Below are 288,358 nucleotides of genomic sequence, written 5' to 3' on the forward strand. Positions count from 1 at the left end.
TCTTACACTTCCATAACCCACATGAATCTCTGATGATATACATTTACAAATCAACTCCCCCAGCCTCTTAACTGAAAAGTGTAATGGCAAAAGGATCTCTTTTACAAGAAACTAAACAATCTAAGTGCCCGCAGAACTGTCAGGAAGTGTTAAAAGATTACTCCCTGGGTCATGTGCCTCCAGGACAGAATTCACCTACCATCACAGAAGGTAACACACAGAGAAGCAGTACTGAAAATACTAAAACAATGTTAAAGAAAAAAAAGTATTGAAGTTTCTACCCAGTAGCCATATTCTTCAGATCTAGAAGCAAGTAGTCAGCAAATAAAACCTGAAAGCAGAGGAGGATGCTGGTACTACTGGAAAAGGAGTTAAAAATACGAGAAATAATCAACCTGGAAGGCAAAAAAAAAAAATATTCAGAAGGATTTGCAATGGAATTTGCCACCTTAAAACCAGACTCTAGTATGATTATTCATCAGAGATCTTTTCAAATTCTCAGATAAACATACCAAAGTAAGAAACCAGAAGAAACCTTAACTAAAACTGCAGGGTTTTGGTCAGAAGCTTTTTGCATTTATTCTTAACAAGCAATCGACAGTGAACAAAACTCAGACTTCTTATAAAGGAACACAATTGGCACTTAAAAAGTTATACTGTTACCTTTAGAAATGCGGAGTTCTGATCTAATGAGCTGAAGTACTCCTTTCTTTCTGAAAGGTGCTTTGTATCATATCTGGATATTGCAAGCAAACTACTGTCAACTCAGAAGTATAAAAGAGATGACAAGGGAAGTCACATAAGTGAGTTTTCCAGTGCAAGAGGAAGATTTCAAACTTGTTGAGCGTGAAATAGAGGTTTCATACCTCAGATCAACATGAGCTGGCACAGAGCACTGTTACAATTCATTACAAAAGCTACCTCATAAAACAAGTTACTCAAATACAATATTTCATCCTGATTCTTGTCACTAAGATGTTGGTCTCCATAACCTGTTGGATTACAACACTGCAAACAAGGTATGATACTGCCTTCTCAATGTAGGTAGTAGAGGTAACAAACTCAGAACTCTTCTTTTGTGAGAAATTATGATGTTCCACCACAACTCAAAGTAAAAGTCTTATCCTATTCTCAGCAATTAAACACATTTTGAATTTTCAATATTTAATATTGAAAAATGCTCTAAAAAAATTTTACATTTCACAAAAAGCCAGCACTAGTTAATAAGGAGTGAAACATTTACTTCTTCTTGATCAACATCTCCCGTTTTCATTGTTGTGAAATATTTTGACAGAGGCATTTGATTGTTTCATTATAAATAGGAGAAAACCTAAAAAGGATGATATTCCATTCATTTCTAGGGATTATTCAAGCTAGTGCTTTAATATCTGATTTACACCCCCTGAGTTTTAGCTTTCAATAGTCTTAAAATGCAATTAAAATCCAGATATAATATTACTGAAATATTACTACCACCCAAAATTCTCAAGGTAGAAACATGAAATTTCTAGGACTTCACAGACTAGCCAACACCTAATCCACATGCTCAAATGGGTGCAATATTATTTTACAAAGTCCAGGGACAAAGACTTGCAAACCTTTACAGTGAAACTTCCCATGAAACCAGGTCAGGAATTTTCTTTTCAGTCATGACTATGAGGCAAGTCCCATGATGAGACAGTGTCAACAGCAAACGTGATTTCTGCTTATGCAAACACCAGCATCTGCAGAGTATTAAAGTGGTTTTAGAGTAAAACTAAATAATATTCTTAGATGTAAAAGTATAAGTAGCATCCTCTTTATTCTATTCCTCAAACATCTTAAGGGCTTTGTGTACACACTCTGTGCAGAGATACCCAAGCCAGCTCAGAGCCTTCTAGAAGGACAGTTATATTTGCCTGTTCTTCGGCCTATGTTTGTTTTAACTTGCAAGAAAACAGCTATCTTGCTTAGGCAGAAAATTATTTAAAACAGCTACCAAATGTCTAGATCCAAACTAAGCTTTGGCATCCCTAAGAGTATGAAAACTGCCATTCTCAGCTAAATCAGAGGTCCACCTAGCACAGTGCCTTGTAACTAACAGTGGCCGCAAGCACATGTCTTGGAAGCGGTACAAGAAAAGAAAAAGCATGTATGAAGGACAACATCTCTTGTGCCTTCCCACTGCTCATGGTAGGGGTGTTTCCCAGGCACATGTAGTCTACATCTCTGACATCCCTCAATGAATTTCTCTTCCAAGAACCTGCCCTATCTCCTGATCGCCAAGGTATTCCATCATTAGTTTACATGTATCATACAGATTCATTGCTACAACCAGTTCCTCAGCTCAGATTCTTGTTAATTTGCCTTGCATTGAAAGAAAAGCATTACTACCTCTCGTAACTGGAACTCATTCAATTAAAACTAAATAACTTGTTAATAAACAGGATACTGCAGAATACAAGTGAATAAACACAGTTACTTAATTAAATAAATGGTAAGGCATAACCCAGATATTTCTTTGACACATACCACCCACCTGAGTATCTGCAGTTTTGGATGTGAAGACATTTTTACACTTAGGAAAATCATAGAATCATAGAATAGTTAGGATCATAAGATCATCTAGTTCTTATGATCACCTAGTTCTAACCCTAAAGGGCCTTAAGATCCTCTAGTTCTAACCCTCCTGCCATGGGCAGGGACACCACACACCAAACCATGTTGCCTAAGACTCTGTCCAACCTGGCCTTGAACATTGCCAGGGATGGAGCATTCACCACTGCTCTGGGCAACCTGTGCCAGTGCCTCACCACCCTCACAGTAAAGAACTTCGTCCTTATATCTAACCTGAACTTTCAAGCTATAAAAGAAACTGTTACATGAAAAGTGTTGCTTTAATTTCTTTTCTTTTTTTCTACTTTTGTTTTCCTCTAAGAAGCAAAAGTTAAATTTAAAATAAGGGAAGATATAGAAAAGCTGATGTAGGGACAGGTTTGACACTTGGGGAAGAAAAAAAAAAAAAAAGCTTTTTGCAATACTCAAAAAGCCCTCCCAAACATCAGGACTTCTCCAATCCTCAATATACTGGTTGACAGAAAGGTCTGTATGTCATAACACAGCAAATCAAGCCAACAGCAGCCATTTAACACTATATTCTGCAAGAAACTTTGTCGTTATCTGAATGGGACTGGAGCTTTCCATACTTCCATGACACCCTCACTGCACCAAAGGTCCAAATCCTCCAGGCCTGGAGCTGGCAGGAGTGCACACTCAGATCCAGCCCCTGCAGCAGATCGGGGCACAAATGTGCTCCAATCTTCTCTACTAAAATCTACATACAACTCATCCAAACAATAAAGAGACCATCTTTGCTGCAGCTGCTGGTACAGCAGAGGCAGGAGTTGTAAGATGTCCTGGGAAACTTTTTCCCACAGATAAAATTATTTTCTGATATTATATAATTTTTAAGGGCTTAATGCTACTGAAGATGTTATTAAGATTAAAGCAACAACCTTCCTAATTTATGCAGTCATTCATGTAATCATTTCCAAAGGGGAAAACAATACTGCCTTGAACCTCTACTTGCACAAAAATGCAATTAAACTAAACCAGGGTGGGGAGGAGGCTATGGCTATGAAGCATCTTGGTGAAGAAATAGGTATTTCAACACACATTATAATGAAGTATCACCTTTTTGTTTTTACATTTAACTTGGTTTTCCAGGTACATGCTTACAGGTATTAGAAGGGGAATTTTCTGCCTTGGCTTTTCACTAATACAAAGCCTGAGTTCAGAAGTCTCAGCCATGTGGATAACCCTCATAAAAACTATTCATGTGAGGAAGGATGCAAAATATCAGCCTTGCTTCATGCTTTATTTACTTAATTATACATTATAAGTATCTGCAGTATGGGTGCTACTCACCTATTGAACGCAGCAGAGGCATGTTTTTTCCAGCAAAAGGAACAGACCAAAGAATTAAGTGTGAAGGCTAACACATTTTTCAAATACACTGACTATTCCTAACAGCGGGCATGCAGATCTCTAGTGATTATTCAGGCTTTTCTCAGGTTTCACACGTCCAACAGTATGGTCCTTCCTTTTTATTCAGCTTCTCTAGCCCTTGCAAACCTACTTGTAGGTGGTTTTCATACTTTTTGTCATGGCCTCCTGCCATTGTTAATCTTTTGGGTTTTTACTACTTAAAAATGTTTTCAACCATACCTATTGTTGGTCAAGTATGTCAATTCAGTAGTAAGAAGCAGATAAACTTCCTGTATTTCTTCCCTTCCCAAGGGAGGTCAGTGCCAGCCACTACATTTTACCTTTGAGGCTTTTTTGTTCTCCTCAAGTGACCTCGCTTCTCACTTTCTCCCTTGTCACCGTATGAGTGTGATTTATTGCAACTTGTATGAAAACTGTGCTTTGGGAATTCTAATAGCGGGCTATGCTACCTGTGACATGAAAGAGAGACACTTGGAAAACATTACTGCTACTTGAATTAGTCTTTCATTTTAAGCTTCATTTTCAGCAAATGTAATCATCCACCCCAGGCTTTAGAACATTAACTTCTCTGACTTGCATTTTTGATATTAAAAATCCCCATCAGGTTTAAAGGCGAGTGCGGGAAAGAACTGAAAAAAGATTTTAAGGACTGCTAAGGGCAGGGATACCAGGGAGAACAGCAGAAATGGCCATGGCTTGTGGTACCTTAGATCAGCAGTCTGAAGCATAATAGCCCAAATACTATTTAGAAATTGCTTTGCCTGTGGAGCTTCATTTCTTCTTCTTTTTGCCTCCATAATACCTTTAAACTAGCAACTGAATAAACACCACACACTATTGCCACACAGGAGCTAGGCCAATTCTACTACATACTACTTAGAAAGATATAAGCTATTTGCCCTCAAGCTGCTAAGGCACACATGCATATAAAAGCGATAGCCATTACAGTTCTGACACTTCTCTTTATGCTAGACGTGGTGAGAACACTGCAGTGACATTATTTCTAAAGGAAATTTGCAAGTTTTTAGTGGAATCCATGGGGTCTGTTTACATATACACTAGAGAACAGAGTTTTACCAAGGGAGAGGGGGGGCCAAAATCCATCAGAAAGCTGAAATTACCAGTCTCCACCAAAACTAAAATTGTTTTCATGCAGATGTTGCCTGCTGAGAGTTTTAATTAAGTGCCTTAAGGTATCCTCAGCAGATAACCATGTTCCTTGGCCAGACTGCCCCAGTTCCCAGCATGCCCTACCATTTCCACACTTAACAAGTATATGACCTTCCTGAAGTGTGGGATCCTACTCCTGTTGGAAATGTCCATACTGGAGAAAAAGTGAATAAGAAACAAAATTACAGCTTCCTGGCACATCATTGCTGGGTGGCTGAATAGAAACATTCCAGCTGACAGCATGCATTTTGACTAGAAAGGCTGAAGTTTTCTCCTGAGAGCAGGCACTTTTCACATACCAACAAGTAATTGAGTCAAAAGCAATTAAAAAAAAAGAAAAAAGAAATTTTCTTAGGTCTAATACACACACAAAATAAAATTTGTCTCTCCTAGAGAGCATCCTGGGTTTTGCAACAACATTGGTGCACTGGGTGGAGGAGTGGAAAAAAATCATTCAGGTGGTTGTCAGGTCTCAAGAAAAGAGAAAGAACAAGATTAACCCAGTGTAGACTGCTGGCACAATGCTTGGACACAACTGAAGTCCTACTTAAAACATCAGCATCAGTTTTGAGTCTTCAGATGGGTGAAGATTATACTCAATTGAGATAATTGCAATCAAAATATCTGCACTTGTATTATCTCTCATGGTTATAGTACTGTAACTTTTCTTTCCCCCACCACTCCATGGCCTCATCATACAATTTGGTATCAGGTGGTAAACATGTTTGTTGCAATAACTACATTGGAGACTTACTTACAAAGGTGTTGGAAACAGAATTTTGCCTAGTTTCATATGTCACTGCAAATACTTCATCTCACTAGACATAATATCAGGTTTTGTTCAGCTATCTATACAATACAAAAATTACAATTAATTGGAAGAAATACATGAATGTTACTGTAACGAAACATAATTTCATCCTAGTTCCAGGCTTCAGTTCTAGAGGGAGTTAGAAGTTCAAAGAGAGCAATTAATTTGCTTAAACTCTTATACAAATGTAGGTGAGATGTAACCTAATTCCTTTTGTCTGACATTACTTTTCAGCTGCAGTTTGTCGTCTTTTTTTTTTTTTACCCCCCCCCACCCCCCCCCCCCCAGCTAGTATTTCCAGCAGGATGATCTTTCCATTCCTTTGTTTCACAAAGCCAGTCTGTGAGGCTGCAGGTAAAAATTCTCTTTGGGGAATGCATTTTTATTTTTTCCTCAATAAATACTTTATGTATTTCATTCTAAATCCAGCAGTGTTCTGGTCACGGGGGTTAATAACAAAAGTCCACAATTATGGATGGTGGCTGGTTGCTTAAGCTTTACAGCCTTAGAAGTTCTTCCTGAGGTTGCCCCAAGATCATATAAATATGCTTTAAGTGTCTTTATATTCAAATATACTTCAACTTCGCAGCAAAGAGCACTATTTGTTAAGATAGCAGTGTGGATGTATTTCAAATAGTGTACGGTACCTTTCAAGTTCACCCAGAATTATGGTGAAGCACAATACATACACACTAAGAAATAAAGTCTTTTGTAAATTTTAACAATGGCGGTATATCATTCAATAACCCTTCACCTCCGTGCCTGTACACACTTCAGAAGAATATACAGAAACTTGCCCATCCAAGGCAGAAACTGTGCACTGTGTATATTTTTTCCTCCTGGAAGGGCTAATCAACCAAGGACATGCACAATATCATATATCCATACCAGCACAGTGAAAAAATATCTGAAGGAATAGGATAATTCTTTTGGAAAATCCTCTTTCTTAGAGCACAGCGGCATGCCCTTGCTAACCCAGAAAGAGCAGTTATAGTAGCAATGCTGCTGTTTGCGACTTACACGTTCTCCAGTTGTTCGTTTTGTTGTTTTTTAGGGTTGGGGTTTTTTTTTTTGCAAGGTGAAGAGTTTAAAATAGCAATGATAAAGCCTCCAAAATGGCAAGATCAGAAGGAAATATGGAGCTGTTTACATTTTTCAGTTGAAGAGATAGAAATAATCCACCAAGTTAACTGTGTCCACATCATACTAAGCAACCTCATTATATCAAAGTGATCTTGGACATGCAGTAATTTGATTGATACTGTCTAGGCCAGGGCCACGGTAGTGTTTCAGTTTTCTGAGTGATGGAACAATTTAGCTGAACTCAGATTGCAAGGATTAACCTAGATACATAGCCTGAAATGTACAAAATAAACAAGATGATGACCTAAACATTCTTGTAGCCTGATGTTTTTCTAAATAGTTTTAAGGTGCATTTAATCAGATTACTATTATCCAAGGTCTATTTTGGCATGTCTATCCTACTATTTTTCCTGCTCTTTTTCTTACTGTCCACAGGCTTGTAAGCAAAGAAACACAAAGCCAAAGATTCCAGCCGTTTTGCTGAAAGCTCAAAACATAGATCCCAACAGCACACCCCGCCACTGCAACCTCAGAGAAATGCCAACCCACACTTGAATGCCAAAGGTGTCATTTAGGTAAACTAGTAGGTGCCTACATGGATTACAGTAACCAAAAATCCTCAGTAATCCACTTAGGTACCTAGGACACCAGAAGGTTCTAGAAATTCAAGCAAAAACTGAAACGGTGCTACTCTGCAAGCCAACAGCACCACTGCCTTGTGTAAGCAGATGCCTCACTGCTTACATCAGGAACTCACACAATAGGTGTTCACGCACCTGAGAAACACAACCCAACAGGCATACCTAATGCACCAAGTGATGTGCGGGGAAGCAAAGTAGTATCCACCATTTGGCTATAAGGAGCTGGACAATTACTGGCTGAGGTGAGGAAGTTGGAGGCTAGGTGTAAGCCCTCTCCTCTGCCCAGAAAGAGTTGCATCGTGCACAGCACAGGAGCGCATCCTAGCCATAGATATACTGTTGGTACAGTCCCAACACCTTCAAAAAAACCCCAAAACAAACAAAAAAAAATAGAAACAACAACAACAAAAAAGAACAACAAAAAAATGAACACCCCCCCCACTCCCCCACCCCCCCAAAAAAAGAGATATATGAAGGCAATTGAGGCAGAATACCATATAATCCAGAGCATTCCAAGAGTTCAGGTGTCTTTACTACCTTATTCAGAGCAGGGATATGGGATTCAAAATTAAAGCATACTAGGGATAGAAGGCCTGAGTTTTCTCTTCTCAACTAAGCAACAATAACAAAAGGCAGCATTTAGCAAACTGACTGCAAAGACATGGGACCTGGAGATAGCAATGAAGAGAGTCTACTAAATACCTTTCTTTTTACACTGAGACAATATGTAGGTATAGATACAGATGGTAGCATTATACTTGTGCACATTTGCATGCTACAGAAATCAGATCTTCGCTTAAAACTTATTAAAACTGTGAATAAAACATCTGCTGTTCTCCATCCAGTGGTAGTGTTAGCAGTAGTGTATACTCTATCACCACAAACTAAGCTTTAATTCCAAATTGTTAGGTAAAGAAATGAAATTGTTGTGGTTTACCGAAATTGCCATTGCCTTTTCATAGATGCAGCCAGGAATTCCTTAATTTCACGCACACAGGCAGAAAGCAAACCATCTGCACCAACCTTTCTCCCAAATCAGATCTCCTGAGCACCTCTGCAGATGAGATACTCAAATCAGTTGTTTACAGGTTCTAGACAACTACCTAAACCACACAGTAACTTCTTAAAAGGGATTACTGTACCAAAAGATCCAATTACATTCCATGTTATTCATAACTTCACCTTGAAACACTTATTAAAAAAAGCATTACCTGCTCCACTGTAACCAACAGCCGAGAAGAGAACTGGTTAGCTTCTTTAGGAGGCTCCTGGACAGTTTGGCTGTCCACAGGGCTTCACTTTGCTGCCCAGAGAGGACTGTGACAGCTCAGCAGCTGCCAAAAGCCAGAAGATGTGAACAATTAATGGTAGACAAGGAAACACAAGCCAGCAAGCTAGATCACACATGGCAGGCACACGCAGAAGTCCTAAAAAAAGGCTACCCTTCAGGAAAGCTACGAACAAGCCAAAAGCAGTACACTGTGGCCAAATTTCCCCTCACACATTCTCACCCCATAGCCAAGGGAAGCTAGGAATTTCTGTCTTAAAAAAAAAGAAATAACAAGAAGATGTAGAGAAAAGACCTCTTTTTGAAACACATACCCTTGCAGGACTCCACTATGGAGCGCCAATGCTGCCCAAGTGGGTTTGATCCCCTGAACATCAACCTAATTACAACACATAATTATAAAATGGTGATGTACCACCTCCCCATGTCTTGACTGAAAAGATTCACAGTACCCACCAAAATAGTTTGAGTACTGAAAAACAAAGCTAAAAAAGTGGTTTGCCTACTTTTTTTGCAACTAGCTTCTGATATCCTTGTAAGGCAAAGACTTCTCATTTATTATCCTGCTTATGCCACTTGCTGCCGCCCTTCTTCCCATTATACAGGCTGAAGAACACCACGCCTCATCTGCATGGGTTTTCTTTTTCTAACATGTTTCTTCCCATCCCCATTACTTTTATAACATCTAATTAAAAACTCAGTAATTCTTTGGCACCTGAATAATCATAGAATTGTTTAGATTGGAAACTTCTTTAAAATCATCAAGTCCAACCATTAACATAGCACAGCCAAGTCCACCACTAAACCATGTCACCAAGTGCCACATCTACATGTCTTTTAAATACCTCCAGAGATGGTGAGTCAACCCCTTCCCTGGGGAGCCTGTTCCAATGATTGACCACACTTTCAGTGAAGACACTTTTCCTAATATCCAGTCTAAATCTCCCCTGGCATAACTTGATGCCATTTCCTCTTGACCCATTGCTTGCTACTTAGAAGAAGAGGTTGACAGTTGCAAGCTCACAAAGATTTCAGAACATTTTTGTATCCTTATTTAGATTTGAATTTGTTTCCCCACTCCTAACTTCACCCAAGAAAAATAATAAAGACAGACTTATGCATGAATACTCTTTTTAAACTGGTAGAGCATACAAGTGCACCTATTCTGTGTAAAAACCTACCTCTTCCAAAAAGCAGTGTTCTACCTTGACTTTATACTGCTGCAGTAAGATATGGATGTTCTCATTAGTGCATCTTGCTCTTGACAACTGCATATTTTCCTGATTATCTCTTTTGTGAGATTAGCATACCTTCTGAACAAAGCTGTTCTCCAGCTTGGTCCTGTCTCACAACAGATCACATCTGCCAGACATACTTCAAGAGGAAACATTACAACCTTAAATATATGCTATGTAGGCCTAATACTAGGAAACACTGATGGCAATCACACAACTCTTCTTCTGTGTTACCATCTTCCCCAGGTGCTGCTGTCCTGTTATCTAACACAGCTGCAGCTTCTCTGAAGGAAACTCTTCTGGAGCAGATGCAGACTGTAGGCCAGCTGGAGGCACAGAGAGCCCCAGAAAGCAGGCAGGACAGTAGACTACTTGTGTGACTCCTGAAATAGGGAGGAGGGGCTGAGCAAGCAGAAGATGTATGAGGGTAGAAGCAAATGTCTGTATGGAGAAAGGATGGTTTGTGGGTATCCGGAGGACTATAGAGCAAAGGTGTAAATCTCAAAGAGTTGGAGGGGAAAAAAAGGGGAGGAAAAGCTAGGAGAAGAAGGGAGGAGGAGATTATAGACACTTGAATCTGCTCCTAATTAGACAGATGATGCAATGTAGACATCAAGAAGTGCATCACTGTTTTCACATCGTTAAACAGCCAATGGTAACTCAATACCTAGGTTTTCACTGCATGCACAGGCAGCTTTACATGTTTTGTTCTAAATTCATTTCAGTAACTGGTTAATTTCATTCTAGGTTTGGGTTTGTTGATTTTTTTTAATTAACAGAACTAAATGTTAATTACAGTATCTTACTACTACTACCCACTTCTTACATTTCATTTACTGGAAAAAATAAGAGAGATTGAATACACCAACTGTTCTAGGTTAAACAATCACTTTAGATAAAGGCTTAATTAACTAGAAAACAACATCGAAGAAATGCATTCCTGGCAGCTAATAATGGGGAATTACTTGCTCATTTGAAGCAATATTGTGCTGGAGTTGCAATCATATAGAACAGGTCGCTGGCAGAGGACAGATAGACGTTGCAAAGATCTAAGGAGTTGAACTCATTTGTTTTAAGGTAGTAGAGAATAGTAAGCTTTTTTTTGCCTGCTAAAGGTGGTTTGCCGTCCACACAGTTACCTTTTTTTTCCTTATGAGTGGTACCAAAGGTTTCCTGAGATAAATGAGCCAAGCCAACAAAAAGAACTGCAGAACTGAAAATACACTGTGACGTTGTACAGTCATATATAAGGGCAAGCACTAACTAACATGAAAGTGAAAAGAAACACTTTCCGTGGATGGTTACAGAATGGGTACAAGTTGATAATCCTACAGTATGAGCCATCTCAGGAGACTCCACTTTCTAATGAATCCTGCCCACAAAGTTTTCCTCATGCCAAAACTACCTCTGTGGGGTTCGTCCCTTGGAATCAGATGTTCTTCGCATTTTTGTGTGTTTACCTGTTATAATGCACAAACTGGCAATAGCCACAGTCTTCTCTCTGCATCATTTGGCCCATGATACTAAACCTGTGAATGAAGTCCTACTACTGCTGGTATGGTGGTGATAGTTTTGCCACAGAAGGGGTTCTGCTTTTATCTAGGACAAACAGTTCCCATGAGTATTCAGAAGTCTTGGTCCTTTTCATGATTTAAATGATCTTTCACTTAGTGAAGGACAGAGTCTTCTCCATCAAACTGCACAACTGAAACCTCATTAAAAGGTAATTCCCATTTCAAAGACTGAAAAAAGAAATCAGCCAGATGTGCTCCTAAGACTTCAAGTTGCATTTCAGAAAACTGTTCAAGATGTCCAATGGTCAGGAAAGTGAAATGCGAGATGAGGCAAACTACAGAGGGTGAGAGTCTACTTCACCCTCTATGTTTTTAAGATTTTAAGGTTAGACAGGTGTTGGGACTCAGCTAAGTTTCATGAATACTCTTCAAGCTCTACATTTCTGTGATTCAGGAACCTAACTCCCTATTTTGATTAAAGAACTTCACAAGTTTGAGCTTGCTGGATAAGCATGGTTTGACATACCATAATAGAACGGGGTAAGGAAAAAAAATAGCCAAAGCTGTGTCATCTTCATCACAGTGCAAATAATGTTGGCTTTAAAGATCATTATTTTTTCAATAGAATTTCTAATTCTATGAATAGAACAGGAACTAAATAATATTTACACGGCATTTATAATTGATTTTCAGAGGGCAGGAGAACAATACCTCTGAGAAAAAAATAACAATTGTGGTACTAAAAAGAAATATCTCCATTTAATAAAAGTTTCCACAGTACCTCTTCAAATCCAATTAGAAGATCTGCTCCCCTGGGATTTAATGATAGAAATGTTTCATTTTAAGGGTCCTGTGAAAAGTTCTACCAAGATCTTGAGTATTCACTAGTAGAAAACATTAACTATGTAGGCAAAAGGGGACACAAAGATACTTTATAAAAGGTACAAACATATGCAAAAGAAAAAAAAAAATCTCAAGTTTCCACTTTGCAGTAAGTTGGTGTCCTAGAAATAGCATCTATATTACAAACAGTACAATAAACACCACAAGCAAAGTAGGAAAGAGGAAGGCCATGTCTATGTCTCAAGATGGCTTTACGTTAGTTCCTTGACTCAGCATTAAGGTAAGAAAATTGTTTAAAATACACATGATTTACTAACTGTTCACATCCTAAATGATACTCAGTTTTCCAGGGACCCTCAGCCTCTACTGTGGGTGCATCCATGTTTTAGAACATGGATAGGATTTTGTACTCAGTTCATTAAACTCTAACACTTGGCTTCAGGCTCTCTTCTGCTAAACTCCTTCTAGGTCTGGAACGGATTTCTTGCTTACAGAATGTATCAAAGCAGTGTCTTTTATCTTTTAATACTTCATTTAATATCCTTCACCTCAGATATTTTATTCTTCCATTCTTACCTTTATCAAAAATCCCCTCCTCAGCTTATCCTCTTTAGCAAGGTGAGAATAGCTTTTTTAATTTTAAATCCCAGAAAAAACCTAAGTATCACCCACTCATTTGTCAAATTGTTTGTAAATTAAGTGTTGGATTCCACCAACTTCTTTGAGGGTCATGCTGTTCTGTACTTAATTAATGCTGTTAGCCAAAACGGGCTTCTTCCACATAGATCTCTATCATCAGCTTGCAAACTAGCCCATGCAGCTGGGCAGGTGCTGAGATGTCTTTTGGAAACCAAGAACACTAGATTTGCTGGAGAAAAAAAAAAAAAAATAGAATCCTGCAGTGAAGTTTAAGATTCCTTATCCAGAAGAAGTAATTGATCTTGGCATTTACCAGCACCCTGAAACCAACCTAAACTCAAGCCAAGATAAGGTAAATGTAAAATAAGCCATTTATTGACAGAAGCTAAATAGATGAGAATTACAAAACTTACAGAAAAACTTAATAAAAGATAAAAAGAGAGCTTTCTATTTCACTTCGCTCTAAAGGTTCATATGGAATGCACTGTTAGATGTTCAGAGCTAAAGTCCCAGCATCTAGTTGCTTGGCACAACCAAAAGAAAAAAAATTTTTAAACAGAAGAGGATTTGATTTGGGATTCTCTGCTTTTTGCTTCTCCCCAACCCCTCACAGCTTCTCTTTCAAATCTTCTTCTTCCCATCACTTCTTCCTTAAAATATGTCCTTTGATCTCCCATCCCCTGGCTGCTCCCATCCGCTTTGGAAACATTGGTGTCTCCTGGGCATGATTAGCTGTGATTATCTCTTGCCCAAATGGCAAGCAGTCAGCTAGTGACTGCTGTGGTGCTTGACAGACTGCTAGTCCCTTGTAAAGCAAAAGGCCAGTCTGGGGCAGTTTCAAACCCTTATGTGGATCATCTTCTTCATGTTATTAACTTATAGTCCTTTATACACAGGCAACATTGCTAATTATACTTTATACAGTAACATTGCTGGAATTAATGAATGCATCATATGACCAGATTTCATTTGGGAACAAATATACTAGTAACTAGTCACTACAGTAACAGATCTCCACTGACTGCTCCCTAAGCTAATATTTGAGGTATAAGCTGACATATTTTTAAATAATAATGCTGGTTATTTTTATAATAAAGAATTTTTGTAATTCTTTATTACAAAAAGAATTATCATAGTGTACCTACCCACCTGTTTTAATAATTGTCCATCTCAGCGCCAAAATCAGAAAGAACCAGTTGGCATTTCGAAGTCTCATAGGTTAGTAAGGATGGCTTTCTCCTGAGAGGCTGTCCCTAAAATTTAGAAGTTATCAGTACAGTAACGTTCCAAGTTCTCTTTGGCACAACCTTCCTTCCAGGAGAACTAATTCAAGGAACTTCAATAGTGAGACCCAGTTTTTCTCATGGAAGTCATAGAGTGACTACTGTAGTAGTGGTCCTTCTGCCTTTATAATAAATATCACACACAAAGGAGAACGGAGATGACCTTTAAAAATAGAAAAACCCACACATGGAAATTTTTAATTACCTAGCGCTGAAATAGGAGGAGAGCAATTGTAACAACTAGAAGCTTTCATTTCCATCCACAATTTGATATATCACTGTAAGGTTGAAAGGGGCTATCAACAATACAGGAAGAAAAATTCTACAATGAAAAATAAAAACAAAAAATCGAAAAAGGAAGCTGTAATCAGTCTAGACTGAGACAATAAGTGTATAAGAGTCCACAACAGAAAAAACAGCTCCTCATCTTCTTGTGCATGCCTTACCAACTGCCACCATAAAAGCATTAGAAAATGGAAAGGATTCTGTGCAAGGAAAAATAAAACTAATTGAAGAACCAGAGAGATCAATTTGTAACATAAGCATGAGGAACTGATCCAAAAGCCACTGTTGTCAGTGGCAATACATCTTAAAAGGAAGCACAAAAAATTATTTGTGTTTTGCTTGCTAACATCCTGTGCTAGCAGCATACACAGATTAAAAGCAACAAACATTATATTTATAAATACTAGCCTGAGTATGTGAAAGCTTTATAAAATAAAATATTGGCTAGTTCTGGATGATTCAGAAGAAAAAGAAATGGTAACTTAGTTCATTAAAAACAGTTTCAAAACGTAAATAAACTATGTGGCAGCACGCTTACTGGTTAAGCCCAAGTGTGAGACTAGGAGACAGTGTGATGTCTAGTTTGCTAGATGATCCAGGTCAAGTTGTTTAGCTCCTGTTTGTTTATCCATCTATAACATGGGTGTAAGAAAATTTATTTCCCAGATGGCAGCACGGTGAAACTTAATTGATGTTTGTAAACTTCTGGTGGAGTCCCTGATGAGAGGTGAGCACAAAATAATATTAACATTCACCTTCTGGGAGCTCCTACATTTATTTCATAAATGCAATAAAGATAAATTGAGGGTTACAAGAAGAGAATTATTAAAAATCTGCTGTAATAATTGGTGAGTTCGAAACACACATTCTTGTTCACAGAATACTAATCAGTACTCATACATGAGTATAGATTAGATTTGGGTAATGACTAGTTTATATTGTGAGATGAATGCATATATTGACCCCAGAAAAAAGTTCAAATCCTTTCTCCCTCAAAACCAAAACATAAACAAGCAAAAAAAAAAACCAACAACAAAAAGCCAAGAGTTTAAATATGGAATTTGGGACTTTGTGGCTATAATATCCTAAGTTACCCTCATAGAGTACATTCCTGGACAATCACAAATTGCAGCAGCTCTCAATTTTCCATCTCAAAAACAGGACACGGGAATTGGTACCATGGGCCCAAACTCAGAAAGCACTTTCCACAGAATGCTGTCTCCAGCAGCAAGCAGCACCATATGTTGCTATATGACATTCCCTTCCTACTTCACAGATTAGATATTACTGGGGGATTCTGGCTTTCTTCTGACTTTTTTTCTGTTTTAAACAGACACCGTTATAATTCTGACTGCTCTTGTTACCCATAGAAAGCCCTATCCTTCTCACTTCTTGGTGACAATGTCATTCTATAGCACATTTTCACAGCCAAATGAAACCTTGGGTAGCAAATCATGAAGATAATACTACTGTCTTTCTTTCTTCTTTTTTTCATCATGGCTTGTTTAACTGCTCCCTAGTAGCATGAATGGCAGAAGATGGCAGATTCAAACAAAAAGCAGTTCACTGGAAACTGGGACACACTGCTAATTCCCCCAATCATCCCTGTTCTTGTGATCTTCCTCAGAAGACATGATAAAGGGGCTACAGGTCTAAAATAAAATGAAATACAAACAGTTTAAAATGCACCTTTTAGGACAAACTGGAATCACGCTCTAAGATGCCTGTGTCTAAGACAGGGGCAGTAATGCCTCATTGGTATTGGTCCAATGCAAGTGAGGTACTGAAATGCTGTGATACCACAGGCACTACTACAGAATTTGGGCTTGATATGTCTCTCATCTTAGACAGTGGTTTGAGCCAGAAGGAAGGTAGAGGAAGAAGTGTAAGGATATTATACTTCTGGCAGTAAGTAACAAGACTTCTGTTAACTCTCACATCTTCCTAAAAAAGAGTGTAGCATACAGCCAACAAAATCACTGAGCTTAAACTGAGGTCTAAATCAGTGACAGCCAACATCCCAGTGCAAACATAGGCAGCACTGGGGAGTCATCTCATTATAAGACATAAAAAAGGAACTGAGACCAACTCATAACTTCAGGCACTTGAGATTGCTTATAGAGAAAGATTCATCTCCTGAGAATGAATCATCCTCCCTAACATCTTGCTATATGACTGAATGGATCATATGGAATGGATCTAAGCAGAAAGCTGCCATCCACCTACCTGTTTACAACTGGATGCAGCAGCTTGAGAACATAAAGATAGGCTGTCCACCTCTACACCTTTCTAAAGAACAGAGACCAAGAGAGAGACCTTTTCTAGATCTGATATTATGCACTGAAAGTAAGGGTGGTTTATATCCATGGCACTGGTCCATAAGGTTTTATAATGCTGAGTGTGGGCGTCATTGTTTCCACAGCATAGTTTGCTTTCCTGCTGCCTTTCTTTCCTACAAGGACTTAGGCATGGACCAAATATGACTTAAGACCTGACAATAAATACAGGGATTTTTTTCCCCTCATAAATATTTACTCACATTAAGAAGAACCTATTTAATAACAACTTGTAGCTGTTTTCTAAGCCATCTCCTACAAAGTCCTGAGGGAGACAGTTGGCTAATACAAGTGCGAACAGAAGTTAAGCCCAAAAGGAATTTCACTACTTCGAATAGAGCTGTGGATACAACCACCTAGCCAGGAAAACAAATAAAACCATATGACTTAATCCATCCATTTACAGCTAAACAATATTGTTCAAACTTTCGTGTTCTGAATATTTTTAATTTCTCAAATGAGCACTAAAAATAAAAAGTTCTTCATCAAATAGCTGCTAAGCTTAAAGAAATCACATTCTTGCTGCAGAAACAGTAGAAATCTGGCTAAGTAAGTAAACTGTTTGCTGCAAATTATTTATTTAGCTGCAGACACAGGCTAAATATTTGCCCCAATTCAGTGGACAATCTCTTAGCACCTCAGGGAAGCTTTTACTGTAGATATTAAATAAGTATTAATCCATGCTTTACCTCTAATTAAATGTCATCTAAGTTATCTTGTGTGCATTAAGGGCAAAGGATGATACAGGTTTTACTTCAGATAATTAGATGCCCTCCTTTAATTATGCCTCAAGATAGGCTTTGATTCAGAAATCTTAGGCTACTGTTAAAGTTTCAGTCTCCCTGACCTGTCCTGGAGAAAGAGAATAATGTCAGCTCTAGAAATGTGATTCATAACATTGGGGGGAGGGTCAGAATTTTGGACATTCATTTTATAAAGCATCTTATCATGCAAATATCCCAAGACACTGTGTATCTTTAAAAGGTTTATACATTAGCTCTGCTGGAAGCCAAATGTAAGTCTTTCTGCTACTTTTTTTAAAACATTTAGTGAGACTGCTTCTGTAAGTGTCCCAGGGCTGATTACTTTTAATAATTAACAATCTACAAATGAGACTAATTAACCTTGCATTCAACTATATCTACTACTAATTACCTTGATGTTTTATATCTAATAGCCTTTTGGCTGACCAATTATTCTACATTAGTAATGCTCCCAAATTTTAACTTTTCACAAAATACATCCTATTATCCTCTCAGACAGAACTGTGCTTCGTTTTCTTCCAAGTTTGGTCTCTCAAATGACATTGACTTTTATCTATTAAGTTCCATACCTGACCTGCAGGTCATGCAACTCTCATTTCAAAATCAAAGAAGTACCAGAAGGTAGGTTCATGCACAGTTCTGTAATTTCTAAGCAGATGCGAGTGTGATCATGTCTTATCATCCTATTTGCACCTTTCCTGTTGTGCATGTTCTTAGACCATGACCCATCAATAGCTTTTTGAAGGGAAGGATCAAAAGACTCTCCTATTTATACAGGTCCTTCATGTCAATCTTTCTTACCACCTCAGCCACCCTGACTTATGTTCACTTCCTGAAGGGAACGTAACTATCAGTAACCAACACACTTTTATGTAATTTTGCATATAATTTTGGAATTGTCTGTAAATTTCTAGATCTTCTAGCACTCAGTTCTGGCAAAGCAAGTCTTACAAATTTAAGCAGGAGGCCAGATACATGCCATTGTCTAGTAAGTGCTCTCCATGCTGTTTGTGGGGAGACTGTTTATTTAGATATCATGCTTTGCTTTACTGTTGTTCTCTTCCACTGTTCATCATATTTGAAAAATCCTGGCAGTCAGGTGAAGTTCCTGATGACTGGAAGAAGGGTAATATAACCCCTATTTTCAAGAAGGGGAAGGTGGAAGACCCAGGGAACTACAGACCAATCAGCCTCACCTCTGTGCCTGGCAAAATCTTGGAACAGTTTCTCCTGGAAAACATGCTAAGGCACATGAAAAACAATGAGGTGGTTGGTGACAGCCAACATGGCTTCACTAAGGGGAAATCCTGCCTGACCAATCTGGTGGCCTTCTATGATGGAGCCACGGAACTGATGGACAGGGGCAGAGCAGTTGACGTCATCTATCTGGACTTGTGCAAAGCGTTCGACACTGTCCCGCACAACATCCTTGTCTCTAAATTGGAGAGACATCAATTTGATAGATGGACCACTCGGTGGATAAAGAACTGGCTCGACGGCCGCACGCAAAGAGTTGTGGTAAATGGCTCGATGTCCAGTTGGAAACCTGTAACGAGTGGTGTTCCTCAGGGATCGGTGTTGGGACTGGTCCTGTTCAACATCTTTGTCGGCGACATGGACAGTGGGATTGAGTGCGCCCTCAGCAAGTTTGCCAACGACACCAAGCTGTGTGGTTCAGTTGATACACTGGAGGGAAGGGATGCCATCCAGAGGGACCTTGACACGCTTGTGAGGTGGGCCGATGCCAACCTCATGAAGTTCAACCAAGCCAAGTGTAAGGTCCTACACCTGGGTCGGGGCAATCCCAGGCACTGCTACAGGTTGGGCAGAGAAGAGATTCAGAGCAGCCCTGCGGAGAAGGACTTGGGGGTGTTGGTTGATGAGAAGCTGAACATGAGCCGGCAGTGTGCGCTTGCAGCCCAGAAAGCCAACCGTATCCTGGGCTGCATCAAAAGAAGCGTGACCAGCAGGTCAAAGGAGATGATCCTGCCCCTCTACTCTGCTCTTGTGAGACCCCACTTGGAGTACTGTGTACAGTTCTGGTGTCCTCAACATAAAAAGGACATGGAGCTGTTGGAGCGAGTCCAGAGGAGGGCCACGAGGATGATAAGAGGGCTGGAGCACCTCCCATATGAAGACAGGCTGAGAGAGTTGGGGCTGTTCAGCCTGGAGAAGAGAAGGCTGCGTGGAGACCTCATAGCAGCCTTCCAGTATCTGAAGGGGGTCTGTAAGGATGCTGGGGAGGGATTCTTCCTTAGGGACTGTAGTGGTAGGACAAGGGGTAATGGGTTCAAACTTAAACAGGGGAAGTTTAGATTAGATATAAGGAAGAAGTTCTTTACAGTGAGGGTGGTGAAGCACTGGAATGGGTTGCCCAGGGAGGTTGTGGATGCTCTGTCCCTGGCGGTGTTCAAGGCCAGGTTGGACAGAGCCTTGGACCACATGGTTTAGCGAAAGGTGTTCCTGCCCATGGCCCGGGAGTTGGAACTAGATGATCTTAAGGTCCTTTCCAACCCTTACTATTCTATGATTCTATGATTCTTCCAATTCCTGCCCTCCCTCTTATTAAGCTTAATGAATGCATCTATCCAGGAAATTTTAACAACATGACATGTAGTAACTTCATACCATAAAGTGGGTTACTTTCCATGTTCATGAAATGCTCATATATTAGTGGTCTTAGATCATTGGGTAGCAGCTCCTGAATTGAGAGCTATTTGCACTGCCACCCTCCGACAACAAAAGTCTACAATAACTGTACATTGTGAAATCCGACACTGGCAATTCTCAATGTAGTCAAAGAGCCAGAAAGAGTAAATTAACTGAAGCTTTACCTTCAGTTTAAGATTTTCTGTTTTAAACTAAAAGTTAATTGAGAATCTTTATATTCAAGGTCTGAGTTCAAGGTTCCTTTTTCTGCTAAGACTCAAGCCTTCTTTGAAAAAAAAAATAAAAGATTGTTTTTTCACTTTCCTAATACAATTTAAAAGTGAAAATTTCTGCCTGTGTCAGCAAATAAAACATACACTCTTTGACACCAAATGTTGGCAATGAGATGAAAATAGAATCATTTTTTTCTATATCAGTAATCTTGTTCTTTGGAGTCTGTAAGCATCATTTTAAATTGCTTACCAACAGCCTCAGAACTGCGTTACAGTGTATAGCTTACAAACACAACAGGAACCTGCAGAGACTGTTCTGGGCCCTATGGCACAAAACACCACCTGCCATCTAAAGCTGAGAAGCCATTCTCTTAGTGTTGTGTTATAACAGGAGACCTCTCCATAATGTCTGCCTAATGTCTGAAAACCTAAAAGGGTGGCCCAAAATTCACTAAGGTCAGTGATTTTTTTCTGTGTGTTACTCAGGCCTTTTACCAATCTGTGACGTCCACCTCCAGCTGATTTGTATTACACATGGAGATATAAACTAACAAATTAGGCATGCAGCAAACTAAGGAATTAAACTGATTGCAGCCTGCTGCTACTTGATTCAGTGATTTCTTATACCAAAAGATTGTAGGTGCAAAAATGCCTGTGGACAATAGCAGGGCACATGAGTGAAAATCTACCCTCTGTTCTGACAATAAGCCAGAATTTTCAGCTATTTTATAAATATATTTTTTCAACTCATACAGAGCCTTGGCTATGGCTGACATTTGCTCAGTTTTTGTAAAACTGTATTGCAGATATGAAAAGCACACCTGCAAGCAGCACTACAAACGCACAACCAATCTGAAGTTATGCCACATACATTGAAAACTATACCTATCTAAGTAATGCGCATTTCGTGGCATTAACAGCTAATGAATAAATAGAGATAGCCTCTCCTCCATGCTGTTTCAGCTTGGATGGGTTCTCATTTAAGGGTTTGGAACATTAAAAATATAGCAACAGTAAACAGTCTTGGGCTAAACCTAAATACTGAAAGCACACAACTCCAGAAATCTTGAGCCAGTTCCCAATATAAAAAAATTCCACTTCACAAAGAAGTTACCAAAACTGGAGCTAGTGAGTAATGTCAGAACAGGCAAGGGATTGAACTCCTCCACATCAGGTGTGAAAAAACATCAGCAGGACACTGTCAGAAGACTTAAAAGGCTGTAACAAGTAATATAATGTGTCTGTTCTGTACCTAATTAAACAACTGAAGCAATCAAAGTTGTTAATCAAACACTATGCATAATTCCCATTGTTATTTTTTCTTATTTAACACTCTGGGCCATGTTGAAGTCAAATCTATAATATCTGATTATGACTCCCAGCTGCTACTGTGTGTGCTCTACAACCAGCACTTGAACACGGCTGCTATTAATAACTAATCTGACTTACTTTGGCCTAGCAAATTGTTTCAACCAGCATTTCCATGACTCCAACACTTTATGTGTAACCACACCGACACTGATATTTGCATATTTCAGGCTTACCTTTAGTTTTCCCGAGTGATTCTCTGTTTACCTAAAATTTCTGTGGTATTTTCTTCAACTTCCTGTAAGGAAGACATGAATGTTGAGAAACATTGAAATATCCTTCAGCACATAATACAAAAATCTGCAGTGATACTGATTGGCAACATGCCTGATCAGCATTTAAAATACTTTTTAGTCCATTAACCTTGACATAAATTATAGTAAGTAGTTCCTGTGTGACAGGAGTTTTAATTTAGCACTACATTTTAAGTTACACACGTCTTTGAGTTTGACATAGAGCCTCAGTTCTTGCCAGTCTTATACCCTGAGGGAAACCCAGTAGACAGTAAAACCAGGTCTTACCACGTAAACAAGGAAGGGTGTTCACAGCATTGCTTTTGCTAAACCAATTATTTTGATACAAATAAGTTAATTTTGTCTTTCAGCACACATGTCCATTTCTGGCTTTTAGATTAAGCTGCTAGACAAAACTCTGTTTGGATGCAGAAAGCTTTGTACTTCACATTTCACTAACATTTGAAATGATGCCTTCTCTTTTGGGTACTAACACGGAGCCTCAGATTTCAGAGTGTGCAGCAGATTATCATTTTAACCAAAGATTGTTTTATTCAAACTATTACTCACTTTTCTTCTTTCAAGACATCTGTTAGTCCCTATATTTTACAGAAGTCTTTCCAAGTTCTTCATGCTGAGCTATTCCATGGATTTTGTGTTTGAGTTATCTACCACAGGCTCTTTTACCACATTCCAGTGCCGTAAGTACTGTTGGAAGCAGGAAGCTTTTGCAGCTTTGGTTTACATATTTAGGTCAAAGTACCCTAATAGCTCTCTGCAGTAGTCTAAAAAAAAAAAAAAGGGTAGGGAAATATATGCAGTACCAGTACCTTTCGACTTTCTAGCTGGCAAAGCACATAGCAGGCATAATCTGGAATTTGCTGAAGCCAAAGGGAAGCTTTCCAGTGATTTTGGGATTAGACCTGGTGAAGATAACTCATGTATAAACTAGTTTGCATTATGCCTGAACCACAGTGGGTTCTCAGGAAATTACTTGCTTTTATTTGGGCTTGGAGAAACATGTTTGATGAGTTAGTTTTTGTAGTTTAAGCCTAAAAAGGCAGCAACAGATCAGTTAAATTGTCACACAACATTCCAGCAAAAGCAAAAGCATCAGATCCACTTATCTTTTTAAAACTGCAATCTGTGTGGGAAAGAACACGTTGTACTTATGTAGCATTATGAAATCATGTTTTTAAAAGAATATGGAAATGCACTAGTTTAATTAGATTGCTCTTAAATGATAATGGGCTTGCCCTTTCAAATTAGGGGCTTTAAACTTTGCATTGCCGTTACAAATGAGAATTAAACCTCAGTAAGGCTACACAAGCATTCAGCCAAAGTGTGCTTGGAGGGCCAACTCTCCAACGGCCTGGAGGGGCCACTCCATTTTCCCTCATGGCTATTTAGGGATTATCAGAGGTTTCCCTCTCTTGTTCATGTGGCTGTCTCCTGCTAGAACAACTATACAACATTGCCATCTGCTGACTGTCCCTTTTCATTACGGTATAGACAGAGCCCAGCCCTCCCCCCTAAAACACTCTAGAAAACAGCAATTTATATTTAAAGATCTTCTGAATATTCATACTTGTTTTAAAAAAGCAAAGAGAGGAATTTCTCAGAGTGTATATTTTTCCAGAGGACCAGATTTCATGTACTCACTTGTTATCATGCTGTGGGAGCATATCTTGCAGAGCATACACAGTAACGTCTCAGAAGGCACACGGAGCTTAAGCTCTCCTGTTTGCCAGCAAAAAAATAAAAGGAAGTTGTCATGACTAATTGCTGCTATTCATTGTTTTAATATCTTGATTCCAAGTTAATTTTTCTAAATGAACCAAGAGTTTGCCTCCTCCCCCAAAGCTCTCTGGAGGCCTGCTAATTGCTTTATAAACAAGTGACAGACTTCTGTCTTGTACTCTTAGGCAGCAGTGCACAGGGTTGGTTGAAAAATTTGGCAGGAAAACCAATGATTTTAAATTTCTCATTCTATTTAAAAGCAGTCAGGCATAGTACAAGAACACAATGGCTGTACCTATACCCAAACTGGTGAAGAGAGAAATACAGACTGGGCAGTTTTCATGTTTATTCCCTGTTTCATGTTTTTCACTTTGTGGGGTTTTTTTCCTGTGACTTTCTGGCAGCTCTGTTTTATTCTCAGTACAATTAATTAATTAATTTGGTGTCCTGTCAACAGGTATGACTCTGCTCCAGGAGACAGAAAGTTGGAAAAATGTTTGACCTTTTAGATGCTTAGCCAAACACAAGCTCTATGTAAACAACTGCTGTTTGCCCACCATTAAGAGTGACACATTATTCCCTACTCATGCTGACTGTACTTTTAGTGTCTATTTAGCTGCATGAAATTACCTCTTCACTTCTCACAGCTGGAACACTTATCAGCATAACCAGTGACAAGGACAAGTTAAAAGCGCCTTTATTGAGATCATGTGCTAGTTCTAACTGCACAACTGCCAGTAGAAAAGGAATCCTGTTTTTAAATCCTGAATGCACTAATCCTGCAGAAATTTGCAAGCATCTAACTTTAATTATTTAAATGGTCCTCACTCAGGCTGCTCAAAGTATGCAAAACTTTGCACATACGCAAATTTCTTGCAAGTTCTGTACCTTGGATTGCCCAACATTCAATACAAGCCTGCCTCTCACTGTTTGCTTTGTACGTCACAAACAGCAACGAGAGCTCAACCAATAACGATGGCACCTAGCGAATAAAAAAAACCCAAAGAAAAACCCCACCATTATTCTACAAACAAGTGTTCATGTTAATATTTGTAATTTTATTAAAGATCAATTACTTGATATCAATAATCCATCATAGACCTCTTTTTCAATCCAGACATAAAGCTGACCTTCCTGTCTCTGTCTGCAATGTGTTCACAGCTATGGTCATTTATATACCCCAATGAATAATCTGCAGTACTGTTCAGTTATTTTAGCATCTAGAAATGGAATTTCAAAGGGAATCGGGACTGTCCTATGTTCATTTCCTGCCATTAATCAAGAACTTTACACCTCATAGATTCAATCTGTTCAGAAACAGAAAATGGTTTTTGTGCCAGCCTCTTTATCTTATGTCTGCTGAATGTTTCTGGGAATATAAAAATACATGCACAATTTAAAGGACAGAGCTGGCAGTAGACAGGTAGTTGGCATCTAAGGGCTGTGTCCATAGCGCTTTCAGTAGGCATACCAAGGTACAAGCTTGAGTTAACCACACCAAGAAGTAGAGACGAGGAGCACCCACAACATTGCCCCCAGTTCAGCTGGTACACACACCCATTGTACCCACACTTCATTTCCACCAGTCTGAGCACTGGCACACAAGATATGCCCCTCATCTTTCACAGTCACCCCAATCTAGGCCTTTTAGCACTTCATGCAAAAATACGGTCAGTCTCAAGATACAATGGGAACACAGCCAAGGAAGAAATGAGTGCATCCCAGCACAGAGAATGATAACAGCATGCAAGGAGCAGAATAAACATGCTGCACTCCCTTAGGAGAGTCCAGAAAATGCACTTCAGAATTTTACAGGCCAACTTCACTGCCACCTCACCCACTCACCTCACTAAAACATGTTAATAATATGATCCTATGAGATCCTACATGGCCAGCTCATGCTCCTGCCCAGCCAGGTTCTTATTCGAGTCAAAGACCTTTTCAGCTTCTCACAGCTTGTCAGCAAGCTCGTCTGCAGCGTGTCAGTGTCCATGCTGCTGCAGCTGGAGCTGTATTATAGGGTCTTGCCAGCTCTTCGTCTAGGGAATGAGGGAAGCTACATGCACAGACTAATAGTGCCCCTTACCCCAAGGGTTTAGACTAATACAAATAAACTGCTTTTTTCCCTGGTGACAGTGCAGGTCAGGGTCATGCTGTTTTATCTGTCTCCCACAACTTCGTGCACATCTTGGTGATTGTTTGCAAGGAGAACTACTGAAAGCAGAGCAGCCAAGAAAGATACCAGGGTGCAGGGTTACATCTCCGAGGCTCTGTGGTTGCAGATTAAGCAGAGAGGGGAAAGAAGGAGAGAGGGAAGGCCTCCGCGAAGGGAGTGAGAAGGGGAGAGGAAGAACTAATCTGTCTCTGCTATATGAGAACTCTTAATGGTACACCATGTATTCTCTGACTGCTGCAGTGAGCAGATCAAGAAAATCCTGGTGACTCAGGGGCTGCCCTGGCATTGAGAGGAGCTTTTGAGCCTGCAGTAAGTCATTAGCCAAATTGGCAACTTAATGGCTTTGTGCCATACTGTCAGATTCAGGGCTAGGCCACTGTAATGGGTAATGACGATGTTTCAATGATTAAAGACTGCCTGTTGTGATTCCAGGACATCTAAATTCCCTACTCTCCAAACAGATTGTCATGGGCAGCCAGCCCCTCCTCTGTCTCGCTCTGGTCTGTGGTGTAGTACCAGTGCGCAGTCAATAGATCCAGTGAGAGCAGACAGCTTTGATGAAAAGCGAGGCAGGCTGGAGGAAAAGAGTGTGAGCGCAAACTGAGGGTGCACTTCTTCATGTAGAGAATTGCCTGACTGTGCTTCCTGAAAATCCCTGTCCCAGGGGCTAAGAGCCACTGTCTTCTCAAAAATCCTGTCCTTTTGCGTAAGGCACTGAAAATGATAGCGCATCCCCCTGCTGTGGATCAGAATAGCTACTAGTCCTGGAAGAGCCTTGCAGAAATGCTACCTGAAGAGAAGGAAATAATGCCTTCTTTTTTAGAAAAGATTAAGAAAATATTATATTAGATTTTTAAAATAATCAGATCTCCATTTTTTTCCTCTGGGAAAACTGTGAAGTTCTCATTTCGCGTTAACTTGGATTGAATACTTTTTAAATTGCTAAGCACCGCACCTCACAAAAAAACCACCAAACCAAACAAACAAAACAACCAGCAAAAAAACATTTGCAGAGCCTTGTACCAGCACATGTTAGTACATTTGGCCCAAATTTCTTGGCTTGGGCTTCTAAACACAGCTGTAACACAAAAAGAAGAACAGCAACATTTATATCTTTCTGACTTGACTGGTTTTGATTCCTCAATGTGTAATTGAGGAAGGTTGGGAGGGGAAGTTTGAGGTTAACTGAGTAAGTACTTTTTAAATTAGTACGTGGTAGGGAGGAGAAGAGGAGAAACCTTTATCCATTGTTTAAATGTCTCTCAGATCATTTTATGCAAAATTATTCCTCAGATATGCCTTGTCCTAGAGAGTTCTGATTGTTTTATTCATTGTTCCTGTGGGAGACCCAGAGCCAATGACTGATTTTACAGGCTTTTTTAGTGGTTGGCTGCAAAGCTCTGGAATTCAAAACCTGTACCATGCTGTAGAAACAAACGTAATCAGGGCAGCTGCATTCAGGCATACATTCATTGACAGGAGGACAGTTACACTAGGAAGGAATTTGTGCCAGTTTAATTGCTGACAGGAGAAAGAAAAGAAAACAAAACAACAAAAAAAACAGAAGCTGGTTTAATTATTCAAGCATTATTCTTACTGAAGATGTGTTTGTAAAAGTGAGTTAGCAATAGGAGCTGGCCATGGTGAAGCTAACAACCTCCCACAGCCTGGAGCAGGACACTGAGACTGCACAAAAAGCAGATTCAGATCTTCCTCTTTCCTCGAAGAGGAAATGCAGAAGGCATTTGTATCACCATTTAAACAACTATTTCCTTATTTACCACATTGTAATCTGCTAACTGGTATGTTCTCATGGTCTGGAAGAAAACTATCCTTTGAGTACAGGTTTTCAGTAAAGGCATAAAATGCAGGTGTATTATGGTCAGACTAGTTCTACTATACTCTACCCTGATGGCATTTCACAGGATTTCCTAGTTCATCATCAGTCAGCTTTTCCTTTTGCTCTTTCACAACTTTCCAGGTTTATGTATTTTATCTTACTCAAAAGCCCTGATCCAGATTCCACTGTTTGAAAGCCTTATCAAAAGACACTCCTTTCTCGAGTAGCACATAACAAAACTGTAAACCTCATTGCTGTTACTGAACCGAAGTATCCAGCAAGCATCCAAGAGAGACTGGACTATTGTGTGGATAACTAGAGCATCCAGGACTGATAAATGAAGGCTGAAAAGAAACTTAGGAAGGGCACATGAAAGCACGTGATTCAGGGCTTAACCTACTCATGATAAGCATGAAATCCTGTTACCACATTTCTGCCAGCTGAAGGGTTTCATGTACCATCCCCTGAGACATCTTTAATGCACCAGAGTGCTGTGACTCTGACAGTGACAGAATAAGTCACAGACTCAAAGAGATGATTTGGCAGTTCCCTTGGTTTCTTCAGCATTAGAAAGTATTCCACTGACATCTACTGGTTTCAGATAAGGTCTGGAGTGAAAGTAATAGAAGAAAGATGTTATGCACCTGATTTCATTAGATGCCAGCACATTTTGATCAGGAAAAATCTAAACAGCTGAGGTAACTTTTGGTTGACTTCCCTTCTGACAATTTAGAACACCTTATTACCATAATTTGTGCCATATTTCTTTTCTGCTTGACTCAGAATTGTCCTACCCCTCACCTGTTTTATCTTCTGGAGCCTGGCTCATCCATAGGGCCATTTCTAATTAATTCTTCAGTCTGGAATAGAACAAATGAGAACAACAGTTTCAGAAAAATCTTTTCAAGATCATATACAAAGTTACATGTGAGCACCTAGTTGCTACATATAATGAAGATTATTACACACATCCAGAGACCAAATATTACTCTAACAGGGCATAATTCAAGCTCACTGAATTACAGCAAAGTGACTCCAGGTCTGAATGCTCAGTGACACAAAGAAGGGAAGAATTGACTCTCTGCAAGGAGCAAACAGGATTCAATCACCCGCTCCCTTCATAAAAACTGCAGCTTCTTTTTCTAAGAGGGGAAACTTCTGTCTGCTAAATGAAAATACCAAAGCAACTATACACTTCTTACATAGTGAGACAGATAGATAACACAATAATGTAAGTGGACAGCTTGGTTCTTTGCCTATACTTCAGTATTCTTACTGCTCCTCCTCTCATCAGATCTCAAAAATCCTACCAGATATTCTAATATCTACTAACCAATGTTTGGGGTTTTTTTAATGACATTTAAATAGACAGAAAGATTTTTAAAAGACTTTATGAAAATCTTTTCCTCTGTCCACTATCCAAGGATTGTTTCCTTATACATAGAAAGGACTACACATGGTCCATGGCAAGAGGAAAATTTTGGTCTTAGGCTCCCAGTCGCAACTTATGTATGCAAATGACTCAGATTTTGATTGCTAGTTTCTGTGCAAAGCTACAAAAATGGCACTAGGATAGCACAAATTTCCTGTCTTCTCTGGAAACAGATTGCTATCCAGAACTGAACAGGTTTATAGGTATTGGAATTTTATACCTATAGCTGTCAAATCTCTCAAGAACTCCTTTAAATTATTCTAGGATTTTTACCATTATTCCCTTTCAGCCCTTTGGCAGAAGACAAAATGTCATATTTTTCCCTTTTACGTCTAAAATATTTATAAAAGCTTGCACAAAAATCAATCTTTGCAGCCTAGATAAAATTTGCATATATGTGGTTTATAGATATTCCACACTATGCCCCTGATCCATCCTAAGTTCATGCGGGTTTGACTTTATCCCACAGTAACATATCATGAATTTTCTCTTAGACAAGTATAGATGTGTGGAGTACTGGGCCACTGTTAATTATCTTCCTGTTTACACTAGCAAAAACTAGTGAATATGAGTCTCACACTCCAGTATCTTAACTGCAGAATCACCCAAACTACGTTCCAAAAGCACAGGGTAAATATTGTAATGTGTACACACTAAATACACTGGAAACAAAAACTGCAAAGACAGAAAAGTCCTCTAAAGCAATCTAGCCTAGTCAGAGTAACATTTACAAGTAAAAGGGATGGGTACGGAGCAGAACCAGCATCTTAGCGAAACAGTGAATTCTGAATTCTTCATGTTCAGATGGTGGAGGGGTCAAGAACAGGAAAGTTGGTAGGTAAGCTCTCCTGCTAGGACAGCCTTAAAGCCTGAAGCTTGGAGTTCTAAAATTAAACAGCTATAAGGTCAAACATTGAGGGTAGCAGGTCAGATCAGAACTTGGAGCAGGAATAAGGAAATTTGGAAGCTGCGATATAAAAGATCAGCGGCGTACAACAGAGGTAGGGAAACACCAGGTGAGGCCAAAAAAGATAGGGAGCCTCAGAATGTCTGAGAACAAGCTAGTCAAAATAAGGAAGGCAAACCAATTCCTGTCTTAGAGGACAGGACACAGGCAATCAAAAGCACAAGCTTTGTAACCTCCGCAACAGGGAACAAAACCAATATCCCATCAAAAGTGACAGTCTGAAATATAACAATGTAGGCTGCAGCCTGTGTGGTCAGGAGACTTCTCTGTGATGACATAAGCTGTTTGGTGGGGGTGAATCAGGAATGACGAAAGAAAGCATTTGTCTTGCTCAGAGCTAAACCATGTCTCCCAGTGATTGGTGCAAAAGACAGGGGGGTAATCAAAAATCTGTTCTAAGAAAGGAGAAGGATTTTTGCCTAGAACATGCCATTCACAGGGTTCTAATCCTTTGGCCTTCCCTCCAAGACCTGACATTTAAAAAACTTCAAGAACTCTGTTTACTTGGTTTTGGTTTATCTTACCCACATAGTTGCTGCTAGAGTGGTTGACAGCATTTGCCACACTTACTCTTTGTTTCTCTCCAGAGCGGTATCGGCTTTCTTCATGAGAACCTGCATATCTTTGCTCGGTGCCTGTATTTCTGGAGCCTTTGAAGACCTTGTTTCCACCCCTTTGACTTAAGCCTTCACAGTCTATAAGAATGCATGAAAAAGAGTAACATGTGAAGTCATGCCACAGAATATTTATTTTCTTTGCTGCAGGTTCTGGTCCTGTTTTTAAAATTGCATTTTCAGTAAAGTTCAGTTCTGATGAAAGCTTCTGAACGAGCTGCTCATGAGACTAAGAGCCAATATGGCCAGCCATGAACAAAAAACCTCCTATGGCCAGTTTTAGAGTCACTCAAAGTTCTTTCCATTTGTAAATAGACTAAAGGTTTGTTACAGATGAAAAAGAATATGGAAGATTCTCTCCATGTGTTACAGCCAGTAAATATGAAGACTTAGACTCATGCAAAGCCCTTGTTTTGCACAATCTTTTCAGGTGCTTTGCCACTGAGCAGTGTGTTACTCATCCTAGACAAAAAGCACTTATGCTGTCAACTGTGCCACATTCATCATTACCTTTCATTTTCATTTCAACAGATCATCAATACCACACAAGAGCTCGCCGGCTCAGTGCCAAGGAGAACGGATAACTAGGGTGAAATCCTCAGAGCAAATCCAAAGGATTGGCTCTGGGCCGATGGAGAACGCCAGCCTAAAAAGCTATCAGGAGCAGAAGAGGCTAGTTTTTGAGAAGGAAAAGTAAAAAGAGGAAGGATACAAAAAGATAAAACAGAGAAAGGGGCAGGGACTGACATGTCCAGACTAGGCTGAAATGGGGTCCTGTGCCATGGGCAGGGTAGAAAGAGGCTCTACAGGAGCCTGGCAGGGCCAGTCAGGGATGGGTTTGCACTTGGGGCTTGACATCTCCTCTGTGCTCCCCTTCTACTTCCATAGCGTAGCACATCTTTCCTGACGCCTCCTCCATTTGCCAAAATTAAGTTGTCACTGGTGGAGAAGCAGGGGGAAGAGGTGTGTGGCACTACTCCTAGCAGCCTGAGGCCAGTGTCACCCCGTGTACAGCAGCATTTCTGCAGTAAAGCTGGCACAAAGCCTGCGGCCCTACCAAGGAGGAAACAGAAGGACAGTAAGCTTGTTACTTCTGAAATCCTGAAATACTTCTGAAACAGGCTATTCGGCTAATGCTCTGCTTATTCTGTAGGAGCTGCTGTCTCAGATTTCTCTACTGTGGGTTTTTCCTGCAGAAACTGTTGTAAGCAATGAAGCAAAGGGCAAGCACTAAATCTCCTGTGTCAAAGATAAGGTGAGGAAGTGCCCATATCTGACTTCAAATACTTATTTTCTCTGTAGCATCACCAAGGAAAGGATCTAATATTGACAACCAAATACTACTTTGTATTGTGCTATACGCAGTGTCCAGAAGCATCATCATGTACAGCTCATACTCACTCTGAATAAATAGAGAGTAAAGAAGACCATTAAAAAAAGTTTAACATCAAAAAATATTTAACACAGTCAAGAGATTACAGACTCGTGTTTCAGTCTGGCTCCAGGAAAATCATGCTTTTTGTGCTGTGACAGAAAGTTTACTCATGCTACCACTCATGGGTTTGTTCAAAACCCAGGTGTGATCATTTGAATTTTGACTATGGCAACGTCATTCTCAGCACAACTCACTTAACCAACTAGCTCCTCTTCCTCAAGGATTTTGTGCTTGTAATGCCTGCCCCCTCTTCCCTTCTCTTGCCTATAAATTAATGGGTAATTATTTTGTCAACAAATATGGACGAATTACTTTTTCTCCCCCTCAGTTATTACAGGGAGAGTCAATGTAGAATTTCTACCATCACTCGCACCACATCACAGTTACAGAATCAGAATGCAACTTCATTTTTCACCTGTAAGATTTCAGCTGTGTTCCACATGCAAATCATTGTGAAGTACCCAAGAGAAGAAACAAATCTATTTGGTCCCCAAATGAAGGATTTCAAGTGTCATCCTTCAGCACAGTGAAAAATCAAAAGGAAAAAAATAATAGGCAACTGCCTGTTAAGTCAGACAAAAATTATCACTCCTCACATGTAACTGTCAAAGTGCGAGGTGGAAAAAGAATTCACCAGTAAGTTACAGCCTGATCTTTTCTCCCTCCCCAGACATTTTAAGGATTTTAAAATTAGGGCTAAAGTTTCATTAAAAAAAGTTAGTGAAGGTTGGGGTTTTGGCTGTTTTTGTAGGGTTTTTTTTTCAGTAATGCTTTTATTAAAGTGCTTCGGTGGTAGCCAGATGTTTGATGTCTATTTGTGTAACTCATATAGCACATTAAGGGAAACCTGAGAAAGAACTCACCTGTCTGTCCCAAATGCTGTCTGCCTGTCTCTCCTGACCACACAGAGACATTTGAGCAAGTGCGAATACATGTATCACATTGACGCTGCTGTCTCGTAACCTGGGGGACACTGCAGGAAGAAAGAGGCTTGCTGCTTCATGGTTAACCAAAAGGCATAAAGTCGCAGTAGGAACAACACTGGGATACATGCAAGGGCTTGTCTCACCAGTAGGGCCAGAAGCAGAACTGGGAACACACTAAAATCAAAATCAGATAGTGCTTATAGCCATGCAGTTTGGTTTGCTGGTCAGCCATTAAAAAAATTGAGGGAAACACTTCACACACACACACAGTTGTAGCCCTCATTTTAATGAATGAAAGCAGAGACTGAAAACTTAGCCTGCTCCTGAACCACCAAATAGGAGCAATTTCTAATTCACCTTTCTTCCCAGTGCTAAATCTTCCAGTTTCGTGGCCTTTGCATTTGCAGGTGACTTGTGGAGTTGTGCAATTCCTTGTGATTTCTCCTTTCTCCTTTAACATGATGATGCTTACATATGGAAATGCTACCAGCATGAAAGACTGAGCAGACTGGAAACCAACTTTTTATAGAGGCATAGGTCTTAACAGTTCTATTTTCTGCTCTTGTTTACTTTCCCATGTACAGTTGGAGGAGGAGAAAAAATTAGGAAATCAGCCACCTCCTGTGAGACCAAAAGTGATTAAATAAAGAAAAATGAATGATGCTATTAGCCCACAGAGTTCATTAGGTATGTTTGCTTTTAATGTGTGAGCAAGGAGGCAGAGAAAAGTCTCCTGAAGAACATAAATCCCCGGAAGAATAATTTTCCTCAGTGTAGCTAAAAAGGGTTAAATGTCTCAGCTGCACTGAAAAAAAATTGGCAAAAGGCATTGGGAGTTAACGCATTTAAAACAATAGTTAAGGTACGTTTAGCTTATGTGCTAAAGTTTAGGAATATTTCTTACCTTCATTTCCTTCAGAATATCACCAAATACCAGAGAGCTGTTGCATATATCTTCAGATACTTCCTCGACAACCTGTAGTCACTTGAAATGCAGTGAATCACAGCCACAGATTTTCTGGAGCTCCTGTACAATCAATCATCAAAATTAACAACTACATACCTGCACATACAAATGGTGCTCTAAAACAGTTACTGTCAGAATGTATTACTTTGTTGAAGTTCATGTCATTTCTCCTGACAGTATGCAGTAAGAAATATCATGAGAATCCAGATCAAGTCATGTTCATAGCATGAATTCTGTATTTTAATCATCAGCAACAAGAAAGCTCACATTCAGCAAGAATGTAGGATGTAATAGTCATCAAAAAGACTAGCAGAAAACTAAGGTGACACAAATTTGTGTGGCAGAAGACAATTAGTACATTACAGCTCAACTTATTGTTGAATACCTTGCTTAAATCTTTACAGCAAATCCTTCCATAAGTATAAACTAGTCTGTCTATCCCTACTGACTTCAACAGATCATCTTCAGGCTTGGAAGCAGTTGTCCTTAGAACATGTTTTATTCCTTAAAGCAACTGTTAGCTCAGAGAGGCCAAATATAAACACCTTGAGAAACCCTAGCTAAGGAATGCAACAGTTAAAATCATACATTTATAATCTTTTGGTTATACACATTAGCTGTGAGTAATAAACCTGGGTGAGAGAAAGAAAAGGTCTCTTAGGCAACTTGTGCTGTGTGTTCCTCTGTCACGGGAACCTTTTCTCTAGAGTCCTGCTGGCCTCACTTCAAAGTGCTCTGTTCCTAAGATTAACTTTCTCACAACCAGCCTCTTAGGTAGATGATGGACTATGGCAGTTCTTCAAGTTGTGAATATACTTCATTCAAACCAAGGCTAATAGAAATTTTGACCATTTAATGAAAGGTCAGATTGTGATTACTGCATGTTAGCACAGCTTTTTACTAAACTTTGTACCAGAGTTGCACTACCTCACAAAAATTATACTGATTCAAATTGTTTCTGGGGGAAATGTTTTCTGGGAAAAAATGCTTTAAAAATTGTAAGATCAAGCTGTTATCCTACTATAATACTGCACTTCGCCTCTTCTGTTTTCTCACATCCCTTCTTTTACTTCTTTTACACCTCTGGGCCTCTCAGCCCAGAGGTGTAGGAGAAAGGTTGCTTGAGGATATTTAGTAAGGTGGGAAGTAGCCAGCTTTTTTGGCAAGTTGGTTAACTGTATGGCAGATGATACCTCCTAGAATCCAGTGGAACATGGATAATGCGGCTTCTCCAAGAGTTATACCCACGAGTATATTGAAGAAGTTTGTGGCCTCACTTCCCTCCTTCTGCATAACTGTTCTTGAAAAACTGTGGTAGCATGTTGGAGGTATACAAGAAAGACCTCTGCTTATTTGTTTGATCATTTCTTTTCCAGTTTCTGGTTGGGATGGCTGTTTCAGTCAAGCCTGACCTCTGTATTCTCTGTCAGCAGCCACCTCTCCCCTGGACCTGCAAGTATCACTGTTTAATTCTCTGTAAAACACCCTTGATAAATCAGCTAGCATCCTACAGATGATGCAAATTTGGCCATAAATACCACACTGAGGGACAAATTCTTTCAAAAATTACTCTCATTTATATGAAATGCCAGTTCTTTTCCAGCCCACACTAGCCTAGTCACTTCTTAATTTACTGACCCCCAACTGCTTTCATTAAGTTCCATTACTAATTTCTATTAATCCAGTATCTTACTCTCACTCCTGCATTTGGCTCTGAGTGCTGATGAGATTATTAGTGCTTTCCCCAGGGCAGCAACTCAAATAACACAAGCAATTTCTGCAAGGTATACGTGTTTGACTGATCAGGTTCACTCCCCATCCCACCCATCACGAGAGGCCACCCAAAGTGCAGCAACTGTCTGTGCTTGAAGAGATAATCTACAGCATGTATAAAGAAGGTAGCTTCTTTTACAAATTCTCTCAAACCCGCTGCAGGACAAGATACTGAATATGAGGTTCCTACAGAGCTGCTGACCAACAATGATTTTTCCCCACACATATCACTAGCTTGTAAGATCCTGCTTTACTGTATGCCTAGCACAACGTTTCCACATGACAATGGAGGGAAGGGTAAACAGTGGCAAACAAACAGCTTTGAGCTCCAGGTTTTGGAGAACATAGTAGGTATGTCATACAAGTGTGCAGCTAAGCAAACACATGGGATCATGTCTCCGACAAGGAGAAAGAGGTGATTTTGCTTAAACCCATTCCATTTTCCTGGAACACACATAACCAATCCACCCACAAAGATAATTCAAATTCACCTTTCCATCAATTTTTTCTTACCTTAGCCAGCTTACAGGCTGTTCTGATACTTTGCTCCCTATGAAAGCATTCTGTAACAGTTCATGCTTTGCTACAGACTCCTTCTGGAAATGTAGGAGCTTGTTAAACAGCTCAGTTTTAGTCACACCAGCCAAGTATGAAGGTAGGAACTAGTATTCCTCCTTGGCAAGCTCTACAACACACTGTCAGCTGTTCTTCACCGGTTTGTTTTTCAGCACTATACTCTCTGACACATTTAACTCATCTCTTCTGAGACACATATAGTCTGTCAGTTCCCTCCTACTTTCTTTTTAAGCACTTTCAACTTTAATATTTCCAGTAGAGTAGAAAAATCTGCTGAGGCACCAACACCCATCACAGGTGACTGTGGACATCTGTTGTTAGGAAAGGAACAGTCAGCCTGTGCTGGAAGCAGACAAATGCTGGAACAAAAGTTACCTGAAAATCTTTTCATCTTCCTTGCTTTCTCATTTTCAGCTGAGAATTGATTTCTTTCTGTCATGAAACTAGTTTGTTTCTTGGCAAAGTACCATTGTCCCTGTTTTATTTTCTCTGAAGGCTTAAAAAGCTTGTTATGATTTAAGGGTCCAGAGGTGTAAAGTTTAACATCTGTTCTATAGGCCATTTCTAGACTATCTAAGAGATGAGTCAGACTCGCACTTGAAGGTTTCTCTCCATGTGAAACAGATCGTTGTAGCACACACTTAAAAGAAAGAAGAAAGACAAAATACACTTTAAAAAGGAAAACTTTCGGTGACAAACTTTCAACACAGAACAAAACTCTTCCACTTTTAGAAAAGAGTATTTTACACAGGCATAGCCTACAAAAATATGTTCCCTTCCTTCTTATCTACAGCAGTGTACAAATAATCAGACAGACCTGGAGATGCCTCTGGGTTCCTGCAAAGCTCAGCCTCTGCCTGCACTTCTTAGTAACACAGTCTCTGATTTCTTTTCCCCCAGATCTCCCCATGAATTCTGCTGCTTGAGAGAGCAGCCTCTTCTGCCTGATCGTTAACTCTAGACTTAAGGCTGGTCCCTTTCTACAGTATGTCAAATAATCAGTGTTCTTATTGGTGTATTGCTTTAGAAACTTAGTCTTCCTAATTTTAAGTCTTTGTTCATTGTCAGATAATACTTTGTTATCTGCTAATCTTGTGGCATTTCTTTACTTTCAGTAGTTCTTCCCTTAACATCTACTCTTTCGTGTCATTTATAGAAAGAAGTCATGGCTCCTCTCAGCCTTCCTGCTTTAGCCCAAGCTCAGTGTATGTTGTTTATGTATAAACACAGTTTTGTAATCTCAGTTTCAGTCATCTCAGTAAAGATACTTTGCTCCTCTCTAGTTACACAGAGTGGCTGACATCAAAAGACACCTCTGGAGATCATCTAGTGCAATCCCGCTTTTCTCAGAGCAGGGTCAGCTACAGCAGGTTTCTCAGGGCCATGTTTAGTTGGGGTTTGATTATCTCCAAGGATGGAGCCTCCACAGCCTCTGTGGGTGACCTGTTCCAACATCTGACCACCCTCACTGTGAAAAAAAGTTGCTTCTTCTGTAAAAATTGATTTGTCTGTGTTTTTGTTTGTGCCCATTGCCTCCTGTCCTGTCACTGGGCACCACTGAGAAGAGCCAGGGTCCATCCTCTTTGTTCCTCCCATCAGGTATTAATACACATTGATAGCACATCGAAGAGAAGACTCAGGGGGTCATCTCTTCTCAGGGCTGAACAGCCTCAGCTCTCTCAGCTTCTCCATCAGATGCTCCAAGCTCTTAACTGCTTTCCCTTAACCCTTCACTGGAATAATTCCAGTAAGCTCATGTTTCTCCTGCACTTGGGAGCCCAGAAATGGACCCAGGACTCCAGAAGTGTCTCGTCAGTACTGAGCAGAGGGAAGGATCACCTCCCTCAGCCTGCTGGCAACACTCTTGCTAATGCAGCCCAGCATGTGCCTGACCCTCTTTGCCACCAGGGTGTTTGATTTCCTCTGACCTGAACATGAATGACAGAACCATAGACAGCATTTACCCATGTTCCTGGTTTTGTGTGTTAAGCCAGTTTGAGTGATTATAAATAAAAAGAAATTTTGGCTCAAAATTAAGTTTACTTGTTAAAGGAGAGCAACATTTTTGGCCAAACTGTCATGGTGCTTGGATCGATACATTGGATTACAACATTGACAATGATATTCCTGGAACATATTTACCAGGAAAAAAGATGCCCATTAATATGCCTCAGCCTTACGACCATAGCTTCTTTGAGATAAAGATGGCATAGTTCACTCTGTGTCACCCTCACGACTCAGAAGGCTCACAAACAGTGCAGCTGATAACTAGGCTATAATTGTGCTGGTAATGACTTTGTCATCCATTTACTCACTCAGCGTTAAATACTGCAATAAACTCAGATAACATCAGAATTTTACCAGCATGATCCTAACACTTGAGAAAAGTGGTAGGCTGATTTTCCTCATTTTTCCTGGAAGGTAAGCCTCTGATTGATTCTTTCTGGGGGGATGAGAGGATGGAGAGATTGCCATCAAAAATGAAAACTTTGTGTAACTCATGTTTTTATTTATACTCTATCTCAGAGTAACCTAATAAATGAGCCACTGTTGCACTCTGGTGTATTTAGAAGTATTTGGGCTTATGTACACGGGTACTTTGGTCCTGGCAGGACCTTGTTTTCCTGGGGGGTGAGGCAGTGAAGCCCACAGAAGCAGAATTAGGAAGACAAGAGGTTTGTGAGTTGTCTCCAAATGGACAGGAATTTGGAAGAAAACAATGCAACTCCTTTCAGTACTGCACCGAGACAAAGCACCAGGCAGCAATCAAAGGGCAGGCTGGTGCTTAGGCCGGCTCTCTGTACCTCAGGGAGCTGGACAAAACCTTAAAACAGCTGCACACCCTGGCAGATACCCACACAACAAAAGATAAACCAGCCTACAGGAAGTCATGCTAGAAGGGCACAGCCAGTCCTCAACATCCCACACCACAAACCCAATGGCAGCCCATGAGAAAGCTAATGAGAAAGGCAAGAGTACATTTGCATTAATTGTCAGCGTGTGCCAGGATGCCCAAGAGGCATTTTCTCTCAGTGTTAGTAACAGGCAAGGCCAGCTTCAGTAAGCTAATATTTCCAAGTGGCTCTCACTTTTTCTCCCTAGTGCAGCTTGCTTCACCTCCTCAAGATGGCGACAACCTAATGTGGCTAAAGCGGGTTCCTCTTGGCCGCTTCTGCCTCCCCAGCAAAGCCAATTTGCATGTCTGCTGTATTAGCAGCACACCAGTGCTTTTCCTGATAAGCTCATCCTGCCCAGCAGTGAACATGGAGGACTTGCAGCCAGGGGAGGCTTTGAACCAGCAAGCCAACAGTGCCAATACAGTCACAACCTATGTCCAGCAGTTCTAAAATGGCAGGGCATGTTTCTTTGTGAAGGGATACAGCCCCCCACAGAAACACATGGAACCACTGCCTCTTCATTTCTAACAGTACAAGACACTATGAGTTGAATGCATTAATAGAGAAAGCAAAGAAACATGGCCACCCTGCTCAACAGGGAAAGGAGCAGAGGAGATCAAAAATGCCAAAGTGAGCTTTTCCTTTCAGTCATCACTGAAAAGGTGAACAGGTGGCTGGTACAGGTAACATCAGCAAGAGAAGAGTAAATAAACATTACAAAAACTAATAGCCTGAATGAGCAGATTAGACAGCACTTAAGAGTAATGTGTTGCTAATTTGGCTGAACCTGATGAACATCTGTCTAACATATGTGAAAACCTGCCTGGAACAGTCTCAGACTTGTTAGCAGTTACTTTCGAGGTGGACAGCTGGGGACTGGTGAGCCACCAATGATGGGAACAGCATAAGTACAGTGTCTGTGTTTGAAAGAAGTGAGGAAGGGAGAGAGGAGATGAGTAAAAGCTCAGCAACTTTACCTTCAACTTCCAAAAAGAAAAGGAAAAACATCTTGGAAAAACATAAACTTGCTCTAAGCACCCAGATGACAAACAAGAAGCTGGATAACAGCCAGTATGAGGTTTAGGAGTGTTAGTGCAGGGGAGAAGCAGTAGCTATTGCATATTTTGATTTTACTTCAGCTTTTGGCACTGTCTTATGTAGCATTCTTATGAAAAAACAAACAAAAGAAAATCATCTAGGTGGAGATAGTCTAGCATGGGTGCAAAATAAAAACAAAACAAAACTTTGTAAAACTATATTCAAACAGTAATTCCAAAGGTTCCCTGACTGAATGGAAGAGGTACCAAGCAGTATTGTATTCATCCTGAATATGCATCTACTTTTCCCAGCATTTCTGTTTACACTATCGATGATGGAATACACAGCATGCTTGTTAAATTTGCAGATGACATGGAATGGGGAGTGGATGTAAATATCCTTAGAGACAGGATTGGAACTGAAAATGCTCTTGATAAATTGGAAAATTCTGAAAACAGCTGGATGAACTTCAATATGTGCAGAAACAAGCAGCTGCCCAGTGGCCAGCAACAGCTGGCTTAGTAGAAAACCATTTAGAAAATGTCTTGGGAATATAGTGAATGACATGGTCAGCACAAATCAACAGTGTCATTATGGTGAACAAGACAAATGCCATTCTGGCATATACAGGCTAGTGTTCAACACATAGCAAATGGGAATTCTCCTGTCAGTGCTCCTGGCACAGAAGAGGCTTCAGCCAAGTGTTGTGCCCAGTTTCAGACACTGCTTTCCAGGAAAGGTTTTGGACAGCTGGAGGATACCAGAAGAGAGTGAGCTGAACCCATAAATAAGAAGAAAATGTAGGAGGGTGGAAGAATTTAATTTACCCTGAAGAAGAGACCAAATAAGGGAGGTAAAGCAGAAAACATGCTTGTAGCATGACAGGAAAGATTTTAGGAGTTTGGGTATATAAAAACCACTTTCAGTGTTACAGAGCATGCCTTACTTTGTCCAGTTTCCAAACAAGCAGCCTGCGGTGGCCAATAGAGGACCTTAACTGCTGTTACTACCCAGGAAAACAGACTGGAGACTGATAGACACAGCCAGAAAGTCAAATCCTGACCTGTCAGCCTACACAGCATGACAACCCACAGAATCCCCTAGCTATTAAATGGTATTTGAAGTGAATATTTAAATGCAGCCAGAGCCTTGAATTACATACAAGAAGTAATAAATTTCAGTGGGATTGGTTCACTTGAAGAAGGACCACTGGGGAGAAGTAGGAGAAAATGTGTGGATATGGGTAGGTTTTAGGTAGTACAGAGTAAATTTTATGAACTGACATGTAATAAGGCAGAACTATATTATTCCTTCAACAACAGGATGATACATGGAGCAAAGAGGAGGGGGAAAAGAAACCATTTAATTTTCCCTTCCTGCCACTCCATTCTTATCATTGTTTCTTTGTTAATTGTCACTTCTAATTCCAGAACTGTTTAATTGTTCCCATGATTGACTTGCACTGGAGGAATGGAAATGAGCATGATAATAAGGTCGTGATTTTTTTCACAGAAACAGGCAAGAGAAAGGCATATTGCAGCACGTTGAGTAGAGGAGAAGCAGTGGCAGCTGCTACTGAGAAAGATCTGCCTAGCCAATTATATTCACTCCTATTTTCTGTCTTTCAACAGACACAAAATCCTCTTGTGGACATTATCTAGAAATCTGTTCTAGAAATATAACAGTAGGCTGGCTAGGTATATGGCAGAAAAGGACAGTAATTGTGTTTTCCCAGTCAGAATATAGCCTGGGACTACCCTGAAGAGAAGTCTAGAGCTTCTATCCAGCTAGGGATAAGTTCATACTCAGATGTTGTCCTTTCGTTTTCTCTCTGGGCAGATCATGGTAGTCTGAAAAACTCAACACAAAAGCAGCCACTAGTTCAGTCCTCATTTAAGCTGGAGCTTTAAAGTCTAAGTGGATAGGCGATGAGGCAAAGTACAAGGTAAGACACAAAGAGAAAGAAAAGCAAAGTGTCTGTTACAAAATGTTTTTCTGGAACAGTTCAGGAGCAGGAATTCTCTTAATTTGTCTCCTTAGTGACTCCGTAAATGAGCAGACAGCAAAGGTGAACACCTCATGGCCATGTTTCCTCCTAGGGGATAGGTCTGCATCCTGTCATTATCATTTCTGGTGGTGAATAGGAGGCCAATAAGAAAGTGAAAGCTTTCAAAGGCATAGGGAAACATGCTGGGCAGCACATGCCCTTCCCCTTCCAAGACTATCTCCACTGCAAGCAATAGCAGTCTGCTTCTAAAAACCCATCCCATCATGCCTCTATAGTCTATAATAAAGGAAAACACTGCTCTGAGGAGGAACTAGGTCTCTGAACATGTCTGTATAGCATAAACACAAGCACAAGGGGATGGAAAACTACACGCTTAACAAAAAGTAGAGGTTAGAAAAAGCAGTCTGAGAGACCTTGTCAGGCTGGAGGAATGGGCCAACAGAAACCTCTGGAAGGTCAAAAAGGAGAAGTGCAATGTCTACAGCTGGGATGACCTAGCCCTGCATAGCTGTACATGCTAAGAACAAACTGGATAGGTAGTAGCTTTGCAGAAGAGTACTTGAGGGATCCTTTTGGGCAAGTTGCACAAGAGACAGCAGTGTGGCTTGCAACGAAGGCAGCTAACCACATACTAGGCCACATAAGCAAGTGCATAGCCAGCAAAGGAAAGTGCTTATTCCCCTCTACTGCACACTGGTAAGGCCATGCCTGGACCACGGTGTCCAGTCTCGGGCCCTATAAACCAAGCAAGACACTGACAAACTGAAGAAAACCCAGCAGAGATTGCTGAACACTGAGACTTTCAAGAGGCTGGAGTACTGGCCACACCAGGAGGAACTTTTTTGTATAGCCCAGAGATGAGACCACTAAGGTGAGGCAGGAAAGAAATTACAGTCTCGCACTGCAATGAGCGGTAGAGAAGAAAAACCCCTTCTCAGAGGTGCACAATGAAAGGGCAAGGGGCCACAACCACATGCTGCAACAAGGGAAAAATAGGTTGAATGTAAGGAAAAAAATCTTCAAAACAAGAATGGTTCAGCACTGAAGCATGTGCCCAGAGAGACTGGGAAGTCTCCATCTTTGGAAGTACCTGCAGCTTCACTGGATAAGGTCCTGAGCATCGGATCAAAATTTCTTAGCCCAGCATGGAGGAGGGATGGACTAGACGAACTCCGGAGGTACCTTCCAACATAACTTTTGCTGTATTTTCAGGAACGTCTTTAAGCTTGCAAATGCAACTGACTGTAAAGTCAGGAAATACCCTGATGTGCTTCCCCTCATCCTTTGTCTTGTGCATTCAAGCTGTGCACTGCAGGTGGCAGAGAAGCAACAGGAAAGAAGCAGCAGCATCGTTATTGCAGTCAGTGCCTGAAGGATGTAAGGCAAGGTCTGTAGGAAGAGGTAATCTCTTTTATTAGCCTGGCTGATATAGTTAGAAGAACTTGGATGGGATTTGAGGCACGCAAATGCTTCTTCAGCCCAAAAATAGAACCAGCCCACTTCAGTGCTAAACGCAGGTTGAAAACAGTTACTCTGAATTTAGCTAGCTATATTTATAAACTAGACCATCTGAGAAAAACCCCCACATAATTGGCACTTGCAGAGTGGAAGAGATGTTAACTACATTTTCATCTCTCCTCTTGATATACCTCCTGAGGGAGGCAGGGGGATATTTTTGCCTACAGAACAGGGAGGTTTGAAGTGCGGCAAAGCATCTCAATAGGGCTAAGCATGGCTTCCCAAGAGTCAGTGAAACTTGGAGCACACAGTGAAACACATGCATGTGTGCTGGAGCCCGGCATGAGGTTTCAGACAAGGTCGCTCAGTAGGGGTGGCCCTACAATGTGTGCCATGCCAATTCCTGCTCACCAACATGGAACACGCAGGCTTTTCTTGACACATGGAAAGTCTACACACCTGCTGCAGGTTGGGTAAGACCTCACCCGCTGTGTCCCTCATGGCTTCCTCATTGTATGCCAAACATCCCGCCTGGCCCTTCAGCCAGGACTGGCTCTCACCGCAGACCCCATGCATCACCACAGACATAGGCTGGCTGCCCGCTGTCCAGCAGGACAAGCCCCTGTGCCTGAGCCTCGCCTTCCCTCTATTGTGTTTCAGCCTGGGACTTAGGCGAGACGCAGGCTTGATTTGGGATCAGCCCAGCAGGCTGCTGTTCTGCCATTCCATTGCCCCTCCCAAAGCTACAGCAGGGCCCCCACATTTACCACAGGCACCTGCTGCTCCTGCACCAGCCTTAACCTCCAGCTACAAACCATCCCCTCCCCAATCTGAGGTCAGCCCGACACAGCTCTCCTGGCTGGCAGCAGGCTCTGCCACCCACCCCTCATGGACTTGACTGTGACATCCTGGAGGATGGGTGCTGGAATGCACAGTGCACCCGGGCAGGCTTTTGGGATACCCCCTTCATCTCCCCAGTTACTTCCTGTTCTAATTACTACTGCTTCTTGCACTAATTACTGTTTTCTCCAGTATGTCTAAGAATGGCTTGACTGATACTATCTCACCCTCCCCCCCCCCAAACACCCAACACCTTGTCTCAAAGCATTAGTAACCAAAGGAAAAAAAGGAGGGAAGCATTTCTTCTAGCATGTCCTATTTTTGGTAAACTTCCCTCTCCATTTTCTGTTCCCTCCATGTCTTTAAATAGATATACTTTCAAAATTTGTCCTGAATGTACATGTTCCTCAAGTAGCTGAAGGTCAATTAATTCAGACGCAGAGCCTGGCTGTTATTTCTTCTTTTCCTCCTCCTTTCCCCCTGCTATCCTTGAATATGAGTGGCAAGTTTGCTATTTTCTAGTTCAGTGACAATACCTTTCATCCGATGTCCTTGTTTAAAAACCTGCCAGGCTCACAGTACCATCTACCAGTCCTTTCAACACCCATGCACCACACCACGCACCAGTTGAGCAGTTGTGGTTCCTGTTCAGACAAGGCTGACTCCTCTTGACTTGGTTCTTGACTTGCCTCCCTCTCTTCTTCACTCACCCCCATTTGCCTCCCTCCATCTCATTTAAAGAAAAAGCTGTGGCAAAGCAGGCCCAGCTCCAGGCTGCTCAGGAGCATGGTGGTAGCAAATCTGCTCAGGAGCATGGAGGCACCCAGCACCCATTCCTGAACTAATTCCTTCTCCTGGGGCATGTTGGCATCCACCTGCTGCTTGTGGTAGGAGAGGCCACAAGGAGGTCCCAGGCCAGCTATGAGGAGCCAGGAGGAATGCCTACACAGAACACATGCTCAGTTTGGGTGTTTCCTGCAGATGTATGACATTGATCCTCCCCAGTGGGCTTGGCTCCCACTGCCCTGGTTTTCTTTCACTCCCTCACCTGCCCGCAGATGCCTCTGTTTCACTGGTACAGCTCCCCTCCCAAGTCCTGCACCAGCCTCTCTGCAATGCAAGAGCGCAGAGGACCTCAGCCACCACCTTCACCTCCTGGTAGGGTGAGACTTCACCTGCTTCTAAAGCAATCCTGTGACTCAGGTGTTACAAACAAAAAGAAGGACTGAGACCTGACATCAAGTTCTGGTAATGCTTGTTTTTTCCCTCCACATTGCCTAACCTCCAAAAAACATAGTGCAAACATTGACAGAGCACTAGGTCTTTTCATTGTATATCAAAATATTTTAACCTTGGAGGAAAGAGAGCTTCCTGCTTTGTTTTGCTGACAGCAGTCAGTGACTGAAGATTTTTAGCCTTGGACTGAGCTGAGGTGCTGGGTGGGTGCAGTCTGGAGGACAGCAACAGAACTAATCCAGTAAACCTGAATTCCTGTTATCCTCACATAGTCACAACAGCATCTAGTGAGAGACCAAGAAGCAAGATGAAGTCAAGCCACAGCATCTCCAGGAATTTCAGGAGACGTGAGGTGACTGTTCCAGAAGATCTGCCAGATGGAAAACTGGCTATAGACAAGTCTGTACACTTAAAATCAAAGAGCGAGCAAAACCATACAGTAAATGGCCTCTGGAAGAGGTGAAAGAAAACACATTATAGACAGTCTTAAAAGCATGATTTGTAGCAAAGCCACAGACAAGCTGAGCCTCCATGAGTGCCAGACAAGACTTCTGAACACACATCGAGTTGCTGAATCAAAATGTAGACAAGCTGATGACGTAGTGAGAGAGCATGAGAAATGAAGTGGAAGATAGCCCTTCCCTGGCAAATAGCAACAGGCACATTTTATCTGGCTTTAGGACCATGACCAAGGCCCCATCTCCTTAGCACAGTTGTCCCACCACATATTCATCAGCTCAAAAAAATTCAATAATTTTGCTCCCAGTGCAGATAGAAAGGAAGAACTACAAGAAAAAACCAAACCAAACCAAGCAACAAAAAAAGTACCCCCCTCCAAAAAATAAATAAATAAAACAACATAAATAAAAAAACAAATGAAACCACCAAACCAAACAACCATTCTGACGCTTGTGTGTTAATCCTACAAGCATACCTAATGAAATTCGTTTCTCCAGAACTCAGAGTAATATCAGACTGCGTGCCTGATTCCTGACAATTACATGACAACCATTTTAGTAAACATCAAGCATGGCACTGATCATCACACCTGCCTGACTCAAAAAGCTGTCCTTAGGATGACATTCACCCCGCAGATTGGCAGACAGCAGCTCAAACTCCTCCTTTCAAAGGGTCTCTGGCTTTAGGCTCAGGAGTCACAAAGCAGTTAGACCCAGTTACAGTTTAGAATAAATATGAAATCTCCCATCTGCACCCGGCAGTGATCATTCCCAGCCAGCATTCCTTTGTACGGTGACCACAAATCTAAGTCAATACAGCTTTGTTACTAGTGAAACATGCAGGCGCCAAGCTGTAAAGCCTCTCTTACCTCTGAGCCATTGCTCCTGCTTCTCAAACTATGTTTGTGTAAAGGGAAAAGAAATGGCAGCATTCCTTCCATTACTGTTGGTGCTACAGTGGGACTTTTGTTTGCAATGAACAACAGAAAAGGCTGCCAAGAAATCACATCTAATGCTACAAGTTTTATGGATATTATCTTTCCCCTCAAATGCCCTGAAATGCAAATATCGTATGGTTGTTATGTACTTTGTCACAGATATGAGTTCCATTTACTTTAATTTCATATTGTTATTACATAAAAAGCCACAATCAACCAAAGGGCAGGGGGTCCATTTGAAGGGTTGGATGTATTTGTTCTGCAAGCTTTGGTGAGAGGCCCGAGCCAGACTACTGCAGCCAGGGTGACCTTGTGCTCAGATCCACATAACAGCTCAGAGATCCTGTAGATCCATTACATTAAGTGGAGGCAGCCCTGTGGTGTATGGAGGAGACAGAATGAGGGTAGACTCTTTCTCAATTATCTCTGGCACAGAAATAGGCTGGATACTGTGTTGAGCCTGATGTGTCATTTGGGCCATGTAGTGGGCCTAGGCAGGTTCAGACTGGTACCTGTGTCAAAGGCAAGCTCCAGAGCTGGGGAACGGGGGCAAACAGCATTTGCATTATTAGAGTAGGTCTTCTGAGGTCACTACATCACTAAATACACTGCTGTATTCAGAGGCAAATGGACATTGTGCTTTAGGGACTGACGATGATTTAGGCATTTACACCTGCACCAAGCCCCCTCTAAAACTTCTTTATGAAAGAAGTCAGCAGGACCCTTCTGTGAAAATAATCCATGAACATAGCCAGGATCCAGGTCCAATTTTTCCACATGGACCAGGCTGCAGAGTGGAAACAGCAAGAGGCTGAGGGAGGCTTACCATAGGACTGGGATAATTCAACCCAGGACAGGCTTTATATAAAGGACAAAATGGAGCCCTTAAATACAGCCCATCCATCAGAAAGTGTTTACAGTATCTGGGGACAGCATCACAGTGCAGCTATTCAACCATCACAGCATTCAGTCTTACCACTGGGATGGCTGGTGTCAACACCAGCAGGCTCCACAATTAGATTTAAGAGAGCTTCTAAGCTTAAATCCTTAAGCAAAAACAGGAGTCCTTGACAAGTTAATATCTAAGATAATTTCAAAATACATGCTACTTAGTTGTTTGTCTCCATCCCAGTTTCATGATCACATTTTTGTGCCAGAAATATAACCTGTATGTAGTCCAAAGTATTGGTGCACTCAGTCTTGAAACCCAGACTTAAATGGTCCCCGCTGCAGACAGAGGCAAAATACCTCTACATAGTGCACCTTCAACAGGAAAAACCAAGGTAAGCACAGACTTGTCCTGAGATACTGCAGGCAAGTTGCATTGTTTAGTTTGTGTGCTAGGAATGCCAAAAATGAAAGTTTGTGGGGCAAACATACACATACAGTATGAGGGACTTGAATAGATCTTATTCTTTTACCATAGTTCTAAAGTCAAAGTTTAAACTGTAAAGCACAGTCTGGTATCTTAGGTGGCTTTCCAGCACTGTCAGACTAGACCTCCCCCTCCCTGGCGCCTTCACTGTCTCCCATAAAGCTTTTGAATGTACTGGCTGATTTCATCCAAACTTCAGAGAGCGAACAGTCTCAAAAATAACAAAGTTCCATGTTTTATAAAAGAGGTGGCTGTTTAGAGAGAGGACTGGGGTCCTCCCCATAACTGCTCATTCAGTTGGCCAGTTTCTACAGAATATGGGACTCTGTGTATCACAGCCAAAGCACAGCAAGAGATGGATTGTAACAGGAAACAGAGGAGAAATTCAGTTACGTGCAAAGATAGAAAACCCAACTTGATTTTTTAAACCTAAGGATGATAATGCAAACCCATAGGAGCCCCAGGCTGCACCACCCCGTATGTCAGAGGGTACTTGCCTGGGTACACAGTGCAGGCTCAGGCCCTTCAGGCAGGATTTCACACCAGCCCTGCTCCTGTGGGTTTCTACCAGTCAATATCACTGGGAGCAGAGATGAGCAACACCATAGACTTATACCCTTCTACCCTTTGCTGCACAGGGGTATGTTTGGTTTGGTTGTGTCTACTGCTTGTTTTGGTAATTGGCAGAGATCACCTTACCAGTGGTACATACCTCTTCCTTGTCAGAGAGGACTCGGAGCACCCTCCAACCCTGTTAACCTATTGACAGTGATGAGCAGAACAGTTTCTGGGTTAGGTTGCTTTAGTCAGTGCTAAACGAGGTGCAGTACCACATAGGCTCCACATGAGACTACAGGAGAGAAAAGTGACTGCAGCTTTCCTAAAGCTTTCCCTAGCCTGTCAACACGCCATTTCCAACAAGCCAGATATCTGCCACATGCTCAAAGTAGTCAAGAAAATTATTTCTCAACATTTCAACATTTTAAAACACCAATGTTTTTCTTTTGGTAGTTCATTTTCATAGTTTAGTTATGAAGTCTGTTTCTGTGTTCCCAGCCTGTTGCTAACAAGTGCTGTGATTATATTATTTCCAACAATCATAATAGCTATTTAGAGTCTATGGTAACCTGACGAATTAGTATCCAGGCAGTTTATTATCAAGTTAAATGCAACTATGCTCAGAGTAAAAAAGGGTTTTTTTCTTCGAATTATCACTCTCTCTAATGGATCTTCCACAAGCACTTCCCTCTCACCATTTCTTGGTTTGTCCCATTTTTCTCCTAGGCTACTTGTATTGGAAACAGACACCAAATGCAACACTAGTGTTGCATACTACATACATATATTGCATATTATATATATGTATATATAGGCTGTGGGATAATCGCACATTTTAAAAATGTGTGCTTTTATGTACATACACATGAAAAAGCATGTGAAAGATTTGGATCAACCCTGTAGGGTCATGTGGAGAATTACACAATTTTTATTTGATTTCTAATCTTATTGCAGAATGTGACATATTCTATTTATTTCATTTTTCTTCCTGGGGTGAAAGTAACACTAGTGAAACTAATATTCTCAACCAGTGTATCTTCAGGATACCTTCATGAGACAAGATCTAGAAACAAAGAGAATTCAGTCTGTCCCATTGCATCTTCTCTCTCGGCTGAGGTTACTGGTATCCCCTTCAATTCAGGACAAGCATGGCACTAATGTCACTTACACAAGGAGGGCAAAAGAGTTACAGTACCCCATAAAGATCACAGAACAGATGCTTCCAGGCTGTGACAACCTCATTAGCAGCATAAACATTACATTAAGGCATTCTCAGACACAGGACTCTCTTGTATAAAATGTAGAGTTGTTATTAAAGCAAAGCAAAACTGTGACAAGTCATTGACACAAAGCCTTCCCACATTTGCAAAAGAAATAATGTTCTGCTTCAGTCTTTCCATGGTATGGATTACATTGACTGACTTAACTGGAAAAGACAACACAGATACTCTCTTGGTATGTTTCAGTTGTAAGAATGTGAAAAAAAATCTTGCCTGTTTACCACTGGATGTCTGGCATGACATTTCCTGTAGCATCAGTATTCCTGGGGAAGCAGAACTCCACCAGTGTCAGAAGGGTTTCATCAGACTAAGGTCAGATACTAAACAAAAATGGGAGCACCAGCAAAATTCTGTAAACTCTGCTTTTGCCACTGTTCGCAAGCAGCAAAAAGTAAGATACACAAATGGCTTCATTTGTGACACAGGCTATGCAGGTTTAACTAAATTCAGGAAATTGTAAAAGATCTTGCAAATTAAACACCCTCTTGATGTCACTCTGTAGTCCTTTCTCATCACTTCCTACATAGGTCCATGATACAGCTTCAGCTTCAAAAGCACCAGGATCCCCAACCACATTCGTTTCATTTATGCCAACTCCATGCAGACACTGTCCAAAGCACTTCAGAAAGCTCTTCTGCATAGTAAGAATTACACAACATTGCTGTGAGGCAGAAGGTGATTCTGTACAAGGCCTTTATGCAGTTCAGGGCAAAACTTAGAGTGCAGGAAGACTAGGGCACTGAGACTTCGAATCAGCCTCCCTGCTTTAGGCTAGTCAGGGGGCAAGAGAAGCTTGTCCCTATGTGAAGCTTCCCTATACGTGGAGTCTGCCTTTGGTTGTGCCCTCACCTTATCCTGACACACCAGAGCATTTACATGCCTGAAAATCCTGGAATGAAGTAATACTGCATACAAACTATTACTCTTACGGCAAAAAGAAACTAATGTCTGCTTTCCACCATTCCAGCCCACTAACTCAGTATTTGCTACACACACTGTTCTCTGTGCTTCACATAAACCTTGGAAACATTGCCCTGCAAAATAGCTTTACACTTTTAATTCCCAAACACTGGGAATTAATTCAGACCACAGAAGTAGAGAGGGTAGAAGAGGCTGTAGAGATGGCAGTCTGTTTTACACATGCAGTCCTCAAAGGTGAAAGAAAATAAAATAAATTGCTCCACTGGGAAAAGAGATTCATAGGACAAAAGAGCTGAAAGGAAAAAGGTAGAAAGTAAGGAATCTGACAACCTTATCAGCAAATTTTATTTAATGATTTCAAGGAGCTGATTTAGAAACTTCCAGATAGCAAACTACGCAAGTCTCTCATAGGGTGTTAGTTCTCCTGTGTGAAGCTTTCTTTTAAGTCTGCAGTACAGTACTTCTCACTTTTCTGAGACTGGTGATCTTAGGGTTCACACACCTTATGGTGAAGGACAGAAAAAGTCTTCAACTTCTGTTGAACTTCAACTGTTCTAGCCTCACCAGCTAGAACAGCAAACACCCGTAAACACAAGGTTGGCTCCCTCTGATGTGTTGGCATTACAAAGGTTTAGAACAAACTCAATGAAGACTGCTGTCCTTGTACATTCAGGAAGCAAAACTATATTAGCAGACATCTTGGATCAGCTCTGAGGCCCAGACCATGTGGAAGTTCTTTACGTTCACTTGATGGAGCAGTTCACTAATGCTTCTGGTATATCCCCAGTAAAAGACAGCTGCCTCTGATGCCAATGGTCTGCTGGGGACAGAAGGAGGCATTTCAGATGACCTTCTTCTGCAATATACAGGAGAAAGTCACGAAAGACAACTTCCAAAAGGAATATATTCTGAGTTTCACCTATTACAAGTAATGTGAAAAAATGGTATTTATTCCTTGCAAACTTTAGTTCTACCATGCCTGTGATTCTAGAGTACCTAGAACACTTACTGGCACCATGGCTAATTAAGAAAGTCAATATATTGCATGTGAAGCTTTAAATGTAAGGCTATAACATGACAATATATTTGGTAACTAATCACAAAAACCAGGGAGAACTGCAAAGAAGATAGAGTCAGTTCCTTGGACATGTACTGAGTCCAAAATGGGCTGTCATCCAACAGCTGGTGCTGATTCAGATACTTTATAAGATCAGGAAAATCAACCATACCACTCCCAACAACCCTGGAACAGCAGCTTGCAAAATAGCTGTGGAACAGGAATTACACAGATGTGGTACCCAAAACCATTTACCATTGGCTCTCACATAGAAGTTAGTACAGACTTAAAATCTGATGCTGTGTTAAATGAAAGGACTTTAACCTACGTGGCATTGTGACAGCTCAAAATTTGCTAAATATAAAACTACATATGATAGCTTGAAAGTTCACACTGTAATTTCTTAACTGTCCCCTTACATTTGGAGATGATGGAAAAGGAGGTACTCATCCACAGTACTCACTAGCAGCATCACAGCTCTGTGATATTTGTCCTCACCTGATAGGAAAGTGAACACCATCATACGTATTATAAGGTGACTACCTGACTGCCTCTACATGTATTTAGAATTCTGGAGGGATATTTCCAAACATGCATAACATAGAAATTGTTTAGAGGCTTGCATAAGTTAACAAAACCCAAAAACATCCAGTGCTGGGCAACTTGCACAAGGTTATAATGGAAATCTGTCACTTTGTGCCCTCAAACCCGTAAGTAGCATCTTAACAGATGTCCACTGTCTTTCCAAATGTATTGTAAATACTATTCTGACAGCTTCAGTGCATTTTCATGTTAAGAGGAAAGGCACATGTCAGTGGTCTCTTTCCCAGACCAATCACTTTTTCAATAAGGTGGGGTTTTTTTGTCACGGGATGTAAAATACGCCTGATACTGAATACATATATTTTCTCCCCAGGTGAGCAGCAGAAAAAAACTTGGACTTTACTAGTTGAAAACTAGCATTAGTTACCATACCACTTTCTTTTCTTTATGATCAACTTGTCCACCAGCATGAACTCCAAACTACGCATATTCAGCACAGCACCACATCCACCACTGCTACTGACATTGATGGCAAAATTTTCAAAGGCTTCTAACAGATCCTGACTCAATGAGGTGCTTCCAAAAGTTTCTTTTTTGGCTTCCCCCCCCCCTCCCCCCGCAAGCCCTATTTTTTCATTTCCATATGCATATTAAATAGTATTTATTAAGGACTTACGCTGCTTCCATAAGCAGCATAAATACAGCTCAAGAAACAGAAGTAGCTTTACAAACATCTCACCTATATTCACAATGTTTACATTGCTGTAAAAAGTAATTAATGCCAGCTGAATAATTAATGTCAGTTAACAGACACTATGGTGAAAACCATTCAATCATTCCAGCAATGTTACAAACCAAAAGAACATCAAAGGAAAACTTTACCTGGTATAATTCATTCTTTCCAAAGTTCTTGAGTCTCAGGTTTCCCCTTTATTTTAGAAGACTTTTAAACAACAAGTCTCATGCACACATACCAACCACCTTCTGAAGCATTGCTCTGCAACTCTTCCTTGACGCAGAGGCAAAGACCTTCATCTTCTTAAGCAACGTGCACAGTGCAGGTAGGTTTTTCTAGAGCACTACTGAAACACACTGAAATAAAGTTTTCTTCCTAATTCAAGGAGGAGGGACTACATATTGAAGAAGAGGAATTTCTCCTTAGTAATTGTCTTAAGCAAAATAAGTATAATATGGTAACCTCCAACAGCTGTTGAGCAGGTGAAATCCATTGAAGTCTCTGTCCTTTTCAACTGACTCAAATGAGCACTTCATCTTACAGAGCACTTGGATACTTTCAAACAAGCCTAAATTAAAAGTCCTCAAAACCAAGAGAAATACTCCTTTCCTCCCCAAACTTCGATGAGCTTCAGTTAAGGTCCTTTTTCATTTATATCTTCAAAAAATAGGAATATATTTAAGGGTTGATTTTTTTTTAAGTCTCTGGTGGCACTTTTCAATAACAAAGTACTAAAAATGTTAAGGAAACATATTGACTAGGCAGTGACCATCAATGGCAAAGCACTGTGGTGTGCTACAAGAGCATGTCAAGCAGAAAAATATAAAAAGGTATGTGACTGACTGTGACCAATTTGAAAAGTTTGATCAGAGAGTCATTAATCGACTTCAGCCTACAGCTCCTTGCCAACAATACAGAAACAGGTGGAAAGGACCAAATTAATAGCATTCACAAAAACATTCCTGTTCTATTGCTCGTCCCTCAAAATAATTTGGGAAGTTTTAACTTAAATGAATAAATCCTAAAAAATGCATTAGAAGTCAGTGCAGTTTCCATTTCATCACTAAAGTTAGCCCTAGCAGCACATCCCTTGCAGCAAATGGAGCTTTCTGGGTGGGCTGGTCACAACAGCACAGACCCAGGTATATTTTGTAATAATTGTATTTGACAACTGCATGCAGTAGTTAAACTGAACCAGTTGCCCTGGAAACTTGTTTCTGGTCAAGTCATCCTAGCAATGCTGCATTCCTTCAGTGAAGAGGCAGACCAGGGAAATTTGGAGGCCATAGTGAGTAACTAGAGACAGAGCCCAGGTTGAACTCTATCCCAGGCTCAACATCTTTGAGAACAGAAGGGTCATGAAGAGTCATATAAAGACACAAGGCCACCCTGGCCAATACCCTGTTTACCAAGCATGAACAGTGTGAGAGATCTTTGAAGCAAATCAATATATTAGGTAGATAAGCACACAGACACTTCTTTCCTCATTTTTTTCCTCCTATTTTATAAATATCTGCTAATACGTTGTTCAGAATTTTGCTTTATAGTTCCCTCAACCTACCTTGTATTTTCAGGATATTGGGAGCTATCAAAGCCTTATATCACTTTGGACTAGCAAACCTTAAAGATTTGGGTGCAGGATTATTTTTCTACAATTCAGTATCTCAGGATCTCCATGATTCCAAAAGGTAGCAAATGATTCCGCATTAGCTGCCTTGCCATTTGACATTGGCAAAGCAAGGATCTGTGTGGAAGTAGCTGTCAACAGCAAGGTAAGCTCTCTGAGAGCAGGAGGGCAAACAGCAAAGTGGATTCCTTTGCAGTCTGTGACAACGTGAATTTGCAATAAGTAATAAAAAAAAAAAAGAAAAAAAATTATGTTGGGAAAACACACCATAAGCAGTAAATTGCAATTACAGGCACTATCTTTTTAAAGGACTCCATTATGTTTTGAATCCCTTTCTCCTGTGGTTTACTTGTGGTATAAACACACATAATACACACACACACTTCCCATCCCTCACTTCCACTCCCAATAATAGCAAAATAAACATGAAAAATAATATTAAAAACCTCTGTATTCAGTAATATTCACACCAAAGTATATGTATAGATATATCCATTAAAATTATGAACATTTCTAAATATATTTTATGTATCATACATATATTTATATGTATAATTACATATCCACAGAAGTAGTCTTGCTGTGCTAAAGCCAGCAGTAAAAGCAAAAACAGGCTTCACAATAGGACACCCATATATGCATATGTACTGGCTGTTTGGTTTGTGAATTTATTTACAACGTAACTATATCATAATAAATGCTTACTGTTCTATTGTACAAACGTAATAGTAAAGGTTTAGGTTTGTTTTTTAAATACAAAGACTGCAAATGAATACATGAAAAAAATTACACACCATGTACAGTATTTATAATTTATAAATGCAAAGTTAAGACCTCTTTAAATTATTGCACTTGCATATTTTTTTGTTTTTTTACAAAGATAGTTTATATGTATCATATATATATATACGTGTGTGTAAATATATATATATATAAAACAAATTTTTCAGCTCACTAAATGTAGTAAAGTTGAATGTTGTTACCTTGAAGTTCTTTCTTCTTCACATAACAGCCCAACCTGAATTTTGAATATATATATGAAACTACTCTACAAATCAGTTTGATCTACCCTAGAAAGCAGTCCATTATTTTAGGGTTTTTGACAGAGTATACACCCGTATTACAATCGAGCACAGTTTTTGGTCAGAAAGCAAAACAAGAGTTATGATGTGCCTTTGCTAGATTGGGATACATAACCTAAAGTTTGAACATGAGCTTTCTTGTGGTAGTGTGCAGAAAGCCTTTTCTGTGTTTAGAATGAATAAATTAATTGAATTAATTCTTCCACTTCACAGAACTGTTCCTATATCACAGTGTTTGAGGCAAATGCATTATTTCAAGAGGGTCATAATTGTTTTTAGCATCTAACAATCTAGTTTTTAACATGAATAGTGCTATTTGCTATCCCTACAATTTTAACATAAATGCAGTCACAGCAAACTGATCACACTGTTCTAAGTTTAAACACATGAAAAAAGTCTGTGCCACATAAAAAGATGAATTCCACACTGCATGTCCTCTCCAGTGGAAATATTTTTTTATCACATACTCCAACTAAAGAAAACCTACTGCATTTGTCTAATGGGCACTTACTAAAAAAACAAAAAAAAATACTAAAAATACTGCCATGAGTTGAACCATTACAGCAGAATGTTGCACTACCGTCCAAAATTAATAAATTAATTATAACAATGGACTTTCTGTCAATGCTGTAATACAATATGCAACATCCGAGTATCATGCTATGTCACCTGTTTTTCTCACATACCTTTCAGGCATCACTTCATAATACCCTAGAAATGCTCAGATATGGCTTAAAACAGTTCTTTTACTGGTCTTAAAAGGGAAAAGCAATTGAAATTAAAAACAGAAATAAAGCAGTTCTGGCAGTATAAAGTGTAACACCTCTAGGAGTTATGTATGTAACTGTATAAAACCAGCATGTAAATGTATGTATAAAAATGTATAATATGTACAAAAACAAGTTTTTATACATTTTATACATTTAGGTTTTTATACATTTTTATTGATCTTGGGCAAGATCAATTTTAGCAGGATAAAAATGCAAGGAAGAACAGCTTTTGGCAGTTTAACTTAATAAGCCAGATGCCTTACAGATCTAGATGTCTTACTCTATTTGTGAGTTCAAGCCCAGAATTTTGAACAATTAAATCTCAACATGTAATGTTGAGCAATGATTTGAGCCATGAAATCCAAATGCAGCTTCAAAATTTTACTATTTGGGGGGTTTGACTTTGGAAGTGCAGGTGTAAGTTTGTTTCTACAAAAAACCCATACACATCTGAATCTGCACTCTGTGAATGCTAAACCAGACTAACTTGGTTGAGAAAATCCAGTCTTGGGGGTTATTTTTCTTGGTCTAGGTGCTAACAAAGAGTAACCAGGAAAACAAACTAAACCACAACCTCTGGAGTCACAATTTTTCATTCTAATGGACATTATACTCTAGCAAACATATGCTTTACGTGGTTTGGATAGTTCTACATTAGAAACAGTATCTGATTGACTTTAAACATTAATAGAACAACTTATTGTCAATTTGACAAATTTGCCAGGGAAACATAAAATGTTTTGTGATACTGCCAAAGATTTTGAATGGTAACAGAGCTAGTGAAGTTATCTTTACTGTCAATGAGTAAAAGATGAATTAAAAGCTTTCCATACACACAGACACAGAGTGATACGGAATATTTTCGCAATGCTTGTAAGATCAGTATTCAAAGAGGGAGAACAACAGCAAATATACTTAACCCATGAAGGAAAAAGTTTCCATTCAGTTGTTGGGGGTATGTGAATTTCAGAGAGTATTTCTGCAGTCACCAACGGTACAGATAATTTCCACGTAAATTAGGAACCGTGACCGTGCCTTAAGTTACTTAGCAGATTAAAGGTTTCATCTTTAGCTAAAGATGAACTAGAACAACTAAAACAGAACTGCTAAGGAGTAAAACAGAGGACACAGCATGAGATACTTTTCATTCTACTTTGGTGCTTCCCACCACTTTTTAATTTTTGGTGGGTTTTTTTTCCCCCAAAATAGTTTGCTGTGGTCAACAACAAATTTGTTGCACTTAGAACTGGTAAAGCAAACTGTAAAAAAATTATGGGGCTGCTGCTGGATAACGTGTATCATATAACTAAAATAACTTCATATTGAATTCCTAACCTCTAGGATATCTATGTACTGCAAAGGCTTCAGTGCATTTATACATGATGTGATTATCTATCACATACTGCACACATGTACAGATACTGGTATGTGCTCGACCATAACAGAAGGCAAAACTCAAGAGTCCAAGTCATTTACATGAAACCCATAAGATGGCATGCTTTGAGCAATACAGCTCAACAGACACGAGATGGAAAAATGAACCTGTGTTCTGTCTTTAAAATCACTACTATTTGTTGCAGTCACATAAATGGCCATGTTCTCACAGAACCACAACAAGACTGTATTTTCTGTGAAAAAAGCATATAGTATAGGCTGTATGTGAAAGGTATGCAAAGACTGTGTTTTCACCTACTGTGTGGATCAATACAAAGACTTTTTTTCTCATTATTTTTAAGAAAAAGATGAAGGCAAATTAAGTGTTGTTGAAACATACTCTGTACAATTGCACTAAATTGAAAAGAGTGGCATTAAATGTAAGGTCTTAAAGTCTGTGCAGAAGTTTGTAAGGCTGAAGCCTACGTCAGCACAGAACTGTAAACACACTATTTTAGAGTACTTTTCTTCAGTCAGCTATTCTTCCACTAAGAAAGGCAATTCTAAGCCTGGAAATTTTGCTGAACTAGGGGAAAAAAAGCAAACAGACAAATGGAGACATTTCCTAATTTCACTCATCTCCGGATGGGGGAAAAGAGCAGTAGAAGACATACAGTGTTACTGTGCAACACAAAAGCTAGTCAATACAAAAACATTTTTTGATTTATTGTGATGGTACCACAACCTCTCTCATCAGTCCTGACTTTTCTGACAAGGCTTTTCCCCCTAGCAGATAGCATATTTCAGGTATGTCTCTAATACCTTTTCAAATACATCTCAGCGGTAGAAATAAAGATTATGACTTTACTTAATTGTGAGCTAGGCAAGGAAATCTTTGCTGTCACATTTAAATTTTAATCTGATGCTTCTGTCACTATGGATACAAAACCTCCACCCTGAAACTCTCACATCCAGTACTTCCAGTGTTTTTAGAAAGGAGTTGTTTAGGTTTACAAATCATTCTGAAGAACAAAGCACCATCACCAGTTCTTTCACCATTTGCCTTGTGAGTGACAGACAATTTGCATCATGATGCTTGACGCTTAATGAAGTACTTTAAAACGTTAACCTGAATGTTGGTTTTCCTTTAGTTTGCAGCAAGAGAATTCACTGTAACCTAAGCATGAATTATAGTCTCCAAGGATTCTGCTGGAGTTCAAACTGATTACAAGTAGATCACACATAAACATTCACAATAGCAATGGGTATATTGTTCTATTTATAGCCAAGAACTCCCAAGTGACACTGGTGTTAAAGCCAGCCACAGTACAGTATAATAAAAGTACCATTGAAACCCTTACTAGAAAGATACAATTTAGAAGTACCCCCTAAGATTTCCCCAGCCCTCCCTCCCCCCATCAGTTTTAAATTAAGGCCTCAGCAATGTAGCCCATGAGATAAGGCCAGTCTTTTATATTCACAAGTTGTAAGTTCTCTTTTGATAGCTGACTCCAAAACTTCTGGGTTGTCGTCTTCCCTCTGTTCACGTTGTGTCACTGGTGTAAGTCAGGAGATTGGCTGCCAGAGTCATTTAGCTGAGGTAACTCCATGGGTGTTACCTTCCTAGGCAGATCTGCTTCTTAGTTAACATTTTGTAGCTTTTCTTTTCTTTTTCCTTTTTCTTTTTTTTTTTTCCCAAATAAAAATGAAACAAAACAAAAAGCAATCCCCAAAACAAGAAGGGATGTTTTTCGGGTTAAAGCTATTTGTTGCTGCTGTTCAGTCATCAATCTTCACAGGAAGTGAATCTGAGGTCCCAGGAGGAAGGGACTGGGAAGGAATCCATATAAAGGCTTCCTCACCTCTTGTTACTTTCTCCCATTGGTTGAGATTGTCCCTGGAGATGCAAAAAGTCAGAGGTAAAGCACTGTTCATAGCTTTACTGGGATTTTTTTCCTAACAATACTGTCTGCTGTGAGATGCAGCTTTGTGCTGTACACAAGTACCTGAATGTCATCAAGCTTTTACTGTCTTTACATTATTTCATCCTTCACCTTCAGTTATCCCATTTTGTAATTCTGTGTGGCTTTTACACATGTTGACTATAGATAAGCCAACGTCACACATTCCCCCGAACAAGCTCTGGAGCTGGAGGCTAGCACCTACAAATAGCTTCCACTACAAACTTCTACCCCTCATGGCTGGAGGGAAAACCCAGCCGTGACCCAAGAAGGATGTGCTTGAAGAGACTCTAAAGCAGCAGTCTGGAGACAAGCAGCCTTCCGAGATTTTACCACAGCATACTTCAGCCCTTTTCAAAACCACCAGAGGCCAGGACTTTTGCCAGGAAACTTCCTTCATCGGAAACCACAGAAGTGCATTAAGCCTTCTGAAACTCCCGCACATGGGCTGCCTGACAGTGTATAAGATATTGCATGCTAACATCATAGTATCAACTATTAATTACTAATGTGGTGATGATACTGTCAATCTGCTACATTTAAAGCATACCCTTACCTCAAGACACAAGTTTTAGTTTCTCACAGGCTGGCCAACCCCTAAGTCTAAATTTTGGTTCACAAGCCATAAAATGATGAGAAAATTAACTGGTAATGTTCTAATGATCTGCAGGTAGTTCAGACCCATAACCTTACTTGCTGTAAGTAGTACCACTCCAGTGACTCAGAAGTCTATGTTGATGATACCCAGTAGCAGATCATACTTGCAAGCTATGGCCAAATCTAGCATTCAGTCTTCAAGTACAGAGAAAAAGACAGCAAGCTCAACTGTTTCCATTTCATACTACCAGATAATTAGTTACTAAAACAACAGTTCTTAGATGTCTTCAGTAAACAAACAGGATGGTAAACATACTAAAGTCTTATTATCATATGTGTCATATTAACCTATTTCATAGGAATTTATGTGGCAGATCTCTTCTGATTTTTATGTCACAGCTTTGCTGAAACAGTTGATAAAACAGCAGATAATGAGCTGAAAGCACAGTGAACAGGTAAGAAGAGAAAATGTTGCATTTCTGGGGATGGGGGAAGGCAGCATCTGACGGAGTCTACCGAAGAAAGCTGGTGCCCTCTAGGGGAACACCTACACGATTTTCTACAGGCAGATGGAAACGTGCTCTGCCAGTGCTCCAGGCAACTGGAAGTCATGAAGACAGTGGTAATATGGTGCTGAATCTCAGCTAACACAATCAGGCACTAAGATCAGAAACACTGAACTGGTACTATTTCTAGCTCCCTTTCCTGAAACTGGGAAAGTAATGAGAATTGCAGCCAAAATATTTTAGAATTATATCAATTTCAGCAAGGATTGAGAGACATGAAAGCATATGGAAAATTATTTAAAATTATGTGGTGTGAAATAAAGGGAAAAAAATCAATCACTTTGCCTCACCCTCAAAATAAATATACTATCACAGACTTGCCACTTTAGTAGACCTGAGTAACGTGGGCTACAAAACACACATAGGACTTATTCTCGACACTGTAACGCAGGTGGCTGGTAGTTTCGATCTACATAGAATGACAAGAGAGTATTTAAAAATGTGGAATAAATTAACAGACAGGGAAACCTTCTATATTCTTATATTCTATAAGCTGCTACCTTCCCTCAGGAAAATCAGAGACTGGTACTTTTTTGTGTTTTGTTGATTTGTTTTAAAGCTGCAGATATAATATGATTCATTTGCCTTTGCGTTCCCACTGAAACCCTGGCTCCTAGTGTCTGGAATAAATGCCCAGAGGCTCTCAAAATAAAAATCTTGATGCTGACATGCTGCCTTGGCTGCTTTTGCTGCTACTATTTGCAGCTGACGTCTACATTCCAAACAACTTGAGGACATTTAGAATCATAAAATCATGGAATCAACTAGGTTGGAAAAGACCTTTAAGATCATCGAGTCCAACCTTTACCCTAGGACTGCCAAGGCCACCAATAAACCGTGTCACTCATGGTGCCTCATCTACTCTTTTATTTAACACTTCCAGGGAAGCTTAAATACAGTGTTCCAAGAATGAGTGCTGCTGGTGAAGGGGTGATACCAAATCAGTTCTGTCAGTAGCTGAGGCAATACCAAACAGGAATGAGGCTGTATTCCTCTCATCACACTAAATAACAGATAACCATAAAAAATAAAGGAAAGAGAGGTGTAGTGCAAAATCAGCTCTTTGAAACACTCTGGAGCTACCTAAACCCTGCAATAACATACGCTTTAGTACTTGGGGAGTTGAAGTTATTTCTGTGTTCTTGATTTCCTACTCTGCATCTCCAGCTCTGACCTCTCAACACTTCCTCTTCAACCCCCTTAAAGAGACAGCAGAAGGTAATTTCAAGGCTAAGCTAAAACCATCAAACTGCTCCTCAGAAGACTTTATGCCAGGGTGTGGATTTTCAGGAAGCCCTTTAGTCTTACAGAGATCTTAAACCACATCCGCACATCTATGCCCCATGCAATCTAAATTAAGGAATGCACAAGAGCAAGGTGGAGAGCTGTGTCTGTACAGAGCTGTGCCCAGTCTGAAGACTGTGCCAATGTAGCTTTCACAAGTATTGTAACTATAACTGGAATACCAAACAACAAACAATGTCTAAAACTCAAAAAGGCCATATAGTCTCTGCCAGGAGACTGATTGCTTTTACTTCAGACATCACACCTTTTGCAGAGAAACCCACTCTTGAAAAGATGTCCATGCTTCATCTTCAGAGTTATGAAGAACATTTCGTCTAGAACACGTATGTGTGTGGGTGCTTGATACTCTACCATTCAACTTTAAATCTCCTAAGCTGAGTATACTGAAAGATGGACCATCAAGTGTAACAAGCTGCTTTTGCAAATATGCCTCATTTGGATATCCAGGTGGCTAGAAATCAAAACATATGGGTCTTCCCAGAACCCTGCTCCTGGGAAAAGATGCTATGCAGTCTTTAAGCACTCGATCTAGCCTCTCTAAGCCTCAGTTCCCATTAAGTGGAATAACAATGCTAATGTCTGACCAAAGGTACTGGCAGGCTTATGCAAATGGTTCTACAGTAAATACAAATCCATTTTAAAGACCTCCCATTTGATTGTGCTAGTAACAGAGCTTTCCTGACATCCAGTGCTAAGCTTATTAATCATACAGACTCTGCAAGACATTTTCATGTTAAAAGCATGTAGATACTGATTTGGGCAGTAAAAGTACACCCTGATGCTGACAAATAACACAAAAGAAATGAAAATTTTCACATATATAAAGCAGTTTGACAATATTTGTCAGCTTGAGTAGAGACAACTTGTGATAAGCATTACTGCTTTTCTAATGGTGGGTATTATAGTTGATGCTGTTTAGGCTGTGACAGTAGTATAAAACTCTTTCTGACTGAAAACACAGTTAACACAAAGCACAATCTGTGTTCCAGTTCCATGATTGAATAACCAACCATTTAGCTTCCAGCATCAATACTGCTGAAGCAACAAGCCTTCAAGCAACGATTACAAAGAGAAAAAAGTTTGAAAACTTCCAAGATCTTGGACTACCTCTGAATAAAGTAGTTGGATGACTCACAACCTTGTAAGACTGAAAGCATTACAAGCAGTTTTGTAGTTTACTTCATGTTCTCTGATTGCACACCAAAAGCAACTCTTTTTATTCATCAGAGTACACATTATTCAGTTTTCTATATAATCAAACTATCAACATGTATATATTAGGTCAACATGGCTCACGGAGTATGCATTCCTACTCTGTACTGTAAACCCTGAATTCCAAACCAGGATTCGGCTGTTGATACCATTATGATAGTAACAAACTCCATGGCATTTTGAAACTAGAGGAGTTTAATGCTATATTGTAACTGATGGAACCACTACAATACACACTTATGAATACTTCCACATTATTCAGTTTAGGATAACGAATCACTGCCCATTATTTACCAGACATTACTACTTTCATAGCTTCTAATGACAAAAGACAACACTATACGGATTACTTAGCCTGACTACCTAGAAAAGGTAGTCCTTGGCAATTTTATCACAGTGACTGTTCCTCAGTGACCTGTATCCTTTTAACATCTCTCTTTTAAAAAGTATGCCTAGCCTTGCTTATAGATTTTCAACTGACATTATTCCAAATGCTAAAAAAAAAAAAGACATTAGCCATATTCCTTGTTTGACCTTTTGGGCTTCAAGTAGTCTTTGCCTGCTGAATTAATAAGCTTTGTCTAATCAGAAAATATACTATGGAGACAGTTACAGATTTTGATACAGTTATTCTCTTGGATAAACTAAATACATTATGTCAGATTTTTTGAGTCTCGCACTACTATGATCTCAAAACATTCTTTAAGCTCTTTCTTAATCTTCTCTCACTTGCTAGGGTTCTTGTCTACTCTTCTTAATGCACAGATGCTACACAGGGTTCCAGCTGTAGTCCCATCAATGTAATAACTATAGAGGTATAGCCTCTAATCCTACTGAATACTCCCTCCATATCCATCTAAGGGTTGCACAGCCGTGCCCTGCATGGACCTTAGAGGGAGCTGACTATTATAGATGGCTCCTAGATACTGTTTACCATAAGACAGTCCTCTGTCTCACTGGTACAGACCCACATATTCTTCTCATAGCTATGTGAAACAATGTTTGGGTGCAAATGAAATTATTTTGCTAATCACTATGTTTAACTTCACAGAATTTTGTACATGGTGGGCATCCTTCTGTTATTTCACATAGATCATTTAGTCCACAAGATCAGGCAAGTGACAGAGCAGGTAGATCTGCCATACAGGACAAAGAAAAAATTCAATGCAAGCTAGAATTCAAGCACCATAAGAAAAAAGAAAAAAAAACCAAACTATTATGAGAGAGGTGCTAGTAAGAGCATGGACAAACAGGCCTCTTCCCTGGATGTGACTAAAGATTGCTGGCATTTTATGAACCAACTGTTTTTCTTTAGAGAATATTGATTAACCTGAAAGTGGAACATTTTCATGAAGCATGCTGGTTTCAACAGAAGCTTTGTCAGGAAAGATTGCCAAAGTCCAGGATATAATTATTGGACAGAACAACCTACTAAGAGATCTGCCATCATTGTAGGCAGAAGCAGCCAAATGGCTAAGGACCCTTGCTTCTCCTCCAGAAGGCCTCAAGCTACATCCCAACTGATATATAGGACAAAAAGTTATGCTTGTCTCTCTCACACGACAGTGGTACTACCCTTATGCTCCCAATTACTGAATATTCTGGGGTTCTTTCTTTTCCTGCTTTTTAATAAAAATGTTCTGACATGCCAAAATCACATTTTCTTAAATGAAACAGAATTCTAGCCAATCTCAGTTGTGAGAACCACACTGAAGTAAAAAGGACAGAGAGGGAAATTGCACAGAACCAGCCTAGACAGGGTTACATAAGCACTGAACCTCTTTCTCTTTAAATGCTTTTGGTGTCAAACACATTTTAATTGGCTGTGTCTACATATCTGCATTGGATAATCCCAGCCAGTAGTTATTGCCTCGGAGTTTCTGCATACATTAATGCAAGATGCATATCCCTGTTATCTGCATGCAAATTCTAAAATTAGAAGTCTGTATTTTCAGTCAAACTTGCAAAGCATGTTTGCTTTTTCTTTAACTGAGCTATACACTATGCAAAAACTTGCACGTTTACTCACCTGCATGCTCGCAGTAGTGGCCCGGTTGGAGGAAAGATCTGTGCAAGTGTGGTGTAACATGGGATAGCTACTGCATTGTAGAACCCAATCTATGAAAAACAACAATAAAAAAAATAGTTAAATATTGCCAAACTACAACACTGAAAATTAACAGCCAGCGAGCTCAAAGCTGTTGACTACTTATTTAATTACTACTTCTGTTAGTACTTCATACTTTTGCATCCAAATATCCGAGTATTTTAAAATGAAACACTAACAGCGAAGTCTTTGGCAATTACAAGTTGCTTATATGCCTCTCTTTTATAACTTCTATCACTCAACGAGGTGATGAGCTCTGGAGCTGGCCTGGCAGCAGAGCGGGGAATCGGGGAGTACAGGGGGGCTTCTGCTGCGTGGAAAGATTTCAAGTCCACATAACCCAGCTGGACAGGGCTTTGAGCAACCTGGCCTAGTGGAAGATGTCCCTGCCCATGGCAGCGGGGTTGGAACCAGATGACCTTTAAGGTCCCTTCCAACCCAAACCATTCTATGATTCTATGATTAATATGGCTGCTTCAGAACAGATTTTCTATGGGATCTTTTATTATTCAATTGAATCAATTAACGTGCTCAGGATCAGTCCAGCTTTTTGGTGTCAGTAGTGGTAGGAAATACGCACAAATGGCTCTGCCATTTGCACCAACATTATTCTTGTGATGATCTTTTTTTTTTTTTTTTAAGAAAAGTTATGCGGCATGACCCAATTATGGCCAGATTCTGGATTACTCTGACGTCCTCCATAGTATGTATTTGATAGCACAATTTACTTGAGATGCGAGGGGTTTTCCACCTTTAGAAAGTTTCTAAATGGTGTGAACTGTGATCAGTAACTGGTTTGCAATTTCTTTTCATGTATGTGGTTCAGTGATATATTTTTACCATTATCAAATAAATCTATTTAGAGAACATCAAATGAGCACCTTTTTAATTAAATCTGATTCATACAGGCTTAGGGGCTTATGACAGCTACCATGTCACAGCTGATTTGTCATGACACAAGGGAATTTTTAGAAAATGCTACTTAGGTATTAGCAAAGATGACAGATTAAATACAAATCCATTATAACATCACTTACTTATCCCAGATTCTTATGATAGTTACAGTAGTGCAGTATGATCCCTTTCTTTGGGCAGAGTTTTTAAATGGTTTTTAGTGAAACACCATGTAGTGTGCTGCGACCAAAGCGTTTGATAATGTCTCTTACTCAGAAATTGAAGAGCAACTCTTGTCCTCATCACCCTCAATACAGAGGTTCCTCCTATACTGCTATGTAACCAAGTCCATTCTATACATAAAAAAAGAAGATGTATTTTCTGACCTAAGAACCCAACAGTCTGAAGAAATTATGATGTAGCCAATAGAAAGAAACTGCAGCTGGTGTGAAGGCAAGGCTGCACACAGCTATGATGTCTGCTCACCAATAAAAAGTTTCCTATTTCACATAGTGCATTGTTTTCTCCCTATATGTTTTTTCTTGTCTGTTTTGTTTCACTTTTATTTAAGCCAAACTAAGTTAATCTGCAATGTATTTCAAACCACGTTCTCTCTGGAACCCTGGTATTTAGAACAAAATGTGTCTTCTAAGGTCCTGAAAACATTTAACTTAAAACAGACATCAATCGCGGAGGAACACCTCTAAAACTCTCAATGGATTTAGGTTCTGAATAAAGCCAAGCTAATTAAAAACATCCCTTTGCAAGAGTTTCCATTTTCGACCAGAGCAAACTCACACAGATGACTTTTGTAAATGGTTTGGATTATCTGAGTAAATTATTCCATCTTGATTTTTATGTTGATGTGGCTAGACAGAAAGCCTAGAGTTCACTCAGGTATGAGTAAACTACTGAAGTCCCTGCAGGAAAAGCAGTGTATGTTTACCCTAAAGATGCATAAGCAAGAGGAATGAGGAAAATATCTTTTCTTTCTGAAATTAACTGTTTCACAAAAATACTCATTAATTCTTTTTGTTAGAGCCCAAGGAAATGGATGATAATGCTTTATTAAATTCTTCAGTCTCTACATAAACACAGGAATGGCTACTTTCACAGAATTATAGATGTCCTAATCTCACATTTTCCTGTAATGTTGTTGTAAGATACGGCAGCTACAACTATACTACTGAAGTTGGCTTTTAACATGCTATTTTCCTTAATATTTTACTGCTATACTATTAAGGATCATGAAATAGAGCACAAAGTAAAATGTGATCTGATGAAGACAGTACCTGGAACAATAGTCACTGTGTTTTAAAGAGGGAAAAAAAAAATAGCTTCTGTCTTAGGTCTGTACTTTCACCCCACTAACAATTCTTTTACAAATGCTAAGGTTACTATATACTATAACGTTTTGTACTTTTCAAAATATTCAAATATACCTAATATAGTGTGTGGAAAAATAAACCAAATGGAGAAAAATGTTTCTTCTCTTTTTAGGCTTATAATAAACACAAATTTAGTACAGGAACTGCAAATTCCTTACTATAATAAGGTTAACAGTTTTTATGCTAAAATATGGTAGAGCATATAAAGTAAAGATTCAGAATATAAAAATTTCTGTAGTCTTGCTGTGGAATAACTTACCAAGCAATTAATCTACAGTGATTTTGTGACACTTTGCAATTTCTATTTTAAATATTATTGCTTTGTGAGTGCTAACTACTGACAAAGCATCAGAGGCCTCTAAAATAAAAAAACCTTATACATATATATGGACATGAATGGGCAATGGACAAATAAGATTTCTTTTTCTCTGCTCAGATAATCGAAGGACAAGCTACCTTTTTCATCTACTCCAAAAAGTTAAAGACCCTTTTTTCCCCTCAAATTTATGTTTACAAAATACCAATTTTCCCTAGGGAAAACATAAAAGAAAGCAGTCATGCTGGGGTAAAGGTTGGACTTGATGATCTTAAAGGTCTTTTCCAACCTAGTTGATTCTATGATTTCTGCATGGGAACATCAGTACTCGAAGATTTTGAAAAACAGACAATTGAGGCTCTTTGTAATACACCCTTTACTGCTTATCCTCAAGAAACTCTCCACATTATTCTTTTGAAATCTGAACCTGAATATTTTAACCAGGAACAGGTGACAAAGTTAATTTTGCATTCAGGATAAAATAGCAAAACCTCTTAGGCTAAGGGCTGAAGCAACCTCTTACTAAGTTGAAAACATGTTATTGACACTTCTCAAAATCATGATTGTGGTTTTAGCTAGAGTTAGAAGCACAACGAATGGAACAAGTGACAACAGCAAAGAGCACATTGTCATTTATGTAAACATTTGAAAACAAGTTTCCCACTGCTTCTTCAAAAAATTAACCCTGTTGGGCACACAGAATTCAGCAGCCCACATAACCTATCATCAAATATGTTATTTCTTTCAAATATTCACCAATATATTTTTTTTCCATGAATGTTTTATTAACACTACAAATATGTATCATTTTACTGAGAGAGTTCGTACCTGACCCTGAGGGACTTCATCTTTCTTGTCTCTGTCCATCATAGGAATAGGCTGAATACCCGTTTTCTTCATTTCATCACCCTGGAGAAAAGCAGAGAGAGAGATTAGCAGAATGAAAGTCAAGACTACTGAGATCTGAATTAATTTCTATTGTCTACCGTACGTCACTCTAAAAATCCAGAATTTAAAATAACGTGTGGTACCAGTCTAAGGCAATGTCAGAAAACTGCCTAAGGGGGGGCTCATTTTATACATTCACTTAAACAATAATGTAATTAGCAGATTCTGAAAATGAAGCTTTTAAGTCAATGTACACATATTTTCCTTGTTTCCAAGAGCGTCTCCATAATAAAAAGCAACTGGAAGAATAAAATCAAAGAAATCACTTCATTCTATTCTATTCTGTCCTATTCACAGCTAGTCTCATCTTTCAAAACATCACTTGTTTAAAGCATTATAATACAATGACCAGTAGAACACAACTCACCCATCCAAGGAAAAGCTGAGTAAAGCAGAGAAATTTACAATATGCCCTCTTTGTCAACAAACCAGCTTTTCTGACCATGCTGCTTTGAAGAAGCTGCCTGTCAAAAAGTCTTCTTTTCTTTAAGTACATTATCGCTCTACATTTATAAGAGGAATACTGGGAAAGACACAGTATATCCAAAGACAAGATACATGTAATGAACAGGAGAAAAGTGTCTCCTTATGCTTCACCCATCACCAGCAGAGCAGCCACAACACATTTCTGAACACTATGCTGGGTCTGCACACAATTACTTCTTAAAAATCTATAAGTAGCTGGCTACTTTCTGTAACAATTAGAAGTTTTCCAAATCTTATGCCTCAACTGCATAGCCAGAACACCACGGATGCTTAATCTTCAGGTTATCAAGGCAACTATAGTCATAGCAATGGTTGCTTTTGGATACTGCTCATATCTGAGATTCCAAAGTCAATGTGATCTTCAAACTGCTGACCTTATGTACTGGGGTTGCATGGTGAGGTTTTGGTAATGGGGTGGGGAAGTCTTAGCTAGGGAGAAAGTTTATACAGGATAACTGCTTATACAGTATTTGCTTATCTGTGTCCTTTAATGCGAGATTCAGCTTACAGTGGTTTAGCTATCCAAAAGCTTGGGATGTTCCCTAAATCCATGTTCTATGTTTCTGCTACAGTTAGTGAAGGAATCTCCGGAAGACAACTTATTACATCTTTCTCATAAGATTTTTATCAGGCCACATTTCAAGTGCCAACATGCTCTTCCAAGGTAGGATTCTGGCCCCTCTACTCAAGAGAAGTTTGTAATATAATAAATTGATTCTGGTCTGAGCAAAGCGTCTTTCTGTTTGACTGCCTTGCAGCTACCTTGAGTGTAGAAAACAAGGAGGCTTTTGGAAGCCAATTCACTCTTGTATACTTGCCTCAACATCACCTGTAACTATGATCCTGCTCAACTAACCAACAAGAGATGTAATCTGGATGCTATTTTTGAACTGGTGTCTGTACTATTCTCTCACATCACATATTTCTTTCATCTAGTTAGAGAGGCTAGAATCATTGAATCTAGTCTGTTACACATTTTACTGTTGAAAGAAACAACAGGAAAGGCCTCGTTCCTCAGCTGATAAAAAAGGATGCCTGAAACAACTTATTTCGAACTGTAAGCAAATTCCAGTTTTATGTGCCCCCAGTAAATATTTTTTTTCATTTGCTTGAAGTACTGCAATTGATTGGTCCAATACTGTCTGCAGCTACCATTGTTTCACTGATAAGAACCTCAACACTAAATCATTTAGCATTGTATGATTTTAAGCTCATTGATTAACATAGTATCAAGTGCCTGAGAAGCACTTGAAGCCAGAACTTTGAGGAAGCTGTGCAGCCTCTGCCTGATTATGCCAAAACTGAACAAAGTTCAGATTTATGTTCACCATTTCACCTTGAAAGTAAAAGGTATCACAGAATCACAGAATGGTTTGGGCTGGAAGGGACCCCTTGAGATCATCCAATCCATCCCACGCACCTTCCCCAGCAGGATCAACTAGAATAGGTGATCCAGGGCTGTGTCCAGTAAGGTTTTAAGTATCTCCAATGATGGAGACTCTGGGCAATCTGTGCCACTGGTTGACCATCCTTGCAGTAAAAGAGTATTACATTTAGATGGAACACGTGCACTAGAAACACAAGTGTTTTCTTCTGCTCAGTATCCACAAACACATATATGGCACACGGTTATAAAATATACTGCTTTATCCTTCCAGTTATGATCACGATCAGAAAGTTAAAGTTGAAGTTTTAAGCAGTTTGTATCATAATTGCAGTATGGCTATAAGTGGCTTATAAGTCTCTTAGAATAGTACTGCTTAACGACTGTTTAACGACTGCCACAGTGTGTCATATCTCACCTAAAAACCCAAATCACAGAAGTTAAATCTTCTACAAGCTTGTAATCCTATATAATAGATCAGCAAATGTATTATTCTGCTTGAGTTGCAGCACTGTGGGAAAGCTTCATGCTGAATGATATCAAGGCAGATCTTAGCTGAAAATACTAGCTATACTGGGCTTTGTTCAATGAAAAAAGATCAGTGTGACATACCACAAAATTGCTGCAACCTCTTCTGCAATTCTTGTTTTAGTTAATGATTACACAAAGAAGAAATATTATAAAACCGCTCTGATATTAAGATTATGAACTCGAGTAGTAATTAGAAGCAACTTTCTATCCTACTTTTTAACTGAAATAACCATTTAATCTAGTCATATCTAGTCTAGTAAACTCTAGAAAAGTATACTTTTCTAGAGTTTACTTTTTTTCCCCAGTATCTACAGTGAAACACAATCTAAACTTCCTTTTGGTTTAGCTTCCCAGGATCTTCTCTATATGTCTCCAGCTTTCCAATTTCCAGAAGTATTTAGACCTGTGGCTGGATTTGGCAGCCATCTTGAGTGGATCACAACGTATCAAACTTCTACCATATGTCAGTCAACCTCTTCTTAAAGAGGATTCAGTAAAACACCAATTACACAATTCAACTTCTGTCAATAACTTCTGATTTACATTTGTTTCATGAAGTAGCCATATAACGAGATCCACTTTTACTAACTCATCCTTGGATTACAAAACAGGTTAAAGTATGGGCAGGCTCAATTATGTCCATAATTCCACCTTTCCAATTGTCGATTAGGAAAAATCAGTTTGATCATTCCTTCTCCACTGAGTTTACAAGATTTGCATTAAAGTCTTTTTTATTTGTAAGCAAAAAGTTTAGTATGTAATCAGTGAGGCACATCAACATTATACCTCCATTGGTATCACTCATAAGAACACTCACTTTCCAGTGCTGACATTTTAGAAAGTAAGTACTGAAACTAGATCTCTGAGCTTATACAGTCTGCATTTTTCAATTATTTTACTGTTGTCCAAGCTGTTCAAAATTAAGTTAATGAGAACATGTGAATATTCACCAAAAACCACCCACAAGCCATGCACACCTTGAATTTCATAATGAACATGCAACAGGCAGGACAACGATCTCCATGCTATATGCATGCTACATCAACTCTGTGGGCCTGATTTCCATTTTACACTTGTGCAAAACAGAAATAAGCCCACTGAATTCTGCAGACTTCCACCGGGCACATAACAGAAAGAACAACATTTCATCATACACATGTGCAATAGGAGTTCTAAAAATATAGCGTATCTTCTAAAACTGCATAATTCAACTCTATGCAACACCCTCACAATTTATTCCTCTTTCCTAAGGTAGTCACTTCCATTTCAAAAATTAAACAATTAGAACAGTTACTCCTCTGTGTAAGACACGAGGGATTGCATCTTTATTTATGACCATGATTACACTAGCATAACTCAATGCTTTGTTTCAATTCTCAGTATATCTTATCTAAGGAGTAACTTTCAGTATACAAAAAAATCAGCTCTCTCTCAAACCCAGCTGTTGAGCTGGCTCACGATGGTCAGAACAATTTTAAAGTTTGTCATATTTGCTTTAGCATTTCCTGGCCTCATAACAGCTTTACAAGTGTGTTTCAAGGCAGCTGACCTGGAACTTGGTTTCATATTTTGTATTTCTAGAATACAAAGAGATCCTTTACAAAACTACAGTTAGTGACTCAAAAAAACTTGAAGATTTTATTCTGTGTTCTGTTGCTTGGTCACTTTATGTTAGGAATTACTTTCTAAATCCATCTTTAATGGAGAGAAAAAATGCTGGCTAAAATTACGAAGTTAACTCAGCTCTTTAAATAGTTTTAGAGGAAACAACAAAACGCATGCACCAATGAACACTCCTTAAAACAAGCACACTAAGATATTGATTGAAAAATACTTATGGTTGTTTTTTTCTTCCTGGATACTTCCGTTTATAAAGAGAGTAAACAAAAGAAACACACATACCTCAGCCCAGAACTCCGCATATATATCATTGGCCGTCAGCCTGGTAACTGGCCATAACTTTGTTACAGAACACAAATCACAAGCTGTCATCATCAGACCAATCACTCTATCTCTAAAATAAATAAAGATTAAATGGTAAGTTTGGTAAAGAATTAATGATCACACTGCAAAGCTTTCGTTTGCCCTTCCTAAGTTCAATCAGAAGTAAAGTATACATACTGAAAAACGTCTCCCACCTTGCTTGTTTCTTCCTCACTTGCTAATGATTCACTGGTAAGGCATCACACAAACTGCGCATTATGTTCCCTGCAGTATCCCTGCACTGTCTGCAGCCTGAGTTCATTGACCATCGTCTGCACAATCATATTCACAGAAAAGTACACAAGAATGCCTGTCTGTTAAAACACTCACATGCCTCTCCTCAATTTGCTGAAAATACAGTACAAGTCTATAAAAAGAAAGATGGCATTTCCTGCTGCTGCATTTTTCTGTTCTTTACAGAGAAAGGAACATATGCTCCAAACAAAAGGAAAAACTGCTTCTGAGTCTATCTCAAGGTACTCTGCCATTGTTTTGCTGGAATGAATTCCAACCATGACAGAACAAGAATTCTACACATAACTCCTTCCTATACACTGACAAACCTGTTCACAGAATAAGTAAACATTATCAATAGGATTATAATCAGAATAATTGATAGATAAATGCCGAAGTGCTATTATTCCCTAAGAAAAACAATTGATCAGCCACATAAGGTGCAAATTTAGCATTCCGTTGCATGTATAGAAGTCTTGGATTCTTTAGTCACATTACCAACTGATGTCCTGTCTTTGGACATGTTGGCTCTGCAATGAAAATGCTCTGAGCACAGGTAAGATTTAAAAAAATATAAACATAATAGAATATTCAATCACATACTAATTAGTTGTCATGCTATTTAAATTTTAAAAATCCTAAAATTAAAATTTGTGGTACATTTCATTATCAGGAGCTACTATATCTTCATCTTTTAAAGATGCTGAGGTTTATTCAATTCTGATAAGCTCCAGTTCCATACTGGGAAATAAGCATTTTAAAACTGTCCTTCGTACAGTGTTGTAACAATTTACTCAGAACTACTGGCAAAATCCTGTAAACCTCCTCAGAAAGAAGACCCAAGAACCAAAGTTCCTTTTGAAAAGAAATTAGAATCATGACTCATTACTTTGCCTAATTTTCCCCTGCATTAGATTAGACAGGATCCACTTTCCAGAAGAATGAGGCTCTGAAGGGCTGCATAAGCACTTTAATGAAGTCTGTTAAGAGACGCATCTCTTGTCCAAGATGTACTATGTTTTGCTTATGTGGACAGAGTCATGTATTTATGAATATGCACTTGTACATTTTTAAAACTTAGAGCTATCTTAATTCCCAAAGGTTGAGATCTGAGCAAAATTCTTTCCAAAAAAGCACGTTGACAGAATAACAAAAATATTGGCATAAAAATAAATCTAAGTATTACTGCACTATATGTTTTTCCCCATCACCTAACTGCCTGTGCACTAACTTTCCTCTGCAGATAACGTCACTGAAGTGTGTGGATGACAGCCAAAGGCAGTGATATGCAAATACAAAATAATGGAAAACACTGTTATGTACTTGGAATTTTACACACAGTTGTGATATGTAAGAAATTGCTGTGTACACAGAAGTGGGGTTTTTTTTTGTTTTGTTTTGTTTTTTTCTTTCTGATGCCATAGTAGAATGGCATTTTTTTTTTTTTGCTGCTTTACCTGTGTGCTTGGTTCTTAAGGTTTAATGCTCCCGTCTGATGCAGCTCTTCAAGCTGTTTTCTATTTCCAAAATACAGGGCAAGGTCTGTGGCGATGATGGCTTTCCTGATGATCTCAAGTACTTGCTCATATTCACTGGAGCTCAGATTGGAGAAGACATTGTGCCCTTCCAGCTATGAAAAAGTAAAAAAACAATAAAAAGCACAAGCTCTAATTCTGAGATTATTTCAGTCTTTACTTCATGAGACAGGTTACAATGGTTTTACAGCCCAATGACAATTTCTGTTGTAAATTCAAATGTTGACAGCCTGAAATTCCCATTTTTATCTTTCCTTTTTAAATACTGTTATGGAACTTATGACTAAGCCACTGATTTGGTTTTGGACTGCTCCTTCTGAAGCCTAAAGGTATTAATAGAGAAAAATGCTAGCTTTTTCTTCTCTGATTTATAAGCACTACAGACGCAGCACTTCTAGACAGTATTAGCTTGGGAACTTGTGATTCAATCCTGATCCAGAGTACTGCTGCACTGCCAAGTTAATAAACTGAGTGTCTGATTCACTCTGAAGTACAATTTCAATACTGCATAACACATAATACGGATGAGGAAATATCCACGTTATAGTACCAAAATAATTTTGTTTTCATCGTGTTCCAAATGAAATGTGCCTGAAATTGCTGCATTTACTGATACAATTTTCTCTATAGAAATAAAGTTAATTACAGTATTTTAATGTATATGAACATTTAGCAGAAAAAGCTGCTTTGTTCAACCATGAGCTGACTGACTCATAAACTGAAGACAATGGTTTCCACTACTCTGGCAACATGCCACTGTCATCCCTTTTCCACTTCCACTATGTATTATTGCACATTCAACTGACAATATCCATGTACTGTGATCACTCACGAAGCCATATCACATTTTGAAAAGTCAACACTATTCGCTGTCTCTAAGATTTGGAAAACAATCTGTCAAAAGTATTCCTACTTGAGAGGAAACAGAGAAAAACAAGAAAGAATGAGCCAGCCATATTAAGGTGTGCACATTCACAAATAGAAAATATTATTAAAATACATCAAATGCAGATGTGTTTTGACATTTAATTGGCATTTGGGCTGAAGCTCATAAAAAAGTTTCCCTGACTTTATGAAGCATTTACATAATTTGTTCAAAATAAATCCTCCATGGTACAAATAGGCTTGGTTTCTCTTACCATCCGGAACATAAATGTCATTTTCCAACATTTTTACTTGGACAAGTAGATTTATTGTGAATAATGAATAGAAAATACAATCCCTCTATGTCTCAATGCTCCTTTGACAGACTCAAAGTCATAGAACATAATGTTTAAAAAACAAATTCAGAACATTTTAACCCATCATCAATGCTTTGGGAGCAGGAAATGACTACTACTAGTTTTCATTATTTAGGGTTTGGGGAAGTTTTTCCTTCCCAACCATGCCACCTAATCCACAAGAACAGGCTATTTTTCCTAATATTTGAATAATTATTCTAGATTCAATTCTTTAGGCTTTAGAAGATGCACTATCAAAAAGATCACTGTGACAGCTTCTGTTCATACTTAACATACATTCTGTTAAGTACTGACAGAAGCTGACATTTCTGAGCACATCACTTAGGCTTTTGAGTAGTACATACAAAGTACAGCTGCTAAGATTTTATTCTTTCCCTGCTGAGCTAAAGCTAGTGAATAGAATCTTCTGTATTTGTAGGTATGGTGTACACTAGAACAACAGGTGGATGAGCAAAGCAGCTATAAGGTTTCAAACAGTGAAAAGTACTGTAGTTACTAACCACCATAACAGACCACTTGGGTAGCCAATGTGTGAATCCACTCTACAGCCCTGACCACCTATATTTCTTTCCTCACTCACACTGATGGCCAAGGCTAGAGGCAGCAGGAAAGCAAAAGGGTTCCCTGCTGTTTTGGCAAATAGGACTTTCACTGGTTACAATATTTATCCAGGAAAAATGCAAAATGGTTTTTGAAAAATGACTGAGGTCTTCCTCATGAAGCCATAGTGGGACAGGTAATTGTTAATGACTGAGAAACTTGCTCACTGTGCACAAACTCACATGAAGAATGAATACGAAAAATCTAATGCCATACCACCACTGAAGGATTCAATTACACCCTCCTACATGAAGGAGCATACAGAGATAAAGCTTCCATTCTGTGATGAAAAATGTACATGATACCTAAAACCATAATCACAAGATGTGCTTCTGAATACAATACAGAATATGTATTTTTCCTAAAAGGTGATTAGGTATTTAAGTAAATAAATATCTTCCCCCTGAAAGACCAGAAAGAAAAAAAGGTTAACAACAAATTAGTGGCACAGTAGCATGGTAAGGCTGTGCACTGAGTATGTGCATGGTAAACTAAAACCAGTGAGCACAAGTATGTTATGGAGTGGCAGTGGTTTCATAGGTGAGAGTTCTCACTCTTCTAATGGAGCATGAAAACAATTTTCACTGATGAGAAAATATCTGTGTCGGTAGCACACTTGGATTTCCCAAGATGTGCCTGCATTCTTTCTTGTAGTCTTCTATTCATTAAACATACAGACACATTACCTCATATTAGGAACTCTCTTTCATACAGTATTACCTTACTCAGCTGAATTGCTTAATAACAAAAAAAACAGATGATAGCATAATGAAATAAGTTTAAACTTTCTATGCGTGCAAAATTAACATTCCCTCCTTCATGCCACACATTTAATGTTCATAGAATTTATTACAGCAGGTTTTCAAGCTTCTCATTCAAACTTTTTCCAGTACTTGAGCTTTCATTCAGAATTTCAAGATGGTTGAAGACTTTGTTGAAGGGCTTAGTGCTGCAAATATCTAAGTAAGTGAGAAACTAATTTTTCATTTTCAAAGTTCCTATTCCATATGGTCATAGGAAAAAACCCCACTGACCCAGATGCTAAAAGCTCCAAAGGCAGGCCATAAACAAACACCTTCAAATAATCTTCTTTTTTCTTAATAACATCAAGATTTTGGGAAAGCTATGTGTCGTGGTTTAAGCCCAGCTGGTAACTCAAAACCAGCACTGCACCAGCTACTCAGAAGGAGAAAAATAACTGTTACAGCTGAACCCAGGACACTCTGTTTTGCACTATTATTGAATACTTGGATTGCTAATTGTGGAACCTGGCTTGCTGTAATAAATCTTCCACTCTTCTAAACGAGCACTACAATCCAGAAATTTAAATTAGCATGCTTCAAAAAATCTACTGGATAGTGACATGACTCCTATTTCCACCACCGGGCTCTACTGCACAGAAGATACAATTTCAATAATCCTACCTGCAAGATGGACACAGTCTGCGAGAAGTGGTGCTGTTCCATTGTTGAGGTGGAATACAGAGCAGCTAAGGGGTGATCAAATTTCTGAAGATAGCTGTTGCTGTAACCTCTGTGATCCAGGTCATGACACAGGCATGCAACTAAAAGACCTTTTCGCTACAAAAAAATTTGAGATGAAGAAGTAAGCTATATTTCCTGCCCCTAGATGTCACTCTCTTCCCAAAATACTGTAAAAGTTGCACTGCTCACACTGCCTTCAAGAAGCACATGGAGAAACTTCCTTAAAATTGTGAGAAGCACAAAAGCGAGGACGTGCTGAATTAAAATTCTTGGTCCAACTGTAATTCAAATCTTTCATATATTAAGAATTTTAAAAACACTGTTGACAGCCACATGCAATCAGAGGGATTCTGCTTCAGGAAGAAATCTGAGCTTTAAACAGAACTGCTCATCCACTGAATCCTTACCAACTTTATTAAAAAAAATTAAAGTGCAATTATTGAGGGAGAGGAAATACATAAGATGTATGATCTTCTGGTCAAGGTAGCTGCACCAAAGTCCAATGCTAGATGTGTCCCTGCAACACTCCCCGAAGACTATGAATAAGTCTTGTACATGAAACTTTTCCTAAGAAGTCACTAATGTGAGCCACAGAAATGCTGGGCAATGGCAACTGCAAACAAAGCAAAATGGTAACTGCTTTTTTTATTTAAGTAAGTCCTATATCCTGAAGAAATGGAGTCTCTGAAGTCTCTCTTTAAACACGCAAAATATATGAACACTTGCAAAAGACTTTCACACAGCAGGTGTGTTTTGAAAACACACTCATCAATGTTTGTGAAGCAGTCGCTGTCAGCATGGTGTATCACGAAAATGTCTTTATAGACTTAACAGTTCTGTCTTATAGCTGGATCTGATGACACAGATATGGCTATAAAATGAAGCAGAGAAAGAACATCGATTAACTACCTATTAAGTGAGCAACATCCAACCTGTGTACTAAGAGGCACATGATTCTGTGGAAAAATAGCAAACGATGTAACTAAAGATTTTATCACAAATATACAACATGCAGAACTAAGGCTGTAGCAACCCTAACTGTATTTCTGGTTTTGAGACCTTGATTTTTATTTTAAATCCTTCACTTTAATTTTTAATGATGTCTTTTCAATATTGCATCTTGTGAAGTGCATTTTTAAAAAGCACATAAAAAAAATGATGCAGCAGCACATGTCCACACAGATCCTCAGCAGAAGTGGAACCCTTAGGTACATAACACACCTATATTACCTGAAGTCATGCAGTACCAGCTGTAGGAAGCTGGTATCCCCTTTTCACTACAATGAGAAGGGGCAAGACAGGGAACCAACAGACTTGAAAAAACAGTCTCTGTCAGCAAAAGAAATGTGAGTCTCAGAATCCTTTGTGCTACATGTTAGATTTAATGGGTATTAAGCTTTTCTGTCCTCTCCCACAAGTTTAATTCTCCTGTTGCATCCTTTGCCACTTGTGTTTTCTCCAGTCTTACCATTCTCACCATTGCACCAGATGGTTCTCTCTGTCTAGCTTGTCTTGGTCTCTACTTCCCAGGAAGTCATTCTTGTCCCAGTCTCCACTTCCCAGGAAGTTATTCTTGTCTCAGTCCTTCAGGATTATACAATGCCTAATACCAGTGCTCTTGACCTTGTACCTATTGTTGGAGCTTGGATCTGAACTCTTTGACCAGCGCCAACTGCTGGATCCACTTGCGTCTAAACCATTCCCCTTAACAGTGTTTCACTCTTCCCACCTCTAAGACTATGGAGGGTCACGTCATCATTCCTCACCTGAGATCAGCCCATCCTAGTTCTCCAAACTTTCCTTCAGCAGTTTCCTGTATTATTGTTGGATTAATCTCCAGTCTCAGGAAAGGAGACTGCTAGAAAGAGCTGGAGCATAGACTGGGATAAGGCATTCAAACAAGTAAAAACTGGCAGTTTAGCAGGGAATGACAACTGTTTTCATCTCTCTTACAAGCTGCCTCTTTTGCTCTCCTTGTCTTGCTTATTCTGCATCTCCAAAAAGATGGTGCTTACTACTTGATTAGTACTGAATGTTATCAGAGCCCTGAGGCTGCAATCCTCAGATTTTTGATGTTAAAGGAATACCGACTTTTCAAACTTAGAATCATAGAAATGAATGAGCTTGAGGAAGTTACGCAGCTTGGAAAATTACAGCCTAAATGGCTAGTATTTGGCAAAGTTATACACAACTGAAAACAGGTTCTCCCAGTCGGAAGTTTCAGGTAGCATCAGCAATAGACACCATTCCCAGTTGCACCTACCATAATTAAAAAAAACAAAAAAGCAAGTGACAGTGCTTCATAGTGTATATTAACTTTAAATTATTCTAAGTCTTGAGTGGACAGACCTGAAAAACGTGAAGGAAACACTAGGATTAGGAATCTGAATAATCTGTCTTCCTCAAGCTTTCTACCCGCAGCTGTTCCTCTGCAGGGACCTTTATACACACTCTGCCTAAGCCGACAGCAAAACTCTAGCATAGAAAATGTACTTCCATGAGGGCCAATACCTCTGGTGAGGTCTAGTAACTGATACAGTCACTTCACCTACCTCTAGATCAGTGAAAAGCCCCTGGTTGTTCTGAAGTATGGCATACATGCAATGTGCAACAGTAACCGCATGTTTCCAGTTGTGGTAGGGCACACGGCGATAATTCTTCTTTACAGACATAGTAAATCGGCATAGTTTTTCAAGTTCAAAGCTAGAAAGAAATTAATTTGTTCAGAGACAAGAAATGACAATGGGAAATATAACCAACAGAGGAGAAAAGATGTTCTCTCATTCACTCTTCTTGCTAGGATTGACTCTCATTGTGGATGACTCATCAGTTACAAGAGTCATTCAAGTTTTGGCAAGGACAGAGGAGTGTGGATACCTGACAATGCTCTTAGCTTAACATGTAAAGTTCTGGAACGTAAGTCAAGCTATCCAGCTCAGGCAACACAATTGTATAACCCTCCCTGCTCCCAGAAACTTGAAGTGCGGTTTCTTTAAATAGTTATCTATTCAACCTGCCAAATTGAAAAACTCTTATCTAATGGACAATTTTAAAATAGCATTTGTGATCAAAAAAGAAAATTAAAGTTTTTAAGCAAATGACACAGAAAAAATAATCCTGTTTAAATTAAAATTTCAGTCAAATACCAAATGCCTAACTTGTTTTGAATGAAAGAAGTTGAGATGCTCCATATTGACATAATGAAAAGAAGATTTTACTTTTCCCAGGACTAAGATTTCTTTTTTCAGTCTGACCCACAGAAATCCACATTTCACTGTTTCTTCATTTTTCACCAAACAGTATTTCATTAAGTAATTGCCAGTCAACCATGAAAATGCCCCAAATCTATAGCATTTATGGGATTATTTCTTCAGGATTTTTTATATATATTTTTGCTATTAATATAGAAAAGCAAAATTAATCCATGATCAATGGATAATAAAAAGGTGATAATAAAAAACAGTAATAAAGTAATTGTTGTTTGGTTTATATGCTCATCAAAAACATCTCTGAGACAGTTCATAGTAGTACCAGAGCTCTGCACAATCTCCAATAGACTTTATCTGCTTATGTTCCTTTGAAATGAAAAGCTGAATACTTTTTGCTTACAGATGGGAAATTCGGACACAGATTAGATATCAGGTAAAAATCTCTTAAGTACCTAATCTGAGGAGACCAGGGTGAAAAAGGAGTATTACAGTTGAGCCCAGAACTGAACTGAAGATGCCAGAGCCATAAGTCACTGACTTATTCCCTCATAAACGCATCAGTTTTCCTTTATTCTCATTTTTTCCCTGTTACTGTGGTTTGACTTTTTCATTTTTTATTTTTAACTTCTATGGTTTAATTTCTTGGATAACTCAGGGAAGTGGTATTAATGTTCTAGTTTTGTAGTACATGTGGGCTGAGAAAACAAAGCTGAATGTCAGTGACGTATATGTAAAAATGTAAACACATCTACTATATGGAGCAAGTTAGAAAGAAAAAACATATTTCTATGGCTGTGTGCTGAGCAAGGTAATCATTCTTCTTGGCCTTAGTCTAACATTACTAAAAATGGAGGCACAGTCTTTCAAAAAAGCTTAGGCTTTCTTTTTTAATTCTAGAGAGTTAAATCAGACAGCTCTAGAACAATTGTTAGAACTACTGTTTAAAATAGTACATCATAATTCAGAATATCACAACAGTCACTTCCATTTATATCCAATAACTGCTCTATGGTTACTATGGGATAGTACCTTATTAATGATACCTCAACATACGACACTATTACTTCCTCCACTGCTGTATTTTCTGTGCTTGATTAAAGCCATAGAAGACTATTTCTTCATGAAAGCAAAGAAAATGTAGCGAGTACCATAGATTTTTCTCCAAAATCCTCCCTGGACAGTACAATTATACATTACATAGATGCTTTACAATTATACATTACATAGATGCTTAAAGGCACAACCTTACTCCTCAATATGCTACAAAGCAAATTTTAGTCTTAAAATAGCTGTACTTGTTTCAGGGGTTTGAGAAGTTTTGTTCTTTCAGAAATTAAATTTAAGTCCAGTCCCACCAGTCTCCTTTTCAAATATTTTCCTCACTTTTGTTTCTTTAACTTTATAGATAAAAACTGAAGCTCACTTGAAAAATGTCAAGTAAATATTCCTGTCAAAGTTACACCTTGAAAGAAAGAGACTGAGAAGGAAAAGAACAGAACTGAGCTGGAAATCTGAACCCTCATCCTGCATCCACAGCCGTTCAGTTAGGAATGGAAACAAGCCAACTACACTGAGCAGTAGAGAAGTGTATTTAGAAAAGTCACCCATTTTGCAGTATTGAAGATGACGTGAGAAAGACCCTCAGATTTGACTGTATGCTTTGAACGCATGGAGATTCATCCAGTTACTAAGAAAAACAGTCACCAGCAAATGTTTCCTAATGCTGCTCCTTTTTGCAGGGAAGTATTTCCCCTTTCAATGGCCTATCTCTAGATCTTTTCCATAATTCAGAGTGGCTCTTTTCTTTCAGCAATGGGACATACTTAGCTAAGAGACTACTGACCTTATAATGATAATGGACACTGAGAGAAAGGACAATAAATGAAACAATTTGTTTGAAAAATCATTCATTTCCATAATTAGTGCCCAATAATGCCTATAACTGATTCATTTAGCAAGAGCAGGTCTAACCTTGGACTATTTTAATCATGTAATATATTAATTTCAGCAACTATATATTTGAAAAATCAGTATTCATGGACCTTCTCTCCTTTTTGGCAAGAGTGCCTTTAATATCTTCACCATCTTCTGCCTCAGAAACAATCTCAGAACCAACCAATACCTCTATATATTGGAAGGACAACTCTTTGGATGATACCATGAGTTCTTTTACCTGGTTGTTCCCAGATTTCATTAACTGAAGACCAAGAAGCTGGGATAAGAAATGCAGCCTGCTTATTACTGCCCTGTACAGACCAGCCACATCAAGTAAACTCCAAAGAAAACAAGACCTTGAATTAGAAAATAATGATCTCAAAATTTCCTAACAAACACATAGATATCCGAATTAAAGCAATAAATCATGTACTTCATACCAGGCTGTCCCACAGGACTGGTGAACCATGTAGACAAAAATGGCAGGCCAGACATCCTCATAGGGACTGATATCAAAGTGGTATCTAGGAAGAAAGTAAGGACAAACACTTGTTCATTCTTACTAAAAGCAAGTGAAAATGATCAGGTAATGTATATCCGACAGCATTCACTTGTTTCTGAACACGCACAGAAAAATGACTTTACAGGCTGCATTTTCCAGCAATAGTAAGTTATTTTCCAGTATATCAATATATTTCCACTAAGGTCAATGGAACTATCCTTGTAGAATCATTGAATCATTTAGGTTGGAAAAGACCCTTAAGATTACCAAGTCCAACTGTTAGCCTATGGTTAGCCTTTGGCTTTAATGAATAGAAACACAGATCTTTATTTAAGAATCCATTGCTTAAGTAATGTACAAAGATCTTTTTATTCTACAACAATTATGAGAGCTTTACAGGCACTCCTAAAAGACTCTAGACTTTCCTCACAGGAATTGTAAAGATGGGGTCTCTAGTAATATATTTAATAGGGTTTTTTAAAAATACTTTCTATCACAATTTCTATCACTTGCCAAATTTGGCAAGTCTTGCTCTAATTTTGACAGAGGAAAAAAATCAACTTTCACTACCTAACAGAAATTAAGCCCAAACTTCAAAAATCAAACATTTAATACTGCATTTGGTATGTTTCATTAGCTGAGGACTTCTTCCCTCTCCCGATATCAGCATTTAGGCCTAATATTAGGGACCAGCTTAGCAGAACTGTTTGTCTTTTGGTTATTAATTAACCCCTTTCCCTGCACCTGCTGTGCTGCAAGTCCTCTATATACTTTCCATTGAACGCAGCTAAACGCTTGCACACACACGGTATACTGAACAGCACAGCAGGTGCAAGAAGAGTGAAGGTAGCCGAATTGCTTGGAAAATGGTTAAATGTATTCAGATTGCTTGAACTAAAGGATGTTAATATAATTTAGAATGAAACCTGTCATCTTTGCAAGTAAAAGTCATTTTTTTTGCTGAGGAGGTGGGTTACATAATATCATCTAACAAAGCACAAGAAATTGTATTGCACAGAATAAGCTTCTATTAGGGTATAATCCTGCAAGCTGCTAATACTCTGGCACTCTAGCAAATCACTTCAGCATGTAATGAACTTTAACTGCAAGCAGTCCCTCTTAGCATACATTTTCATCCTTTGCTCGCTCACAGCTACAATGCTCAGTGCCTGACAGGAGTGACTGAGCTCTGGAGATTAGGTTTACATAGACAACTTAGATTTTGTGACTCCATATAAGAGAGTTCTGGTTTTAGGCATCTGGTCACTACATATTGTCCTGGGCCAGAAACAATGACTAAATACTAAGATGACTCCTTGCATTAGGGTTGAGTGAGTACTGACAAAATACAGATAGAGGTACATCTTCAGCTCACAGCAGATCCTTGAGAGCTGGAGGTAACTGAATTATTCCAAAGAAAGCCTAAGAGGCTGGATGAGAAATCCTTCTCCAAATATAGGCCACAACTCTAAACTCTAACACCTGGATTCATAACTCTGAATTATTTTCAGAAGTTTGGAGATCTCTATCCATTTTCTGATCCTTCAAGAAACAGAAGCAGATGCACAACACCCCCCCCCCGCCGCCAAAAAAAGCAATCAATCAAACAAAAAAACACCAACTCAAACTCACTCACCCCCAAAACAAAGTAAAACCCAAAACACACAACCCAGAAAATCCCAGGAAGGAGCTGAATCTTTTATTCTAAAATACATACAAGAGGATGAGATCATGCATTTGTTCTTAACTACTGATGTTCCAGCTCAGCCTCCTCTTTGGCTCTGAGCTGTTTCAGACTGTCAGAAAGCAAGCTCATCTGTACAATCCTTAGATACAATCTAATTCAAGCAACTACTGTAACTACCTATGCCTGAGAAAAATGCTAGCATTCTGAGTAGGTGTTATTCTACATCTTTGATAGATAAATTTTCTTCACAGGTCATTAAGCATAAGAAAGCTAAACACCTATTATTTCTTAATAGTTCAATAATAAGTTCTTCCTATAGAAACCCTCCACTACACACTAAGGGGAAGAAAGAAAAAATCTTTTTTTTCACAGATTGATAAAAGGTTCAACTGTTGCTATATGAGAAAGATACTTACAGTTCAATTTCTTTACAAATATGTGGAGGCAGTGTACAGTGCATGAGGTTTTGCCACTCTTCTGCTGTACAAACACTGTGATAGGATAGCTTCTCCATCGTTACACGGTAAATACACTCTGAATGGCGAATTCTGTGGTACATCTGAAAAGGGATGTACCTTTCATTAATGTAAAATTTTAATAAAGGAAAAACATTTCTTTCCTGTATTCAAGTACTTCTGCTTAAAACACACATCTGCAGAAATGTTAGTGCTTCTGGCTGTTCAATTTTACACTTTTGAAAAGTAACAGATTATATGAAACCGAGTACTACTGGAAAACCGGGCCTTCTATTACGTAATTCTTCACTTACTCACTCAGGTAAACTCCTAGGGCTCAGCTGATTTTTTTACTGTCTCTGAGCTCCCCAAAGAAAAAGAATCAAAGTGCAGGAGTTGGAAACGGAGCTCAGACCCCCGCAATATGCTAACAGACAGAAAACTGGTAACAGGGCACAATTCGTATTTTGTGCCATTGCATGAATTCACCTATTCATTGGTATAAATAACTGCTACCTATGCACAGTAAAGAGTACATGAGATGTTTATCATGCTTACATTACTGTGCAATAACTGCAAAAAAGAAGTACACTTATGATCAAGAGATTCAGACAGCTACTGAAGATAGTTTGTAAACAAGTGAGGACACAACAATTTTACTAGTAAATATAATCCTCTGGAGCACTATGCCCTGAATGGTAATATTCACCGCCTAAAAAGAGTGAACTCATACACAAGTGAGTGATTGTATAGTCCCAGGAGTCATTTATATGCAGGCCTTTCTACTCACCTTGAGTCATCTGGAACAAGTTTAAGTAATTGTTTGTAAAATTTGCTACTCCAGTATAATGTATCTTACCTCCCATGAATATGACACATTTCTTCTGCATAGCATTTTTATTTCATTTATTGCATTTTATATTTCTATTCTAATAATCATTAAATTGCTTATGCTTCCTACAGGAATAGTAATATTTGTGACAATAAAGGGTTTGAAAACAAAAGTAGCTATCCACACTTACCTAGAAGCATGGATAATTACGAGTATGTAGCACAGCATATAAATGTATAAATTGATATCTTTGAATAGTAAGCACATGGAATCGAAAGAATATATAACATCTCCATCCCCCGGTTAAATTTGTAAAACATATTATCTGAATTTATAAAAGGAAACAAGAATCATACTTTCTAATGGAAAAGAGATGACATATGGGTATAATTCAGATTTCATAGCTTACTCTCTCAGTTTAGCTACAGGAAATTGATGTATCCACAGTACAATCATTCCAGAAAACATCAAATGAATCTCTATCATCTTTTAAAAATGCAATTATTCATCAAAGAATTCAACGATTCTTGTTTCCTTGTTAATTCAACGAAACAGACTTTTAAATCATTTTAATAATCTGGAACATCAAAATCCTTAAATAGGGTTCTAAGTCTTCCCATTATAAGCAACAGCTTACAAAACTGTAAATAAAACTTACATTAGCACAGTGTAAGGCTAAAGCACAAAAGACTGCAAACATTTTAAAGTTGTTCTCATCAGTTTTAGAGAAGGCACTTCCACTTATTTTGTTCACCATCTGCACAACACCTATTACACTTCCTCGGCTTACAATAGGCATGCACAGGATATTTCTGGTTGTGTAGCCTGTGTAGAGGTCTACTTCTCTGGAGAGACAGAAAGGGAAAGAAAAAAAATAAAAGAGTTCATTTTATTAATTAACATCTGTTTCTTGATTCTCACAAGGGTTCATGTATAATATACTAAATAGTTTTAAAGAAGATGTGATTCGTACCTGCAACAAGTTCACCTCCAAAATTCTCAAATATTTCCATCTTATGTGCCATATTTAGAAAGAAGTTTTTAATCCATTAATTTTCATTTGCAAGATAAAGAATTAATGCTTCCTCAAATGTGCAGTCAGCTTATTCATAAAATTAAAGAATATATTCAGGTACTTAGGCATGCTATTTGTTAGTGAACTTCTTTTTCTCTCTCTCCTGAAACTAATCAGGTTGCAGGGAGGCTAATAAAGAAAATCAGCAACAGTCTACCAAACTGGGCAAAAATCTGTAAAAGGAAAAATAACTAAATTTTATTCCATTAGATTTAGATTTGATAAAAATAATTCTTTTTATTTCTATCTTAAAAATATCTCTGATGGCTAAAGCATTTCAATAGATATCTATAGGTTGTCTCTTCAGAGCATCACAGCTCCATGAATGCATCCTAACAGGAAATTTCAAATAGTAAATTTAAGTAAATGGTAGGGTGAGCTGTCTTGCCCTCCCATTAATAACATCCTACCTGTTAAAGCGTGGATCTGCATAGGCATCAGGGATGTTAAGGACTTCTCCAGTTCTTGCCACTTGACCAGCTATTCCTTTTTCTATAGAAAATCTGCAGAAAATGAAAATGTGTGTTAGCCACAATATGAGCTACCTGGAAAAACATCTGTCTTGGGCACGGTAACGGGTATCTGTTCCCAACCAGCGTCATTTTGATGCTTTTAGGAGAAAAACTTTACAAGACAACAACTAGTAGTAAATAATAAAATAAAAAGCACATACTAACAGATATTTTCTGAAAACAGTTTATATTGCTACATAGTTTAATACAAAAGATGCCATAATATGACCATTTTAGTGACAAAAATTCCAAGTCTTCAACCACCCTCGGTGTTATGCCTAACAAACATGACATTTGTACAGAACCTGAGATTTGTGTTTACCTTTACAAGCTACTAATTTTATCGCTGCTTTTACATATTCATTGTCTCTTTAGACCTATCATAGGCAATATAAGCTTGTTTCCTCAGAGGATGGGCAGGTTGATTTGGCAAAATAAACTTTGGGAAAAGACCAGCAGAAACTTCAAAGCTGAATATTATATGCATTTCCCACATACACTTCAGAATAACTAGCTCGTTTCATCTCATGACATGCTAACAATGACATGGTATTGACTGCATCCTTTAATTGCCCCAAGAAAGTTAAACACAACAAACATATTCTGGAGTTGAGTCAGAAAAGTCTACATGTCTGCCTTGCGAGGAAATAATTTTCAATTCTTTGACATAAAACAGTTACGACATACGAGCACAAAAGAATTTGTGGAGAAAAATAAGTACAAAGAATCACACATGGAACACTTTCAAATCTAAATGTAGCCAGGTAGTATCCTGCCCCCATTGAAGCTACTGACAGAGCGGAGAGGATTTCACCCTGCACATCTGATTTTAAGTTTGTTTCTTCTGCTGGCTTCTACATGGTACCAACTTAAGGCTGATGACTGACTGCCTCAGAGTCCCTTTCTTAGAGATACTTAAGTTGTACTTCTTTTCAGTATACAGCACCAGTGAAATGGCTCACACCTTTGCGCTCAGAGTCAACATTTCAGTAATGTTCATACAGAAAAGACAGAGAGATACAAGCAAAATAAAACAATTATCAAGGAAGAGTATGAAGTGTATGTTAAAGCAGGCCACCTTCTTCAATTTACACCACCTCCTTACTTGTCAGTATGTAAATTGCACCAATTTTGACTCCTTTCCATTCTCACTCACACCATGTAGTAAGTGGGAGTAAGTTTGTCTAAAGGAGTCTAAGTGAAGACATGAATCACATCTCATATTGGCCTAGAACTTTAAATGTATAAGAAGGAAAGAAAAAAGAAACAAACCAAAAAACTGAGAAAATCTGTGCTGAGTATTTTAACAAAATTTTAGTGCAAGATATTTAGTCATACATTTCTTTCTTTTTGAGAAGGTGCCTGTCTCAACCTGTATCTATTAAGGATTCGTGACTTCTGAAAAGTGAAAAATGTTATATTTACTTTGTTGTTTTGCATCTTTCATTAATAAAGTGCATGTGTGTGAAAATTATGTACTTGCGACATGAAGCAGAGATACACATCAACTTTAGGGAGAGAATCCTGTGTATTCATTTCAAGCCCATATAGATTTTCAAATTTGCCATTTCAAGCATACTTTAGAATCACAATTAACTAAATGTTTGAAAATACTCTAAATTCACATGAGAAGAAATAAAACTAAGCTGCTGGACTTGAAATCTTCAAAACTTATGACCACTGCCACTAGAGTCTACATATGTCTAATCCATCCGTAAGAAGCATAAATTGTGATTTCCTTGCTTTGGATGTGCTTGAATTGCACAAATTTCAATTCCTCTTGGGAAAAAAAGTCCCATGCTGGCAGACTATGGATTAGGTGCACCTTTACCTGCACCTTTACCTACCTCAGAACACCTCTGTTTTTTTCCCAACATGATTTCCAAAAGGACCGCCTCCGGAAGACGGCATTTCCAGGAGTGACGTTATAGCTTCAGAGACGTTGTTTCGATGGCACTGCAATGTCATTCCCAGAAGTACTACCTTCTGGAGGCGGGTCCTGGTGGGAATGATATCACAGTATGACAAGTATTGTCAGGGTACCTGCAGATAGGCACAGAGACTGGGTAATAAAATGCCTGCACATCTGTAGTTACAATGAAACTGCATTCTTCTGCTAGCTACTCTTACCTTATTTCTTTGGTCTTCTTGAAGACAGGCTTCCCATCATTTTCTTCTCCAATATCAAAAAGGTCTGAATACAGCTCTTTATTTTTGTGGTCAACCTGGAAGAGTGCACACCTATCTGCATTCACCAGGTTTTTTGCATATATCTACAGATAAAAAAGAAGAATAGAGTTAATGGTCATGAGTTAGATTATCTTCAGTCATTTATCTGATAAAAACCTAATTCCTTAGAAGTTACAAGTTTTGAGAAATTACCCAGTATGAAAATCTGTTTGAAGGAGCATCCACCTTCAGAGCAATCTTTTAGGACACAATTCAAAATGAATGCCTCTCTTCTATTCACTATTTTTTTGTAAATTAGAGTGTTCTTCTCTAAGATTTGTGGGAATATCTTTAGAGGCTGGAATGTTTGCTGAAAGAAAAAAGGCTTTCCTATTACGCCACTTTTCAAGTACAAGGAATGCTTTAAAAAAAAAAAAAAAAAAGCACTCCTCCCTCTATGTTGAGACATTATGCATCTTTACTTGATGTTAAATAGATAGGATACAGCAAGACCTAAGAATATTTTTGGCTTTTTGGTATTGAATATCCAGCAAAGACAGACATAAGGTAGTGGCTAGTGTTTGTTTCTAAAAAAGCTAAATGTGCCTGTAATACATAACGAACAAATAGGAAAGATTAGAAGTGCCTTTATGGATCGCCCTATTCTATGCAGCAGAATAGGAAATGGCTGTGCCCTCCTAACGCCAGGGCCAGTTCTTGCACAAAAGCTGAAACTTGAACTACATGAACTAACCAAAGCCCATTAAGGTACCACCCATAGTCAAGGAAGTACCACAATAGAACAATAGACTTGCATGGTATCTATCATACTTTGAAACAACTAGTTGCATCTTAGCAAAACTAACTGCCAGCCACCACTGACTGTCAGAACAGAATCTCATCTTAGGAGCACAGCAGCTCTTCACTGAAATGTTTCTCAGGCATATGATGGACTTTCTGAGAACAAGGGAAAAGAGTGAACTGAAGTCAAACAAGGATCATTGTGTTAACTTAGGATGCCAGTCAGGTTCAAGAACCTGCTCCATCCAATTCACATGTCTCCTATGTTTCTTATCTGCCCAGAAAGTATAGTAACTGCATGGTAGAGCATGATCTGAAGTGGATCTGTGTTGAGAGATTTTAATGAAAATTAAAAAGAATGCTAAAATCCCTGTACTTCTTTATTATTACAGGAACAAATCAAACTTTTAAGTGCAATCACTAAAGAGTGAAGTAGATAAAATTGGATTCTACTCTTTTCTCACTGTGAGACATAGAATAAGCCACATAATGATAAAATCACACTCCCATAAAATGGCAATAAATGTGCATACACGTAATTCAATTAATTGGCCCACGAAAGAGCCAACTGCTACAGCTTACAAAGGAAGCCAAGTATAAAACGTCTATGCAGGTTAAAATGCAGAATCATGGAAAAGAAGATGAAAGAGTAAGCGTATTTTATTGCTAACTGTGTTTTCCACCAAACCTTTATTCATAGAGAAAGAACAGGGAAGAACATCAATATTTGTTCTCAATGCCATATGTTATATTACAACAGTTCTTTTAAATGTTACGCTATTTTTAAGCAGTTCATTTAAATTGGAAAAGTCAATGTTCAGAAATGTGTCCTGTGTGCAGAATTCTTGACTGTGTACTAACTAGAATAAGACAAACACTGCAGAATATTTTCCATTACTAATTCAAGTTTCTAAATAAAACCACTTCAATATTGTTTGCATTCTAAGTTTGTTGGTTTTGAAAAGTCTGGTTAAGAATATCACTTTGAAGACTGGAGCAAGTATTGGAGTACTGCTGGAGAGTAATTTTTTGAATACACAAACTGAAACAATGGTATCACAGACCTGATGAAGATTTACATTCATGAAAAACAGTAACTATGCAATGAATGTGCCTAAAGCTAAAAAGCATAACTCATGTATAAACACTCAAAACATGCTACAAACAACCAGCCCATATGTATTTGTAAGCACTACCCAGGAAATGACTATGAATTGTTTCAGAAACATAACCTCTTTCTGAACCATACTTTAATTCATTGATTAGTTATTTCAATAGACTTGGTTTGAGTGTTGTTTTTCGTTTTATAAAACACTGACTGACTGTCACTTTAGTTATTGGTGTAACTAATTTTGTAAAGTAAAAAAAAAAAAAAAAGTCATGTCTTGTATATCTCATTCAGCAACCGGTAGAAACACTCTAGGAGTAATGTCTGACCTCTAGTCCTTCCTACAGGTAATAACTTCTTTAGGAGTGTTTTGTAGCATGTAGCAAATTGAATTTAGGAAAAATGAATCGATACAAGCTGAAATAAAAACAGAAGCTTTTTTTTTACAATTTTCAAACCTTCTCTAAAACACAATAGTAACTATTTAGTTCAGATACAGTCATGTTTCATGAGTTATGAAAGCTGTGAAATGAATGAAATATTGAGCTGACCTCTGCCACATTCTTCCATATAGAGATGTTAATACTGTTTGTATTATGTGTCCATTATAAACAGCTCATATATTTCAATGCTGCGATGTTTTACTTCAAGGGAAGGAGAATGAAGGACTTTAAGAGTAATAAACTCAGAAGTGAAAAAGACAACTTACCATTATATGTTCAAGTAGAGAATCTATTGCAACTATATTATCAAAATACGTTCTGCAGAGAAAGAGGAGTCAGTAAATATTGGCATTTAGGCAAACACTTCTCAAATGGCTGTCGTGGGCTCTTGTGTCACAATCGCTTAACGGTGGAGCACAAATAGGTGAGGACAAACTTCTGCATCTTGAAAATCACTGACTGGCTTGCTATAGCACAATGGAATTGAGAAATGGTCCTAGCTTTGTTTCTTTAGACCATTATTCTACAATGACAGAACTGTAGCATATTCTCGATAATATGTGGAATTCTGTCTGTAGAAAAAACTAGCAAACTGCCTGCCATGGATTAAATAGGCCCCTGCTGAGCAACACTAAGAATGTATCAAAATGCTTTGGCACCCTTTACACACTGGCAATTTTAAAAGGACAAGTAAAAAGGAAAAGCAACCAAAGGATTTAAAGAAAATATTTCTTCTATTGCTTTTTATATTATCTACATGCTTTCAAAATATCTCATTAGGTTTACGTATAGAGGACTATGTACTGAGAACTAATGGAAACTATGTATAGTAGATAAATTTACATTCTACTATCCAATTCTTAAGAGGCAATTCTTAATTCTTGATGCCAATTCTTAAAAGGCAACAACTGATAAAGCTCTTATTGAGTCTTCTCTGTCAACCCACTTGTAGCATGTCAAAGTTGCAGAAAAAAACTGATCTTGTGACTTAAAAAAAAATAAATAAAAAGGTATTTCAGTTTCACAGCAAAGCGGTAACTGTCCAAGGACAGTCAAGAACATTGAAAGATAAAGGTCAAATTTATTAGTAAAAGAAGCCTAAACCTTCCAAATGCCAAGTCTTAATAGCCCTCGGATTACAATGATCCCAGCAGACAGAAAGACATTGTCCCATGGCCTTGAACATATATACAGCTCACTTCTGTTTGGGTCTAGTGGAAAGGAAATATATGCTAGTCTTACATTGTCAGGGACATGAAGAGGTAGAGCACTGCATACTCTGCCCTTTCTAAAATGTTACAGAACATGTTCCAGTGACATTGCATACTAACAATTTCCTTACTGAATAGGAAATTCTCTTTCTATGTAAGAAAAAGCACAGACCATTTCTAAGAGGAAACTAATTACCTTCTTGTTAGTGCAAGTCTTTACCTACAAGAAGTTAGTAAAGTTGTTATTAAATTACATCCCAATTTTGTAGCTCAAAACATAGGTTTTCTTTTTGTTAAAAATAAGTAATTCTAGGAACTGATAATACTGTACGCAAAGTATTTTCTTACAAAAATACATATTAAATATTTGCAGTATTTATTGCATTTTTTATCTTAAAAAATTAAAATAATTACAAAGGTCTTTAAAACAATCTTGGTACTACATATCAAGAGTAAATTGCAAGTCCATAAATCTGGGTAGATTAATCCAGAATTCTCTGGTAAGCTAGCTCAGTACAGATATCAGCAACACAAAAGCACCCTGGAAAAGATCATAATGGTGCAAGATGCTGCAGCAAGAGGGTAGCTCTGGCAAGGGAATAATGAGGGTGTCCTTTAAGAGACACACTCTGAACTGAAGCTGGAAGAAAAAATAAAGGTCATCCCTGAGGAAAAAAGCTAGGAAAAACATCTGGATACAACCAGCTTGCTGTCCTTGCAAGGGGTAGACTCCTCCCTGCGGTGTATCACTCCCCATTCCAGTGGGGTCAGGCTGCCTGCATTCCTGAGCAATGGCATAGGAATCTTGGATGTCTTCTAATCTGATCAGCTCAAGAATTGTTCATCATGACCCACAGAAGTGTTTGTAACAGCAAAAATTCAAGACATCTCATTTTTCCACAGTATCATCAGTCCTTTGTGATACACTTAGAAATTCTTCAACCAACTAGTTTGATAAAATGCTGTTAAATACCCCAGACTGATTTACCAAAAGTACAACTCTGGTTTGTCTTTTAATTTATTGGCTATCTCTACTATCTAAAGATGCTAATAGCAGCAACAAAGAGAAAGGGATGAAGGAAGAGCAGATCACCTAAGACACTAAACTGGCTTTGCAAGTCTAAGCCCAGGCTTTCATGCTTTTTCTGTGTTTCCAATTTAATCTTGCATTTATTGTGACAAGAAATTGAAAAAACCATAGTACATGCAGTTACAGTCTTTGAAAATGAAAACAGAGCATCCAAAAATGCAAGGGAAGAACAATTGTGAAGAATCAGGCAGCCCTTATTCTTCAAGGATACATCCCTGAAGTGTGTATACTTACATGTACATACCTACATGTCACTAAAAGGGGGAAGGAAGCTGAAGCAAGCTAATTACCTTTTCATAAAGTCCTTTCAAGCTTTTTAAAATTAGCCATCAAAAGAGACGGCAATCCTATTTGTCACTTCTCAAAAGAGGGCCATGTTTAACTCTGACAGAAGAGGGGAAACATAGGCAAAAAAAACCATGCAAAAGACCACAAGAACAAACAAATTCTGTAAGGTATAATCAGATGCACCACCATCAAAAAAAAAGTGTAACAAGTATGCACCACTGCCGCCCACATCTTGCATTCTTGTCCCTGTGCTGAAATTTGCCCACCTTCCAAGGTGTGCCTTCACACCTGCTTGCGAGCTACAGTACAAAACACAGGCAGACTTGAAGAGCCATGTTAGAAAAGCTCATCAAGTAAATCTATGAGATCATAGTGCAAATCACACTTACTTCGATACATCAAGCAAGAAGTCATTCAGTTCAGTCTGCTTGGCAAGGCCCCTGCACACCTGGAAGAACAGATCACGTTATCAATTGCTCCAGAAGAACAATGAAGTCAGAGTGAAACTGAAGTCACACACTCGAGCCATTTAATTTGTATGAAAAAATACCACTATCCATATATACATACGTTACAGCACTGCATAAAATTAAAAGCTGGATTTGTGTGCTGGGCTTCAACCTTAGCTATTTAGCTGCCGAGATAAAACTATCAAATGCAAGCAATCTTTGTTATGACTCTTTGAAAAGATGTTGGTTGTTACACTTGTTCATGCTGCCTCAAAGGCTGCCACTGAATGTAGTTACGGAATCAACTTAATGACACCTCCTTATCCAGACACTCAGCTCTTCTGAGAATATCAAATATTCTGTCTGCTTTCTTCCTTGCCATACTTTTACCCTTTTTTCCAGGTTGCAAAGTAGCAACTGCAGACTGACAAAGTAGAAACTGAAGACTGACATCAGGCAAATTTAAGTAAACCAAGTAGCAGATAATATATGCTCAACTTTGGGAAAAATCAGCATGAGTATGAACACAAAACCCAGTATGCATACTAAACTTTAGAAGCAAAGTGTTAGATTAAGCAAAGCTCTGAACTGCGTTTTTACTTCACCTAATTGCATACTCTGTACCTAAAGTACAATTGTACACCTTTGTATACAATTGTATATTACTACAGCAAGCACTGGGGTCAAAAAAAGAACACAAGCCTCTACTGTTTGTACCTTTCACACAAATAAATATTCTTCAGAACTAGTCTTTCATCTGTGCAATGCAGATATAAGTAAACATGCAAAATACGACAAAATACATCCATAAGCCTTACTCATGCATATAATTAGGAACCTAGGTACAACATCTTGATATCAACTACTTCCTAAAGCCCAGCTGTGAGTCAGGTACAGCCCAACACCAGATAAAAACTCTTGCATTCTTCTCATGCAAAAACTCAAGAAAGAAAGGCAAGCCTTCTTGGGAGGGAGAGAAAAGGGAGGGAGAGAAGCAAAAATGACCAGTGAACAGGCTTAAACTAAACTTGCCTTGTTTTGTTAGGTGTGAAAGGCTTCTTGGTTTAAGAGGGAGTCATTGTCACAAAGTGAAGCTACAACTGCACATAATTTCAATTCTACTAGCATACAATAGTCTATGCCAGATAATTCTGCCTAAATAAGCCCAGCTGAATGATCATCCCAAAGTCAATGACTTCCAGCACCAAGGTGGCAAATATTAGAGCCTAGAAAAGCAAAGCAGGAAGCTTTCAGCAAGTCTTCTGCCAAATGTATGAAAGACACCTTGAAAAAAAGGATGTCATGAACTTCTTCCTGTGAATTGACAGAAGAATCTATTTTAGCATCTTCTATGAGTTGACAGAATATGTTCAGTTTCAGAGTTGTCTTCTATTAGCTGAAGTAATAAAACCTATTAGCAAAGCTGCTGGGGTTTGCTACAAGCAGCTTGCACTGTGTGGAGCTTCATTAAGCACCCGAGTAGGGACAGCATGAAGCATCCTTAGTGGGAGTAGTTACAGGTCCATGAAGCAGCTAGCAAGGATTGCTTAAAGTAGGCTTAACCAGCAGCACCTAATAATCTCAAATTGAATACCAAAGCAGAAGGAAAGCAACCAGTCAGCCTAGCAGTTGCCTTCTCACAAGAAAAAACTGCAAAGTTGTTATAATTCTGCTTTAACAACTATTTAACTGCTTTGTTAAAGGTTTGGTTTTGGTTTTTGTCTTTGTTTTGATCCACAGTTGCAAGGGAGGAAAACCAGCACAATGCGCACCAAAATGTTAGCGTATTTTTCCCAGATTCAAGGAAGGGCTTGAATCAATGTTCTAATAGTGACCTCCACTTAAATTTGATCATTATCCATGTTCCTACTAATCAAGTTCTGGCAGAAGGACTACACAATAAAAAAATTAAAAACCACCCACACTTACTTGTACTTGATGTATTGCTACTGAAGCCCATGCAAGATTTGCTGTTGCAACCTGAAACAAAAGAGAAGAAACTAACTCTGACGAAACCTTGAAAATGTTCTTGTCTTCTCCCACCTAGCTGCTAAGTAAATTGACTGAGCTGCTTTAGACAGGCTTTGGGAAGATGGTTATTTTGTGAAAGTCTAGGTATACTTGCAAGTGTTTCAATTTTAGTAAGGCACATTCAGTCACAAAATCGGTATCCAGAAAATGCTTAAAAATGCTCTTCAGAAGCAGTACTGGGAACCCATTAGGTCAGAAATAAAACATCAAAACAAATGTCTCATAAGCCAAGGGCTTTAAAAGTTACATTATGTACATTATGAGAAAGGCATCTGCCATAGAAATAAAATATTCTATAACAGCTTTCTGGGGCTGTATCTCTTGAGCCACAGCTATTTCCAGCTGTAAACAGGCACTGTTTCAATCATTACCATTTCAGTGGCAGAAGAACCAGACCTGATCCCTCAGCTCAAGACTAGTGTTTTAAGTATGACAGTTTCCAGGCAACATTTCAAACAAATGTCACGTAAACTGCAGTTAACTAGATGCGCTACCATGAATAATCTCCTGTCCTTGAAACACAGGAGCTTTATAGGAACATAGAGGATGGAAGTACAAGAGGGGTGCTGCTGCATACCCTCCTAAAGTACTCTTCCTCCTGCCAAACAGAACACATTGTACACATTTTATAAAAACTGCTAACAGTATCCAAAGGCTTTCTGAAACCTGAAAATTAATAGAATGCTTTAGAACACTCAGAAAGTGACCTTAAAATATTTTTAATTTACTAATAAAATACTTCCATTTAGCAGCCAGTCTTTTTCTAGCAGTACATTCATGAACTTCAGTTACAGATGGTATTTCATATAGCACAAAAGATTCATATTTGCACAGAACGATGCATGTCTGAAACCTATCTGAGTTGTAGATTGATTAATACAATAGGACAACTTTAAAAAAATAACTACATTGTATGTAAGCAGCAGAATTAATGAAGCCTGGTTTTGTATGAATACCTGTTGTTTGTTCCCTGGGCCGGGACACTGGCACCACCATATTAATCTAGTTCCCTACCATGACCTCTACTATCTCGTGGAAAAATACCAGGTGTAACACTGAGGTTGAAGCAACACTGATTGCCCAACTAACATACATGTATGAGCATCACATGTATGCTAGGCTACTCAGGTTACTGATAAATGGAATATAAAGTTGACAAATATTGCTGGGTTTTCCTTCCTTGGAAGGGCTAGTTTTACTGTCTCTTGTCTGCATATGTTCTGTTCTTTTCACAAGAATAATTCCTGTTCAGTGCAGTCACACTGTTCCATGGTGCACCTCATACCACTGTTGAGACAACAGACCTGGCTAGAATTCACCCTTTTGTCCTAACCTCTGTGTTCAGGTTCCCTTCTCTGGAAAAGGGTAGAGAGAGAAAAGAATGCTACGTTTGTCCTAATGTGCAAGCCTTCTTAATGTATAGATGGGACATTACAAGGATCCTCACCCAGACACGAGAGCTAAGATGCACTTATAACACTTTTAATACAGTGATAGCCTTTGAGACATCTGCTCCATTATCAGATTTGTTTGTACTTGGCTAACAACTCATAACTTTGGATTAAGAAATGGACATATATGAACAATGCAGTTACAGAGGCCTTATATAAATACAATAAACCACGCAGCGTAAAGCATAGTCGTGGAAATGGGAAGGTGGTTATGAATATCAGGATGAGGAAGCATCAGAAGGAAGGAAAAGAAAAAAAAGGCAGAAGAGAACTTTATGAATGGCACCTAGATCAGCAGGTCATCCAGGTACTGTAATTTACAGTTTCTAAGGACATCTAAGTCAGGAGACAAACGACAGTGAATAAATCTTGACGCTCCAAGAGATAGACAGGCCAGAGAGACAGAAAATGCCAGCTCATAAGAGCTAAAGAAAAGGCTGATCCAAAACCAGCACATGGTTGTCAACCTAAGAAGAAACCAGGAGACATAACGACTCAACAGCCAGAATTCCTTGTCCTCCCAGTGAAAGGCATCCTGGAAAGACTATGTGCGTCTCTGTGTGTGATTCCTGGAAATACCTCCTGGACACACACAACTTGGTGTCTGTAAGTTTAAGAATGTGAATGCAAACACATAAAATCTCTTTTGTTTTGCTTCTGTTTTAAAACAAAATCACTTTCCCTCCTGTGAGACCTAGAATTGAGACTTAACTATACTGTTGCTACAATGTTGCAACATTATGTTTTACAATAGGGCTCATTCATTCAGAAGCCACATCAAAAAAGCCCACTAAAAAAAAACCCCAAATATTTCCATACTGTAAAATAAAGCTTTGTTGGAAAGTTAAAATTGAGACTTGAGATAAGTTGTCAGCTTCCTTTTTATATAAAGCTATTTTGGGTTTTGACATTTGATTTACACTTATATTTCATTTGCCTGCTCCTGCATAAACTTTTCTAACAACCCTGTACTGAGGTTATAATCAATAAAGCAATCTTGAACCTGTTTTTCCATAAAAGAACACAAGGTAAAATTCTTGATGTGTACTTGAATATGTACATTCTACCTCCTGAGAATACAAATCACTGCTTTATTTTTCAATAAATAGCATTTAATGAGAACAACAATCAAGTACGAAAAAGGTACAAAACACATGAGAAGAGTGAGAGAAGAGAGTTGGCGGGGAGCGGGGATCCTGAGGTGCTGACCATTGTGGGGAAGTGGGCAAAGGCCAAGCATGAGCTCACCTCTTGGTGACTAAGGTGGAAGGCTTCTTTGCCCCAGTGACGGTAAAGCTCCAGGATACCAATTAGATCACCAATTGCAGTGACAATTGGCAAACACAAAACAGATTGGATGCGTGTCCCTGATTCCAGTCCAGTACCTTTGGGAAATCGCTCATCCTAGGAAATGTAAACATAACGTGACAAAATGTAAGTACCACAACATTAACACGAAAGATATACTGACATTTTCCTCCCCCTCCTGGCTGATCAAATCTGCAGGAAAATGGTAAAATTCACTAAACCTCATATCTCAGCATAATTTATACACAGTATTAAGACATCTATGAAAAAAATGCAAGTGAAAAGTCAGCATTAATTTACATATACAGATAACCTTATTGATGTAAACTCAGAATTAGCTGTGATATTGGACCCAGCTTTAGATTTTTTTTTATAATACATTTTCTCTGATCTCATAGGCAGCCAAACCAGTACCTCATTGCTAATGTCAGTCTAGATTTAAGTAAAAATCCAAACACGACCTCACTGTCCGCTTCCCTCTGCCCCCAAAGAAACCCAAAGCATTTGTACTCAAGTGAACTGCTCAGATTTCAGTGCTGCAAAGCAGATGGCAGCACTTGCAAGAGAACAAAACCCGAAACCCGAGGCTAAGGCTTTCGGTTATACAAAGTTATAATCCTCAACCAACCACTGAGGAGGAAAATGTGTTCCCCAAAATTATACTTGAGAGTAAGAGTCTTTCTCCTTCCCTTGCTTATGTATCCTGAATAAACCAGTGCAAAAGTTATAAGAACAAATGGTAAAATAATCCTACCACCTGCTACAGAAGGCCCAAATTCCTAACTTTTAATCTACACAGGGAATGTCCAAAGATTTATAGCTTCAGTTCCCCATGTAGGAAAACTCACAAACACCTGAGAAACCACCTGGATGTTACAGTTAATAAGGCAGTAACCAGCCGATGTGAAATGCGGGAGACCCACTTTATTGCACATCAGTCCTTCAGTACTTGATTTGTACCAGATGTTCCCCGCAGGCTGTGCTTAGCCAAGACAGACACTCCTTCAAGGCTGATTAAAATCTCTCCTTTCTCAAAAAAAAAACCAGTGAGTAATCTCCACCTTAATTACCAAGATGACAATCAATCTGAACCACTAGGAACAAATGACAGGCACAGGAGAGTGGGAAGCACTTTGCAACATGAGCCTCCTGCTTGCACTTTTTAATTTTGTCCCTTCTCCCCCCAAAAACGGCTGATAAGTCTACCTGCAAGCATTTTTCATTCACTGTTGAGATGCTCCTAAAATCACAGGAAGGCAAACCATGTCACCCAAATGAATCTCCCTGTTCAGCCAACAATCCACTGATACTGTAAACTAATGAAATTCAAACCTACTCCTCACTGCCTCCACCTCACTGAGTTTATTATGAACGTAAAATCAAAACATACAAGCCTTGATACAAGGATATAATGATATTAATTGGAAATTATCAGTAACAATTCAAGCCCTATATGTGACTGGAAAAACACTAACTAAACATACAAAATCTTTATAGTCCAGAGAAAGCACTGACTGTTACTACAGGGAAAAGCAGTTTCTGTCTTTTGCATTTGTGGTTCTGCTTAAGTGTACTCATATTAGGCATGTGGTATTTTGTTTATAGCCTGGGTTTGCCCAATAAAGGTCATACATTTTTGTAACAAATACTTTTTAAAATAGAGACAGCAATGTCCAATTTTGGCCGCAGTATCCAGAGACTGTTATTCTGGACAGAACTCAAAGGATAGAAAACACTGAAAAGAGAAAAGAATTTAAACTTCGATGGTGTTCTCATAACCTACATAGCTGATCATAAAGTGTTCTCCTAAAGCACAGTTTAAATACCAGTTTTGTACAATTGTATAATTTAATTTGACTAAAGCATAAAGTTTAAAAAAAAAAAATTACAAAGAAGAGACATAAGAGTGCCAAGAGTTATGAGAATATCACCTTAGGATTTTCTGACTCCTTTTACGGACAAAGGCCTGAATTTTGATATCAGTTACACTGGTGTGTGTTTCATGTAGGTTTACTGATAAGTATTGTAGCTTTACACTAGTGTAAGCAGAGATCAAAAGCCTGTCTAATAATCAGAATTCTGACTGACATTCCTGTCAGTGTGAGCCCTGCTTTATAATTAAATCAAACTTTGGTTGACTGTATAGAAGTCATCTTGATTGGGATTAACGCACTGAGTATTTCAAGACCAGGAGGACAGGAGTTTGACTGTTAGGGTTTTTTTTTTTCTCTCCAAGTGACTGTGGTATGAATACTCCATTACTTCCCTTATCTGACAACCAAAAAAATATAAAAAATAAAATAAAATAAAAAATTTAAACTTAAAAATAAATGAGATATTCTGAAATTATTCCATCATGCCAATCCAAACTCAATTTTATTTTCTTGATAGCAAGACAGATGTGAATTCTATCATTATACATTCAGCTCAATAAACATTTCAGTATTAAACCATTCATTCTAAGAACATGCTGTAATCATCTCATTAAAAAGGAAGCTTTTTACCCCCAGAATATCTTCTACTAGCAATGTTTTTCTGGATCTGGCTACATAAGCAGATACTGTAGTGCCATGTGCAATGGGCCCTGCAGGAATGAGCCGTGGTTGTCCTTCTTTAGCTCCTGGTGGTGTAAATATACACAGACTCTAGTTAGAAGGAAAAAAAAGAAAAAAAAATAAAAGAATGCAATTAGAAAGCATGGTTACTTTTACAGAGTTACTGTTCTACCTACATAGCGTAAAGGATTGAATAAAGGAGGTAATACAGAAAAACACAGCTTTTGACAATGAGAAGTAGTTGGATAAACTCCACTTAATTGTTTTGGAATCTTAGGAAATCCTGCTCTAAAGTCACCATTCAGAGACCAGATAACTATCCTGTGAAGTCAAGTCATCACATACATCAGGATTGGATTGTGTTCACCTTGAACACAAGTACACCACATAAAGACTCACAAAAGAAAAGATTACCTTGCAAGAGAAAGATTGGTTTGTTTGTTTTGTAGGACGCACTCACTTATTTCAATAGAAATTACTCAAAAAGTAGAGATATCTTTAAATCAAATATTTTTTTTACAAATTTAAGTATAAATATTAAATAAATTTATTTAAATAAACTTTATGGAACAGTAAAATGCTGGAAAATAATGTCCTTATCACAGTCTCCTTAAAATTTTACTTTATTTTTCCCCCTCAGACAACCTGCAAAGCAACAGTCTGTTAGTGACAACTAATTTTAAAATCGCAAAACCACAAAAAACCATTTCCCATGCAATCAGCAGGAGCAGTTTGTTTTACATGCAAGAAGTTTCATCTTCTGTTTCATTTTTCTACCTTTGTCTCATTACATCCATCAATTCACGTGCCTCCTAAAGCTACAGATGACCAGAGACTCTGAAAATTTATCGCTCACACCCTATTCAGCACTCAGAGCTATTACCCTTCAAACACGAAGGGAATTAATTTAGGCACATGAAGAATAAATGACACAGCAAAGGTTACATAAAGTGTTAGAACAGCAGGGATCAAATCTCTATGTTCAAGACTCCATCTTACTGTCCTAATCTCTTTGAGCCGTCCCTCCTTATGCATTCCTAATATTAACACAACTAAAGCACCACCTCAGAGACACACCTTCTATTGGCAAATTGCGTTTTCTTATTTACTATAACCAATGATCCAGTTTATTTCACCAATAAATTTGTAAGACCAGGAGCATATATAGAGAACACCTGTAGTTAGTAATTCTACTGCTAAATAGCTATATGATTTTAAATTATCACCTTAAAGCATATGAACTAAGATGCAACATTCCTTGCTAGGAAAATAGATTTTTAAAATTTTTATTATTTTGTTATTATTTACATAAATAATATCACATACAGATGATAGTGCCACCATACGAAGTACTACTACCATTCCTGGTAAGAACATGTTGTGCCACTCCTTTGTATGGATTAATTTTACTATCAGACTTTGCTTTCATTAGGGCTGCTATGACAGTAAATCACCAAGATTCTGCAGCATCAACAGTTATGATAATTAATATCAATTACAACTAATCTGTCTCCTATGTTTATAATTCACAAGGGTTTCTGTAACAATAGACAGAAGTAGAGGCACAGGTATTCCAGATTCCAGTATCTCAGAATGCAGCATTTCTTTGAAAGACTGAACAAAGAACTTTCCACTTGTTCAAGTAAGATTTCAGCTTAGCTTTAGCAGTAAGCAGGGAGCTTCGCACTGGAATTGTTATTATTTAAATATTATGCCATTATATTCATACTTAATTCCCTGCGGGGGGGGGGAAAAACCCAAACAAAACAACAAACAAAAACAAACACCCCCCCCCCAAAAAAAAAACCCAATCCAAACAAAAAAAAAACCCCAAAAGCCCACAACCAAAAAAACCCCCCCAACAACATGCAAAAAAACCCCCCCAACAACAACAACAACAAAAAAAAAACCCTCACAGAAATCTAAAACAATCTATGGGCCTGATTCATTAAAGAAAGTAAGTGAAATCTAGGAACTATGAAATCAATGGAATTTCTTTTGCTCTCCTAGAGCTGTGAGTTCAGTATTCCTACAGCACCCGAGTACCTCACAGTCACTAACCATGCATTATTACAACTCCCCTGTAAGTTGGGTGGTGATGCTATCCTCATTTCGTAGATGGAAACTACAATAAAAAGTATTTATTAACATGGCTATTGTAGCTAAGGCTCCGATTACCATTTGAGTACAAACTTCACAGCTCATTACACAGCATACAGAATGCCTTGTGCTATGGCTTAGAGTGAGCCAAATGGATCACAACCTGAAGAAAACTCAGGTATGCAAGAAAGGAGACAGACTTCAGAGATCAACAGTTACCAATTTGGGCCCCATGGGACCAAGTAAATCACTGAACAGGGGCTCTTTTCTAGCATGGAATATTACAGGTACAATTTGCACCTGAAAATTCATCTGTCAGCTGTAGAAAATGAAGCAACTATATGAGATGCATCCTCTCATAATTATCATTTCTTTATTCTGCAAACATGCAAGGCACACTATAAAACATACTAAGCAATTCCAGAATGAACATACAGCAATGTTCAGAAACTAAGGAGATGCAATAGAACGCACCATATGTAGGTACTCCTGTGGCGATGAAGGTACATTGGCTGTGATGGATTAATCGCATTTTAGAAGGAGAAAGTTGAACTTTATGCTGAGGGGAAAACACATGGTCAAAGAAAAGTACAGAATTCACAGCCAAAGCAAGAGTGAAGTCTATCCAAGAAAAATCAGTAGTCCAATGGTTAGGGCATTTAGTGAGTTCAAAAGGAAAACACTCGATTCTGACAAAACCAGTAACTGAGTATTTGTCCTGTTTTTAAGCAGAAAGTCAGTCTCAAAAAGTTCAGCAAGACAAGGAACAGAGGTTTTCATTCAGTTATTCATTTGCTAATATTATGATACAGATGAGAATTAAACTACCTTTAAAGAGAAAATAGAGCTACCACATAGTATTTTAGCTCTGACAAGTAATTTGAGCTTATTTCATGTATCTCATGCACTTGGAAGGAAAGACACTTCTTCCATGGAGTAGCTCTACTGAACATGCATGGTATTTTACTCCCAAATCTCAACTTCGAAAACAGACTAACAGTTTGCACTTCTGGCAGTGATATCTAACAGCAATTAATAATCAAAATGAAGAACCAGGAGATCTTCAACCTTAACTTAAACAATACATAGTTAAAAAAAGAAATACGAGAATATGAAGTCCCATAATTTTCCCAAATACTATACAGATAAGGTAAGGAAAAGGTTGAGGAGACAGCAGGATGCCTGTGCACTGCTTACAGTATCTTTTCCTGCTATAACCACTTGCAGTGAGAATGTAAGTCAGTATCACAGATAAACATGAATAGCTCTTTACTGACATGGCAATGTCATGGTTTCTCTCCTGGTAAAAGTTAAGTAATTATAGATATCTAGTGTAGACAGAGCATTAGATATCTCTACTGCTGAGGAGGAAGAAGGCAACCAAGGTGGGAAAGTCACTCTGGGTTTGATAAACTACCAAAAGAGCACACACTTGCAGAGCAAACCCTTTCAAAGCTTCCAGGTTCATGTATTCTGGAACATGGCGGCCCAAGAGATCCTGTAATTCCCTATTTTGACCTGCTTCCCTTCCTTCCAGACACACACTGATCACCTTACTTACATGAAGCTCAACTACACTACGACCAATCTTTTTCCAACAAGTTCCATACGGTGATGGACTTCTTTCTTTAAATGTAGTTTTAGGCAGGGGACACTGAAGCCTGACACCAGAAACCTCCTATATGCTGTTGGAAATTCAGAGCACAAGGTGCTTCTTTTCCTGCCTTCTGTTCCAGCTGGGCCCAGAATCTTCACAGTTATTCCCTCCCTCCTAGTTTAATCTCATGATTCACTTTGATAAAGTAAGAAAAACAACCTCTTATGAATTTTGACTGATGTGACAGTGTGGCTTGGAACCCAATAATGGCCTTAACATGACAACAGGGAACAAGAGGTGCTTAAAAAAAACCAAACGAAACAAAAGAGAAAGTCCAAAACATATAACAACCATAACAAAGGTTCAACCACTGGTGAACACAGACAGATATAACAAAATTCACCCTTTCATATTTCATAGGCACTTTAGGTATGGGCAACATAGATTTAATGTCTTTTTAAAATGTTAATATACTAGCAAGTCTTCCAGTCTACAGGAATGCAAAATTATGTCCACTGTAATCAGTTCCTGAGGGATAGAAACATGACAGCATTCTCAATTCGCACCTGAACACACAAACTTGGCTTTCAGATACATAACAAAATTAGTACATCACCAATAAGCCATAATACCATGGCTTTTGGTGTTCTTTTCTTGGTGCCATGCACACAATCTGTCAAAATTATGAAGTAATTTACCTTGAACTTCTTTTACAGTGGCTGAAGAAACCTTCATTACTCTTCATTTTTAACAGCTAAGAGCATGCACATGAAAAATTTCTGATGTTCATCCTGCCATCCTGTCGTAACCCGGCCCCACATTTGTTGGTTTTTTGTTTTGTTTTGTTTTTTACTTAAAATCTAATGCTTGACAGAGGAAGCAGATTAAAATCCTGGTAAATGATGAGGAGTAGCAGCTCAAGTCTCATAACACAATACCATCAGCACCTCCTGACAGGTATTTTACAGAAACTACCCTCCCATTCTGATAGTGAACCACAAGCAACTAATCTCTGTCTAGTTTTCTAACCAGTTCTGCATTCCACCTATAGTATATTCATCATGACCATATTCCACAAGTCTATTTACCCAAATATTAAATGAAACAAGAACAAAATTTCACTAATATATATATTGACAGTTATTTATCCAATTTCTTTCAGTTTGATAATTTATTGACTCAAAGTTAAACTCAAGACACTATAACTCATCAACAGCTTTCCCTCTCTGCTATCATTATCCACCAGCAAATAAGAAAGCAACAGATTTCTTCCACTTTATATATATAAAGAGTACATGATGTTAGAATTAATTCAAGGATAGAGACCAAGATTTTCTGAATTGACTTGCAGTTAGAAGGGTTTCACCTGGAAACATGTTTAGAAGACTCAAATTTCAGAGGAGATGTCTACATATTCAAAATAATGTACCTCAGGCTGGCACAAGACCCTGAGGCAGTTAGCAAGCACGTTTCTTCCTTGGTTCTTAATTCAAATCACTCACTCCATCAATGCACTAGGTGGCACTGCAAATCAAGCTGCAACAATTTCTGTATGAGCCGAAATTCTAGAATAGCTTAATAAAATACACCCTGAAGCACAGAGTACATGCACATATTTGTGGCCTCACATAATTATTTCTTTCAATAAAGCTATCTGAAACTTCCATCTGAAGGAAGGATGATCTCTTTGTCAACACAATTTGCAGCTTCAGGGAGTAAGTAACACAAGACCTTGGAAATTCGAAGTCATGCATCTTTACATAGGAATCACAATGTAATCATGAGGTGAATTACACAAATAAGGACTTTAAACAAGAAGTATCTGAAGAATCAGATAATATAATAATACATTAGAAACTGTAGCTGTGAGAAGTGTTTTAGAAATATTGTCTTATAAAGATGTCAGCTTACGGGTTTAAACCCATGCCCAGCTAGCATGGTACTTAGGCAACTGATTTACACACGCACTCCATCCACTACAAGGATTTCAGAAAATCCTTTAACTCATGTTTGAAGTTTATACTCAATTAATGTCATAACATGAGAATTATGAACTATATATTCATCCCCATAAGCAATAAAACAGAAAACTGAAACAAAGTCCTTTGCTGGAGAGTTGTGAAACATTCCTGTTTGTTTTGGAAGTGTTTCCAGTCTCGAGTATATAGTATTTGCAAAATAGCTGTAATATTCCTTAAAACTAAATAATTTTATTTGCTTAACTAGACTATCCCATGGACACAGATGATTTATTAGATGGAGAGACGGTTCAAGAACCAGAAGCAGTATGGGCATAGGTCTGCCCAGAAGCTGTATTGTTTCTAGTACCCGAGTATTTTGCAACGCATTCTACCGTATGTGTAGCATCCACAAAAACAGATTCTGATACACAGAGCAACCTGTGAGGAAGGAAGGAGTTGAGCATGCAAGTGGTACTTACCTGATTGTAGGCAATCATTTGAAAAGCAGAACATCACTAGCAAGGAGTGCAACAAGTGCTAGCACTCCCAAGCAATTGCAACAAGCAGAAAGTAGCTAAAATAACTGAACTTGCCACACTCATTCTGGCACCAATTCTGAGTAATGCTTGCATAAAGAAATGCAGTGTAACCTGCAATTGGTGAAGTATCTTCCATTTTAAGCAAATTGACTCAAGTGAAGATTCTCATCAACCAGTATCACATTTGTGCTGTCAAATTCCAAATGAGTTTTTTTTCTTAAACAAGGTCCTCCTTTAAAGGCCAGTGATCCATCTATGTTTTACAAAAAGAAAAGGACCAGCTCATCTAGAGCTTTTCTTCTCATTAAACAAATTTTCAGTTTTCAGTAAGGGAAGTGCTGTCCATACTACAAATTGCACCAAAGAAAAATTTACAATGAATTCTCAGTAACCCATGAAAAAGAAAATTACAATGATACAGCAATTATCTCAAGAATAGCAGCACACAGAATGTAATAATCATTTGCCAGTTTTAATTTTATAAATATCTAGAATTTCTGTAAAAGGAAGTTATCTTCTATCCTATCTAGAAACTCACTATTTAATCTAGGCTAAAGGCAGTTACGGAAATCTCATTGCAAAAATGTTCCTTAGCTGAGATTAACACGCATCAAGACTCTCAAATTTGATTCTTTAAACAAGCTTTGATTTCTTTAAACAACTATACCTACACAAATTTAAAGCAGGAACTGAAATGAAGCAGAATTAATACTTTTGCTTCAGTTTTGATCTTAAGTTCCCTTACAGAATATAATCAGAACACACATCACTAAGCATCAGAAAAACATTTGAGAGAAAGTATCTACTTATTAACAGGATTCTTCCGTTCTTACAGAATTCCCTTCCAGTATCTAATTCTCAAAAAGACATATACAGACACTAGAAAAGCTGTATTCAGGCACAAATTATTTCTTCGAAAGCATGGTGGAAATAACTGTTACATCAGGTCTAGTTCTGAAACCTGAGGCTGCTGACTTCATAAATACCAGCAGATTGATGCATATTTCTTAAGCCAGCAAAAAAAAAGCCAAATACTAAGATTGGGCATGGGGGGAATTAGTTTTGCTGAATTGGCAAAACATAAGTCACAAAACCAAACATCAAAAAATTAAGCCACCAATAAATAGGAGCCTTTCTTCAAAATGTTGCCATAGGTGTTCAGCAACTATTTCGTCCAGACTAATGAGAGGGATTTTTATAATTTTTGAAACTTCAGCTTAAAGAGTTAGCTTCTTTCTGCCATTTATGCTATGCAGTATCTTTTTGCTCCAATTTAAAAAAATATACTTAATAAATAAAAATGCATTGACAGTATTCACTGGACAATGATTAACCTCACTTGGACACATCCTTTAAATTAAATATTCAAAAGACAAAGATATCCAAATTAATTTTCAATGGCAATTTCTTACAAAAAGTTGGCTAATGCATTACCATTTAGTTACAAGACTACAAACACGAGTCTGGCCCAAAGCCCACTAATGCGAATGGAAAATCTCACACTAACTTCAAAGGACTTGGGATCAGTCCCTATAATAACTACATGAAGAACATTCCATTTTGGGAGATGCAGCTACATAGCAGTGGTTAATAAAGTCAATGTGTGTTTTTAGTGGTTGGAACTTTATTCAGGAAAGTTATACTGGGAAGCAAACAGATTCAAACTGCCTAATAGGCTATTAAAAAAAAAAAAAAAAAATAAAAATGCAGAAGGTCATAAAGTGCCCAGGCCCTCAAAGCATCAGAAGACTGGGAAGAAACCCGTATTATGCCACACTAATCTAATAGGAAAAAACTCACCACAGTAAGAATCCTCTAGGTCTCAAGCTGTAAAGTTAATTTTACTATCATCTTTTACAAAAGCATTTAGAAATGAACATGCAAGGATGGCTGCACTTCCAGCAAGCACTGCCTCTGGCAGCAGACGGAAGCTCCAGTGATGGTCTGTATCACCCCCACACATGACAGTGGACACTGTCACCTACTAATGAGAAGATTGTATTCACAACGGGTGAACATGTTACTTAAATTATACCCCTCAGTGAAAGGGTTATTAAAAAAATGAATGTTATTCACATACTTACAGAACTCATCTACAGGACTTTATTAGGTGAAATAATCCTTAAATGAAAAACATATAAAACCCACTTCCACTTCTTTTAGGAAATTTCTGCATGGGCAGCCTTCTACATCCTTCAAATAAGGCACTATGTTTTTGAATAAGTAAAAAATATTCTCAGATAAGGGTCAAGTCACCTACAGGTTTCTACATCTTCAATCCCGTTTCCATTATTTCAAAAATGTCATTCTTTCCTTTTTTCTGACTTCAATTATGTCACTAAGAGCAAAGGAAATGGCTAATGGACTACAGAAAAATAAACTATTAAAGCTGGCTGTGTAAAGTAAGGGAACAAAAACAATGAGAAAAATATTTTCCTCTCTAGTCATTTTTCAGTAAGAAGAGTTTAGTTTATTTCTTGAACCAATGAAAAATATAAGATTTCTGACAAAGTGTGAATATTATATGAACAGAACTGACAAGTATAAACTACTTTTTCTTCTTGATAGCCATTCAAAATAACTACAAAGTCTTGTATAATGGTAACTGTACAAATCACTCTGGATAGAAAAAATATGAAATGTGTTCTAAATGCCAAGTAACAAAACAGCAAATACTGGATTCCCTGTTATTCAAATTATTGCACCAGAAACTGATTTCATACGTAAATTTTAAAAGTACAACTTATTTTATGCTAACTAATATCTACCTCTAAAATTTACATTTTCTCACTATCAAGTTGCAGCTGGCAGTTAACAGAAAACATAACACTAAAAAAAAACCAACCCAACAAAAAACCAACAAACAAACCCAAATCCCAACTAAACAAACAAACAAAAAAAACCAAAACAAAAACCACTCTCAGAGTTAACTAGATGAATAGGCTATGCAGAGACTAAATCAAAGTTTTCTGTTTGTTAAAGACAATTAATAACAGGGCTAAATCACAAGTTAAGTTGCAACAGTCAGAGTAACAACAACATGACTGCTAAATCATTACAAAAAAATTAAAAGGCCAAGGATCTAAATGCAGGAAACATTTTTTCATTACTACTATGTTCAATAAACTTCTACTTTACAGAAATAAAGATAACATAAAGCTGTTACTCAGCACTAAGGTAATATTTCCCGCTAAATGGCGTGCAAAATGAAATCAAAGTATCATTGTCAAACTAGAAAATGCACTTGTAACTGTATTGAAAACCAGCATCTCAATCCAGTGTACTTACATTATTGCATTCTCCCAGGAAATATAGTGCAAATCCATCAGCTTTCGTAGCTGCCAAAGCAATAATAAAAGAAATAACTGTACTCACAGGGAGAAATCGAACTTATACAAGATCTCTGAGGTGAAACCACAGATTCAGTTCCATTTAGGACAAACATCTACAGTTCTAAAGTTGAAGGTCTATTGCTGTGTCCCTTGAAACTCCCCAGACTCTACAAAATTAGAGGTATGAGATAATTTTCCCCATTGTCATTTACTACATTCTAAAAGATAATTAGAAATGTCTTTATACAGCTTATGTTTATTCCAAGGCCTAATGTTCTGTAAATTTGAATTAATTCACATGACAGTATAGAAGTAACATAAGAACATGTATTTACAATATAATCAGCCAGATAACATTCTAATTTCCATGAGTAAAATAAATACCATTCAAAGATGGTAAGCTGTATTTGTCCTTGCCTTAAGATAGAAAATGATGGGAAAATAAAATGTTGCAAATATTGCTACAAAAACGTGTTTCAAAACAGTTTCTATTTTCTGTACCTGTCCCATATTAAAAACACTGATACACACTAGAAAGTTCATACTTGTCCGACTTCTGCCAGATTCAGACTGTTGTATGAAACAGGGTAAAGTCAAGTTCCTTGACGTCTCAGAAGTTTGAAGTCAAGCAACCATCATAACTTACTGCTAAAATGAAAACTGTCAAAATCAGAAGAGGATATGGGAATCAATATCTTTTATCTGGCTTTACACAACAGACTTTGACACTCTGAGTGTAAGTCTGTCAGTCCAACAGTTAATAAACATTCTAATCAGTAAAGGCACATATCTGATATTCATTTTTTATGAATGAACACAAGAATCCATTTAGTACATTTCAGGGGAGTGATTAGACTTGTGTGTAATTAAATCAATTGGCTTTCTGCATTTCTTCAACAAAAGAGAAAAATCCCACCGTGTAGTTGCTTGCTTATAGTCAACTGTGTAACAGCAGTGAGAGTTCAGGGCATGTTAATTTGCATTCAGATTTTAAATCCTTCAGCTGCAGTACATAAGCATATTGAGCTACCAGACAAATAAGCACTGTAATGGACATAGTATAAAAAACCCAAACTCATCTGCTTTACAAAAGAAAAAAAAAATTGTAAAAGATAGCAGACTGTCTCCTATAGCTTCTTGCTTGCTGTGTGTCAACAAAATCCAGTCTGATTTGCTGTCTGCTAGACATCAGTATCCAAATAACTACTTAAGCAAAATCAGTAACTATAAGCAGACCTTTTAAAACATCATGTATATAAACCAGAATTCACCATTACAACATGACGAAGTAGTAGGGACAGTAAAACCTCTCTAAAGAGTTGACTGAAAGCTATACTGACCAAAGCTACTGCTACTTCCTATTGAAATCTGAGTACATCCACTCTGGCTAAAAAGAAATTGAATTACACTTATATTGTTACTGGGAAATTTTTTGTTTTATTTCTTAACTTTTGATCATGTATAGCGTTTTCTTACCACAAAAGGTATCTACATCAGATAGAAAAAATAATGGTTAACAGCTGAATGTAATTAGAGATCACACAAAAGGCGTGTTCTCTTTTAGTAACATCTCAGGTTTGTTTCAAATGGGGGTCAAGTATGCAGTGATACTACCAATAGATCTATTTTTTTACTTTCAATATTGACATTGCAACACCATCATAACCAAAACAGTCTACTCTGGTTCATTTAACAGGGGGCTTTAATTTTGCAATTTGGTACACAACTCTATCCAAAGATGAAATTTACTGAGGTGCAGTCAGGGATTCACTGAGGGACAAAAGGCAAAGTAAGCTCATATTGAGACAACATCCAAAGAAAACACCATTATCCCTCAATACCTGTCTTTATTAATTAAAACACAGAAGAAATATGCTGCGCACTGATGCTAAGTAACAGCTCAATGACATCTGATTCTCCTTCTTACCTATTTTTATGATGCTGCTCAGTTCATACAGAAGTAGTTGATTATCCCCTCCTGTGTCCAGGCGCTGTTCTATGTAGCTGTTCAATTCGTACACTACACCTTGCATATTCGTATCCTGGTACTATGGAAGCAAAGATAAGAAGAACATTTTAGAACAATTCAGATGTATTTTGGAGGTTTTAAACATAAAATTGCATTAAAAGTAATACGTAGGTATTTCAACACCAAGCCAATTGTGTCTGTCCTAATCCACCTGCCTTAGGAACTGGGTCACTGCCAAGCAAGAGGCATGGCACTCCGCTCTGTGCTCCATCAGACATTTGTGCATAGTGTACCGAGTACACCACTGAGCAATCAGTAATCACCTAAACTTGGCCAAGATCACATGACAATGTCTCACGAACAGACTGATGGATGCGTCAATTATAAGGTAAGTAACCTTCAACTCCTTCCTTTTAAGCTCCTACTCCACTATAAAAGGTGGCAACTAGCTGAGTTTGTCAGCATCTTCCACCTCAAATTCATGAACCTAGTGACAGAACTGTGCCAAGCACCAGAGCTTTGAGGTGGTAACTCAAGGAGCTCAGCAATTACCATCACCAGGCTGAAGGACAGAAACCACATGAGTCAAAAATCACACTAGTCATTGCGGCCTAAGAGGCATCTGTTTCAACTGAAGATGACAGACAAAGCCAGAAAGAGATTACAAATCATTTAAGATATTTAGATGGGAGCAATGGGGTACTGGTTGCTGGTACAATGAAACAGCCTGACATGGCTAAAATACCATAGGAAAGGCAGCTGGGCCCCTGAAGGGAGGCTGCATCTCATTTGGTTATCCGGTTCCCAAACCCTGAAGGGCTGATGAAACTGGCAGTAAATGTGCATGTTTAGCATGACAGGATGACGAACAAGAATTTCACAGAAAGCAGTACTTGGCAGTAAGTAAAGATTCATTACCCTGCCCAAAACTGGTAATGTGGTAACTGAAGAAAAGTAATATGGACAATTACTTACTGAACTCAGTAATGCAGTAAATTATGTTGATTAAACTAAAAATTAAGCTGATGATATTTAGACGAATTAACGTTGCTTGAAAGACTAAGATTTATTCTCCTGCTCATTCATACTTTAGGGCCAAATGTAATATAGACTACACTAATGTAAACAGTACTATGGAAAATGCCATGAATGTTCAGAGTACCACAGTCTACCCACTACTCCTATGCTCATACGCATGTATGTAACTCTGCCCTGTAACCCTCTAGATCTTCTTTGTAACTTTGGGTAAACCTGTACACATGACACTTACTGACGGATTTCACACGTAACTTACAATATATTCCATAATATAACCTTATTCCCACTATTACTTTAATGCATTTCTATGCACAACACACTATGTCATGAATACAGAGCATACAGCCATATATATTTAGGATACATTTGGCTTCTTCATCTCAAAAAAAACCCCAACAACCCAACAAATGCCACCAACAAAAAAACCAAGTGCTTGCAGATAATATCAATTCCTGATTCCTTTAAATTAAGCAGATCCTGATCTTGATTTTAAAAAGGCAATCTTTGCTGTAACCCCTTCTTAATACATGGTGTGGTATTAATCTATTGCTGCAGATGGACATATTAGAACATTTAAGACCTAGGCTGTCCAAAATGTTCTCAGTGTATAACAAACAACATTTAATAATTCTATGAATTGATGTGATGGTTATAAATTTTGAGAGTGATATAAGGTCACACAGCATACATGCATAATCTGCTGTTAGTCTTCAGTGTACAACACGCCTTTATCATGATTAGTACCATATGGCCCCTGGCAAGCTTCCATTGACCGTCCCCACAGTTGTGCCCCACATTTACTACTGTGTGATTCTTCAAAGGGAGAAAACAATAGCATAGTTTCATTAAAGTAGAATTTTTAGACTTATGATACAGCCCTAAGCAGCCATATAACAGGAAAATGAATGAGAGTCTATATTATTCATACACGCTAACCCATATCTGCAAAAGTAAGTGTAGCCACATATCATAAAGCAACAATAGCTAATCAAGCACACGTGCACCGAGCCTTTATCACATAGAAAAATGCCTTCTCAGAACCTGAAAATGCATACATATGTCTTCACCTGTGATGCACAATCAGGATTAAATCAAATCTTCAAAGGTTAAAGCTAATACATTAAGAGAATGCATCATCAAAATGAGCCCACTGGCATAACAGCCATTGCAGAATAACAACTTTCCTATAATCAAGCAGCAGTTCCATGTGCATAGTAATTACATAATAAGCTATGTGCCCTTTATCCTCACCTCTGCAACATATGCTTGAAACCATTTTGTAAGCAGGGCAAATCATTGCATGCATCCATGGTACTAAAAAAATGGTAGTTGCATAATACATACAGTTGAAATATGACAGATTTCTACTACTGACAATCATCGGATACAATGCTGTTGCTAACACAGACCTGTGCATATCTGGTGTAGAACTTACTTTAGGAAAACAATTCCTCAAAAAAATTCAACACACTTGGTGGAAAAAAGACTACTTGTTAGTCATCAGATATAGTGAAAGTACTGTTTCTTAATTCATTATGGCAGTTTAGTTTGCAATTTAAGCATCATTAATACTCAATTCCTTTTACTTAATTCTTCCTGTTGTTCATTTCCTTCTATTTAAGATTCAGTGTCTACAAGTATTTCTGCATATTCACTGTAAAATTCTGAGTTTCAGTGACATTACATTAAAATAATTCAAGTGAACTAAAAACTGGTTTAGCACTATCATGTCACTATCATACTGGCATCATATTTCTAGTAGCTGCATATTATTATAATGCTGTGAAAAAAAATAACAATTAAGGAAAATCCTGTAATAAATAGTCATATTCAAATTTATAAATATGAAAGAAGGGCATTTTTGCAGGACTTATCTAAAAATGATTCTATGTTTTTTTGTCTTTAGAATACTGTGGTACAACAGAAGACAGCAGCCCATGACAGGTGATTTACAAACACTGCTGTGACTTAGATCTAAACAAAGAGGCTGAGAATCATAAACATTTTATTCCATGAAAGGAGATACCAAAATATCATAGAGTGAGATGAATTTTAAGCATTCATCCTGAACAATCAGGACACACACCCCACCCCACCCCCCAAAAAAATAATCAAGGACTAAAGTAAATTTTATGTCCGACAAACTGAAATGAAGATTAATTTCCATGCTTTCGTGCTTATAGGGTAGCTGTGCCAGGGGCATTTTGTACTCCTGCAGAAAAGAAAAAGCCCTTCTACTGCCACAAAAAGCCTTCATTAATACAGCACAGGGTCAATAAATGCCAACATAATCCAGAAGTTGATCTGTTTTCTCTGTAACTTCTTAAAATGTCTTCTGAATAGCAATGAGAAGAGCAAGTTCCCATGTAATACTCCCTACCACAGAGCTCTTTCTCCACAGCAACAATTGCCTGGTTCTGCAACAGAAACATGTCCTTTTACAGACCACATAATGTACGACATTATCACAGGCTAGCAGGACTTTGAATAAATGGACCGCCCAAATTCCATGTAATGTGGAGAGAGACGGCCAAATGTACTTTGGGGATGCAGAATTTCATTGCATGATGCTAGGAAAAAAACAAACAAACCAACCAACTAACCAACTAACCAACCAACCGAAAAAAAACAACCCCAAACAAAACCAAAACAACCAAACTGTGAAAGCCACAAAACATGGGTGGAAGTGGCCACATGCAGAGAGATTCCTCTTGATGTTGCTTATTTTTAATCTGTAATTTAGACATCTTAGGCTGGTTTCAGAGGATGTGAGAGAGAACCACAAGAAAGAGCTTTTTGTCAACTGGTGGAGGAGGTCTGTAGCTGACCACAAGGCTATGAGGGCCAGAGTGATACTGCTTGTGGGAGACGGCTGTAAAGTTCTGTTTTTTTACAGGCTCGATGGGGAAGCACAGCACAGGTATTTTGCCCAGGAAACAGGAGAAGGTGCTGACCTATCACATCAATACGCCTTGGAAGCAGACTTTTGGGAGAGCAGGGACCAATTCTTCTAGCATGCATTAAGCATTTTCATCCACCAATGGGTATAAAGAAAGAAATGCTCGCAGAAAAATAAGTAAATATTTAATTAAACCATTAAGAAAATTGGGAAAAGGACACACAGCTGCACTGATGGCTAGTTCACATGTGGAACAGAATCTGTGCTTCTAATTTTGGGACACAGATAACTAAGGGATAATTGTGTCCTACTAAGAGTGAAAACACAACTAAACTGCACGTGTGAAACAACAAAAATATGGATCTGGACTTCATTCATTACAAAAGTAAAACAAACAAACAAACAATCAAATAAAACAACAGAAAAAAAAACCAAAAACCAAACACAAATAAAACCACCACCACCAAAAAACACACCACAAAGAAAACCTACAGAAAGGGAGTAATACTGCTACTTTGCTTCAAGGTGCACACGCTGAGCCAAAGGATGTCAAATCCTCCGACCGAAAATTAACAGTGGACAGAATGTTGTCAGCAAGCTTACAGTGCAGAGCTGGCTTTCAGAGGAGCAGCAAGCTTGGAGAGGAAGCTCAGAAAAATCTCTCTGCTCTAAAAAAAACCCAGAAGGGGTAACTGGGATTGGCTGGAGTAACCAGTTTTGTTTAAACTTGGACACTGAAAAGCAAGAAGCTATGAAGAGCAGACTTAACTGAGGTGATTAATTTTAATACTTTTACACAGCCTCAGAGAAAACTGCTTCTACACGCATTCGTCTGACGTCTATTCTTGTTTTGACTGTAGAGGACATGGGTTAGAACTTGCCCAGTAAATAAAGTTTAGCAGTGAGACACTGTACACAGGTGAATTGTTTGTTCGTACATCAAATACTGTACACGACAAAAGCAAAGAAGGAAAAATATGAGATGACATTTGGCAGGATGAGCCCTACTGTGTCAAAAGATGCAAATCAACTCTCTCACTATGCACAGAAAGGGTTCACTAGTTTTGAAGGCACACGTTTCCCGGCCTGTTTACATAGCTGATTTCCCGGCCTTGGAGAGATAGTGAACACCTTCCCTAGGAGAAATGTCTTGCTAAACAGCCCCAATTCACTGGCATCCAATTCTAATTGTTCCATCAGCTTCTTCCCTGTTATCAAATGGCAACACTGAAACAAATTGCTTCACTAGTAGTAGGAAAAATACATAAGAAAAAACAAAGACTTGGCTTATGAGAAAAGAACATTATGATTGCAAAGAAGTAACTATATAATCTGTTATTAACTGTAAGGCTCATAAAACTGCATTAATATCTCAATTATATCACCTCTCTAGATTATATAATAAAACAGCATAATGAGCTTCATTTTAACTTGACAAGGCTGAATACTGCTCCTCTTTTTAAAAAGCTTTTTATAAAATCACATTCCCTCCTAATACTTGACTTGCAAGCACTCTAAAGACATCATGTACAAAATTAAAAATAAACTTCCTCATTTTCCTACCACTGTTGCTTATCACTGCCACAGTATCCACAAGATTTTCTTTATAAAGACATCAGCTTATACAAGCATCTTCTCATGACAATGGGTGCAATGCCATTTGCATCACTCCTAAAGGCTAAATGTGTGTTTGCTCTAGTTCCCCTAACTTTTTGATTAATTCGTTGCAGTTTTCAGTTCTGAGACTGTGTGAAAACATTCAAATCACATCTTTAATAAGGAAATACTACAAAGAATATGCTTGCTTTGCCAATGTGCCATAAAAAGCAAAAACTTTTATTATCAGTTGCACAGTGAAGATACATGCAATTACTGCAACTATTTACTGAAAACACACTTGCTAATTTTGTAACTGTCAGTGACATACTGTGCTGGGTGCTAGCTGGTGCCAAGGCAGCTGCCAAAAGCTCCAAGTCCAAAAAGGGGAAAGGAGAAGATTAAAGTATTATTCCTGTTTCCAAGAAGAAAGTACTATAAATGAGCTAGTCACTTGCTAGGTAATAATTTTCTGATGTTTATATGGTAAACTTCTGCAAAGTGATTTGCTGTTGGCATCACTGGAGTTTACAAAGCAAAGATACTTGCCAAAAAGCAGCTTCACTGGAAGTATTGTTCAAGTAAACATGGAATGGAAAGTCATTAAGCAAAACGAACAACAGCTAATTTTGCTGTGATTGTATCAGGAACACGAAGTATTTTTGTTTAAACTTCAGAATCTGAGGTACAAAAGAGCACATAGCGATCATGGGAAACTTAGCAGCACGTAGAACAAACCCCTGGCTATAGTTCATGTAGGAATGGGGTTATTTTTGCCAACTGAAAAGAATAACATGTCTCTGATGCACACTGTTTTCACTAATACTGTCAAAGAAATACAGTGTTAGTCTAGATGTACATGAATACATACGCACTTAGTATTCAAACTCATGCTCCTCTATTTTCATTTCCTTTGTGGATAAACCAGCAAAAACAAAGTATAAAATTCAGCTTAAGTTTGCTTCATCAAAATAGTTCAAGAGTTGGTTTTCTTTCTTAAATCCCTCTGCCCAGAAAGCCCTTTCTGAAGCTAGGATGGATGGGATCAGCCAACACACATGTGCACAATAAGCAAGCAGAAGAAACTCAGCATTTCCAAGGGTGCTCCCAATACTGTATCATGTGGCGATTTTGTCCCCAGTTACATATATTTCATAAACACTGGAATCTAGTGTGCAGAAAAAAGTTCACAGGTTCACTGTTTGGTCACAGATGCTCATGAAATGTTTCGTAACCAGTTGTTCTTATGCCAGAAGCAGCCTACAGGAATGGGGAAATCTTCCTATAGCCCGCATCAAATATTATGTCAGGCCAATCTAGGATAAATTTACATGTAACTTCTGAACACCAAAATATTGATGAAATTGCCATTAGCAAGCCAGATTTAAAAATAATAAATTTTGAAAAGCTTCTGTTCCACAAATCTCAAAATTTAATGTATGTGGAAGGTTTCTCCTGCTTCCTCCTTGTTTCAAAAACATGCAACATAATGCTGATAGCCAAGATTGCGACTTGATTTTCATTTTTCTACTAAGCTGCTAAAAATGGCAAAAGATTAAAAATGCAGTTCCTATACAACTGCAGTTTTCAGAACTTCTTAAATTTTCAAAGTGCGACACTGCAGTATACAACCTTGAAAAATACCGACATTTCCTTCCAATAATTCAAGATTATTTTTTTTTTCCCCAAAAAAATCTGGACATCATTCATCTCACTGCATTTTGCTGATTAAAAGAAAAAAATGTAAAGGAATGACAAGTTCAGTATTCAGAGCCCCATCGCTCTAACATGTATGTTTATAAAGAAAAAAGGACAGGCTTTTTGGGCGGAGAAAGGGGTTAAAGAAATTTAATATACAATATCCTCCCCCAATTTAATTCTGTTGTTCTGTGTAAGCACAACAGAAAGGGAGACTATTGAAACAACCAGTGTCAGGGCATATGACTACGAATGTTGTCTTGTTGTCACTCTGCCCGACACTGAAAGATGGAAAAAAAAAACCCTAAAATCCAGCAATGAAAACCACATTTTTTCAACATATTTCTACCTTGGTTCGTAGCTAATATTTTAAAGCAGTTGGTGATTTAATTCTGCAATAAATTTGCTTTCACTAACCTTTATTTTTGTTTCCCTAGAAGTTTCTTCTTGCAGACATTTTCAGGAATTAAAATTGTAACTTTATGACCTTAAAACTCGTAATTCTTCAGTCAGTATGAACATGTCTTTTTGTCTGAAAAACATTACTCACATACAGAACTTTCCCAATTTAAATTCAAACTTATGTTCAGATTTTAATTAAACTGGCATCTGTTTGAGCTGCTACTGAAGAAGATAATATATTACAAGGGTCTACATTATAATATATGGCATTATTCAAAAATACTATAACAAACATGTTAATTTATAATGTATAACACAGTGTACACACCAAATGCACAATGACTGATAGCTTAAAACCCCCCAAAAAACGATGGAGGAAACATTTACTTGAGAACATCTGAAGTATTATCTGCACCCCACTGACTCCAGGACTTCAAGTGACACTCATTCATCTTCAGGAAAGTCAAAATTTATATGACTTTGATGGGCTGAGATGGCTGGGACCAGTGTGCCTGAGAGGCAGAGGGGATGATGACTGGCAGGGCAGACTCAAATGTGGTAACCTGGATATGTTTTGTAACTCCCATTTTACAGCATTTTAGGTAAAATGTGAATCTATTTACCAAATTAATGACAAAAAAATGGAACTTTCTTCCACAGAAATAATTACAGCTTCTAAGATTTTTAGGTAGATCTTTAATTATTTTGAAATCATAGAATAGTTAGGGTTGGAAAGGACCTTAAGGTCATCTAGTTCCAATCCCTCTGCCAGGGGCAGGGACACCACACACTAAACCATGTCACCCAAGACTCCGTCCAACCTGTCAGGGCAATATATACGCAGACACACTGATAACAATAAACTTCAGTTACACTTACAACTATGGATATTTACTCAAATGCCATAACTGTTGAATACCAAGGAATGACCAAAAAAAATGTTATAAAATAATGGATTACTAGAACATGCTATTTTGACCTGAATTCTCAACACCCTTATACACCTATAGCACATCACATATATTGATAAACCCTGCTTGAATAAACTAATTTTAGACATAAATTTAATTTCTTTTTTGTAGTGTTTTAAAAGGTGAACTGCATTCCCCCTTATGCCAGCCCTCTGCTTTCAGGGTTACCAAACTGAGGTTTCCACTGCCAACCTGTTTCCACTCCTTCCAGACCCTGGTATCTTCCAAAAGACTTCTATTGGGAGCAAGACCACCCAGCCAGATTTTGCAGTCTTTCAATAAGCCTTATTTTTAATATGTGTCTGACAGTATTGTGTTTCTCCTGGAATATGAAACAGTTTATGCAAGACATTCAAGAAGAGAAGCAAAATAGGACTGTGATTCCACCTCAGAAAGCTGTAAATGGCTCCCTCATACGAAATAACATTTGGGTGCTTCAGGCTGACTGGATGCATCTCAGGGCAACTGACTGTCCTGTGCCGATCTTTTGTTATTCCCAGCAAACGTGCTGGTTTCCAACAGATCCTCCTAACTAGTCCTCCACCACAGACCAATATTCTGCAGGACACAGGGTCAATCAGATGTAAGGCTAGAGTTGGGAATTTATTACTGAATATGTTTTTGAACATTTTAGATTATATTTCATTTAGTACACTGCAAAATATTTCAAATTAAAGAATACCACAGCACATGTCAAAGGCAGTTATCTGATAGCGCGTATTCCTTCCCTTGTTTCCTCCTATTCTTGACATCTCTCAAGGCAGTAACACTGATTAAAGAGTTATGCTGTTATGCTCAAAGTCCCATGATTTTCCTACTTTCCGTGAAATACCTTTTTAAAACTGGACCATGAAAATAGCACTGTTAAAACTCCAGATTTGTTATTGTAAAATACTCTTTAATTTATTTACAGCCAATCAAGTGTTCTTAACATTTATTTTCCTTGTTAACTGTTCTCTGGTCAGTCGGTACACCCTTTTTTTTCTTTTTCCTATAGAGATTCACTATGTCAAGGGAATAGAGTCAAATCTTGATCAGACACTGTACAAAAATCATCTCAAGTGAACAGTGGGCCTCAGAGACTACACCTCTTTTTAGAGGGGAGAGTAACACTTACCCTGCTGACTTCTTTAGGAGTCGTTTCATCTAAAAGGAAAGAAAACAAACAATTAGGCACACAGGGAAGTTTCAAGGCTTAATGAAGAACAAGATATCAAACTTCAGACAACTTCTGCACCTTTGCACAAAACATTTACAACATGGTTCAATAAAGTAATTGAAATATCCTAAGACTCGTGTGCATTTACAATCTTTTAAACTTCTAAATCTAAAAATCAATTAAAATTACAATAAAGTATTCAGAAATTCTGTCCTGACTTCGTAAGAATTCAAAATTTCCTATATTTCGTAAGTCAATTCACAGATCAGCTAAACCAGTAAGTCCTATACCATTCTACTAATTTTATGCTCCAGTAAGGCAATTGTTAGTATTGCACAGTCTGAGAAGTAAAGGCCCTTTGCTATCCAACATACGCCACTGACATCCTATATACACAAGCAAGTTAGGGAGCATACTTAGCCTTTCTGTTCTGAAGATAAAGGTGCTATTCCTGTTGACTTCTTTGGATGGGGAAAAGAAACCCTTGTGATCACAAGAATAGAAGAATACCACTGAGGTGATCTGGCACAGCAAATTAAAAGCACATTGTTTACAAGGGGTTTTATTTTTGTATATACAAACACGTACGCGAGAATATTTTGTCCTTTCAAATGCAAGCAGATCTCATGCATTTTTTTGTAATTTAAATATGTAAAACAAACACAATACCAGAAGACCAGCTAAAACATTAACAAGTACTTCTGAAAATGAAGGCAAAGCAGTTATATTGCAAGAACACATCTGTCACAGGAAGAGTTTCCGACTTCCAGTTCAACACCACCAAAAGCAGCTTAAACACCCCCTTAGAAACGTCCAGATGGTTAGCTGTTTCTAAAATGGTTAGCTGCTTCTAAAACATGAAGGGAAGTATTTGTAACCTTTTATTTGATACTAGGAATCAAATTACTATGCTTTGGAAATTAATTTTAAGTCACCAAATAGATTTAATCTCACAGAGAAAGAATATATGTTTCTGTTTGTGGCCCTTAATTTACACATATTATGATACATCTCTATTGAATGGATTTTCAGATATCTCTCAGACATGGACATGGTATCACCTAGGCTGCTTAATGCTATATTTCCTCCAAAATCATCCCCAGGTGAAGGAGGGATCTACAGGTGCCCCTTGAGAAGGGCACATTTACAAGTAATTCAATGTTATCACCATCAAAGTCTCTTCATATCTTGCCATTTCAGATGAGCTTTTAAACAATAAAGCTAGAAAAAATACTTTATAGAAAAGAGATTCAAAATCCATTTTCCAATGAAAGAACTCCCTATAATCACCAAGAGTGAATATTAGTCTTCTCTTAACCCCAATCAAATGATATACCAGTAATTTATATGTCTATAACATGGACATAAACTTGAGCTGTTTAATGCAGTTCTGCTATTTGCAATGCAATGTATAGCACATACTTTGCAATGTTCAGTGATGTTGTCCTCCTTGACCAAATGAATCTACATACCAGCCAAAGCTACACTCAAAATCCATCTCCCCTACTACCTAATTTCTGACACTAAGCAACAGAAGATAGAAACAACAGAAAACTGAGTGATGACATGATGCTTTCTCTGGAGTAACTGAAACTCTCAGGTTTCAGTAACCAATGGAGCAAACATATCTTAAGTAAGTGGTGATAAAAGACTAGGATGGGGTTTTCTTCCTCACACTTGTGGGGGGTAGAAGGCATGTCAGATTTTGTTTGTTTCTTTTCTAAAGCTGAGCCACCACCCTTCAGCATTCACAACAATCACCAAGTTCCATGGTTTAAATACATATTATGAGAAAACACACCTCTGTTTTATTTTAATCTGCACATCATGAATATCATCTGATGCCCTCTATTCACCTTACCTACGGAGCCTGTCATTCTACAAAATCTCTCAAACAAGCCCTTCTCTGCTTCACACCCTACTAAAACCTTTCCTGGCTTCAGAGGTCTGGTCTAGTTTCCTACTGGTGCCAAGCAAGCTACTCGGCACTGCTGGTTGCTCTCATCTCCTTCCTCTATCCCACGCCATCCTTCCAGGCTGGGAAGTCCAGAATTACAGGCAATATTGCAGCTCAGGGAAACACAACAGGGACTTTCAGAATGACACAGGATGATTTAGTTTTCTCTCTGTTTGAAAGGAGTAATTCCTAAGTTTTTCCCTGTTTCTTGATGGTTACTACACGTTGGGCTAACATTTTCAAACATTTACATTTTGTAATACCAATCTCTCTCTCCACAGCGCTAACAAATAATTAAGAGCCCACTGCTGTATATGCAAAATTAGAAACATCTTCCCCCACGTAAAGCAGTCCACATTTACCAGTGTTAACTTTGTCAGCTATTTTATCTCTCAGTTACTCAGCACTTTTAGCACCTTGAATAACTTCAAACCCTAAGAAACAAAACAAAACTCAGTTTTCAAGTTAACTTCAACCCTGCATCCCTCTTGCCCAAATCATGTACGTATATGCTGAAAAGTGTGGTTAAATCATACAAGTGATCTCCCTCTACTGGATCAAAATGAATTTATTGTATGTGTCTAATATAAATGACTATCATCCCAATGCTGTGGCTTTCACACCACTGTGAGACATAACTGCTACTGCAGTTTCCAATGATAGACAGAAGATAGATTAAATACACCCAATCTAAAGCTTACTACACAGTATAAAAGTTTACATGATTTCTATTTCAGCCACCATAAAATAAAATAAAAATTCAGTGCTCCAATATCAGAAAGATCAATTCATTATTTCCTATTCTTTGAGAACCTTGACAATGCAATTTCATAGTCTGAACAAGATGCTATAAATGCCATCAACCCAACATGAAACTTCTCACATATATATAATACTGTGCTTTAGTTTGTTTAACATGAGATACTCAGGTGTCACTCCTGCTTTGCAATTCATTGTTAAGTCCTTTATTTATAATAAATAATATTTTCTTTACAATATTTTATTTATTCATAATAAAGGAATCATTTACTACAAAGATGTATAAAGGTAACACAGGAAGCCACCACCCGAGTCTGGGCCCATTTTGATGGGTACAAGACATGAAAATGGACAGATGGTCCTTGTATCAAAAAACTTTTGATTTCCTTCTGTGACGAAGTGAAAAGAAACATGTTAGCCAGGAAGGAAAAAAACAACACCCATGGTATTCACTAAAGGTAAGTGTTATGGCACAATTATGAAAGGCAATACTTTTTCAGAATACAAAAAAAATACATAATCAATATGCTGCACTTTTTTCTTTTCTTCCCCCCCTCCCCCCGAAAAATAAGCAAAGTATTTGGGAAGTTTGGTATTAGAACTCCACAGATGAGGTCTGCAATTCAGGGATTATGATGTGGTGGTAAAAAAGGAAGATATTTTTAGGGAAAGGAGGAAAGCAAAAGATGAGATAAAGACAGGGAAAAAAACAGCAGCAAATACTTGGTTAATATATCTAGACGAAAGTTAAATTACTACACAATGAGCTAGAAAACAATTTTAGCTATTAAAAGAAACCAAAGGCCTAGCAAGATGCTTACACACACACACACCCCCCCCCGCACCCACCCAAGAGTAAAGGAAAAAAACATGACCCTGTGAACCTGGAGTGAATCAAATTGCTTTTCTGGAGATGCAGTCTTTAAGGTCCAGATACACATCAAGTGATAGGATGCACATACACCTCAGTGCTGGCACTGCTTTGCTGTGGTTTTATCCATAGCACAGAGTATGATACTTCCCTTAGCACTTAGTTTCTAGGGAAAAGAGCAGCTTTTTCCACAAGTTATTTTAATAGCCAAAATACAGGATTAGTTAGTCTATGAAAGACACAGAGAGTGGATGAAAAATACCCTCAATTTGTATATTCCTGTTTATTTAAAAGCCACGCATTCTGTTTGTTTAAAAGGTACAAATATACCAATCCCTTGTTTGTGAATCAAATTCTATCCCTGTAAAATATGAAGCTTTTAAAGAAACAGATTAACCACTAAAATAAATTCAGAGACATTAAGTACATCAATAAATTGCAGCTTGCTATACAGTTAAAACCCACAGAAAAGTTCTGTGCTTGAATATAAAGGTCCCCATTTATTATTGCATATTGTGTGGGAAAACAGCCAGATAGGGAAAAGTGTCCACTGAGGGAAATAAACACCCTGGGAGAAAGAAAATGTTTGGGAAAGAGCTCACACACATGCTCCAGCCACTAGAAATTTTTCAGTTGGAGTTCACTTTTTCCTTAGGCATCAAATACAATCAACCATGACACAAGAATGAGCGTCACCTCTCAATCCCACTAGTTGCCATTCACAGAATCTAGGAGGATCGTGTCAAATTTCTGTGCTACCTGACATAATTATTAACACAGAGTAGTACAAGAAACTAACACTCCAAATAGGCCAACAATGTTCTTACCAGTTCAAAAAAATAAAGTGATGAACTCTTGAAAAGAAATCACTATAGACACATACATTAACTTGGCTGTTCTGCTGAATCGAGGCTGTAGCAATGTGTATTTTTAACATCATGATTCTAAATGTGGCCTGATGCACAGTAAGGTAGGTAGTCAGCAGTAGCGCAATAGCAGCAGCTCAAAAGAGCTCATGACTAGAGCAAGAGTGAGTTTAGTCCTCCAGAAGCACTAGGCAAACATCAGTAATCTAGCAGAACACCCTCGTTGAGCTGCCGCTATAAAATCTCTTATGTTAATGTGCACTGATACCACAACTGGAGAAACAGGAAACTCTGGGGAACAGAACTAAATTTCAAGGACTTCCCCACCTCCGTACACCAAGTTTGCTGACTAAAACTCTTGCACCAACAATAATGTTCTTCTACTCCACAGTGAGCTGGTCCAGCCCACTAAGTGTGCAGAAAAAGGTTCACTTTCTAAACTTTCAAAACCAGGTAACTAACCTAGGCTACAAGAATAGTTACACTCAGTTTTATCTTGACAACTTTGCAAACATTACTATTTAAAAAGCTCTCTTCAGAGGTTAGTGAAACCAGGAGGAGGCATGAAAGAATGAGAGGATTTAAGAACAAAGTTACAATTGAACAGACTTTAATACCTCAGGTTTACTACCTATACAATTATAATTAACAACTGCAAAGCACACTTCAGATATGCATAATAACTGGTATGGTAATTAAAGACAACATCCATCTGGGAAAGCTTTCATATTAACCCAAGACAAGCAAGATAGGAAGAAGTGGAGAAAAAGAAACTGGACAGAAAAAAAACCCACAGAAGGTTTGGCATTTGGCACAGTATAAATGAGGCCAGGGTCAGTATTTGGCACAATATACACAAGGCTAGGTTTACTTTGGTTTAGAGTTCTCTTTTTGGGGGGTTGTGTGAAGGGGTGTTAAATTATGTAATAGTTCATTTAATAGGAAAAATCAGATTTTATTTTGCATATTGAAAAAAAAAAAAAAAACCCACCTCATTTTACTTGTATTTCTGTGCATGCTTTTTAAAAAAGAAAAACAAACAAAAGCAAAGGTGAATCTTGAACTGCAAGATGCTAAGCCAGAGTAGTCACAAAGGCAACTTTAATGCAAAGCAAGTTTTCAACATCTCAGATATGTTATCTTCATGCATTTATCAAGGAAGCAGTAACTCTAATTTTTATTATAGGAACTCTTTCAGAAAATATAAATTGCACTTTCTCCCTGGTCTTAATGCTATTCTTTGTTCTGTGTAGTTAAACATTACTGCTGGTTCACCATTGTTGTTGATGACAGCAAACAAATGCTTAGGATTAATTCTGTTTATGAGATCCCAGATAGCTGTACAGTCACATTTTCCCAAGGAATGTTTTCCCACACAGCAGATGTCAGATTGACCTAATAATTTTTCTTTTCAAAATTTGCTTTAGGCTCCTTTTCCTTCAAGCTAGTAAGACACAAGTTGTTTGGAATGCAATCAGACCAGCATAAATATCTTTGCTGCTTTTTTTCTCTTGGGAAGTGTCATACACGCACACGTCAATAGAAACTCCACATCAATAAATGTAGATTGGTTAAAGACTAATGTCACCACCATGAAGTAAAGTTTACCAGGTTCAATTCATTTCTGTGATAGAATGGCATATATCAGATGAGTTGGTCAGTCTACTGTAATTGCAATTTGCATCCTTGTTTGAGACACACTGCATCCTTATTTTAGACACCTTGCATCTGGCAGCTTATGCTTCCCATGAATTTGTAAGATCTTTAAAGGCAACTTAAGCTGTGGGTGAGTTTCCTAAAGTGGCAATTATCACACATATATAACTGGAAAACTAAAACCGTCATTCAAAAATGTTCTTGCTTCTTAATGCACAATCTCCCTGAGAGCAGCTGAACAGCTCTCCTGACTTTCAACTGATGGATTTATTTCACAATTCAGAAGCATCTGTAATATTTCTTCATAGAAAACTAACTTAGACAGTTTGGTTAGACATAGAAACTGAAAGGGAATATTCATCACTGGTGACATGCTAGGTTTCTTTCCTCAAAGCAGGACAAAACATGAATTCTCACTTTTTTACATCAAGAGTACAATCCATATTTTTCGAAGTTCCTGAAAAAGGATGCTCAATTCTTCCTCTTCTTAAAAAACAAAGTAACATAGATCAGAAACTAAATAAGGCCTGAACCAAAACTTTGCTGCGGATTGTAAGCAGAGAAACATATTGTCTGACAGGTGTCCTAAATTTTTTATACACTCCTTTGCATATAAGCAAACAGTGCACTACACAAAAAAGGAGCTAGGAGACAGTGCATTTGAGTTCATTAAAGAAACTTACATATTTGGGAGCTCGTTGTTTTCGAGCCCTCACAAAACTGATGAAACATTTGGAGTGATTTTGCAGGACAACCTATTCTGCACAGAAAATTTCCAAAAGGGACCCTCTGAAAGCATCACCTGTCCTTGTGAGACCAGACGGGCATACGGAAGATCCCTTGTTTCTGAAATTGCTTAGCAGTACAAAGCATACTGTCTGCACTTTCTACATCCATGGACAAAAATTTCTCAACTCTATACACAATCTGACAACTTTGGCTGATCTAAGCAGGGTATTTCTGCAAAATTATGATCAAGAAAATCACTTTATAATTAACACAGACTCACCTTCTCACTTCTGTTTAAATACCTGGATGATGGATGTGCTTCTGAAACTGTGGAATGATATCTTCCCCACATCAGCTAAAAGTTTCATGCAATTCTGTAAAAGTCTCTCAAATTGAATACACCTCAATCATGTTGGAACCTGGTCTCTGACCACCAGGAAGAAGTTTCCAGCAGTGGATGTACTTCACCAAGAAAGTCTACAAGTGTGTTTTATGGTAATTAGCCTATGACTTCATATCCTATTCAACACAACTACTGAATGAAGCAGAGTGTTAAATTGGTTAGCTCATCTGTCTCATCAGTCATCATCATTGTTTATTACTGGAATACAGTCACTAGACAGTGGGCATGTATAACAACTTAAAATTCTTCTCATACTTAACAGCTTACAGCTACACCTTTTTGCCTGTATCTACCACTTTTCTTGCCTGACATTCAATTGTGTTTGGTGTTCACTGCACTAGCTGTTGTAGGCAGCTTTTTTTTAAAACTGATTACAGGTCTTGCAAGCATATTTGGTGAATGAAGTTTCTCATCCATTATCCATTCTCATCCCATCCACTCTTAATACAATTTCAGTATCACTTCTGTTAAATCAAACTTGATTTTCTGCTATTTTTTCACCTCAAAGTCCTGCTGGTTGCAAATATAAGGTATCCTTAAAGTTTACTGCAATTGCTATATTTCAGAAACAGCACTGACACTGCTGAGCTGTTCTTTCCCTACTGAATAGAGCTATTCCTCCACTTTTGAATGCTTCTAATACACTGCACAAAGGTTGAAATTTTATTGTGTTCAGCAGGTGTTTTCAGTGAGAAGGAAAAAATTACATAGCTGTTAGTTCAAATACTACTCAGACACATACCTTAAGCAACTCCGTTGAAATCAACAAAACCAGTACAGTGTGCACTGGAAACCACAAATGCCTGTATGTATTAAATGTCATGGCATTCCTGTTATGTTTAGTGATCCAGGACTGAAGGAGACCACTAAAAGACAACACTCATGGGTACAAGTTACTCATGGTTACAAGTTATTCCTGGGAAGATTCTGATTGGACACAAGAGGAAAATTTTCACAATGAGAACAATAAGCCATTGGAATAATCTTCCCAGGGCAGTGGAGGACTCCCCACCACTGGACACTTTTAAGATTCAGCTGGACAAGGGTGCTGGGACATCTAGTCAAGGTCATGTTCTGTCAAGAAAGGTTGGACCAGATGATACTTGAGGTCCCTTCCAAGCCGGTATTCTATGATTCTATATTACTCAAAGCAGGTCTTACAAAGCTCCAACAACCTGAGAAAGTCACACTGGATCTTGTCCATTGCAAGACATTTGGATATTTAAAAAACTTATATTATTCTGCATACTCTCTGGACCCTGCCGGGCCTCTTGGGTTTGGCTTGTCCATTCCTAGACCATGAATACCTCTTCCTGACTGATAAGCTGTCTGCAGGGTTTTAAGGAAATGCTCTTCCTCCTCCTTCCCCAAAATCTCTATACAGCCCATTCTCCACACTCAGCCCTACAAGACAAGGGATGGGATCGCAGAGTGCACACACCTCAGCACCATGAAGTTCCCATCCCTGGCATGGAGAGAGGCTTCAAAGGTTTGTTGGCCCAAACAGCCAAAAAATTTCAGGAGGTTCTCAGCTTCTGGAGCAGGATATACTGCATACAGCTCAGTGACAGCAAGGGGATATAATAATCTTGCACTTGTTTGGAAAAATGTGATCTTACACTTACTTTGGGGAAGAAGAGTGTCAGATAACAATGTTTTTACTATACTTTTTCCCATTAATTCTTTCTACCTTTTTGTTTACTTATTCTCATCTCTTTCTGTTTAGAAACATATAGGGGATTTTTTTTTTAGGGAAAAATATGTCCATATAATGAAACTGGAAGCTATCAGACTCTTCTGAAGTTGTTTAAATATTTTCAGATTCCAGCCTTTACCTGCTACAGAGAATCTAAAGTAGAACAAGAAGCTTTGCAGGCTGCCTGCCTTTCTTGTTGTCGTGTCTATGACTACACTGAAAAAAAATGTTACCGAACTTTACAGCAAAATCCTCAACATCTGCAGAAAAATCAAGACTGGGCAGTTTTCTTCTCTCTAGACCAGCTGACAAAAGAAACAAAAGAAACTGCCCCAGAGGAAAAGTTTGCTAACGTCAACAAGGATAAGAGATCATTAGAGCTTGAGATGATGGGTTACCACATGGGAGGGTGTAGTGATCCAGTGTGAAACACATTTACGTCAAGGGAATAATTTCAATCCCTCTGAAGAAACCCTACTGTAACTACAACATACATACATTTGTATTAGAGATGTATTTTATTTATTTTACCCTGGAGATTGAAAACTGAGAAAATGTTCAAATTAATGTAGATAATACTGAAGAAGAAAAAGTGACAGAATAAAATTTACAAATGAAGCCTTTTTGCTTTTAGGATATTTCAGCTGATTTGTTTGTAATCATAATCAAGCTCTCACTGATTGTGTGTTGAGTGTTTCAGAATAACGATGTGCTGATAATTCAGGACTTCAGAGCCTTTGAAAAATTACGTATTATGCTAACACGATAAACAGGTTGAAACCAAGAGAAGATGGAACTATTTACTACTTATCAGTACCAACCACCATGAGTGAAACATTTTGCTTTCAAGGAGAAGAATGTTAGCAAAAAAATAATTATAACTTCAGTGAGTGTAAAGGAACAGAATATGTAACTACAAAATTATAGATAGCTCTCTATGAAAGATAATGACAGTACCAACTGAATTTCTAAACTAGACAGTTTTACTGTAAAAAGATTTATAATTATGGATAATTATAATGCACAGGAATTATACAAGAAAAAAATAAAAATAACAACAAAATTTATCTTTTCAGCTGCTGTACAACAACAACAACAAAATCCAAGACGTGCTGTGGAGTTCAGTATTCTTATACTGGCAATTCAGCAAATGCAAGATTTTAACTCTCCAGAGTGGCAGTTACAGTATTAAAGATACTAGGCCAGACTTAGAAAGGTTTTCAGGCAGTGAAACATGAACTAGGATTTCCATAAATCTCTAAGCAAGTCCCTGAACAACCCATTCCATGAAGTGAAAGGAAGTTAAATACCCCGACTATGGGTAGGCATGATGATTTACCACAGCTCAAGTGAGAATGATCATTCACTAAGTTGAGGGGACTCCACCACTTGTGACCCTACAGAGTCATCTTAAGGCTCTGTACTATGTAATGAATCTCTGATTTAATACGTGAAATAATTAATGAAGGCTGTAATATATGACAGTGAGCTTACTAAAAAGCAAATGTGACACATACCAGTTGTCCTGGCTGAAAACAGAATGTTCCAAATGAAACTGTTTATATGCCTCCAACTGGTCTTGTGTAAGCCTTGAGGACACACAAGGACAGCCAACATCAGGCATTTCAGCACCAGAACACATTGCAAAGTCATGGCACCTAACAGTCCTCATACATCAGGAGTTATTACTATTAAGTACCTTGGCACATCAGCATTCAGATTACTCAGTCCTTTTATCCACAGAGGTTCTCTAAGAGGTTCTGCAAAAAACAACAGGCAGAAGCCAGACCTCAGTGGACCAACTTCTCATTTCTGAACATACCTACCAGTAAATCCTCACTCTCCATTACACCAACAAATCTACTGCGTACCAACTGTAAGTACAGAAACTTTGACACAGGCTTCAAATAGAGGACTGGCTGTACTACCAGGCACAACTGCTTGTCCCATTGTAAGGATCTAGCTGACCGAACATTCAACCATAAGCAAGGGAGGTACATGACAGCACCTCTGCCTGTGAGGAAGACTTGGTGACAGAAAGCACCTCATTTTTAGAGGCTGCAAGGCAAATATGTCTCAGACACACACCCACACAGAGAACAAGATTACACTAGCAGTTTCAGAAGGAATTCTCTGCTCAGAGCACACATGACAGATATCAAGGAAAAAGGAAAAAAAATAGTAGAAACGTCCAAAAGAAAACTGCAAATGCAGATGCACAAGCTTAGAGTGAATGAAGAACTGGATGCGTTCATGCAAGACAAAACTAATTTCATGTGCTTTTTTATTTAACTAACAAAATCCAACGCAGTTAGTAAATTAACTGAACTACTAATAAGGACTTGGGAAAATATATAAAGAAATCAGCTGGGAAGCTAATAAACTATATCTAACACAGCAGTAAGAGAGAGTGGAAGTACCACTTCTGTCAGTGGAATAAAGGGAACCAGAGCCAACTGTACCTCTTCAGCATGGCTGAAGTTGCCACCTGCTGGGATAAGGAGCTGTGTCTATCTCCCAAATTGTCAATCTAAGAGAACTACTAATGATCACACACTGAGAGCAGGCAACCAAGCGAGAAATCTATTCCTGCAAGTATGAAAAGGGTAATTCATAATCTAAGTCCCTTCTCCCCATGTCTTCAAAATAGTTTTGAAGCAGTCATGATGGAGGAATCTCATATTTTGTCAGTTACAGCATCATTCTTCCCATCCTCCTTCATCAGGCCTGCCACACAGTTCTGTCAACACCAACAAAAGTTTCTTACATAACACAGCACCACACAACTACCTGAGAGAGGAATTTGGAAAACATCCACGTGATGCAACTGCTTCTTGGACACTTTCTTTACATTCTGCATCTACGTAGTTAAGGAACAGAGCTGTGTTAATTAATCCGTTCAGGTATCACATTCACGTAGGCATACATATAAGGCCATCTGATTTTCACAAGCAATAAATGGCCAGCAGCACTAATTCATTCAGGGGTTACTAGGGACTTGACCATTTCTAAACACCAGGCCACTTGTTTTGACACCTAATTGCAGGAGTGAGATTAAGTTACAAAAAAGTACACCAAAAAGAACAGCCTAAGAGCTACATAATAAGCTGGTGATTCAAAAGACAAACATTAACGTAATTAAATAAAGCAAGACTGAAAGTGGAAAGAAAAGCCAAAGAAAAGAGCTTCAGAACAGAGTTTCAAAAGGAGGAGATGTAAGGAGAGAAGGACAGAGATGCCAGAATGAGCAAAAGCTTGGACAAAGACATCATATGGAACTAGATGATCTGTAAGGTCCCTTCCAACCCTAACCATTCTGTGATTCTATGCTACTAACTGATGTACTTTACTGACCTCTCTACGATTAATTTACTTCTGCCATAGCAGAAAACAAGTTCTACTAAAGAGATAATACTGCTTATTACCTATCAAGAAACCAAGCTGCATCTAAATAAAATCATACATGTAATTCACAAAGCAAGATTAGTGCAAAACCATATCCTTTTGTTTGCAATATTGTTCAGTACCACTATTAAAGAAAAAACTGGAAACTTAAATCTTAAGCTTTAAAAATACAGCTGTCAAGAAAAAAGGCAGTTGCTTCAATGTGCTTTGCCATTTTCCATCAAGTGAACAGATGGCATTATTAAAATTCTAGTAGAATGAAGTATTTATAAGTTCATTAGACAACACTAACTATACAAAAAAGACAGTAATACTGCAAATAAAGCTGCAGGATTCAAAATAGCATAAAAGTACAAATAACGGTTATAAACCCACATTTATGAGTTAGTATATAAAGACAATCAATGCCAAATGAAACGAAAGCACACAAGAAATGCATGAAAAACTCCATAAAACAGTACTTTATTTTCCAGGGTCATTTCCAAGTTACTCGATGCATTCTGAGTCTTAATTCTATACAAAGGGTTTCAGCCTATAAGGCAGCTGAGAGGGAAAAAGACTCTTCGCTACATTTACTTTTTTTAAACATATATGTAAAATTCATTCTATGATATACAATAAACGATTAAATTACTCTAGAAATATTCCCCACTGAAATTCCAGTCTTATTTTCTATGGTGATGTTCCCAGAAAATAAACAAAAGGTCAGCCAAATGGGTCTAGCACACGTGTCAGTGCTTTTAAATGCTGTGCCAGACTGGCTTATTTGATACCTGAGATGCTTTATCTGCTGTTCTCTTCACCATCTTGAATTATTAGCATACACAGAATTCACCCAGGAATCGTATGATTTGTAATTGCTTGTCTTACTTTCTCTTGCCTTTCTTCCAGCCACAGCAATGTCTTGACTCAGTAAAGTGGTGTCTGTTAGTATTCTAATTTACTTGAAAAAGATGCAAATTCCTGTCACCTTCAAAATGTGACAAAATGGATTCACTATAAAAAGAGATAGCTAACACTGAAAATTCAGCTTTCACTCCAAACTAATACATACCAGTTCCCATATGTGCTGATTTATTCAGATGCGCACCATTTCTCTCTGCAATTTTTATTCACACAATCTATGTTAAGGTTTAACTCCTTTAAGCACCCTGTCCACTCTCAGCATATTTTATCCAGTCTAACACAGCATTCTTGGAAAGTCCTCACTTTGATACCTACATAGAAAATAATTCAGAGGGAGATGTATATTATTTTGAAATGTGCATTTTTTTTCCAGCATTTAAAGAATTGTATGGCACTTCTTTTTTTCTCTTGATGGATCCATTACCCAAAACTTATTCAATGTTTTGCCAACATATGCCTATTAATCAACTACAACTGACGCAATCTCAGATTAGAATACTTGAAACTGCTTCGTTCTGAAGAGCCAAACCTACCTAGAGTAGAATCGCAAGGCACAGCTCCACACCAGCAGAAACCAATTCAAGCCTGAGCTGCCACCTCTGCGCTCTCCCCCCTGGGGCAGTTTTCAGCTGCAGTAACTCAGTGAACTGTAGATAAAATCTAAAATGACATAAGCACACGACCAGTGTAAGGGAAAGGCTAGATATACGCACCCAGGGATGGAAGCTGAGGGCACGCAGCACAGGCTTAGATCGACCACAGAGTTATTTCCTGGGAACCAAGAGTTTCTGGCTTGAGTAAACACTGCTTGAGCACACAGGACTCATTAGCATCTCAGTTTCTTAATGACTGGGCTATTCAAGACTAGCTGGTGCCTACTAAAAGAGCCTGAGGTTCTGAGGGCTCTTAAGGAAGCACTGGAAGTTGTATTTGCTGAGATCTGCTGGTGGTTAAATTCCTTTTTTTTTTTTTTTTTGAGCATAACAACTTTCATCATATATAATATTTTTATATTTAATAACAAAAAATGCAATTATGGCTACCTTCAGGCGGGAGACAGACAGAAACACATCCTCTTTAGTGAAATGTAGCAGTTGCAGAGATGTCTAGATTTAATGGGTTCTTCCATTTAAAGGGTATGATGATCTACATCAACATTTATTTCTATTTATTAGTTTCCTCTAGCACATTATTGGAAAGAATAAGAAGTTTAAATATGTTTTACATATCTGTACAGCAAGCAGAGAAAAGCTTAGGTAAGAATTCACACTATTATCTTCAAATCTTGAAACACTGTTTTAACATTTAAGACAAACACAGCTAAGTCATACCACTGAGCAGCTTCTGTTGGTTCATTCTACATTTAAATGATTTAGGATTTACTCTTTAGATTACAAGATTCTAGGAACAGTCAAAAGAGGAGGAAGATTAAGACTTAGAATTATTAAGACTTAGAATTGTTAGCTTCCTGGTTTTGAATTATTTAGTTGAATCTCCAGAAGAAAACAAGCATGGAGAGAAACTGACTTTGACAGCACATTGGCAGATTTTTGAACTTCATTCTGTAAAGATGCCTGTGATTCCAATTACTGATTTATGCTGTAGTATTACCTTTACCTTTCTTTTTCCATTACAGTTCCAGGTATAGTGAAGGAACCCAAAACTACTCCCTAATTTTCTTTTGTTTGCTTGCTTACTGTAGTACGGCAATGAAATCTGGTAAGTTGTGCCTACAACATCAGAGTAAAAATCTGTCCACTTCCAAGAAAAATCCTAGCTAGAGACTACAATTTTTACAAAGACACTTTAGGAATGAAGTAAGTCTATTTGTTTCAGCTTTGGCTTGGGAGAAGTATGACCTACATGGATAGAGAAAGTTTATTCTTGTGAATATATAATACAAAAGATTGCTGTAAAATAAAAAGCTATGGCTGAAAGCCATAAAAGGGTGGATCCAGCCTACTGTGCAATAAAAGCAGAAAATAATACCTGGCTTTCCATTGGAAAGACTTGGCAGTCAGCCATGTGGTGCAGACTGGGTTCTGTCCCCAAAGACACATTCACGTTGGAAAGATACTGGGATATTATTTGGAATCTAAAGAATAACCTTTCAATTTAATTTATCAACTGGTCAAAGCTAGTCATAACCCTATTGTACATAATATGATCCAAGGAAAACACAGCACAACAAATAGCCAAAAAGAATTTTTTAATGACAGAATCCTGTGTTCTTCTATTAAACATCATTTTGTAATTATCAAAACAAGCAACAAATCTTGATTAAATGTTTCAGTTCCACTTTAAAATACTATTAGTCACTAGACTTATTTTTCATTCCATATAGCACTTAGCGACAGTGTCCTTTATTTTGACGTACAAAAGGATTTCCCATAACCTTAAAACAAGCATATAACTGCAGCATTCTTTTTGAAACTCTAGGTTTCTTTTTAACTTAACTGCTAATATTAAATATAAATAGTACTTATGACTTGATTTACAACTTGTTATATTCTGGGACTTATATTTTCTTTAAGCTCAAAGAAATCCAGGCTCTCTAGCATCCTACCTGATCAATCTAATAGCTGGAAATGAAAATCAGCAAGGAAATCAAAACCAACAAAAAATATGCTATATATGTTGGGATTTATTATCTGTTAATTAGTTGAAAGCGATGGGTGTCTCATCCTGCCATCAGCAATACATTATACAAGCCACTCCTCCTTTTTCTAGTCTAAGTGTATCTACTCCCCTTGGTTTTGTCCATTTCTTATCTGTCCTATGCTACCCCAAAAGGCTCCAGTTTCAGTACATAAGGGAATCCTTAAAGAAACCACTAGTTAAAACCGCTTCATATTCCCATCTTTACTGGGAATGTAGCCAAGGATGTTTACAAAAACTGTGAGTGGGATAAGCAGGTAAGCTGTTTCCTAAGCTTCTCTACTGAGAGAGCAGCTCAATTTGCCATGTATTATGCCTTTGAAATACTAATCTTCAGAGCAGTAATTTTTCTAGTAAATGCTAAACCCAGTAGTGGAAAATTTATAAGATTCTGAATTTGTACAAGGACTCAATAAGATAAGGATTTATAAAAAAAAACTAGGAGAGTTCTTCAGATACGAGTTCAGTATGACAGGCAGGAGTAAATGCCTCGGTACTGACAATTTCGTTAATGCAACTATTCTTCACGTACAATATCTTTCTGGCCAAAGTCAGACAGACTTCATCTTTAGATGTGTTTTAGGAGCAAAATGACAAGACCTTTGTATCATCAACTCAAAGAAAGGCATTGTTCAGCATGCTCCATCCCTGGCGGTGTTCAAGGCCAGGCTGGACAGAGCCTTGGGCGACATGGTTTAGTGTGAGGTGTCCCTGTCCATGGCAGGGGGGCTGGAACTAGATAATCTTAAGGTCCTTTCCAACCCTAACGATTCTATGATTCTATGTATTCTCTTGCAGCCATAAGAAATTGGCCATTTCAATTTGCCATAAGGAATTCCAGATATCTTCTCTCTTGAAAAAATACATTCTGCTTTTGCATAAACCTAGAGTTTTCTAGTAGAATTCATGAAATCAGCTGGACCTATGTTGTTTTTTTCCCTGCCTATACGGATGCCAGTATGTGGAACTCAAGATATACTTTCTGCAACCACTAAAAGGAAAAATTGTGAAGATTAAAGAAGTCAAATGAAAAACATTTAATTAAATATGATCTCTCTTGCAAGTAATCAGAGGTATTTTCAAAGTAGGTATCAGACTGAAATGATAACAGGATTACTGGAAGGTCAGAACAGAAAGTCAATACTGTTCTCTAGATTCCTCATCCGTTTGTTTCCTTGAGGAAACAGAAGTGTTACCAAGCCAGTTTTCACTGATTCCTTCTGCAGGTCTGGATCCTGGACATGTTCATTTTCAAAAACCAAAGTGGTATCTGACACAAAAGTCCTGAAAGAGGGACTGGTGAGAATGAAGAAACACCTGTCCTTCTTTTACTTCATTCTCCTTATGGAAATGCATGCCCTTGTCACTTAGGACAGCAACCTTTTGAGAAATACAGATGAAGCCCCAAGTATATAAAAATAGTAATGACAGGAGCCCTTGTTAAAGATTATTTTCTACGAGGTAGGGTCAGAACTCACCAAAGCTTTATTAAATGAAGCTTGATGTCAGTCAGAAAGCCCCTGACTGCCTGGACCAGAGACAAATCTCATCTAGCTGCTGTAGAAAAACAGGCTTCACACGAGTGTCTCAATTTCTGAACTCTTTAGGAAAATCCATCTTCAGAAAGAACACTGGAAAACAACTAATGTCTGAGTGATTTGGACAGATCAAGAGAGGAAGAACCTTGAAACTGAGGGAAATCATTCCATCACTGTGACATATAAAGAGGAATGGAAGACCTTGAAATTAAAACCTACTAAAAATTGCGTTATCTCCCGGCAATCTTAGAACTACACAAATATATTCATATACATATTCAAAAAAAAAAAAAAAAGACAAGCCTAGGTCAGTAGAGCAAATAAGGAACACAGGCTTCATTCTGCCCTTATATCAAAAGGCAAATAAGGTACAAATACAAAACTGATGCTGACCTAAGTAGGTGTTGATTTCAATGCCTGAAGATGTTCTATATAGAGGCGCTCAAACAGAAAAAGCCAATCATTTCTTAATAGTCTACAGAAGACAGAGCTCTTCAAAAACTCAACTACAAAATTCTGGCATTTAGAAAACTTTTAGGGAAAATGTTGTATTATTTGAAGTAAGACTTTACCAAATATTTTAAGATGCATCACAACAGTGTGGAAAAACAAGTATAACTCAAGTAACTAAGATATTTATCCAAGATTTTATGCACATTTATTAAAAATTAAGAAAACATAAATCAAATCTTCTAACTACAGTTCTACAAGAAGAAAAAGAAAAGAATAAAGTTGAACTTCTAACATGGCATTTATTCCTGAGGATTCCATGTATACAGCTTTGCTTCCTTCAAAAAATAGTTGGCTCTGCTAAACATCAGAAACCTGTCGAATGAATTTGTTTCAGCTGACTCCAGAAGCACTTCTAGATTCTATCAGCACTTCCATGTTCCTAGAAGTGCTCCAGAAGCACCTCCACATAATTAGCTGATGGACAGCTACATAAGCTAACAAATGACAAGTTCAGAATGATGACAAGTCATCCACTCTGTGAACAGGAACATCATTGTCACTGTCATAATGCAAAGAAAACATTCAAGTAACCTACACCACCTGGAAAAAAAGCATAGGTTTGGTGAATTTCTTCCAAGTGTGTTTTAAAGCCTCTTATTTATGTCCCTCTACCAAAGGGCCAATCGTGGCAGCACTTAAATACACCTTTCTGTGAGGAAACATACATTTGTAGTACATATTCCAAAATTCAAGTTCATCCACTCTCAAATCATAAACTTATTTGTGAAATACAAAACTGCCGTCATGGGCCAGTGGTCCATTCATCAGTATTCAGGTCTGAAAATACTCAGTAAAAGATGCTGGACTGGACTGTGTCAGACAACAGCATTTCTGAGATTTTCTATGTTTTTGTGACTCTCAAATACTGCCCTGCGCCACCTATTGTGATGGAAATGCCAAACACTTTGAAGAGTCTAAATTGTTTTCAGACCTGCTCAAACCATGCTGATTCATAATTTGATAATTGTTATTAATCAGTGCAACCAAGAGTTTTTGATGGGGGAAAAAAATGTGAAAAGACTTGTAATAATACCCTTCTCCTGTGTTATATGCTGCCATTTTCACTGTACTTGGTGTATATAATTGGCTGCTACAACAGGTCCCCAAACACTCACACACATTAGAGATTTACTCTCACTGATGACTCACAAGAAGCAAAGTTTTTTGAGAAACACAAGCCTGTTGGCAGAGGGGAAGATAAGAGTTCTTGTTCTATAAAAATGTGTTTGGCCAGAGAACAGTTGCAAAAGGCATCTGGTAATAGTGCATGCACGTAAAATCACAGTACCATCTGTAGAACTAAAATTTTGCTTAAGAAAAGTAACAGGTAATAGGGAAAATTGAGATTATTCCTAAAGCACATTTGTAAGATATACCATGAAACATATATGTGATAGTAAGCCAGCAGGTGTCACAATGACACAGCTTCCTAGGTTATACAAGGAAAATAGAGCACATTCCAGTAATTTAAAATGAAGTAAGCTCCTAAAGAGCTAAAGAGGCTCTAAAAGATGTCCTAAAGAGGCATTCACTGCGTGGGTCATGACAACTCCGATTCAAAAAGATGGGTCACTGTGTAGTTACCAGCTTTAAAAGTTGTTTTGATAAACCTCCACAAGTGTTCCACAGTAAATGTAAAATCAGTGTCCCAACAAGGCCCCAGAAATAAACATCTCTCTGTTGCTATGCAAATACCTGATGCACTCCATGAAGACATTTCTGAGTGCTCACAATGAACCCACTTGAACTAAATTAGTATAATTGTTAGAAGTCTGTTGTCACTTCCCCACCCCAATCACCAAAACCTAATGCCATTGTTACACCCAATTATTATAAACCCTTCAAAAATTCACACACATTCCTCCTCCCATGCCTATTACTGAATTGTGTCTTATTAATTTCCTAACCTTTGCTCTTCATTGACACAATCACCCTTTCACTCCCTATAATGAAACAAAACCATAGCACTTTGGGGTGAGGATCAAGAACCCTGTAGAAGAGCCCCCTTTTATTAGCTGAACAACTAAACAAGCACACAAAACACACCAGTTCTGCATTAAAAAAAAAAAAAGAAGAAGTTATTCTATTGCTCAGTGCTACTCAGCAATTTCAACTGGATAAAAATTAACCTCTTTTTCTGCAAGTCAAAGAAGATTCACAATCATCTCTTATGGGTATCTCTGTATAATGCAGGTTGGGATAAAGAATAAAATAATTTAGCTCAGTACTGCAGCTAAGCAACATGTGTCTGGACGAGGTGCTATCTCCAAAGGGTTTGAAAGATGCTTTAGTGTTGCAACTGAAAAGACCTTTTGCAGCTTTTCTAAAAACATCCATAAACAATGTGTCAAATATAAAAACACAATTTCTTTTTCAGCATATTCAAATGAGATATTAAGACAACTTGACTCACAATTCTAACAATGGATGGTATATAAATCCCAGAGAGGCAGCAGAACCATAATGACAGAGAAGAATAGCCCTACTCTGCTAAACTGGAAGTCCATCTACTCGAGTTCATTGTCTATGACAATGGCTAGTAACAGCTTGTTATGAAAAAAAGATGAAGCAACTACACTGTATGAAAAGGAGATAGAGCACAGACTACAGATACACAGAGTATACTTACTCCAGTATGTCCTCAGAGCAATCAGATGCTTATGAATTTTCTCAGCTGGAGGCTGCATCAGGATCATAGTATGTAACAGCTCTTGATGAAGTATTTCTTCCTTGGAATGTGTCTAATCACTTTTTGAACCCATTTACATTTTTAACATCTAAAATATCTCATGCTAATGAGTTCACAATTTAGGCATGGGTTGTGTGAAAAGGGACGTCCTGTTGTTTCAAATCTGTAGCCAATTCATTTTGCACAGTGCCTTTCAGTTCTGCTGTCATGAAACAGGTATATCTCCCAACTGTCTTCATCGTGACAATCATAATTATAAAACTTCTGACACAGTTCAGGTTTTTTGCAGAATGAAGAATCACCCTCAGTTTGGTAGCACCATCATAAAAGTCATAACAGTGTGAAGATAACAAGCAAGGCAGGCTTTATAAAGAGGTAATACTGTTATCAAGAGTGGGGGTCTTTTTGTGGCTGAAGTGAACTGGATGCGCCGGCCTGTGCAAAAAATTCAGACCTTGCTAACCTCCCTCCACCACAACAAGAGCCCTACAAAAGAGATCAAGATCTACAGACACTAAATGACCATCCTCAAATGTCATATATTTAGTTCAATAGATGTAAATGTCTGCATGGAATTTATATAGAACACAAACTCAACATTACTGTTGAGAAAAGATTATTCTTTATACAACTAGTTCTTTTTTAGCTTTCCAGTCCTGATGGTTAAAGAAGACAACTCCTACAAATAAAATTTATACTTGTTATTTACTCAACACCAGTTGACACCAGTTTTATAACCCGTTATAATTTCCCACAAAACCTTATACCTAAGCTTTAAGTGTTCCACGTGAAAGAAAAAGATCCATCCCTCTCAGATCCAGAGGTTACAATCTCCTCCTCTTCCTCAATCGATAGTCATTTAACTCAAATTTTCTAAATGATTAAAAAATAATTGAACATAGTTAAACTCAGTAAGCTCTTATCTGAGTACATGCTCCATTGACAAAGTCAGGTTAAATGATTCCCCCAGCCCCACACGCTACTAGTCAAACAGTACATTGCCTGCCTGGCTGCCCTGAGAGAACTGTCACATTATCGCATATTCGATCAACAAAAAGATCTATGTTAAAAAAATACTTTCTTGCTTATTTTTTGGACTTTCAGAAATACAGATTATAGGCTTCTACACATCTGGTCATCTTTGCTCTTCCATGTATCTTGAGAAGGTACTTCAGCTGTACAGAGCATCTGACCTTCACATTAATTGCAAATTTCTACAATGACTTAACAATGTTTCCTGTTTGGTTTTATTTGGCTGAACTATCTATCTGTTGCTAAGCTCTACTGGCTGATTTTCCACTATATTCTCAGCATCACTCCTTAAACTGCACTAGCTAATTCAGGCTAAACTTAAAGTATCAGATGAAATAGGGCTGGAGACTGGGCTTGAACATCACTAGTATCCAATTAACTGTTTGCACCCACAGCACGGCCTGGACCTTGCCAATTTGCACCTTCCCAAAACAACATTTGGCCTCAGATGAGAGGACTAGCACTCTGACCAGGACCATTCCAGGAGGTAGTTTGGATGTAACATCCTATTTGGGATGAAGGGTTTAGCCTTGTAAATGTGATGTGTGTCATGCAACTTGGCCTGAGAGGCAAAGATCAGTCAAAATTTATTTTTATCCAAATACTTTATTCTTCAATTACTCAGCTTTATGAGATTCTTTTGAGCCTCTATGCAACTGGCTTTAATTTTCAGTACATCTGAAACCTTATCACAGGATCATAGAATCATTTAGGTTGGAAAAGATCTTTAAGATCATCAAGTCCAACTGTAAGCCTAGCACTGCCAAGTATACCACTAAATGATGTCCCCAGGTGCCACATCTACATGTCTTTTAAATACCTCCAGGGATGGTGACTCCAGCACTTCCCTAGGCAGCCTTTTGGTGAAGAAATGTTTCCTAATACCCAATTTGAACCTCCCCCGGCGCAGCTTGAGGCCATTTCCTCTTGTCCTACCACTTGTTACTTGGGAGAAGAGACCAACCCCCACCTCACTACAACCTCCTTTCAGGTAGCTGTAGAGAGTGATAAAGTCTCCCCTCAGCCTTCTCTTCTCCAGATTAAACAACCCCAGTTCCCTCAGCTGTTCCTCATAAGACTTGAGCTCTAGATCCTTCACCAGCTTTGTAGCTCTTCTTTGGACGCACTCTAGCACCCCAATGTCTTTCTTGCAGTGAGGGGTCCAGAACTGAATAAAGTATTTGAGGTGCAGCCTCACCAGTGCCAAGTACAGGAGGACAATCACATCCCTAGTCCTGCTGGCCATACTATTTCTGATACAAGCCAGGATGCTCTTGGTCTTCTTGGATGCATGGGCACACTGGCTCATCCTAGTATACATCCATTTTTCCAGAGAGCCTATGAAAATAAAAATCCCTCTCAGACTACTGATGACCTCTACAGTGAAATTTGTCTACAGTTTACTTCCCAGTTTTTAGCAACTTAGTAATCTACATGAGGACACTTTCTCTAATACCTGTATCTTTGAATCTCACTGAAGAAAGAAAAGGAAAAAAAAATAAAAATAAATAGAAGTAGTTTATTGTCATCTAATTGAAAGGTAGTTGCCAGGATTTAATTCACTATGCTTAGAATGAAGAAGTCATTTTTGGACAAAGCTGCCTCTTCAAAGCGCTTGACCTACCGGTGACCACTGAGACAAATACAGTGAGTCTCTATGACTCGCCATGAAAAGTACCCTCTTTGAACCACGTGCACTAAATGTGATAGACACAACAAGACAACTAGTATAAAACTCTATCTAATCAAAGATACTTTGAAGGATGAAGTAACTGAATTACCATCATCATTAGCTAAATCACTATAGGATGACACACTGAGAATCAATAGTCTTCATCACGCCCATACTATGAATATGCTGATGTCTGCACTTCTCTGTCTTTACAATCTGAATTCAAAGTCTTAAGACAACACAGCAGTTTCAGAAGTAATTTTTCTGCTGAAAATCTTCACTGATAGCAAATATTAGGTTAATGCAAACACCATTATTTGCTTCCACCCACAGAAACATAAAATCATCCATTTATGGAGTATGGCATTATCATTTATACCCAACTAGCCGTCCTCACAGAAAAGGATATATTTTCAGGCATCCCTGGGGCTTCCATTACATTCTCGGAGATAAAAGAGATGGCAGAATGTGTACATATATATTACGTATGAACAACATATCAAGAAGTTTGCTAAACTGTTTTCACTACTCATATGCAGAACATCCATGAATAAAAATGTTACTCGCCCTTTCTTTGTGCAGATGTATTTTAACAGACTATTATACTGCATGACCGCATACTGTGCTTTTACTAAACATACAAATCTCATTTAATGGACACAATAAGCAATGCTAACATATATAGTTAGTTTACATTTTGTCTTTTGATCCTTATTGGTCAATATTTGATTAGAGGCCTTGTCCAGCCAACATTTCCCAAGTTAATACTTTCGTACTTGGATTAAAAAGCTACTGTCCCACAAAAGTTAATGACTATTGCCCTGTTCTTACTTATTACTTTCTCAGCTTCCACCCCATGGGAATGTTCCTACTCCATTTTAATGCAGGTAAAACAGGTTAGCTTACATCACCATAAATAATCATTATTAAAAAGTGTTGCCTACGTGGGTATACAGTCTACACACGTGATGAGAATGGAGCTTGTCCATCAACTACTAAGAGATTTTTTTTTTTATTTTTTTTTTTAATGGCTTGATTTTTACTCTAAAACCAAAGGCTCTGTGCACAAGAGGGAAACAATCTGAAAACACAGAGCAGCAGGGCCAGACAACATTAAGGAGTACTGTCTTGCATAGGAGGGAAATGGTTTTGTATTGCACGCAATACTCATGAACCCATTGTTGCAATACTCTCTCTCTTACACTGCCCACATTTTATGGAAGACATTGATAATCTGGAAAGTTTCAAAATGTAAACTGATAAGGAACAACTTGAAAAATGAGAAACCCGTTTCTCAGTAAGAAAAGAAGCTCCATGCCCTAATGTACTTTAAAGATTGCAAAATCAGACAAATCACAGGCTGTTTACTTTCTAATGTAGCAGATACAGGCAGAAGATGATCCAGTTTTCAGAGAGAAAAGAAAAACAACCCCAGACTTTTAAATCAAGCTTAACAAAGACACAACAAACATCAATTTAAGCACACGTTGAGAATAATTGCTCTAGATATAATTTGATTAGCATAATCAGTTCAAGAGGGATCTCAGACCAAGCAGTGACGTCTAATTCCTAAGGCCAAACATCTCATCATTAATGGATTACCCTCTGCAAATCTCTGACCATCTAAACAATTCCAAATATGCAGGAGACCTCCAGAAAAACAGAAGAATCCCCTCCTTCACCTGACCCACTCAAGAAAACCCCCCAAAATTATATTAGACAATAAACTCTCACTTCATCAAATTACAAGAAAACAATCTAGACCCATATTTAGCTAATATACCAGGCTTATTTTTGTAGGGTTTTGGAGGTTGCTAGGGATAACCATTCAAACAACGAAGACTAAAACCAGTAACTGCTTCAACAGCAAGACACATACTGAAAAAAAACCAACCAAATCATCACTACTCAAGACCACTGTATTATCTACCAAAAGGCCACTGTTCAATATTTCTGTACATTAAAACAACTCCCGATCTATCTGATCTATATATCTTTTCCATTCAGCTTTTTTTTCTGCCCAAAGGAACAGCCTGACAACACAACAGAGAAAGATTTTTTCACTAACTCCTCCTCAATATTTTCACAGCCAAAATGAACTCTCTTCTAAGCTGGCTCTTTTCTGATTAACTCAAGGAAAACAATAAAAACCCCACCAACTGGACACACACGAAAGAAACAATCTTACCTTGGACAATCATACTGACTTTCAAGAAATGATGCAGCAATCAAATAACTTTTTAAAGCAATGGCACAACAGCCTCCCCAGAAATGAGCTCCAAAATTATTCTGTACCTGTGAAGGATGCATGCCATTTTCATCATCTCGACTAAAATGGCATTCCCATGTAGAGCTCTACCACAGTTCCAGGAAGCGCCATCACTTAATGCGTCTGTCTCTGAAATACTGATACACTAACATAAACCTCCTAGACATGTGAAAAATGGCAACCTGTAAACTACTCCATACAAAAGTCTACCAATCAGTTTAACCTCTGCAGAAGGAAGAATTGTATCAAATCAGGGTCTATTTGATCAGCCAAGCCCCTGCATATTATTGCAACTGTCCTGAGAAAAACATTCATAACAAAGACAACTTTTATCAGTCTGGATATTATGCCAGGAAAGTAGCACCTGTCAGTATCATAACAGTTACATTGGTTCAGACCAACAAGACCACTCAGCGCATCACTTCATCTGTAACTGGCCATTAGCAGATGCTGAGGCAAGAGTAAGAACAGGACAAGCAATTATGCCACTTACACTGGCGGGAATGCGACCAGAGGATTCATCCTTCCTGTCTTACTTCAATAAAAAATCTCCAAGGCAGGCATCAAAATATGTTTGTAGTGGGGTTTGGTAATCAGAAGCACGAAGAGCTGCTGCTACAGTATCTATGGTGCAAGTCATGCATTACCAAAATCATTCCCACATTCACTCTAGCTTTTTGCCAAGTATTTGCTGCCTGCTTGGATATCACAAACACAAGCACAGCAGGGCTGCATCAGAATGAAACAGCATGTCTGCAGCATCAATGAAATATTAAGACAGCCTAATTATACACCGAGGAGGTAATTAACATGCTGCCATATCAGTTCCTCTTGCCTAGGTTGGGGAGATGTCAGAACTGCAGCAAGCTGTGGAGTATCACAACAGTGATAGTCTCCAGCTTCTGTGTATCCTTCATCTACAGTGCTACAACTACTATCCTACAGAACATGTATTTCTGATTAGTTAGCAAGGAAATGCACAGTCCTCAAAAACTGACAAATCAAGCATAGGCTCCCTTTATTTATTTTTTTTTTTCCCCTTTTTCTTTTTTAATTCTGGCAGCAAGCTGGCATTCATTTAGCATACATATACTTCTGCTTACGTTTATGTTTCCATACATTCTATCCTTGCTATGGAAATGCATGTTGGCCACCCTTTCACATATTTAATAATCTCAGCCAAAGCACAAGTAACATTTCTCTACACAGCATCATTTAAAATCAGGAATGAATTACCTATTTCAAAAACTAAATAAAGGAATAACTATGATTTACTGTAGAAACATATACTTCAGTATTGCTTAACAGTAAGTACAGACACACTCCCTAAATGGAGCCACACATCAACATCTCTCCAAAACTCACTACTTTCTCCCTTTACAGGAATGTAGCAAATTTTAAAACACATTATGCTGATATCTTAATATCTGAAACTGCAGCACCAGAAAAGCAGCAATTTCCAGTTTACTTTGAACTCTTTTTTTACACCTTCATGATGCAGTTTAGCACAATTTTTCTTTTAGTATTAGCCTTGAAGGACTAGTAAACAATTTCTCTCTCTGTACATAGTCTCAAAGTCTAGGTATGACAAAGTTTTTTGTCACAGATCCTATTCCTCCACTACATAAAGCCATCCAGTGCAACAAATCTGACTGCCATCTTTGCCCACTTCTAGGGCACATAGTAGAAAGGAAAGGGAAAGAGGTCAAAAGCTAAATGGCTGAATCCTAAAAAGCACAGAATTCTGGCTTAATCTGAATTCTGAACCCATGCATGGTTATCACATTTGCTTCACAAAAAATAAAACAAGAATGAGATAAATGCATGATTTTCTCATGGTGTAAATGACTAATGAAGAACTACATTTTACACAGCAGTCAGCCAGACTGCTTACAGTAATTACATAAAAGTAGCAGTGAATACACTCAGATTTATTGTGTAATGATAAATAAAAGAGAAGTACTTTGAATGTTCACACATGTCCTTTAACTGAAACAACCAAATATAGCCATTCAATCATTTGGATCATGCTACCAATAGCCTATCTATCAAATACTTATTTAACGGACAGGAAATTAATGCATACAAGAAAGCATAACAGGAAAAATCAACAGTCCATGAAACAATATATGTAAAATTACTTCAAAAGTAATTTCATGTGTTTTCTGTTTCAACAACTCATGTAAGGAAATATCAGAAAATGCTAAATATTTTGGTCACATTACATAATACATTCTCTTGTTGCTTAAATGTACAGCAGGTTACAGAACGGTATTACATTATTAAGTCAGTAAATGGAAATACTAGTATTAGGATGGCAATATCTTGGACTTACACTAAGACAATCAATCCTATTGTGTTTCAAAACCCAGGAAAAATTATGTCATGTCTTCATGTCTTCTTGAGGACTACACATCCTGAATAAACATTACAGCAATATCACACTAACATTATATTAAGCAATTAATTTTCTATTTTCTTCACTTTTTCTTTTTTTAAACAGGTCAGTTATGAAATGTTGGGTTCCTGTAAATGCAAGAAGTCTGCTGCACTTAAAAGACTAACTTCTGTCTTTGTATAATAAGAGCCGTATTGTGTACCAAATGTACTGTTCTATATACAATTTTCTATTTTTAAACTTTAAAAAAATTGTAGTTAAGAATTACTTAACAAGAGCATTTTATGGTAGCAAAGCAGCTTAAGTCCCCACTATACATGGCTTTAAATGGTTTTGGCACGTATTGCTGGAAGAAAATAATGTATAAAGCTGTTGTGATGTGTCCAGATTCAGCACTAATTAAGCACATGATCACGCACTTTGATGAATATGAGGGCCATCCCCTTAGGAAGTGATAACTTTGCTCCCACAGAGCAAGAGGTGATACAGGCAGCTTTCCCCGTAGAAACTCTCTGTCAGTACAGTTTGTCCTCTCTTCCTATACAAAAACACCACTAAAAAATTAGGAAAGACACCTGTGAAATTCACCATCGGCAGTGTAAAAGATATGCATATGACTTCTAATAAACATGCTTAGCCGCCTCTTATTGTTGTGGCTATGAAGTTTTAAATAATATAATTAAGGTTGGAGTCTGTAAATATTTTTCTAAGAAATTTGTTGGGAAATGAGGATCTACCCAGCAGAGCCCAAAACTTCCATAATCTTACAGCTCTTGCTACAATCATCTGTTATTTTTGCTTAAATGATATGGAAGAGGACAAATGGAAGACATCATGTGAGTTTTGCGAGTATTGTATCTAAGCATCTGGAAAAGAAAAGATCTCCTTCTGGCAGATTAACTCTTAAAGTCCATTAAAAAAATCACCTTCTATCTAGAGGTACCTTTAACGAATATTTAAAGCAAGATCACACATCTCACTGCTCTAACTTACACCAGCACCTGAAGAAAGATTAGAGATCAAGCAACGGCACTTCTTACTGTGTCTTTAGGAAGACGTTTTTCTGATCTATAAACTTCATAAACCATCCTGTGAGGACATAATGTGTGAAGTACAGACCAAACCTCAGACCGCAAGTAGTAGGCTTCATGTGTAGACAAGTTTCTTCATTAGCTAATATGTAAACAACTTTGAAGAAGAGTTAAAATTAACCCCGAAATATCTTTTCTGTTTCTTTAATCAAGCCATCCTCTTACTTGGTTAACTTTCGCTTGCAAAAGCCAATCAAAAGTACTTTGAATGAGAAGCAGTCCAGTTTGTCCTTCAATTTCATTCAATCCTGCATAACTCAGCTACAATCTGGATATGAAAAATTTAAAACTCAAGTCTTAGTTTAGTACAAATAGAGTTGTTTAGAAATGCTGTGCACAACAGTACAAGGCGTAGGTACGTTCTGAGCACGTATTTAATTGGCAGAATATAGCCAGGGTTCAAAAAGTTGCAGTGAATATCCAGATATCAGTATGAGCAACATTCCTTCCCAGTGCTGCCTTTGCAGGTTTTCTCCAATACACTAAAAAAAAAAAAAAAAGCCCCACAACAAAAAAAAACAACAAAAAAACAACATTAAAAAAAAAAATAAAAAAAAAATCTTATCATCCCAGGTAGATCACCATCAATTTGTCATGAGTGACTTTCAATCTAACATTTACTGTGGTAACACAAGATTTATCTGGTACACTCTGATGACACAACACATATTTTGGGAAATAGGTATGCCTTAAACATTGGAGTATTTACTGATTGCCTCCCTTTTCAACACTCTGAGGTTTACAAAACCTCCAAATCCATCTAAAGCAAGTAATTCAGTAAATCTCAGCCACAGATAAATTTCAGTTCATTTAAGTTCGAATCAGACATTTCAGCTTATGTTCATGCTAATGAAATTCAGATAAACTACCCTGGCTGCAGGCCCATTGACTTCTGGCTGAAGAGTACACACAGCTGGATGCCTGTAAATCAGGCAGGACACAATTTCTGCATATAGGTTAATTACTGTTCTGCGTCACCAATGTATAAGAGTACAGACACTAAGCCAGAGATCTCAAAACAGCGTTTTGCCTGCCTGGCAACTGTCTAATAAAAACAAAGCTTATTTTCCTGTCTGTATCATGTTGCATAATGTGAACATTTGTAAAGTAGACTACACTAAAGCAAGAGGGATAGAGGGAAAACACCCCTATGGATGTAAAGAGACTTAGGCTAAATGTTCACGTGAAGTCACCATAGATCCATGCTGACACCAAAACAATCAGTTCCGTCTTCTCATTTCTCATTCACGTCATTACTCAGACAGCAGGATTTGTACATACGTAACATGAACTGAGTATATCATCTAGTAAGTTTCTTTCTTAAAAATATTTCATTCTGACAAATAAAGATGTTTTGTTATCAGAGGTATTTTATATAACTATAGACTTCACCTTTCTAGAAGAAAATCACAGATAAGGCTAATCAGTATCCATTTCATTCTGTAAACTAAATGCACTTAAATTACTCTTTTTCAATTTGCAAGTGTAGTTTTAAATTTAGTTCCGCTTATTTTCATCTAGAAATCCAATACTAAGAAAGCCACATGTGCATAACTGCTTTTAGTGTGATGAATATGGCCACTTTAAAGATCACTGTCAGAAAAAGAGAAGTAGCAGGAAAGGCAAAGACCCGCTTCATGATAACAGATATAAAGCTGAATGATAACGATAGCATAACTATTGCTTGACACTTTGAATCCAACAGTTTGGGGAGAGTTAGCCATAAAACAGAAGTTTAAAGTTCAATAAAAGAATGGACAAATAACACCATTGCAGCTATTCAGTGAAGTTAAAACTTTAGGAAGACAATGGTCAGCCATTACTTTGCTTTCGCAGTTGGCTTAAAAAATTTTATGTGCACTGTCACGAAAAGGTCACCCACCTTCTCCCTCAAAAAAGGGTAAACTTTGAGCAAATGGTAATAAATTCCACTTAACAATAAAAGCTTCTTGAAGCCAAAATGTTATCCAAAGCATTCATTCATTTTTAGCATCAAGATCCTTGACCGAGACTATAAACTATATTTCAAACAAGCAATGATTTCTTGTAGTGATTTCAAGCATTTTAGAGAAAATAGTAATTTTCACAAAAACGTAGTTCTTTAAGTAGTATTTGTTTCTGGTAACATCAAAGTATTTCTTCTGTCTACTAAAAGCATTGTCATGACTTATTCACTCAATTTGTAACACTTTTTCTGATTGCATTTGTGGATTATAATGACAGGCATCCTGCAGTGCTGCAGTTTGTAAACCACAACGAAAGTAGTAAACAAGTGGTTTATTGCTACATAATTTTACTCTCCCATCAGGTAACCTCTTTAGTCATCACCACCAAAAATCTGCCTCGGTATAGCCTTTATTGTCCCTGATCACCAACTTCTTTTTCTGCAATTCTGCAGAAAACACTTTGTTGTATCCTAGGAAGTAGACATAACTCCTCTATTTCAAAAGGGAATTATCACCAGAACTTAAACCCCAAGCACCTTAGAAGTCAGGCACAGAGCAATGCATTCACAGAGTAAAACCAGTGTTTCTTTCGTCACCTTCTTGATAATCTACTCCTTTGCATTTTACCTGGTACATGCCAAATCATTGGTAGAATTGCATGAATCTTATGTTTGCACACAATCTTACAAAATTTATGACCATTGTCAACCCAGGCGAACTCACAAGGAGCAGTTACCTGAGCATAGTAAGTGAGGGATTATACCTAAAGCAACTCAAATGAAATACCTCCAAAATTAAACATGCTGCTTTACAAACTCTGTGTCAATGTTCGTATCTAAAACTGACTTACTACATGTTTTGAGATGGTATATCCAAGTATGTTACTGAGGTTTACATTCTGCAAGTGCTGAACAATTTCAATTCAAAACTTACCAATTTTAGATTCAAGACAACCAAATTAAGTTCTCAAAACATATGAATGTAACAGATATTATAGACTGGTGGAATAGTATTTGCAACTCAAAATGAGTAAACTGAACTTCCAAAATGAATACCAGTATATTGCAAAATAGAAATGCCAGAAAGCTGAAAATATTAAATAAAATTGTTAATCTCTTTGGCCTTTCAAAAAATAGTGGAACCTGGACATAAAAAATGTAACAGTCTAGTTTTACCAAAACTAGGTTTCCTTTTTAAAGTCTAAAAGTAAGAACTGAGCTGTTCAAAGCTAAATATTAACTGCAAATAAAAAGGACTTACCTTCCTGCCTGTTATTTTTCCTTTTTAGCCATTTTTCTACAGTTTCCGCACTAACGCTTTCCGAGACAAACTCATCCAGTACCTGGGGGTGAAGAGAAAGATAGGCCTTCACTTTTTCATCTGTTAAACCTGAAAGAGAAAATATTAATTGATTACATTATTGGTATGAAATTCTTCACATGAAACAGTATCTATATGCCAGCAACAACCAATATTCTTTTGTACAGCATGCTGATTGAATACATGCTTATTTAAATTGTCTCCTCCCAGACAGAACAATATCCAGTCAAAAAAGGGAACTGCCATACAGAAAATAGTAGAAACAGAGCATATCCATGCGAGATACTCTGTACAAAAAAGTCCTCTGCAGTAGACATAAACATTACCTGGGAGAAACCGCTAAGAACGAATATACTATTATAATTCTATTTATTTCCAAGATATACAAGATGATGCATTGATGAAGAAATCAGGTAGAAGGAGATAGAATTGAACTGGTATTTCTCATAGAGCGTCAAATTCAATATTCTCATGGCAAGTGGCAGCAAAAGCAACAAAAACTCTTATGCAACACCAAAATCAAGTGCAATGTTTAAATGCTGGAGTTACTTAAGTAACTTTACAAATACAAACTGCTTTCACATGCATGCTTCTGTTGCCTTAGTAATTCAGTTATCAAGATAAAAGTAAGTGCAGATTAAAGGCCTTTACAACGTGCAATAAAAGGAAAACTCCAGTGTTAATTTTGGAAAAAGAAGCAAAATTCAGAAACTCAGATCTGACACATCATAAATAAATTCCCAAATTCATAAAATTACAACCTGATCGCAGAATTATAGAATGGTTAGGGTTGGAAAGGACCTTAGTATCATCTACTTCCAACCCCCCTGCCATGGGCAGGGATGCCTCACACTAGACCATGACGCCCAAGACTCTGTCCAACCTGGCCTTCAACACTGCCAGGGATGGGGCAGCCACAGCTTCCTTGGGTAACCTGTTCCAATGCCTCACCACCATCACAGTCAAGAACTTCTTCCTTAAATCTAACCTGAACATCCTCTGTTTAAGTTTGAAGCTATTACCCCTTGTCCTATCACGACAGTCCCTGATAAGGAGTCCCTCTCCGGCATCCTTGTAGGCCCCCTTCAGGTATCATACTCTTCACAAATCCCCCAAACAAAACCACTGGCCACAGGGAGGTGAACCCAAGAGTGCCAAGGCTTTCGGAAGGAGACAGGGAAGAAGCACACCTGTCCTGTGGGACTAAGCTCAGGCTGCCACAGAGGGACCAAGTACCAGAGCACAAAAGCCTTAATGAGATCTGAGGGGAAGAGGGGTAACAACCACTGTAATGACTAAATACACATTCTCCTTTCATGCTGTATATATATACAGAATTGTAAATTCTCTACAGAAAGCAGCACAGGTTCGGCAGAAGAGAAACTTCCCTCTGAATAACACTGTCCTCTTTTGGAGAGTATTTGTGCTATAAAGTAAGATCAATTTTCCTATTTTATGCTTCGCACAGTATCAGAACATGATGAAAACAGTAATAGTGTAATTTAAATGCTAGTCAATGATTGTAACCTTTAAAATGTCTTACAAATGTTTATTATGAAAGCCTTCAGGAAGCAATACCAGAACACAAGCTAACAACTCCCGCCCGCAGATCACCAACTACATATGCCACTCTCCCCACACCAACTGCACCACATCATTCCCACCACATCAGCCCCCACCAGCTCAGACCTGGTCTAATGTATCGTTTCTCTTAATCCACATAGGCAGCAGCCCCTGGTGGATATTATAGCCTCAAATAAGAACTTTCCCACTTATAGGCAAGAACCTCTAGATCTGGATCACTTGAATTAAAAGAGCTAACTGAGCATCCTGATTTTCATTAGTAAAGATGGAAAGTTTCTCCCTAAATCAGTAAGAGCAGGAGATAACCAGCAAGCAAGGCAAAAACAAACAAATCCCCACTACTTTGTTGTAGTAGATTGTCTAACCTTAGGTGATAGTTTGTAAATTTAAATCATAAGGCATCTATAAAGAAGTACATGTGCCACACAAACATTTTTCAGCCAATACAGGTATCACATCACATACTGAAAACTCAGACTAATTAATATAATTTTGTAATTTGCTCAACTAAGAAAAAAGTAATACACTGAAAAGGCAAGTCTAATTTCATACCTACAGAAACTGAAAAGAAAGCATGTGTTTGGAGAGTCATTCATAAAGACCATGGTGTTTTGAAGATTTACTAGAGTTAACCATCAGAAAGTAATTAAAATGTATCTGCTTTTTAAGTTCTGGATGAAAAAAGATCAATACAGGTTTGTCACACAATGCCTGCTACTTCCAGCTTGTCTTTAGACTTCAAACACACACTTTTTTGTTCCATTAAGAAACTACGAACTAAAAGGTTAGTAAAATTAGCAACTGAAATTCTGCAGGGGTTGATGCGTGTTCTCAGTGAAAATAGGTTTAACTTTCTTATGCATGCAGTCCGTATTCCTTGACTTCAATTGAAATATTTTCTGGATTCAAACCTTTATGGGTTGTGTGTTTTGTAATATGCACATCAAAATTCAATAAAATGACAATCTGAAATAAGACTTCAATTTCCATGTCATGAGTTTAATTTCCATTCCATATATCCTGCAATTTCAGCAACTTGAGGGTGAAAATTCTGCTTTAACATTATAAGGAAAAGTGATTCATGAAGGTGATATATGAAACCCTACAACAGTCTTTAAGTTACCCTCCTTTATTTCATTAAAGCTAGCTGCGCAGATGTGCTTTTTCAATGTCAGATTTGCAGATGAGAGCAAGCAGGACAGGATTTACCACTATATTTGCAGAGTTGAAAAGGAATAACTTCAACTTATTTTCTACATAGATTAAAGCAGACTCATCCATTCTTCCAAGTGCTAGTCTACTGTGTTGAAAAGTACAACCAAAGACACAAAACCTACAACCAAAACCAGCAAGAATACATTGTAAATTCACAAAATTTAACAATAAGAAAAAGTGCCATTATTAAAAAGTAGCCTTTTGAAGAAGCTTAAACATTTTGTGGCTTACGTATATAAAGGCAAAAGTGGAAATAGAGCTTTTCAATAAATGCTGGGGTTTATGCAAGTGTTTGCACCTTACCATCTTTTTTGTTTATCTCATTTATTATAGGCTTGGATGAGATAAAATTGGCAAAATTCAATCCAAAACAGAGGGTAGAAGATATCCTGTGCCCCCAACAGCACCCAAGAGGCAATTCCTTGATTAGTAAAAGGCATTTTACTGCCAGAGAGAACCATCCTTCTGGCAGGACACTAATTCTGGGCTGTTCGGAGTGGGAAGCATGAATCAAATGATACAAAAGAAACAATCATATTTACTTACAGTATTTCTATAAACTGATGTATTGGTGTACTCTACCAAATAAACAATAGCCCTGTTTTTCCATGCTGCATATGCCTGAGGCTTGAGCTTTCCATCTGATTTGGCATAGCTCATACCAGTCTATCAAAATTTTGGTTTTGTGTTTTATGATTGGGGTTTGGGTTTTTTGGTGGTGGTGTTTGTGGTTCTTTTCTTTTAAATAACTCCTTGGCTTTCAACAGAACGTGTATGAGAGTGTTTTGGATGGGTTTGGGTTTGTTCTTTTTTCCTAAAGAAACTACGAGAAATAGTTTCTTTTTCACTGAAATTAATAGCAGAAAGATACATATAGTTGAAGACAGAATTATGTGTGGATTTCTCCCCTTTCTTATTTTAGTAAACCAACTATAGAAAATACAAATATTTTTACTAAATATCACAATCCAGTAATTTCAACATAAACAAGAAACCCAAACATTTGTAATATTCTGTTTCAACAAATAACTAACTTTTCAGTGGTCCTGTGATTAAAAACAGGTTTCATTTCACTCAGGGTAATAAAGAAACCTTTATCTGAAGATAAGTTAGCAAGTTTAGTAGAGCTATTTAAAGAGGAATAGTTATTAACGTAGATTACAAACCACCACAGTATACCAAGACTAGATCATTAGTGCTTCAAAAGCAGAACTACGCAGACTGGTTTTGTTAGTACTTATACTAAAAGCCAAACAAAACCAAAAACTCCAGCACCACCATCACCTTCCACATATCTGTATTTCTGTGTGTCATACAAAGCCAGTGTGAGTATTGCAGGCTGCCTGATTTAATGATTGCCTGGCCTGCTCAAGCCTGGATTCCCCTTTTGATCTACTGGTAAAGCTTTTGTTTCAACAACTCCAACATTTCAATAGTGATAACATCAGGCAGAATTCTAAAAGAGATCAACTGAATTCACAGAGCAATCTCCCCCTGCCCAGTGTAAATAAACCAACAGCTTCGTAAATCAAAAAGAAAACCTGTAGCACTAAAAAAGTACTAATTACTCATACTAAAAATACTAGTAGTCAGAGAGAATATTAGGGAAATGTTGCTGCAGCTGAGCATACTGTGCAAGCACATCATTTTGCAGGTACTGCCATAAACATTTTTCAAGAAGCCTCAAATGAGTGAAGACAGTTTTCAAATTAAATGTATCTTTGAATAACCAATAAAGCATAACAGTGGACACAGCTTATGGAATAGGAAGACTGATGTAATAAATGTGTTCATATTCACTCTGTTGATTACCACAATCTTCATAATGTCTACGTTAGGGTTTAGGAGAGACAGAAACTGTAAACACTGTTACAGTCTTACATGCTGCCGTCCTCTTGAGATGCCAGCAAAATACTCTTTGGAAAAGAACCTAATCTCAACACTTAAAAAAAAAAAAAAAAAAAAAAGAAGAAGAAGAAAGAAAAAGTATAAATCACTATTACTTCTATCTTTATGGGGAAACCGCTTTTTGAGCAGATGCAACACAGTATACGAAACTCAGCATCTTAGGAACTCACTTTACACGTTTAAATTGTAATGGTACTGCAAGGCGACACCGTCTACACCAGTAAACTGAGTATGTCTAGGGTTGTTCGCTGACCTGAAACCAGGTGCCTTATAACTTCCCCCACCCTTATTGTTAAGCTCTCTTGACCTCTGACTATAAAAATGAAGGAAAACTGGAAAGGGAACACATGCTGACCGCCTGCTGGGAACCACTCCTGGCCTGAGCCTAGTCCAGAGCAACGCTCCAGGCCTGCCTGGAACATCCCAAGCTGGCTTTGGCCCATGGCCTGCCAATAACCATTCTAACAATGCAACAGCATAGCTAAAAAAAAAATAAAATCCAGTACATAAGAATGCTCCTTCACACTGCTTATTTACTATCCCAGATATAGCACAGCTGAAATCAAAAATAAACAAGACACAAAACCTCCTTCAAACGTCAATTATCAGTAATTACTCCTTGCCTCTGAGCCTGTCCCCAACAGCCTTCTTTTTCACAAAAAAAAAAGGCCAAAAATCATTTGAAAATTTTATTTTTGCTTTCGGATTTTTATGGTGCCTAAAATATTTAAAACATTTCTTAGATATTAGATAACCTGTGTAGTACTGAATCAATTAATGGTTCCACTCTGACTCTTAATCCATGTCATACTGCACTCTCCTCTGAGAATAGCTTCACTGAGCTCAGTATAAAGCAGAACTGACTGTCAATGAGCTGAAAAGAATTGAAGCCTAGAGCTATGTTTAAAAATCTGCTCCATTTAGCAACATGAGTCAGTCACATCATTAGCAATTCTCGCAATTTTTCCATTAGTGTTGTGGTATTTGGTCTTTTTTCTCAAACCATTATAGCTTAATCAAATCTCATAATTAGGCAAGAATTTTAGTTTTCACCTAAAATTTCTGGTTCCCAGGCTGGGGGGCACACAGGGAGGCAAGGCAGAATGGATAAAAATTGATGAGCCAGCCTAACAGTTACAGAGGCTCAGCATTTTACCTCAGAACAACTACCGTGTAAGACTGCAGTCACTGCTTTCCTCAAACCCCCTGAAACAGTGTTTGATGCATACAGCATGCCTTTCACCCCGTTGGACACGATCCAATGCTTTGAATACACATTGTGAGGGTATACATTGGTCAGTATATAAGAAATTGGATGGATTTCATACATTGAGAAAGCTTTTCTTCAAGGTGAAAGGAAGTAACTATAAATGCTGTACGTTTTGCATCTGTTAACATTTAAAACAATAACAAATTAAATTTAAAAAATAATAGGGAAAAAGAAACAAACACACAAATTGGCTTGTTTGGCTTTAATAAGCAACTCTTCCCTGAAATTAGAGGGGCCACAGAACTACAGCAAATATAAGCAAAGTCATAATCTCTCGAAGTAACAATATATTGCACCACATAAAAAATCTGCAAGTTGGAGGAGGAGGAAAGGAGATCACGATGATAAACTCTTTCCAGATAAGGTATTATCTGAAACAGTAAACAACCTTACCTCAAATACAAGTAAAAAAGAAGTATAATATTAAAACACATTTTCTCATCTGGCATATCACAATGATGAGGAGAGATGTGCCACAATTCCTCAAAATCAGCACTCGAAAATAAATATCATACTTCTACCAAAAAAAAAAAAAAAAAGCCTTAAAAATATCTGGAAGCAATCCAGAAGAGCTAATTTGTACACAAATTTGAACACAACTTTGCCTGTGTTCTCCTTTATTTAAAGCTGTCTTGCCCCATCTCCTTCTTACACAAATATCACCTCTCTGTATCTTTCTACAAAACCTTATAAATGATATTTGCAGTTATTCGCAAAAGCATTCAAGGCATGTGTGTACATTGCTTCATTTGGATTAAGCATTAATCCCATTAAATCAATTCCTTCTTTGTTCGAAGCATCAGGATTCAAAACCACAGGCACAGTCAGTTTTGGAATATCCTTTTCAAGTCAGACTTTTTATCTTAATCCATTTAAGTATACAGGAATGTAACGCAACCAAGTGCCCAAACTCTGTGAAACCTGGCGTTACTGGTCTGGCAAAAAGTATAATCACTAATGAGAAGCAATCAGAATGGTCAAACCTCTTTGATTTTTCCTTTCTTGAAAAATCAGTTCATAACCTCATCCGTTATGGAGCAGCTCCGAATGGAGCAGCTCCATTCATGTTTTTTGTCCCTCCTCCTCCAACTCCCACCAGAATTGCTAGAGGAAAAGCATTACACAGCTCCGGCGTTCACAGTATTAGCAGTGAGAAACAATAATGCAGTGCACAAAAACACTATACTGTTGATTTGGGTATTTAAAAGGGGCATATAATAAATGTTATCATTATCATTTCAAATCTTCATATAAAGATGACTGTTTAATTGTGCCAGCTTCCAGTCTCCGCATAAAACTGCAGGCTCTGTATACATTTACATCACAGTTTAACTCACAATCAAGTGCAGTCACCCGTGCAGTGGCTACAGTATAGGAGCCCAAAGAACACAATGCAACATTTCAGACGGGATGCCAGCAGCACCGCTTCAGTTTTAGAAAGCGAAATACCAGCTCAGCCAAACAGAGATGGAATGTATTCATACAGAAAGAACACCAATAACCACCTCATCTTGTATCTTCTAATTCAAACCCCTTATTCCTGATGGAAAAGCCATGGATGTATCTTTGCACCTGAACATGTCAGATGCTGAGCAAAATGTGGACATAAGCACCTTTAGTTTCCACCAACTTTCAGAGTGTTTTTTCTGATATTACCAGCATCTTGCAAGCTTCAGCCGTAGACATCTACAGATACTCAGCTGGTTATGTCTCCCAAAATCTAGGGCTCGAGAACTGCACGGTACTGGCAGCTCTGAGCACTGCTTCAGTATTGAGTTAAAAAGCAAAAAGCCAGATAAGGGTGTTGATGAAATTAGTTCACATTAGGTGATGTTAAAAAGCCTACACTCTTTCCATACGAATTACACATATGCTTAACAGGGTGAATGTGTTCCTAATTTGAATAATCATTTTTCATAGGGCATCAAAACACACTTCAAATTGTCTGAATGGCATAATCCTGCACAGCATGTATAGTGTTACACTCAAATACCATTCATCATTTAATGTATGGGGCTTTTTAAAGCTCTGACTTCCCTTCCTGGTTTGAGAGTAGCTTCCCTCCAGTTCTCATTAGCACACTGGAGCACACACATTGAGGAGTCTGTAACAAGCTTCGCTCTCCTTCCAGGTGCATGATGGGACCAAATATGGGAATTTAATGAACACTTTGCAAAAAACTAACAGAAGGAATATAAATATGCTTTAGGACTTGCAAACTGTAATGAAATTAATTTCAAGTCTTTGCTTGAGGAGAAAGTTATGTATCATCTTAAGGTTACTGATAAAAATAATCATCAACATAAAAATCAAGCAAGCGAAGCAAGTGAAAAATGTATCTGTACGTGAAAGGAAATAAAGATTTGCTTTTTTTATTCTCTTCTGTAACATGTATAGCCAGGGTACCTTGTCTCCTGTCCAAAACATACCTGACCAGCACTACTCAACTCAATGGTGACAAGTACTAAAATACAGTTCATTTATAACCCATTAGAAAAAATCTCAAGACACTCAGGATTTGCACATATGTAATCTCTGGGAAGATCATATGCAGCTGTAAATGAACTACTTAAAATCTAACAATTAGACAAGGCAAGAATACCTTATCTCTTCCTTTGAGTACAGGTGTTGGTACACAGTACTTATGATTCTCCAGAAATACTTTCTGGCTGATGTAATGTCTTCCTCCCACCTGACACCTGATCCTGGAGTACCTCCCTTTTTGAGTAAACTCTTTTGCCTCAAGAGTAGTCCCACTGTCTTTAATACCAAAGTTTTACTAATTTGTTTCTTCAAATGAGCTCCCGTGAATGAAATTCTGCAAATCCTTTGTAATTTACTTACCAGTAAAAACATACAGTGCTGTTCACTAAAATGCTACTTAACTCATTCCACAAACAAGATCCAGTATGATGAAACTTCCTTTGAAGGACCCTACATGCCTATGCTAAGTCTCACTCTGTTATTTCACTAAACAGGAAACAGAGAATGTTCTTCCTTCTGAAAGCAGTATCCCACTTAATCTTGACACTTATATTAGTAGACATGTTAGGACAGTTTTCCAGGGCACAGGATTCTTCTTAAATAACAACTACATATAGTCAAATAACACACTACTTACCAACAAGACCAGACACCTGAGTGTTCGCTACTTTGGTACTACTAGGACTGTATCTGGAGCACCGCAGATCGGGATTTGTCATTCTTTTCTAATCCCCTCCAGCCTTACAGTCTTAGAAAGCTTAAAGAATAATACAGTCAACATCCTTTACAAAATTAGAAGATATAAAACCCAGAGAAATCTGTCACTAAAAAGCTCTATTAGGGGGAAATCTCATGACCACATTCAGAAAGTTTTGATCTGGTTCATGCGAAGCAAGGTCTTCAAAAACAAACCATGATAGTCCAGCATTTTTATAGACATCATGGCTAAAATATAGAGAAATATACACATCAATTTAAAAGATGCATTTCGCAGATTCTGTAACTGTACTATGCACAAGCCTGCTCAGTTGTTGAGTGGAAGACTTCAGAGAGGATGAAAGAAGCAGGCTGCAAGGTGCTATTCTTGCCTGATTCAAAGCTCAGCCATGATATTTTTGGGTTCATTTGTTTTAGGACAGAGAGAAAGTACTATTGAGAACCTGAAATACTGATTAACACACAGAGTGTCATCTGCTAGCTGTACATTAAGCCTAATAAACTGGAAGCTGAACTGGTGCATATCTTTCTTTAAAGAACAACTTATTTTAAATAAAAGACTTAAGTTATAGATGAGTTAGCACATTTCCCAGTTAATCTCCAAGTTACTAATGGATAATAAATGGGTGTACCTATTAATAAAAAATAAAAATCACCCAAAAAACCCCATCACATTCTAAGTCTAGTATTAGCTTTTTTTTTTTTATTTCAGCTTCCAGCATTACTTCTTCCCCCCCATATTTTAACTATTAGCTTAAGAGCTCATCATTAGAGATCATTTCTTTGTGAAGGTATCACTAGTCCAAACGAGTACCATCTATCCCCTTTACAAAGTGGAATAGGCTCACTTTTCTAGATTCTAACACTGTATTCTTACCATATTTCACAGTTCCTAAGATTTAACTCCAACTGTCCATGTGCACTATCTTACAGTAGTTTCAGAAAAGTCTCTAACTTAACTCAAGCACCTTGACCAAATTCCAATACTTGCAACTAGAAAAAAAGTTTTACAAAATAAAAGCTTCCAAAAGTCTCCAAATATCAGTTTCTGTGACAGAGATTCCATCTTTAGCACTTGAACGTTAGAGAGTGCAACATAGCCTCCCTCGGCCCCACCAGAAGTGCTACAGCAGATGTGAGAAGTTGTTGCCACATAATTAATCCTGGAAACTGCTTTTTTACCTTATTTTTGGTATTACTATATAGATACAAAGATACCTCGTTATACAAAATTAAACTTTGACTGACATTTAAAATAAACCCTATTTAATTCTTTTGTGGGGAAAAGAAAGCCTAACTTCAGATTAATTAAGCACTGAAAGTAAAGCACTGACTCCATCAAACTGTCAGAAAAAAGTTAGACACTCCAATTTTTTTAAAACACAATAAATGAAGAGATTTTCTGCTACCTCTTTTTCTACAAGAAAAAATACCATTTTTCAGAGATGCTTTCTCTGCTCAATTTTATGGTGATGGATGTAATGATATCTCTGTGTCAGTAAAACATGGCCTAGGAAAAGCAATACAATTTGAGATATTTAAATGAGTATGCCACTGAAGTAAAAGAAGTTTGAAGTGATAATTAAATACTGTGTTACATACGCTTGTACATTACAGACAAGGACACGTTGTGCAACCTTTACTTGCACTGGTGAACACTTTTAGGAGTAGTCCTATTGACGTCAATGAGACTACTTACGTGGGTAAGAGCTCACTAACATGTGAAGAGTTGTGCAACGAAGCCCCAAACACAATTCATTCCACACGTTGTTTCAAGCTTTGTTCCTCAACCACAAGTTTTTCCCTAATAGTGTTAATATTATTTCATTAATGTTACCATTCAGGAAAGTATGTGAGAACATACGACTTGTTCAACTGTTCACAGCCCAGTATTTCAGCTAAATACCAAATCAGAGGCACACAAGAATTCACCACCGGCTCAAGCTACAGCAGGTTGCTCACGGTCCTGTCCCGTCAACTTTTGAGTATCTCCAAGGGTGGAGACTCCACACCCTTTGAGCAGCCTGTGCCAGTGTTCAATCACCTGCACAGTGGAAAAAGCGTTTTCCTGTGTTTCAGTTTGTACCCACTACCTTTTGTCCTGTTGCTGAGCACCACCAAGAAGAGCCTGGCTCCACTTATTTTACTTTCCCCTCCATACACTACTATACACATGGATAAGATCTCACCGAGACTGTTTTGCTCTAGGCTGAGCAGTCCCAGTCCCAATCATCTTTATAGCCTTTCACTGGACTTACTCCACTATGTTCATGTTTCTTTTGTACTAAACTACACAGAACTGGACCCAGCACTCTATATGTGCCTCACCAGGACTGGGTAGAGGGGATCACTCTTCTCAACCTGATGGCAATGCTCTTTCTAACGTAGCCTGGGTTGCTGTTGGCTGCCTTTGCTGTGATGGCTTACTGCTTGTGCAGGTTCAATAGAAAGTAATTACAGGACCCAATGCTATAGGGATTCCTGCTTCCTAGCAGGTGAAACAAATGGAAATACCTTCAATGACTTGGATGTTGGAACCACAGAATAAAAAACAACATATGGGGTTGGCTGCTTTTCCACAAACTCTCACTGGTGTGGCAACCCTCTACTTAGACGATCTCATCTGGCAAAACATCTTCCGTCAATACTATTTTAGACAAGAATTCAAATAATCTAAATAATCTATTTGTTACTATTTTAACATTTTCTTGTTGGCAAGCACAATAAAGACACAGCGTTTCAGTTGGGCCCTTAGATTTTATTACAAAGCTTAAGCAAATGTCACAGAATTAAATGCTAGTTTCAAAAATTAAAAATGAGCAGCTGCATCTTTTCCCTGTCCTCCTCCCCCTCATCATCTCCCCACCCTCTTTTGTTTGTTTTGGAGACAGTGTAGCTCACTAGCATGTGTTCACCTCCAAAAAGCATCCTTATAAAAAAAAAAGTGGGGAGGGAGAGAGAAGAGCTGGGAAGAGCAGAAGAGAAAAGGAAAACAGGAGAGATGGAAACCGAAAACTTGTGTTCGTACCGGACTCAGGAAACACCTTAAAAACAAAAACGTATCAGTTTACATTCCTGCATTCACAGGATGCATATTCTGCATTGTGCCCTTGCTATGATAATTTATATAAATTTTTCACAGACAAGACCAATAAAGTACTCAATCGGAAAAAAAAATCTGGTAGAATCATTTCATCTTTCAATGTAATTCAGCTTTGTAATAACCTGGTTTTATCTAAAGCCTTCTTGAACTTGGCCATTGGCTACATTCAGAAAACACTTTAAAACTATAAAGATGTCCAGATAAGACAGACACTCTAATACAGGAAATTAAGGCACATTTCCAGAGGCGAGGTCATAAATTTTCACTTTAGTGTGTTACAGTCCTGGGAGCTAAGATTCTGGTTTCTGTCCATCATACTGACTGAACAAAACAGTTCCTATGAGAATGTAGTAGGCCCATTATAATACTATATCATGACAAAACAAAAATTCTAAAAATCACACTGATAGCACATAAACAGACTGATCCACTGTTGAAACTAGCCAGTTAAAAGCTGTATCACAGAATATCCAATAGGAAAAGTAAGCAAAAGAACTTCAAAAATTTCAAATCAGACAAAATAAAGAGATTTAACATATAGGTAGTTTTCAACATTTTTAAAACTCCTTCAGATTCACTCCAGGACAGCCTCCAAGACTGCAACTTCTGTAGGCTGGAGAATATAAATTTTAATACGATTTAACTGACAGTGACATGAACAATTTGGAGTAAAAACCAGTGTACCCAAGATACCCAAAAAGTGACTCAGTGTTGTACTGCAACAAAATGGCACCAGGAGGTCTCTCAAGGATATTGTATCAATGATAAAAGCAGTTACAAATGACAGTACATTACTGTTTCTCCTTCAGTACCACCGTCACACTATTGGCTTGGTAATTTTGTAAACAGCAGTTTGGGGTAAACAGCTGCCACTTTGTTCACATTACTTCATGAGCTATGAACATACCTGATGGTCAAACTCATCTGAGACCCTGGCATGTCTTTCAAGCAAATCCTGTAATGCTTATGTTCAAATGCCAGTGACACACATACTGTAACTTCACTGCAAGATATCTAACCATAGTGAGGTCAGTAAACACAGAATATTTTCATAATTAAGTGTGCTTAGTATGAGAGCAGCTGAGGAAATCTTAATCCCTATGTATTTTTAAGGGAGGGTGGAGGGTGGGCTTGGCAGAGCGTACTGAAGGGAACAAAAAAAGAGGCAAGCAAAGGACTAATGAAAAAATCCATCAACTCGAAGGTTTTAGGCGCGGTTGTCTTCTCTTGTGATCGGCAGGCTCAAGAAATACTGGATATATTACCAGCAGAAAGAAGTCACAGAGCTCCGTGACTGCTCTTTCATTATACATAAATGGGCAGAGCGAATCTGGGAGAAAGCACAAAGAGAACAAAGAAACAAACTTGAGGGGCTGAAGATGAACACAGGTCAGAAAGAGTACAAAGACTGTATTCAGGAGGTAAGGGAATGAAGCTTCTGTGTGCGTAGGCATCACACAGAACTGGAATAAGGAACCAACATAGTTCAAAATTAACAAGTCAAAAGAAAAACCCAACCCAACCCTCCCCCCCCCCCAAACAAAACAAAACAAAACAAACAAAAAATACCAACTTAGCAGCTTTTGCCACAATCCAGTGCTCCTGTCTACCTGCATGATCCCTTATGTCATCACAAAAGTGAGCACTATGAGGGTGGGAACCGGCAGCTCGAGTTGACAGAAGGCAGAATCTCAGCAATATTATTAATCTCTGCTGATTTACAATGATTGTGAATTACAGACCAAAACCATGGAAGAATTAAAGCATACCAATTGAGAGGCCATGTATCTACACTTTAATTTGCAAGTATGTAACATTCAGAAAAGATCAACTAACACATTTTTTTGATTCAATAAACAAGTAACTTGCACCACAACTCTTCGACAGAGTATGCATCTATTTTATGAAGACACCACAAAAAATACCAAAGATTACTAGATCTCTCCTCTACATAGACATGAGCTGTTCAGCCTTTCTAGACCAAAAAAACCAAGCAGATGCAGGATAAAAAGGGCTTCCCGAAAATTTGCTCGTTGTACAACGCTGTCTTACCTATTGCACATTGTTTCCATGTCAACAATTATAACAGCAAGTTATTTTAGTCTATGGAGTCTACTCTGTGAAGTTTCTCAGACACCTTTTTATATAACCACTCAGTAGCAGGAACACCTGCGGAGAAGGTAGAATGTGTAGTAACATTACCCTCCATAGCCAAAGCCATTTGAATCAACAACTCTTAGATCCCTGCAGGCTGCCTTAACCAGCACGCAGTGAGGAGCCCTAGTTGGAGGCAAAGGAGGGAGGCAAGTTCTTGAAGCAGGCTGCAGTCCTTCCAGACACTGAGAAGTGACAAAGCCAAAAGCAGAGTAAGCAACAGCATTCCAGCACAGGGACCACAGCATATGGCTGGCAGCTGGGGGTACCCCCTGGTCCTGGTTTGTTCTCCTAAAGCTATTTCTGGTTCCCATATGGTGACTTTTTACTGTACAATACTCCTAAAAGTTAGCAATACAGGTTTTTTTGCTTTATTTTAAGTGAGTCTCCTAGAACAACTCACATCCATGCTGCACCCACCCACAGTTTTTATTGAGCCTTTATTTTAAACATGTACCAGGAAATGCTACTAGACTGCGGTATCAGTTAAGGACTACGCTTTCCACTTTCCTAAAAGAAATCAGCTCACTTTTGGAACCATTAGCAAGCAGCTAAACAGTTGAATTCAGTATACTAAAATCCGGCTCTGACTGTTTTGAATACAGAGAATCTTCAGCAAAGTAGTGGTTTTCAGTTTCCTGGAACATGAGAAGTGAAATTCTTCTTTCTGTCCAATCAGAACAGAAAAGGAAAAGCACCAAAAGATACACTACTCATGTCTGCTACAGCACTGATTTCACCTTTCTTTTATATGTCTCGGCTCCTTTTAGATAGCATCATGAAAAACAAAAACTGTGATATTTAATTAAAATTAAGATTACAGCAGCACCACATGCTGTCACAAAAAAAAACCCAAAACCAAGCAAAAACACACCCCAAACAAACAAAAAACAAACCACAGTCGATGTCATGGTGCCTTGATGCTTAAAGTTTTTTTCTACTTCAGAACGACGACACTGAAATTCAGAGAAGTGTCTTCTCTGTTTCATGACTGGCTTTACTAGAAGCAGCAAATCAAAAAATACAGACTGCATCTGAAGACAGAAAAACATGTTGCAGAGGTTTGTATGCTCTTCAATGTCACTCCTTTTTAAGCAACATGAATCTTGTCATATGCAATAACTAGAAAGTTTTGTCCTCCTACATTTCTTACAATTTTATGCTGTCAAACTGTAAAAAACACTAGGTAAACTTTGTTTTTTAGGGCCCAAAGACACTACCTTGTTATTTCAAAATAAAGCATAGACCTCTCTTAAAAAACTGAAATACAGCTTTTCTGTGTTTCCCTATAAACTATGTTTCCCTAAAAAATAGTTTATTTAAATATCACCTTGTTGTACTATAAATATTAACTAATTAAACCCCAAAACACTAAAATATATCGATTTTATGATCATACAAAAGAAACAGAGGTTAAATGATTCCTGCATTTTGTTTTCCTGTAAGTTTGAAGGAGCCCAAATTACTCCTACTTCATTACATGAGATAAACTCATACAGCTTTAAAAGCTTTTAAGACTCCTGACACTTAAAGATGAACTCAGACCAGTATTTTAGTCTTAATGTTGTAGCTACACACTCATACCAAGTAAGAAATATTTCAACATCGATGTCTCTTACCGGAAACCTTATATATTATTTACAACTCCTAAGACAACATCTAACAGTATTTATGTTCCTGTATACAATGACTTTGCTCTACATACCCTGCATAAACTTTTTCAAATGAGATTGTGTCAGGTCCTTTTAATCATTTGAAGTACTGCCTGTCTTCCATATTACCAAACAAATAGTTTATACAGCTAAAATACTGGCTGCTCATAACCAACCAGTTGGTTTAGAGTTACAGCATAGCGTGCCCCATGCCAGAAATGGTAGGTGCTGACTCTGGTCTTGAGTGTAGAATAAGTCTCAACAAAATTCACTCCCTCACTTTGATGTGAAAAGCACCAGTAACAGCACTTGGCACAGCGAGATTAATTTTCATTCTTTGTTCTTACTTTGCTTTGCTGTCAAGTATAGCAGTGAGACTGAGTCCAGGCTTCAACAATTCCCCCACCCTAGTTAACTCACTCCCTTTAAGAAAAAAAACTTCATGGAAGACAAGGATTTCTTTTGTCATTTTCTTCTGCTTTCCACGTTACTGTACATCTGAGGGCCCAACACCAGTCAAATGATCAGTATAGACATCAGTTCTCAGTATTATACAGAGCTAGATGAAAATACATATCTCACACATAAGAGGAATGTAGTTTTTTAAATGGTGAGGAGCCTGATGTTTCTGATCCTAGCATTTTAAGACCTTCAATCAAGTAATCTTATTTTCAGAAGCACAAAGCCTTTCCATTAACTTTCACTTAATTCAATGGGAGTTAACTGTAATGTTGCCATGTCCTGAATGCACAGTCCACTTTTCCAGTACTACTTATCCAAAAACAGCGTAACTAAAATATTCGAAGCTTAGTGATTTTTCAGATCACCAATAAACTCTGAGAGCAGCCACAAATTTTGACACTTTCCAGTTCACCCCAAAAGGTAAACATGTATCTAGCAAAATCAATGCAGTCTGAAATACAGCAATGATTCTACAAATGTTTCTAAAACCATATTGTATTAAATAGAGATACAGTACAAATCTGGTTTGTTTCTGAATTTGTGAATTCACTTGTAAATACTATTGAATATTACATATGCAGAAGTTACGCATTCTCAATGAAAAATACTCTCTGATGAGGTAAAGGAATATGAATCAAAAACTTTACACTAACGGGAAATCTGTTTCTGGAGAGACTAAATTGTTCCCACAGATGTCACATCCACAATAAACTATCCTGACGCTTTCAGCAAACAGAACAGTATGACAATAGAGGGATTTGGGATTTGAGAACAGTAAAGGAAAACAAGCCAAATTTGCAGAGATTATACCCTCACATAAAGATGGCAGATGCTTTAATACGCTTGTTTAACGAGGTATAGCCCTGTAGAAGCCTAAGCAGCATTTATTTCTATGACAATTGTCCAACCTGCTTCAGTTTTTTTGTAAATCCTATTGCTTAGTGGAAATAACGAATTGTACATATTTGGATAATTCATACCAAGCTATAATAAAGTGTTGTAATAACATTCTGGCTTTCACACAAAAGAAAGAAAACTGTCAGTTTAAATTAATTTAAATCATGGGTGTCCAAAATTTTTCTTTTTAATGTGCAGGCAGTGTAAAACAACAGCTACAGACAAAACAACTGTCCCATCACTGCTTCCCTCTAATCCACACATTGCATTCCTTCAGTCCATGAAGTTTGAGCTTGCCTGCCTTCTACTGTAACCTCACACCTTTTTTTAAAGTGAAACCTCTTATTATCCCTTTTGTTTTAATGTATTTTCTTCAGTACTATTAAAGGAAGGAAGAGTATGTTTTGCCAGTCACAGCGAAAAAAAAAACCACACACACACACAAAAGCAAAACCAGTCAGCACAGGACTGCACATTCAGCTGCTGCAACTTGGCCTAAGCTCTCTATAGAGCACTAACCATCTGAAAACATCATCCACCTTGCTGAATTGCTAAATTCTATTTAGAACAGTTGCATCGTACGTGTTGGTGGCCTATCTACTATGTCCACCAAGTTCATATGCAATAACGTATGTGTTCTCTACAAAGCTCATGCTTTATACTTACATCCATCAGAACAGAAGCAATACCATACCACAAATGCGCACTACAGTATCCCTTATATCAGGTCCCTTTCGCACGCCTTTATTCACACCTGATTTTATTCCTGCCCAGACTTCTGCAATTCCCTATACACCATATTAAATGCATACATTTTTCAATAAGACCAAATGCTGTGGTTATATTCTGCCGTGATGCTAGTTAGTTTCTTATCACCTCCTCCTCCACCACACTCCTTTCCCACCTCCAGCACAGACTTCCTACAGCCACTGTCAGGGTGACAATTTTAAAATGACATGCTGGTTCCCAGACTTTCCAGTCGAATTATCTCATTTTCTGAAATGCAAATATTCACGCCATCTCTTTGCCTGCTCATTTTGCTGCTTCTGTCTTGGCTACTTCTTGGTCTTCAACTTGCATTTTTCTACAACTTGAGACAGAGATACTGAACTTTCAGTTGTCTTTAGTCTACATATACATCAAGAAAATTTTGTTCTTTCTGTAAACAATAGGTTCCTATTTGAGGTAACATTTAAGTAAATACAGCATAAATCTTGCCCTCTCCTAGATTATAAATGCCTTCTAATGGATTTTGGAAGACACTTTAATAAAGAACAGAAAGTAAAAGCAAACTGAACTGCTTAATCACATAAATTTAACAACAGCATAGCATTCACATACCAAATTCTGGTATGTGGTATTTGGAAGAAGTAAAGAAGTTTAAACTATTGTTCTCTGAAACAAAAAACAGGAGATTTCTAAAAATCTCACAAATCTTGCAGTTTCCTATTTGCTGCCAAGATTCAGGAGAAAAACTAAAGGGGCTAAAATGCAGGTCACCCACTTTTTTTTTTTGGTTGGTTGTTTTTGGTGATTAGTGAAAGCCAAAATTTAAATTTTCACTATTAAATTTTTATTTTCACTATTAAAAAGCTTCCTGATATAAATCGTTATTTTTATAGATTCAAATTACACAACAGAGGCAATAAAAAAGATGCAATTACACTGCAAACAGCACAGAAGCAGAACATGGGAGGACCTCTAAGTCACCATCTCTGTTCTGAAACAAGAATAATAAGTAAATAAGAATAAATAAGTACTTTTTAAGTGTATCCCTTCCCAAACACCATTTGAAAGCTGCTCCTAAAAGTCTACAGTAGCAAGCATTCCAGTTTATATTGGTTTACTATCAATGTATTTCTTACTATTTAGTCAGCATTTCCCTGATATTTTTTCTTGTGATACCATGACCTCCTATGAAAAACAACTGTCTTGCTTCATATACCAAGTTCTCTCAAACTGGCTGCTATATTCTATATTGCCCTCTTCAATCCACTTTCTCTTTTCTAGATGGATCAGAATTCATTATGTTTTCTGAATCTCTTACAATTGCTGTTGCTTTCCCTTGGATTCCAACTCATTTGTACCTCCAGAGCTTGGTCTTCCAACATGCACATTACTCTGGCTACAGCCTCACCAGTGGTGAACAGAGTGGAATTAGGTTTTTTTTTTAATTTCACTTCTAATGGTTCTGTTAATAAAATTTTTGCCATACTTGGTTGACTGACTTGTTTTGCTATTCATTACTATACCCATACCTGATTCTGCAGTACTTATACCTACCTATTTCTGATTTTACATTTGCATATGTTGTATTTGGCATTATTTATCATACTTTGTTTGGTTCATTACAGATCACTACTCCACTTTATCATGATTTTTGAACGATATGCCTTCTTCACAACTTCTCTCTTGCTTGGTGGCATCTACTGATTTTTTGTACATGTACCCTCATGCTTTTTACTCTCTTCCATGAAAGGTATGAAATATATTTAGCCCAAGAGAAAGTCTGCATATGCTGTCAACCTCAAGAGCCAAATAATTGCTCTTTGAGTAACACACTTCTCTTTGTAAAGTAATCTCATTATAATTATTTATATCAGCTTCTGAAAATGCACAGAACAGCATTAAAGTTGAGATAAAGTACTGCAGGTCACCATTGCAGCTCTCAAACCAAGAAGCAGAAAAGCCTGAAATGGTATAAGAGGAAGAAGGAGGAGGAGTGCAAAAAAGGGCACAAGAAACATTCAGTTTATCATCAAGAGTCCACTACCACATACAAGTCACAGTAATGATGGGCAGGTATTCTTGGTATCCCTTCTGAATGCCTGAGGGATGAGAATTTGGGAGTGCCTCTCAGAGGTGCAGGGAAAGCATACAAGGGCATGCAGGGAAACCGCACATCCCTTTCCCAAGCAGTCCCACCATGCTCCAAACTTACTGCCTCACAGCAAGCGGCTCTTCCCATGACCCAGGAGAGCAATACAACACACCTGAGTAAAGGCGCAGGCACATGTGCTTGCTCTGGGAGAGAGAAGAAGCAGCAGGCAACCAAAACCCCATATTGACCAGGAGGGAGAGGGCAGCCATAAAGAATTAGAGCCTCGAACAAAGAGATCAAGAAGAATTCCATCAAATCCTACTGTTTCAGCTGCACCCAACTGCCACAAACATTCCTTACCTGTTACGTTTCTATTAGGCCCTGTTGATATGGCTGTATAAACTGGTCATAGTTAACCTTCCTACAGTCACTAATTCAGCCTTTTATGCTCATTTCCCTCCGGCTCGAATGGAATTCCTTTTTCTAAGGAATATTGTGGGGTTTGTTTCACACAAGCTATAACTCATCTTACATCTCACCGTTTCTGATTGCAATTTTTTTTTTTAGAAGAATGGTACATTTTAGCACTTACTCTGCATAACGTAACTTTCATTCTCATTCCATGTCATGCTGTATATCCTGTGTTAAGATTATAAAACATCTAGAATGTTAAAAATATATTAATAAACCACTCTTCCCACAAAAACCTGTCCTGAGTTATTCTAAAAGGGGTTTAACAGAGATACTGAATCTCACTGATCAAAGTTGCTTTTACTCAGAAGAAAATTATTTTATGAATTTTAAGTAATATAAGTGATACAAAAATCATTATCACAAAAGCAGAAGAGTACAGAGCCTGGCGCTTTCCTTTAAGACAAAGAGATCATGATGCCTACTATAATGAAGTCCATTTCAGCCTCCAAATTGCTAAAGGATCAAAACTAGATAATTACATTAAAACACAATTATCTCTTCATGTTATTATTAAAATGATGCTAACTGATGAAATAAGAATTTAAGTTATTTTGTATTTTATAAATATTAACATTTAGTGAGCACAAAGTATTTAGAGTCCACTGAGGATTTGTGATCTGTTTTTGATTCAAAATAATAATTGTCATTATTTCCAAAATTATCTGGGGATGATCATTCTTGAATCCTCAGGGTGAAACTTCATCCTGACGAAGTTGGATGGTGAAATTTGGCCTCTAACAGTACCTATCTGTACTTCCTCTTGCAAAGTTTAAGCAGAAGAAAAGATGTGGGAGAAAGTCACTCTCTAGATGTGACAATTGTGAGATCATACAGGTATAGGTACAATATCTGGATCTCTCTATTTTAATTTTGTTGGCAAGAGTTAACTCAATGCTAGCCTTTTAAATCATGCTTCATAATATATTCTCTTTAATAGGATTGATTCTATAGTGAAGACGGTCTTTTAAAAGCAACAGAGGACTATGGGAATATCTTTACCTTCTTTTCCATAAAGAGCACCCAGAAAACACTTTTTGTGGACTTTATCTTAAGAAACAAGTATACAACCACCAGATTGAGAAGCAGAAGACAGCTAAGAGAAACCCTCCCATACAATCAGGAAATAATGTCCGCTACTATCACAGGGTAGAGGGTAAAAAACCACTGTATATTGATGAAATTCACTGCATAATTTATTTCTAACTAATAACTCCCCAAGAAGCGAGCTGCACAAAATTTAAACCACACTGTTCAATTCTGACTTCTTATGCAGTCAAAAAAAAAACCCAAAACCAAACACATAATGGATCACTTGATGCCCAATTCAGGCATAATTTAGGTATCTCTTAAAACAACTACACACTTGAGAAGTAACATGGGCTTTCACAACAAAGAATACTGTATCTAGTATTCCTATCTTAATTAGAAACTGTATAAACTACCAATAGTATTAAGTTGCATTGTTTCCAACACACCTATGCATCCAATCCTTACAGAAATGAAGCATGTTTGGGTTTAGACTTAAATGCTGTGCATCCCATCCAACTCAGAGTTACTGAGGAACAAATCCTGAAAGCTCTATCCATTCGGAAAGTTGGTCGCATTTTACAAGCATTGCCTACATAGTCAGGGGAGTGCCAGCTCCAAGAGAAGTACACACAAAACAGAACTTTGAGCAGCACTGAGATAGCATCATTCTGCAATTGTGAAAAGCCGTTTTGTAGCAGACTTTCACATTTGGCATTTTAAACAGAGACACACACTTCTCAGTCAATTTTTGGTCTATAATAAACGGATGAAGTTCTACAAATGGAGATGTTGGAGCAAGTCCAGAGGAGGGCCACGAGGATGATAAGGAGGCTGGAGCACCTCCCATACGAAGACAGGCTGAGAGAGTTGGGGCTGTTCAGCCTGGAGAAGAGAAGGCTGCGTGGAGACCTCATAGCAGCCTTCCAGTATCTGAAGGGGGCCTATAAGGATACTGGGGAGGGACTCTTCATTAGGGACTGTAGTGACAGGACAAGGGGGAATGGGTTCAAACTTAAACAGGGGAAGTTTAGGTTAGATATAAGGAAGAAGTTCTTTACTGTGAGGGTGGTGAAGCACTGGGAATGGGTTGCCCAAGGAAGCTGTGAATGCTCCATCCCTGACAGTGTTCGAGGCCAGGCTGGACAGAGCCTTGGGTGACACGGTTTAGTACGAGGTGTCCCTGCCCACAGCAGGGGGTTGGAACTAGATGATCTTAAGGTCCTTTCCAACCCTAACTATTCTATGATTCTAAATGGATGACAAGTGAGATATATGGCTTTATACACAAAGTAGCCCAACATGAGTTCGAATATTCTAATAAATTCTGTATAAGATGGTACATATGCCACATACGTTGATGTTCTCTTTATCACCACTGCAAAAGACACATTAAAGTTACCACCAACCTTGCACTTGCAACACACAGACATATCCTCTTCGGTTCAGGTGGCACAGAAAGTAGAGCCTCAATAGTTGTATGAGATAATCCCTTAGACCACAAAGCTTCCCAAAAAGCTCTGGATAAGGGTTTCAATTGTTGGCCCCGGGTAACCATGTTAGTGCCATTCTGCCACTGCTTCAACACCTCCAGTAGCTTTCAACAAGTAGCCCCTGCAGCGGCTCCTCAAGCTTTTGAGACCTGTGATTAATTGGGTCATCTTGGCACATCTGTTTTGGATTTGGCTTTACAACCGTGTAAAATAAAATTGTCACTGTATATTCCTATAAATACATTTGCAAGTACACTGAAGTGTGAAAAAATTAATATAAACATAAAAATTGCAAACCACAATGCAAATTTTGAAACATTTATAGACTGATGAATGTACTATTTTCAAACAAAAGGCTTACATAAATATACAAAAATAAGCATGTGATTATGAAACACATTCCATTTCCTGTCTTAAAAATACTACAACAATTACAGCTTTGAACTCATGCAAGCTAATGACCCCATCGTATTTCTAAAGGGTTTAGCAATTTGCAATATTTAGCATATATTTTGTTAAGAAATATTAACAAGAGAAAATATAATACCATGAGCACATCTTTCAAAATCTGAAGTACTAAAACTATAATTTAATACAGAAGGTCAAACAGTAAGAACTATAAAGATGAATAGAAACAAGAAAAAAGGTGAAGGACTTCAGAAAGTACTATTCTCCTATATGTATTATTATGGAATCATCTTGACATTTTATTATAAATGCAGTCTAAATTTGTGATTGCTGTTGTTGGTTTTGTTCCGTTCCACGGTAAGATATTAAGTTCTTGAAAAGCACGCTTCATATAGCTTTAAACATCATTGTAACTTGGGCTTGGCTCTCGTGCTTTATAAACAGTACACGCTGTATTGTGTGTCTGATGCTGCAAGTACAGTCAAATATACATCACGCATGATGAATTAAACACACTTTTTTGAGCGGACATCTATTCTTGCCAAACAATTCAGAAATAATACTGAATAGTTTAAACAGACAGAACTCTGGCCTGAATTCAAGAAAAGCAGCAAGATGTTAAAAAAACATCTCAACAGAGCTGCCTTTTCCAGACAAAGAGCCTTTTTTTCCCCTCTTGGCACAGAGGTTTGGGACCAGAGCCAAGGTGCTACTTATCAGCTGTTTGACATCAGGGGAGGACTGCGTGCGTCAGTGGACCCAGTAGGGACCCCTGGCTCATGGCAATGCATCATGCGGTTCTTATCTTATCAGTTTGCAGGGTCTGGCACTTCAACCTCTACAGTGTGAAAAGCAAAGCGAAAAAAAAGAGGGGAAGGAAGGAAGGAAGGTGTGTATAACTAGGAGGGAGGAGGTCAAAGGAGACTTGTGAGCCAGGTTGGGCTGCAGAACAGAGCCTAGATTATACTTTGGCCTACTGTGCCACGTATGGTTGCAAAAAATCCTAAATGAGATTTTCCCACTTTCCCCATACACTCAGAGGAGAGAGGAACAACTTCTCATTTAGGTTCAGAGAAGGCAGAACAATGTGCACGGTCAGAGGCACAATGGTCCCTTTCACATACAGCTGATAGAGACGGCTGCCAGAGAAATGAGGAACGTGATACACTCATGAAAAAGCTTATCAAGGTATACCTGTCCTCCAGGAAATCTCTGAACCAGTGCAGTTCCTTACTGCAAATAAGATTTAAACAGCCCAAATTATTTCTTCAAATGCACAGCTTCAGCAGGATGTATTATAGCAAATTATTCTCAGGGACAAACAAGACTTATGATACAGTACAACTCTAAGCTTAAAACTCGATTGCACAAATGAACCTTTGTATTTAGTATTTAGACAAACATTCACCCAGGAAGGCAATCATCAAGTAAAGCATCTGCTTTCTAAGGGTTATTCCAACTGAAAAATTAATATTATTACTCAGAAAAACATGATTTGTCTTACCCTACCCCTTCCTACACAATGTGTATGAATCAGACAGCAAAAGACTCACCTCCTTCAGATTAATTTCCTTAAATTAAGCACTATTTTACCTCTAAAGCTGCATCACAAGGTATAAATTACAATAACAAATGAGAAGCTGTTAAAGTATCTGTGGAAATTAGTGGGTTTGTACCCCTGACCAATCTTTATAATTGCTTCCAGGTATTTCCCTACAAAAACTCTTCATCTTATACAGCAGTGAGCCAGACCAGCATCAGTACCAAACAAAAGCGAATGCTCGACACTTAAACAGAAACCTTGTTTGCTAAGGATTCAGCAGAGCTCTGAGAACACCTCCTTGCCAAGGACAAGGACTGGGTAGCCTGTCATGGACTTCTGCACACTGTAACAAAGGTTCTAGTTTTGTTACTTCAAAACACTGTTTTCATAAATTGTTTCATCGAAATTTGTTATGTTTTGCCGCACACAACCATCTTGTGCTTCAAGTTTCATTCCTCTTATTGTGTCAACTTTCCAAACCACAATAATACTGTGCAGTTCTGTGGGACGATCACTCATGTGAAGAGGCAATATGCTTTTATGGTCAAAATGCACTAGCAGAAATGAAGAATTAAATGAAAACACATCCTAAGCCTCTATCAACATTACCAGTAGGAGAATAAAATCTGCACTGCGAGTTTAAAGTATTTTGGGAAATTTTCCAGTACAAGTAGTACACTTTCTTTTCCAAATACGTCCTGACTACTTGTTAGGTAAATACCAACAACGTATTCTTACATTATTGTAAACGAAATAAAATTTTACAAAATAAAAATTTATTATCAAGGATCCTGACATTTAAAAAACTGTCTTTAGAGTGAAATACTACCCAACTTTGGTTTCCTATTAAAAAAAAAATCTAAGAAATTACCACAACATGACACTTTCTCTGATTTTGATTTTTCTGATTCTCATTTTTCTGTTTTCTTATTTGCTACTTTGGTCAAGCAGGTTGTTGCTTTATCAGGTTTAGGAGACAGAGAGAGAGGGGAAAATAGAATCAGTAACCTCAAGAGAAATGTCATCTTTAGACATTAAGCTGCAGTTTAACTTTTACTAATGAATTTCTGCACTTGCATGAAGTCACCATTGTGCTCACCTCAGAAGCCTGTGCATGTGGACTGGGATACAGAACTGGTGGCTTGCAGAGCACGCTGTTTCCTCTTTTGAGTTAAATGATAAATAAAGAAGTTACCAGCAGTGATCAAAGATCACTTCATGTGGGATCATGTGCCTCCATGTGTCACGTGACTTACAGAAGGTATGTTTCTTAGATCGTGTGATTTTTCAAGAAACAGTACTCTTCCTACTTGAATTAAAAAACACAACTGACGAATTGTGTCGTTACTGATCTATGACACACATACATAAACACTGGACGTGGTGCTTCATGAGCCAAGAAACAGACACACATGAAAAAACAACATGCATCATCTTTGAAGACCATATCTGTCACGTTACATGGCTGCTTGAGTACAAAAAAGGGCCTACTTTATATCTGCATTTTGCGACTCCCCCTCTTCTTCCTCCTCTGCTTTTTGTAACAAAAAGGTCTCAGTGCAAATATATAATACCAAGTCAGTTCATAAAAGTAATTTTAAGTGCTAAACTTAAGTCATATGTCAATTCTTTGTTAGATCACAGGCTCTACACTGTGACTCTATGTACTCTTCACATGCGGCTTTCTTCAAATAAAAAAGCTGATTTGTTTCAATAATAATGAAAATTCAAAGCTACATCCAATTAAGTCGATGACCAAAGCCATGTTTGGATAACACTTTTCCCCACCCCTCAAGTCCTGTGCAACCAACACAGGCCTTGAAGAATGAACCAGAGGATAGTCCTTGCACAATCTTGTTCTATTTTTTATTTAAACTGTATTTAAACTCTAATTAATGAAATTGTTATCATGTCTACCGAGGATGTGACGTCACAACTGGCACATTCTCACCCACCAAGCTTCCGTTGTTTGTACTGTGATAACGTTCAGAGAAGAAGGAACCTCAATTTCATTTTCAGCTTCAGATTTTAAGTTGCTTCAGACACAAAAGTTGATTTAGGAATTTTGTTGTTGTTCTGAGGTTTATTTTAAGTTTGTGTTCAGATTTTCAGGGGATTTTTTGGCTTTTGGCTTTTATGGAGAGAAAGAAGAGGAAAGAAAATAATGGACAAGAGGATAGAAGAAGGATCTATTTCTTCTAGAAAATAATAGAAAACTAGAAATCAAATTATTTACAGGAAAGGGGTTACTGTTCATGTTGCTCCTATGACTAATCAAGTAGTTCCTTCGACTTCTATCCCAGAATACAAAACAAGAACACGTATAGTATTTTTTCCTGTTTAGGACTGGAACTCTGGATCCACATTCTGAATCCACTGCAGAGGCAATGCAGCCCTCAAGAGTAGGGCACCTCAATATTTCTTACTGCGGCTAGATCCTATTCAACTTAAGAAATGCACTTCTGCCAATCATAAACCTTATCCTGGAGGAAGACACAATTCTGATGGCACATTGGCCTAAACACTAGAAAGAATAAAAAAAATCTGGCCCTCTGGTTAAGAGATTGACCCTCCAGAATCACACAGATGAGACTACCGGAGAGGCACAGTACGGCTAGCAGGATTGCTGAAACACTGTCAGTCTTTCAAGGAAGCTACTTGTAGCTGCAGTCCTTCAAGGAAGATTACCAAACTTCACGATGAGGTGGTAGTTCTGGATTAAAACCACTGATTTTTAAATTAGACAATTTCAAAATAGTATAGTCAATAGTATGTCTTCACATGCTGAAAGACAGTCACATCTGTGGTATAGCTGTTGGATCCTGCACATGCTGAACACCCTATTTAGCAGTCTGGCCTTGATCTTGACCACATCTGCTAAAAATACTCTAATTAAAAGAAAAAAAAAAAAAAGAAACTACTTGTCACTGATCATTCTTTTATAAGCTCTTTTACTGTACTGATTCCTTTACTCCCCATGACTGTTTTCCCCAGTTTTCAGACTGCTATGCAAACAGTTGATGAAATCAAGGCTCCCAATGACCATGAGAGATGGATGAAGTGATCCCCAAACTTTCCGACCTCATTAAAGAAACTCCATCAGACCATAAAGCAACACTGCTTTTTTGAAATGTAATTCAACTCAACAGCTGTACGTATGTAAATAGGAAAGCGTGAGGAAACTAAAATTGCACAAAGAATTTAAGTCAGAAGGGAAAGAATTATGTGAGCTAAAATGACCAAAATGAAGGATTAACATACCCCAGCTAATGAAGTGCCATGAGAATGTTAACAACCCTATACAGTACAAACTGTTATCTTATCCAAAGATAAGACATGTCCACAGCTAGAAGACTGATTCAGCATGGACTGAAGGAAAAGATTGTTTCCTTAACCATATGAAATTTCTTAGTATTTCTTAGCATGAGATCACTCAAAAGATCACAGTGCGAAAGGTATGCACTTGGGCAAACACTATCTCAAAAAAACCCTACAATGTGCTCAAAATATAACAATGTAAGAAATCAAAGTACAAATGTGTGAGCTCTTTAAAACTAATGTAGGTTTGGGGGATTTTTTTTCCTGGTTTTAAGTCTTCATTTTTTCGTTAGCTTTGGCAAGACAAAGAGCTGTAGGTTTGTACAAAAAAAAGAACAAAATTCTTTGCCTACAGAAGGAATTTTGAGTCTATTATGACCAAGTTGTACTTTAAACAACTTTGTTTATGAATATCAATTATGCAAAAACATCTAAGATAGAAAATTACTGAATGTTTTGCTCTTCTTGCATTCCATCATGGAAAATGCTACATAAGGAGCAGAAAAGAGTCTGCTGTGCTATTATTTTAACAAGACTGACTGCAAGAAGGTCTGCAGAAAAATAAACCTTAAATAAAGCAATATATAAAAAAAAAAATCCTTTTATACAGACTCAGTATTATATAGATAAGTCTTAATGTTTTTATCTTCACTGAACTAGTAAGACTGCCCCACAAGACATCAGTATGGGAAATTAAGCATATTATAAGGTACACATGGATGCAGCGAATCTTCCGTCCATCGCCATTTAGGCATAATGTTCATTCCTCCACTAGATCCAGTAAAACTTCCTCGATGGGTAACTTTTAAGAAAACACCATAAACACCTTCACAATTATGACCTCTGTTTTTAGTTCTAACTAATATGAGATTACAGCTTGTCTTAACACCCATTCCTATTTCATCACACACAAATACAGTTCATAAGGTTAAAAGCCTGAATTAAACATTTTGCTTCAAGACAATTTTAAAAGGACTGAAAGAGCACTCATACCAAAAACATTAGCTGTTAAGCTGCCTGGTAACTCATTTTTTCCACCTTAATTAAATCTCTTCTAAAACAAACAATGCTGGTTTTACTTCACCACTGTTAAGTAACAGATACGGTTCCAGACTTACACTGTGTATTACCTGACTTTAAACTGCATATCCAAAATATGCTTTTCTAGAAATTTAGTCCCTCTGCACCCTAGAATGTTTGGCAAAAGAAACCCCCTCAAGTAGACTCTTGCTAGCAACTGAAGTGCTCCACCAAAACATTCCCAGCCAGCTGCCCTTGCTTGGGCAGTCTTCGCATCAGGTCAGCTCAGCTAAAGAGACCTGGCCTTGTTTATGGGCACTCTTTCACCCCACACGCTGCCAGCTAACATTCCCTTCAGGAGAAATTTTTCCAGGACAGCTAAAGCTGACGGGGCACACTGCAGAAGATGCTTATATCCTCTCAGGGAACTGCAGCCATTTGCAGTCAAATTCCACAAAGCTCTATTTCAAGCAGTTACTTCTTCATCTCTTTTTTCCTAGATGTGGAAAGCACAATGACATACACAAAACTATAAACTCTCAAAGAAAACTCTCAGGACATAAACGTTCCCTATGCAGAGGGACAATAACAGTTTGGCATTCGTGAAGCAACTCTATTAATTGCTCTCTACTAATTACGTCAATTAAAGTCCCATTCTGCAGGAACGATGCCTCTACCTGATTCTTATGAGTTCTCAGTCGTTGGCTGATCTGGTTCCATTTTTTTGCCATTTCTATTTACAGGCTTTTGCCCAGAAAAGGCAAACTACAGTGCATCATCCAGTACCTTATTAGATGCCCACAGTGATAATAATCATAGTAATTCAAACTGACACTGAGCTGCTCACTTCAGGGGCAAAGTGCAGTGTCAAAATTTACTTGTTCACCTTTCTGAAATACACACAGGGATTGTACTGTTCACAGTGACCTCTGGACTGACGGTTTTAGGATTTATCCAGGACACTCCTTTGTGCAAGGAGACTGCACTGCCCGTTTATCACTACAGAAAGGGTTTTACTGAAACAGGTACATAAACATTCCCAGCGCTAATACACTAGAAAAAGGTTTCAGTTCATTCATAAACCTGACAGCATATTTGCCAGCAACTTCTAACAGTTTTCTTTTCCAGACTCCAACTTCTGAGTGGGGAGGCACAAGAGATGATGCTTTCCAGAATAAAATTTTTGCTCAGAAGTGTTTTCTATGCTGAAGCCTAGAACTCAAAACCTGCAAACATGTCAGCATGTGTCCAATTTTAAGTATTACCGATTTCAGTAGGCATATTCACATATCTAAGAAATTTTAAGTGACTCCTACGCACAAATGTCTACAGCAACACTCAAATTGTGAAAGGGATCAAAACTGTTGTACAAAGATCTTCAATCTTTAAAATAAGAAAACTTGCAAGCTTTTTAAAGTATTTTTAAAGTAGAAAAGGTAAGAACTTCACCTAGTGAAATCTAGCCACAGAACTGTGATGTTGTTCTGTAGCAATACCAGGGCTTTTATGCTTTTAAAGCAGCCTCACTTCTTAGAGGAGAGCAATACTTGGGATTCTACCTGGCTTTGTTTTTTACGAGGTTGGCCCTTCCTCCCAAATCAGACAAGGACAAATAACCCAAAACTGGGCCAAGGGATGGCTGTAGAGATTTTTCTCTGAAAGGTATGCTTCCCCTTGCACTGCAGTACTACCTCCCTGCTTCTCCAGCTAGACAATAAGGCCTTGTCTGCAAGAGGCTTTGAAAGACGTCAGCCTTCCAGCTTCAATAAAACTAACTAACCCTTAGCCTTTCAGACCTGAAAGTTCTGGTGGTTTCCCTTTGATTTGTGGGTTGTTTTTCTAAGCTGAGTGACAATTAGGTACAAGTAATCAACACATTTGTCATGCACGTTTCAAGTAGTTACCCCAGGCTCAAGTGTCTGTGGTTTATCCAAAAGGATTCCAAGCCACAAGTGTTTGCAGCTGGGAACAAAATGTTTGTAGAGCGTCCAGATGATCTTTTCAAATGTGTTGAGACCTTGAGAAAGTAGCACGTAATGACTCAAGTTGCAGGTCTGGTGAGGACAAAATACAGAACCGTTCTGGGAGACAGACGCAGGTAATTGCTTGGGCCTCTCTGTAAGACCAGCCATGCAAGGGGAAGACCCAAGGAGCCCCCAAACATTCATGGAAATGTTTGAGGGATGCTTCAAGCTGGTCACATCCTTGATTTCGCATGCCAACTTATTCATCCATTTTTAAACCACAGCCTTTGACACAGCAGAAGATGCACGGTGCCAAGAAATCCTAGGCCGATATAAGGATACCACATAAAAAAAACCAAAAAAACCCTCCTGCATCTTAACAAAGGATTTGTTAATATGAAAGCTATCAGTATTTCCATGTGAACAATGGGGAGGCAGTTGAGTTGAATTCAGGCCAAGTACTGCAACAGAAACACTCAGCATTTCCGTATACATCAGCGGAAAGTTCATGTCCAAAATGACAACAGGATTCAACTTCAAACACCCAGGATTTTACACAGCAGACAAGCTTTAATTTTTAGGTTATTCCTTTCTGAATGTAACAGGAAGAATAAAAAGAATACTCAGTGTGAAAATTAAAGGACCTATATGTGATTCATGCTAATACATCTTTAAAAAGAGAGAAAAGCAATTCCATAAACTGATAAATGGTCTATTATACAAGAGATGTACTTTTCCTCTTCAGAGACTGAAAACCCTAACTAACTGCATGCTTAGTACTTTTGTCCTCCAGAGGTTATGCCCATTGCTTACTTTTAAATTAGATCCCATGTTTTCTCTTTCCTTTGCTGTACATATTCATTTTGTTCCTCCCTTTTCCCCTCCCTCCTCGGCAGACAGACATCTATTACTACCTATTCTACCGGGCAAACAGAGTTTGGATACTTGGGAAGTGTGAAAATCTCTGACAACAGAGGAACCTGGTAAGGAGGGCAAAGCAAACATACAACTGAGTAGCTCCAGGTGAAGCTAGCCAGAGTCTAGCATGGATTCCAACATCTCTAACACTGAGGAACTAGAAGAAACATCCAATATTTCTTCAGTAAACAACATAGTATCTGATGCCCCATTAGGATAAAGGGGCATCAAATGAAACACACCAAAAGATAACCGTTCATAGGTAGAGCTCAAGTTTGTATTATAAAGAGTATTTTCTGTGCAATTCTGAAAACTCTGAAGATGACAATACAACTCACTTGCCTGAGATTTATCTGAAGATGACAATACAACCCACTTGTCTGAGATTTATCTTAGCTGATCATCCTCGTTACAACATGATTTAAGAAGCCACAAGAAAGCCATCTCTCAGTCTTGCCTTGACAATTGCATCAATACAACAGAGAACACAGCAAGGCAAATAGAATGAACTGATGTGGTACAAGCAAAGGCCAGGTTCTTAGGAGCAGCAAAAAGTGATGTATAGGTAACTTTAAACTCTAACTGTATACTCCTTGCTTTCCCAAGCCCAAAATGTTAACACAACTCACGTACTGTCCTTTATTCAAAATAGCTCAGTCTGAGCTTATGTAATATAAGCAATAACTTTCAAGTCTAGGCTGACTCCAGCCACAAGCAAGGAATGAAAAGCTGCTTTTCAAACATATAAGTTTACTAAGTATTAAGCATATGTGCTTAACTACACAGACACTTTTAGACTCCTTTTAACCAACACAAACATTCCCACTTGCATAAAAAAAATTATCCCCTACAGCATGTTAAGAGACAAAGACTATTCCTAAATTAAACTGTATTTGGTTTTATGGATTTTAATAATGAGGGGACTGTTTCAACATTAAAAACGTACATGAAGTTGTACTTTCAGCCAGTCTACACTTGACACCAATTCTGCTTCAGTTTGCATTTTTAAGGTCTCATATTAATCAGTCCCATAAAACATTAATGATGTTTGCACATTAATAATGTTTGCACAAAAAGAATTAAAATTGGGTCTGGAAATTAAAATTATCATTAGCATAAAACAGTAAAAACAATTGTTTCTAACTATTTACTATTTTGTGGATGTGCATTTCAGGAGTTACGCCTTTAATAAGATAATTAAACGACTGTAACAAACATAAAGTTGGAGCCCACGTTTACAGCAGTGCTGTTCAGGTGTCTGAAAATATTACAGTGCAACAAGATGACCACAGAAGCCACATTCTTAATATGGCTTCTTTCACTCATTTTTTTCTAGCAGTTATTATGACCTCTAACTCACATGTTCTCAACTTAGTCAAATCACATTTTTACCTTCAACACAATGTTCAGTCCCCAAATCCAGCAACAACTGTCCTGCAACTGAAAGCATTAATGTTGTACTGCCTTATAGAAATAACCAACACTGAATGCCTATGAAATTTCTCACACAAGAGTGACTTGAGTAGTAGCATTCATTTTTTGAACTTGGTATTACAAGTCCTATTACATACACGAAATAAAAATTAAGATTAATAATACTTAGACTTGCAAAGTTCATCCATTTTTACAAAGAATGTACAGTGGGCATGTAGAGTACAGCATGCATGTACTGTACGGCACTGTGGATTAGAAGGAAGAAGCACTAAAAAGTTCTTTTAAAAAATACTGGCAATTTCTTTACAAACATACTAGTACTTTTCAGCTGATTTTCCTAAGCCTCCACACACACACATCAGATGTGCATAGAATCTGCAGAGATAATCAGGGAAACTATATATTTTAAATCCTAAATACATCTTCTGCTCTGATCTATAGATTTATATTGTTATGATTAAACCCACAGCCCCATACAGAAACACAGCTAGTCCACACTGCTTGGAAAGAATTATCAATAGATCACAAAAAGTTGAGCATGAATGCTTTTTAAGAATTATTGAAAACATAAAACAAGATCCCAATTGAAGTTTCTGTTTATTAATGCAAAAACAAACTGTATTACAAAGAAATGCATTAAAACCAACATTAAAATAACTTCTAACATCACATATTGTCAATATTTGCATTGAGGTCTCTGGATTGCAGTGTTTCCTCTGCTGTAATTGGCAGCATCACTAGAATCTAAATCAGCAGGAGGAATGCAATTTCTCATAATTTAGGTGTGAGTGATGTCAGTAGCTGTTAGAGAAAAACAATAACCCTTCGGGCTTTGCTTATGTGAGGAAAAAGCCTTTCAATTAACGTTTAAAATTAAAAGCTGCAGCATTATTCAGTTAAAATAATGTGGCTATTTGGCTCCACTCCAGCTGCAGTTTGCTACAAGTCCTATCCTTGAAGTAGTCAACGGCCTCAGTTTATACCATAAGGAGAATGCAAAAACCCAACGAGATACAAAGCTCACAATAAGCAGGAAGATTGAGAATTTTCAAAGACTTTCCTGAGGGCCAAAATTACTTTAAACTCATTAACTTGAAATTAGATCCCATATTGACAATTCTTAAGATTACTCATGTCAGAAAAAGATGTTCACTTAATTGTTATTTTCACTGTTTAAGTGTATCAAAACATTTGCAGCCAGTGAAGACCAGGCTTACAGATATATAGTTCAATTTGTTTCAGAAATCACAAAATGAAATTTACTTGCCATTCATTTGGGAAGGGCTACAGGACAAAAAAACCCCGCACACCACTACTATCAAACTTCACACTACCTCAAGTACCCAATTGAAGGATTAACAAATTGAATTTTACTTTCAAAACAGACTTCCATCGGTGAAATCTGGTTTGCATTTGTTCAAGTTGGAAGGTTTTAAAAAAAAGCAGAATATCTACATCTACTCTTTTTCCATTAGTAAATCCTTAACCAACTCATCAAAAAGGTAGAATTGTAGAGCACACTAGCATGTTATCCTTTTTCAGTGCCTGATCTTGAGATGTGAAATGTGAGAACACACATTTGTAAAACACGAGGTTATTGAAAGGTGTAAGCAGCAAACTCTCTCTGGCAATACGTCATACACTTAATAGTGCTTCAAAGTGAATCCTGCACATACATTAGCTTTCAAAGTTTGTATAGCAGCCAAATAAAAACGTGCAACATTTCAAGAGGTATCTCCTTAATAAGTGCAAGCTTTAACATTCAACTCAAAGTTCTTTCGTTAAAAAAACCAAAAAAACCAAAAAAAACCACAAACCAATCCAAAACCCACATTTCACAATACGGGTCTAAACATCAAAATTTCCCACCTGTAAAATGGCCTTTATGCTAAAAGACTACAGATTTTCTTTATTTTTTTTTTAAAGGGTTACTGTCACCATTCCCTGTCCCTCCTCTCCCTCTGAAAACTGTATTACTGCAGATTCCCAAAATAATCATTCTCAGCCAGAAGAAAAGCCTGGGAATTGCTACCTAAAGAGCATTAAGTTTTACAGGGCAATGAGCATTTAAACCAGGAACTTGGGAGTGGAAACCATGATGAAGCCTTAATTATAACATTTTTGTTAATAAAAATAGATTTGATCTAGAGAACAAAATTCTGTTTCCACTTCTGACATCATTTTCCCATGAGATCTTGAGGATGTTCTAAAGGCCAAACCACTCGGTAGGAACCAGCAATTCCAGATGTCACGTTCTGGTACCCATCAGAGGTTACTTCAGCCTGATTGTCTGAAGGGCTAGTTTGTTTTCTATTTAGGTTCAATCTGTGTTATGAAAGTGATTTAAAAAAGCCCAGAATTTTGAGGAGAGACATTCTAACACAGAGAAATGCAAAATTTGTGGCTACGTTTCACAATATGGGTCTAAACATCTCAGGTTCCCACCTGTAGAATAGTCTTTGTGCTAGAAGACTATAATGACAAGCTTGACCAGAAAAACATGTGGATAACAACCCAAAAGACAGTTATGATCTTTACTGCCATTTTTAGATTTTTTTCTTGGAACACTTTCACATGGAGGAGTGGCTGTTGAATACTGTGATTAATCTATGGTGAATAATTCCACTAGTCAATCAACCAAGAGAAAATATAAAAGCAAGGCAGACTGACTCTTGGTTTTTTTACTCAAAATGATGAAATAAACTGTTATTGAGTCAGGATGCAAAAATCCCTATTATACTTAGAAGGTTAAAGTTAGTTGAATTATGCTATTGCCAGAATTCAGTGCTTCTCTCTTTTTTTTTAGATTAGCCTTTTAAATCTAGAATATACTGATAAGTAAGCAGTGATCAACTGCTACAGTGTTACACCACAGATTAATTTTGTCAAAAAAGCTGCATGTTTGGTTTAGACTCCTTAGATACTAAATAAAAACTTTAAAAATATTACCTATTTAAGGTTATCTTCTCAAAGAATTATTAAAAGCTAGCTAAACCCAAACGTTTAATAGATATGGATAATAATAATGAAAGACAGGAATAGGAACTGCCCAAATTCCTCAAATGTTAGGTTATTTAAGAACACTTAATATATCAACGTTATTAGAAGTATGGAAAGTGTTTTCCCTCTTCACTACTTACATTGCTTACAGAATTCATAATATTAGTATAACTTATATTTTGAGCAGCTGTAATTGGCTAGCTATTGGCTTTGCTTTTTTTTTTTTTTTATACACATGAATACCAAAGCCTGTTCCTATCTGCTAGTTTGTACACTTGGTGACTGAAAAGAAGCAACACTTCTAATATGACACATCTGTTACAAACTCTTGAGATTAACATTCAACTGTGAACTGATAATCCACTGGATTTATATTTTATTTAAATTTCTTTGGCCTAACCAATATTCTTCCAACATGAGAAACTATTCTATTCCATTGCTCCTATTTTCTTTAACATTAACCTTAGCAGTACACTTTGCTACAAGTTGCTACATACATACCATAAAATAGCAATATATTCATCAGGTTCATATGAAAGCATCTATGCCTATCTTAGCTTCAGTATGTAAACAATATTATTGTTCTTTCCCTACCCTTTGCTGAAAAGTAAACTGAAAGTGTTACACGGTCACTATTTACAACTGTTCTTGCAATGAACTGCCTATGAATGACACAAGTACGATACAGAGTTAATTTTGGCTCTCTGGAGATGCAGGATCTGCCTCTGCAGGGCTGCTATTAGATTATGGACAATTTTGGACAGTATTTTGCCTGTGGTCATTTGTAATTAATTTCATGATGCAATGGTGGGAGAGTGAATTGTGGAATCAGTCCCTCGATGAACTGTTTCAATGGAACTACCACTGAACAGAGGCTAAAAACATGAAGGAAAATTAAATATCACAACAAACAGTCACACAGGTGCTACCATGCAATTATCAGCACCTGTGGGAAGTGTCACTGGGATCTCTGAAACCCGTTTCAAGACAGGTCTGAACATACTGATGAACCAAGCTGGGAATCCCAAGAACCATTAGACAAGCTCCAGCTACAGAGAAAAACCTGAGCCTCTAACTAATAGATTAGTCCTCCTCCCTAGCAAGCACTGAATTAAGTATGCCAACTCAGTTCTCACAGATGTACATACCATTTAAGCTTTAAAGTAATTCTCTGTGAAAAGTGGTTAAGATTCTTTCCAAATTATCACAAAAAGACAGAATCGCAAACCAACAACAAGGAGGCATTTCCATATGTACATAGAGTGCACTAACTCTGGATAACCAAAGGAGCCCAATTACAAATACTTAAAAGTTATTCCTCTCCAGTTGTAGATTCCAGAGTACTAAACGCACTCCGAGTAAAACATAAAGCTACGAAGACCATGTATTAATACTCGTGTTAGTAAGGCTTAGGAAAACATTGTTTGACATTCTGTTTTTATGTAATAGCACTACTATTTTTTTGTTATAAGCTGCAGAATGTATAATACTAAAGTTTCAAGAATTTACACAGACGCAGCTGTTAGCAAAGAAAGCACTACATCTACTGTTGCATTAGATTAGATATGCAGTAGTAGCCTTGGCAGTGGCAAACTGCTACTGAGGACATAACTTCATGTGTAATCTCAGTGGCAACATCTAGGAGCATTTATACTGTTACCACAGTATAACAGAAAAACTAAAAACATATATGAAGGGCATCTATCATCTACATCCCCATCTAACCTCAAAGTGTGCCATTCTCTTGGTGCTGGCCATTCTCTTCTTGGTGCTGGTTACTCAATACACGCTAGGTAGGTTTTTTTCCTCCTGCAGCTGCATGACACCCACTATGCTTTTAGAAGCCATTAGGATAACTATTGCTGTGTATAGTAGAGCCATTACACTGCTCATAGCAGTCAGGTAACTTCTGATATCAGCTTTGCAGCCAAGCAGTCACCACAGTTCTTAGTAGAAGGTAAAGCACAGAAACGGGACATCTAGTATGTGTACAGTCCTTGCAAGTCCTTCCAGTCACAGATTAAATTATATCTATACTGTAGGCAGGAATGAATTTTTTTTTTTTTCTTTTTTTTGGGCAAAATAATTCTCACCTGGAAATGTTCCCTCAAGGATATTTTTTTTTTAAATAAACTTTCCACTCTGATTTTGCATGTGAGCATGCAGAAGGTGAGCAAATGAAAACATCATGAAACCTCAGGAGTAACTTCCCAAAGTATTGATGTTTATGTTAAATCTGGCCTGTGAAATACCACTTTGTCTACACTTTCCCATATCCGGCATTTGCTTTCTCATATATTTGATACTAAGCTAGAAGCTTATGAAATACAGTATTTTAAACTAAAACACCAGCAGTGTTCATTTTTAACCAGAACAGTATATGCAATCAATAAATTGGTTAAAAAGAATGCTACATGATCCCCTTGATTATCAGACATTTTTGATTAGATCACTTAAAATAATAAGCTAGGGGGCTTATTTTCACAGCTGGGTTTGCCTTATATTCTACCATCTACCTCGGGAATGCAGTACAGATCCCAGGAGGCATCTCTATAAAGCATACAATGCTCTTCCATGAGCAACACTTTCAAAAGGAACAAAACTCCGTCAACTGGACAAACCTGGGAGGGGGGGGTGTGTGTGTGGGGAAGTTGCTTCCTTGCTCTAACACACAAAGTAGCAATTAATTCTACTGTGCTACTCCTGAACACCATACAATGAACAGTGAATTGTATTCAGAAGATTTATCTTACTGCCAATTTGTCCTGTCTTTAGCTGAAGAAATTGGAATAAGGAATTTAAAACGTCTTAGTCAACATTAAATACTGTTGCCATTGTCAAGTTGATTATGCTAATTTGTTTTATTATTACTAACCTGCCAGACCCCAGCTGTTGTCTTAGTCAAAACCTGAGTTTTCCAATAACTAGGAACTGCAGCTGCTTAGAATGGGTCGCCAGGGATTTGAACCACCACAAACATTACTCATCTGGTCCTGCCCTGATCAAACTTCTTTGGCCAAAAGGCAGGGTCAGGCCTGCCTCAGCTTTGAGACATACAAGTGAAAAACTTCCCCCTCCCCCTTCACAAAAATAACATTTCTCATTCAGCCTTTGGAAAGTTATCTACAATTACCATCTAATGTGCATCCAGTCTGGAAAGGCCTATTTTTGTGGACACTCTGATTAGTTTTTGGAAAAAAAAAATATTAAAAAAATCACAAATTGTAACTGAAGACATCCACCAAGTTACTGCTCCCAACTATCATTCTGTCAGTGCCAAAAGCTCAAAACCAAGAAAGTATTATTTATTTCAAATACGTTTACTTAAAACAATTGAGACTCGTAAGTTTCTACACTATGTATCTGCCAGCTGCACGGAACAGGTGTAACCATAAACATTAGAAAATGCTTCATTTTGATGGGAAAACAGCCAAAGCACTGCCTGATCTAAACATCCCAAACTGGAATTATTTTTGTTTAACAAATGCTGTCACATGAAGTACCTTCAACAGAGCCCCAGAACTTATGGGAAATGACTATTTAATGTTTAACATTTCACTGGTATTTATTGTTGGTTTTACTCTCATATATTAGTTTCCGATGGGAATCCTTGCCAAAAATCCCTAACTTTCCATTCCTCCAACTCTTATTAACTGTTTCTGTTTGGATTACCGACATCACACATCCTAATTTCTTCCCTTCCTTTCAACAAGCTTCTCTCCAAAAACATAATCAAGCTGTCCTGCTCCCTGAGCTCCGTGGCCCTGTACTGCTTGTCATCCTTCCTCCTCCATATTTTCTTCAGTTTTAACTGGCTTTTAACTCCAGAATACCACTCTCCTTGCATTTTTTCCTACAATTTCTGCATTCTACAGCATAGAAAACTCTCCTGCAAAATAGCAGCACTTGCTAACGACAAACTATCTAACTGGAGAAGTCAACGTAGCTTGTTCAAACTCACTGAACACAGAAGTGTTTCAACCACAGAGACAGTATAAATAGGTGTTTTCCCTGGAGCTCTTAAGGTACACCATGCACCATGCATAGTACAGGCTAGAGACCACCCAACAACCGGAGCCTGTTTGCTGCAGAGGTGTGAGGAAGAGCTCCCACAGACAAAGCATACCAAGCAGAGGTTACTGAGGTACAATAAAATTGTTCAGAAAACACACTTAATGCAGTCATACCGATATTTCTTAACTAGCGGACTGAGCCCTTGGTTTTCATCTTAGCAATATCAATATTCAACGGCACACTAGCCTTTAATATTACACTAAGCTCCTGACCCCTTACAGACACAGGCCAACCAGTTCCAGCCGGTTCAGCTGGACACCTTTTCTCTTCCAGGCATTACCAGGCTTCCCGTGTTCACAAACTGCATGACTACAAGCTAATAGTGTCCTTCGCACCTCCAAGATTTTCAGGTTTGACAGCAGAAATAATCTCCACACAAAAGCAGACAAATGTCAGTGATGGAAGTGACAGGCCAGCTGAGTGAGCAGACAAGCCACATCTTGTCCACAGGCAGGGGGAAGAAAAGGGTGCAGGGCAAGAAATCTCCTTCGGAGTGGAAAAAGTTTGAAGGCTTTCCCTTTTGCTAAGTTTATTTGCCTCTCGCATTTTTTAAAGTTGAAGTGGAAAAACATGAAAAAGCAAACCTTGAACAGCAGATTTTAAAATGCACCTTTCACTGACCTTGTAGAAACTGAAAGAGAAAAATCTGTAAATTCCAAAGCCACTGAATTGCCTTCTACAAAACAACAAGAACTGAATGCTCTTCGGGCAAAAAATCTGTCAGCTACAAATGAATCAGTGAGGCATGCTTAGCAAAGGTTTCTCACTTTAGTCCCACAGTCTCTACAAGCACTGCCAAAATTTTTAATCCCAGAAAAGCGGATAATTCATCCCATTCAGCTGACCAGCTCTACCTTTCTCCCCCCCAAAAGAGGTAATACCTTCCCTCTCCCCATAAAGCTAGCTAACCTCTCTCTAGGAGAGGCCAAGACCATGAATGGAGTTACTCAGCAATAGCTCTTTTCCCCTCACACACAAGACTGGCCTTTCCATCCACCAAGATGTGGCAAGCTCTATGGGTTTTCTTCTTTCCCTTTCACTAGCTTTTTCCCAATTGCACCTCACTTGGCCCTGCTTTTGTCTTTGAATCTTCTGGTGGTCTGCAAATACCTGCCAAAACCTGTCATCAGTTCTAGTACTTATAGTTTGGGATGTGTCTGCTGACTTTACTGCTGAGGGCTAACCACCACTGACACTAATCTTTGGCTTCCTCACAGCTACTGAACTTTGGAACTTTTTTAAAGAAAATTTCATCTTTTTTTTTTTTTTAAGCTTTTAAATGAGGCAAGTGAGAATATTTATTATAAATTCACAGAAATAACTTACAACTTAGAGAAGCCTCAGGAAAGAAAACGCAGACAGCCAGCATGCATGTATTTCAGATAACAGGCTTTTGTAGCCTCTTCTCATCAGTGGCAGATACGTTAATTTTAAAACCAACCAAACCGCTGAAAGACTTTCAAATAGTTACGCCTGCCCACTCAGGCAACAAATACATATAAAGCAAAAAACAGCCCTCAATTTTGACATGTCATGCTTCTCCCTCCCCTCCACCTCCCAGCACTCATTTTCCATGTTTTCTCCCTTGGCAGGCCAGCCCTGCCCATTCAGTGCTGCTCACAAACCCTGGCTCCCAAGCATTTGTTCCTCACCCATCTGTCCTTCCTTCTTTTTCTTGTCATCTTGCCCACAGGTCCAGGCGTCACTTTTCGGTCCCCTCTGACACACACCTTTACACCACCCTGGCCGATCAGAGGTTGAGGACATGAATGCTGCATGCCCTGCCCTGTCAGGGCCCGTGCCACGCTCAGCTCACTTCGCTTGCAGCCGGGAGAAAGGACAGGGCGGAGCAGCAGCATGGAGCAGCAAGCACCCTGCCCCTTGCCTGCCAACAGGAACGCTGGCCCACCACGCCACTGGCCTGCAACCCACCAGCACTCTCTGGAAGCTGTTGCTGTGGGCCTTCATGAAATGTCCACATCCTAAGGCTCACCCACACAGGATGATCCAGCAGAGACACTGGAGAGAGGGAAACCTGAAGAAAAGCACTACTAGCAGATTCCAGGAGTATCCAAAGTGCTCTTTAAGCAAGTTAGCAGCACTGCCAGAGACACTCTATGGGGTGCATACCCATACTAGCATCACATTAGCATGCTGTTCATAAATCACAGGCTCAGAAGTTTGCTTCTGAAGTCAATCTCCCCATCTCCCCCCCTCACCGCACCTTAGCTCCCATAGCAGAGCAGATGCATGGGGGCTCCCCAGGCTGAGCTACATGGGAAGATGCATTCCAGAACTCCAAGGAATAACACACAAAACTGAAGTAGAGCGAGGCTGAAAGTAAACATCACTAAAAGGCACAGCATCAGTGTTTAATCCTTAGGACACTGTTTTCCCCTACAAATCCACTTCTCATCACAGTACTCGCCCTCTTTTCCACATCTCGTCCACTGCCCCGTTTCTGTGGTTATCACTACATCCTATCCTGGAAAGGGTGAGACTCCCAGGCACTTTATTGCATTACCACTGAGCACTGTGATTCCCATTCTTCATCAATGTATTGGGAAACATTGCACATCACCAATAGCTTTTGCCTGAAAGACCGCTTTATCTCTTAAGACAAAAAGCACTGAAACGGTACTGTGGATGGCGAATGAAAACAAGATTGCTGACAGACTTACCTCTCAAGCTAACAGAATTCCAGTCCATTTGCTCACGTGTTACACAAGTCCTCAGAGAGTCACATGCTAGGCACTCCTCTTGGTACACTGGGTCACACACCAGGATAAGTGCATTTTTAACTAGTTATACTGCAACACACATCCGCTCCAATCACAGGAATAGTCAGTCTGTTGACCTGCACAGTTCAGCACACCACCTTCACAGTCAGGAAGGCAGTGACTACATTCTGCCTTGCAACTTGAGATCAGGGCTACAAATGTGACAACATGGGAGTGTAAAGTGGAGGCAAGAAGGAAAAAAATGAACTCTGCATTCGCCCCATTAGACTTCTGCAAGTCTGGAAACAGTCTGTGCAAGTCTGAGCCACTGCAGGAGTCTAGAGGAGAAAACACCTAGGCTCCACAGTGTTCACACCTTCAGCCCAGTTCCTGTCTGACTGGCCAGATCAGCAGCCTCGCTGCTTTTGTCCCTTAATAACTTCTGGACTTAAGAGCCAATTTCAACTATAATCAACACAGGACAACACTTATCCAAGGATAACTATGTTCCTGAAAGTTTTATGGCCACTGGCGACTGCATAAACTGGCATGCCCGTGGTTAAAAAAGCTTCAGATTTTTCTCTTGCCTGGCCAGGGTTTAGTCAATCAGCAAGCACACTGGCAGCCAGTCAACCCACACCATCAATCATGTCATGTCTTCCCCATGTGGCCGCTGGCAGTCATGGGAGGAAGAGGATTTGGGGACACAGGCCAGAAGCATTACTGTGGGGAAGAGGTACCTTTAGAGATACATAGTGCAGAACACGCAATTTAGCTCCATGTGAAACAATTCTAGTTTTGCATGATTTCCAAAAGGAATGAGCAAATTTGATAATCTACATATGTGCAAACATGCACATGTATGTGAGAAAATATTAAGCTCTATTTAGTTGCAATTAAAAATATTAATCTCTTTCAGAAATTTAATCTGCTAGAATTCTCCATAGAATACTTGTCTTAATGATCAGCCTGGTAGAAGAGGGCGTTATCTGCGCTTCCTCTGAGAAAGAGGCTGCAGCATCGACTAAATCCTTAAAACATACAAGGGCATCTACAGAGGGGGATGAGCCACCAGGAAAAAAACAGAGGGGAAAAAATAAAGCTTTATTACTCCCCTTGTTCAGCCTCATGGGGCTACTTAATCACTTTTTTCTCACTCAGGGGACGATCAACCCTGGCTCTGCCCAGCCTGAGGCTAACTCAACAGATAACACATATCAGCATCTCTGGAGCACCCCTTCCCCTTCTCTCAACTATTCCCTCCTCTCCCCACAGTGTCCTCCCTGTTGTTCAACACGCTCCCTCCTTGGGGAAATATTTTGCCTTGCCTTCCCTTGAGCTGGCAAGCAGAAGATCTCAGAAATGCCAGCACTGACTCTTTTAGCAGCAGTGCTGGCATATGCTGGCTTGAAGTACTTGTCAGACTGCCCTAGAACATCAAAGCGCAAGGTCTCAGTAGTCCAACTGCTGCCTAGCTTTTTTTTTTTTCTTATTGATACTTGTCTTCACAGAGCTTAATGAACACAAGTAAGCATCACACCTAATTATTATTACTATAATTACTGCTAAATCATTAGGCAATTTATGCACCTAAATCTACAGTTAATAAATTTTCCAAAATGGATGACTGGATAACTAACTGACTTTGCAGTTACGACTGCCCAACGCTATTCTTTAAAATCATCACTTCATAAATCATGGATTTTAAATAAAAGTTTTCTGTGACAGGTCTTAATTCAAGGGAACTTACATTTAATACAAAACTAGTAAAGAATTATTTCAGAAAACAGTGATAGAAAATGTACAGACTTGCCTATATTCAGTAAACTTCACATTTGCACATTTGTCTAATTAGTTCTAGTGTCTTGCGGGATTAAAAATAGGAACAGGGATCACAGCAGAAGTCAGGGTGATACACTGCTATGCATGAAGACTTCACTGAATATGGTTAAACAGTAACCAATGGATATTCTTAACTGACTATGCTCAGAACTTCAACGCTTGTCCCAGAAACTTCTTGGTGTTCCACCCTCACAAAGAATGTTCCCAAAGCGTCGTTAGTCTCAGGAATAACATCCAGTCCCACAGAAATCATGGTAAAATTGGTAGCTCTGCATTTCATAAGCATGTTATTTAGCCTCACAGCATGGTAGAACATGCTTTCTTTGTATAGTGTTCTGCTCAGCTTCCCCTCACACTTGCTTGGGTTAAGGCTTCACTTCACAACATTTTTTAACAAGCAGTGCCACATGCTGCTAATTTAAGAGGCCCCGTTTTACAAGCTGCTTATCTGAGTATTTGTTATACTGGGAACATAATTAAATTTTGCTAATTCTTCAGGTTTTGCGGGGGCTGTTTGGGGTGTTTTTAAGTGACATTTGAGACAAAACCACGATTTTATGCCATTATTTCTCACTCATGCAATGCCAGAATTCAGAAGTTAGAATACACCAACTTCAGGCTCATCATTCAAACCCAACTCCATTTTCCCGTGCCTGGGTGGTACCATTATAATCACTAATTACTTGAACATATACTGCGCTATCCTAAGGACTGTCTTATTGGGCACACAACATACACATCTCTTGTGGAAAGATGACTGTGCACACTAACTAATCTCTGACAGTGTGATCTCAACATCTAACATGCAACAGTTAAACAACGCAAGGGATGCGGAATTACTACTTTCTCTTGATTATTTAAACTACATTTAAAGAAAGTAAAATTAAGATTTCAACATAAAATGCAAATCAATCAGGTGTCATAAACAGTTCGCATATATTCCAACATTTTTTTAAATTATTTTCTTTACATGTAGTATTGGTGTTACAGACAGCACTGTTAAACACAACAGCCCAGCTTCATACCGAAAAGTTTATAGGTGTATGCTTCCAAATTTCTACCAGAAGAAACATCACCTAAAAGCAAGCATGCTATCCCAGGTGGAGCTTTCAGATCTTGTTAGGAAGGGAGGCACCTGAGCTTTATACCCTTTCAGAATTAGAAAGTACACAAACTATATAAATAACTAAAATATATAAATCACCAAGGCTACATTACAAGTTAAATATCATACTGTGTTATAGTTATGTATTTATTACAGCATCATTCCTGCAAATGCCTTGCAATAGTCAATCTGCTTCAAAATCAGCATGTGCAAAACAGACAAAACCTGAAATCAGACTGAATTAAGTATCTATCATCTTCAGGTAACCTAACCTCCCTCCTGCCTCCTTCCCAGCTCCCCAGTTAAAATCAGTCTTACGGTGGGAAGAGGCTTAGATAATAACCTAATGTTTCAGTGACTATTCCTTTTGCAGAGAAAGAACAACATATATTTCATGCTTATATTTATTTTCACAATAATGGTCAAGTGCAGCCTAGCAGCTCTATCTCTGGCAGTTGGCAACAAGAAGTGCTTTTCCTCAGGAATGGCTTAAGAATACCAAATAAAACATGGGCTCTAGAGAAATGGGCACTAAAGATCAAACACATATTTTATATGTTGGTATGTACAAAATACAAAGCTGACAAACCTGGAAGAGAAAATTAGAGAACAGATACCCAGCCAGACTCCTTCATCAGCACCAATCATTTCAACATAGTTTAAATCCTATTCAGGCTCTACCACATTTTTTGGGGGGGGGGGGGGTTCCAGGGGAGAGGCAATTCACAATAACTGGGAACACCATTCTCAGAAACAGATTCTTACAGTGCTCCCCCCCCCCCAACCACAAAATCCATACCTTGAACATAGGATTCAAGGTATGTCTATACTGCACAAATCTTACCTGTGACTATATAGATAACAGGAAGGTTGATGGTTAGTTCATCTCAAGAGGGCATGTAAAGTCACTCATAAACTCTGTATGGTTTATGTCTGTTATGTGCACAAGTATGTTCACATACAGTGTTGCATCAAATTCATTACTTCACACAAGCGCACCCATGAACTCCTCTCAACTGTTTTTCCAGCTAACAGCCTAAAACCTTGTGCAACGAACCACATCCGAGACCTATTTGTATTTTAACATGCTCTCAATGTATGCAAACAACAAAGAACTATAATCATAGAATCATGGAATGGTTAGGGTTGGAAAGGACCTTAAGATCATACAGTTCCAACCCCCTGCCATGGGCAGGGACACCTCCCACTAGACCATGTTGCCCGAGGCTCTGTCCAACCTGGCCTTGAACACTGCCAGGGATGGAGCATTCACAGCTTCCTTGGGCCGCCTGTTCCAGTGCCTCACCACCCTCACAGTAAAGAGCTTCTTTATATGTAACCTGAACTTCCCCTGTTTAAGTTTAAACCCATTATCCTTTGTCCCATCACTACAGGACAATAAAATGTACCAATGCAGTACCACTGTAAGTAACATTACACAATAGCAAATTCATAAAATCACCTTATCTGTAGTTAAAACATCAATGTCATCAGTGTCACCTATATGACCTCCACAGCACTACTAAAATTCAGAAAAGCCTAGCTAGTTAGCTTATATTGTTGGAGTCTAAGGCAGCTTTGGATACCTCAGCTGAGACTGGTATAGGTACAGCATTTATCACACAAGAGTTTGTACAGTTTACTTCCTAAAGCAACTTCACATCAGAATCTGCATATCAAAACCAACCAATAAACTGCTAAAGTTGCCACAGCAGCACTGACAATGCTTGGCTTAAAAGAACAAAAGAAAACAAAAACAACAACAACAAAAGCTTCAACACACACATATACACTCAATTCTTAATGTTAGGAGCACCAAATGCAAGATATGTATGTCAGTGTACATGATAATACTTTCTGAATGCTCTGCTGAATTACTCCAAGAAAAAGTGAGATATCACCAAACTTCAGTGTTTCTGTCAGTGCAGCCAGCGCTTGCACTATAGATGATTATAGTGTTAGTAATGAAATACGTTACGTTTTAAGACAGAATAGTGATTTTTGTCAGTCAATAAAACCCTTGCAAATAACTGTGACCATGGTTACATAAAACAAAAAAGCATTAGGAAAACATGCTGCACCTGCTCAAGGTAAAACCAGTGATTTACTACGAACTGAAAAATAGAAAAACAGTATTTAGGAGTAGAATCAATTACGAAACACACTTTTTCTTTTCTTTTTTTTTTTTTTTAAATTTTGTCTTATTTGGCATTCTAGCAAATGTAACAAAAAGGCTTCCAATCAAACACACATTATTAATTCCCAGCAGGATAGCTAGCACCATTGTATGAACATATCCCCCTGCCATGCACAGAAATAAGAATGGTCCCAGTGCATCGGAACTGGAAGTAGCCATCAAGGGATTCATCCCAGCTCCCAGGAGCCAGGAAAGCTTTCCTATAAACTTCAGAGAGAGGAAGGTACAGCTCATGCTTATTACAGTATTAGTTCCGTGTTTCACTGCTGAAACATGCACTTTCTTGACAGCAAATATATATTCCTGTTAGACTCATAATGTCACACTGATCAATGGCATAAGTTATCAAATCAGACTGGTCTTAACGCGGATAGAAATCTAATTAAAATGGTATCAGCATAGCCCCCACCTGAGGATGCAATGTTCAGTTTTATTTATTATCTCAAATATTGATGTTCCTACAGCCTGCCAGTGACACTGTGCATTGCCAAATAGGAAGCCAAGTTTGAAGCTCAAAATTGGCCTTTTGCTTTTTTGCTTGGGAACATGAAAGCAGTTGCTTCTGGTATGTAATCCAGCTACACAACTCAAATGCCACACTCTCACTTTCTTACAACAGCTGCTTTAAGGTAAGCTTTGGATGATTCTCATTTAGCTTACCTAGCCAGAAACAACACTAAAAGATGAGAGAATGCAAAGTGAACCTTACTTATACAGACAAAGGACCATCTGAAGATTAACAGGAAAAAAAAAAAAAATCTATTCAAAATTAAATTAACCCACTGGAACCTGAGAGCAAGCCCACTGGAATTATTCTGTATGTGTGAAGTAGCAGCTCAGAATTGGGACTATACAGCCCGCAAGCACATGTGTTCTTCAGACTTTTCTGGTTAAGGTGGTTAAGGCTACTTTTTTTTTTGCTAGGTCGGACAAGCTAAAGAGGTAGCATAAGTTTGTCCATTAGCCACTATGACACTAGGAAGAAGATGAGCTTGGCTAGATACAGGAGAACAAGCAGAAAAAATAAAAGACACCACCTAACACCAAATTCACAAATTTTGTCAAGAAAACTCTCATTATATGGTTTAAATTAGGACTCTTTTATCAGATTAAATATAAATATAAGTACAAAAAGCAAATGCAACAAAGACTTTGTACTTCAGTCTACAAGATCAGTTATAAACCAGAAACAATATTGAGAGGCACACCACTATTTTTTTTTCTTTTACACTTCCTATTTCAGAGTCACGGCATTTCATAACCACACTTATTTGAACTTTCCATAACTACTTCTGACACAGCACATAACGCTCTTCTCGGCAAAATAAAAATCCTGATTTTCTTTGCAAGTAGGCTCAGCTCAGCAGGACCGAATTTATAACATTAATAAATCACCAAAACCCAAGATAGCATCTCAAAACAGTGTAATATATAAGCCTTAGCTATATTTTACAAACACATTAATCATGAACAGATTGAATAGGCCCATGGTAAAGTGATCCTTCACCTAACATCCATCCAACTTCTTTCAATGGTTGATGAAATATTTTTAAAGCAATATTCTACGTTATTTCCACCATGATTTGCCAGAGCTCTTCAGCAGACCGTGGTCTTCAGAAGTCATTTTTCAGACACTTAGGTGCAAGCAAGACACAGTCCATCCATGGCATACATCTTGGGTCCCCCCTTCTGCCACTCCACCACTGTAAAGAATTCCTGTGGCACTGCTGAATTTTCACAGCAGAGCGAGCTGCAAATCAGATCTGTGCCTACATGGGCACAGCCTGGGCAGGAGTGGATTTCCAGACCAAAGCAGGTGATTACAGGGACCCAACATTTATAATTAATGATTTGGTGGGGTTTATTTCAAACTAGATCTAATCTGGCCCTATACACCAAACCTGCTGAGTGGGGCAGAATGCTGTAGCTCACGTCCCAGTTTTGTTTAGTCTGGAAAGAATCTAGTTAATGCATGGATGCTGCTCCTTTGGACCATTTTCTGATGTGAACTAAGAACTAACTAAAACAATTAGGACACTCACCACAAAAGCACACTTCTGACCTGAACACACAAATGGACTTGCTCCCAATCACACTTCTCCACTTAATGTCAAATCTTGATGTCAGCCAAGGAAGAACAATCCATCAGAGGGAGGCTTCAGCAATGGGCAATCTAGTACCCTGTTGCCATAAAACAGGCAGAACTGAGCCTCTAATAGGAAGAACAGTGGTTCTTCATAATCTGATCATATAAATTGGTTCCAAATCCTTGCCATTCTCTCCGCTTGATCACACATTTCTTTAGATTTAGGCTGAAACCACTTGCTCCATGGCTCAATCCTTAGACTTTCTTACTCAGCCCATGGCCCAAAATGCTCTTCCTCAGCAACCTCCCCACTGACATTGTTCCTTTTCTCCTTAAACTAGCTGTGAGTGGACATTCAGGGTGAAGCTGCACAATCATCTAACTCACTCTTTCAAATCACAGCCAAGGTTCCAGCAGACCTGCACACACAGCCCTGAAGTACAGCCATGATGCTGAAGGAATAGATGAGGAGATGAGGAAAAGGTGGAGTCAGCATGTAGCAGCCTGGAAAGAAGACAAGGTCTTAGGCTGTATGGATAACAAAACAAACCTTGGGCGAGTTCAACAGTCACGCAGCGGTATTACACTTGAGTTGGGACATCATCAGAAGGAAGACATTCAAAAAGCGATCTCACAAAACAGACAGTAAAGTTGCCAGGGACAGAATGAAATTGGATCTTGGTAAGTACTACATACAATGCAGAAGCGTAAGAAAAAGTGAAAAAATATACATAGGACAGATGCAGATAATTAATATGGTTACTTTTTCATTTGAAAAATCTGAAATACTATTAAGCTATTCTTTATAGCATGCTTCTCACTAACAAGTCACAATATCTTCAATTTAGTGCTAGATAAATTTATTGCAGCGCTTGGGCTGGAGGTGGAATGCAGCCAACCTATGGCTCAGAAATGGTTAATATACCATTTAATTGATCTACCTAATGCAAACTAAGTATTAGTGTAATGTATGAAGAAAAGCGTAATGTATACATTAAAAAAAAAGTGAAATGTAAAAAATAAAATTAACATACACCTTATTTTTATTCATGTTTTTATATTCTTCTTGAAAAATCAAATAATACTGTAAACTTCATCTTCAACAAACAGATTTGTATAAAGAAAGAGGAAAGAAAAACGTTTCATTTCGTCTGGCTCAATTGATTTTTGTTAGTTGAACCTAACATAACCCCAAATTTTCACCTAGTAAAAAAGTGGTCCAATGTTTGCTATGGATCCAGATATGGATTTTCTTCTCAATAGGTGATTAGGTATTTCTGAAAGCAGGAGGTAGTAATAAAAAAATATTTTTGAAGCATTGCCTTTTGCTTTCAGCAAAAAACTGTTATAGTAAAACCAGGAAAAGGCTTAAACTAGTTCAATTTAATAAGAAATACAAGAAAATGCAGTAATAGTTTCAACAGCTGAACATCTGCGCAAGGGTCCTAAGTCAACTCTGTAAGAGGAAAGCACGTTAAAATGACCAGGAAACTGAAACACTCACTGCTAACTTTAAAAGGCAAAACAGAAACAAACCACATCAGAAGTCACTGTTGCTCAGATACACATATAAAATACTTAAAGAAGCAAAGCAATTTCCCTACAGCATGGAAAAAAATCAAGGTTTAAAATTTAGGCCAGAAATGGTGCGCTCGACCCGCATTAATCTCCTGTTGATTGAATAGAGTTAAGCTTGCAGAATCTCACACATTCAGAGACTATGGAAACTGCATTATTTGATGTCCTGCCCAGCAATGCAGTCAATCTGGGCACTGTTCGTTTATAACATTTAAAACGCCCTGGTCTCAAAGACACGATGCACGCTGCTCTTCTCCTCCATCCATTCCTTCTTCGCCCTCTTGAAACTTCAATACTTTCAGTAGCCAAAGATATTTTCATAACCCTTTTTGACCCAACCTCTAAGACAACAAAAAATATTTAAGGAGATTTCCCTACTTTTGGGAAGACTCCTACCTACTGCCAAAAAGAGAGATCACTCATTTTCATGCATCTGTCAAATCTAAGCAATATATTCAGTGATGCCTAAAGCAAATCAGCTCCTCTGTTCCCACCACCCCTTAAAAAAAAAAAAAAATAAACCTTGCTTACTTTCTCTTATATACTTTGTCCTTCCAAGTACAACAGGTAGGAGAGAAATAGGGGGGGAAAGCAAGCTTCTCTGGGCTTTAATGTGCCAAAAAATGTCATCATCTTCAAGACTTTCAAGAACTCTAAGCGAACCTCCAGAGCAATACAACAGTTTCAAGGAGGATTTCTGCTATTCCGTATACTGTGTGATCTACCCCAAGTCATAGGTAAACCAGTGTCCTAACCAGGGTACCTGTGGGCTTGACAACACAAGAACCGGGACAAGTCCTACACACAATCCCTTATCAGAAATCAAGGACTCTTTCTGTGGTCCCTATTCAGCAGAAGCCAAGGTCTTTTCTACTACACGTGGGACAAAGGTATTAAACACAAAAATATTATAACCAGTTGAAACTATATTAGAAGATAAAACACAAATCTACAACCATGAGTCTGACTTGTTCACCCCCACACTTCCTGTCCTCAAGTCTGTCATCTGATGAAACACAGAGATAACAGCATTCCAACAACAGCTAAAAGCAGCTCATTTTGTGGTGGTTTAGGATCCATCTGAGAGAAAACTGTTTCACTGCTTCCCCACACACATACTCCATATTTCTTAGAAAAAACAGGAGGGATCCCACATAAGCCCCAAACTTTCTCAATGACTAGAAAATAACAATACAATTCTCCAGTCAACTCAAGAACTGCTCAGCTGTTCTTGGATCTCCAGTGTGATCACGATCAGCTTGATCCTCCAGATCAACAAGGAATACTATTAAAGGTCTGTTCAATGATAAACTAGTGATAGGCACATATGGACAAAGAAATAACCTTTCTTGTATTTAACTTCATCCTAAATGCCTTCCTCATCTTCAATTCAAAACTAAATACAAAAGCAGTGAAAGCCTGCAGGTCTAGTCTGCCCCAGCACCAGCACTGGTCCTTCTCAAAGCAAAGGCTGCCAAACAACTAGGGTAAGCGGAAGCACACTTACATGCTTAACATCTATAGCTGCAATTCTCTAACACGCTTCCAGGATACAAACCTGAGCCCGGACTGTTTTGAAGCGCACTGAAGCGAACAACCATCGATTATTTTAAGCTAGACCTCCACTTATAAAACCTTCATTTTCCAAAATCCTGTAACATTCTATTCTTTCCTGAAAGATGACTGGTTTTACTTAGGCCGGCAAAAGATTTGTCCATATATGGACAACCCCGAAGACAACAAATGGCTCTTTTCCCAGTGTATTATCAAGCCAGGAAATTAGACTGCCTGAGGTACTCTGCCTTACTTACTGGGTTCAGAGCCCTGAGGAAACATTCATGAGTTCGTCAATCATCCATTTTCACACAAAGGTGAACGATGCTTTTCCTTTACAGCTTTTGCAGCAATTGCCACCACCAATTATATAGAAGATTAAAGACCTCACAGAGCCATGTGAGATAACAGAGTGCTAATGATGACAGTCAAAGTTACAGGGCAGACAGCTGTGGCCCCTAGGGCTAGGCAGAGGGAAGAAAAAAAAATATTATTTGTACATTAAAAAAAAATAAAAATCACACATCAATAAATTCAGCTACACTGAAAGAGTGGAAACAGGAAGCAAGAAATATCTCTGATCTGTCTTTTTAGTAAAGCCTCAGATATTCCCCTGCCATTGCTAATATTTAAATCCAGTTCTATATAAACCTAAAGTCTGAAGAACACCATTGGTATGAAACACTTTGCCCTCTAAAACTCGAGTGTCTATAAAGCTCTTTTGCCTTTCCATGCTCAACCTGCAGTTGAACTCATTTTCTTTAGTAAAAAAACATACATACAAAGAATCTATCCTCCAAATAGCTCGAAAAAATAGATTCAAGGTCCAAGTAGGTTAAGACTTCCTAAATGGCCAAGAAAAATCACCATCCTCCTTCCACACTGGAAATCCTGCAAAGAAACCCCTCTCACACAGTCAGCTCAGCTGCCTAGAAACTTAGTGGCAGGCCGGTCTTTGTCTTTTTAAGCTGCAACAAAGGAAATTATTAAGGAAGCATTAAATCCTAAGTGCACCATAAAAGGCATCTACCAGAAAACTAGCTGCTGTTTGCAATAAAGAACACGCCTTACTTACACAGTAAAAAAAAAAAATAACTGCAGTCCCTATATCCTCCTAACAGAGGAAAAGAACCTATCGCAGTAAATATGACTGGCAGAATTTCTTTCAGAAACTTAAGTAGATGTGACTATCTCCTCAATGGAAAGATATGAACTGATGTGTCATAATCTATTTTTGTTTCGTTGGGATTTTTTAAATCTTCCTTTCTGCCAGAAAATGCCTTATTGCCCCTTCCATTTCTTGATGTCCCAATTGTCTTTCCAGCTATGTTTATTTTCTAATTGGCACGGAAACTATGAAATTCTATCTTGTTTCTTTTATATGCTTTCTTGCTGTCTTCCGTTTTCCTCTTATTAACACATCCTGTGCACGTTAATCTTTCAAAGTACACTTTGCAGTAGAATCAAGCAGCCCTTTATGCTTTAGTCAAGACAATAAATAGCTGCAAGATGGCTACTTAAAGCAGTCACAGAAGTGTAACTGCTAGACATCCATTCTTGATATTTCTCAAGAAGATTATGGGTATCTATAAAACCATCAAATCCCATTCATTTGACAGCTGCTCTCCCTTGGAAAAGCTGTCAACACGGGGGCAGGTGTTTGGTCTTTCAGAGAAAAGTCTCCTCTGAAATGGAGTCTCAATGGGATAAACAACAAACCAAAAAAACCCTCTTCCTGAAGATACTGCAACTACTAAGAGGCTGTGGTGAGAATAAATTAACAAAAGATACTGTGCAAGTTTTGGTAGGAGGAAAAATCCACTGAAAGCTCTCACTCTTTCAGCAGATAAACCTAGGGGAGGCACAGCCATCATCTCATCTCACTAGGAATCCCACCTCTGTATTTTAGGAGGATATGAACAGATCAGTTTATGTTGTTAAAAACACAGTTCCCAGCACTTGGTAGTACTCTATTTCCTTCCCTAGTTTCCACCAGCTGCCCACCTTCTAAATGAATGATGCATAGGAACTTGGCAAAGGTACAATACATTAGTAAAGAAAAATATATTTACCATAAATCTAAATCTAAACCATGCATAACTTCAAATCATCAAGGGAAGGGAGGAGGTGACTAAGTGAAACTACAACAGCTCTAGCAGTTCCCAGTTTAACAGCAGCATTTAAAAGCAGTATTTCCTTTCTTCCACTAAATCAGTCAGATGAAGGGTTACTTCATCTGCCCAGCACAGCAATCCACTTCAAAATGCCACAGTGCTGAAAAACAACTGCTGTCTACATACAATTATGTAAATACTAAAAAGAAAAGCTGTAGAATGGTAAGCTAGCTTGTGACCATATTCTGGACTCCAGTCTCCCAACCATAACCAACAGTACTGTTTCCTCACCACAGCCTCAGAACAGCAACTACCATTTCTTTTCACAAAGCCTGCTGATTTTCAAAGACGTCAGAAGCCCATCTGTTGAGTCAAAGACAGGGAAGTCGCTGTAACTTTTAAAAAGGAGTCAGGAAAATTCAGCTGAATCGAAGACAAACATAGCAAGTGCCTGAGTATAAACTACTGCTGTGAGCTGAACTGGAAGGGCAAAGAGGTCTTAAATATGCTGCAAACCAGATATTCATTTCCTGAAATACAGCAGCTTCTTGCTTTCCACTTTCAAGACAGGAGGGGGAAAAAAAAATAATTAAAAAAAAAAATAATGAACTAAAACACACTCAGATGTCAAATATTCTGTTTTGGGAAGATTCACTCTGCTTTCCTCAAAACCTAAAACTAAGTTAATTAAATGAACTGTCCTTCTCCAAATCATTCTTCCAGCAGCTTCTCAGTGTTTGCTAGAGAGCTTTGATAGCCTGCTTCCACAAGTGTCCCCCCAAAAAAAAGTAATGTTGACAGACTTTCAGCTCTGAACATTGCACAGCTGGCTGAAGGGCAAGCAGGGAGTTGCCTGTCTGCAGCATCCCATCAGAAGCATCTCAATGCTGTAACATTTCAACTGTTACAGGATCAGCATTGTCCTTAACTCATTTTTAATACCTGCCAGATACACTAGGGGAATTAAAAGTCTGTTTCAAGTCCAAAATGCAACTTATGATTCAGAAACACACCTCTAGTACATTTTATGACTGGTGTCCCTTTGTAAAACAGCTACTTAATGTTTTGTTTTCTTAAATCTTCCATAAAAACATCACAATCCCTTCATAAGCAAAATATGAGTTGCCATCCCCGCCAGCAGGGAAAAAGGCCGTATTTTTTAGCATGGGGAATATAACGAAGGAAAGCCGTTTTCCATTTTCTGTCAGATATGCACATAAGGAGAAATCAGCAGAAGAGCTGAGTAGTAGTTTCGTTAGAAAAACCCATCACAGCTTGCAATTCCCTCCTTTCCCTTGATTTGCATTTCCTTTATAAACACAAAATGCAGTTCATGCCATTGAGTTTGTGCCAATGTATGATTTTACAGAAAAGCCATATGAGAAACCTAGTGGTTCAATATGATTTAAATGACTGAAAAAGACAAATAATGACAGTTGTTTCAGATGATATTGTTAGGAACTAAGCACACCAACATTTGAAAAAAGAACTATCACCATTTAACATACCTTATTGATTAGATCAGACCACCTCATAGTGTCTTTTCATTTTCCTGAAATATGAAGCTAAATCAGTCTTCATTTAATTCACAAATGCATTTGGCGACACATCACCTCACTTAAAAGAAAAAAGTCTACTTGAAAAAAATCTATGTACCATTCTCATCTGTGAATCCAACTCTTGTTTAGAGAGTTTTATTGGGATTTGAGTCGCAAACACATCTTTGGCCTGGAAAGCAAACAGCCACAAAATGACCATAAACAGAATAAATATCTTCAAGCTGTTACAAAAATATACTTTGTTTTATTTTACAAAATCATTTTATCCTACTGTTTTTAAAACACTTGTAGAAGTTTTGTTCAGCAAGATTTATGCAGAGTCAAGCATATAAAAAACAAACCATTGAGTCTTCTGCGCTATGGGACACAGAAAGAACAACTGTCTGTCTAGTTACAATTCCCTTCCTATCAAGGCTCCCATAAGGTTTAGCTCATGACTTGCAAACTTCTTGAGATCATGGGCTATAAAACAGCACATGGAATTATCAACAGCAAAAATAATTACCATCATTTTTAATAATACAGAGCCATCACAGCACCGTTATGACATTCGGACACCCCTAGCATTCAGAGCAATCACTTGTATTACATGGAGCTCATATTTTTCTATATATTGCCATAACTTACTTTTTCTGAAGTCAACACAGAGGAAGCCATGTCAAGAAATTAGCAAGACAGCCATTATGAGCAAGACACATCATAGCGTAAGGCATTCCTGCCCATGTCAGGGGGGGTTGAAACTAGATGATCTTAAGGTTCTTTCCAACCCTAACCATTCTGATCTATGATTTTCCAGAGGCCAAAAAATAACATTCACAAGTAGTTATTGAACATTTCTGTTTTGAATCTTTGAAAAACTGCACAGCATTTCTGCAAGTGATGAAATGCAGTGTGTTTCTACTTGAGATTAAACGAGTTTTTATACACTACTTTAACTATTTTGTCTAATACAGCAAAGTGATTTGGCTTAAACACATACTGTTGCAGCAGAGAGGATCAAGGTTATACTGTTCCAACTTAATGCATTTCAGTCTCCAAGACAGACTGAAACAATGCATCTTCATCAGAAAATATATTCCTGACAGGAGTAATACGCCTTAGATAAATATTTAATCTATTTGAAGAATTTATCTATCAAGTCCATCCAGCTTTATGCATCTAGCTCCTCTTGCTGTATTAATTATGTTGATTCCCTGTTTTAGCACAGCCTGTAGAGGAAGAGACTAGAAGTTTAGTTGAAATCAGATTTGACTGTGCCACATTTCAAAATATTTTGTAAAAATACTCTCATGAATAAAAACTTTCAACACTGCTTTGAGGGACTGATGTCAGGAAATCAGATTCATAAAGCATGAACAACCCGTTACAACAAAAAGATCAAATGATAGGAGTAAATATCATGGCAACTGAAATCAATGACAAATCTTGCATTAAATGGAGTGGAGCTGCGATTTTGTTCTGTTTCCAGGAAACACAAATGCATTACATCAGTTGAGATGCACTTCCCATCATGATGACTCGATTGCAGAGTCCCTTGGTAAATTACACTTGAGAAGGAAGAAGCTACTAAAAACATCATTGACCTCTCCCCCCAGAAGCTATGTATCTCTGCCTTCTGCATAAAACATTAAAAATTTTAGGAATCCAAAGAAATTGGAGACATCATTAATAGAACCTCAATGCTACCAGAAGAACTAATAAAGATGCAACAACAACAAAAGTCCAACAGATCTTTAGAAGGTCAAAAGAAACAAGACACGCAATTATCTTACTGGCTTTTCTGCTACAAAATTTGCCCCTACAAATACATTTTGACCTTATGACTAATGGCAACCAAATCTGACCAGACAATATATGCATCAGATGAGTTCATGAAAACCAGCAGCTAGGAAGACCAGAGACATGAACAAGCGGCACTGAAAGAGAACAGAAGTTCCACCCACTTTGTGAGATAGCATAGGTTCAGCAGCAGCACAAAGGCTAGGCAGAAAGAAATGGGTGGAGGAAACAGAGAAGACAAAGCGGCAGGAACATCCAGTCTTCAGATCTAATGCTCACCAAACTGCTTGGTGTTTAGAGGTTATTGGTCTTTGTTTTAATTTTAATTACTCTGTCACAGGTGCAGGGTTGAGCAGAAAAACTATGCAAGCAAAGCAGCTGAAAATATGAAGACGTAAAATACGAGAGCAGCACTTCGGGTGGTACCCAAATTGCACATCGCTCAAAAAAAAAAAGGCAAGCATTATGGCAGTAAGACGACAGTATTTGTATTATAGTGTTTTACCAAAATAATTCATATAGTTGTTCTCTTTGTTTTGGTTTTGGGTGTTTTTTTAGAACAGCATTATTACTGAACAAGTGTGAGATAGAAATAAACTGCTAAAAACTGAACAAATAAATCCCAAGCCTGAATTCAAATAGTTCACTGATCTGTGCATCAGCTGATCAGTTGATAAAACTGAAGGACTAAACATTCAGATGTTGACAGGCAAACAATATAAAAGACACCAGTAAGTAAAGGACAACATATAACCTCCAGCAGTACAAGACAGCAAGTCACCGTTATCCATGCTTCTGCATGGAAATTGTAGTGAATAGCAACACAGATTTCCCAACTGATACAAAGATGCGGGTTTGAGTTTCGAAAAAATCTACCAAAATAGAAAAAAAAAAAAAAAAGGAAGAAAAAAACCCCCCACACTACTGAACTGCAGTTCTCCTTCAGTACAGCTTAATACTTCACTCTTTAAGCAACGCACTGGCTGCGCCACAATTAGCCATGGCCAGACCATACCAGTAAATACACAGGAGGAAGAAACTATGCTCTGAAACAGGTGAAGTAAACCAGCTACAAATTCTTATGCTCCAGATCAATAAATAAGGCAGAAAATGGTAAGTGCCCAGAAAACTATGAATTGCAAATACAGTCTAGAAGCATCTGAAGGATATCTTCCTTTCTGTCTTCTCTTTCATCTTTTTTTCTCCCTCCGGTCTTACCGATGCTCGTGAGGTAAACTTGTCATCTTTATTGTTCTTACCATTTACCAATGAATATAACTGTATTTGCTAAACCAACAATTCTCTCGGTGAAAAGTGGCAGCAGCAGAAGTAGGTCTAATCAAAACTAATCATTACCTCACTTCATGGTTTTAATACAAGTACATTTAAACTGGTTTCACTGGTTGCCTGGAAGAGAACAATGCACCATTACGTTTTTCATTCAAAGCTCCTAGATCTCCAGTGTCTGGAAGCTGTTTACAGAAAAAGATAAACACAAGAAATTAATTCACAGGAAGCTATAGCAACATTCTCCTTGGATTATTAAAGCAATGTTGTCTGGCAATGTGATCTCTAGATTAGAATCCAGGTTGTGGAGTCTAATCACCTAATTTCAAATGGTTTCTCCAACTGCTTGGAATGATGGCAGAGGTGTCCGTGTTGTCTAAGTTTTAGACAACCTCCTGGTTCAGAAAACTTCCAGGTTTGGTGTGAGAATTAGTCTGTGCTCACCCAGCACTCACCAGGGTGTGGGGGTAAGGGTGATGAATATAATTATTTCCAGTTATTGACATACACAAGTCTAGTGAATATTCTTGTATTTCTGTCTAATCCCTTTTGCAATCTCCAGTAATCTGCAAGTGACAAGAGTCTATTACTGCCCCCCAGTACAAGAAAATTATTTTATGCCCACAAAACTTCCATGCAACCACCACCAGTAGAAAAACCCATAAGTCAATTAGCAAATCCACACTCTGTGGAAGGTCTTCACTATAGAATCAGAAGGATTCAGGGTTTGCGAAGTAAAAAAAGAAGATGCCGAGTAACACTTTCTATCATCAACATCATGCACATTCTGGGCTTAGTAAAGTACTGGGCAAGCAACGCAAAAGTCAGGTGGGTAAAAAAAAAAACAAACCACAAACCAAACCAAACTGAACAAAACAAACCAAAACAAACCAACCAAAACAAACAAAAAACAAAACAAAACAAAAAAAGGCAATGAGCATGCAAGTAGAGACCTTCATAAAGCTGACTTACAACATGGCCAAACCTACGTTAGATAAATCATGCTATTTCACCATCTCTGAAGGGGAAACAAATAACATGTCCACCTTAAATAACATGTTTTAAACATGCACTTCCAACTCATTTTCACAAGTTTATGAACTCTCTCAGGCATCTATCTTCCCCCTTTTTAATTCTGGTCTAATTGAGAGCAGCTCCTCAATCTAGATCACCACGGGGCCACACAAATGTGCCTGCACAAGGGAGGACTACAGGAAATGGCAGCCTTAAGGAGGAAGAACTAGGCCATTTCTTTAAACAGGAGGGTTAGTTTATGTGAACTTCAAATGACCATGAAACTATGGCGTAAGTGTACCAAGCAGAGCCAAGCTGATCTAACACAACATGCTGACGAAAGAGTTTATCCTCTCATCAACTCTCAGCAGCATGCTGACGTGGCTTGGTTTCCCATCAGCACTAGTGATCCTCTGACTCCACAGTGAACTTATTACAGAATCATAGAATGGGTTGGGTTGGAAGGGACCTTAAAGCTTTTCTAGTTCCAATCTCCCTGCATGGGCAGGGACTCCTTCCACTAGACCAGGTTCCTCAAAGCCCCGTCCAACCTGGCCTTGAACACTGCCAGGGATGGGCCACCCACAACTTCTCTGGGCAGCCTGTTCCAGTGCCTCACCACCCTTATTGTTTCGTAATGTATAATTTAAATCTCTATTCTTTCCCTCAAAAACATCCAGAAAAGGGGTTTGACCAACCTGAGTCACAGCATCATTGGTAAAGGAGAGTGTGAGTACATTACTAAAAAGGTTTACCAGCAGAAAACTTACCCTGCACCAGAGAGAGTTAACAGGCACCAACCATCTCAGTTCCCTGAAACAGCTTGCTTTGGGGTCATTAACATCAACAGCAATAACAGACAGAAAGGGGACCAAAGCCAGTAGTTGTAACTATGTCCTCATTGCTCCCAACAGCCTCTTACAACCTGCTTCTAGAGGTTACCAGCACACAAGTAGGACCTACAGCCACCTTTATAGTCCTTCATCAGTCACAGCAGCCTACAGCTCAATATACTGGCATACATTCACTTCTGCATGTATCATAGGTCAGGAAGACAGACATTGTGTCTGAGCCTTTCTTCTGCTACTTCTGCTGAACTGGTAGTGACTTCAAGCAGAGAAACATAGGTGAGGTATTTCAACTGCCACTAGTAGACCTTCCAGAGCTCATCTCTGAGAGGTCTAAAACCTACTAAAATTATATTAAAGCCAACATAAAAGTATTTATACTTAAGCTTTAAAAAACTGTTAAAAAAACCAGGAACAATGTGGGTAAGCTATTAAATTCCAAGATTAAAAAAAAAAAAAGGGCAGGAAAAAAAAAGCAAACACAAGGTAGAACAGTAAAACTTTCAGAGTGACCTAGTAAAACAGTAACAGTGGTAGATGACATGGCCAGCTGGCATAAACAAGAGATTGTTAAATAGCAGTTGGCTGATTGGTGAAGATAACACGGTAATATTAAGCTACAAAAGGTGAAGAAATACACTAAAACATTAGCTGTAAGTACATTCATAAAATCTGTAAGATTTACCAAGCCCAAGTTTTTTCTAAAAAGAGGAAAAACATCATGGTTAAGCAGAAAGAAAGCATTTGTGACATTAAAAAAAAAAAAATAACCCTCACACTTAAACGAAATGTAATCTTATACTTCAGTGAAATCCTATATTTCAGTGAAAAGATTTCTTCAAAATTTGATCATTTGCTGGGAGATATTTACATATCAAGTCCTTCATCTACACCAAAAGAAATATCTCAGAGTTTACAAATAGCTTTCCCTATAAGGATAAACATTTTCTTCTGCTGTAATCACATTCCTTTGAGCAATAAAAATGTTAAACTTCTCTTACCATTCCAATCTTCTTTTTCTATTTCTGATTTCTACCCCTTCAATACTACTGCCATAGATGGATAAGCCTCCACTATTTTTCATTAACATAACATATGTAGTATCACCACACACACACGGTTGTTCCTTGTCAACATACAAACTTTGTGTCTTCTCGTTCCCTATGAACATTTAATTATGCCTTAATTTAGCCACAGCTTTTAAGAAGCCTTCCAAAGCAGCAAGTTGAGGAAACAAAGACAGACAAGCTAAATAATTGTACTGAGTCAGGCAGCAAGCCTCCAGCAATGGTCCGTTATTCGCTGGACCCATCTTTCATTCAGGACTTTGTAGAACCTGTGGTTTATTCGCTAGAAGAACCTGGTCTGGAAAAACGAGGTCTGCTCTAGTGCCACAAACAGTATAAAGATGCTTCTGCTGGTCCATATGGTTATGTCCCTACACGATTAAATAAAACAGCCCAAAGCCTGTTCTTTACTGTTGCCACAAAGGGGCATGACACAGCTTGTGTCCACAAATCTAAACTCTTCTCCTTACACACAGTCAGAAGAGACAAGTACTATTCCCACTGCCTTTTGGGAAGAGCTCCCCTTTGCCTTCTCCCAACACACATGCAGACAGTTTGGCATCTGTCTAAACAGGACCAAGAAGCACACTGAAAATTAAGCAGAATGGGCAGGGCTGGAGCTCAAGCCCACGTCCTCTCTGTGTTTAGCTCAAAAGTGTAAGCACTGCATATAGATCCAAGTCCAAAAAAGGTTTGAAAGAAAGGCAATCTACAAGCACATTCCTACCCACAAACAGCCAATGAAAGTTCCTGCAACATGCCAGATGATCCTGTTCTCTCTGCCACCACAAAAGCTAAGCCAGAATTTGTAAGGGGAATGCACTGTTCTGTAAACATAGAAAACTGCAGGTCATCTGTTGAAGGCACTTCTCAAAAGGACACCTCTACTCCCAAGACCCTCTTGCATTCATAATCATGAAATGAAGACCACAGAACTACATTTAAGACTCAAGATACATGGAAAAACTTGAGGATAGTTGTCTCAGGAGTCTTTACTGATGAAAACTAAAGTCTGAAGAAACAGGAACAGTGACACACATCCACACGAAAGTGATTTGCTCACAAGCATGAGACACAGGAGCCTGGCATGATGAAACCTGAGCATACTGGCTAAGGCAGCGCCTGTTTTGAGAACAGATGAGTTCAGTTTCCTGTTACATCAAACAGTAACTTTCAGTCCTACGTTTGCTTTTAAAAAAGCAAGGAAAAAAAAACTCTACTGACATCACACTTAGGGCTGGGCAGACAGTGGCAGATTAGGAAATACAATGAGTCACTGCAAATCCAGAGCACAGAGAGAGAGTTTTCAAACTGCCATGCAAAATTTAGTCTTACAAAAATAAGTAAGATTAATAAATAGACAATACAGCTGAAGTGAACTACACCAGAAGAAGAGTAACAGTAGTGTAGTGCGTTCACACAACCAAAGAAGTTGGGGCAAATATGAACACTGTGAAAAGGATAGGGTAAAACAGAGGCCCACCACAGCAAGAAACAAAATCAACCCAATTTACCAATCAAGAAGGAAATATCAGCTAAAATAAGCTGATGCGTGAACAAGGAGGAAGTAAGATTAAGCCAAAAATCCAGATACAACTGAAAAAAAGAGAAAGCCATGCAATGAAAGCACAACCGACAAAGCAATGCTCCAAGAAAGAATTCGCTCTGGAGAAGTTGCCAAGGTATCTGTGTACGCATGAAAGAAAACCAAAATATAAACACAAAAAAAACCAAACATTGTAAGTAAAAGAATGAGTTATCATGAACTTAACTGCTATGTGTTAGGGAAAAAAAAAAATCATTAGTGAAATACTGAAGCACATACTTTTTTTAAAGAATAAGTCAAAGATTTATAAGAAAAGAGGACAGTAGCTTTATCCAGTTTGGAAGTAAATAAAATAAGACACTATAGAAGAAAAAAATGGGGAAATAAAAATTAGGCATTGAGGAAAATTACAAAAGAATAAACAGGATGCACACTTAACTGCTATAATTCAGGCAAAGCATCTTACTCTCTGAATTAGCAGAACACCCCAATGTTGCAGAAATAAGACTAAAGTATTTAGGGCAAAGAAAGGGGCATCTTTCCTGCCAGTTAGGAAATTTCACAGGGTGAAGTAAACTAAACAGTATTATTAAGGTGAACATGGCAATGATTGTAAGCAGCCAAAAATGTCTGCTATTTTGGGTACATATGGGTCAGAAGGATTAGAGATGCAAGGTTTCTGTACAAAGTTGTAAGAACTTCAGACGCAAAAGTTTTCTTTCCTTTAGGAACTATTTGTGGCTTGACATTAGGGGATTTCTTTTTGATGCAAGTGGAAGGTTAAGAGGAAAGAGGAATGTTGGAATTATTAACAGCTGAATAAACTTTGTTAAGAGAAGTACAGCTCAGCTCCACAGAAGTTGGTTGGTAATGCAGAAACAAGGAATCAGATCAATAAGTGCTAATGAAAGCATTAAATGTTCAGTTTTCCAGAAGGAAGGTGGATTAACTGGCCTCAGATCCTGACAATCTCTTTCTCGGGTCCCAATATCAAAGGAGGCAAGATTACTACTGCTTCTCTGTTGAGGGGGTTTTATTATTATTTTAATTAGAAACCACTGAAATGAGAATGAATTCTCTAAGGCAGTAAATAACATCCAAAAGCCTTCTCTTTCGGTATTCTTGAGCCAGAACTACTTTGGAAAGCCTTCAATCGATACAGGGACCCCAATTCTAGTCCTACTGACCCATAAGATTTGGCATCTCTTAATGACGTGATATGTTATTCCTAAACTCACTCACCCAGACTAAAACTTGCTATCGATGTATTTTTCAAAAGAATATGAAATTTGGAATCACAGTATTTTTCTTCTTAATGCCACCTACAAAAAGGTGCAAAAGAGCTGGGAATTAAGAAAGCTTCCTGTGGCAGTAAATCTCTGGGAAGAAGATATATAAAAAGAACTTCAAAAATAAAGGAATTCCTTGTAAATATGTAAATTATACACTTCTTGAACTAATTCATACTTTTGCCAAGTTTGGGTTGTTCGTTTTTTTTACCCTAAGAACATAACTAGCATACTTCCAAGTGATATAAAGCATTCCCAGTGTGCACTAAAAGTAAAGATTAATTCATCAATTTACCACAGAAATTTAGAACTTGTTAACCAGATTGTCCTTCTCCCCTTCAAAAAACCCCATCATGAGTATTTTAGAATGTTCATTTGTTAATAAGGTCATAATTGTGAGTCTGTTACCTGCCTTTAGAACTGTCTTATTTGAGTGTACAACACATCAGTACGTTGTCTGGCATAGCAGAAGCCAAAGTCTTCTACAAACATCAGCCAGGCTGGTTCCTCCCACACTAATTACGACAGCTTGGTAAGAAGTGATGATGAAACCACAGAAATACACCGCTTTTTCGTAAGCTTTTAAAAAGGGGACATGGGGAGGGGGAAGCCCACGTCCCAAGATGAAAATCCTGTTCCCTCACCTTGAAACAAATTAGAAAGACAAAACAGCATCACTTAATAGAAGAGGTAAAAGCTGAGGCTTGATTCAACACAGTTGCCACGTTCAATCACATCAGCTTGTCACATCCCACAAGATAAGAGAGACTGAGTGAGCTGTGAGATCCTTCACATGGCAAAGGAATGAAGTACTGCAAGGAGCTGTCAATCAGTAGGTGGCACTCTTCAAGTTCTGACAGTGAGAAGCCAAGTACCAGCACAAATGAGGACACATTACATAGCAAAGTCTGGATCTTTAGCAGAAATATCAATAAGAAATGTTGATCAATTTTAACCGTAACTGACACCCATGGGAAATGCAACGGCTTCATTTCAGTAACATATACAGCGATCCTTGTACATAATCTCTGAAGTTCCCAGCAATTATAATTTTAAAGTGTTATAAGTATTTTGGATTAACACTACTGTATACCACTGTACTAAAACCAGTACCTTAAGAAATTATCCATTACATCTGCAGAATACTTTGAGTGCAGCCTTGTAGCTAATTACGCACATTATGTTGGCTTTTTTAACATAACAAACCATAGCACAATTATTTAGGTATTGCCACAGCTGTTCTTCAAAGCTGGGCAATAAATTTGTTGCAATAAATGAAACATAACTAAATCTTTTGGAACAATATATGAATTGTTATTTCTGTTATATTTACTTGTGAAGATGTGGCCAACGCACCAAAAGATTCAGTTGTTTTCAGAGTTCGAATCAATAGAAGGTATAATAAAAAATTAAAACATGGCTCCACAAACCAGGTGTCAGATTTTCCATTCCTGCAAATAGTGCTTCTCCATTTATCAATTGCAGAGTTTCAAAAAATTTTAAATACAGACTGAAATCAATACACATTGCTGCTCATTTCATAAAAAAGTAAAGGAAGAGCAGATTTAGTAACAGAGTTCGAGTACAGGTACTTGTAAGCGAAACAGCCAGCAGAGGGAGTATAAAAACAAAAGAAAATAAAACCCCCAAAGAGCTCTTTTTCCTTTTATATATTTTTTATGATCTTAGCTTTCTTTTAGAATAAATTATAGTGCCAAAAGTGCAAAAACTAGAATATTGTAAAAACCACTGAATTTTAAAGTATTAAACATAATGACTAGAAACTAAATGCTTTTTAAAGTAGCATTAAAAAAAAAAATAGCTCATATTAGCCTCACCAACCACGTAGATAAGGTTAATATCGACCAACAAGCTGCATAAGCTATTTCCAACTTACAAATCCACACACACACAGACTCTCATTCTTATTTTCCAAATCAAAAACTGAGTTCATGATTTGAGAATACTGAATGTTAGGTACAAACTATTTGTATTAGCATATAGCACAAAATCTTAAAAGTGAACATAAGACACCGTTGTACTGATCTGCACAACAGAAGATTTAAAAGCAAGTAAGCCAAGTATATGCCCTTGATCACTAGTGGGAATGAGCATTTACAGGACTGTTTCAAAATCAAGTCACTGTGTCATGCATATGCTGAAATAAAACTCATCTTTATGCTTTCATGTTTTCACCATGTCCAGCCTACAAGTATGGCTTAAACATGAGCAAAAGGAAGGAGAACACAAAGAGGGTGACAGGAGCTGCCAACCTTGTGTTAGAATCTTTAATGCATTGCCATCCTCCTAGCACAAGTGACAAAAAGAAACCATCTCCCAACTCACCTACGCTATCCCACCATGCATAATCACACGTTCCACAGTCCATTTTACAGGAGGAGCAAGCTTACTGAGTTAACAGTGAAGGCACCACCTTCCTTCTCAAGGCCTATGAGCGCTAGGTACCTGCAAGCCATCAGGCAAACATGGGCAGCAGAGCTGAGGAGTCAAAGGGACAGAGGATTAGTTATTTCAAATGTAAACTGCATGCTTTATAGATAACCATTTGTAAAAATACCTGACTTGGGCAAACAAGTCCTTTTTCACTGTTAATGTTTGTGCCTGCAATTTCCATTCTCTTTCCATGCTATTCCCTGCTGTCTGCCCTATGTATTGGTCCGTTATCCCCCTAAATAGAATGCCAATGCTTCAGACCAGGATACATGGTGTTCCTATACGTTAATGCAAAATGTGGTATTATGAAACACCAGTCCTGATGGGGGCCACTGAGTGACATCAGTTATGATAATAACTATACACCGTGTTAGTGACAATTTTGCTTTCAATTAAAGTGGAGCCAGAATTCCTGGGATGAAAACCAGAAACAATTGTTTTCTCATCAGCATCTAAATTTTAAGGACGATTTAACTGTAGAACCAAACCCTGTCCACCTTTACACATGGGATTCATTGGTGAAGATCAGCATTTGGCTTAAAAAACCCTGATTACAAGTAATGAATACACAGACCAGGAAAGAGACTCAAGACAAGATTAATTTTCCTATTAGCGCAAGTAACAGAAATACTTTTAACTTTATTTAAACCTTAATTGCTGTTTTCTTCCACAACACTACAGATCTTACTACATCTACCCTTTCTTAAGAGTACTACTCAATCAGGAAGTCTTAGCATCTGGCACATGAAGGTGCAGGATAAACTTGCAGCATCACAGAAGGGAAAAAAAAAAAAAAAAAGAAGGCAGATAAAAGGTAACTCTGTATAAAATATCACTATACTGATAACACTTTAATAAGCAGAAAGCTCCCACACTGTAAAATACTCATACCTGTGAGCAGACTTTCGGGACACAGATAAAATGTGCTACATACGCACAGCTTGAAAAACCTCGAGTGTAGAAGGAACATGGGATTCACCCCTGAAGACAAAGCCATTTCACAGAAACCTGGAATCCCTGGCAGCTTGTGGGATCTTAAATACGGTAGGACTCTAATGGAGAATTGATCTGGGATGTTAGATACTAGAAGTTTCCCAAAACACTGTGTTACACACCAAATTACAGATTGTAAACAGCTAAGAAAAACATCACACCACCTCAAGTAGTTCATGTAAGTTTCTTCAAAAAATAGCCAGACATGGCACAAACTGAATTTTGCAGAACCCCAAATTTTAATAATATCAAGAACCTTCTAAAAAATCCTGACTGGACAGCATGCAAGTCAAAAGAGCTCAGAGGAAAAAGAAGAATACATCTCTAGCAATTTCACTGTTTTCTAGTTTTAAGGATTCTGTTCAGTCACTTTTAAATCTCCCTTCCAAGAGAGCTCATTTCAATTGTCTTCCCTACAGAACTCTTCAGTTTCCCTATAAAAGCATTTAGACTTTTTTGTCTTTAAAGTCAAACAGCATATATGCATATACACATACGATTTAGAATCTAAAATACAATTCAGGAAACAAAAGCTATGAGATGCAGCACATTATCTTCACTATTCTACGTGATCTCATCTTCTACAGAACAATAATAGCCTTCTGGCTGCACTGTATCTAGGACTGTGCACAGTACTCCAAACAGTTGGACAAGTGCTCTTTGCAGTAGCTGCACTGGAACTGAATAGTATCTTGTTAGACTTCCCTCCACTCCTTTTTTCAGCCTGGTTTCCTAAGGAAATCAGACTTAAGCAATCACTCAGGGAGGGAGGGAAGTGTATGCATATGTATATACACATGCATTTGGATGTCTGTCTGACCTCACTAACACCTTTTGAGCCTACTGGCGAGTTTCAATCACATTCAAAAGAGGAGTAGAGATATCAGACATTTAAGTTCTTGAAAGTTTCACAAGAGCAGTCTGCAGAGCATGAAAAAGTGACTACACAGAGAGACAGGCTGCATGTCTTCTTAGACATCAGTAAATTCACCATGGAAAGAACCGTTCTGCTCCTTCCCTGCCTGCAGGAAAATCTTCAGTCAGAGGTCACAATCACTCAAAGATGACCAGGTCTCTTGTGTTCAAGTGTTCATAAAATAGCTTAAGTTGAATTCACCACTGCTTTTAAAAAGGTGTTTTGTACAGAGCTGATGTTTTCTGTGTCATCTTTTTCTCGGTCTAGCATAGGAGCGAACTGCCCTACATCACACACATTCCCTGGCTCGGTCCCTTGCTCCCGAGACGACTTACTTTAAAACATCAGAGTTGTACCACACGCACAACGGTGTGCTACCCCTCTCAAACACAGAGAAAATAAAAACTGGAAAAGCTTAGGATTTCCTTCAGGCCTCAAAACTGAACAAGTGTGTGGCTCTGTAACTTAATCAACTATTGAATAAAGTTTCAAAAACACAATGCAGCAAATATATAGTAATCTTTATTCACCACGCTCGCAGGTTATTGTGCTAAAGAAAGCTGTAAGGCAAAAAGACAAATAATGAGGTTTCAGCTGATATCTCTGTAGTTCTTCTCATATCCCCCCAAAATACACACATGTGTAAACTATGTGCTAGTCACCTGTGTCCAAAAAGCCACCTAATGAAAGTATGCTAACAGATTTACATGCAAGTTTAGGAAGACTAAAGCACAGAACTAAAATTTAAGTAGTTGTCACAAAGAAAAAAACCCACGGCTGACTGAAATCACTCCAATCATCAAACACTAGGCAAGGAAAAAAGAAAATAAACCACAGGGTTTTTCTAATTTAAAAAAAAAAGTATTTCAGCCCTGTTGCACGCTCGTCTTGGTCATTCTTCAAACTCAAGACCAAACTGAGCCCCGGCACACTGCCCGGTGGGCCGCTGGAGGTGAGGGAGGGCTGGTGAGAGGGCAGGGGCAGCCCGAACCAGGGAGGTTTCAGCCTCAAGCCCCGACCGCCCGGGGGGCGCCCGCCCGGCGGGCACGGTGTATCAGTGAGACGCCTCAGAGAGGGAAGGCGGCAGCGGCAGGCTCGGGGCGAGGCACCCGAGGGGGCGCCGGCCGCGTCCGTATGAACGGGGAGTTTCTGCCACGCGAAACCCTCCACCACCACCCCAACCCGGCTTAACGGCTAGAGCCGGCGAGTGGACCCCGCTACCTCCGGGCTCCCCGCTCCAATGCAGGGAGGGCACCCGCCGAGCCCCACACCGAGGGGCCGCTCTCGCCCCGCTCCCGCCTCCCGATACGGGGCGAGCGCGACACCGCGCCCGGTCTCGGTGGGAGCCGGCGAGAGCTGAGCCGGCAGCGGAAGCGGCTCGCTGCGGAGCGCCCTTCGCGGACAGCCTCGGTGCCCCCGATATGCCGCTTTCCCGTCACTATCCCCGTTACAGCGCCAGCCTCCCAGCGAGGAGCACGTTTCTTCCCCGGCTCCTTCCCCGCCTCGCAACGAGCCACGGCCGGGGAAGGCGGCACCCAGTACCACAGCCGGATCAGAAACACGGAATTTGCACGCGTGCGGCATATCTGACAGAGAATGCAGGAAGAAGCGATACATTCCACCCTTTTTCGGTCCTCCGCCGCCGCTTTTCTGTCATTTGTCGATACCATAATGCTTCCTTATTGCTACTCCAAGTAAGTAGGGGGGGAGTCTCCATTCCCCTATGTCTCATTCCTGAGCAGATTAAGCATGCACCAAGTAAAAAAGGCTGACACGCATATAGGTAGAGCTGTCCGACCCCGAAACGATGCCGAACCCCCCGAGGCGTTAGCAGCCAGCTCCCACAAAGAGCACTCGGTTACACTGAGCATCCCCTTTGTCCGTGCATCCTCAGCACACACCCGGCCGCTCCTCCATGCGTCCACGCACGCCCCACGTATACGGCCCCTTTGTGTCTGCTTCTCCCCCCCACTCACAAAGAAACGCTCTTACCTCCAGGCATGCACCCCACCTCGGACACAGCCCTTCGCCTCCCCCCGAGACACGCGCGACAAGCCGCCGGGCACAGCGCCCCGGTACCTACTTGTATTCAAGAAACAGTCCGTAAACCTCCTAAAGCAGCTTGTAGAATTAGATCCATCTTCCATGTCTGGCCCTAGGAGCAGGGGAGACGAGAAGGAGAAGAAGGCGCCTTTCTGCCGCTGTTGCCGCCTAGGAGTCCTGCTCCCGCCGGGGCCGTCACTGCCTCGGATCCCGTCGCCGCGGGCTGCTGCTGCTGCAGCACCGAGGGAATTGTAGGACCACGGGCGAGAGGCGGCTGGAGAGAGGAGGAGCCGGGAGTGGTGCTGCCGGGGGCCGCCGGCTGCGGAACGGAGCAGCAAGCCCTGGATGGAGGAAGAACAGAAGAGTCTCCTCCTGCCGCTGCCGCCTGGATGGGCGATCAAGTGAGCTGCTGCTGCTCCGCCAACATCTCTTCCTCCTCCTCCTCCTGCCGCTCTCGTTGCCTCTCCTCCTCCTTCCCTCCCTTGGAGACTTGTGAGGTTAAAGGAAGACAAGGAGGGGAAACGAGGAGGCGGCGGCAAGAAGTAAAAGGAAAATGGAGAAGCGGAGGAAAAGGAGGGGATTGGAGCGAGGAAAGGAGCCGCTGCCGCTCTGGGGACGATGCTGGCGGAGGCGGCGGAGGAGGCTGTCCCTGCAGCGCGGCTCCTGCTACTGCTGGTGGTTGTTAGGAGGAGAAAGAGGGAGCTGCAGCCAGCCGAGCCGCCTCCAGGAGCGGGGGGAGGAGGAGGAGACCCGCCGCTGCCTCCACCTCCGCCGCTCTGGCCATGGGAGTGGAGCGGGCGGCTGCCGGAGCCGGGCTTTTCCCCGGGTGCTGCAGCCAGGGGGGCCGAGGGGCGGGATAAGATCCGCTTCTCCGGGTTGGACATGATTCCGCTCTTCCCTCCCTTTCGCGGTAGTTTAAGGCAGGACGTCTAGGAGAGATACCGGAGTAAAGCGAAAGGGAAAGCCGAAGAAAGACGGAGCCAAACAAAACCAACCGCGGTTCGGTCCTCGGTTCTCTCCAGCGACCCGCGGGCAGTATTTCCTCCGTGCCCCGGCTCCCCGCCCGCACGGAATCCTCACATTTCCGTTCCCCCTTTAGGCCGGAGGGGACAGGGCGCTACTGACCGCCAAGCGGTTCCGATCCCCTTTTAAAGTCCGCTTTTCCTCATGCTCCCACCTCGCATTCAAAGCAAGAAAACGGCAACGATCTGTATTTTCTTCGAGCGAGGCAAAATATTACCCCGAATGTCCGTGCTCGCCTGCAAAGAGGCAGATGAAACCACCGCAGTGCCGCTTCCAGCCGCGGCCCGGCCGCCAGAGAACGCCCACTGGCGGAGCCAGCGCTTGCCGGCTGCCGCCCTTCCTCCCGTTCCTTACCGGCGCGCACACGGGAGCGATGGCACCGCCGCTACCTAAAAGGAACGCGGGGAGACACGCGAGAAAAAAAGATCCTCCCTATGTGATCTCGTTATTTTAAACAGATATTTCCATCCACCGAGATCAAAAGGCAGGCGCCTTGCGGTGCCTAGGATCAAAGTGCCAGAGTGCCACCCCTCCGTTTCTGTGGGGCATCAAACCCCCGTTGCCATGCGGAGTTGCACAGTTCCTCCTCGATGCTCCACATCACACGTGTTTGCTTCACACACACCCCTCCAGTCACTCCCCCTTACCACACTTGCCGCTACACACCGCTCAGCGTCAGCCCTCCAAGGCGTCCAGCTCCCCGAGGGGCTACCTCAGACGCTGGCCTCCGGTGCGCCGTGGCTGCGGGGCCGCCACGGGCCTTGCTCCACAGGCACAGGCGGCGCCGCTCATCAGCGGAGCCCATCAAGCCGCCACCCCGAGTCCCTGGCGGGGTCCCCCGGCGGGCGGGGTCCCGTCCCGCAGCTCCCGCGGAGCCGCGCTCCCCTTGAAGGCGCGTCCTGCCACCGCCGCCGGCCCTTCGGCCGCCGCCTCGCCACGCCACCCCGCCCCGCCAGCCTGTCCGCAGCCCGCCCGTCCCGGCAGCACGGCGCCTCGGCGGGCCGCGCTACGGCGTCCCTCAGCGGGGCAGCCGACGGGGGAACGCCCGGCCGAAGGAAGCCCGAGGCCGGGCTCGGAGCGGAGCAGGGCCGAGGGCTGAGCTGGAAGCCTCCGCCCCACATATTTCGTTTTCGCCCCGAACTCGCTTTGCCCTGGGCGCCAGCCGCTGCCGAAAGGCGGGCGGAGAGAGGTCCAAGCCCGTCGGAGCTTACCTCCGACAGCGGAGCAGGGACCAGGCATCACCAACTGGCGGCGGGGCTTCTCCCAGCCCGGCCGGCGGCTTCCTTCGGGCCGGGAGAGTGCCGGCCGTTGGGGAGCCGTTGTCCCGCGCCGCCTGTCAGCGTAATGGCACCGCAGGGTAGCGGGCAGCGCGCCCCGGCCCGCCCCTCCCGGCACTCGCGCCCCTCGCCCCCCTCGCCCCATCCGCGCTAGTAACCAGCGGGGATCGTTCGTGCCCCGGGCGGCTCGAATGGACCCTGACGCGGCGGCGCTCACCAAGGCGGGGTCCGGACGGGCCTGCCCTCACCTCCCCTCGGCCGGCGGGCAGCGGCCGGGCCGCGGGGCTGCCCCTGCCCTCAAAGGGGGCGCCGGGCTCAGAGCCTCGGTCCGGCAGCTGCCTGAAGGCGCCGACCGCCAGCGCGGGGGAACCGCCGGTGCTCAGCGGTGGGGCCGGCGCAAGCCGCAGTGCACCCGGCTCGGCAGGACGGCCCGGCCGAGGTTTCCTCCCCTCGTGTACCTGGTCGAGGCGGAGGGAACCGCGCTCCTCAGGTAGACGGCCGGTTCCCCCGGCGCTGCCGCCCGTCAGCGGGGGGAGAAGCGGTGGCTGCGGCGGTGCTCGCCCGGCCGGGGCTGCCGCCGTGCCCTGTCAGCAGATTTTGTTGCGGGGCGGCGGGGACCCGCCAGCGCGGGGCTGCCCTGCCCGGGGACGCTGGGAGCTGGCACCGCGGGAACCGTAGCGGATACTCGCGGAGAAGGTGTTTCTTTAGTTGTTGGCAGCGGGACACCCGAAACGCGGGAGATCCTGTTTTCCTCCTCTACCTTCTGGGAGACGAAACCGCCGCGTCGTCCGGTGCCGCCGCAGGTGCTGCGTTAGCGGGTCTGCGGTGTCAGGTGCCCGTGGGAATCCTCACCGAACTACCGCGATCCTCATATTCCAGCTCAAAATTAGGCTCTTTAGAATTTCGACTCCTGCTTTGAAAACAATACAAACCTACGCTTTTGGTTTTTATCTAAAATCGTTCAAGTATTTTATATAAATCATTTCAGGGCTGCTTTTAATACTAGAATACACATTAACTTCTGTCAAAGTTACAGCCTTTGCGTACTACTTCATCTGGAATGCTGCAAATTAAGATGCTCCTCTGAAAATAATAGCGCTTTCAAACTCAAGCGCATTTTCAGCCAGTTGAATGTTCCGTTAACAGTGAGAAACAATCCACAGTTCGCAAAAGGTTTTAAGTGCCAAAACATATCAAAGATTCTCATCAAACAAACTAAAAATCTATAAAACAAACAAGAAACCTCCGAGCGGGCAGGTTTTACTGAACTGCTTTCACCTGCATGGTTCTTAACATCTGCCGTTGCCTAAAAATCCTGAACTAAAGTACAGAAAACTGCATCTGCTTCTGTGATCCATTTTTTCTTGGTATATTTGACTTTATCAAAACAGTTTAATACCTTCTAATTTATATGTCTATTTATGTGAGATGCTTTTATTTCCTGAAGTCTCACCGTTACTTACTTTACATACAGAGCTTTTCTCTCACAATTGCTGCACGATGACTGGAGATCCAGCAAACATTTAAATTCTCTGCGAGAAAGCTTAGCTCACGGAAACAGAACTTCAGTGAATTGTATTTTGTTGTTGCAGCCTGTTTGTTCTGCAATTAACAACTTCCTATTAGAAAATCTCTTACACTAAAATGTTTACATTGAAAGAGATAACCAGACTGAAATGACTTACAAAAAGCAAGAGCTATTCACCTGAAAAAAATTAAAGTTCCTCCTGTAGACAGATTAGTCCCAAATTGTTCTGTCGATATCAAGAGTAAATTAGTGAAACTTTACATCGTCAATTTATAATTGTAGAAATCTTGTTTGACTATGCTAATCTATGCTAAATGTCTCAATTGCTGTTCATCCAAACTACAGTTGTTCAAATATCACTGCCTGAAACTGGATATCTGTGTATTTATACAAGGAATATGAACTGAGCATGTATAAATACATATGTGTATATTCAACAAACCAGCCAAAATACATTTTTATTTGTAAGAAATAATCAGATAGCCTAGACAAGCTGCTTTCAGGTTAAGGCTTAGTTTAAAACTGTTCATTTGATTATTATTCATTAGCCACTGGCCATTCGTACCTGATGGGTCACCTGCTTCTTGGCTGGGCAAGCAAAAGCAATTACAGAAGAAAAGTAAAAGGACAGTGAAAATTACTTTTCAAGCTCTGTACATATATATTTGTAAAATACATGGAATCGCAGCCAAGTCAAATACGCTTGGTGGCCATTTCAGTACCTGGGGGTAAATCAGGTAAAATCACATTTGCTTGTTCCCCAATGTATCTGTCAGTCTGGTTTTTCATCGCTCAGTCAGCATCACAGTTTCCATGCCACAGAACAATGATGTCACTGATGCCACAGTGGTACTAATCATGCACCCAAGTCATTTACTGGAAAAGCCTTACCCACTCCGATAGGAATTATGTATGTGAAACAGGTCCCCAGAAAGGATTTTTAGACTTCTGAAACACAAAGAAATGAAAATCAAAATACTTCGATGCATCCACTTGCAAAAGGTGCAGGAGTTCTGGTATGAATGCACTGTGTTGGTGCAATGACGACCAAAAGTCTTTGGTTGTATTTGCATGGGTAAAGTGTGATTTCACAAGAGTTCAGCAGTCAGAATGCTCACTGAAGCCAGCAGGAGGTCCAGCATGCAATGTGCTTACAGGAACTGGCCTGGTTTGAAAGCAGCAAGTAAGCCTGCTTGGCAATCATTTGGTAATATTAATCAAAATTCTGGAAGGAAAACATGCTAGGGGAAAAGTAAAATCAAGTTAAAACAACAGCTGTTTGGTATTAAATACAGCTTAAAACCAAACACCTGTTCTTTCTCCATTCTGTCTGCTACATTTTAAGAATGACAGTGACTCATCTTTTATCTGGTCCCACTCTTTTGCCTGGTAAATCCTCTTATGTAACTCATCATCTTTATATCCTAAGAGTCCCCTCTATGATGTATCATCAATTCCTTAAAAATAAAGGAGTAAAACAGATTATGGGAAAAGGGAGTTTAGAAAAACATACGATGACGTCAGTAGAGGAACTGATGGAACCAACCACCTGAATGTGGGTGAGGCAGGAGCAGCCATGATGAAACACAGAGAAAGCAACCTGCTGCAGAGGTGGGGTAGGGAAGGTGAAAGGATAAACGCAGCTAAAACCCAAGCTCTAGAGCTGAGTAAATACTATCCCCAATTAAATCCTTTATGGAAAAGTCCTGTGAAAGTTAATAAAAATAATTGCTTCCCCCCACCCTCCCCCAGGGATTATGTGCTAAATGATCTTACAGAATATAGACATTATTACCCAGCTACTGAACTGCTATCACAAATTAGAAAACTACAGAAAAGACGTTGTTTCCTAAAGCCTTATTCTATAAAGCTTTAGAGTAACTGATAGAGAACCCTATTTCATAAGGGATTCTTTTCACAAACGATTATTCTTAAACACTGTATACACATGAGGAGAAATTTGTTTAAAGGGTATATATCAGCCATTTTCGCTGATTCCCACAAAAACTCATACAAGGCACCTGTTTTCCACAGGAATATTAACTGCAAGTCTTGATAACATGCAATCATGTGCTAGCAGCCATCTTTAAAGTGGTTTGGGGAATTACCTAGTCCAGATGCAGAAGAAATAGAGTGAGATCCAAAATGAACTGCAATTCGTTCAGCAAATCAAAACAAGACTTTTTTTTTTAAGAAATCCAGGTCTATTCAGAGGTAACTGACATACAGAAAAGGGAAAAAAGTAGATAAATATATTGTTTGCTTTCAGTAGTTTGTTCAGCTCCGGTTATGGTGCTTCATTTTCTGCTCTGCCAGGTGACAGCTGAAAGGTTATGTGGCTGGAGCTGCAAATAATCAAAGTTTCTCTAGAAGTGTGTTTCTAAAAGGGAAAATTTGCCAGGAAAGACATGTTCTTCAGAGCTTTATCAATGTATCCACCATCATACATCACATAGCATAACACTTCCAGAGAAACTCTATGCAAAGTTTTCAGTATTATTTTTCAGTGAAAAGTTGCAATTCTTTATGGAAAGAAGATATCTCATGTGCAAGGGTAAGGCTTTTTTAATCTCAAAAATTTCAGGTAGACATATTGCAAGATATTACACTGTAATAAAATAAAAAAAAACCAAACAAAAAAACCAACCCACTGCCAATGTACAAAGGGCAAATATTTACAATAATTGTACTCAGATTTGTGTCCTATGAAAGGCTATGAAAGAAGCTAAAGCAAACCTTATGATGCCATCTATCATTTTGTGCTGTCCTATGCAGCACAAAGATCAGATATTTATTGGTTTTATTTAAAGGGTATTCAGAAAAAGAAACAGCTGTTTGGGCTTTGGTTATTTTGTTAAAGGTGAGGACCCCCCTCCAGAAAAACCATCCCCTAAATAAATCAGAACTCCAACAGCAGCTCTCTTTACCGAGATGCTATATTATAAACCCAAAGCACCACAAGCACAGTAAGCTCTTTGATACAATGACCATCTTTTGAATCGCATCCAGCACAACAGAATCCTGGCTTGGGACCAGGGCCTCTTAGGTAGTAATGAAACACAAACAGCCAGCAACACAAAGTTGGCATGGCAAGCAACAGAACTGTTGTTACATAATACTATTGGAATAGCCATTTTCATTGCAAGAAAAATAAATAGGGTTATCAGGATTTTTGTAATTTTATCTTTCTGTTTTCATAATGAAATCTAGAGTTAATTTATGACAGAAGAACATTGTTATAATTTGCTATCTGCTAGAGACAAATAATTAGTTATTTCAATTGTGTGTTCAACTGAAACATAGAAACTCTAACCTTTACAGGAATTCAAGTTGGTTTGTATGTAACAAATTTAAGAAAAATCCAAAAGAAGTGGTTAATACTGAATTATCTTTTACTTCTTCACCATGAGTTGTGCATCTTGCTAGCATTTAGCACAGACCATGCACTGCTACTGTCTTAACAGGGATGCCAGCTTCCCCACATGACTCTCTTGCAACCTCCTTCTTCATTTTCCCAAATTTTCCAACTGCTAAAAACAAGCAGACTTTTCCTCAACATGGCATGCACAGTTCATGAGGAATCCTACTGTCCCATCACCGGCAAATTCTTTGATTGGACTAGCAATCTCAGCTCTTAGTTTAAGTGTAAGTCTTTGTTCCAGCCAAAGTCTACAGCTGATACCTCTTTGGTATTAACAGGAGGTGCAAACATAAGTGAAGAGACTGAGTCCTGCCTTTACACTTATCTACAAAGAAACCAAATTTATGTTGAATTCAAGCACCTTTTTGGGACTTCTGAGCATCACTCAAGAGGGAAACAAGTTTCTTTTTAGAACAATGCTTCATCTTTTTCACTTGAATTTCTCCTTTGTTTTACAGTTTCTGGTAAGTCCCATTTTGCTCAGCTGTAGTAACTACTAAGTTACTCGCTGGGAAGAACAGGACTTTTACTCCCACCCCATCTGTTAGAAAAAATCAATCCTGAAACTGAGGCTGTTGGTAGTGAAATACAGTCATTAGCTTTCAGAGTTAACACCCTGGGGAGACAAAAAGTGGAAAGAAATGCATACCCTGAGCAACCATGCACTAGCATGTTTTCTAAATCGGACTGGTTTCAAATCCATCTGCTGTTCCTATGTAGAAGCCTATCTTTGCAATCCTGAAAACTAGAAAGCTTGACTTTGAAGTGAAAGCTTGACCTCTTCAAGTTTGTTGTGCACCCATAGCTCTCCTGTGTGGACTTTCAAACTGATGCCACTGTAACATGCATTCATTCAACTCCACAAGTGAGCTGGTAAAACTGAGAAAAGTTTATTGTCCAAGTAACTTTTCTCTATCCCATACTCACTTTAAGCACGAAGAAATTCAACATGACTTACCTCCCTTCAGCAGCACACATGCACACCCTAATGAACATGTACTGGCTGCCTTTATATTCCATCCTAGGACATACTTGCCTGTTTTTCACACTTCTCCCTCTTTTTTTCTCTTCTTTACCACCCTCTCTTCCACACACACACACAGACACAGCATTTCTCTAGCTGCAGAATCAACATAATGATACAGATATCTTTTCAAAAATACTTTAATATCAACATGTGAAAAATACCACATAGAAGGCTGGGGTATTACTGCCATCATCCCTGAACAAATACTGTCTCACATACGTAACCCTAGACCATTGCAGACAAGCTTATTTGATTCAGTACAATTCTCCTCTAGAAATGATACCACTGCTATGTATTTTTATTCATTCTCTTTTATCCGTTTACTTATTCCCCATTATCTCATCTGCCATTATCCAGCAGCCCCTCATGCATAACCCATCCTTCCATCCTTTTTTCCAGTTCACTGTTTCTCCCCACACAACAACACCTGCCACGTCTCAGCAAACATACTCCAAGCTGTAGCATCCCTGTTGTCTCAGCTGCAACAAGCTCTTCATCTGCTTTCTCTTCGCTGCTTTCAAAGTCTTTCCCCAACACCTTCTTCTGCCCTTCTGCTGGCCAGGTCCCATTGAGAGCTCTGGTACTCGCTATGAGAAAGGGATTCTCCCCAAGCCTTGGGTCTAAATAAAGGTCAGCTGGTGAAGCAGAGGAAGAGGAAAGACAGAGACTGCTTGTGCTCTACCAGAAGCCTGAGGCTGCCTGCAGAGGAGGCTTTAGGATGATAGAAATGAAGCAGCATTACCTTATCAGCCTAGCCACAGAGACTCCTGCTTGATATGGGTTCCCCGAATGAATGACTAGGAGACTGAGTACAGACCATGGAACTCAAGCAGAACAAATAGGACACATCCTACCCACATGATAATACAGGATCAGCAGCTATTTCAAAACAGCCTAGAAATAAAACAAGCACAAATAATTTCTTTATCAGTTTTCCTTAGAAAGAAAGTAAAGATACATTTCATAGGTATAACTGACAGGAGTCCTGTTGAGGCTGGAAGCTTTGTATTCTTGCTAGCCAAACAGGATGGGGATTTTAAGAAATATTGATTGCCTTATTATATAGAAAATAAATACAAAGCAGTATACTGCAAAATACTACAATTACATGTGGAAAGAACAGACCTGAGTATCTAGCAGATTTTTGCAAACAGTTCATTTGAACTTATCTTTTTTTTTTTTCCTGCAAATCTCTTGCACTTTAGGACAAAAGCAGAAGACAAAGCACAGTGGAACCCACTTGAAGCAATCTCTACTCAGAAAGCTGTATCCTCAGCTCATCTTTCTCCTGCTGGATACAGTCTGCAGAGATGTAAATGCTGCACCAGTGGGTCTGACTACAAGACAGCATGTGGATCCCACTGAATCCCATAACTTAGAATACCTATATGGAGAAAGCTTCTGGCAAGCCCTCTAGTTTGTAGTTTCTAAGAGCAGAAAAAGTAAATCCCACAGTAGCCCCAACACCCAAGTTACACCAGACAGTCTCTACATCTGATCTGGCTCATACATACGCAGATATAATTATCTACCATTACCCTTTTTTTTTAAGTGCAGATTGACATCCAGACTAAACAAGCCATTAATGCAGGCGCAACTCTGGGTTTATTTCTGGAGAAAGGGTTCCTTTGTGATACCGCAAACCTCCCATTTAACTAAAGCTCTATGTGGGGTTTTACACCTGTGGTTACTCTAACCTAAGTTGTGGTTTGACCGGATGTGGCTTCACTAAGTAGAATCTAAAGGATTTTATTAGAAAAGTGGAATTTTTGCTGCCAGTAGCTTCTGTTGCCCATCAGCTCTTGTCCTGCGCACAACTTATCTCAATACAGACTTAAAACTGTAAACCATTTTTCTCACTTACAAAACTATCAGAGTTGATTTTCTAACTATTTCAGCTCCACGGAGCTCCAAAATAATAGGCTACCGTTAAACCAGCTTTAAATGATCTGGAGAGACAAACTTTAAGTGAGGAGGAAGGGAGCCATAGGAAGCTATAAAGGGGGAAGAAAATAAAACAGACAATTAGGTAGAATTTTGGTGTAAGGAAATTGCGTGTGCCACAGGAGGGGAATCCATCCACAGCTCCCTTGCCTAGAAGCCAGGCTCTGGCTGCGGGCACTGCCACATGGAAACTGTCATTCTCTTCCAGGTCAGTGGAGCTCTGAACCAAAGGCCTGTGAGGGATCCTCTGATCCCTGACGTCAGTCCCTACAATCGTACACTGATCACACATCCAAAAATCACACGGCTTCCAGTGCCCCAGTAACAAAATCATTCTGAATCTCACTCTTCCTCCTCCTAATTTCCAGCCCAAATAAACACATGGCCACTTCTTTCAGACCAGCTTTTTCTTCTAGCTTTAAATATCTCTTCTGCCTTCTTTTTGTTTGGTGTTTAAAAGGAGCAGTAGTATTCTTCTCAGACTTTATCTTCCTTGACTAAGCAAGGCACAATCTTTTAGTTCTTTCATATACCAGTAGCTCCCATCTCCTGATGTCTCACCTTAAAAGCCCTTCTGTACTCCTCTTCCACTTGGAATTCATCTTTCCTCAGTGCAGTGACTACAGTTGCAGACATGCTCTTGTTAAAGTTTTACAGATGGCTTAAACGCTTGCCCAGCTCTTTTGGAGGAATTTTGTTTGATATATCATGGTTGCAGTACTAGGGGAGTGGAAGGGGTTACTGTTGCCCAAGTCATTTTGTGGTGAACACAGCCATGAAGAATTTATTTCCTCTTGGTTGTTTGCAACTGATGAGCTTAAAGACAAAATTCATATTCATCCCTAGGTGAATGATTGTGTACTTTGTACTTGCTACATTTCATTCCGCTTCCAGTAATACAGACTTCAGACAACTCTGAATCATCCCAAAATCTGCTCCAGTTCCCTTCTGTGCAGACAATGGCCTCTCAGATTTTATAATATATAAGCCCTGCTAACACACCCTTACTTACATACAGGAAAGAAAGTACAAAAGCAGTTCAGTCCCCAAACAACCTTCCTTACACCAGCAGGGCAACTGTCCTTCCTTTAGCTATAAGCGCTTCATTCTCAGAGGGTCTACAGCACCCAATGTTTCTGCAGACTTCACAAATACTCAAGGCATTGCCTGACAGCTCTGCGAAACAGGGAAGTATTATCCATGAATGCTGCCTCACAGAGGAAGAAACACAGAAGTTCTTTTTTTTTTTTTTTCCCCCTAAAGTTATGCAGGAAGTTTTAAAAAAGAATTATAAAAGACCATTGAAAGAATGACACAAAAGTATCCTGATTCTCCCTCTGTTCCTCTGCCTGCAATATCACCCTCTGTTTTCTCATCCACCGCACGTAAGAGGAAGGAGTCCAGGCTGGGGCTGGCTTCAGGCAGAGGCAAAGTAAGCAGATCCCCAAAACCACAGACTGCCAGAGGGCACCTGGCTGCCCGCTCTGCCCTTCCAGGAAGGCAAGCAGATGAGCTTTTCCAGCAGGGTAGCCACCCAAAGAGCACAGCTCCAGCCCTGCCTAAAAAGCCTCCTGCTGTCTCTGCCACAGAGAGTATGATCACAATGCATGGCTTGTTCTTGGTGCCTGCTGTCCTGCTTTTTTAAGGAAAACATATTTCTTCTCTCTTTTGTTCTCCCTCTTCCCATGGCCATTTTTCTTGTTATATGTGACACGAAAGAGTTTTTAAAACAAACCCTCACATTCAACAGAAGTGTAATTTTTCAAATAGCACTCATTGCTGAGATCGAACCATCTCTCCTTGGCTGGAACTACCAGCCTTCTACGCAAGTGCAGTCTACCAAACATTAAATCCAATGTACGGAAATGATTTCATTTAATCTGAAAAGAAATTTAGAAAGCAACAGTAACTGACCTTTTATTTGGTTAAAAAAACCCAACAAAACAATCTCTTAGTTTATTTGTTTGTTCATAGGAAGACGTAAAAAGCCTCCCACCTCTCCAGTTATATATACCTTCTTGTAAGTGAGAACTTGTTCTCTGTAACCAGATATCTGGTCTGGCCTGGGTGTAGAAGGAAGATTCCCACCTAGAGATTAGTGCATTGTCAATATTAACAGCTTTCATAAGATTGCTGCATTATGCTGCCAAGCAAAAATATTTGATTCACGTGACCCATGTTGAAGCCTGGTGCACAGTTTGAGGTGCTTCTGGAGTTGTTCTTAGATTTTTCCTAATAGTTGGGGTTCAGGCAGCAATGTGAAAGTAACTGACACAGCAGCAGCTGCTGCAAATGCAATGACCTGTAGTCATTTTTTGGGACACAAATGACCTGATCACAGGAGGATTTATTACAGCTGCCTCTCCTGTGTACATTGTGTGTCAGATCAGGTTTTTCAAAAGACATTTTGAAACGGTTCTTGTTTTGAGTAACAACAACCACAAAAAAGTTGATTCACACTACTGCTCTTCCTTGAAAATCAGCATAGCTGTGTTTCAGCAAAGGTATTTCTCCATACAAAAGAGATCTCAGTGTATATTACTTCCTCAACTCTCTATAGCACTTTAAGGAAATGCAAGAATAAATGTAGGAAGGAATGGAAAAGATCTAGAAATTTGATGTATGAAAGAATACAAAAGAGAAAGGAAAAACCGCTGCGTTATCAGATGGCAGGTTAAAATTCGTAAGGAAGGGAAATGTAGAGAAAGGTAATGAAAAAGTAAATGGAGTCACCATCTTCGAGCTCAGGGGGAGACCAGGGAAAGGCTGCATCATCTTTATTGAAAAAGCAGAGCAATATTTTTAGCTGTTTTGCTAGCAGCTATTGTAAATCCTACCACACCCTTGCAGTAGATCCGGGCAACCAGAAATATGCTTGTCTAATGGATCCTTCATGTTCTTACTTCCCAACCCATAAAACAGTCGTCTGGATGAGAAGTTCAACCTGAACAACGATAATTAACTCATTTACCCACAAGAAAGACTGTGTCTTTGCTACGCCTGAAACCTTGTGCCTGAATTGTTCCTGCTTTGTGCCAGCATCAAGCCATGGACCTCAATGGATTGAGTTATTTCTACTGCAGTCAAAAAGACAAGCCAGACTGCATGTTTTTGACTTTTCCTTCCAGCCCTTCCATTGCCTGCCTGCCTTATATACTCTTTGTAATACTTCCTTATTTTTCATTTCAAAGCATTTCTTCAACTGCAGCTTACAAGGATCTGGCTGGGAGGCTCTCTCTCTTTCTAGGGCAAAAAATACTAGAAGTTACCTAAACCTAATGCTGTGGGTGAGTACTTGCTGCAGTTACATAGGACAAGGAGTAGATCTGTTTCTCGATGAGCACTGGAAGTTGAGGGAAGTTTAGGAACCGCATACAGGTAGCACTGTTTGAATTGTGTGAAATGAGCAGCAGTGAACAATTTTAAGCCCACCACTCCAATTAGATGAATCTACCAGATGGAAAATTACTTAAAAAGCTAACAAGACTGTCATATTTTGCTGATTCGTCAACATGTGCCTTCCGAGCATGTTTGAAAACAAAACCAAACAAAATCTTCAGAAAGCCAGGGAAAGCAGAATTACAACTGGGCTTTTCACACATGAGACCAAAACAAACTGCCCACATTTGTAGACTCAGTCTTCACTAGCTCTTTAGATGCAAGGTACATTTTTCAAGCTCTACATTAACTACTGAAAGGGATTTCTTTACAGTTCTTCATAATAAGTATATTTTTTAAAGAAAATCAGATGGTACGAAAGGAATAGATGCTATATAAAAGCCCATTTCTACTTAATACACCAAATATTATATACACCAAATATTATATACACCAAATAAATATACACCAATACATTACTCCCTGCTGTCACTGTCTGATTAGGTAACTCACCATAAGTTACGATGGGGGTAATTCCAACTTTCAGATATCTTCAAAACCACTATGTCCCGCTGTTTGGGAAAAACTTTTTTTACTTACAAAAAAGCTTTTCTGAACTTCTTTATTTTGGCGTAATTTTTGGTATTGTATTTCCTATAAGAACTCAAAGGAATGGGCTTGTTGACTCCATTGGTATTCATTGTGATCATGGTTTTGTTAGATGCTTACATATTCCAAGCACAAACATTGACCATCCTCAGCTGACAGGTCATCTCAGCCGATATTTAATCCTTGGAACATTTTGTTCTTGTGTGTTTAAGGGCTCTGTGAATACTGTGTTTGTATAAATGGCTATGCACACAGAACTAAATAATTAACACTAAATACTGAGGTATACCTAAGCACCTGTGCACAGTGAAGGTACTTGGTTGTTTTCAAAAACTTGAGGAGTGAGGCTAGTGTAGTGTACTTAATAACTTAAATTGTTTGCTTCTTTTCCAGAAATGCTAAAACTGTATAACTGGTTAAAAATATTTAGAATATGCAATGTGTAACCATGCTGTTGGAATCACTTTAAAAATGAGGCGTTTATAGACAGCTAAGAAGTTTAAGCTTGAAATTAGAAATGAAGTTCACCAAAGTTTCAGAATTTAGGCTGGCAATTCAATGAATGAGGCTAGGAAAATATCCTCTCCCACAAGCAGATCATTCCATAGGTGCCTTCACTGAGATTTCTTGCGGGTTCTTTTGAAGTCTCTAAGAGCAGACTGTCTCAAAGCAGGGTAAGACCACTAGACAGCCTTATGTGCAATGGCTTCTTGCATGTTTCTAGCAAGCCTAACTTCGAAAAAAGAACCCCTCCCTCCAATGCTGGAGAAAAGGGGGATGCATAGTTTAACCTAAGCAAAGGAGCACTTCACATGACAAAGAAATTTGACAGAACAGAAGATGAATAAGGACTTCAGAATATAGCCTGATGAACAGAGTGCATTCCCAAACAGTACCTGGCTGGAACAGTTGGTTTGACTTGTTCTGTGTGATATAGCAGTACCTAAGAGCAGGAAGTGATCTAAAAATATTAGTGTCCATATGTTAGCAATAGTGCTTTTGCAAAGCATTAAAATATTGTCCAAAAGTAGAGATTAAAGCACTCAGCATAAATGTAGTGACTGCCAAATGTTTCTGTCCCATATTGTTGGAAACTCTGAAATGTGCATGTTCACAAATGCCTCCTGGGCATCGATTTTCTGCCTTACTGTCTCACTCCTTCCCCCACTCCCAGTCATCAGTTTTCCTCTGCAGCTCCATGAATCACAAAACTGAACGTACTCTGAATCACCCCAACACTCCTCCAAAAGGTAATTCCCCAAGCAACAATTTGCTTGATGTGGTGATTGCAAACAATATATACATGGCTGAAGCCAAGGAGCTGCGTGTTACCACCAGACAGTTTTGGCCACCAAGGCCAGCTGAGCCCAGCTGGGAAAAATACTCCACCTTTTAGGAAGTTTAGCTGTTTCCCCCCTTTGCTTTTTTTTAACCTCAAATGAATTTAAAAAAAAAAAAAGAAAAAAAAAAAAAAGAAGTATTTTAAAGCTGTCTGGAATAATACAATGTAAACAAGAGACTGAAAGGTACACATGAATATGGACACACAAAGGTCCCCAGAATCTCTTGAAATGATAGCTTTTAATGACCTCATCTTCATGTTCAAGATCCTGCACTTCATGGTCACACTGGGAGACATTTTTGTGACAACTACATACATCTAAACATAAATGTATTTTTTTCTGATTTGGATTCTACAAATTGAAATGGGTTTAAAAAGGAAAAAAAAAGGAAAAAGGAAAAAAGGAAAAGGAAAAGGAAAAGAAAAAGGAAAAGGAAAAGAAAAGGAAAAGGAAAAGAAAGAAAAGAAAAAAGAAAAAGAAAAAAGAAAAAGAAAAAGAAAAAGAAAAAGAAAAAGAAAAAGAAAAAGAAAAAGAAAAAGAAAAAGAAAAAGAAAAAGAAAAAACAAAAAGAAAAAGAAAAAAGAAAAAGAAAAAAGAGAAAAAGGAAAAGGAAACGGAAGAAAAAAGAAAAAAGGAAGAAAAAAGAAAAAGGAAAATGAAAAAAATTGGAAAAAATGAAAAAAGGAGAAAAAGAGGGGAAAAAGATAAAAAAGAGAAAAAAAAGAAAAAAAGAAAAAAGAGTTTACTTTCTCTCCCAGTAGAGCAGCCTGTCTTGGGTGTGGATGGGTTAAGAAGTTCTCCCTCTGACAGCCCATCTTCTTCCACCCCACAGGACAGGAATTTCTCTCTACTGCCTTTCTCTCTACTAACTTTCTCATTTAGTCCCTCAGAGGGTATCCTGTGAGTCCCTGCTCTCTCCCCCTCTCTCTGCTGACAGGAGGACCATTATATTTTAGCCAGCCATCCAAACTCTCCCTCCATTTAATAATGGGTTGCAATGATGAGGCAAAATCGACAACCCCAATTTTCACTGCCTACCCCTGATTCTTTATGCAGCCATGCAGACATCGCCTCTAGTAGGACACAGGAGTTATTCCTCAGCAAAAGGTGATGGAAGTTCCTTACACCTCACTTTTCATGTTGGAAGTCTTTTAGGCCTGTCTGTTATCCATTTGTGTAGGTATGAGCCTTACTAAGCTCATATTTGTATCTCCTTGTCTTTCATGTCTTCGTACACGGAGCTTTTCCTTCTCCTCTTTCTGTGTTGTCCCCTTGCCAGATTTTGCATGTTTGGGTTTCTAGGAGCTGGTGCCTTGTTTCATTTTCACATCTTTATGATTGTTTGAATCATGGCTGCAATGCTTAGCAGCACAATGAAAGACTCCCCCAAAAGGGCTTAGATAAATGCTGCTCCTTGTACCTCTGAACATCTTCATCCTTTCTCTCTGTGCACTCAGTGCAACTCTGGAGCGAGGCCTTGGTCTCTGAGGGTGCTGAGTGGGATGTGTCCCTGAAAAGAGGATTCAGCTCCCTCCAGACCCACCCAAACTTGCCCAGGGTGCCGAGCTCTGCACCATCACCTGCATTCAGCACCCAGGGGCTCCCTGTGCTCTCCCTTCCCCCACCTCTTAGTCAATGCCAAACTCCTCACTTTCACTTTCGAGGGTCTTTTTACAAGCAAATCCCCTTCCCGCCTGCCCATCCTCCTCCTCTCCCAGTCTCCATCTGCTCAGCCTGGCCCTCCCTGTCTCCTTTCACCCCCTCCTTCTAGCCCCTTTGTGTTCCACTCACATGCCTGCTTGCAAGCTCTTTTCATGCTGCCTCTTTGCCTGGATTTCTCTTCTTAAACCCCATCTGGCATGCATTCGCTCTCTCTTCCTCCCACCTTATAGCCCTTCACAAAATTAACTTCAATGAGACTCAAACAGTGGCCTCCGCTACATTCAAAAAAATGCCTTTAAGCTTATTCACATTAATCTGGAAAACTCACTGGCATCAGTCAGCTGAATTAGTTTTTCCAGTAATCATGCCTGCCAGTCTCGCCTTCATTCACTTTCTCCCCTCTTCCCTCTCACCCCCCTCCCTGTTGCACTTCCCTCCTGTTCTTTTAACTCAGGATGGGAGCTTTTCAGGGCATCTTTATCTCAATTAGAAAGTGCTATGCATGTTGATGAAAGTGAGGATTGAGCTGAATGGAACCAAAATGTCCTGCTAACTCCAGACACTGCTGGAGATGCTACATCTGAGCTGTCTTAGTAAACACCAGCCAGAAAGGATGAGTTGAGAAATTACAACTAGAGATTTGGCTTGTGTCAAGGAGTCATTTCCTGAGGTAAGGAGTAATAACCCCTTCTTTGACAACAACTGGTGTTTTGCTCTCCCAACTGAAGGTGACAGAATCCACCAGCAACTTCTCTCTGTCTTCCAGCACACAGGAGTAGCACACAGCATAACCGGGCTCCCCAGTATCTCTAGACCTGCAGTGGGTGGCCCTTTCTAAATTCCATTTTACATGCTTTCCACATCACCATGCCAGATCTGGCACCTCTCCCACAAACACCAGACACTGAATTTCACTGCTAACTCAGGAGCAACAAGCACTGTGCTGCTCAAGTTTTGCAGGCAGGTCACCACATCTGTCTGCCCCACCTTCTCCAGTTGAGCTGGGGATAAGATGTATACACCCAAAAATGAGCTGTGAAGACTATTTTTCCCTCCTAACACACAGAAGAGAGTAAACATGTAGGTGACTTCATTATTTTTATAATGGTAGCACTCAAGAGGGCCTTTGGGAACACAGGCACTGCAACGCCTGCTCTGGTAAGTCTGTTACCCAAACCTGTTATGGATGTTCCCAGTATGAGCAATTACACTGCAGGGAAAGGCACTCTGGGCAAGTGGAAAGGAAAGGTGCAGAGGCCAGGGACAAGAACGAGAGGTGAAGATGGCTCCTGACTTGCTGTGAAGGCAGAAGAAACCAAGAGTCCTGTCTGTGAAAGGCACAATTGACTCTCTTACCTATTCCTTGAGCAGTCCCTGATGGCAATTTGAAACCATATAATTAATACATAATGGGTTGCATCAACGTAGTAGTCTAGCATCAAACACAAAAAACAGCACGTTTGCATGTTGGCAGTGCAATACTGAATTAGCATCTTCAATAACAATAAAGGAATAGCAAAAAGACACCAAAACAATTTCCTTCACAGGGAAGAGCATCAAAATCAGTGCAATGGTACAAAACTAGAGCAGAATGGGTATCTCAGGATACTAATAGCATTTCACCTTCAGGCTGACCAGACTTTGAGTTCTTAATGTCCTAACACTCAATACAGCACTCCTCACCCCTTAAGGAAAGGGGCCTCATTTCTTTCAGAGAGATATGTTTTCTGTCAAGTACGGCTCAAACCTTTCTCTCTACTCTGATGGCTTTCTGGTTGCCTGTAGGGCATTAATAGTTTCAAATACTTTCTACAAAAGAGAGGGCAACCACACTTCGAAAACACATCTCTAGAATGAAAAATTATTAACAAGCCTTCTCAGTTGTTTCAGTGGAAGAAACAGAGGACTGAACTGGCTTGCAGACTTAACTCTCTTCATTCATTTGTAAGAATCCTTCCAGACAGAGCAGAAGAAAACAGGGTCATGACACTGCTTTTGTACCTAAATCTCAGTCCAGGCCTGCCAGTCTCAAAGCTATTGGTGAGGAGCAGCTGGAGTTTCCACAGCTGGGATGACTTCATCATCTTGGTGGCATTTTCACAGGCCAGAATTTGTATTACAAACAGCAACCTCCCACCTGAAAAGTAACTTTAACTTTTGCGAGATTGATTATCACTAACCATTACCCTGACACGAACCTCAAGACTCCTCCTTTCAGATTATTGATCTTCAGTTATTAAGTAGTTGTCATGAGAAGGTATAATTGACAAAAGCATCTGACTGCAGGAAAAGTGCTAACACCCACCAAAACTAATTTCAAGTACTTTTAAAGCATCATGCACCTTTCTAACAGGACTACAGAAATCTGTAGCCCAAAAATTAATCCCTGAGTTTTTATCTTTGCTAGGCCAGCAGAACCCCAGGGGCAAGCCTTCCTTTTTGACTTCATTTAGACTACGTATTTACCAGTTTGCTTATCAGGGCTTTGAAGCACAGACAGTCTACTGTTCTGTGAGCAGTACGACAAACTAGCACGACAGACCTCTGTTCTGGGTTAGTCCAAGGCAATTCTGGAAAAAAAATGGCAAGTGGTCAGTACAGGGGACACAGAGTAACCATCTTAAAAGCACTATTTTCAACTGACCTTTCTTCACGGCAGTTTAGCAGCAACTTCTGCCTCTGGAATGCCAACAGTATCACAGTAGTCTCCTCCCAGTGTCTGCAGTGCCATAGTCACAAGACCTTGACACAAGCAGTATTTTGTCAGTGGAATACTAGTGGGGAGAAAAACTTCACTGAGCCTCCACGCATGTATATACAGCGTGCGTGAATGTCAGGGAACAGGAGAGATTAATGAAAACCTGATTTAAAACACCTTGTTACTTCACAGTAACAGTCCAAAATGCTGTAGCCATAACACAATGTTAAGATGTGGTTGGTTTAGCCACTTCTGTGAAAGACTAAGTTTTATTTTGGTGCTTTTTAATAAGAGAGAAGGAAATGCCTCACATTGCTCAGCAATGATTCCTTTGGGCAATTAGGAACGACATCAACAGGCTGGAGGGAGGTTTGCCCAGAAAAATGAAGGGTGAGGGCCAGAAAGCAACAACAGCGGACCCTTGGAGGTTTGAAAGTAACATGAAGGATACCCAGAGACAAGACTGGGAACATCTTAAGTCAGGGAAAACAGCAGTAGCTGCATAAAGCCCATGCTGTTTTCTGTTTTCAAGTTTACAAAAGCTTCTGCAAATGAGTAAGCCATATGAAAACGTTAAAAGGTTACAGATAAGACACAGAGTAAACTCAGCTGTATCTGTGTCACAACCAGCAATATGCTACATTCCTAACTAGAAGATCTTGGATACATTTTGGAAGGGACTCAAGCTGCCAGGCTCAAAGCCAACACAATCTGTGGGTGGGTGCTGGATGCTTGCCTTGAAATCCTCTCCTTGCCAGCGAACCTATGGAGTAATAATGGCATCAGTTTTGGAGGGAGATTCCATAGTGTTTAAAGCTAAAAGAGACCACAAGTTGATCTACCATGACCTCTTGCTTATCACTGGCCGTTAAATTTCACTACTGCCCTATCTATTGAGAATAACAATTTCAGTTATAATAAAGCAATTTATTCTTCAGCCAACCAAGCTATCTCTATGCTGTTAAACTATGAGCAAGAAGGGAAAATGGAGCTCAAATCCTTGCAACCACAGGTGTGGTACGACCACATATTCCTTGTAGGTGATCCACATACCTATCCTGAGAGAAAATCAAGATGTTTTTCAGGTCTCAGCTGAGTGATCAGCAGAATTACTTTTTCCCCGGCTGATGCAAATCTGATCAGCAGTTTCACATGGGTATAAGAATATCAGACACTAGACAGGTATCTTGAAAGGAGAGCTCCCTCTATTATCCACCCTATCAGGTCTCTCATCTACAACTGTGGCCTGACTTTGAGGAGTCAAAAGGAGGTAAAAACACCCCCAGGACACATCTTGCTAACTGTGCATCAGAGGGAAATACCCTTCCTAACCCCTGTGGGGAGCCAGCTGGAGCCCTGGAGCATGAGACTTTAACACAAGGATGTCTTCCAAAAAGGAAATGGGGGAAGACAATAGGATGGAAAGATGAAGTACAAAAACACAGCACGGTCTCAATTCCAAATAAAGCTGACACCTTCTGACTCCAATACACTACATGGGAAACTTACAGGGTAAGCATTTTCAAAGATCACACTCAGATGCAGAATCATAAATTCTCAATTTCTTCTTCTAGCCCTATCCAACCTTCCAAAAGCAGCAGCAGAAGGAATTTCTAACAAAGAAGTTAAAAGAAGGTAGATTAAACCAACTGAGATAACAGCATGGGAAATAAACATAACAAAATCCTGAAAAATAAGAGAGGAAACTAGACTTGTTGAGACATAACAAAGCATGCATTAATCTGAAAGTGTGGAAGATAGAACCAGTTTATTCTGTACATGAGAAAATAAATATTGCCAATGATGACAACATTTTCAAGTGAACTAATGAGCGCAAGGAGCAAAAAAATGGTCGTGAACAAGGGATAAGCAGGCACATTTTAGGGACAGAGGGACATGAAGCACTATGACAGCATGAGTTACCTAGAGATGCAAAATGAAAACCATGACTCATTCAGTATTTGTAGAAGTATCTTCCAAGTATTTGGAAACAGACACCATAGTTCCAGCATTTAGCAAATAAAGATTCTAGAAGATAGATAGACTGACATTATCTTCCTAAAAGACTAACACCTACATTTTTTTAAACCCTCTGAGATATTTATGAGTAGCCAGGGGGTGCACTTGGAATTGTGAAATTTAATTAGTGAGTCACTACAGAATTATGAAGCGTAAATCAGGTCAAATTCATTTTTATGCATTAGCTGTTGGTCTTGGTTCAGGCGAGAAACCAACAGATCCAACATAACAGATCTTCAAGGATACTTGCTTTTTAATCAGGTTCCTTGTGGACTGGATTGCCAAGTAATCCACTTCATTCATTAACAGCAATTTTAAGAAATGAGCCTGATTCTGTAGCCGGCATGTTAAAAAGCCCATCAACTATCACTGTTGGGAATGCTTTCTATTTAAAGAACAGGAGCAAGGAGGCAGAGATCTAAATCCTCAGGGTTTGTACCTTTCCCTAGAGCTGGTGAGGAGCAGAGCACCATGAGGGCTCTATCCTTATCATTCTGCTGACCATTTATGTCAAATACAGGAACTTCACTGTCCCTTTCACTGTACTCTCCAGGCAAGGCTCTCCCAGCACTTCCCAAAGGCAGCTGTTACACACAGACATCCACAGCTAGGAAAGGCTCGGCAACTCATCTTGAGTCACACAGCAAGTGTCTGGGTTTATGCCGGGGAAGCACTCGTGGTTTGGCCAATGAGAACAAACCATCAACGGATTTCGAAGATGTGCTCACTTCTATCAAGGTCATGCTGAGCGCCGTTGTGAGCATCATTCCTATTAATGCAGTGGCAGAATTTCTTCCTCAAATCCCTCTGCTGTTTCTAGCTCCTTTTACTGTAGAAAAAGAAAATAAAATCATGTGTTCTTGCTCTCATCGTCAGAAATATTCATCTCTGTGATGTGCCCATATTCCCTATGATAATCAATCTTTTCACCTCCCTCTGCAAGTCAATCCCTGATCTGATGATTCTGGCCTCCCATTCTCTGTTCAGAGCAGAACAGCATTAAAGAACGCTAGCAGCTACTTGTTTGCAACAGGGAAAGCGTGCTTGACAAACCCAAGTACTTATAAGAGTAATATACAAGTAGCATCCAATTGCATTGTGTGGTTATCTGGTATCAAAAATGGAGGCATATGAAATAACTGAACAACGAAAGGGTTATTTCAGCTTTTCACACATGTCCACTTGAAACTTTTGTGCTGAGTACAGCAACTCAGAATGAAATAACTGCTCTAAAACATCATTAATTGTTCAGTTTTTTCATTTAATGCAGCTGACAATAGTTGCTATATGCTTATGCAGTCTTCTTTTGACCATAAACACAGACAGAAAAATTCCTCTTAGAATGTTTCATTGTTCTAAAGTTATAGTAATAGTGCTTGAGCTCCAGTTTAAAAATTAATCAGTCAAGTTTTAAAATTATGTTAAACTGATCCAAAGGAAGATGTCCAGAGCATAAGGCAGGGATATTGGGATGTAATCTGAGTGAAATCCTACCAAAATAAAACCCAAAAGAAACCCAAAGAAACCCAGAAAACACTCTTATTTTACACCGAGCTGAGAATAATTGAAGCTGACATCTCTAGCTGAACGGCAGCAAGTTTTTATACAAAACCTAGAGGACAATATGGTGTGCACCAAGAAGATACTTGCTGGAAGCACAAAGACAAAATGCTTTCCTTGTGGATTTAGCAACTTCTGTTCAGTTCTACCACCCAGCCCAGCCTGGTCTCTGGGATATTTCACATAGCAGAGTTTCTGTGATCTTCCTTCCAGGGATGCTCTAGACAATTGGACTTTCTGTTGATGGCTCACTTTAGTCTCTGGCTACAAGCGAGCAGGTATCAGCACAGGGCTCCTGTGTTCAGCTTAGCAAGATTAAAGGAAACATTTGTAAGATTTTAAACCTACTTTCTGGCTTTTCCCCCATTACCTAAAAAATTAAGACTTGAAAACAGTTTGCTTCAGACTAGTTTTGTAAACCAAGGTTCTAAATTAAAAACTCAGCAGCTAAATGCTAGGCCCCAGCTAAGCTGGCACTGTCTTCAGTCTATGCAATCACTGCTCTCAAAAGAATGAGAAAGTTCTAAGCAATAGTCTCAGGCTACAAAGTAGCTAAACCCCACACATTACTAAACCAAGAGCATTCAAAAGCAACTTCTGCAAGGAATCCCTAAGGTATTTTCACGTGCAATCAGTAGAAGATACCACAATTATCTTAAAACTATTAAACAAATTAAAACAGATCACTTGAGACCCCTGTGTTTAATAAAGCGCTGCGGAGAGACTACGTTCTATATTTTCAGTTCCTCTGAATATTTTTATTGCAGTGAAATGAATTAAAGGATGTATGCACTAGTTCAGCCTGTAGCAGACAAGCACATTCAAAGATTATATTCCTGGTGAGACATGTAGAAGGTTTTCCAGGCTCCCTGAACAATTCTTAGCACTCATGCATACTGTCCTGCTCGCAGTGGTGGGGGAAGATACTACCCACCTGTTGACCCAGGGTTACCAAACACACACATTTACAGGTGAAACAGCAGAAGTATATTTAGTATATTAGGTAAAGGCAATATGTTTTGAATTTGTAAAGGCACAAGGGGTTATCTTGTGTCCATCAACACAGAGTAACTCAACGGTAAGCCAAAACCCATAGTAACAGCTTCCTATACTCTGGCAAGGCAGGCATGGACAATAACGAGGATAGCGTTACACTGCAGACTTCTATACTTTGTAGAAGCTCTGCAGCCCAGATGTGGTGGAGACAGGAGCAGCACATACGTATGACCTCCTTCTGATTGCCAGCTCTAAGCTTGAGGGAGAAAGAATGTCTTCCAGGTTTATTCCCATATGTATTTATTTGGTTAGTACTTCCATTTTCACTGCATCCTCATTAAGTGATTTCACCAACTTCATCAGGTAGAGAGATCATGCCATTAAAAGTTGCAAGTGGTTAAGTTGTTCAGAAGCAATTCAGTTGAAAGTGGCTTAAAAGGCAGAGCACGGAGAAGAAGATAGGTTTGACACCCAAGGCCTCAAACTAGATCCAGTTAATGGCTCTGCAAGAGACTTCCCATACAATTTAATGCCTCTTTTGACACCATTTACAACCAAGATAATGGTACTTCTCGACCTTGTAAGAATGATGTCAGGGCTAAGCCTCTACATCAGACCTGGTGATGATTGGGAGCTTCAGCAACTTCCACAATGAGTGACAATTGGCAGTACAGTACATGCACCTATCTCTTTACACATATGGTATTATAAAAAGCAAAACAAAACCCACAATCCCCTTGCATCAGCTCTGCATCCTAAATGATTGACTCTGGTTTCCCCTACTTTCAATATACAAAGTCTAAAGAGGTTTCATTCAGTTTAGTGGTTATACAAGTATAATCATTAAACACCAGCAGCAAATACTGCATCAGGAAATTTAAAAAAAAAAAAAAAAAAAAAAAGAAATACCTCAGAAATCTGAGCTTGCCCATAACAATGGCAAACCACCGCTTCCAGCCTGGAAACTTCTGGACTTTGTTCTCCCTTTCTGCAACAAATTAAATTGCAAGTGACCTGACTATTTTCTGCACTCTTAACCTTTAATGTTCTTTCCTCTTGGCTGGCAATACTTGGATTGTGGTCCCAGCAGTGTATCCCATTAACCAGACAAATGATGATTCCACAACTCCTACGTTGAGAGGATTGTGCAGGCTGTAGGGTAATGGGGCTGCACACCCCAGACAGATGCAGCCAGCAGAGTGCAATCTCCTGAGTCCCTGCAGTGCTGGCCCATTCTGCCCCTCTCCACAAGACACCAAGGAGAGGGTGGCAAGGAGACAGTGCATGTTCTTTACATCTCAGCTAGCTCTTCCACTCTGAGAGCCTCCCTTCACGGGCAACTCTTTTCTTTTGCTTAGTGTCTAGCTCAGTGGAATAGCTAGTTTGGGAAGGCTGGTTGGTTTTGTTTCTTGAGACAACTAAGCATTTCGGGTAATGCACTGCCACATTTTCCAAGCAGCTCAATAGCAGTGACAATTTTTATACAGGGTGACTCACGACCTCATAGGGCCATGCTACACAGAACAGAAAGGACAACGCTGAACTTTGAAAAAGTTGTGAATCTTAGACTTTCAGTTAAACAAGAAGAAAGTTAAATAGTGGCTGGTCTGGTTCATTTATTTAATTCATAGTGATTGAATGTGCAGAAACATTTTTAAGTTTCTTCTGATCTTTTGTTGAGGATTTGAAAAGGCAGGAATATTTAAAACGATAATTTTCTCCAACTTAAGAAAAACTCCAAACCAAAACCCCAAAGACAGCAAACAAAACTGAAGGGAAAGCAGTTTGCGATGGCCCTCACCATCCAACATCTGCCATTCAGTGTCAAGTTTGACCTGCTCATTGCACTCCCAGTCAGGGCAGGTCAAGGCAAACACTTTCTGAAACTAAGAACTTTACTACAAGTCAAAATTGTATCTATGAAGAAGAATGAAGGAAATAAGTCTCATAAATTGATAGGATTTTCTGCTCCATCCTTTGCTTGAAAGGTGAGTTTTATGTATCTCCAAAAGAGGCTTCAGTACAGGTTTGGTTTTTTTTTTAACATGTGAGCTCCAAAGGAAAGGAAAAAAAGACCTTTAGAGGGGATTTTCTGAAGTTTCATGAAATCAGTAAGTCTTCAAAGCATGTGGATCAGAGAACAGAAAGAAAAAATAAGAAGGAACTTATTTTTTTTCCCTTTCTTTTTTAAAAACACTGTCATGTTACTACATGAATCTGAAGAAGTTCAAGTTTCTGGAAATCACCACCTGAAGATGGGTATCTTTGAAGAGAGGGTCTCCATGCTACAGCCCATACACGTGATGGCAACTCACAGGCAGCTGAGCTCCCTGGGAGACAGCCTGCTCAGGGGCCTCCATCTGAACACTGCTGCTGCCCAGCCACTGGCTGCTGGGAGAGCACTCAGGAGGCACGGTGCTGCACAGCCCACCTGGGGAAAAACAAGCACTGCAGCTCTGGTAGCACAGGATTTGTCACTGGGAGTTTTAGCAAGCATGGAGAAACACAGTGGTATTACTGCTGCAGTATCCAAAATACAGACACTTGCGAACTATGAAAAAAAATCAACTCTATCCCAGGCAAACCAGTGCAGAATCCTAGGAGGTGAGGAGTGAATCACTGTCCTCATTTGAAGACAGGGGAAGAAAGCAAATCCCTGAACTAAATTTTATTCATCTTCCCTACCTACTGATTCCCACCAACTATTAGGATGCCCTGCTGACTCTAGATGACAAAGTACATTACTCCTGACTTATTTTATAAACAAGCATCTTTGGGTTGCTCCTGATATTTGAGTAGGAGCTTTCTATACACATTCACAAACATCAATAGATGTCAGTCCTTCAGTAAAGCACTCTGGCTCTAGAAATCATATCCAACACCTAACGCAGGACTGGACTGGTCAAATACAGCATTGGTTGGTATCACACCATCACTATGGGAACAGGGCTGCATGGAGGAGTCTGAAAACTCTCTCCCTCACCTTCAGTTCAGTGAAAATCATATTAAACTCAGTTACTTTTTTTTTTTTTTTTTTTCACTTTCCAGAAGGCTTTTCACTGCTTCTGCTCTAAACAACATTGAGTCTGCAAGTTCAGGAGAGAAAGGTCACTTCTCTAAAATAGGACACAAAACTGAGGTACCAAAGAGCTACGTCATTTAAGAAATTAGAAGAGTGGAATGAAACTGAATTTCCTTTAATTCTTGCCCATTACTGCACTCAGGTCTACTTCATGCTTGTTTACTACCTAGTATGAGAATTACTGTGCAGCTCTAGTTAATAATTAGGCTACCATCGGGGCAGCATGCTAATTGGTTTCATACCATCATAAACCAGAACAATTTCCCAGCAAAACTGTTCATAACCAAACCAATAACAAGCCTTGCCCACAAAATATTAATCTGTTTGCAGATTGAGTTACTGCCCCAATATTTTTTAAAATTCAGACAAAAAACTTACAAACCAAAGAATCCTGTGAGAAAGGAACCTATTATTTATGAAGACAGTTAAATGTGTGATTACTTTTTCCCCACTGATGGAACAAAATACAAATCAGCCCTGGGATCACCAGACCGTCACATGGGTGAGCAGAGCTCACTGAGAGGCTGCATAGTGTCATACCAGAGGGAAACGGCCGGACTCGTCTCTAATTCAGTAGAAAGAAAGCAGATCGTAACCTGCGTGAAAGAGATTCCTGAACCATTAAGCTGTGGTTCAAATGGGAAAAACACCCACGGCAACATTAACAGGGGTTTACAATTAAAAAGGCCAATTGCTCACTGTGCAGGAACTACTTTTTCATAAGAAAATACACAGAAATACAATGCCAGTGATCTGCAGCTGCATGCAATTCTGCAGACATCACACAGACAGCCACATTGCTCAGTCCTTCCTCCATACACAGAACCAAAACATTTCTCTTTTCTCATTTCACAGTGTAGACTTTTGCTATGGCTTTAGAGTTTAAAGGCTGTATCATGGTTTGAAAACGTGGTTCAGTCTGCCCTGTAGGAAGCCGAATTAGACAAGCACAAAAGTCTTTTGGCTTTCATCAGCTATGAATCACCCATACGTGATAGGATGTTACTGTATTTTAGCCACAGGGAAGCATGACATGCACTTTGTACAACAAACTGGACTAATACCCCACAAAGTAGCCAAGGTCACGTTCACCTCTTATGCACACAGGGACTCTTAGAGTCAGCAGGAACAGTACATGTACCGAAAGGTGGACTTTTGCCTGAGAGCCATGCTGGATTAGGGCCTGGAGTCATAATACTGTAATGACCTTTTACATATCCACCTTCCATGCATCTTAAAACAGCCAAAACGCACGTGCTTCTTATACATGGATTCAGCACATGTATTTTATATTAAGATATGACTAGGCTGCTGAATTTAGCAATTCTCTTTGTTCTATTCATATTTTTTCATATGACACCTTTCCACTTGGTCTCTAGATGCTGATCTTCCTTTGGAAACCTACACTTTGCTGCTCATTAGCCTCCCCACAAAAAAAAAAAAAAAAAAGAAAAGTAGAAGAAAAACCTGTCTTCCATCCCGCTCTAGGAAGAACCTCACAGATACTGACAGAGCAGATTTTGTACAGCAAGGGCTTCTAAAAAAAGTTAGAATTAGAGGCAATCTTTAGTCATACGTTATCCACCTTACCCCTCCCCCCCCCCTTCTTTTTTGGGTGTCCAGTTTTATCTTCTAATAAAAGAAGATTCACAGGAAGCTGCATTTTTATCAGTAACTCTACCCCAGTCCGTAACTTGACCTAGGACTGATCCTGCACAACCTTAGCGGGGACAGCATGGGAAGGGAGGGAACTGATGGTGCCATTGCATCATGTTAAGGTCTATTTCCAAGGGCCCATGCTAAGCAGGGAGATGAAGCTCTCCTCCCACCTCTGCTTTTGCTAGTGGAAAATCTTTGCGCAGTGGAACCCTCCTTACTGACCTGCCTTTCCATAAAACCAGGAAATCATCATGCGCTGTGAAACAATAATCACCATGCCTTCTGCATTGCTAACACAACCACCTAAACAATACACACTTGCTAATCCTCCACCTACAAGAGGGTATTTTACTATGAACACAAGCATCATGAATCACAGTACATGAATCCTAGTCTCAATTCTGCTCCACAGCAGCATCAGCCTTCCCCCACTTCAATTACCTCTTGCTCCTGCACACCATCCTTTTCTGCTACAAATCAATGCTGTAACCAGTATCTGCCACTGCCTGTATTTTGTGTGGGGAAGGAGAAGGAGCTAGTGAAGAGAGTGCAGAAGAGCAAGCTCTTAGCCTCTCCACTAATTAAGTGCGTGGAGTTTGCAGTAACGGTAAGGGATGGACATGTGGGTGGAAGGTATGCACTGCCTTCATTTTCCAGATTCTTCCTTTTCTTTGGTGTTGTGTCAGCAATGCTGCATGTACATCAGCTTTTGATTTTTATGTCTTTGTGGCTTAGGGCCATCAGGGTTGCTATATACACAGAAACATACAACATAGCTGTTTCACAACAAAGATTTTTGTGCATTAATGCTGCCGAGGATTTGCCGTCAGAAAGTGTTACTGAAAACGAGAACTGAAAACAGTTCTAGCAACAGATTGATACAGAAAAGTGTTATTTAAAACACAAACAAAGAGAAGAAAGAGTGGAAACATGAGGAGAAAGGGAATACCAAATTCTTTTGCAGATATTTATTAAACAAAAGGACTGCTCAGATGTACTTGTCCAAATTATTTTCTGATGTTAACTTCATAGGCTTCAGAGGAGGAGTGAGAATAAAAGTATCCGCTCTTGAAATGTATCATCTGCTCACCATATTCATATAGGTGGGCAGGTTACCTTTAGAACTATAAATCAGAAATTGAAAAAAAAAAAAAGAAATTATTGGATGCAGCTCACTCAAGATCAGCTTGTCTACATTAGTCTCGCCTTCTTATAAATAAGTCACTAAAACAGGAAGGTTTGTTTCATGGAATTCCAAAAAATTCTGAAAATCCCATAGAGTTTAATATAAATAATTCAGACCTTTGCCTGAAAAACTCAGCTGATCTTGCAGAGAATTAAACCTTCCTGAGATGCCACTTACTGTAGTAGACAGAAGTGAGCAGAACCACATGGAAAAAAAATATAAGAAGAAGTGAACGCAGTCTCAGATGCACCACCATGGGTATTACCACCTCTCGATGGCCTTTAAGAGAAAAGGAACACTGGCCACATTGGCTTCTGCACGTTTTTTCTTTTACCCAGGTTTGCTCACGTTTCCCTAGTCCTGAGAAACCTGACTGAGGCTCACTGAGGAGTACTCAGACGAGCGAGGAGGCATTTTGAGGACTGTCACTGCAAGTCTGTATTTGTTCAGGAGGGCTGTCTTATAGCAGGAAGACCACAGCAAACTTAACAACATGGGCTACACAGTCTGAGATTTGGATTGCTTTTTATTTCGTTTCCACATTGCATGTGACAAAGAAAGGTTGTGACATTCTAAGTGGTTCCAGACTCCATCAGGTTGTCCACAATGAATTAAAAAACAATAAAATCCAGATGCTTTCTCAAGTAAACACTTCCTTCCTCAGCAAAGCAAATCAAATGCAAAGGATACTGATGAAAGTTTTCTTCTAGCATGTTTATTTTATATAAAGGTATCTTATACTTCACTGGCACTTAAGTGTTCTCCATCCAACACAGTAAAGCCCCGGCATTATTTTCCTGTATTTCTGGTGTTGGAAGCCAAATTATTGAGAAAATATCTCACTTACATGAATGATTTTAATTTGCCTGTAGATATTTAATGAACTCTACATCTAAAATAACACTGACAAGTTAAATTGGCTCCTGGAACACAGTTTGCAATCAGCTAGAGTAAAATAAAGATATTAGTTGGGGGAAAAAAAAAGTAAATTCAACTTTCAAAGCACAAAATTTGTGTCCTTAACAAGGAACATGAAATTGCTTACCAGTAAAAGAAAAACATATCTACTTTTTATGAGCAGGTTGAGAAGTGAAAAAGCGAAAATTAATTAACCTGCAAAAATTACAAAGTAAATTAATTGTGTTGAACCATTTGGTGTAATCTTCTAAAACAGTTTTCCTAACACTGGTAAGAACTTTTAAACGGAGTATAAATATTACCCCTAAGTGGAACTATGTTCTTGAGAAACACTACAAGCATGAGATTCTAATTGCAATGCAATTTCCTTAGTAAAAAAAAAAAAAAATCAAAACCAAAACAGACACTTCCAGATCCTGGCCTGCAGATGACAACAGTTTATCAAACCTGGGCCTACCTGAAGAAGAATACAAATACCTCAGTGCTGATGCCCTCAATACCTAGAACTATTCAAAGAAAAATATCCCCATAGATGCTACTTTTAGTCCTCTTTCTTTTCTGTCACGAGGGTACTTCCATTTTCACTGCCCTTTCAGTGCTCCGGGGCTAGAATGAGAAAAAGAAATATGCTGAATATTTGCACAGCCAGTCTCTTTCTATTAAAGCCCAGCAGCACAGCAGACAGCCTTTAGTAGCAGCAACAGGGATCTGTTTGTCAGAAGACAGTGGCTTCATTCCCTTTCACCATACCTATGGCTTTCTATAGATCCACCCCCGGCCCCCACTGAGCTGCAGCAGTGGCTTGGTGGAAGGCAAAAGCAGTAGAGCAGATTTACTCTAAAATACAGTTCTTGTAAGGACAGTACAAGGCATTGCTTGATCCAGAAGAAGCTCTGAGAGATAAAGCAATTCTATACCTCCAATATAAGGATGTATTTTCAAGCTTAAGGGATTGCCAGGAAGTTTTTTTTCGCTTTTTTATTCAGGATCTTCAGATAATATATATCAATCTGCCTAAGGGGAGACACCACCCCACCCCCCCAATCTTATCCCTAATCTTGTCATCTTGAAAGCCAACAAGAGATTTCAATATAAAATGATAAAAAGGATCCAACTGTATTTGATATATAGCAGGTACTCCAGCAACATTCAGGGTGATCCTGGAAACCAAGCAGAGCTTTCCTTTTTATGGGACTTTTTCCCCTTTGAAGGAGAAAAAAAAAAAAAAAAAGAAAAAGAAGAAAGACAAGAAAGAAATACAGTGAAACATGAAAACCAGCAATAACAAACCAATAATAAACAAGTGGAACTAAGTAATCCTTGGCAACAACTGAAATAGTGACTGTAGCCGTTGCTCCACTCTTTGAGATGTTACAAGAGCTGAAAATATTTTTGCATGCTAAAACCTGACATCATATCCCCACGTTTTTTCTGATGCAGTTGCCATTGCTTCCACTAATAGCTGATTGCTTCCTCACACCCATTGCACTTCCTCTAGCTTTGGGTAGCGCTGTGACAGGTTCTCTCCTCCCTCCCCTCTCTGGCTGGACATTTACCTCTCATTGAGGAAATGGGTATCAGTCCCACCATGACCTTAGATTGAGGAGATTTTCAAATTACTTTATTTTAGCTGTTAGATGTTCTCATTTCTGAGAAAAGGGGGCTTCAGCCTCACAAACTGTTGAGAACACAGCCTTTTAACTTATCACATGTCCTGATAAAGTGATTCGGAAAGCCTTAGAAAAAAAAATCCCTGAAAGGAAAAAGGGGTGAAACATTATTTAAAGATGGCTCAGACAGAAAGAATATAAATTTCTTCTGACCAGGCCACATAACAGACATTTACTTGATAAAAGCAACATGTTGATTTATTCCATTCCTTTCCCCTGCTGCCCAAGCTGTGAAATACAGGCAGATGATGCAATCCCTCCGAGAGAGAAGAGAAAAAAAAAAGGGAAGAAGAAAACAGAAAAAACCCAACAGCCAGCAAGCAGGCAAGAGACTGCTTCATAGCGTAGCATATTGCTGGCATGTCCAGACTTACGTAAGCTGTTCCTGAAGGGGCTGCAAGAGCTCCTGAGTTCACTGCAGGCAGGACTGGGATAGGGTGTTCCAGACCCCACAGTCCCAGGGGGCTCAGTGCCCACCCCAGCAATGCTCCCCCTTGCCTTCAGCAGGAAAAGCATTCGAAACAGACTGACAATCTTAAAACCCAAACAAAGCTGTCATCGCCATTTGTGTTTATTAAAACCAGAGTCAAACCCAACACTGGTGATTTCTCCTAACTAAAGAGTAGCAGAAAGTCTTTTGTTCCGATGTCTGAACTCATCAAACATCCTTACCCTTTCAAAACAAAACACAACAAAACAAAACAAAAGCAGAGGAAGGAATTATAGTCTCCTCTCAAATTGTGTGTGCTCCTTACCAATTTCTGCATAATATGTTTTCAAGACTAAATCACTAAAATGTACTGGAACTCAAGATCATTCTTTCTATTTATAAGTGAGATATTAATTATGTAGTGTTAATTTGCATATGAAATAACATAAAATTAGATTACCGTAAAGTTAAAGCATTAGATTATTTTTGTAACATGATGGCTTCATTTTTTCCAGTGTAAGAAATGATCTTAATATAATTGATGTATCTTATCTACACATAGATCAAATTTGCTGTGAAGTCTGGAAGGCTTGCCTTATTTCAGTGTGTCTTTGAATTAAACAATATCTAGGGTGTTGCTAAATTCCTCCATTTCTCCCATTCTTATTTTATTGCAACTTGAGTCTCATGGTATTTGCCTTTTGGACAAATTCACTAGGTTCTGGTTGGAAAGAAACAGCTTAGGACACTCAGTTTTCATTTACATAAATTTAAATAAAAGTTACATTAGTTTTTCGATCATTAGGGATTAACTTAAAATGTGCAATAGTTGAATCCTTCAGTTTCAAAGACCAGAAAATAAACTGAAAAAAGAAAAACCAACCTCCATTTAAAAAAAAAAAAATTTCTCATGAAGTTGTCTACAGTATAAGAATAATTAAGATCCAGATAATTCAGTTATTTCCAATTTCAAAGTAAGTACATTCATTTAAAAACTATAGTATCTTCCTAGGTTTCCTCTTTCCTGTCACAGCCAATTAGTCAAGGGCAATTATACACAAGGGCAGTGCATCAATGAGAAATCAAGCAGTGGTTATAACAGTATATAACAGAAGAACAGTAATATCCAGGTATCAATTATGCCTTCTCTCAGCTTTGTACACTCAGGGGTCATCCCACTTGGTGGATATCTGATCTCTATTAAGCAATGGCTAGACGAACAACACCGCAGCCTGCATCAGGGAACAAAGATGACCTTGGTCAGCTGAAATAGCAAAGGAAAACAAGGTAGAGGGAGCGTAGTGCTTGGTGACATTCTTGCCTTAGAACTTCATGCCAAAAGATCATGAGAAAGCACATAGGTATGTCCTAGGCTGTCTGAAAAGACAGTATAATGCCAGCCATGGACAAACACTGTTTTTTTAGTATGTATCTTCTGACAAAGGAGCCAGCCCAGATCTCTCAAAGGTTAACCAGTGGAGGAGGCGACTCTGGAAGGCAATGGTATGGATGTTCAATTGTTCAGTAACCACCACCTGCTTCAGTCGATCCCAAGCTTCCCACTGCAACTGTTTCTTCAAAATATTTATGATGCATGGCAAGAAGCTTGCATGGATGAAACACTAGCTGAAGTCAACAGATCTAATTTTGCTTAATGCATAAACATGGTAGGCTTCAGATCTCTCTGAACTAATGGCTAATGGCCAGCTGTATCCATCAAGTCTTTCTTAAATGAATAAAATAACAAATATTTAACATTTTTATTTCCAACCACAGCCTTAGAGATATAAACGGATCAGTAGTGGTGAACACCACGGCTGTGAGCCCCAGACTCTCAATATGTTGGAGACTGGGGCACCCTTGGATAGACGGTGTTAGACGTGGACAAAGTCCCATTACTGCCACGACACTCACTGCTAGGGTAGTCCAAAGCAACTCCACAGCTGAGAAAAATAGCTTAATGCCAAGGATTTACGTAACAGGTGTAAACAGCAGAGGAGATACTCTGGCAAACCTACACGCTCAGTCCAAAACCCATCACCAAGACAATAAAAACAAAGAAAATAAATAGGAGGAAAAAACCCAACCCCAGTAACTCTACAAGCACACTGGCTGCAGTGTTAAATAAATATGCCAAATTACTTTGCGAATTGCCAAGTGCAGTACTACTAGATTTCCTCCTGCACAATGTCAGTACTGCGACCACAGGTCTGGTTAGGATCACTGCTGTGAAAAATAAAACTTGCGAGATAGGCCACACAGTTTCTTTGAACAATAAATTATCTCCAGCCTGCCTTGAACAGCATTAAAGTGTATACAGAATTCAACAGGGAAACATCAGCCTCTCTTAAAAGCCAATGACAAAAATCTCCTTTGTGTCAGCACCATCAGGTTTTAACCCCAACCTTATGTTACAACATTATAAATACTGATCTTAGATAAAGCAAGCAAAATGGCAACACATGCATCCACAGCACAAAAAAAATCCTCGGCTTGGGGAAACTGGCCTTTAAAACCTATAATATTTGTAAGGTCAAACCACCTTGTGCTCTGTTCCCAGCACTGATTTTGACCAGCCATTGAAGTTTTCTGCATTTCAGCGATCCCAGCTGCATTAGGGGGGCAAAACCACCCCCACGAGCACTTCTTTTTTAAAGCTCATCCACACTAAGTGGAGCAGAAAAGTTATGTCCAGAGCTACAGTATGGTATCACTAAGTGTTGACACTGAGTTTAATACGATCAGCAAAACTTTTCCACTTCCCCCAAATTCTTTTTCTTTCCTTTTAGTTTTACAGCCTGCTGAAAACAGTGATAGTCCACATCTGGTTAGTGTCTGGTTCAAGACAGACACCAAATAGAAAAGCCCATGTTTGGGATTAAAGAGGCAGGCATTCACCACACAGGGCAGAAGAGCCATTTAATGCTTTTCTGCACAGCGGCAGGGGAGAAAAAGTGTGCTGCAATTCTGGGGACATTTTGTTCTGCTTTCTGAACCCCAAACACTCAGTTCAGATTTAGTTTTCTTGATCCTTCTTTTTCCTCTGAGCAGAGACTGTGTCTAATAAAAACAAAGACAGACAGAATAAAGATTTAGCTATTTCAAATGTTTCCAACAGCAACCACATAATGTGTATACATGAAATGAATTCTTCAGTGATAGCCTTATCATACATAAAATGTATGACCCCTTGTTGTTACTAACTAGACACAGGAGGAAAACCAAGTAGTAATATGTATAGAGGGCACCGGCAAACAATGGAAATAACCATCATATAGGCATACTATTATAGAGAGACATCCAGCAAGGAAGTGATGAATACATTAATGGAAAAATAAGCAAAGATCAAATGAGGATGGAAACTATGCAACCCATTAAAAAAACTGAGAAAAGCAGCATAAGTGGTGATTCTGAAATTTCCGTATCTCCAACATAAGCATCACTATGACCATAAGCATCTTTAAGCATCACTATGACCAGTTTACTTATTGCAACAATAGATGAGTAATTACTTAATGCTGTAATGGATTTTATTAAATCTCTTTGAAATGCAATGAGTCTATCAGCAACCCGGCATGTAGAACAGGCATTAAAATACCCAACATCATTAGCCTCATTTCTGGAAGAAGGTATCAGAAACAAAGGCAGCCTCTTCCACGAACATGGGCACAGATCACTCCATGAACACAGGCATGTGAAGGAAAAAAGATCTTTCAGTGACTATTCCTATAAGAGGAGGATGTATGACCAAACAAACTCAAGAGGAAAAAAACAAACAAGCCAAAGCAAACCCCGGTGGAGGCAGACAAGCAGAGGGAGCACAGCATGACTAAGCACTGGGCTCGTGGACCCCACCCCCTCAGGCAGCATTTTGTTTTCCAAGTAAATAGCATCTAATTGGAGTTCTGCCCCATTCCCTTCATTTCTCTCCACCATCCACTCCCTCCCAAACATACCCCCCACAGTGCAGCAATTCAGGATTTTGTTGACATGCAGGGCAGTGGCACAGATACACATCTCACACCACCATTTGCTTGTCCTCACTAGAACAGCTAGCCTTGCCTTGAAATCTTGCTCAACTATTCAGGTCCAACAAGGTAAATTGTATTATTTGTTAACTGCAGAAAAGATGCTCAGCAAAGAGAAAATGACAATAAATTCAAAATGTTTCATAGCCATTATGTTAGTGATTTGTTAATGTCAGGGCAACCTTGGATATCTGAAATGTAGGTCTTGCATTAAAAAAACTCAGCTAAATAACTGCTAATGTGCTTAGAAACAGAATTCATGATTTTAACATGTCTACTAAAACTATCTTCCTCTAGGATGTGGTTACAGGTACTTGAGGAATAAATACGTGACCTTAAAACAGAACACCTGTGAAACCTGCCTACTGCTTTACAATGAACCGCATTGCCACCGTATTGACAATTCATCATTGTACCTGCTGACTGTGATCCTGTTAACGTCACCTTGCTCACAAAGAACTTAACAGACAATAAAATGAATTGTAAGAACAAAAGAACCCCATTGTAAAGGAAGTGCATCCATAAGAATATTCAATACTCTGCCCATGTGGACAAGAACTGGGTCAGAGTTCCTCCCAGAGATATACCTGTCAAAGCTACATTACAAATAAGCAGCTATAAAATGAATTAAGCAATCAAAAGAGACAAGATCTAAACTTTGTTATCCTTGTTTCATTCTACAACAGAGAGAAGAATGAAGTGATTGATGCTACTGAATAAGAGACACGTCATCTTTTCCCGCATTATTCTTCATCATGACATACCATGAGCAGAGATTAAATAGAAGCCCAGATAAGTTCAAATGAGATACAGCTATCAAACTTAGGTGTTTCTAATAGGCCACTCACAAGGGTATCTGGGCTAATAAAAGGAGGTAATGTAAAGACTGTAAAATGGAAGAGAGAGTCAAAGAAAAGGAGCTACTCTGAATCACTTAACAGGATAACCACAGGGAAATGGGGTTAGGAAGGAAGAGGCAACATTAACATTGTGTTTAATTTTGTCTCCTCCCAGTCAGCAAAGCACATAGGGACCAATTCATCTCTCTTTTATGTCAGCATAAATAATAAGGGACTCCAGAGAAGACCATGAATTGACACCAAAATAAGTGAAAGAGAATTTAAAGTGGCCTTAGATTACTCCAGACTGTCCAAATTACATTCATGCTGAAATTAAAGGTACTTTTCTCCACATGGGTGGAGAAAACTTGGCTTTCTTAACACCCTGTTCCGGCCTTAATCTAGGAGGTTTCTGGACGATAAAAGCAGGAGGAAAGCTGGGCTACCACCCTATAAGTGCCTTCTCTGAGAGTAAACATACCCTCCAAATACAACCCTTACTAGGTATCTGAGAACCCATCAAGATGCAGACCACACCTGACCTTCTCCAAAGACACACACCTGCAGAGAAGCAGTCTTCATTATTGCAAGGGCTGCTGGCTGTGGATCCACGCGTTCTTTTAAAGGGGATGGTGTAGGGGCCCATTCAGAGCTACTATTCTTCCTGCTGCAGTCACTCTTCACTGTTGCTCCCAGTCACAGGCAGTAAAATAAGGGGATGCCTCTGAGATCCTAGATGCCAGCACAAAATTAGCAACAGCCTGGTGTTTAATAGCAACCCTGCTTGTAACTACAGCATATGGTTCTTTCTCTGTGAAATGGGATTTCTTTAGGACAGAGATTATAAAACATTGTGTTTGTTAAAGAACCACCACAGTAATAAAAATAATATAATACAATCAAGTAGGAAAGCTAATAGTACCTTCCATTCACAAATCTGAAGTTTAATGACTCAAACCTGGCAGCACACTGGGAGACTAAAAAACAGAGGTTTTCCTAGCTGTTAGAAAAGGGCAAATGAACAAACACAGGCTGATTAAGTGATGATCCCTTCAAAGACAGAAGAATCTGTGGCTGAGGTGGGGAAACCAACAAATTTCAAACCAATGGTTACATGCTTCCATTCTCAGTAGTATATTGTATCTGGGAGACTGTATTACTGAGCACCTCTATCTGTGCCACCCAGAAAAATTATAGCAGCACAAACAAGAGAGCTGAGTTAGGTAGGGATATTCCAGTGTGACTCCTGGAGTAAAAAGACATTTAATTTACTTTTGTCATTTGAAGACATATAAGCTCTGTCAAATAGTCACTATACATTGGAATAAAAACATCTATGCAAGGAATGATGTTTCTAACCATCCTGCTATAGTTATATGAGTACGACTGGCAAAATTTCCCTATATGAACAAGCTCCTACTGCCTCTGGTAATAAATTTAAGGAATTGACTAAATGGGAATGAAATTTATTTCCAGGGAAATTAACTTCTTAGCAGAGGAGCCTGAGTGTTAAATGTCTGCCATTGCCGTATTGCACTTCCTTGATAAGTATCTATTATATACACAGTGCCAAAAGCCACTGGCACAACAAACTTTCACCTGCATTTGCTGTGAGCCCAAGCAGGTTAAACTCACAGGGGACCTTGCTTGTCCTTGAGCTTCAATAATACTGCTGTCATGGAGCTGAGCTACTCCAGAACAAAATGACAGGAACCCATTTCCAATCCTATTACATATACTCTCCGTAATGCCTAGCTTTGTCTGTGGCTCCATTTAAACTCTTCCATTTGTAGGTATCACCCTATAACTTAAGGTGCTGTGAGTCCATCACATGTGGGACCAAGTGATGGGGAGCTTTTGTGCTTTCTGCACGTAGGAGGAAGACGTGGTATGTATCGGTAGGTTGTGCAATTAATAGTTGCTCTAATGGTTGAACTAATAGACTTGTAGAATCACAGAATCATTTAGGTCTCAATTCATGTCACCCTGATGAGCCACAATTCAATAAAGAGAAAAGAAAAGACTTTTCTGGAGATATTTCAGCTGATGCATTTATAGTCTCCCACAACAGTTCAAAAGCTGTGCGTTTTACAGCATGAGAAGAGAAATGGTGAAGGAGGTTTCTGGGCTACCCCATGCCAGTGATGCAGGCTGGGGATTGCAGGGCTGGATTAGATGCCTCCTCCTTCCTGCCCATAACTATGTCAGCCCCACTACCAGTGTGCAACAACCCATCAGAAACTGCTGGGAGAGGAATAACTGGAAACACTTAAGGTCAGGCTGGACAGGGCTCTGAGCAACCTGATCTATTTGAAGATAGCTCATTGCAGGAGGATTGGACTAGATGACCTTTGAGTGTCCCTTCCAACCAAAACTATTCTGATTCAATGAAGGCCAGGGAGGATTTGCAGTTCTCTGTCATCATGGGGGGCATGCCATACCATGCCACGACTGTCACCCCTAATGGCCTTGTGGCAGACGCAGAAAAGGGCAGCACAGCCGCCCTCTTGGGGAAAACCAGCCCACAGCACACAAAGCCAACAGCAGTGTGGGGTGCCCATTTTGATCCTTGATCCTACTTGTTCCTAACTGAATTTCTTTGGCCACTGGCCCACAGACAGGCAGAACCAAACATTATTGGGGGTGAGGAGGAGGCAGAAGTTGTTCCTAGCATTTGTAGCTCTTTTTTGCTTTAAGTATCCTTTATGTGTAATGGTAACATATGCTGTAGAGAACCGCACATGGACCCAACCATCACATTCACCTGAGCCATGGATTTGCAGCTCTGAGTTTCCTGTTGCTGGATTTGAAACCACTTCAATCGCCCAATACCGAGGGACTCACAAACAATTTATAGTGAAAAGCAAAATCAGATCTCAGAGAGACAAGTCAACGTGAAGCATTGCAAGCACAAAAAATGCATCCCAGTGGATGCGTGTACCCTGTTGTACTTCATTACTAAGCGAGAAGAGGTTTGGTTGGCTCCCACAGCTAGGGGTTGGCTCACAGGCAGCTGTGCATGGCACTGCACCTCTGTACCGTGCCTTGATCTACCTAAGCATTTTACATGCTGTCTCAGTGTTTTCCAGTCAGTGGGGAGGGAGGGTGCACTGCAGGGAAAGTGGAGTTACACCTTGCTTTCCTAGACTGAGAAGATACAATGTGTGGGTCAATAGGGGGCATAACGGTTTTATTTCCCTAAAACAGATCTCTGGTTTCAAGCACCAGTGAAATACCAATAAGCTAAATACTGCATCTATAAGTAACTAACCCTTAGCTGTATTACCCCTTTTGCAGATACAGCCCTAAGGGAAGGCGGCTAAGGGTCACTCTTACCCAAGAAAATTAGCTGGCATTAGAGTTATACAGCTGCCAAAGCCGGAGGGGCAGACTCAGCCTGCCTGCTCCCACTCCACTGTACCTTGCATCTCCCTGACTCAGAGATGACTCGGAAGCCACCAATTGCCCCCTTGGCACCAGAGGAATTGATCTTAGGAGACGGCATCCCACCACTCAGCATACCTGCTTGTGCCAGAGAGCTCAAGAGCTGATTTTGGTACAGCTATGCACAGATTCCAGCACAGCCCACTGTGGTGAAGGGAAACACACAAAGGATCAGGAATTTGATCTGCACATAGAATCGTTTGAGTTGGAAGGGACCTTCAAAACTCATCTTGTCCAACCTCCCTGCAATGAGCAGGGACATCTTCAACTAGACCAGGTTGCCCAGAATCACATCCAGCCTGGCCTTGAATGTCTCCATGGATGGTGCACCCACCACCTCTCTCGGCAACTTGTTCCAGTATTGTACCACCCTCCTTGTGCCAATATTGGACACAATATATTAAAATGACTAAGAAAACACACCTATGACCTCTAGCCTTCATGAAAGCAGAGATGAGTAATCACACAGGCTCTACCATTGAATACTAGTTACAGAGCTCTGGCAGAAACTCATTAATGTGGTTATAAAGTTTCTATTCTTAGTCTGAATTTGGATGCTCCTCTCTTGTGCACATAGACCGTGGTTGAGAAAGTTAAATAAAATCTATTTCCTTATATAGCAGAAAGCTTTCAGGCTACAAACATCCCATACCAGGAGGATTTTCAGCCTAAAAATTACATTATGATGACAATTCAGACATTAATTCTTAGTTTAAGCCCTGTGGGTTGAGCAGTTCTTAAAAACACAATTCTTATAATAAAAATAATATTGAAAAATAAATCCACGTATATACAGAAAAGGATTATGGAAAGTCTCTCTTTAGAAGGGAGAAAAAGAGTTAAACAGACTTTACTGAGAACTTAAAGAGTATTTCATAGTTCATGATGCATGTTTCTACTAGTTTTCTTTAAGATCATTCTACAGAACGGCAGGGACTTTGTCCCCTACTACTGTGCATTGCTTGGAAAGATGTATACAGGTATACCTTTGCGTAAACGTTCACCTTCCATGAAAGCCCATTTTTTAAAAACACAGCTAGAATTAAAAACCAAAACCAGTCAACATTCTAGAGATGCAGCTGAGTGTGGAAGGTTGTACTTACTAAAAAACCAGGAAATACAGGTTTTCTACTGCTCGGCTACAGATGTACCTACTTCAGCTCTCACAGATACATATTCACTTGTAGGTGTGTGCATCAATAATAGCTCAACAGTTCACAAAAAAACTGCCCAAACCAACCCAAACACAAAACAAAACAAAACGCCCAAATAATTAAACATGAGCACAGGACCAGCATCTTCACTCAGACAAACACATCTTGCATTTAAATCTGAGCACAGGAAAGTAATTTTTAAACAGTTCTGCTAAAGATGCCCAATCTGCATGCACAGTTCCTGTGATAATCCTGACCCAGCGTATTCACAGACATCTAAAGCTCCACACAACCACCATCACCTGCAGTGCTAAACCACAGCGACAGTCCTGTCAATGCCTCAGATGTCCAGAAAAGAAAGCTATTAAAGTGGGACCTTTTATTTAACAAGGAAACAACACAGGAAAGAACACCAAGAATGTCTTTACACACTGGTACAAAAGGTACCAAGCCAGTTCACTTGATGAAGCCTGGAGTTTGTGGAATTTACCTCTAGATAGACACACTTACATGAAGCACGACAAAGGTATTCTCGCCTGGCATGGCCATCGCAGTGGTCAGAAAGGAGGCAGAAGAACCCCTTGTTTGTGGGCTATCTTAGCAACCTTCTGCTAAAAGCGGTTGGGAGCAATTACACAGCACCACGTTCCGTGATGAAGTTCCCCAGTTGCCCCAGTTTAGGCTGTGTCTCCCTACATCAGGTATTCTTCATGCCCAAGGGTGAGTGCAGAGAAGACAATGAAGAGAAGGTGTCAGTGCTTTACATCAGAGGAGACATAAAGCTGGTATCAAGTTATTCAGGCACCTCATCCTAAAACCTCCCCCTAATGGTTTTAAGAAACAGTGAATTCTGAAGGGATTGCAGAAGGAGAGAAGGAGCCTTGGAGGACAAAGCAGGTGAGACCACTGGGGGTAAAAGCACTGTTAACATGATAGCACTCACATGCACGAGGGTGGACAGAAATGGCCTATAGGCACTGCAATAAACCCTCCACATCTCTATGGCAGTAACACAGGCATTGGTTTTGATCTTTAAAGGTAATTTAAAGGTTGGGGTTTTTCTAATTATTTCTAGTAATTTTCATTAAAAGAAACAAATGTTAAAAATTAGGTGAGAGTGTTTGAACCCAACGCTGCAGTCTTATCACAGCATATGTTAAATACATGATAGAAAAAAAATCCAGCTGGCCCATTATCTCTAACAGTATCTGTGGATTTTTGAAACTGCCATTTCTGTAGACATCTGAATTGGTCACTGGAGGTGGTAAATAAGATGATTTGCCACAGATGCGAGGAACCAAATCCCAGAGCTACACAGAGAACAAATGAGAGCTCTGTTCAAGCCACAGCAGAGCCTTCTTTCGTCCCTGTTCGAGGCCAAGCGCACCCACAAACAGCTGCAATAAAGCCATCACATCAGTTACGGCCCTACCACTGCAGGGAACTGCACAAAGTTGAATTTACTTGATAAAAATGATTGATTTTAGCTCCTCTCCATATCCCCGCTCCGCGCAATTCCCCTGCACGCTATCCCATCTGCTGTAATTCTCCCAGGTTGGCTGTGGCATACCATGACATACAAAAATCAATCAAAATCACTCAATACGTCAGCACCCAAGGAAGAAGGGCTGCATATGTGATCTCACCATTTGTTTCACGGTGTACTTTTGCTGCCTGCCCAGCTAGTGTGGAGACAGTACGTTTCTCCCCTTTCCAACAATGCGATCTTATCACAGGCAGCTGGCCTGCACTCTGCACTTTCATTTTTATTGTGTGGGTTCTCAAACTCTGATGCAAATAGTCTGCTGAACATCCTCCCTCCATGGCGTATGGGTTTTTTTTCCTCTTCAACGTCCTTCCACACGGCACACTCCAGCGTCAGGCTGGCTCCGGCCAGCTCCTATTGTTCACATTGTTATTTTCATGTCAAGGGCGTGAGAGGAATATTATATTTAATTTTTTTTTTTTCTTTTTTTGCCAGAACAGCAATTTAAAGCCTAGTCCTTGAAAATACACTTGCCATTTGCAGGAAAACAGCTACTGGACTCACCACAAGGCCAAAGATGAGGGACAGACCCACGCGGTTAAAAGACGTAGATGCTGACATAAATTAAAGCAGAACCAAAGAAAGAAGCCATTTGCAGAAGAGGATGAAGACACCAAATATTTAATTTGCTGTGCAGTGGCCTACATAGAACTGCCACAGCAGATTAGATGAGCGGTCCGCTGGGGCTGCCGTGCCAGCACCACCGTGGTGAGCTCTAAAAGCGTGAGAGAAACGATGCGTGTGACCGGGAGTGACAAATGGGACGAGGTAAGTGGCCAGCTAATTGTGCAGAGCTGTACACGGGCTGCACAGGAGCTACTTCCCAGTACCTGCTTGCGAGTAACACCACCGCTTATTTCTTCAGGTGCTGCAATACAAACGTTATGTTCTGCCACAAAATTGCCAGACTTTCAACAATAAATCCACAGCATCTACTTCATGTGCTTCCACCTCTTGCAACTGCAGGCTCTAGAAGCTGGCAAGGTGTTAGGAAAGGAAGTCAATCCTTTGATTAGCTCTACATTTACTGTACCAACTTGACAGTATAGAGTGTGTCATCTTTTTTCTTTTTTTTTTTTTTTTGGTTTTGTTTCATTCAACAGGAAAAAGAGGAGGAAATGAACATGTTTCACTATTCCCTTCACAGGTTTGGGGTTTTTTTTATATATGTATTTTTAGATACTGATCTCCTTCACAGTTCAGAAAGCCTCAGGCCTGTCTCCTGTAACCTTTCTTCTTTAAAATCCCTTCTACACCACTCCTGCCTCCTCCTGTGACTGCTTTTATCACATCTTTTTCAATTGCTGCCACTGAAGGAGATGGCAACCTTTCACATGATATTCCAGCCCACCCTCAATTCTATGCCATGTAGGTTTACACCTTCTACTTGAATTTTAATCCCCTCTTTAATATAACTCAGTATCCTAGCAACTCCAGTGGTTATTGTGGTTTCCCCAAGTACCTGGGGAAGGAAGCCCATGAGAATTCATGGGAACCTCTGCACCTTTGTGGGGTTTTCAGTTAATATGAAATCTCCTACTTCTCTCTGTACCTTCAGTGCCCTTCACCCCCTTCCTCCTCCTCCTCTCCCCATCTGCACTAGTGTTTGCAACCCTTCAGGTGCTCTTCATCCTCTATACTCATGCTTTGACCTCGAGCCCAAGGGAAGTCTTCCCACTGATTTAATAGGGCTTCAGGCCAGTACTCAATTTACTTTCCACTCTCTCCTCTGAATCCTTCAAATCCCTACAATGCTCTTCGTTCAAGTACCAACTTCTCCAAACTACAAGTTCCTTCTTAACTTTTTTCTGCTCTGAGTTGCTGCCAGTCATCATTTGTTTCAGAGCATGCCTCTTGTTTGGCATGGCAGATACCTACACTTCCAAATCTTACCTCATCAGTTCAGGATAAATGCTCCTTGCTAGGAGCTCTGTATTTGCTTTCGAAGTTTCTTACAAAGGGCTACACCGAAAAGATCTTAAAAAATGGAGGCACTTGGCCAGGAACTGGTTGTTCAGGACCCTACACTGGCCTTTCCTCCCCCTAATTATGCTTTGAAGTGTCTCAGCAAGCAGTCAATAACAGGCACTACAACAAGAACAACTTCCTCTTGCCACAAACAGCTAGTCATAACTTGCTAAAATACAAAAGTTATTCATAAAGCTGCCTGGTCCTTTAAAGAAACCAGCAACTCTATTATACACTTGGGATGTTGGCCTCCACCCGAAGAAGCATGTTGAGATGCCTCTGGTCTTCATGAGGATTGGGGTGAAGCCCACATTTCAGTATTTTTGTGATTCCACACTATTCATTCCAAAAGCCCTAGATCTATACTGGTATCTTTTAGTGCTGGTAATTTATTGAACTTCAGGTTCTTAAGAGGCTTTGCATCTTCCTCCTTAGATACTTCAGTCTCTGTTAAAGACACACAAATAGATTAAAACCGTATTTACGGAAGTCAGCTTTCCTCTCCCTATAGTAAGCAGCTACTGATACAGTATTTGGAGCTTTGGTTGCATTGAGCAACCCCAGGTTTCGATCATGCGTTTCTGAAAAATTTCTAGCCAGATTCCAGCATGTCAGTACTGATGGTCATGAAAGGCCATACTACTGACTTCAACATTTCTCACCTCCACTGGCAACACACAGAAGTAAGCTACTTGTCACCTTCTAAAAGAGACACCTGTTACATGCTCTTCCCTCACCCCACCCAGCAAACCTGCTTCCACTCATGTTGTGTATGTCCCCACAGAAGTTCTCCTGGATGGCAGCCTATAGGACTATGGCAACCATATGGAGCGGCAGCAGGAGGCAACACAAGCTCTGACAGAGTATAGTGGGTGGATAGGTTCCAACCCTGCCCATGGTGGCCATCCGAGGCAGAGAAATGATCAGCCTTTGTCTCACCTAGTTGCTCAGCCCTTCCAGGAGGGAGGGAAGGGAACAGTAGGTACCCTCTCACTAGCATGGGGTAGAAAACATAAGTTTGCCATGGTTCTGGGATCAGTTGGATGTGTGGAAGACAAGGACTGCTCCCTCTTCAGAGGAGTTATCCACCATCAGCATGTAGCCACCACCATTGCTACAGTCATGTCTCTCAGGGAAGCCTCCCTGCCCATCCTGTCCTCTCACCCTGCACAGAGCATGTGGAAACAATGCCATTTGCTCCCAGAAGTGCACAGGAGACAACATGCGTGCACCGATGAATGCAGGAGTACAACATGGAGCTACCAGTATTCTCTAAAACCTTCCCTCATGCTGGGGAGAGGGTAACCCAGAGACTGACTGTACGAGAGGAGCAGTAGGTCTCAGCAAAATGTTCTGCTACTGGCCTGTTACTCTTACTAAAAATAAGACCAGAACATTTTAAGGGAAACCGAATTCTCCCAGAACTTGAATTTATCTGATGTGGGAAGAGATCAGGTCACGCACCTCAACTTTGTATGCGTTACATGGTGTTTGAGTGAGATGTACTGAGACAGCTCGAGAAGCACCTCACCTTAAACGAAGGCTGTAGCCACATAGAGTTTGCTCACCTTATAGTCATCAGTCCTCCAAACGCTAATACCTGTGTCTTGGGCTTTGATTAATAAACCATTGCTTTATTTTACTGCTAGGCCTGCGTGACACTGTGGAACAAGATGAATTAGGGTAGAAAAGTAACACGGGAAGAGGACAGCTATGACGCAGGAATGATGTGCACATCAGAAATATGCTGCAGGAGCATGGGGCAGGAAGATGGAAGGGAAGGGGGAGAAGGCTGCCTACCCTTTGCTTTAATAACACAAATCTCACACAGCTTGAGCCTTCTTTCAACATTCTTCCAAAGGAGCTACTGGGGTGACGGCACAGAGTTCAGAAGAGACATCACACCCTTTCCTTCATATCACTTGCCACATCATTGTCAAGACATCAGTTCAGTTCCAGACCTTACAGAAGAGTAGATTTTGCTAGGCATCTAACCAGCTGTCCTTCATGCATCTGGTCTAGGTGATATTTTTCCAATGGATGGATGTCAGGGACACCAGCTCTGTCCCACACCCTAAGCTTGGGACACATGTGCAGAGGAGGTGCAGAACTCTACTGCCCTACTCTGTTCTAGTAAACTTAGTAAACTTTGCTACTTCTCTCAGCTTTATGCTGTTGTGCTCACAAAATTCAGCCATAGCCAGTATCAAAATGTTAGTAACTAACAGTAATTAACCAGGCTAGCAATGGGTACAGGTTCCCAAAGAGAGTCCTCTCATTTTTCCTCTTTTTGGACGCTGACATCTTTCCCACAGTTTAACTCATCCCCCTGAATTTTGATCATGTAATTGATCAGATTGGGGGGAAAAAAACAACCAACCAACCAATCAAAAACCAAAACCAAAACCGGGAAAAGGTCTGGAAGGGATGGAGAAGGAAAAGAAAAAAAAAAAAAAAAATGAGGCAAGAAAAGAGCACTGGATTCCATTTTCAAAAGTGTTTTTAGATACTCTTTGGATTTTCCAGCTCTCCAACATAGCTTGCTCTGAAAATTTCACATTCGTTTTATCCCTGCTGAGGAATGGTGCCTTTGAGTAGTCTCTTGTGTATTTCTTTTTTTTTTTTTCTGTGAGGATTACATGAAGAATTACACAAATTTATGAACTAACCAAAGAACACAATCATTTAATCTCAAGCAGCATAAATGACACATACGATCAATCTGATACATTAATTGCAGACTTATTCCTGTCCAGCTGGTTCTTTGGAGGCCCAATTGGCAAGGGCTCCCTAATGAGCTAACAAGAGAGAAGATTAAGGATGAAGTTGGGAGCATCAGCCCATGCTTTGGAGGCAACCACTCCATCTCCTAGCAAGAGTGGGTTTCTGACTCCTAAAACAGATATATGGAGTGAAAAGGCGAAGAATGAGCACAGACCTGCCCTGCTAGATAAGGGAGTTTCCATAGGAAGCCAACAAGCTCCCTGCTGGAGATTTGTGATTTCTCCCTGTCCCCCCAGGCGCTACCAGAGGCACGGTCACGTTTCTCCTTAATTTTCTCCTTCTTCAATACAGAAGATGACATTTCTTAGACTTGCTTTCTTGACCTCTGCTTTTTATTAACTGCAGGGCTTCAAAACAGGTTTTGTGCCAAATACAGACTTGATTTGGAAGGGTTAAGTTCTTCTGTAACAGATGCTGATATAACTCTTTCAAATCATATCCAATCCTTAATTGCTGGCAACAGAGACTATTTGCAGCACACAGAGATGCCGGGAATACCCTTTTGCCTCGGTGTTGCCGACAACGAAAACATTGGTCAGCAATGATCATTTTTCTGTGGCACACTTTACACACATTGCTTTTGCTGATGCCGGCAGGGATGGTAACAGATGAGAAAGGTACACAAAATGCCTGTCAGAAAGCTATCTCTTCCTAATCTAACTATAAAAATTACAGTATCATGGCCAGAATAACCATCTCCTGACACTCCAGCCCCATGAAGCTGAGGGCTCAGCAGCGCATCAAAGCAAACTCCTTAGTCCCACCTTTTACAAACCAGCTGCTAGCGAAGAGGGAGCTACAGAGGTGGAGGAAGGGGGGTGAAGAAATGGGAGAAGGTGTAACTAAGTATGCAGACCAGATGGCTGGAGCTGTCTGGAGGTACCCAATGGGCAGCCCTGCCTTTGATTCCTACAGCTGGGGCAGGACAACACACCCGACTTGTTGTTCAGACTGTACCAGGCTCACCAAACCTGCTCCTGCCTCCAGGAGGAGCAATGGGATCCCAGCTGCCTTCCCCAACTAGCAGGGGAACATCCAGGACAGAAAGAGCAAGCATATGGCAGCACGAGTGCCCATACAAGGCATCTTCCTGGCAAACACCTCTGCCTTCAATGCTACTATTGCTCACAAGGGCAGCTGACCACTAAGCACCTTGTCATTCTCATCTTGCTGTATTCTTTTGGCTGAAATGAGACATTTTGCCCAGCTAGCACCGGGGGATGTAGAAGATAGATACGACAATATCCTCAACACAGCACCAAGCTGTAGGTGAAAAACCAAAAAGAAAACCAAAACCCCACTTTATAAAATCCATTTTTTTGGCAGCATTCAGCCCTTGTAAAATGTTTTCTCACTTAGGAAGTTTCTTGAGAGACTTGGGCTTACAGAGTCCAATCCCCTTTCTGTCACCACCATTATCCTTCAGCCCCTGTGCCATGCGTCATATCCCTTCGCCCCCCCTATCAGTACAGGCTAATGCCTTTCCCCCAGGAGGGACACTCCGTATACTTGGAGCCTTTGGAAATGCTCATTAATCACCTTTCTTTCCCCAGGACCATTCTTTGTCCTCTATATGCTTTTTCTTGCATCCTTCCTTGCTTGTAATCCTCAGCCTTCACTTTGCCCTTCTACAGCTCACCCCCTGCCATGCGTGAAGGCCTCCTGTAGCCCATTACCGACCATGGGAACCTCCTAATCCCTTGTACTCAGTTTTGAGATCACACAGGCGAAATGCAGATTGAGGCCTCCTAAGGCATCAGACTAAACATATCCTCTGACTTTCAGCTGACCTTCCACTGAGCAGCACTGTAACACTCACTTGCAGACACTGTAAGTGCAGAAGCACTTTTTAATAGTAATAAAAGAAATGTTCTTTTCACTCTGCTGAAAACATGGATGATTTCCAGAAGCAAGTCAGGCAGTCAGCCTCCCTTCTACACCCACTCCTGCAGGCGTGCGTAGGGAAGAAGTTCACTTTCTGACATGGAAGCCTGTCATTCCTCCAACCACTCTCTCTTCCCTAATGCCCACACAGAGGCTCTTACACTTTTTTCCTGGAACCTTTCCCTCCTTCAGAGCTTGACTGAACCTCCTATCTTGATCACAGGCCTCTACCTTCAAGGCATAGGTCAAAAAGTAAAAAGAGCATCTTTTTATAAGGCCACAGTAATGTGTTGGGCTCTGGCTCAGACTTGTCAGCCTTTCCACACCATCATAAATTCACTTTAAGTGATAACGTTATTCATTCAGTCTTTACTACCTCCTCTGACGAAGACTGTGTTGGCCAATTATTTCAAGGAATGCCACACTGCAAATGGGAACTCATTCACTGAATTGTTTTATAGGCCAGCTTACATCAATTTTGCATAGGCTGTTTTGTTTTTAGAGCTAATTTCTAATCCTAACTCACATCACAGACACATATCTCTGCTTGGATTAATTAAGATCTCAGAGGGAACCTTCTGCTCCATTACCCTCTGTTACTGATTTATAAAAGAGGCCATGAAGCAATGCTCTTAATGATAATGAGGGGGATATTTTATCCCTTAATGCCATTCATGGTTCCTGCGCCTAAAATGCAAAGAGAGAAGAGACATGGACACTTCAGCGGACGAAGAGAAAATCTTTGCTAGCCACATGGCATTCTTCAGCAGCAGATGAAACTCTTCAGCAGATGACCTATTTTTCTCTCCATAACAAGCATTTTGGTCAGTGATTCCTCACCCTTTAAAAAGTAACTGGAAATAGGAGAGAAACCGCTGTCACTCAACACTAACGGGACAGACCACCAGGAGCAGGAACTCATTTATACCTCTAGGGGGACAAAACAGCTTGACAGGACCAAAAGCAGTAAGGGTCAAAGGAAGACAAAACTTTCTTTGAGCAAAACAAAGGCCAGTGCTAACAAATTGAGACAGGAAGACTGTGCAAGCCCTGCAGGTAAGAACAAGAGGCGTGTGGGAAAACACCAAGGAAAGACTCCAGACCAAGTGGTTTGTCCTGCCAGGACTAACCAGACTGTTGAGCTTCCTTGGCTGAGAGAAACCACCCAAGCTGATTTTACACAACCAAAGTAAAAATGCCCACATCAACTGTGAGTCACTAACCAGAAAAATTCAGCAAGGTGAGTAGCATAACACTGAAGATTTGCCCCTACCAAGCCTCCCACCGTTTGATGGGAAAGAAACCCATCTCCTGACAGAGAACACGCGAGAGGAAAAGTAGAAAAGCGGAGTTACAGCAACAGGACTGGATTGTTGAAGTGGCCAAAATAGACAAGGTCCTGGCTCTCAGGACTTTTCCTTCAACTTTATTTGAACTACAATCCAAACCAATCCCATTCTCACCATGAATTTCCCATAAACAGGAAGCAGCAGTGAAACTGGTAAAAAATGACAGCTTCACAGCACTGTCGAGGGGAATCCCAGAATGTTCTCACAGGCAGTCACAGCTCTGCAAATGCTGGAGAGCTGCAGACCTTAGGAGGACAGCCCATACTTCCAGGGGATAAGACCTTGGTAAAGAGGGACACCTTTTCCCCCAGTGTGCCCTTTACTGACTGCTTCTCTGCACCTCCCAGCATCTGCCAACAGTTATTTTCACTTAGAAAATTAGACTACCAGAAAAGGTTATCTTCATTTTAAATGGTTTAACTGATCTCATCCAATTCCAATTTTAACTACCTTATTTTTGCAAAGTTGAGCAGCATTGGCAAACCGAAAGTGTTTGTCTTTTACTTCTCCATAACATCATCACACACAAAAATACACTGTCAAAAGCAGATCTGCTTCTTTCCAAAAGCATGAAGGAGCTAGTTGAGTAGCCTACAGAACCACTGGAGGATTTAACCGTGGCTCGTCTCTGTAGCATCCAGGCACATCTGTCTCTGCGTTTTATACTAATTGGGCAGAAATATAAAACAGAAGTTAAGTGACTTCCCTAATGCCACACAAAAAAGGGTAATAGAACAGAGAAGCCCCAACTCCTTCAGAACCTCTAAGCAACACTGAAGAGGTGAACAGGCCATGCACATGGGTATATGTAACACCAGTCCTATAGGAAGCATATCCCCCTTGCCAGTTTGCACAAGTCTGCTAAGAAAGGATGTATATCTCAGGGTGAACACTGGTATTTGCCATTTTTGGGAGATTTTTAAGAGGAGATTGTGTACCATGACTCAATTAGTGCCCTTGCTTTCAGACTCGGAAATAAGAGTTTTCATTATTTTTTTATTAAATACTTTTGGTGTACAGAGAAAATTATTCTACTCTACTTCATTTTTCCCACGTTTTTTATTTCTTTATACCAGCTTAATTTTGATAAAATGCACCAAGAGAGGTACAAGATGAAGCATAGGGTGTTTACATTAGTAGCTATAGAACAAGAGAGGCACAATCCATGCTGTCTAGCATTTCTCCACCAAACTGCTTGAGCCACTGAAGTGGAATTTTTACTCTTATTGGAGCCCTAGTCTACCTGGATTCTGCAAAGGACAGGCAGAGTTGCTCTGTCTCATAGCATGAGGAAGACATACACATATACACTACTAATCTAATAAAAACAAATATTATTCAATTAAGATTAGTTTGGGAGGTACAAGTAGAATCACATGAATAGGGTCTGACTGAGTCAAAATAGTATTCAGTCTGGGACACTAAAAAGGAAATAAAAGGAGAACTTGCTTACATTTTACACAATGCTACCTGAAGGCCAGATTTCCTTCCCACCAGTGCCAAGATGCAGCGCTCTGCTGATTCAGTAGATGTTCAGAGCCAGACAAGACCTTTCCAGTGCTCCCTGAGGCACAGCTAATGAGAGCACTACTGTGCTACAGAGCTCCCAAAAGATGATGGCCTTTACTCTATAGGACTGTTTTGTTGATGCTAATAGCTGTGACTTCTGCAGCTAAGAAAAGAAAATGAACATGGGGTCTGTACTTGAAGAATACTGCTGCCATTCATTTCCCCTGCCACACCATTATTTCTTATCCACCCCAAATCCCTCTATTTTAGCCAGAATCTCCCAGTTCCCAATAGCCAGATCTTCCCACCTGGTCCTAGGAGCAATCACTTGTGAGAAAGCTGTTGAGTAATCAGGGATCTCACAGCAAGAACTTCCAGGAACTACCTGCAAAATAAATACCCATGCACATGCAAAGAGGTAGATGGTGATTCACTTCACACCCCATGGACCCTAAGCAGTCCATATGACGCACCATGTAGCACACACAGAATTACTTGATCTGTGCATGGAAAACCTCTCCAAGCTTAAAGGGAATGCCTAGGCAATATGAGGTGAGGGTAGAACTTGTTCTGCATGAGTGCTTCAAGCTTTTCCAGGACAGGAAAGGCAAGACCAGTATAACACACTGGAGAAAGCACTGCAAGGATCAGTCAGAGCAGCTTAGAGACAGATCTCCTATGAACTGAATGCAAAATCAGCCCCCACCTGGACTACAGATTTAAAGAGACCTAAGGACTGCCCAGCTCCCTGGGCACGTAAAGCCCAGCAAGCCCGAAGAACCTCATGTGCCTTTTCTTGATTCTCTGTAATGATGGTAATTTCTCACATATACTCTGCCAAGATGGCTCAAAAGCCACACAGCAGAGCAACCAGAGCTGAAAACACTCTTCCTGGGATTATTACCAAATTGTAAGCAATCAGCTTTTCCTCCATTATATTCCTATATAGACAGCCCATTTTATTTTGTTTTGTTATTTTAATAGGAGAAGTCTAAGTACTCTATTTTCCATTAATTTCTTTACAGACATATTTTCCGTCTGCTTCTGATTATCACCTCTTCATTCAGATCTTCCTTCCCAAAGACAAGGTTATAAGAAAAATGCCATCTACTGTCCCCATGTTTACAGCATTTCTAAAGCTGACAGTTTGTTCTTCAGGACTGATGGGGGAATGAGGCAGGTAGAGAAGTTCTTTGTTTGTTTGTTTTAAAATGAAAACAGGCAGGTTTGGGGGACAAAGAGAATGAAATCTCAAAGGGCTCAAGCACTCTTTAAAAAATTCCACAGAAACAGTTTAACAGCACTAAAGGTTGATTCACATAAGAAATGATGCATCAAATGCATATAATTTTTAGTTTTACATCAAGGGCTCTGTGTACATGTATGTCCTTCATGCATAGTCAAAGCATGCAATGCAAATAAGGCTTAATCAGACTGCAAAAAAGGCTGTTTCATTTTCTAACACGAAACATATGTTAAGAGCATGCTCTCTTTACAAATTTCAGCAAAAATTCTGAGTACGTTGATTTAGATACCAACATGAATTCTGACAACAAATTCCTTGAAGATCTCTGTATTTGTATCTTTCCAGCCTGTGCTCTAAGTGGCTGCATCCCAATAAAGAGAAAATGGATAACAGAGTCTAAAATCTAAGGCCAAAAAGTTTCAAAGTATTTAGTAATTTTAGACGCCTCTCTGAGATGCTTTGGATATGCCAAAGTTGCAGAAGATGAGAGCTCAGCATCTGCTAAATGTCAAGTTCTCTACAAATTCAGATGTAAAAGCTTAGGCACCTAGTTCTGTATTTGGGCACATTCAAGTTTAAATACCAACAGTTCCAGCACATAGTAATACTTCATACTCTTTCCAGAGATACAGATTACTATAGTCAATATAGTCACTTAAGTGTAAGCAGCTTGATTTTGTAAGTATTTATTGGCTTCTGTTTCTGTTCAGTTGCATTTGCTCACCACCTCTGAACATTACAGCATTTCTATTTAGGAGTCCTAACACAGAATGAAGTGTAGCATGATATTTAACAGCCATACAAGTGCTACTGGCCAGAGGTCTCAATACTTTGCAACAGTAATGAAGTAACATAATCCTTTCATAGACGAGAAAACTTCAGTGAGAAAGACATCTTATTCCAGTGGAGATGGACAAAAAAAAGAGTACTACTTTAAATGGGAAACATGCAAAGACTGAAGTGTTATAAGCTTCTGCAAAGATAACACATTGGAGACCCTTCAATAGCCAAATTCGTCACTGACGTTAGGCAAAAATTAACCAGATACTTAACAGAGGTAAGGCTTTCTTCTAGGACTACAGAAAGCTGCAATTTCGTAGCAAGAGATCTGATCATTATCATCTGAAAGCAAAATAGCAAACATTAAACAATTAACTTTCTGACAAAGAGTCCTAACATGGAATTTCCCCAACAGCAAACTTGTGGACCAACAGGTGGTGCACCACTTAAAGTGGCTCATATGCGAAATTGAATCCTTTGACAGTACTGGTGTGCAACACTAATCCCCTAAGTGGCTGAATGTTAGCAAGTCCTATGCACGACTGAGGACTCCAATTTAAGAATCTAAGGGTAAAATATGGCACTGGGAATTCCCCAGAAATGGGCATCCTCCACCTTCAAACAAGAACCCCTGAGGCAGTCATGATTCAGAGAACAATTTTCCATTGCTGCATACAAAATAGTAGTCAAAGCAGTATCTGCTTCAGATCTCAGTTAAAGCTATGCTGAAACAGATGAATACCAGTTCATTTAGGTAGCTTCCTTATTTGCTTTCTGCTTTCTACACTACCAGTTGAATGTGAAGATGTACTTTTCCCGATTTCTCTCCTGTTTCATCTTGTGCATAAAGGCATTGCTCGGCATCACACCACAGCAGTTTGATCTTTCTTCTTTTCAAGCTCTAAGCCAAGGTTCTGTTTATGGATGTTGATAAAAATGCTTTTG

The 288,358-nt window shown here is 39.2% G+C and overlaps 1 protein-coding gene across 1 annotated transcript; it reads right to left on the reverse strand.

Annotated features, from left to right (window-relative positions):
• Positions 1-60,265: 60,265 nt before the first annotated feature.
• Positions 60,266-232,336, reverse strand: PDE10A (phosphodiesterase 10A). Its single transcript, XM_030499761.1, has 22 exons — positions 231,493-232,336; positions 158,463-158,591; positions 126,107-126,135; positions 116,344-116,464; positions 114,373-114,422; positions 104,837-104,977; positions 102,273-102,428; positions 99,472-99,522; positions 97,483-97,541; positions 94,771-94,822; positions 92,114-92,256; positions 89,882-89,974; positions 89,055-89,241; positions 87,526-87,668; positions 85,361-85,444; positions 82,329-82,479; positions 79,717-79,872; positions 76,374-76,546; positions 74,602-74,713; positions 70,179-70,259; positions 66,675-66,763; positions 60,266-60,901 (listed from the first exon to the last, which is right to left on the reverse strand). The coding sequence occupies exons 1-22, from the start codon at positions 232,334-232,336 to the stop codon at positions 60,784-60,786; spliced, it is 3,162 nt and encodes a 1,053-aa protein (XP_030355621.1). The 3' UTR covers positions 60,266-60,783.
• Positions 232,337-288,358: the final 56,022 nt, after the last annotated feature.

This window comes from Strigops habroptila, chromosome 10, assembly GCF_004027225.2.
Source record: "Strigops habroptila isolate Jane chromosome 10, bStrHab1.2.pri, whole genome shotgun sequence".
NCBI classification, from domain to species: domain Eukaryota; kingdom Metazoa; phylum Chordata; class Aves; order Psittaciformes; family Psittacidae; genus Strigops; species Strigops habroptila.

Coding starts and splice junctions, on each gene's coding strand:
- PDE10A (XM_030499761.1), bottom strand. CDS start 232,336: ATGTCCAACCCGGAGAAGCGGATCTTATCCCGCCCCTCGGCCCCCCTG. Junction 92,257..94,770: donor CTCTACTTGAACATATAATG/GTAAGTTGTCTT, acceptor TTTTATCTGTAG/ATATATGCAAAAAACCTGGT. Junction 85,445..87,525: donor ATTTGTAAAGAAATTGAACT/GTAAGTATCTTT, acceptor CTTTCTTCCTAG/ATACCACTTTGATATCAGTC.